This window comes from Ranitomeya imitator, chromosome 3 (assembly GCF_032444005.1).
Source record: "Ranitomeya imitator isolate aRanImi1 chromosome 3, aRanImi1.pri, whole genome shotgun sequence".
Taxonomy (NCBI): Eukaryota; Metazoa; Chordata; class Amphibia; order Anura; family Dendrobatidae; genus Ranitomeya; species Ranitomeya imitator.
Genome location: NC_091284.1, coordinates 696,904,296 through 697,192,653, shown reverse-complemented (window position 1 = coordinate 697,192,653; position 288,358 = coordinate 696,904,296). Strand labels below are relative to the sequence as shown.

The 288,358-nt window shown below is 42.9% G+C and overlaps 1 protein-coding gene across 1 annotated transcript; it reads right to left on the bottom strand.

Annotated features, from left to right (window-relative positions):
- Window positions 1-58,890: 58,890 nt before the first annotated feature.
- On the bottom strand, window positions 58,891-261,497 carry GLI1 (GLI family zinc finger 1). The gene is made up of 12 exons (XM_069758554.1): window positions 260,983-261,497; window positions 86,145-86,286; window positions 85,683-85,781; window positions 83,902-84,097; window positions 70,820-70,973; window positions 69,056-69,163; window positions 67,672-67,812; window positions 67,413-67,562; window positions 65,688-65,852; window positions 63,393-63,653; window positions 62,496-62,778; window positions 58,891-61,725 (listed from the first exon to the last, which is right to left on the bottom strand). The coding sequence occupies exons 2-12, from the start codon at window positions 86,248-86,250 to the stop codon at window positions 59,288-59,290; spliced, it is 4,101 nt and encodes a 1,366-aa protein (XP_069614655.1). The 5' UTR covers window positions 86,251-86,286; window positions 260,983-261,497; the 3' UTR covers window positions 58,891-59,287.
- Between the last annotated feature and the right edge of the window lie 26,861 nt (window positions 261,498-288,358).

Sequence of the window (288,358 nt, the reverse complement as noted above, 5' to 3'; positions counted from 1 at the left end):
GGCAGCTTTGGCCCTTGGCAACCTCACTCACATCCCATGTCTGGCACATGTGCTCAATTTGGTTGTGCAGAGTTTTCTGAGGGACTATCCGGATCTTGATGGCCTGCTGCACAAGGTCCGCCTAGAGTGTGCTCACTTGCGGCGTTCCAGCTTGGCCAGATCCCGCATTGCTGCTCTGCAGCGCCGATTCCGCCTTCCGGAACACCGCATCATATGTGACCTACCTACCCGGTGGAATTCCACGTTACATATGTTGGAGCGGTTGTGTGAGCAGCAGCAAGCAGTTATGGAGTACCAGCTGCATCAGGCGCAAAGAAGTCGCAGTCAGCGCCGATCAGACTTCACAACCACAGAGTGGGCCACTATGAAGGACGTCTGCCAGGTTTTGCATCCTTTTGATTATTCCACGCGGATGGCAAGTGCAGATGATGCACTAGTCAGCATGACTGTCCCCCTTATCTGCCTGCTTCAGCAAACTTTGCAAGGGTTAAGGGATGATGTGGTGGAAGAGGTGGAGGATGAGGAGTCACCTTTTCCATCAGCTTCTGGAGAGTCAGCGCCACGTGGTTCCTCACAAAGGGGTACGCAGGGGCCAATTTGTGAGGAGGATGAGGAGGAGTCAATGGAGGAGGAAGAGCTCCGTCCAGAGGAGGGAGCGACACAATTGTCCAGTGGTCAGTGTGTACAGCGAGGGTGGGGTGATGACGAGCGGGCAGAGATCATGTCTCAAGCAGGGGACAGCGTTTCTGGGCCAGTTGGCACTCTGCAGCACATGGTGGATTTCATGCTGCAGTGCCTGAGAAACGACCGCCGCATCGACCACATTCTCAACATGCCTGATTATTGGGTGTTCACCCTCCTCGATCCTCGCTACTGGGACAACGTCCAAAACCTCATCCCTGCGTTGACCCGGGAGCGTAAATTGCGGGAGTACCACGACACACTGGTGAATTCCATCATCTTCTCCTGTCCAACTGAGAGGAGTGCTGCTAGTGCTTTACAAAGCAGCTCAGTGCGTCGAGGCAGTGGGGGAGGCTCTGCCCAAAGAGGGAGCAGAAGCAGTGCCTCTGCCCAAGGCAAGCCCAGTATGGCACAACTCTGGCACACTTTTGTGTGCCCGCCCCAAATGTCTACACCATCACCGGCGGCTCCAGTCAGCAGGAGGCAACGGTTCCGTCAGATGGTGACAGACTACATGGCTTGCCCTCTTACTGTACTCCCAGACGGCTCTTCCCCGTTCAAGTTTTGGGTCTCTAAGCTGGATACATGGCCAGAGCTAAGCCAGTATGCATTGGAGGTGCTGGCTTGCCCTGCGGCTAGTGTCTTATCGGAACGTGTCTTTAGTGCCGCAGGTGGTGTACTAACAGACCGTCGCATGCGACTATCCTCCGATAACGTTGACCGGCTTACTTTCCTGAAAATGAACCAGGCCTGGATCTCGCAGGAATTTGCCACTCCTCTGCCTGATTAAGTAATTGGGTGTCATCCAGGTCTCCTGCTGTGTTCATCTTTCTACCACCTGAACTGCTATTCCTGGGCTCCAACACCGCCAGTTGCGGCTCAGAAGTGCAGGCTGCACAGTAAAAACATACGACCCAGTGTTATTGGGTTTCAGTAACGTCAGCTGATCCCCAGCTGTGTAGCCGGCAATGTGTCCTGCGACCGCCACGCTGGCACAACAACCTAAATGTAAGGGAACCTGTCCCCCCCCCCCCCCCCGTCGTTTGTTACTGAAAGAGCCATCTTGTGCAGCAGTAATGCTGCACAAGGAAAAGGTAGCTCTTTTTTTTTTAGCTCTTTGCACACGCAGAACTTAACACTTATAAAATGTGTTCACTGATACCGTTATACCGTCCCGGAGCTGGGACTTTCCTTCGTAATGTGACGCAGCACAGCCGTCATTCCTACCCCCTTGGTGCCATGCGCTGCCTCCTCAGCGTTGTTTTAAGCTGTCACGGAGCCTGCGCTGTTCTGTTATCCCTTGGGCATGCCCTATTTGCGCTGCCTGTCTTCTGACATAATTTGGTGTCAGGCTGGCTGCGCCTGTGTGGCCGCGCTGCCCGAGATCCCGCCTCGCAGTGTCTTCTGATTGAGTCACACTGCGGGCCTGGGATCCATGGGCATGCGCAGTGCATATCTTCCCCTCGGGCTCTCGCTCATTTCCCTCCGCCTTCTTTAGACTGTGCGCCGTCAGCTGATCCCTAGCATGCCACGGCCGTGACACCGCACAGTCTGAAGAAGAGGGAAGGAGGGGAGTGAGAGTCGAGGTTATGCACTGTGCATGCCCATGGTTCCAAGGCCCGCAGTGGGATTACGTTAGACGAGACTGCGAGGTGGGATCTGGAGCAGCGTGGACGCACAGGCACTGACAGCCTGACACCAAATTATGTCAGAAGACAGGCAGCGCTATTTGGGCATGGCCAAGGGCTAACAGAACAGCGCAGGCTCCGTGACAGCTTAAAACAACGCTGAGGAGGCAGCGCACGGCATCAAGGGGATAGGAATGACAGCTGTGCTGTGTCCCATTACGAAGGAAATTCGCACCTCCGGAACGGTTTAACGGTATAAAGGGACACATTTTTAGTGTTTACTTCGGTGTTTGCAAGGAGCATAATTAAAAGAGCAACCTTTTCCTTTTGCATCCTTAGTGCTGCACAAGATGGCTCTTTCAGCTACAAACGTCTTGGGGGGGGTTAAAGGTTTCCTTTCAACTTGCTCCAATCAGGCTTCGGCCTACACTCTGTTCCTCTGCTCCTCCTGCTGTCCCTGGGCTCTAACACCGCCAGTTGGTGCCTGGAAGTGCTGTGTGCACAGTCAACAGTCGCTCCTCTGTTATTGGGGTTCAGTAACGTCAGCTGATCCCCAGCTGTGTGTGCGGCAATACCTCCAATCTGCTCCTCCTGCTGTCCCTGGGCTCTAACACCGCCAGTTGGTGCCTGGAAGTGCTGTGTGCACAGTCAACAGTCGCTCCTCTGTTATTGGGGTTCAGTAACGTCAGCAGATCCCCAGCTGTGTGTGCGGCAATACCTCCAATCTGCTCCTCCTGCTGTCCCTGGGCTCTAACACCGCCAGTTGGTGCCTGGAAGTGCTGTGTGCACAGTCAACAGTCGCTCCTCTGTTATTGGGGTTCAGTAACGTCAGCTGATCCCCAGCTGTGTGTGCGGCAATACCTCCAATCTGCTCCTCCTGCTGTCCCTGGGCTCTAACACCGCCAGTTGGTGCCTGGAAGTGCTGTGTGCACAGTCAACAGTCGCTCCTCTGTTATTGGGGTTCAGTAACGCCAGCTGATCCCCAGCTGTGTATCCGGCAACGTGTCATGCGACCGCCACACTGGCACAACTAAAATGTAAGGGGACCTGTCCCCCCCCCCCCCAGGCGTTTGTTACTGAAAGAGCCACCATGTGCAGCACTAATACTGCACAAGGGAAAGGTCGCTCTTGAAATTATGCTCCTTGCAAACGCTGAACTACACACTCATGTAATGTGTCCCCTCACACCGTCCAACCGTCCCGGAGGTGGGACTTTCCTTTGTAATGTGACGCAGCACAGCCGTCATTGCTACCCCCTTGGCACCGTGCGCTGCCTCCTTAGCGTTGTTTGATTCCGTCATGGACCCTGCGCTGTTATGTTATCCCTTGGCCATGCACAGTTTGCGCTGCCCGTCCTCTGACATCATTTGTTGTCGTCCTGGCTGCGCCTGTGCGTCCACGCTGCCCTAAATCACACCTCGCAGTGTCGTCTAATGTGATCCCACAGTGGGCCTGGTATCCATGGCCATGCGCAGTGCATATACTAGCCTCTCACTCCCCTTCTTCACGCTTCTTCAGACTAGGCGGCGTCAGCTGATCCCTAATAGCATGCCACGGCCGTGACGCCGCACAGTCTGAAGAAGCAGGAAGGAGGTGAGTGAGAGGCGATGATATGCACTGCGCATGCCCATGGATCCCTGGCCCGCAGTGGGACTACATTAGATGACACTGCAAGGTTGGATCTAGGGCAGCTTGGACGCACAGGCACTGCCAGCCTGACACCTACATGATGTCAGAAGACGGGCACCGCTAACTGTGCATGGCCAAGGGATAACATTACAGCGCGGGCTCTGTGACAGAACCAAACAACGTTGAGGAGGTGGCGCCCGACACCAAGGGGGTTGGAATGACGGCTGTGCTGTGTCACATTACAAAGGAAAGTCCCACTTCCGGGATGGTTTGACGGTGTGAGGGGACACATTATATGAGTGTGTATTTCAGCGTTTGCAAGGAGCATAATTTTCGGAGCCACCATTTTCCATGTGCAGTATTACTGCTGTACAAGATGGCTCTTTCAGCAACAAATGCCTGGGGGGGGGGGGGTTAAAGGTTCCCTTTCAACTTGCTCCACTGCAGGCTTCGGCCTACACTCTGCTCCTCTTTGATTCCCTGGGTTTCAACACTGTCAGTTGCCACCTGGAAGTGTTGTCTACACAGAAAAAACACTAGGTGATGTGTCAGTGGGGTTCAGCACCGCCAGCTGTTCCCCTGCTGTGTAGTCGGCAACGTGTCCAGCACAAGCCACGCTGCCACAACAGAACAAAAGCTGCCACCAGTGCAGGCTTCGGCCTACACTCTGCTCCTCTCCTCCTCCTGCTGACCTTGGGCTCAAACACCGCTAGTTTTTGCCCGGAAGTGCTAGCTGCACAGAGAAAAACACCAGCCAATGTGTTAGTGGGGTTCAACAACGCCAGCTGTTCCCCTGCTGTGTAGCCGGCAACGTGACCTGCAAACGCCACGCAGGCACATGAACTGAAATTAAAGGGAACCTGGCCCCACCCCCCCAGGTGTTTCTATGTATAACAGCCACCTAGTACAGCAGTACTGCTGCATTTGTACAAGGTGGCTGACTTTTTCTCCTTGCCCACGTGGAACTCAACACGTACAAAATGTGTCTCATTGAGACCATTCCACTGTCCCTGAGGTGTGACTTTCCTTTCTAATGATACGCAGCACCCCCCTTGGTAGCGTTTCCCGTCTTTTGTCATCATGGTTAGCTGGCTGCGCCTGTGCATCCGCCCTCCTAGAAACAACGCCCCTCGTTGTCATATTTATTTTGTCAGCGAGGGTGTGGTTTATGGGCACGAGCAGTGCATATGTTCGCCTGTCTTAACTCATCTCCTTCCGCCTTCTTCAGACTGTGCGGCCTCCTGGCCGTGGTAGGCGATAAGGGATCAGCTGAGGCCGCCCAGTCTGGAGCAGGTGTAAGGACATGTGTAAGCGGCAAACCTATTTACTGCACAAGGCCACGAATCCCAGCCACGCAGTGTGATTTTTTGAAAACACACTGTGGGTCTGGGATTCATGTCCATCGCTAACCGCAACGGCCGAAATGAAATGAGGTCAGAAGACAGGAAGCGCTCACAGCGCATGGCCAAGGGATCACAATAGCGCAGACTCCTGTACAGCAAATAACAACGCTCAGGAATCTGCGCACAGTACCTAGGTGCAAATTTTGACACCTGTGCTGCATCTCCTTAAAAAGACAAGTCACGCCTCCACAACTGTTTGACAGTATAATGGGCTAAATAGTGTACGTGTTTTAGTCAGCGTGTGCAAGGAGCAAAACAAATAGAGCAACCTTTTACTTTTACAGGGTATTGCCAAGGGATAACACAAGAGCGCAGTTTCCTGTACTGCAAATAACAACGGTAAGGAATCTGCGCACAGCACCTAGGTGTAAATTTGTACACCTGTGCTGCGTCTCCTTAAAAAGACTAGTAGTCACGCCTCCACTACTGTTTGACAGTATAATGGGCTAAATAGTGTACGTGTTTAATTCAGCGTGTGCAAGGAGCAAAATTAAATAGAGCAACCTTTGACTTGTGCATCATTAATGCTGTTCAAGGTGTGGCTCTTGTACCTTGCAACACCTGAGGGGGGGGATAAAGGTAACCTTTGAAATTGGTTCAACTAGGCTTCGGCCTAGACTCTGCTCCTTTACTCCTCCTGCTGACCCTGGGCTCAAACACCGCTAGTTTTTGCCCGGAACTGCTAGCTGCACAGAGAAAAACACCAGTCAATGTGTTAGTGGGGTTCAGCAACGCCAGCTGTTCCCCTGCTGTGTAGTCGGCAACGTGTCCAGCACAAGCCACGCTGGCACAACTGACCAAAAGCTGCCACCAGTGCAGGCTTCGGCCTACACATTGCTCCTCTCCTCCTCCTGCTGACCCTGGGCTCTAACACCGCCAGTTTTTGCCCGGACATGCGAGCTGCACAGAGAAAAACACCAGTCAATGTGTCAGTGGGGTTCAGCACCGCCAGCTGTTCCCCTGCTGTGTAGCTTGCAACGTGACCTGCAAACGCCACGCAGGCACATGAACTGAAATTGAAGGGAGCCTGCCCCCCACCCCCAGGTGTTTCTATGTAAAATAGCCACCTTGTACAGCAGTACTGCTGCATTTGTACAAGGTGGCTGACTTTTTCTCCTTGCCCCCGTGGAACTCAACACGTACAAAATGTGTCTCATTGAGACCATTCCACTGTCCCTGAGGTGTGACTTTCCTTTCTAATGATACGCAGCACCACCCTTGTTAGCGCTGCCCGTCTTTTGACATCATTGGTTAGCTGGCTGCGCCTGTGCGTCTGCCCTGCTCGAAACAACGCCCCTCGGTGTCTTATTTTTTTGAACAGCGAGGGTGTGATTGATGGGCATGTGCAGTGCATATGATTGCCTGTGTTCACTCATCTCCTTCCGCCTTCTTCAGACTGGGTGTCCTCATGGCCGCGGCAGGCGATAAGGGATCAGATGAGGCCGCCCAGTCTGAAGCAGGTGTAAGGACATGTGTGAGCGTCAAACATATTTACTGAACAAGGCCACGAATCCCAGCCACGCAGTGTGATTTTTTGAAAACACACTGTGGGTCTGGGATTCATGTCCATCGCTAACCGTAACGGCCGACATTAAATGAGGTCAGAAGACAGGAAGCGCACACAGCGCATGGCCAAGGGATCCCAATAGCGCAGACTCCTGTACAGCAAATAACAACGCTCAGGAATCTGCGCACAGCAGCTAGGTGTAAATTTTGACACCTGTGCTGCATCTCCTTAAAAAGACTAGTAGTCACGCCTCCACTACTGTTTGACAGTATAATGGGCTAAATAGTGTACGTGTTTTATTCAGCGTGTGCAAGGAGCAAAATTAAATAGAGCAACCTTTGACTTGTGCATCATTAATGCTGTTCAAGGTGTGGCTCTTGTACCTTGCAACACCTGAGGGGGGGGTTAAAGGTAACCTTTGAAATTGGTTCAACTAGGCTTCGGCCTACACTCTGCTCCTCTACTCCTCCTGCTGACCCTGGGCTCAAACACCGCTAGTTTCTGCCCGGAACTGCTAGCTGCACAGAGAAAAACACCAGTCAATGTGTTCGTGGGGTTCAGCACCGCCAGCTGTTCCCCTGCTGTGTAGTTGGCATCGTGTCCAGCACAAGCCACGCTGGCACAACCGACCAAAAGCTGCCACCAGTGCAGGCTTCGGCCTACACTCTGCTCCTCTCCTCCTCCTGCTGACCCCGGGCTCAAACACCGCCAGTTTCTGCCCGGACATGCTAGCTGCACAGAGAGAAACACCAGCCAATGTGTTAGTGGGGTTCAGCACCGCCAGCTGTTCCCCTGCTGTGTAGTCGGCATCGTGTCCAGCACAAGCCACGCTGGCACAACTGACCAAAAGCTGCCACCAGTGCAGGCTTCGGCCTACACTTTGCTCCTCTCCTCCTCCTGCTGACCCTAGGCTCAAACAACGCCAGTTTCTGCCCGGACATGCTAGCTGCACAGAGAAAAACACCAGCCAATGTGTTAGTGGGGTTCAGCACCGCCAGCTGTTCCCCTGCTGTGTAGCTGGCAACGTGTCCTGCAAACGCCACGCAGGCACATGAACTGAAATTGAAGGGAGCCTGCCCCCCACCCCCCAGGTGTTTCTATGTATAACAGCCACCTTGTACAGCAGTACTGCTGCATTTGTACAAGGTGGCTGACTTTTTCTCCTTGCACACGTGGAACTCAACAAGTACAAAATGTGTCTCATTACAGACCATTACAATGTCCCTGAGGTGTGACTTTCCTTTTTAATGACACGCAGCACCCCCATTGTTAGCGCTGCCCGTCTCCTGACATCATTGGTTGGCTGGCTGTGCCTGTGCGTCCCCCCTGCCCGACACAACGCCCCCCGTTGTCTCATATATTTTGACTGCGAGGGTGTGATTGATGGGCACGAGCAGTGCATATGTTCCCCTGTCTTCACTCCCCTCCTTCCGCCTTCTTCTGACTGTGCGGCCTCATGGCCGCGGCATGCGATAAGGGATCAGCTGAGGCCGCCCAGTCTGAAGCAGGTGTAAGGACATGTGTGAGCGGCGAACATATTTACTGCACAAGGCCACGAATCCCAGCACCGCAGTGTGACTTTAGGAAAAGCCACTGTGGGTCTGGGATTTATGGCCATCGTTAACCGCACCGGCCAACATGAAATGAGGTCATGAGACGGCCTGCACTAACAGGGTATTGCCAAGGGATAACACAAGAGCGCAGTTTCCTGTACTGCAAATAACAACGGTAAGGAATCTGCGCACAGCACCTAGGTGTAAATTTGTACACCTGTGCTGCGTCTCCTTAAAAAGACTAGTAGTCACGCCTCCACTACTGTTTGACAGTATAATGGGCTAAATAGTGTACGTGTTTAATTCAGCGTGTGCAAGGAGCAAAATTAAATAGAGCAACCTTTGACTTGTGCATCATTAATGCTGTTCAAGGTGTGGCTCTTGTACCTTGCAACACCTGAGGGGGGGGATAAAGGTAACCTTTGAAATTGGTTCAACTAGGCTTCGGCCTAGACTCTGCTCCTTTACTCCTCCTGCTGACCCTGGGCTCAAACACCGCTAGTTTTTGCCCGGAACTGCTAGCTGCACAGAGAAAAACACCAGTCAATGTGTTAGTGGGGTTCAGCAACGCCAGCTGTTCCCCTGCTGTGTAGTCGGCAACGTGTCCAGCACAAGCCACGCTGGCACAACAGAACAAAAGCTGCCACCAGTGCAGGCTTCGGCCTACACTTTGCTCCTCTCCTCCTCCTGCTGACCCTGGGCTCAAACAACGCCAGTTTCAGCCCGGACATGCTAGCTGCACAGAGAAAAACACCAGCCAATGTGTTAGTGGGGTTCAGCACCGCCAGCTGTTCCCCTGCTGTGTAGTCGGCATCGTGTCCAGCACAAGCCACGCTGGCACAACTGACCAAAAGCTGCCACCAGTGCAGGCTTCGGCCTACACTTTGCTCCTCTCCTCCTCCTGCTGACCCTGGGCTCAAACAACGCCAGTTTCTGCCCGGACATGCTAGCTGCACAGAGAAAAACACCAGCCAATGTGTTAGTGGGGTTCAGCACCGCCAGCTGTTCCCCTGCTGTGTAGCTGGCAACGTGTCCTGCAAACGCCACGCAGGCACATGAACTGAAATTGAAGGGAGCCTGCCCCCCACCCCCAGGTGTTTCTATGTATAACAGCCACCTTGTACAGCAGTACTGCTGCATTTGTACAAGGTGGCTGACTTTTTGTCCTTGCCCACGTGGAACTCAAAACGTACAAAATGTGTCTCATTGAGACCATTCCACTGTCCCTGAGGTGTGACTTTCCTTTCTAATGATACGCAGCACCCCCCTTGGTAGCGCTTCCCGTCTTCTGACATCATTGGTTGGCTTGTTGCGCCTGTGCGTCCGCCCTGCCTGAAACAATGCTCCTCGTTGTCTTATTTTGACTGCGAGGGTGTGATTGATGGGCACGAGCAGTGCATATCTTCACCTGTCTTAACTCATCTCCTTCCGCCTTCTTCAGACTGTGCAGCCTCATGGCCGCGGCATGCGAGAAGGGATCAGCAGAGGCCGCCCAGTCTGAAGCAGGTGTAAGGACGTGTGTGAGCGGCCAAAATATTTACTGCTCAAGGCCACGAATCACAGCACCGCAGTGTGACTTTATGAAAAGGCACTGTGGGTCTGGGATTTATGGCCATCGTTAACCGCACCGGCCAACATGAAATGAGGTCATAAGACGGGCAGCTCTAACAGGGCATTGCCAAGGGATAACACAAGAGCGCAGACTCCTGTACAGCAAATAACAACGCTCAGGAAGCTGCGCCAAGCACCAAGGCGTTATTTGGGACACCTGTGCTGCGTCTCCTTAAAAAGCCAAGTCACGCATCCACTACAGTTTGACTGTAGAATGGGCTAAATTGTGTACATCTTTTATTCAGCGTGTGCAAGTAGACAAATTAATAGAGCAACCTTTCCCTTGTGCAGCATTAATACTGCACAAGGTGTGTCTCTTGTACTTTGTAACACCTGAGGAGGGGTTAAAGGTTTCCTTTGAAATTGGTTCAAATAGGCTTCGGCCTACACTCTGCTCCTCTCCTCCTCCTCCTGCTTCAACACGGGCTCTAACATCACTAGTTTTTGACCGCAAGTGCTAGCTGCACAGAGAAAAACACACGCCATTGTGTTAGTGGGGTTCAGCAACGCCAGCTGTTCCCCCACTGTGTAGCCGGCAAAGTGTCCTGCAAACGCAACGCAGACACAAAGCTGCCTCCAGTGCAGGCTTCGGCCTACACTCTGCTCCCCCTGCTTACCCTTAGCTCCAACACCGCTAGTTGGGGCTCTAGGAAGACAATCTTTAATAGGCAACGCATCTGGGTTCCAGCACCGCCAGCTGGTTCTCGGCAGTGTTCTTGTCACAGGTACTCCCTCGTGCCAAGCCTGGTTTCAGCACCGTCAGCTGTTTCCGGGTTGTGTCAAGCTCACTGAGACGCCTATGCTTGCCCCGTCGTGGTGCGGTCGGGTTAGCCAACTCCAGGGTGCCTCCAGTTTAGGAGCTTCCTATGTGGGCTGCGTGAACTGGTAGTCAAGGCTGGTTCTGTAGTACCAGTAGGCCCAGCTCCCCCTGTAGGACTGTTGGGGTTCGGTAACTGCGGCTGCCTCGCGGCCTAGCTGTTCTCTCCTCTCCTGTGGGCCTTGGGGTTCACCACCTGGTTCCAGCACCGTCAGCTGGTTCCAGGCCGAGCCTTTGGCTTAGGTGCCTCCTCCTGGGTATCCGAGTTCCGCCAACGTCAGGCGGTCCTTGGTAGTGCTTTTAAGCGCGGGCACCTACAGCTTAGTAACCGGGTTCCAGCACCGCCAGCTGGTCCTCGGTCGTGCCATTGGCTCTTGCACACTGGGGCAACGCATCTGGGTTCCAGCACCGCCAGCTGGTTCTCGGCAGTGTTCTTGTCACAGGTACTCCCTCGTGCCAAGCCTGGTTTCAGCACCATCAGCTGTTTCCGGGTTGTGTCAAGCTCACTGAGACGCCTATGCTTGCCCCGTCGTGGTGCGGTCGGGTTAGCCAACTCCAGGGTGCCTCCAGTTTAGGAGCTTCCTATGTGGGCTGCGTGAACTGGTAGTCAAGGCTGGTTCTGTAGTGCCAGTAGGCCCAGCTCCCCCTGTAGGACTGTTGGGGTTCGGTAACTGCGGCTGCCTCGCGGCCTAGCTGTTCTCTCCTCTCCTGTGGGCCTTGGGGTCCACCACCTGGTTCCAGCACCGTCAGCTGGTTCCAGGCCGAGCCTTTGGCTTAGGTGCCTCCTCCTGGGTATCCGAGTTCCGCCAACGTCAGGCGGTCCTTGGTAGTGCTTTTAAGCGCGGGCACCTACAGCTTAGTAACCGGGTTCCAGCACCGCCAGCTGGTCCTCGGTCGTGCCATTGGCTCTTGCACACTGGGGCAACGCATCTGGGTTCCAGCACCGCCAGCTGGTTCTCGGCAGTGTTTTTGTCACAGGTACTCCCTCGTGCCAAACCTGGTTTCAGCACCGTCAGCTGTTTCCGGGGTGTGTCAAACTCGCTGAGACGCCTATGTTTGCCCCGTCGTGTTGCAGTCGGGTTAGCCAACTCCAGGGTGCCTCCAGTTTAGGAGCTTCCTATGTGGGCTGCGTGAACTGGTAGTCAAGGCTGGTTCTGTAGTGCCAGTAGGCCCAGCTCCCCCTGTAGGACTGTTGGGGTTCGGTAACTGCGGCTGCCTCGCGGCCTAGCTGTTCTCTCCTCTCCTGTGGGCCTTGGGGTCCACCACCTGGTTCCAGCACCGTCAGCTGGTTACGGGCCGAGCCTTTGGCTTAGGTGCCTCCTCCTGGGTATCCGAGTTCCGCCAACGTCAGGCGGTCCTTGGTAGTGCTTTTAAGCGCGGGCACCTTCAGCTTAGTAACCGTGTTCCAGCACCGCCAGCTGGTCCTCGGTCGTGCCATTGGCTCTTGCACACTGGGGCAACGCATCTGGGTTCCAGCACCGCCAGCTGGTTCTCGGCAGTGTTTTTGTCACAGGTACTCCCTCGTGCCAAACCTGGTTTCAGCACCGTCAGCTGTTTCCGGGGTGTGTCAAACTCGCTGAGACGCTTATGTTTGCCCCGTCGTGTTGCAGTCGGGTTAGCCAACTCCAGGGTGCCTCCAGTTTAGGAGCTTCCTATGTGGGCTGCGTGAACTGGTAGTCAAGGCTGGTTCTGTAGTGCCAGTAGGCCCAGCTCCCCCTGTAGGACTGTTGGGGTTCGGTAACTGCGGCTGCCTCGCGGCCTAGCTGTTCTCTCCTCTCCTGTGGGCCTTCGGGTCCACCACCTGGTTCCAGCACCGTCAGCTGGTTCTCGGCAGTGTCTTTTGCTCTTGTACCTTCTGCTCCCCATCCTGGTTCCAGTACCGTCAGCTGGTTCCAGGCAGAGCCTTTGGCTTAGGTGCCTCCTTCTGGGTATCCAAGTTCCACCAACGTCAGGTGGTCCTTGGTAGTGCTTTCAGGCACGGGTACCTCCTGCTTAGTAACCGGGTTCCAGTAACGTCAGCTGGTCCTCGGTAGTTCCATTGGCTCTTGGACCTTCGGCTACCCATCCGGGTTCCAGTACCGTCAGCTGGTTCTCGGCAGTGTCTTTTGCTCTTGTACCTTCTGCTCCCCATCCTGGTTCCAGTAACGTCAGCTGGTTCCGGGCAGAGCCTTTGGCTTAGGTGCCTCCTTCTGGGTATCCGAGTTCCGCCAACGCCAGGCGGTCTGTGGTAGTGCTTTTTAGCACGGGTACCTCCTGCTTAGTAACCGGGTTCCAGTAACGTCAGCTGGTCCTCGGTAGTTCCATAGGCTCTTGAACCTTCGGGTAGCCATCCGAGTTCCAGTTCCATCAGCTGGTTCTTGGCATTTTCTCAGCCTTCTTGTACCTTCTGCTACATTTCCAAGTTTAAGACCCTAAAGTCGACGACCCGGAAGACCACCCCGATGACGACGACCCGGAAGACCACCCCGATGACGACGACGACGACCCGGAAGACCACCCCGATGACGACGGCGGAGACGACGACGGCGGAGACGACGACGGCTGAGACGACGACGGCGGAGATGACGACACTGGAGACGACGACCCTGGAGACGACAACATGGAAGACCGAGAAGCAGAAGAACAAGAGGCTGCAGAACAAAGAGCAGAAGAACATTAAGCATAAGACTTAATATCAGAGCAAAAGATATTATCTAAATTATATGCAGAAGAAGACTAAGCAGTGTATGGGGGTGAGTCCGTTCCTCCTCGTGGTGCCCCTGGATAAAGCCTGATGCTGCAGGCCAAACTGAACGCGGACAAATGTAACTTTTGTGACTGGCAGAACGGAAGGTGTAATCTTCCAACTTTTATAGATAACAACTACGGGAATGCCTGTCACAAATGAGAATATGATGAAGAAGTAGAATAGGAAGAATAATAACAGTGGAATAAAAAGAATATGTAGAATAGGAAGAATAATAATAGTTGAATAAAATGAATATGAAGAATGTAATAAAAAAAAAAAATAGGTAGAAGATGAAGAAGAAGATGAATAAGGTGAAGAAGAAGTTGATGTCAAAGATGCTGATGATGATGAAGATGAAAGTGTGGGAAAAGTAAAAAAAAAAAAGAAAAAAAAGAAGGGGAAGGGCGTGGAATAGTGAAACATCAATATCTGACAAAATTAAAAAAAATTTACATACTCAATATCTTTTTCACTCCGAACGTCTTTAAAAAAAAAAAAAACATGCTATTCTATTTGATTGGGCTAAACCTCATTGCCTTTAATGTCTCCGCCACCTCCCACAATACATCCTACATTATTCTTAGTTGTTTTCCTTGATGTAGAATGAACCTACAAGGAAAGAAAGGGTTTATTTTAATTCCGATATTTTGGTCCCATTGACTTGCATTGGGATCGGGTATCGGTATCGGCGATATCCGATATTTTTTGAATATCGGCCGATCCCAACCGATACCGATACTTTCCGATATCGGAAGGTATCGCTCAACACTAGTGCTGATGTGGTCAATTGGTCTTCTGCTGCTGTGGAAGCTTTTCAAGAGTTGAAGCGTCGTTTTTCTTCTGCCCCTGTGTTGTGCCAACCAGATGTTTCGCTCCTGTTCCAGGTCGAGGTTGATGCTTCTGAGATTGGAGCAGGGGCTGTTTTGTCGCAAAGAAGTTCTGATGGCTCGGTGATGAAACCATGCGCCTTCTTTTCCAGGAAGTTTTCGCCTGCTGAGCGTAATTATGATGTTGGCAATCGAGAGTTGCTGACCATGAAGTGGGCATTCGAGGAGTGGCATCATTGGCTTGAAGGAGCTAAGCATCGCGTGGTGGTCTTGACTGATCACAAGAACTTGACTTATCTCGAGTCTGCCAAACGGTTGAATCCTAGACAGGCTCGTTGGTCGCTGTTTTTCTCCCGTTTTGACTTTGTGGTTTCGTACTTTCCGGGTTCTAAAAATGTGAAGGCGGATGCCCTGTCTAGGAGTTTTGTGCCCGACTCTCCGGGTTTGTCTGAGCCGGCGGGTATTCTCAAAGAGGGGGTAATTTTGTCTGCCATCTCCCCTGATTTGCGGCGGGTGCTGCAAAAATTTCAGGCTAATAGACCTGACCGTTGCCCAGAGGAGAAACTGTTTGTCCCTGATAAATGGACGAGTAGAGTTATCTCTGAGGTTCATTGTTCGGTGTTGGCTGGTCATCCTGGAATCTTTGGTACCAGAGATTTGGTGGCTAGATCCTTTTGGTGGCCGTCTCTGTCGCGGGATGTGCGTTCGTTTGTGCAGTCCTGTGGGATTTGTGCTCGGGCTAAGCCCTGCTGTTCTCGTGCCAGTGGGTTGCTTTTGCCCTTGCCAGTCCCGAAGAGGCCCTGGACACATATCTCTATGGATTTTATTTCGGATCTCCCCGTCTCTCAGAAAATGTCGGTCATTTGGATTGTTTGTGATCGCTTCTCTAAGATGGTCCATTTGGTACCCTTGTCTAAATTGCCTTCCTCCTCTGATTTGGTGCCATTGTTCTTCCAGCATGTGGTTCGTTTACATGGCATTCCGGAGAACATCGTTTCTGACAGAGGTTCCCAGTTTGTTTCGAGGTTTTGGTGAGCCTTTTGTGCTAGGATGGGCATTGATTTGTCTTTTTCCTCGGCTTTCCATCCTCAGACAAATGGCCAGACTGAATGAACCAATCAGACCTTGGAAACATATCTGAGATGTTTTGTTTCTGCCGATCAGGATGATTGGGTGTCCTTTTTGCCTTTGGCTGAGTTCGCCCTTAATAATCGGGCCAGCTCGGCTACTTTGGTTTCGCCGTTTTTCTGCAATTCTGGTTTCCATCCTCGTTTCTCTTCAGGGCAGGTTGAGTCTTCTGACTGTCCTGGTGTGGATACTGTGGTGGATAGGTTGCAGCAGATTTGGACTCATGTGGTGGACAATTTGACATTGTCTCAGGAGAAGGCTCAACGTTTCGCTAACCGCAGGCGCTGTGTGGGTCCCCGACTTCGTGTTGGGGATTTGGTTTGGTTGTCATCTCGTTATATTCCTATGAAAGTTTCCTCTCCTAAGTTTAAGCCTCGTTTCATTGGTCCGTATAGGATTTCTGAGGTTCTTAATCCTGTGTCTTTTCGTTTGACCCTTCCAGCTTCTTTTTCCATCCATAACGTATTCCATAGGTCATTGTTGCGGAGATACGTGGCACCTGTGGTTCCATCCGTTGATCCTCCTGCCCCGGTTTTGGTTGAGGGGGAGTTGGAGTATATAGTGGAGAAGATTTTGGATTCTCGTATTTCGAGACGGAAACTCCAGTACCTGGTTAAGTGGAAGGGTTACGGTCAGGAAGATAATTCCTGGGTCTTTGCCTCTGATGTTCATGCTGCCGATCTGGTTCGTGCCTTTCATTTGGCTCATCCTGGTCGGCCTGGGGGCTCTGGTGAGGGTTCGGTGACCCCTCCTCAAGGGGGGGGGGGTACTGTTGTGAATTCTGTGGTCAAGCTCCCTCCTGTGGTCATGAGTGGTACTTCGGCTGGTTCTGTCTATGAGCTTCCTTTGGTGGATGTGAGTGGGGCTGCGGCTTCCGAGTTTCCTTCCTCAGGTGACGAGGTTAAGTCGTTAGGTGCTGCTCTATTTAACTCCACCTAGTTCTTTGTTCCTGGCCTCCAGTCAATGTTCCAGTATTGGTCTTGCTTTCTCCTGGATTGTTCTTGTGGCCTGTCTGCCCTGCATAAGCTAAGTTTTGCTTGTGTTACTTTTGTTTGCTATATTTTCTGTCCAGCTTGCTATATTGGTTTTTCTTGTTTGCTGGAAGCTCTGAGACGCAGAGGGAGCACCTCCGTACCGATAGTCGGTGTGGAGGGTCTTTTTGCCCCCTCTGCGTGGTTGTTTGTAGGTTTTTGTGCTGACCGCAAAGCTATCTTTCCTATCCTCGGTCTATTCAGTAAGTCGGGCCTCACTTTGCTAAAATCTATTTCATCTCTGTGTTTGTATTTTCATCTTAGCTCACAGTCATTATATGTGGGGGGCTGCCTTTTCCTTTGGGGAATTTCTCTGAGGCAAGGTAGGCTTATTTTTCTATCCTCAGGGCTAGCTAGTTTCTCAGGCTGTGCCCGAGGCGCCTAGGTCTGGTCAGGAGCGCTCCACGGCTACCTCTAGTGTTGTATGATAGGATTATGGATTGCGGTCAGCAGATTTCCCACGTCTCAGAGCTCGTCCTATGTTAGTAACTAATAGTTCACTTTGTGTGCTCTTAACCACTAGGTCCATTGTGGTTCTGAATCACCTGTTCATAACAGTGGACACCAGAAGAGGATTACTGTATTACCCTCCTTATATTTTTTCCTGCCTTTGCACTTTGTACAAAGTCATTATGAGTGCACGAGACTAGAGTGCAACAGCTACACTTTCAAGATATTAGAATGAGGCCTGCCATTTTTTTGCTTTTCAGGGGTCTATGAATGACTGGATAACCCTCCTTATAATTTTTTCCTGGCTTTTCACTTTGTGCAAAGCCTTTATGTTTATGAAGCACTCCAGTTGGTGCCTTGAAGGGTGTATGTATGACTCTATATGTAATTTGTGGCAGGCTTTGCACCGTGCGCAGGGCCTTGATGAGTGTAGAAGTACCACAAATAAACTTTGTTCAGAATATTTGAATGAGGTACTATAGTTGGTGCCTTCAAGGGTGTATAGATGACCCTGCTTGAAAATTTTGGCAAGCTTTTCACTTAGTGCATAGCCTTTAAAAGTCTAGGACTACATGACAATTCAAACAGAATGTGTATGAGGCTCTCCTTTATAATAATAATAATTATTTTATTTCTATAGCGCCAACATATTTTGCAGGACTTTACATTTTAGAGGGGATCTGTACAGACATTGAAAGACATTACAGAATAACAAATATAAATCAACAGGTACCAAGAGGAGTGAGGGCCCTGTTCGCAAGCTTACAATCTATAAGGAAATAGCGGAGGCAAGAAAGGTGGGTGGTAACAATTACTTGCATTGTACAGTCCAGCCATCAATATAATAAATAGGGTGTACATGTAATGCTGCATGAACTGGTCACCAGCCAGTATGAGGAAATGTACAGACACAGAGGGCTATTAAGCGCATGTAGGGTGTGGCAACAGATGACACGAGGTCCCTTGTTTTAAAGAAAATTTTGTATGGGCAAAACGGGGATAGTTAAGGTAATAGGCTAGTCTTTTTGTCTAATACAGGGTATATCTGAGTCCATCTGTGTCCTTCTGAGTCATTAATTTGTGGCACTTCTTGCTTCCTCCATAAATTACACTGAAATTTCCATTTTTTTAAATAAAAATTTTGGTTTACTTAAATTATTATTATTTTATCCTTTTTAAATTTTTACTTATATACAAGTTAGTAAACAGGAAAAAATGTTTCTTAACATTTTTTCCTGTAAACTCCAAGTCCTCGATTAATTTTCAATGTTTTACTGTCAACTCCTAAACACCCCCAAGGCTGTTTGCACCTTCATAACCAGGCCAAATTTTACAATTCTGACCAGTGCCACTTTATGAGGTAATAACTCTGGAATGCTTCATTGGATCCCATTGATTCCGAGATCCCATTGATTCCGAGACTGTCTTTTTGTGACATATTGTACTTCGTGATAGTGGAAAAATTTATTTGATATGACATATTTATTTGTGAAAAAAATGAAAATGTGGCCAAAATTTAGCAATTTTTAAACTTTTAATTTTTCTTCCCTTAAATCTATTTTTTTTTATTCTGACCATTGTCACTTTATGAGGTTATAATTCTGGAACACTTGAACATATCCTACTGATTCTGAGATTTTTTTTGTGACATATTATACTTCGTGAGAGTGGTAAAATGTCTTTGATATGACTTGCATTTATTTGTGAAAAAAAAAAATTTGGCGAAAAATTAGAATATTTCACAATTTTCCAAATTTTAATTCTTATGCCCTTAACTAAGAGAGATATGTAACATAAAATAGTTAATAAATAACATTTTCCACATGTCTACTTTACATCAGCACAATTTTTGAAAATAAGTTCATTTTTTATGAAGTTATAAGGGTTAAAAGTTGACCAGTGATTTCTCATTTTTCCAACAAAATTTACAAAACAATTTTTTTTAGTGACCACATCACGAAAGTGACTTTGAGGGGTCTATATGAAAGAAAATACCCAAAGGTGCTCAAAACAACATTGAAGTAATTATCCCTTTAGGTGCTTCACAGAAATCAATGGAATGTGGAAGGAAAAAATTAATATTTAACTGCAGCGCCCTAGAGACCTGGTTGTTGCAGTAATGTCGCTCTGCCGCTAAGGGGGGTGATGTTATGTCTGATTGCACTAAAGGAGTTCATCTGACCAGGTATAACAGCACACATTACACTTCACACTCCGGCCACTAGGGGGAGCAAAAGGCACTATTTATTAGGTCACTCCTCACATTGGTAAAACTAGGGGTTGGACAGGAAGTCAAAAAGAACGCAGCCTGGGAGAGCTCCAGGGAGGACCTGTCAGAACTGGGAATCTGGCAGGTACCTAGCCGAAAGGACAGATTGTTACGGAACTGCGCCTGCACTACCTTGCGGCGGTATCTAAAGAAAGGACACGAAGCGAAGGATATTGTGGACAGTGAGAAAAGAGATCAAGTACAAAGGAGAGCCAGTAGGCGTCGTGCCCCGAGAACGGCAACATCCTACTGAGGCGCGTAGCCGGTGGTCAGAGCACCGAGGAAGTAACAGTCTCCACGCATTACTTCAAACAGCGGCAGGACAGTTAATTATAGGTTGGCTGTCTACCATACATAACCTAAGAAGGACATAGGAGGCAATTGTGGGAAAGGGGCGTCTCTAGGGTCCCAGAATAACTCCAGGCCTACCTGTCATAAAGGTGCGTCCTAGCCATAACAAACCTGGGGGATGGAGAGAGAAAGATCTAGAAAGAACAAGAACAGAAGTTGTGAGGACTATCCCGAATGCCCAGCAGGGAAGAACTACAACACACAGGCGCTAGTTGGTAGGCACTGCTTTCCACCTGCAAAGGGAACTCTGGATGTGCCTTCGGACCGGCCGGTCTCAGACAGCCCTGTTGACAGTTCTCTGGATTGAGGATCCTGAAATCTTCAGTAAAAGGTAAAGAGACTGCAACCCTGTGTCCTCGTTATTCCTCGCACCTTGCACCACGCACCATCACCTTTCATTGGGCACCCCTTAGCAGGGTCACGGATCGGGTCCAGCCACCGTGATAACCCTGGATCGAGTACCCCATGGCCCTGTGTTTGGGGGCGCTCCATAACATTTTTCATAAAAATTTTACTTTATACTCCAATGTTCATATGGGTAACATGAAAAAATTGACTCCAAAATTTGTTGTACAATTTCTCCTGAGCATGCTGATTGATTTCCCACATGTGGGGGAAAACCACTGTTTGGGCGCATGGCAGTGCTCGGAAGGGAAGGAGCGCCATTTGACTTTTTTAATGCAAAATGTGCGGGAATAATTTGCAGATGCCCTGTTGCATTTGGAGAGCTTCTGATGTTCATAAACAGTGAAACTCCCACATGTGTTTTAGCCCCAAATTTGGCATTTTTACAAGGGTCACAGGAGAAATTGCACCATACAATTTGTTGCTCAATTTCTCCTGAGTACGTCGATACACAATATGTGAGGGAAAACCCCTGTTTGGGCACATGGAAGGGCTAGAAAGGGAAGGAGCGCCATTTGACTTTTTGAATGCAAAATTTCCAGGAATAATTAGCGGATACCATGTGCCTAAGAAGCAGAACCCCCAACAAGTGACACTATTTTGGAAACTAGACCCCTCAGGGAACATACTAAGATGTATGGTGACCATCTTTACCTCCAGGTGCTTCACAGAAGTTTATAACATTGAGCCGTTAAAATAAAAAAATAAAACATTTCCCACAAAAATGATTTTTAGCCCCAAGTTTTGAATTTTCACAAGAGTAAAAAGAGGAATTGCACAGTACAATTAGTGCAATTGTGCAATTTCTCCTGAGAACGCCGATATACAATATATGGAGGAAAACTAATGTTTGGGTGGAAAGCAGGGCTTGGAAGAGAAGAAGCACCATTTGACTTTTTGAATGCAAAATTAATTACATTAATAAGAGACACCATTTTACACCTCTCAATGAATTCTTCTAGGGGTACAGTGATCATATTGACGCCACAGATGGGTCACATAATTTTATACCATTGGGCAGTGAAGAAAAAATAATTACATTTTTAATACCAAAATTTTGTTTTAGCCCCAGATTTTACATTTTCACAATGGGAAATGGGTAAAAATATCACCAAAATTTGTCCAAAATTTCTGCTGAATGTGGAAATACCCCATATATGGCTGTATAGTACTGCTTAGCTACACAGCGAGATTCGGGAGGGACAGAGCGCTATTTGCCTCCTGGAGCGCAGATTTTCCTATAATTGTTTGCGGACTCCATATGCAGAGCCCCTAAGTGCTAGAAGAGCAGAATCCCTCCTCATGTGACCTCATTTTGAAAATTACACCCCTTTGGGAATTTATCTACAAGTGTAGTGACGATTTTGACTACATGGGTGCTTTCTAGAAACAAGTAGCAGTGGATGTTGCTGAGTGAAAATTGCAAACTACCGTTGTAGTAACCAGTACGTTGTAGTGACCAGTAGTGCCCAGCTCATGCTTTTGGAGACATGCACCTGTACATTAGGTGGGCTGCCATCGCTACAGAAATGCAAAATATGTAAAAATACAAAAATCTGAATACTCAGGAGAGAAACAGGAATAAAATAGGAACTAAATCTGGCCACTACTGGTGACTAGGGTTGAGCGACTTTTACTTTTTTAAGGTCGAGTCGGGTTTCGCGAAACCCGACTTTCTCAAAAGTCGAGTCAAGTGAAATCGGCCGATTATCGCGAAAAGTCGGGGTCGGGGATCGACCGAAACACGAAACCCAATGCAAGTCAATGGGAAATATGTAATCCGTATGGCATCCGTACTGCGAGATTTTCTCACAGGCTTGCAAAACCGACATACGGACATACAATGGATCCATGTGCTCAAAAAATCATAAAAACATATGTACTGTCTATATATATATATATATATATATCATTGAGACACATATAACTCACAAAAATTGCCCTCAATAGAATACCCCTAAACCAGGAAAACAAGTACCACTATATGCCAAATACATAAATCACATTTTTTTGGTGATTACACTATGCAGTAAATCCCAAAACAAGTGGTGCTTTCTAAATAAAATATCATTTATTAAGCATAAATAACACATAATTAAACATACAATAACAAAAATTAATAACAAAAAAGTGCAAAATCCAATAAAAAGAGGGACATAACAACCATAGGAAAACCACCTGATTTCTATAACACTACAGTGTGACTAAATATAAAGAGAGCTAGATACCACACAAAAAGACCTCTAACTGAGTCTAATAGGGAAAATACCATAGCCCATGCTGGCCATATAGTTTATTCATGTCTAGGACTTAGACTATCATGTGCTGTGGCAGTTACGGCATATGGTAAGATATACAAAAAGCCCTTATGACCAAAGTGGTAAATATGCAGGTAAAGCAATGGCACATTACCAGAAGTGTGTGATGTGGTTTTCCTCGGCGTTCCTCTGCCTCTTCCTCTGCCGCGTTTCACTGACCGCTGACCGCCTGAAGACACCCAGGAGCTCTGCTAATGCAGCTGTGCTCGTGGCTGTAAAACCCCAGCGAATGAATGGAAAGTAGGTCAATGACCTGTAGTTACCTTCAGTCGTGGTGATGCGCCCTCTGCTGGATGTCCTCATATGACCTCGAGGCTGGGAAAATATTCAGAAAAGTTCCCACGCTCGAGGTCATATGAGGACATCCAGCAGAGGGCGCATCACCGCGACTGAAGGTAACTACAGGTCATTGACCTACATTACCTTCATTCCCCGGGGTTTTACAGGCACGAGCATAGCTGCATTGTAGCAGAGCTCCTGCCTGTAAAATATTTTAACCCCTTCAGATGGATTTACATCGTGGGACAGATCGATGGAAAGTATGAGATATTGTTGGTTTATTATTTTTACTTTATTACAGGTCGAGGGTCTTCAGGTGGATTGAGAGTGGAATAAAATATTACAACAACCTGTGTGTTTATTTCATTAAAATACTTTGCAATATTGTGTGTGTTTTTTTAACCATTTCATATTATTGGATTAATAATGGATAGGTGTCATAATTGACGCCTCTCCATTATTAATCTGGCTTAATGTCACCTTACAAAAGCAAGGTGACATTAACCCTTCATTACCCCATATCCCACCACTACACGGGAGTGGGAAGAGAGTGGCTAAATGCCAGAATAGGCGCATCTTCCAGATGTGCCTTTTCTGGGGTGGCTGGGGGCAGATGTTTTTAGCCAGGGGGGGGCCAATAACCGTGGACCCTCTCTAGGCTATTAATATCTGCCCTCAGTCACTGGCTTTATCACTCTGGCAGAGAAAATTGCGCGGGAGTCCACGCCAATTTTTTCCACGATTTAACCCTAAAATTTAATAGCTACAGCGCCCAAATTTTGCACATACACACTACTAACATTAGTAGTGGTGGAATATGCAAAAAAATGGGAATATGACTTGGTTTACTGTATGTAAACCATGTCTCATATCATGTCGGGTTTAGGAAGGAGAAATGAAAAGCCGGCAATTGAATTACCAGCTTTTCTGCTATATCGCGCTGAAGTAAATATAAATATATATATATATATGTGTCTCAATGACATATATATATATATAAAAATGGCGCTGAACGCATCATACGAAAATCGACTTTGGTGCAAAGGTCGCCGACCGCATGGCCGATCCCACACTAGGATCGGAACAAAAAAAATGCCCCTAAAATATAACTTTTATTAATTAGCGGTAAAAATGACCTACTAGAGTCAGGAGACAGTATTACTTAACCATATAACTTAATACTAAAAAAGGATAGAGGTATCTGGGTGAGGGGGTGCTCTCTCTCCCTATCTCACCCTATTTTACCGCGGAGGTTGGCACCCTATAAAGTCGACATGGTGCCCCCACTCAACGACGGCTCTCCCTTAAAGACCCTAAGGGGGACTACTTAAAGAAAACACCACCACCAACACCAAAAAATATATAATAATGATTAAAGTGCAAATGTGCTAAAGTGCTTGGATGACACCTGCAGGGTATATTCAGTGTTTGTCATATACCCATTAATTATTCAGGATTCTCTTGATATGAATCCTAACATCTAATAACTGGAGTGCGAAGGTGAGCAGAGATACCGATATGTTTACTCTGTGTCAGACATATTTATGTATATCAAGACTGATATGTCTTATCATATGGAAACAAAAAAAAAAAAGTCATATACACTATGCAGAATGCTTAGTATTGTTGCCTTATGTATGGGATATGATATTCACGTGCACATTGATAGATGCCAATATATCACACCAAGATATAGGGGAACTATTCCATTCAAAAATATATTAATAGGATATATTCAAAAACTCCCCAACTCATCGGCAACAATAGTCACAATAGTGAAAAGACTGCTCACAACTGTTCAAATGAGAAAACTAATAGTACAAGCCCAGTTATATAGCACATTGCAGGATTTGAATAATCCATAGTTACAACATGGTCAGAGAAAAAATAATGATATTTTCTCTGACCATGTTGTTGGGGAGTTGGGGAGTTTTTGAATATATCCTATTAATATATTTTTGAATGGAATAGTTCCCCTATATCTTGGTGTGATATATTGGCATCTATCAATGTGCACGTGAATATCATATGCCATACATAAGGCAACAATACTAAGCATCCTGCATAGTGTATATGACTTTTTTTTGTTTGTTTTTTTGTTTTTGTTTCCATATGATAAGACATATCAGTCTTGATATACATAAATATGTCTGACACAGAGTAAACATATCGGTATCTCTGCTCACCTTCGCACTCCAGTTATTAGATGTTAGGATTCATATCAAGAGAATCCTGAATAATTAATGGGTATATGACAAACACTGAATATACCCTGCAGTTGTCATCCAAGCACTTTAGCACATTTGCACTTTAATCATTATTATATATTTTTTGGTGTTGGTGGTGGTGTTTTCTTTAAGTAGTCCCCCTTAGGGTCTGTAAGGGAGAGCCGTCGTTGAGTGGGGGCGCCATGTCGACTTTAGGGTGCCAACCTCCGCGGTAAGGTAGGGTAAGATAGGGAGAGAGAGCACCCCCTCACCCAGATACCTCTATCCTTTTTTAGTATTAAGTTATATGGTTAAGTAATACTGTCTCCTGACTCTAGTAGGTCATTTTTACCGCTAATTAATAAAAGTTATATTTTAGGGGCATTTTTTTGTTTCTTTCTTGGTTGTTATTAGTTATATGCTCCGATCTATTTTTTTGCTTGGTTTTCTCTTTCTCACACTAGGATCGGGTCGGGTTTCATGAAACCCGACTTTGCCAAAAGTCGGCGACTTTTGAAATTGTCCGATCTGTTTTGCTCAACCCTACTGGTGACTGGTCCTCTCTAAGCCCCATCCTCCTGGTAATGCCACTGGTCTACCACAGAATGCCCTCCTTTAGCCAAAAAGCTACAGAAAATCCAGGACAATGGCAACTATGTGAATAGGCTACGGGCCTTAGGCGCCTACCATGACTTTGTCGCTAAACGAGAGCTATTGTTTTACAGCCAGGATACTAATTTCCCACATTACATACATACATGAAGACAAGCACATCAGGTCCAAAGACTGAGAAAGTCAGTAATGTCACCAAAATGGATGGTCATACTACTGTACTTTGGATTCTTTACAAAATTAATACATTTTATATAGTTTTGATCATGTTTGTACCAGACATAGTAAATGAAATAGCCCAAAATATATAATGGGTCACTTGCAGAAAAATGTCGGAGTTGCCCATAGAAACCATATGACTTCCATTTTAGGTCACTTGAAGATCATGTTGTTGCACTGCAACCATCACATCTAATGATTGTCAACCTGCTGCGGCTATGATGCATCCACAACAAAAATAAAATCAACCCACTTCTGTCTGCGCTTTTGTGTTTAAACAGCTTAATTGTAGCACCAAAATTCGTAACAGTTGCACAAATGTTTTTTAAAAACCTACACAAGAAGATGTAATGGACTTTTAAAAAATCTTCCGTTTGTGCCTTTACTTTTGACCTGGCTTTTACCAATACCTGCATCTGTTTCTCCAGCTGTTTAGACAGTCTCTATTGTATGTAATTAGCCATGTCTGCCATCTGCTGGTAAAAAAAGAGCATTACAAAGCACTGTCCAGTCAGAGAGTTAAGTTTAAAAATGATGGTATTATGGTGTTTTTACTGCAGTATATCAGAGATCACTTCGTTCACAGTCACACTGACAATGCAGGTACAGAACCTCCCTGACACTTGAATCTTTGGATTATTATGCACAGATGGTAACTACCACTCCCATTTTCTCCAGTAGTACTCCACAATCAAATTTAGGCCTTATTTTATCCCAATGTTTAATGAGCTATGAACTCTGACCTCCTATCCCTAGGCTGTAAAATCCTAAAATGGCTTCTGCTTGCCTTGCCCTCATCTTTTATAGTCTCTATCATAGTCTCACAATTGGCTGCACTAGATCGCGTGATGTGCTAGCTGTGAGGCATTTTGGGGAAGTCTGCGCAGCCGTGTCTGAACTCATTATCCCATCTGGCTACAGCAAACTTCATCAGTGTGTGAAATAGTATCGGGCATTTTTTTAGTGGTCCTCAAAAATAAAATAGCAAAGTTTTGAAATTATCGGGACCTAAGAATTTTAGGAAATTCGACTCGAAGTCGATTTGCTCGGACTGACCTTCTTATCTCTAATTGTCTATATATATATATATATATATATATATATATATATATATATATATATATAGTAAGATTGTTCTTACCGTGCGTATTGGGGGACACTCGCTTGGCACGGGATTAACGTACACGGGCATGTTTTTTTCAAACAAAACAGTCCATTTGGTTTATTTGGTGTCATAAACCACATCATAAGCAGTCCATTTACACATTCCATCAGGATATCACATCAAGACTCAGATCCTTAGTCTGCGGTAACTAAACACGCTGGTCCACCTTTGACCAGTTGCTGTGGGTTACCACACAGTTCATATCACACCGATTGCAGCAACTAAACACGCTGGTCCTCCTCTGACCAGTTGCCGTGGGTTACCACACAGTTCATAGTAACAATTAGCACCAACAGACTATGGTACCTTCTGGGGGCTCCTGCTCCACCTGCTGACTCCTTGTCAGTCCTCACTCTTCCGGGAAAGCTGCCAAACGGGGACCACCAACTTGCCTGGTCGGCACACATAGTCAGTCCAGACCCACCGAAGGACTGTAGCTTCCCCACACAGTAGCTGACACTGGCTCTGCAGATCCCGGTCCTCACCTCGTGCTATTCAGGGATCCGGTCCTACTCCCAGGACCTCCCAACACCCAGGTTACACAGGATCACACAGGCGGCCAGTCAGGGTACTATTCAGGACGTCCATCCCCAGCCGGGACCGTCCAATACCCAGGCCACCAGGTCTGAAGCCCACCATGTGCTATTCAGGATGCCTCCTCCCAGGTCTTCCAACACAGGTCACTCACAGCGACCATACACAGGCACTCTCCATACAGGGACCATGTGACCCACACCCTGGTCACATTATATATACACTTAAACCACTCCCCTGGGTGGGAGTGTGGGTGTGTGTGGCTAGTTTTTCCCGCCCATCTCACATAACTAGCCCTGCCAAACCTCCCATGACTATTTTACAACACTATACTTGTAGGACTACAGGTCCCAGAACACCATATCGCTTCTGGCTGGCAGCGCAGAGTCCCCTCCTCTGCGACACATATATCGGCCATTCACCACAATGCCGGACTTTGTCACATCATCACATCCATGCCTGTGATTTCCATGCACTCTCACGGCCTCAATACACCTCTGTGTGCATACTGGGGAGACTATGCAGCGTCCCCTACCTGTTACAGGGGTCACTGCATCACAATATATATACTAGATGGTGGCCCAATTCTAGAATAAGTATGCATGTATATAGCAGCCACATAGAATATAGCACAGCCCACCTAACACAGACAGCCACATAGTATATAGCACAACCACGTAGTATATAGCACAGCCACATAGTATATAACACAGCCACGTAGTATACAGCACAGCCATGCAGTATATAGCACACCCACATAGTATATAGCAGCCACGTAATATATAGCAGCCACGTAGTATATAACACAGCCACGTAGTATATAACACAGCCACGTGGTATATAACACAGCCCACGTAATATATAGCAGCCACGTAGTATATAACACAGCCATGTAGTGTATAGGAGCCACGTAGTATATAGCACAGCCATGTAGTATATAACACAGCCCACGCAGTTTATAGCACAGCCCACGCAGTATATAACACAGCCCACGTAACACAGACAGCCACGTAGCATATGGCACAGCCACGTAGTATATAGCATAGCCACGAAGTAAATAGCAGCCACTTAATATATAACACTGCCCACATAGTATATAGCACAGGCGCATAGTATATAACACAGCCCACATAAAATATAGCACAGCCCACGGAAGGTGAGTATATCATGATGTTTTATTTTTTTTATTATTTTTAACATTAGATCTTTTTACTATTGATGCATAGGCAGCATCAAAAGTAAAAGTTCGTCACATAGGGTTAATAGCAGTGTTAACAGACTGCGTTACACCGCGTTATGACGCGGTGTAACGCAGTCCGTTTAACAGACTGCTACAACGCTATGTGGGTGGCGGGCGCTGACTGGGGGGGGGAGTATGGAGTGGGCACTGACGGCAGGGGAGTAAGGAGCCGCCATTTGGAGGCCGGACTGTGCCTGTCGCTGAATGGTCACGGCCGCTGGCCGCGACCAATCAGCGACTTGGGATTTCCGTGACAGACAGACAGAAAGACAGACAGAAAGACAGACAGAAAGGCGGAAGTGACCCTTAGACAATTATATATACACACCTTTTCATTTTCACCTCACACCTCTCATTTTCACCTCAGTATATACATGTTTGTCATCTCCCTTATATATAGTATACACCTGTATGTCATCTCCTGTATATATTATATACCTGTATGTCATCTCCCCTGTATATAGTATATACCTGCTGTGTGTCATCTCCCCTGTACATAGTAAATACCTGTATGTCATCTCTTCCTATATATAGTATATACCTGTATGTCATCTCCTCCTGTATATAGTATATACCTGTGTGTCATCTCCCCTGTATATAGTATATATCTGTGTGTCATCTCCTCCTGTATATAGTATATATCTGTATGTCATCTCCTCCTATATATAGCATATACCTATAGGTCATCTGCTCCTGTATATAGTATATACCTGTGTGTCATCTCCTCCTGTATATAGTATATACCTGTATGTGATCTCCTCCTGTATATAGTATGTACCTGTATGTCATCTCCTCCTCTATATAGTATATACCCGTGTGTCATCTCTCCTGTATATAGTATATACCTGTGTGTCATCTCCCCTGTACATAGTATATATCTGTATGTCATCTCCTCCTGTATTAGACCTCGTTCACACGTTATTTGGTCAGTATTTTTACCTCAGTATTTGTAAGCTAAATTGGCAGCCTGATAAATCCCCAGCCAACAGGAAGCCCCCCCCCCCCCCCCGGCAGTATATATTAGCTCACACATACACATAATAGACAGGTCATGAGACTGACAGCTGACATATTTCCTATATGGTACATTTGTTGCTCTTGTACTTTGCTTATAATCAGATTTTTATTTTTGAAGGATAATACCAGACTTGTGTGTGTTTTAGGGCGAGTTTCATGTGTCAAGTTGTGTGTGTTGAGTTGCGTGTGGCGACATGCATGTAGCGACTTTTGTGAGATGAGTTTTGTGTGGCGACATGCGTGTAGCAACTTTTTGTGTGTCGTGTTGCATGTGACAGGTTAGTGTAGCAAGTTGTGTGCAGCAAGTTTTGCGCATGGCAAGTTTTGCGCGTGGCGAGTTTAATGTGTGGTGCGTTTTGAGTATGTGCAAGTCTGGGCCAGAGAGGTAGATCTGAGTGTCATCAGCATAGAGGTGGTACTGGAATCCATGGGACTTTATGAGTTGTCCCAGGCCAAGTGTATAGATTGAGAAGAGTAGGGGTCCTAGAACAGAGCCTTGGGGGACTCCAACAGAGAGAGGGTGGGATGAGGAGGTAATGTGGGAGTGGGAGACGCTGAATATGCATTTGGAAAGGTACGAGGAGATCCAGGATAGCGCGAGGTCTTTGATGCCAAAGGAGGAGAGGATCTGTAGTAGGAGGCAGTGGTCAACTGTGTCGAAAGCAGAGGACAGGTCTAGAAGGAGGAGTACAGAGTATTGTCTGTTAGCTTTGGCGGTAAGTAGGTCGTTAGTGATTTTGGTCAGGGCTGTTTCAGTTGAGTGATGTGGGCTAAAACCAGATTGTAGATTGTCAAAGAGCAAGTTATATGAGAGGTGGGAGGAAAGTTCAGAGTGGACGTGCTGCTCCAAGAGTTTGGAAGCAAATGGGAGCAGCAATATTAGACGGTAGCTGGACATAGCAGTTGGATCGAGGGTTGGCTTTTTAAGGATAGGTGTGATTGTGGCATGTTTGAAAGCAGAAGGGAAGGTGCCAGAAGTTAGTGATAGGTTGAAGAGGTGCATTAGTGATGGGATAAGTGTGGTGGTGAGGTTGGGGAGGAGGTGGGATGGGATGGGGTCAAGCGCACAGGTGAGGTGCGATTTGGAGAGGAGACAATTAAGCCCTTCTTCAGTGATGTTGGATAGGAAGGTTATGGGGTGTTGGCATTGGTCTGGTATACAAAGGGGTTGTGGTGGTTGAACAATGAAGACTTGCCTTTTCTGGTCGATCTTATTTTTAAAGTATGTGGCAAAGTCCTCAGCAGAGATGAGTGAGGTTGGAGGGGGCAGTGGGGGGCGGAGGAGGGAGCTAAAGATATTTAACACAATGTGAATATTACTGAATTCTATCTGCTAGACTCAGAAACTGGACACATAGTGATCTCCGCTAAGCACTGAATCAAGGTTTCTGTTGTATTCCTCAAAACACCATATGTGTCGGAAGCCCAGACAGAGCCCCAACAGAGCCATTCACTTCAATGAACGTTGTCCGCTATGCATTTGTCCACGTCTGAAAATGGCAAATACTGCTAGGATGAAGGCCACGCAATAAAGCACTGTTTATTTGTTTTTTTTATAACACCCCTTTAAGGTATCCAATTCCTGAATGTAGCCTATTCAGGAATTCAGGAGATTTATATATTTTCTGAGCCAGTGAGATGGCTGCACACCATTATACTCTGATGCTACCTAGTGGTAGAAAGATATATCCATGCATACAAGGCACATGCACACACGCTGAGCCATGTTCCTTGTGTCTGTATGACTTCCTGGAAATGTACGATAAAGCTTCCATCTAAGGCTGTACAAGCTTTGCCAGGTGCTAAACCCATGGGGCTATACCTCTAGTGTTTCTTGGGGAGAATATCTCATACATGTGGCATACAATAAGGATTGTGCAGCATTTTTCTGCTGGTTTGTGCAGAATCTGACAGACAGAAAACTGTAAGCCTTTATATGAAATCAGAGGCATACAGAGGTGCACCAGAGGCCTCATGAGTTGGAGACCTAATAAGAAGTAAGATGCAAATGCGCTAACATTGAGACAAAACAGTTTGGGATCCAGACGTGTCTGATGAAACCCTCAGAATAACCAATAATTAATAAATGTCTGAAAACCAAAAGGGGCACTGTCACAACATACAAACAAAAAGGGGGCACTGCCTCCTAATGTAAACCAAAAGGTGGCACTGCCTCTACATGCAAACTAAAAGGGGGCACTGCCACTATATGCAAACTAAAAAGGGGCACTGCCACAACATGCAAACCAAAAGAGGGCACTGCCACTACATGCAAGCAAAAAAGGGCACTGTCTCTACATGTAAACCGAAAGGGGGCACTGCCTCTACATGCAAACTAAAACTCGGACCTTTCCTGGCGCCTGCGCACTGCAGTACTTTGCACTGCCCTCAACAGGGCAGATAAAGTACGCCTGCGCAGGAGCCGTGACAGAAAGCAAGGAAGAGGATGTCATCACATAAAGATGGGAGGCGCTGGACAGCGACGCCCATCGGATCGGACTGCCCCCAGGTGAGTATAATATAACTTGTTTTTCTTCTCTTTCAGGTTACATCGAGGGCTTATCTACAGCACTACAGAATGCTGTAGATAAGCCCCTAATGGTGGTGGCCGCACCTTATATACGAAAAAGCAGGTGACAGATTCCCTTTAAGAAAACCTGCTCTGGGCTTTTGTGTTTTGAAACGGACTACAGGTTGGTAATGGTGCAGTCTATTTAATTCCTGGCTGGGTTTTCCATGTGGCTGAAGGCCACAGATTTCATTTAAAAACCCTGCAATATAGAGTTTGGGTGTGTCAGGGTCAGTATCAGGGTCAGTCTGGTGTTGGCAGGAGTACAGAGCAGGAGGCTCTGCAGAGTTCCACCTGTGTGAGGTAACACAGGCAAGCAGAGACAAACAGCAAAGGCAGCTGGAAGGCCTGGCACCCACAGCGTACACAATGGTGCAGTCGCCCACGGAAACTGGTCTCGAAGGTGGACTGGCATGTTTATCGGCTGCAAACTAGAGGATATGGTTCCCGGCTGCGATCCGGAGGATATCGTGTACTGTGTAGTGCGGTGAGTTGCACATTAAAGAGACATTTTGCTTTGATCTTTGTTGGGTCACTGCCTCATCACTGCATAGGGTGCTACCGCTGCACTACATATGGTGGAGAGAATGCGAAGCAGAGTGAACTGAGGCATATCCCAAATCATGCTGCATGTCGGTGAGCAAACCTGCTGGGAAAATGGAGGAGCTTTTCAAGCAGTTGGTACTCATTCAGCAGCAGCAGGAGCTGCACTTGCAGCAGCGGCAGCAAGAGGTGCTGCAGTTCTAGTGGCAGCATCAGGAGCTACTCGGCGCATCAGCGGTGTAAAGAAGAGACCCCTAAGGTAAGGGGCGATCAGAGGGTGTACCAGTGGTTCTTTGCTGACACTTGTCCCGCTAAGTCTCAGGTGTATGACTTATTGCAGTTGGTGGAGGAATGGATCCAGCCTGAGACTTTGACCCCAGCCCAGATGGTAGAGAGGAAGGTGGTTGACCAGCTGGTGAGGGCTCTGCCAGCCGCCCTGCATCATTGGGTATGGCAAGGGGACCTGGGCACTCTGGACAAGCTGATAAGTTGGATTCAGCGGTATACAGCCACTCAGGACTTTGTACAGGAGCATGGGAAAAGTTCACAAACCACTGTTGGGGCTAATCAAGATCGAGCCTGTGATGAGGGGGTAACCTGAAGTGAGGGTGATAAAAGTGTTGGTGGTGTCGGGGGCCCCCACATGTGGCTGTCAACTGCCTCCTGATATCTGAACCCATGGACTGTGGTTATACTCATTGTGTGTTTTTGTATGCCCAGCCAGTCTGTTCCACTGACAGAGGGCCCCAGCTGTACCAGGTTCTCGTGAACGGGTACCAAACATGTGAGGGTCCCTGTGTGTTCCCCCCAGGATGCGGACAGAGGCGTATTGAGGCCATAGGAGTGCATTGCAGTCACCAGCATAGCTGTTATTGCAATGAGGAATAAAAGTAAGTGTTAGTCTTGTACTAGCTATACAGGATGGTAGTGGTGCAGTCCGTTTCATTCCTGGCCAGGTTTTCCATGTGGCTGAAGGCCACAGATTCCAGTTAAAAACCCTGCAGTATAGGGTTTGGGTGTGTCAGGGTCAGTGTCAGTCTGGTGTTGGCAGGAGTACAGAGCTCCACCTGTGTGATACAACACAGGCAAGCGGAGCCAAACAGACAAGGCAGCTGGAAGGCCTGGCACCCACAGCGTACCCAGTGGTGCAGTCGCCCACGGCAACAGTTTAGGAAGGTAGTCTGGCATGTTTATTGGCTACAATCCAGAGGATAAGGTTCCTGGCTGTGATCTGGAGGATATTGTAGGCTGTGTTTTTGTGAGTTGAATATTAAAAAGATGATTTGCTTTGAACTTTACTGCCTCATCACTGCATAGAGTGCTACTGCTGCACTACATAGGGCAGACACAGACAAATGAGGGCCCTTGTGGAAGAACAATATATGGGCCCTGCTTTGTATCTGTAACACCCCAGTCCCTGGTTGTTACAGTGGCATTGCTTTCCTCACGGGGAGAGTGATGTCACGCTTGGAAGCGAAGGAAGATCTCTTTCATCAGGTAAACACAAGCATACAACATGTTCACACTCCAGGCCAGAAAGGGGAGCTATGATCCAGCTCATGGGCGGCTTCTCTATATATATATTCTGGTCTGGAGGGAAAGTCAGTTAGTTGCTGTCAGGGAATGCCAGAGAGGAGCTTGTCAAGGAACATCAGCTGAGGCGGAGCTGGTAAGAAAGGAGTATTGCTGAGCAGACGTGGGAGTCTGCAGCTCCTGGTAGAAGGAGAGATAAAGGACTGAGGGGCCATGCAGCCACAAGAAAGAGCTGCAGCTCCTATACAGAGATAACACAGAAAGCCGAACAGATTGTAGTGAGCATGCAGGAGAGTGAAGCACAGGAGAGTGACACCTGGGGAGGACAGCTGCAATTGAGATACCTCCCTGTAGAGCGCAGATCCCGGTAGCCGGAAGACCGAGGTTGTGAGGGACTCCAAGACTTACAGTAGAAACCAGCAGGACAGCTGGACTTCATGTCACCTGTTCACCCTAATACCCAGGAGACACAGTGGCGCATAGAGCCCTGGTCATGATAGAGACCCTGTAAAAAGGCTCGAGCTACCTGTCATAAGGGTTAGTGTCCCACATTTATGAAGGACAGAGAGAATTGTGAGGACTTTGATAGAAGCCACAGGCAGCAAGGGACTACACCAAAGCGCTAGTAGGAAGGCTTTCAACTCCACCTGGTATAGGGGACTTTGAACTCGCTTCCAAGCTGGCCGGACCCTGCCTGTACCTGTGATTTGGTGCCCTGGACTGTGGTTGCCTGAAGCCTACAGTATAGCAGGTAAAGAGACTGCAAACCTGTGTCCTCTGTTTCTTTACTGCACCACTCCCCATCCTCATCTATACACCGGGAGCCCTGGGGACCTACTTCGCCTGTGGGAAGTTATACCATATTAGCTGCCATAACATCACCCCAGAGGACCCCTTTAAGCAGTGTCAGTCCCCACTGACCAAATACCACAGGTGGCATCACGAACACGAACTTTATTACAACCCCTTTAAGGACAATCCCTTTTACTTGGGCGCCCAGGGCCACGGATCGGGTCATCGCCACCATAACATCCCCTTTAAGTTCCAGACCCATTACCGAGTACCCCTGGTGGGCGACTCATATCTGTGACAAAAGCTGCTTGCTTTGGAGGCCCATGGTCTCTTGGGCCCCTGTGTGGCTGTACAAGTTGTACCAATGTTGTGTCTGTCTCTGCAATATACACTTAAACTGATCTTCAAGAGTAGTTTTCTGGTGACAAATGTGAGAGTGAGAGCACATGATACCATTTTATGCTATGAACAAAGACGTGAGCACTGCTATAGTGGTGCACAGATAGGTTCCCACACCATAATATCATGAATATAAAAGAACCTGGCACTCAACTTAAATGCGTGTGACTTGAAAAATTTATTGCGTAGTACCAAAAAACGTTTTGGTCTTATTCGACCTTCTTCAGTTACGTACTTAGAGTAAAATTGTGTGTCGCTTTGTGCATATGTCCAGTGGGTACGGTTAGAGTCACTGGGGTACCGGTGCCCTGCTCATGGGGTGGGCTGAGAGCTGTTGCCGTCCGGAGCTTGGAGTCACATGCACTGACAAGCGGTGGACACCGCGTTAAGCTCCGGACGGCAACAGCTCTCAGCCCACCCCATGAGCAGGGCACCGGTACCCCTGTGACTCTAACCATACCCACTGGACATATGCACAAAGCGACACGCAATTTTACTCTAAGTACATAACTGAAGAAGGTCGAATAAGACCGAAACGTATTTTGGTACTACGCAATTAATTTTTCAAGTCACACGCATTTAAGTTGAGTGCCAGGTTCTTTTATATTCACCATTTTATGCTATAGCATTATGGATTAATGTGCATATAACCCCAATGATCCCGCTCAACACGAGAATACAGGACAGAGGTACCCCTGAATTGTTCATTGTAGAGCAGGAGACTGCAACATAATCTTTCATGTAAATAGGGCAGTGCTGTAGTTCTCTGTATAGAAAGTGACATAGTATAGTGAACATTTGTGAGGTGAGAGGATTTACATTGGATGCTGCTCGTAACTTCAGAGTTTTGTAGCAAGCTTAATTTTTCGATTCCCTCCTCTCATTGACTAAAATGTAGTGCGGCCTCTCGTTCAAAAAAGGTTCTCCAGAATGGACTGTGTGTATGACTCTTTTTTCTATTTGAGGTCTTAGGAGTCGATGTGAATATTTTTCTGCCCAATGATGACAGAAGTATTCTAGGAGTGATACCTTTATTGGCTAACCAGAACCAGGTCTAAGGAGTAAAATTTCTCTTTGTGGAGAGCGCCAAGTAAGCCAAGTCGGTGTAAAGAGACTTACCGGCCACGCAATACTCCTCTGGGATTAAAAATGCAAAAAGCCCCTTCAGAGAGGAAGAGGATAAGAACTCTCTACCTCTCTGAATAGGCTAACTTGTATATTACAAGAGAAGCATTGCATGACGTAGTCTCTTTACTCCAAGTCTCCAACTTAGTGCTCTCCACAAGGAGAAATTTTTATCCCTTTTACCACTTGTCAGAGGCGTTAACCTCAGCCAACCAGTTATTCTGTTTTGCACTGATAAGAGGCAAAATACCCGGAAAAAAATGGGGTTTCCGGTTTGGCTTTTTATCCTAAGTCATGTGATAAAGCCCTTTAAAGAGAATCTGTCAGGTCATACAGTGGGGCAAAAAAGTATTTAGTCAGTCAGCAATAGTGCAAGTTCCACCACTTAAAAAGATGAGAGGCGTCTGTAATTTACATCATAGGTAGACCTCAACTATGGGAGACAAACTGAGAAAAAAAAATCCAGAAAATCACATTGTCTGTTTTTTTAACATTTTATTTGCATATTATGGTGGAAAATAAGTATTTGGTCAGAAACAAAATTGCATCTCAATACTTTGTAATATATCCTTTGTTGGCAATGACAGAGGTCAAACGTTTTCTGTAAGTCTTCACAAGGTTGCCACACACTGTTGTTGGTATGTTGGCCCATTCCTCCATGCAGATCTGCTCTAGAGCAGTGATGTTTTTGGCTTTTCGCTTGGCAACACGGACTTTCAACTCCCTCCAAAGGTTTTCTATAGGGTTGAGATCTGGAGACTGGCTAGGCCACTCCAGGACCTTGAAATGCTTCAAAATCAGGTTTGCACTCAAAATTTCACGATATATGGCCCCATTCATTCTTTCATGTACCCGGATCAGTCGTCCTGGCCCCTTTGCAGAGAAACAGCCCCAAAGCATGATGTTTCCACCACCATGCTTTACAGTAGGTATGGTGTTTGATGGATGCAACTCAGTATTCTTTTTCCTCCAAACACGACAAGTTGTGTTTCTACCAAACAGTTCCAGTTTGGTTTCATCAGACCATAGGACATTCTCCCAAAACTCCTCTGGATCATCCAAATGCTCTCTAGCAAACTTCAGACGGGCCCGGACATGTACTGGCTTAAGCAGTGGGACACGTCTGGCACTGCAGGATCTGAGTCCATGGTGGCGTAGTGTGTAACTTATGGTTGGCCTTGTTACATTGGTCCCAGCTCTCTGCAGTTCATTCACTAGGTCCCCCCGCGTGGTTCTGGGATTTTTGCTCACCGTTCTTGTGATCATTCTGACCCCACGGGGTGGGATTTTGCGTGGAGCCCCAGATCGAGGGAGATTATCAGTGGTCTTGTATGTCTTCCATTTTCTAATTATTGCTCCCACTGTTGATTTCTTCACTCCAAGCTGGTTGGCTATTGCAGATTCAGTCTTCCCAGCCTGGTGCAGGGCTACAATTTTGTTTCTGGTGTCCTTTGACAGCTCTTTGGTCTTCACCATAGTGGAGTTTGGAGTCAGACTGTTTGAGGGTGTGCACAGGTGTCTTTTTATACTGATAACAAGTTTAAACAGGTGCCATTACTACAGGTAATGAGTGGAGGAAAGAGGAGACTCTTAAAGAAGAAGTTACAGGTCTGTGAGAGACAGAAATCTTGATTGTTTGTTTTTGACCAAATACTTATTTTCCACCATAATATGCAAAAAAAATGTTAAAAAAACAGACAATGTGATTTTCTGGATTTTTTTTCTCAGTTTGTCTCCCATAGTTGAGGTCTACCTATGATGTAAATTACAGACGCCTCTCATCTTTTTAAGTGGTGGAACTTGCACTATTGCTGACTGACTTAATACTTTTTTGCCCCACTGTATATGTGTGCCAGACTCCCAATAGGCAAGACTTCCCTGTCCCCATCAGTAGGACGACTCTCCACCTCCTCCCTCTCCCCCTCCTCCTCCTCTTCAGCCCATTCATGCTGAGCAGATGGAATGAAGCAGGTGTTGGTAGTTTCCTCTGTAGCGCAGGCAACCATCCTCTGTTCCTCCTCTTCATTATCACCCAATCCATGCTGAGAAGATGAGATCAGGCTGGGCTGCTTAGTATCACCCTGTGTACTTTCTTTCTTCTTCTCTACCTGGTCCACATATTTCCTCTTTAAAGGGAACCTGTCACCTGAATTTGGCGGGACTGGTTTTGGGTCATATGGGCGGAGTTTTCGGGTGTTTGATGCACCCTTTCCTTACCCGCTGGCTGCATGCTGGCTGCAATATTGGATTGAAGTTCATTCTCTGTCCTCCATAGTACACACCTGCACAAGGCAATCTTGCCTTGTGCAGGCGTGTACTATGGAGGACAGAGAATGAACTTCAATCCAATATTGCAGCCAGCATGCAGCCAGCGGGTAAGGAAAGGGTGAATCAAACACCCGAAAACTCCGCCCATATGACCCAAAACCAGTCCCGCCAAATTCAGGTGACAGAGTCCCTTTAATTGTGAACAGCAAGAGTTGAGTAGACACAGAAGTGGGATGTTACGATGATAATGTTGTCATCACCACTCACCATCTTAGTTGATTCCTCAAAGTTTTGGAGAACCTCACAGATGTCAGACATCCATATCCACTTGTCTGTTGTTATGTGCAGAGGCTGACCCGAATACTGACAGGTATGTTGTAGCTGGTATTCAACAACTGCTCACCACTACTCACAAAACCTTGCCAAAATGTGTAATGTGGAGTTCCATAGCATGGTGACATCACACACCAGTCAAGGAGCTGGCACTGGCAAGCGCTGTTGCAGCACTGCCAGATCGGCGTCAGCTGTAGCTGATTTGCGGAAATGGGTGCACACGCAGCATACCTTCACAAATAGCTCAGGAAAACTTAGATTGGTTTTTAGAAACCTCTGAACCACTAAGTTGAGCACATAGGACAGGCATGGTATGTGTGCGAGTTTGCAAAGCTCCAGAGCCGTCACCAGCCATTATCACACAAGACCATGCCTGGTTGTGGCTTCAGCAAGGAGAGCCGCAGATCTGTCTGGTCTGTTATAGCTTTCAAGAACTCTGCAGCAGTGTTTATTACCTAAACAAATTAGTTTCAGCAGAGCCTGTTGCTGCTTCACAAAGGCGGTGTTGCAGTGTTTACAGCTTGCAACTGATATGGTCGACGTATTACGGGATAACAACTCGGGGTTACAGGATAAGGAGTAGGATGGGGTGCACGAACTGATGTAGGAGGTGGAGTTAACCCTGATGGTACTAGGGCACGCAATCCTCAGCGTTTGTAACATGTTTGCTGTCTCTGGGTGTGACTCAGTCCCGGCCTCCACAAGGTTCACCCAGTGTGTCATCAGGGAATTGTAGCATTCCTGGACGCAAGCACTTGTCCATGTGTCGGTTATTAAGTGGACCTTCCCAGCAACTGAGTTGGTCAGGGCATGGGTGATATTATGGGACATGTGTTGAGGAGAGCCATAAGATCAAATACTTAATTAACCCCAAGACATAAGAGGTTGAGGGAAGCGACCCATAACGTGTATTGTTTGATCTTACATAAGTTTTTTTAGATGAAAGTAAGACACTAAAGATGGCTGCCATTTCCTGTATCAGAGAGCCATGTGGCTGCCTGGCTGGTATCCAAGATGATGCCCACCCTGATGACCTCATGGATCCACCCACAGTGACGCCCACCTTGATGACCTCATGGACCAACCCACCCTGATGACCTCATGGATCCTCCCATGGACTTGCTCATTGCCCAACCCACTAACCAATGGAATGCATCCGATCACTCCCATTTTAGAGCTAACCGAGCCCCCTTACAGGGGATATATAAATCTGTGTCTTGCCTGAATAAAGTCTCTCTTTTTCCCTTGCAGCTGGGCCATAGATTGATCATGAAGAGTTTACATATGACTGTGTGTTGTTATATGCTTATTTCTTTGGTGCGCACCTGATCAATATCCATTAGGCCAGGAGTAGGCAACTTAAGTGAAGTGAAGTGAACATTTTATTATTAACCCCTCTGTGACCTTAGACGTACTATCCCGTCGAGGTGCCCTGGGCTTATCTGACCCTGGACGGGATAGTACGTCATAGCCGATCGGCCGCGCTCACGGGGGGAGCGCGGCCGATCGCGGCCGGGTGTCAGCTGCTTATCGCAGCTGACATCCGGCACTATGTGCCAGGAGCGGTCACGGACCGCCCCCGGCACATTAACCCCTGGCACACCGCGATCAAAGATGATCGCGATGTGCCGGCGGTGCAGGGAAGCACCGCGCAGGGAGGGGGCTCCCTGCGGGCTTCCCTGAGACCCCCGGAGCAACGCGATGTGATCGCGTTGCTACGAGGGTCTCACCTCCCTCCCTGCTCCCTCCAGCCCCGGATCCAAGATGGCCGCGGATCCGGGTCCTGCAGGGAGGGAGGTGGCTTCACAGAGCCTGCTCAGAGCAGGCACTGTGAAGGCTGCAGCGCTGCATGTCAGATCAGTGATCTGACAGAGTGCTGTGCACACTGTCAGATCACTGATCTGTGATGTCCCCCCCTGGGACAAAGTAAAAAAGTTTAAAAAAAAAATTCCAAATGTGTAAAAAAAATTAAAAAAAATATTCCAAAATAATGAAAAAAAAAAAAAAATATTATTCCCATAAATACATTTCTTCATCTAAATAAAAAAAAACCCAATAAAAGTACACATATTTAGTATCGCCGCGTCCGTAATTACCCGACCTATAAAACTGTCCCACTAGTTAACCCCTTCAGTAAACACCGTAAGAAAAAAAAAAAAAAACAAGGCAAAAAACAACGCTTTATTATCATACCGCCGAACAAAAAGTGGAATAACACGCGATCAAAAGGACAGATATAAATAACCATGGTACCGCTGAAAGCGTCATATTGTCCCGCAAAAAACGAGCCGCCACACAGCATCATCAGCAAAAAAATAAAAAAGTTATAGTCCTGAGAATAAAGCGATGCAAAAATAATTATTTTTTCTGTAAAATAGTTTTTATCGTATAAAAGCGCCAAACCATAAAAAAAGATATAAATGAGGTATCGCTGTAATCGTACTGACCCGAAGAATAAAACTGATTTATCAATTTTACCAAACGCGGAACGGTATAAACGCCTCCCCCAATAGAAATTCATGAATAGCTGGTTTTTGGTCATTCTTCCTCACAAAAATCGGAATAAAAAGCGATCAAAAAATGTCACGTGCCCGAAAATGTTTTCAATAAAAACGTAAACTCGTCCCGCAAAAAACAAGACCTCACATGACTCTGTGGACTAAAATATGGAAAAATTATAGCTCTCAAAATGTGGTATTGCAAAAAATATTTTTTGCAATAAAAAGGGTCTTTCAGTGTGTGACAGCTGCCAATCATAAAAATCCGCTAAAAAACTCGCTATAAAAGTAAATCGAACCCCCCTTCATCACCCCCTTAGTTAGGGAAAAATAAAAAAAAATGTATTTATTTCCATTTTCCCATTAGGGCTAGGGTTAGGGCTAGGGTTAGGGCTAGGGCTAGGGTTAGGGCTAGGGTTAGGGCTAGGGTTAGGGCTAGGGTTAGGGTTAGGGCTAGGGTTAGGGCTAGGGCTAGGGTTAGGGTTAGGGCTAGGGTTAGGGTTAGGGCTAGGGTTAGGGCTAGGGCTAGGGTTAGGGCTAGGGTTAGGGCTAGGGTTAGGGCTAGGGTTAGGGCTAGGGTTAGGGCTGGGGCTACAGTTAGGGTTGGGGCTAAAGTTAGGGTTAGGGTTTAGATTACATTTACAGTTGGGAATAGGGTTGGGATTAGGGTTAGGGGTGTGTCAGGGTTAGAGGTGTGGTTAGGGTTACCGTTGGAATTAGGGTTAGGGGTGTGTTTAGATTAGGGTTTCAGTTATAATTGGGGGGTTTCCACTGTTTCGGCACATCAGGGGCTCTCCAAACACGACATGGCGTCCGATCTCAATTCCAGCCAATTCTGCGTTGAAAAAGTAAAACAGTGCTCCTTCCCTTCCGAGCTCTCCTGTGTGCCCAAACAGGGGTTTACCCTCACATATGGGGTATCAGCGTACTCAGGACAAATTGGACAACAACTTTTGGGGACCAATTTCTCCTGTTACCCTTGGGAAAATACAAAACTGGGGGCTAAAAAATAATTTTTGTGGGAAAACAAAAAGATTTTTTATTTTCACGGCTCTGCGTTATAAACTGTAGTGAAACACTTAGGGGTTCAAAGTTCTCACAACACATCTAGATAAGTTCATTGAGGGGTCTAGTTTCCAATATGGGGTCACTTGTGGGGGGTTTCTACTGTTTAGGTACATTAGGGGCTCTGCAAACGCAATGTGACGCCTGCAGACCAATCCATCTAAGTCTGCATTCCAAATGATGCTCCTTCCCTTCCGAGCCCTCCCATGCGCCCAAACGGTGGTTCCCCCCCACATATCGGGTATCAGCGTACTCAGGACAAATTGGACAACAACATTTAGGGTCCAATTTCTCCTGCTAACCTTGGAAAAATACAAAACTGGGGGCTAAAATATAATTTTTGTGGAAAAAAAAATATTTTTTATTTGCACGGCTCTGCGTTATAAACTGTAGTGAAATACTTGGGGGTTCAAAGCTCTCACAACACATCAAGATGAGTTCCTTAGGGGGTCTACTTTTCAAAATGGTGTCACTTGTGGGGGGTTTCTACTGTTTAGGTACATTAGGGGCTCTGCAAACGCAATGTGATGCCTGCAGACCATTCCATCTAAGTCTGCATTCCAAATGGCGCTCCTTCCCTTCCGAGCCCTCCCATGCGCCCAAACGGTGGTTCCCCCCCACATATGGGGTATCAGCGTACTCAGGACAAATTGGACAACAACTTTTGGGGTCCAATTTCTCCTGTTACCCTAGGGAAAATACAAAACTGGGGGCTAAAAAATCATTTTTGTGGGAAAAAAATTTTGTTTTATTTTTATGGCTCTGCATTATAAACTTCTGTGAAGCCCTTGGTGGGTCAAAGTGCTCACCACACATCCAGATAAGTTCCTTAGGGGGTCTACTTTCCAAAATGGTGTCACTTGTGGGGGGTTTCAATGTTTAGGCACATCAGTGGCTCTCCAAACGCAACATGGCGTCCCATCTCAATTCCTGTCAATTTTGCATTGAAAAGTCAAACGGCGCTCCTTCCCTTCCGAGCTCTCCCATGCGCCCAAACAGTGGTTTACTGCCACATATGGGGTATTAGCGTACTCAGGACAAATTGGATAATAACTTTTGAGGTCCAATTTCTTCTCTTACCCTTGGAAAAATAAAAAATTGGGGGCAAAAATATAATTTTTGTGAAAAAATATGATTTTTTATTTTTACGGTTCTGCATTATAAACTTCTGTGAAGCACTTGGTGGGTCAAAGTGCTCACCACACCTCTAGATAAGTTCCTTAGGGGGTCTACTTTCCAAAATGGTGTCACTTGTGGGGGGTTTCAATGTTTAGGCACATCAGTGGCTCTCCAAAAGCAACATGGCGTCCCATCTCAATTTCTGTCAATTTTGCATTGAAAAGTCAAACGGCGCTCCTTCCCTTCCGAGCTCTCCCATGCGCCCAAACAGTGGTTTACTGCCACATATGGGGTATCAGCGTACTCAGGACAAATTGGACAACAACTTTTGAGGTCCAATTACTTCTCTTACCCTTGGAAAAATAAAAAATTGGGGGCAAAAATATAATTTTTGTGAAAAAATATGATTTTTTATTTTTACGGTTCTGCATTATAAACTTCTGTGAAGCACTTGGTGGGTCAAAGTGCTCACCACACATCCAGATAAGTTCCTTAGGGGGTCTACTTTCCAAAATGGTGTCACTTGTGGGGGGTTTCAATGTTTAGGCACATCAGTGGCTCTCCAAACGCAACATGGCGTCCCATCTCAATTCCTGTCAATTTTGCATTGAAAAGTCAAACGGCGCTCCTTCCCTTCAGAGCTCTCCCATGCGCCCAAACAGTGGTTTACTGCCACATATGGGGTATCAGCGTACTCAGGACAAATTGGACAACAACTTTTGGGGTCCATTTTCTCCTGTTACCCTTGGTAAAATAAAACAAATTGGAGCTGAAGTAAATTTTTTGTGTAAAAAAGTTAAATGTTCATTTTTATTTAAACATTCCAAAAATTCCTATTAAACACCTGAAGGGTTAATAAACTTCTTGAATGTGGTTTTGAGCACCTTGAGGGGTGCAGTTTTTAGAATGGTGTCACACTTGGGCATTTTCTATCATATTGACCCCTCAAAATGACTTCAAATGAGACGTGGTCCCTAAAAAAAAATGGTGTTGTAAAAATGAGAAATTGCTAGTCAACTTTTAACCCTTATAACTCCCTAACAAAAAAAAAAATTGGTTCCAAAATTATGCTGATGTAAAGGAGACATGTGGGAAATGTTACTTATTAAGTATTTTGTGTGACATATCTCTGTGATTTAATTGCATAAAAATTCAAAGTTTGAAAATTGCGAAATTTTCAAAATTTTCGCCAAATTTCCATTTTTTTCACAAATAAACGCAGGTACTATCAAAGAAATTTTACCACTATCATGAAGTACAATATGTCACGAGAAAACAATGTCAGAATCACCAGGATTCGTTGAAGCGTTTCAGAGTTATAACCTCATAAAGGGACAGTGGTCAGAATTGTAAAAATTGGCCTGGTCATTGACGTGCAAACCACCCTTGGGGTAAAGGGGTTAAATTTGTTCAACCTAACAATTTGGCGCCCAACGTGGGGCCAGCAGAGGAAGAGCCCTGAACCCTGAGGACCGGCGACTGGAACGGCAGAACGCGCTGAATACCCCGAAGCTGGAGACTGATCACCTCCTTATCAGAACACGGTAAGTCTGCTGATTTTTATAATCTGTAGTCTTTACCTGTGTCCTTCAGGGTATCCTGTGCAGATTGCCTGACCGTGTCCGGTCTTCGTGGTATCTGTAAGACGGCAGAAGGGTCTCTCCGCTGCTGGTCATTTAATTGCAAGAACCGTCACATGTTTTAGTTGCCTACTGCCTGTTATGTGTTGTGAGGAGGGGAGATGACTGGTAGTTAAAACAGGAAAAGCAAGTTTTTTTTTTAGAGAAGGAAAAGCAAGTGTTAGAACGGGAAAAGCAAGTTTTTTTTAGAGAAGGAAAAGCAAGTGTTAGAACAGGAAAAGCAAGTTTTTAGAAAAAAAAAAAGCAAGCGTAAGAAAAAAATAAATTTATTTTTGTCTGTGGTACAGTACATGGTTGTCGCCTGTGATAAGATTTTCAGTTCTGTATAACAGAGACTAGGACCTTGAGTGATTGACTCGGCCTAGGGGGGCCCGGTAAAACTTGGAGTGAGATGACTCAGTTCGGCGCCTAATAAATTGTGTAGCGGCTCATTAAAACTTGGAGTGAGATGACTCAGTTCGAGCCAAATAAATAAATTTATAGTTTTTTTGCCCCGTGGCATCGAGTGAGTTGACTCTGCACGGGGACTGGTAAGTTAGGGAGCAGTTTTTTTTTGCCCCGTGGCATCGAGTGAGTTGACTCTGCACGGGGACTGGTAAGTTAGGGAGCAATTTGACTAAGTAGGGAATAATTGGTTTGTAAAGTACGGAACACGGAAGTCAGACAGGGACCACGTGACAAGAAAGAATAGGAACTGAGTACTGCAGACTCAGTTCTCTTTAGAATCTCAGGGTTGAGTCATCTCCCCCGTCTTATTGTTTGTTTGGTGTTTGTTATCTTGATAGAGATATAGATATCTATAGAAAGATGGAGAAATTAATGCAGTTCTGCCGTATTGGCACTAAGCCAAATTCAGATGGCAAGATAGACTCGTGCACATTAGCAGCGACTCGTGAAGGGAAGAGTCATGTTAAACAATGAAAAAAGCTTATGAAGTTGTGTGGAATGCCAGAAGGGGAAGGTAACAGCCCCTGGAGTGGAAGATTGTCTTGAAAGAAAGAAAGGGTATCCTAGAAGATAATGGATTTTTGTCTACTGCTAGGGCATGGGAGAGAGTCTCTGAAAGTCTGTATAGAGAAAATTGGGTAGAAGAGGAAAGGAATAAAAAGGGCAGAGTTTTGAATTATGTGTATTACAAAAATATATCCTGTGAGCGGCCACCACCTTATAATGGTGGCCCAGAGCCATGTGCTAACCCTGGCAGCGGCCATTTTGTGAATGGTAAATTTGTTAATGCTGGTAGTAGCCATTTTGTGAATGGTAAATTTGTTAATGCTGGTAGTAGCCATTTTGTGAATGGTAAATTTGTTAATGCTGGTAGTAGCCATTTTGTGAATGGTAAATTTGTTAATGCTGGTAGTAGCCATTTTGTGAATGGTAAATTTGTTAATGCTGGTAGTAGCCATTTTGTGAATGGTAAATTTGTTAATGCTGGTAGTAGCCATTATGTGAATGGTAAATTTGTTAATGCTGGTAGTAGCCATTTTGTGAATGGTAAATTTGTTAATGCTGGTAGTAGCCATTTTGTGAATGGTAAATTTGTTAATGCTGGTAGTAGCCATTTTGTGAATGGTAAATTTGTTAATGCTGGTAGTAGCCATTTTGTGAATGGTAAATTTGTTAATGCTGGTAGTAGCCATTTTGTGAATGGTAAATTTGTTAATGCTTACCAGCATTTTGTGGATGGCAAAAAGTGTTAATTCTAATGGCGGCCATTTTGTGGATGGCAAAAAGTGTTAATTCTAACGGCGGCCATTTTGTGGATGGCAAATGTAATTCTGACGGCGGCCATTTTGTGGATGGCAAAAAGTGTTAATTCTAATGGCGGCCATTTTGTGGATGGCAAATGTAATTCTGACGGCGGCCATTTTGTGGATGGCAAAAGTGTTAATTCTAATGGTGGCCATTTTGTGGATAAGAAATGTAATTCTGACGGTAGCCATTTTCTGGATGGCAAATGTGCTGCTCCTGGTGGTGAACATCTTAGACTAAGGCTACACACCACATCACCAAATCCTTGTTACCCAGTAATGACCACTAACGGCCAATACTATTTTCCTTTGGGAAGTGAACAAGCTTTACCCATGTATCCTGTCTCAGTGGTTTCCAATGGGGCACCGAACCTTTCCCCTATCTAGCAATCCTCCCACCTGGATCGTCCTCGGCACCGACCCTTTCTACTGTCACTTCCACTGCCAATTTAGCAGCACACCCACACAAGATGCTCCAAGCAATGGCCTCTCCTCCCAACGCTTCCACTACAATAGCACTCTCACACAGTCTACCTAACCCTATACCCGGTACCTCACAGGCTCTCTTGCAGCCAAGTGAACACCTGTATGGGACGGTGGCAACTGTATCAAGGGGGGGCTCAATCTGGGAGGGGGATGTCAATAGCACAGGAAGCACAAAGGGGAGGGAATGTTGGCAACCTGTTTTCGAAAAAGAACTTCCTGAGGGACCCTTGTTAGTGGTGGGAAAGGGTGACATAACGACAATGGAAACAGACGCTATTGTTAAAGCTGCCAATTCTCGGTTAGAGCATAATGGAGGTGTAGCTAGAGCTATAGTGTAAGCAGGAGGGGCGACTATTCAAGCTGACAGTCAAATCATTGTTGAGTCACGTGGTCAGATAGCTGTTGGGGACATAGTGGTGACTAAAGCTGGCAATCTTCCATGTAAAATGATCATACATGATGTGACCCCTACTTTTGACCCTATTCATCCAGACGTTAGTGCTCAACAACTCCATGCAGCAATAACTCGCATTTTAGAGTATGCGAATATTAGTGAGCAAATTGATACCTTGACAATTCCGGTGCCATCTCTACTCCCGCCTCAGGTGTCACCACCAACAGTGCCAATGCTCATGTCTGAGGAGCCCACCCTCTATGTCAAGTTTACACCCCAGCAAGCTGCTACTCTGTTGTACCAAGCTCCAGATCCAGAAAAACAGCCGATGCCTTTCTACAGAAGCATGCTTCAAATCCAAAGTACTTACCCAGCTACGTGGCAAGATCTAATTTCCCTGGCAAATCTTAAAGCAGTCGATGCATATTGGCCTGTTATGGATATCGTGTTCAATGATGACTCACTTGCCAGTGACAAGACATGGGAATCTGGTGTTGAGTTCTGCCAAGAACCCAAGACATGGGCCTCGGATGAGCTGGCTGACCTATCACTTATTGTCGCCAAAGGATTCCAGATGCCTCAAAGCTGATGCAGCCATTGTACGAAGACCTCAAGACATCAGCGTTTCCACTATGTACCAAATCCGTGGAAGCTTTCTACGCTCTTAAACAAGCCATACAGTCTGCACCAGCTTTTGGAATCCCAAATTCTGATATCATCTGAAGACATCCAGTTCTCTTAATGGCTCCACACGACATAATTGCTATTCCTGCAACCCTAAACATCTGTTGGTGCAGCGTCATACGAGACTACAATATTCGCTGTTGGTTCCGGATAATGTCACTCTTGTCCGCTGCAGCATCTTCAAACTGTCCATGCTGCTTCCTCTTTCCAGGGGGGATGTGGATGATGATGCTGATGCTCTCGGAGAAGATGCCTCTACACTAGTGTTGAGCGATACCGTCCGATACTTGAAAGTATCGGTATCGGATAGTATCGGCCGATACCCGAAAAATATCGGATATCGCCGATACCGATATCCGATACCAATACAAGTCAATGGGACATCAAGTATCGGAAGGTATTCTCATGGTTCCCAGGGTCTGAAGGAGAGGAAACTCTCCTTCAGGCCCTGGGATCCATAGGGATGTGTAAAATAAAGAATTAAAATAAAAAATATTGATATATTTACCTCTCCGGCGGCCCCTGAACTCAGCGCGGGTAACCGGCAGGCTTCTTTGTTCAAAATCATCGCTTTTAGGACCTGAGAATCACGTCCCGGCTTCTGATTGGTCGCGGGCGGCCCATGTGACCGCCACGCGACCAATCACAAGCCGTGACGTCATTCGCAGGTCCTTAACGCGCTCATTTTTTAAAAATGAGCGCGTTAATGACTTTCAAAGACGTAGCGGCTTGTGATTGGTCGCGTGGCGGTCACATGGGCGGCCCGCGACCAATCAGAAGCCGGGACGTGATTCTCAGGTCCTAAAAGCGCTGATTTTGAACAACGAAGCCTGCCGGTTACCCGCGCTGAGTCCAGGGGCCGCCGGAGAGGTAAATATATCAATATTTTTTATTTTAATTCTTTATTTTACACATCTCTATGTATCCGATACCGATACCCGATACCACAAAAGTATCGGATCTCGGTATCGGAATTCCGATACCGCAAGTATCGGCCGATACCCGATACTTGCGGTATCGGAATGCTCAACACTACTCTACACACTCAAAGGAGGATCATGACTGTCTTGAACAAATGCAGGAAGAAGTAGCCTCCAAGAAAAACGTGTCTGAAGACCCATTCCCACATGCTGACCTGACGTTCCTCACTGATGGTTCCAGATTTGCAGATGAAACGGGAAGGTTCCATACGGGATATGCCGTGGTTACACATGACCAGGTCATCTCAGCTGGATCACTACCACCGCACATGTCTGCACAAGAAGCGGAACTTAAAGCTTTGACATTGGCTTGTCAGGAAGCAACGGAGAAGGTGGTCAACCTCTACACGGATTCAAGATATGCTTTCGGAGTGGCTCATGACTTCGGCAGTATCTGGGCAGCCAGAGGATACCTAACGTCCAGTGGAACTCCTGTAAAACATGCTGCTACCATACAAGAACTTGTGGCCACTCTTGATCTACGTTCGGAGGTTGCAGTGATCAAGATCAAAGCTCACGGAAGATTGGATTCTCCAGAAGCAAGGAGGAACTTCTTTGCTGACAAAACAGTAAAAACCTATGATGCTGATCCATTTGGGAAAGAGAAAGCAGCGGTGTACGTGTCACAAAACACTGAAGAAGGGACTAAAGGCTCTCTTATGAGGATTATCCATCTACATCAAGACATCGGATGATGAAAAGAAGCCATGGCAAGAAGGAGGAGCTAAAAAAGGATGAAGATGGAGTCTGGAGGGTGAACAAAAAGTTCTGTCTACCCCGTAATCTGTATTCCTCGGAGACAGAATGGGCACACGGTATCGCCCAGAGGCAGGAATCAGATGATTGACCTGATTTGGAAGACTTACATGGCACTTGGGATCTCTACTGTCACCCCAAAAATACTGCAATTCCTGCCTTGTGTGTTCAACATGCAATCCAGCACTGCCCCAGAAAGTTACTCAGAAACATTGGCTAAACCACTCTATCCCTTTCGGAGGATTCAGATTGATCACATTCAAATGCCAAAAGTAGGGAAGTACGAGTATGTACTGGTAGTGACTGACATGTTCTCAGGATGGCCCGAAGCCTATCCAGTAACCAACATGACTGCCAGAGTGACTGTTAAGAGACTGATGACTGAAGTAGTATGCAGATATGGGGTCCCAGAGGTAATTGAGAGTGACCAAGAACCCGCATTCATTGCAGCACTGACTAAGGAACTATAGACATTGGTGGGAGCTGATTTGGGTTTACATACTCCATATCACCCACAGAGCAGTGGGAAAGTAGAAACACTGAATGGCACCTTGAAAAATAAAATACTGAAAGCCAGTTAGGAGGTCAGACTAGGACAGACATTTTGCCCATTGCCTTATACTCAGTCAGAAACACTCCAAGGGGTCCCACCAAACACACCACACGAGATTCTTTTTGGGGGGAGCCTCCAAGGTTGAGCCAATATTTTCCACAACAACTAGCTTTAGGAAGTGATACTCTTGTAAATTATGTAATTGTCCTTACTAAAGAACTGTCATTAACACATGTACAAGTTTTATCATCCATTCCAGATCCAGATTCCAGTGAAGGTACCCATGATTTCCAACCTGGTGACTACATGCTGGTAAAGAAGTTCATCAGAAAGACATACCTGGAGTCGAGATTTGAGGGTTCCTACCAAGTGCTCCTGACTACTCCTACTTCAGTCAGGATTGCTGAGCATCTCCTGGATCCATATTATTATTATTTATTGTTATAGCGCCATTTAATCCATCTCTCACGTTATAAACTTGTTAGACAGTCAGGGACAGAGTAGGATCTGACCTGCTTGTCAAAGTCCAGCTACAAAGGGAGGTTTTCCACAAGGGAAAACTTGTCTCAAACTGGTGAAAACTCCAATTCCCCCCTCCCGGGCGAGACGGTCAGATCTAGGATGTGTTACATCAGGGTGAGTGACATATGTATTTTATGTAACCATGGAGATGGGAGATTGGAGTGTAATAGATCCAGCAGGTAGAAAAGTCCCGAGGACGCTGGTAGCGCGCTCAGAGATACCTCCTGATATATCCATGATTGGTCACACATTCTCTGGTGTCTATTGCATCTGTATTGTCATGAAGCCTCTGATGTCATAGTGACACTTAACACTGGTGGGTTAGGGAACCACGGTGGGATCAAGATAAAAAAAGGGTTAATAAAGTATTTAGGGGGGACTGTTGAGGAGAGCCATAAGATCAAATACTTAATTAAGCCCAAGACATAAGAGGTTGAGAGAAGCGACCCATAACGTGTATTGTTTGATCTTACATAAGTTTTTTTAGATGAAAGTAAGACACTAAAGATGGCTGCCATTTCCTGTATCAGAGAGCCATGTGGCTGGTATCCAAGATGACGCCCACCCTGATGACCTCATGGATCCACCCACAGTGATGCCCACCTTGATGACCTCATGGACCAACCCACCCTGATGACCTCATGGATCCTCCCATGGACTTGCTCATTGCCCAACCCACTAACCAATGGAATGCATCCGATCACTCCCATTTTAGAGCTAACCGAGCCCCCTTACAGGGGATATATAAATCTGTGTCTTGCCTGAATAAAGTCTCTCTTTTTCCCTTGCAGCTGGGCCATAGATTGATCATGAAGAGTTTACATATGACTGTGTGTTGTTATATGTTTATTTCTTTGGTGCGCACCTGATCAATATCCATTAGGCCAGGAGTAGGCAACTTAAGTGAAGTGAAGTGAACATTTTATTATTAAACTTGTTCAACCTAACACATGTGCTGGTGTAAGGCAGGGACGGCCGCTGCCATGAGGTTGTGGAGAGCCTCAGTGTCCACAAGCCTAATCGGCAACATTTCCAAGGCAAGCAGTCTGGAAATGTGACCATTTAATGTCTGAGCCTGTGGGTGGCTGGGTATTTTTACTTACGTTCCAAGGCCTGGGGTTGGGACAGCTGAACGCTGTGCTGGGACAAGGAGTTGGACGTGGATGTTTATGGTTCTTGTGGATTTGTAACAGGTACAGTGCAGGAGGTATTAGCACCTACGTCATGGACAGGGGATTGGCAAGCAAGTACCACAATAGAAGAGGCAGTGGTGTCACCCACAGACACTGATTGTAGACCCTGGCATTCAGCCCACCTAGCCTGGTGGTTTGATGACATATGTCTGAGCATGCTTATGGTGGTCAGGCTAGTATTGGCTAGACCTCTGCTAATCTCGGTACTGCATAGGTTCCAAATGAGCATCCTTTTATTGAGCGCACTTTCTTTGAAAAAGCATCAGACTGCGGAACACCTAAACCTTCCCCTGGGAACTGACATGCATGGCTGCTGTGGGGAAAAGTTGCCAGCCTTATCCCTCTGGCCACCCTACCACTTATCCTTGCCTGTTGCGGTGTTGTGGATCCTTCTCTCTCTGTACTGCTGGCCTCACTCTGCATAGCGCTGTGAAGAGGAAGACCGGGCTTCGGGTACCTGCGCTGAGCTGGGTCCGTAACTGTTGAGGCTGCGTCCCATGTTGCCAAGGGAAAGAATAGGCTAGAATCAAAAATTTGAAATGTAAAGTGCTCCTCTGAGTGTCTGAATGTGGCATCACTTGTCTCCTGGGACTCGCGATGGTGGGAGGAAGAAGGATCAGGGTGAGGATTATGTGGTCCAGACTCTTGGCTAGTGAGACTGGACTGTGACTGTGTGGAAGACAAGGAGGTGCTGGGAAACATACTGGAAGCATTATCTGCCATCGAGCCGACCAGCTGTTCACACCATTCTGGCTTCAAGAGTGGTGTTGCACATCCTCCTGCAAAGTAGGATAGGAAGCTTGGTCTTGTGGATGAGCCTGTTCATTGTGCCCCCGGGGCAGGCACAATTTCACCTGGCTAACAACCTTGGCATCTGCGTGCACTATCAGCATATCGCTTATCGCACGCCCTACACATTATAAATCAAGTATCTTTCTGGTATTAATAGGGGAAAGGACTTTTCTTTTAATGGTGGAGCGGCGGTGTAGAAGTACTGAACTAGCAATATTATACTCTGCTAAGATGCCTATAATCCAAATTTATCCCTCCACTGAATGACTTTTCTTTTAATGCTGCTGCAGCAGCAGAATACAATAGCAATATTAAACTCTGCTTATCATATATACCTGCTCTAAAATATGCTCTCCCTCCTATAACAACTCTCCCAATGCTGCCTCCTGAGGACAGTGTGTTCTGAGCATCGCGTCATCGGGTCTTTTATAAGACCCCATGAAGCGATGCGGCTGGCCAATCACAGTAATGCCAGTATCCAACATAGCTACGGCATTACCGTGTATGTCAGGCAAATGCTGCATGTTTATTGGCTGTCTAACAGGCGCCAAACATGTGGGGTGGGGACTCGAGCATGGCCATCGAGCATCTATGATACTTGATCGAGTAAGGAGAGTGCCCGAGCAACCAGAACACTATTCTCTTCTTCTCGTAAAGGGAACCTGTCAGCAGGATTATGATGAGTAACGTACAGACAGTGTCAGGTTGTACTGATTAAAATGATATCTTGTGGTTGTTGTTTAATCTTTATTTTCAGTTTTTAGTTCATGAGATTCTCATGCTTTGGGGCCGTCTGTGGGGATCTTCATGTGGTGCTTTGCTTATATATTCATCTGTATGGCTTATGACAGGTCACTGATACCTCAGTGATCTGCCCCCTATTTTATATTTTGAATGTAATATGTTTTGAAAAAATAAATTCACATTCAGCAGGCAAGCGCAAGCAGTGGCACCTGTGCTGTAGCATGATCGCATGTATAATGTCCATTTAATTGTTTTATTTGGGGATATAAATTTATTCAGAAAGGAAAAAAATTCTCAAAATGGCGCTGGCCGCACCTGCGCAGTAGCATCTATCGGTGATCTGATTCATTTTCATCTTTACGTTGTACATTGTACGTTGCTACTTTTCATTGTACGTTTTATGTAAATTTTATCTTGATATATCTGTTTTACTATTGTGTGCGGGCACCTCCGTAGTTGTGCCACCATGTCTCCTAATTAAGGTGTTTTATCTCTATTTTCTGTCTAATGTGTTATGATCTATATTTAGCCTTTCCTTCATTGATTCTTTTCCAATTTTCCAAATGGTCTGCCATTCTTCCATTGTTGCACATACACCTCACCAACACTTGTCTATTAGTGACTTGGGAAGTACCATTAGTGTGTGTATAAGTATTGCACATATTCAGTTTGCTTTGCTCTCTTAGATATTCATACTGATGACTTTTGAGAGGTCACTGATCCCTCACTGACATGCCCCCTATTTTACATACTGAAGATAAGATGTTTTGAAAAAAAAAGTCACATTCACCAGGCAGGCGGCGGCGCTTGCGCTGTTGTATGGTTGCATGTGTAATATCCATGTAATTATTTTATTTGGTGATATCCGTGTATTCAGAAAAAAATCTCTCTCAAAATGGCGCCAGCCACGTCTGCACAGTAGCATCTATCGGCAATCCGATAGATGCTACTGTGCAAGCGCCACCGGAGCCATCTTGCTGGAGGAAAAAAAATGTCTCCACCAAGATGGTGCTGGCGACACCTGCGCAGTAGCATCTATCGGATCACCAATAGATGCTACTGCGCAGGCACTGCCATCTTGGTGGGGACAATTTTTTTTATATGCAAAGAAGCTGCAAGCACAGGGAGCTTGATCTTGCTTTTACTGGTCTATGACCTCTCACCCTCTTTTCCCATGTGCTGTCTGTCTCCTCTCAGTGACTGACAGGTTGTCCTTCTCTGTGACCTGCTCCCCTGCCCGAGATCTTGTGCAAGTGCCATCACTCCCATGGTGGCGAATGTGCAGCTCCGTAGTCTGGCACTCGCAATGTCTTCAGGAACTTAATGCACATGCACTACCCCAGGAAAGACGCTACTTACGCTAGATCTCAGGTGGAGGAGCAGGGCAAAGAGAAGAGTGACCTGTCAGTCACTGACAGGAGGGTGACATAGGGAGATAGGCTGGAGAGATGTTGCACTTGCGCAGTATTTGCAGAAAAGTTTGCCCAAGAATGTCTCTAAGGCTGGGGTCACACTTGCGTGTGCATTGCGAGAAACTCACGGGAGTCTCTCCCATCTATACCTGGCACTGCCGCCGGCACTCGGGACCGGAGCGTGCGGCTGCATAGAAATAAATGCAGCTGAACACTCCGGTCCTGAGTGATGGCGGCAGTGCCGGGTAGTGATGCGCGAGTTTCTCCCATTGCACATGCAAGTGTGATCCCAGCCTAAAACAGAGACACAGTCTGATAAAACAGTGGTATGGATGTATAATCGACATTACAGGTACTTTCCATAGAGGGGATTAGTTTGGGGTCTAAAACCCTGCTGACATGTTTCCTATGATGCCATAAATGTATCCAATTCTTTGGGAAAAAAATACAGATACTTGTTTTTGCTATTGAGCTTCAAATCTAACACAATTTTTAAATAAAAGACAAATTGACAAAAAAGACATTTTATTGTCTTATGAAAAAGGCTAGTAGAATGAATTTACAAGTACAAAAATACACACTGTACAAAGCAGACAAGGGATTTACAGCCTCCCTGAACCTGTTAAAATATATTTTTGTTTTATTTTTTACATAAGACATTTAAAAAAAAAAAAAAAAAAACTTTGAATGTAAAATTAGAAAGTTCTAGTGTCCTCAAATGTCACTTCCTTTGTCTAAATTATATTTATAAAATTATTTTTTTTCCAAATACAGTACAAAAAATATACAGTAACAGAAAAGTTGTGATTTTTAAGAAATATGTTCTTTGGTTTTAAATTATTATATATTTTTTTATTTCAAATGCAAAAATGTATCTCAAATATAAAATATTTGGGCAGAAGAAAAAAAAAAGTTTTATTATTATTACCCTTTACTTCAATTTTTTCACTTCATTATTCAAGGACACTCACAAACCAAAATGGTATTGTACATCACAGTATACTATCCTTCAAAATCAGGAATAGCTGTATCATTTCGCAAGTTCATTTTCTAAATTAAAGAAAAAAAATATGTACGTTAAAGGAAATCCTTAATTTGACTTAAATATTGTTAATACATTTGGTGTAATTTTTATGAAAACCTAATTCCGTAGAATATCTGCTTTATCCTATGGAGTAGATGATGTACATTAAGAACTGTTCCCTAGACATTACTTTGCTTGTTGCCACTTTTACAAAGTTAAAATTGTAGGTTTACGCTATATTTCCCTTGAAAAAGAAACCAATATATATTTTGGTAGGCATGTATATAAAGGAGAAGAAACAATATAATTAAAAGCCAAGAAAGAGTGATTGGGTGATGGTGGTTTACATTGCTGTGAGCTCCATTTATTGTTAAAAGGACTGTCCACTACTCCTTATTGTGCCTGGTAAAATAAAAAGGATGCTTACCTCCCTGCCCAGTACTAGTAACTGATGGGTTACAGTCTTCACACTTTCATCAGATAGATATTAGGTTTGGAGAAGAGGAGCAGAACCAGTCAATAGGAAAGTTAATTTTCTTATTTTACAAGGCATGTTAGGGGCATTGAAAATAGGGGTTGTTCAGTAGAGGACAATCTGTTTAAGGGTGTGGTTCTTTGCCCCTTACCCATCCTTTTCTTTGAAGGAAGGATGAAAGATGACAGTGGCAGGATAGATTTGCTCTCCCATGTTGGCTAACACTGGGCTACTTAGAAGACCAGATATAGGTTTACAACATCTGAAGAACATGAGGTCAGTTGAGGGCTATTCTCCAGAGACTCCAGCTACCTGAGATGCCTCTACGGCATTCCTGCCATAGTAGATTAATGTTAACCTCACGATAGGAATCTATATCTTTTGTAAGAATTATTTTGTATCAGAAGGCACTTAGAATTTATATCAGTGGTGAATGGTGCTTAGTAAGAGATATGTTGGAACTGGCATGTCAAAAGAATATCTGTAACCCGCAGATGATAAATGGAGTCAACTTCTAGTTTTTGTAAACGCATAAAAAAATGGTACATGATTTTCTTCCAAATGTATCAGCCAGCTAAGGTCAAATATATAGTATAGTGGGAACCTGTTTGCCCTGATATACAAGCAATAATACTAGGAGCACATCAATATTTACAGGAAGCTCTCCTCCAATGTGGCAGTGGGGCATTTGTGCTACCTTAGGTACCAGGATCACATGTAAAACTGCAACTTTTATAACTTCAAATATTGTACCATTGGCTACCTTATCAATAATCATAATTCTGTGCCAAAATGTCTCTATTCTATGCTCTTTAGTCTGGTTACTTAGTAAGGCCACTAATATTCTGATCTCCCATTACATTTTCTCTACCAGAATGTAGAACTGGTAACATAACAACTAGAGAGCCACAGAGAATAATGTATTATTAAAACAGAGTTTTTTTCTGCTAGACTAATTATATATATCACCGTACAAGAGATTAACCAGTACCATCAAAAGCAATTCACCGAGAATGTACCAACTTTTTAAATAATATAGCCAACATTAAAATATAACTTTTAATATTATACCCGGGAAAGCAATCTTTCCATAAAAATTATTCCAAAAGAATTGGACCCAAAAAAACAACAAAAAAGAAAAAACAATATATTGTCTGTATTTTAATAAGCGGAGGGTAAGAATTTTCACCCTATTCTTATACTAATCACCCCCTTCCTACCAGCAGAGATTGGCACCCTAGACCTGCGCAGTGCCGCCCCCACTTATCGTCGGCTGTCCCTCCCTTTACCTTTTGAGGTACTGCCCTATCTGGTATAGTCCACGTACCATATAATATATCAGAAATTGGGCAAAATATAAATCAATTATCTGGTACCATACTTGTTCCCTTGTCACCCTACTGTATGATTAGGGTTTTCTAAGGAAAGGGAGGGGGGGTGGGCGCCACTGCGCAGGTCTAGGGTGCCAACCTCCGCTGGTAGGAAGGGGGTGATTAGTACAAGAATAGGGTGAAAATTCTTCCCCTCCCCTTATTAAAATAAAGACAATATATTGTTTTTTCTTTTTTGTTGTTTTTGTTGGTCGAATTCTTTTGGAATAATTTTTATGGAAAGATTGCTTTCCTGGGTATAATATTAAAAGTTATGTTTTAATGTTGGATATATTATTAAAAAAGTTGGTACATTCTCGGTGAATTTCTGCTAAACTAGTCAGCAGAGTTATGTTTTGTGTTTAGTATATAGGTAATTAAGGCTATCCTATATTATACAGTCATAATACAAAAACAGTTGAAGGATATGTGCAAATTTGTCACGTTAAAATGGCCGTGACAAAAAAATACTTCGAGAAAGTTTTACTGAAAATATGAACTTGGCTGTGTCAGAAAACAAAAGACTTGCATTTTTTAAGCACACAGTATAATAAATTCCCAGCATTTGACAGGATTATGAGCAAGCGCTGCCCCATATGTGATCAGCTTGATCAGGGCAGTTGTCATAAAGGTTCATTTACTAAAGCTTTAAAGGCACTCAGGAAATAGTGTTGAGGAACTTATTTTCTCCTGCTAAGGAGGACAGCATAGAGTTCAGGTCTGATACTGCCATATTTGGAACCATGGCTGCTGGATTACGAGGTGTGTTCAAATGGGAAGAAGATTGAGATGATCCCGGTAGACCAGTTTGAGTTAAATTATGTGAAATCAGAGGTGTGTGATCAGTGTCATCTATGATGGCTGCAAAATCAATCTGAGTGTTTTCCAAATCTAAACTGTCCAAGGAATTGGATGCTGGACATGAATTACTGTATGGGATAGTATCTGGCTTCACAAAACCCAGATTAGAACTGTACTGTCTATGTTGATGTCCATCACAGCTGTTTTGGATTTGATTTATTGCTGTGACAAGCTTTTGGTTCCCTGTTTTCCCTTGATGCATTTCAACTTGACCTGAGTAATACATCATACCTGTGGTGTCATTGGAGTCAGATTGACAGTGAATAGGTGGCAGGGTAGGCATTCTCCTAGGGCTGGATTCAGCTGAATGGTAAGATGGACTAAGTTGAGTAGGACTGCCCATGTAAGTTGACTGGCTAGTAATACTGTGCTGCCGACTTAAAGGTTTTGGGACACAAGGAGGATGTGGCAGCATGTCTACACTGTAACTCTGATTTCCTGGGCTCCTCATGGTTTTAGAGTGGTTTGGCTGGTTATCAAGTGGATTTGGACTCATTAAAATGTTTTGTTGTTCCTTATTTTGATAATTCATGAATTTGGGACTCATATAAGCTGGAGCATGAGGTGTATTCCTATGTTGGTTTTGTCCAACATCACCATTCTCCCCAGTGCTGTTTACAATGGCCATATTTTTTGGCTGCTGCTCCCACATTAATGCTTGCTGGGATTGAACATAATTTCGTACCATCATTTCCTTGACTTGCATCATCGGCGTCTGTGACCTTCGTCCTTGAGGGCTTAACATATTTGGGTTAAGACCAACATTATAGCACATATTTTGTTGATTTTCCTGTTGTCCTTGATATTCACAGTTGGAATTCCCTGGGGATAATGCTACTGTATTTGACTGGTTGAAAGCATGCTGATGCATCGTATGCTGCTTCATGTTCTGACAGGACATCATTGAGGGCATGGACTGATGAAATTGTTGTTCTGGTTTGATATGAACCTGACTCAAGTGGTTATACCTTTCACTGTTTACATACATACCCTGTTGTTGGCAAGAATTACTATTTGCAATGGAAACTTGTTTGGTTGCATCAGTAGCTGAATTTAAGTATTGGTTATGACACTGATTTCCTGGTGACATATTTGGTGGTACCACCGGATGGTTTGCGCTTTGGCCATCAGACATGTCCATGGTTGCTGAGCTTACTTCATGCCACTGCACAGGTAAACTAGAACTACTAGCTTGCCTTGTATTCTGGAAAGGCTGGTTGTGAGTTGTCATTTGACAGTGGTTGAAATCTGAGTGATTCAATACATTGTCCTGGCAGGAATGGTTATTTGTACTCATGTGCATACTGCCTAATGTTCTCTGAGAACTTGAGTATGCATTTTGATTTTGCATGTTTAACCCATGAAGTTGGTGGTTAAAATTAACGTGGTGATTGGCAGTCATTTGAGATCCTTGGCCTTGATAGTTCATAAAGTTCTGCATTTCATTACCAACCATCATACCATGTTCCTTATTTTGAGATGTTAGATCTGTGCTTGCAGTCTCCATGAACACATTCTCACTGATGCTGGGTGGACGGGGTGAAAAAATATGTCTTTGTAAATTCACTTCAGATCCTCCATATGGTTGTTGATGTCCAAGAGTCTGTCGTCCCATCATTGATGTGTTCATATTTGACATACTCTTAAAGCGTTGTACTTTGGGTATTACTTGAGGGTCTCCGCTAGGTCGTGCGGGATCACTAGCTCTTCTTATTCCTGCCCCTGGTGCTTGAGAAGGATGAATTATTCCTGTACCATAGCTGTGGTATTCATTATTGCTATGTCTTCTTTGGATATTACTAGATGACGCTGAAGACATAGATGAACTACGGTAGTCACCGACAGCGAATGCCATTCGACTATTTGCACTAATTCTCTCCATGTTAGGAAGAGGAGTAGGTGGAGGTCCACCAGTAGCTGCTGCATACTTTGCCTTAAGTCTATATTGCTGAGCTGGGGTAAGGCCAGGAAGACCATTGGTATTGGAATGTCTCGAAGTATCGACTGCAGTTTGGTCATATGTATCCACCATGTTCCCTACATCCCCTGGTCTCTGATTTGCAAGATATGGTGACACCACTGATGACCTACGGCTCACTGTATACGCCGAGCTTATTGTACTAGTTGTGCTGTTACGTCGGTCATTCATTTTGCTCAAATGTTCGCTTGATGTCAACTCCATGATGTTACCATTGTGGGCCAAACCACAAATTCCAGGCAATTCTCCCTGGGAAACTGAAAAATGAAAGCAAAAAAACAATGAATACATCTAAAAATGTATATAGACACAGATGTTGTCAAGGTGACTTTTTAAATTAAAATGTATTGCAATAAGTGATTTTCACTTGTCACATTTGTAGAGCAGAAGGAACAAACTAAGAACTTAAAAAGGGAAAATATCAAAGAAAACTGTGAATAATTCACCATAAAATGACTATTCAATTTCTTTTTTTTTAAAAAGATGCTCTAAAACACGAACTTCTTCCATTCTTTTTTTGTAAGATTTAACACCAGCTGTACATACATTAGAGAATATATTTCAAAACAGTTAAACTGGATAGCCTTACGAGACTGTAAGAATTGCATTCATCATTGGAGAAAAAAACATATCGGAGTAATAAGAGGAATTGAGATTTCCAAGAACTGCAACTCCCATTCACCGAAGAAAGATAATTGCATAGAGCTGAATCTAAAGACTTAGAGAAGGAGATGGCGTAGGATTGTTCCACAATATTAAAACCTATGGTCATATACTTTTGCTATCAAACCTTTGGCGAATTTAACAGTCTTTTGGGTAGGCAATTTATCAAAGCGTTAAGTTGCATGCACCTCCAGCGAGCACTTAATTAAGACTGATGTGAGCAACGCCAATCTTAATGAAACGGCCCAATAGTGTTTCCATGATATTCTTCCTCTTGTAATATCCAGATATGTATTGCGTTCATTTGAGTTGGAGATATAATCGCTACATACAAACATACAAAAACCATGTATTTGGAGTTTACCTGTACTGTGGATTGCAGGTAGTTTTAAAGACTTTCCAGCAGATGGTGCTTTTCGCATTTGATTCAGTTTGTCGATCCTGAGGTTCTCTAGTTTCCTTAAAGCTGAAGCTCCTGCAGTGCCAATAGATTCCACTGAAGGAATATCATCCAAGTTGGAAAGGTCCTCAAAACTACCTCCTGCATTGGCATTCATTTCCACGCCACTGTCATTGTTGTTGGTGCTACCCAACGGTGACCTCTCACTACTGCAAGATGACTGTCCACTGGGGCTAGCCTGAGATTTCTGCAGAAAATAAAACAAAAATAACTACAATAATAAAGAAATAGTTTCATCATTGTACATGTAGTAAAAGTCTTAAAGGGGTTGTCCAGGACTTTAAAACTGATGACTAGTGATGAGCGAATATACTCGGTACTCGAGATTTCCCGAGCACGCTCGGGTGTCCTCCGAGTATTTGTAAGTACTCAGAGATTTCGTTTTCAGCGACGCAGCTGAATGATTTACATCTGTTAGCCAGCATAAGTACATGTGGGGGTTGCCTGGTTGCTACGGAATCCCCACATGTACTTATGCTGGCTAACAGATGTAAATCATTCAGCTGCGTCGCTGAAAACTAAATCTCTGAGTACTTACAATTACAAATACTCAGAGGACACCCGAGCGTGCTCGGTAAATCTCGTGTACCGAGTATACTCGCTCTTCACTATTGATGACCTATCATTAGCAAATGCATTTGAAAAAGTGGAGGGCTAAACGATAGCACCACCAATCAGCTTACTGGAGGGCCTTCGGCCACACACTCTGGTATTGTTTGCTAGACACAGCTCCACAAATTTTGTACAATCTGTGCCTTGTACTACAACACTGGGTATAGCATTATGTGAAAGTGTTCTTACCAAGGACATCTCTGGCACGGTCAGTCTTCCCTCCTCTTTTCTGGCCTGAGATGAGCTTGATTCCAGGTCTTGGAGGATATCACTCTTAATCCCTTGGGTCATGCCACCTTCATGGAGGGCATGACACCGAGGTTGACCATCTCCTCTGTGTTTCTTTGTGATGTGTGCCTCAGGTCCATGAACTGTCTTCACATGCTTTCTGAGAGAACTGGGATCTGTGTATCTTTTTGTACATCCCGGGATCTTGCATACATAAGGTTTCTAAATATAAAGTAAAGGTTATTAAAGGGGTTGTCCTATTAACAAATGTGCTGTCTAATCAACAGGTAATGGACAATTAAGCATTTTCACATCTGGATGTTGTTGAAAATATTGCTGCTGTGAAGAGATAAACTTATAATAGTAGGGAGGATAAGTGAATTTCCACTACTAATGCCGCAGTCAGGGGCTATCGTTTGCCTATAACTTTCCTCCTCCCTGCTTGTTCCTTTCACCCAAGGAGCCATGATATGTGCTATAGCAGAGGTCCTTTGAACTAACCTCAATAAATCACATCAGTGAAGTACAAGGAGCTCAGTCTCCAAATATTTAAACGGAAAAAATATAAACTGAAAAACAGTGTATATGTCTGTCTACAGAGCTCATAGTAACATAGTAACATAGTAACATAGTTAGTAAGGCCGAAAAAAGACATTTGTCCATCCAGTTCAGCCTATATTCCATCATAATAAATACCCAGATCTACGTCCTTCTACAGAACCTAATAATTGTATGATACAATATTGTTCTGCTCCAGGAAGACATCCAGGCCTCTCTTGAACCCCTCGACTGAGTTCGCCATCACCACCTCCTCAGGCAAGCAATTCCAGATTCTCACTGCCCTAACAGTAAAGAATCCTCTTCTATGTTGGTGGAAAAACCTTCTCTCCTCCAGACGCAAAGAATGCCCCCTTGTGCCAGTCACCTTCCTTGGTATAAACAGATCCTCAGCGAGATATTTGTATTGTCCCCTTATATACTTATACATGGTTATTAGATCGCCCCTCAGTCGTCTTTTTTCTAGACTAAATAATCCTAATTTCGTACAGTACCTAGCTCGTGGTACTGTACTGCTGTGATTTCTTGTGGTGAGCTCAAAGGTCCTCTACTATAGCACATACCATTGCTACTTAGATAAAAAGAACATGCAAGGAGGAGTAACGTCATAAGCATGGCATACACCTGCCAACACAATCAGTAGAGAATATTCACTTATTCTCCCTTCCTCCTTCCGCACCACTGCATCGTTGGACATAGGCTGTTATACAGGCTCCATTAAGGCTACGTTCACACTAGCGTTGCGCCGCCCTGCGTCGGCGACGCAACGCGCGACGCACGGAAAAACGCGCGCAAACGCGCGCAAAAACGCGCGCGTTTTGCGACACGTGCGTCGTTTTTTGACGAAATCGGACGCAAGAAAAATGCAACTTGTAGCGTTTTCTTGCGTCCGACGCTAGCGTCTAAAACGACGCACGTGTCGGAAAACGCGTGCAAAAAGACGCACGCGTCCCCTATGTTAAACATAGGGGCGCGTCGCCGCTGCGTCGCCGCTGCGTCGCCGACGCAACAGCGACGCGACGCTAATGTGAACGTAGACTAACATATTATCTTTCCACAGCAACATTTTTTAAATTGTGTAAATTTCAAAGGGGTTTTCCGGGAATTTTGTATTATTTCTTATGTGACGAAGAGCTTACAGGCAGGTAATTGCTAGCCACCTTCCTGTTCTGACCTTCGTTAATCTCTGCCTTCTCAGAGTGGTCATGGATCACTCCTGTTGGCAATTCTGCAGTTTCCAGTGATGTCACATGGAAAGAGCAATGCTGTTTCTTCTACTCTGTCGACACAGCACTTCTGCCGATGTCATGCTGATTGAAAGCCCCTCTGCCTAACTGAAAGGAGCTGGCTGTTAATCAGCATGATGTCGGCAGTGACGCCCCTTTGGCAGAGCAGGTAGCAAGATGAAAAGCTGTTCTGCTAATGTAGGGTCAAATGGAGCAGCAGAATCAGTGGCAGGATCAGGCAGAGATCTGCGCCCAGCAGAATAGACAGATAATTGCCTTTAAGTTTTTAGTCCAATAAGAAAAAAGACAACAGTCCAGGATAACCCTTTTAATTTTCCATTGTCTATCAATTAAATAGCCCTTTTGTTCATAGCACAACCTTTACGTTATTATTAAAACATTATTAATAGCAAGCTTAGTGTTCTCATAAAATTGCCTATCTTCTGTGTAAAAATTACATCATCCATCATACCTCATTAGAATGAGTGCGATTCTGGTGCTTGGCCCGGTCAGATGCATTAGAAAAGGCCTTGTTACAGCCTTCATGTTCACATACATATGGTTTCTCCCCTGTGTGGGACCTCAGGTGAGTTTTCAGGTTCTCAAGGCGTGAGTAAGCTTTGTTGCAACCTTCAAACTTTAAAAAAAAAAAGAAAACAAGCTTTCATATACCGTATATAGCGCTAATATATTACCTTTATTATTACAGACATTGACATAACTTCTATTATTCCCAGGCCCAGTGGGGTTCACAACTATTCACAGAATTATAAACATACCCCCCCCAGAAAAGCAATCCTTTATAGCATGAAGGGCCAATAAAAGAGGGTTTAAACAATACCAACAATAGACTTAAATAAAGAAAAGTGTCAACACACAAAGATTAATAAATAACACATAGCCCAAAGGAGTAACCCTAGGACCATAGAGAAATGTTTAATGGCCTCAGTATTCATAATGGAGAGAACATTAAACAAATGTATGAAAAGACAAACTATATAGGCAAGTTTAATCAATATACTATAAATGTTCAAATTGCCATTGGTGACACAGCAAAAGTCTAGGTGCTCGCCAAGTTCTGTCCAGATACTTGCCAGCATATCCATAGATAAGGACTACATTGTTTCAGTGATGTGTTGTCTCAGGACAATTTACCAACGCTGTGCTGGCCTCCATGATCACCAAATCTAAGACCGTGTGACTTCTTCCTGTGGGGCTACATCAAGGACTCATTGTATCTGCACTTGAGCGACAGGATCTGAGTGACTTGAGACAAACCATCATTGAAACAGTGGAGTCCATATCCGAGGATATGTTGGTACACGTCTGGACACAACAGGACTACCAACTAGACATCTGTGCTGTCATCAATGGAAATCACTTTGAACATTTGTTGTGTATAGATAAAACTTGGATAGAAAGTGTGTCTTTTCATGTTAGTAGAATAGACATTAATAATATATTGTGGACCTCAGACTAAGTTTATCTCTCCCTGTCCCCGATTCATCATGATATTTACGTTAGAATTCTGGTCTAAAATAGTGATGAGCGAATATACTCGTTACTCGAGATTTCCCGAGCATGCTCGGGTGACCTCTGAGTATTTCTAAGTGCTCGGAAATTTAGTTTTCTTCGCCGCAGCTGATTGATTTACATCTGGTAGCCAGCATAAGTACATGTGGGGGTTGCCTGGTTGCTAGGGAATCCACACATGTAATTAAGCTGGCTAACAGATGTAAATCATTCAGCTGCGGCGATGAAAACTAAATCTCCGAGCGTGCTCGGGAAATCTAGATTAACGAGTATATTCACTCATCACTAGTCTTAAACACTTTCAAATGTGGCAGAACTTTTGTGCAACAAGAAGTTGCATAAAAATGTTGTGATTTTTGGTGTTTTTTCATGACCATTTTGGCAGCTTTGCCAAAATGGACGAAGGTGATGAAGGTCTGGATGGGATGTGGCAAGTTCAACGTCCTCCTGACATATTCATTAAAAGTGTCATAATCTCTTACATCAGAAATGTTACTCCAGTCTCTTAGTGAAGTAAGAGGTGCCCACCACTGAAAATAGTCACCCAATTCATTAAGTGGCATGCACCACTTAATAAATTAGGCACACAAAACGCCAGTATTAACAAACCAAGGCCTATATGTTTAATAGCAATCTGAAAATCTATGTTGCAACGATGACTTACTGTGCACTTGTGAGGTTTTTCTCCAGTGTGTCTTCTCATGTGGACCACAAGCATGTACTGGGCTTTGAATGGTCTGAGCTCTCGAGAACATTCTTGCCAATGACATACAAACTCTTTCTTCTCCCCATGGATATGTTCATTGTTGATGTGCTGTTATAAAACATGTGAATTGTGTTATTTTATTGATGCAAATTTATTTTTAAAGTAGTGAAAATGCAATGTGAAGATTCTACAAGACATGTATCTGTAGATGTCTTACATGTACAAGATGTTCCTGTGTATCAAACTCCTTAGTACAACTCTCCCAATGACAGTTGGTCTCATAGACAGTTTCAGGCTCATGTTTCCCATCTTCTTTTTCCAGGTCATCCCGTCCATCCAACAAACCAAGTAATGGATCCTATTTATATAAAAAAAAATATGTAAAAATCTAACAGGATAACTGGTTTCATCTTTAAATACAAAAAATGTGGGAACTGTAGACCCTCATTGTTCCATCTTTTTATCAGAGTAAAGAGTAACTATACAGAGTTCTTCTTAGTCTGGAAGTCCAAGCAAGTCCACATAATGTACAGACAGGTTATTGGGAACTGTGTAATGCTTCATTACACCCTCTAATAGCACTGCAGGGTAACTGAATGTTTGCCACTCTGTTTCTCCATTGATTACAACTTGGGGTTACCTTTTACCAAGTTTCTAGAACTTCATTATTAGACACATTTCTTGTTACCTTCTATGTAGGGGTGGTAAAGGGTATCTTTTAGAAGGATTAACTCTCCTAGGCAATCTATGCGGGGATGTAGGTCATAGAAGGATGAATAAAATGTTATCTTGATATCTACTGTATGATCCAATTTCTTATTCCTGTGAGATCCACATGTTTCTTATATCTAAATGAGTTATTAAACTCTATGGTCCTAACACCAATCTGAATGAGAATCTGCTTCCAGAGTTTATTTTACATGAAGGGGTAGTTACCATCTCGATGTGTCATGGCCGCTCTCGGCTCTCCTGACCTCACTGCAGAGTTGTGTGTGATTATACCTGACACATCTGCAGGTCCTCTCAGCTTCCATCTCACAGGCAGCCAATGTTGCAATAGAGCAGAGCTGTGAGACCTGCAGTAAATGTGTTTGTAAGGAGACAAAATTCAGTTCTACTGTTCTGTGTTAGTTAAATGTCTCACACTGGTAATGCCTCCTTTTATTAAAAATAGGCTAAGAATGCAGGGAGATTTGTGTCCAGCCCATAGCTCTGAATAGCTCATTTACATATAAATAAAAGGTGGATTTCTCTGGAGTAAAACATTGGATTTACATATGTCAAGTTTTCATTTTATTCAGCCTCATATGACCTGCATGCCCATATAGATGGCTTAGGAGGGTTGATCATACTGAATTATTCCATTAAGGAAGTGTATACAATACTAACATGACCTTAGTATAGGTGTCATGTGCATCAGGTAGAGTCAAGATATTGTTGAACAAGTTGAGGTCCACCCTGATCAAGATATGCAAGATAGATTCTAACTAATATAATGCTTATAATTTCATATTCTGTTTGCTGCGTATTGGTATTACTTTGTCTTTGAATGTGGATAAAATGCAGATTACTGAAAAGAATATAATAAGATATCAAACTACCTGTGTCCCAACAGAAGCTGGACTTGAGATGTCACCCTCTGATCCATCTTCCAGGCGTTTACTATTCATAGCTTCTAATCCTGTACTTGATAGTGGCTCTGACTTCATCTACAACAGAGAAGAAAGGGTTAATTTATATAGCTTGTATACACAGTATTGTTTGATGTAAACAGCCATTTTATTATATTTGAACAGGGTTGTCCATTATTGGGACAACCCCTTATATTTCTCTCATGTCAAACAATAACAGCTACATTCACCTCCAGTGCCGGTGACAATCCAGCAATGTTGGTGCCTCGTTTGTAGGGGTTCCATAATTATGTCATGTGAGCCCTGCAGCCAATCAACGGCCACTTCTCACTCTCTCCCTTCAAACGAAACTGTTTTGTCTGAAAGAGATGAGAGTGAAGTGGCTGCTGACTAGCTGCAGGTCTCACATGACATAATTATGTCACCCAAGTCTTGAAAGACCAGGCGCTGACATCGTTGTAACAACGCCTTCACGGAGATGAGTATAACTGTTATCATTTTACATGGGAGAAATATAGTGATTGAGAAAGGGTTGAACAAGTAGTAGACGACCCCTTTAAACGGGGTTTTTCCTTTTCTTAAAAGGGTAAAATTGCAAAGTTCTTATAAAATCAAGAAGAGACAATTTGTATATAAAATCTAGCAACTTTGCAATTTACTTCTTACTAAAAATCATCTCAAAATCCTCTCAATTTTCAAAAATATGGGGATTTTTAATCTTATTGTGTCCTGCTGATGCCTGTTACCAGCCACCTCTGCAATCAGTGCTTAAAGGGAACCTGTCACCTGAATTTGGCGGGACTGGTTTTGGGTCATATGGGCGGAGTTTTCGGGTGTTTGATTCACCCTTTCCTTACCCGCTGGCTGCATGCTGGCTGCAATATTGGATTGAAGTTCATTCTCTGTCCTCCATAGTACACGCCTGCGTAAAGCAATCTTGCCTTGTGCAGGCGTGTACTATGGAGGACAGAGAATGAACTTCAATCCAATATTGCAGCCAGCATGCAGCCAGCGGGTAAGGAAAAGGTGAATCAAACACCCGAAAACTCCGCCCATATGACCCAAAACCAGTCCTGCCAAATTCAGGTGACAGAGTCCCTTTAAAAGGTTTTTCTATAGAGCTTGTAAGTGCTGCTCTGACATTGGCTGGATCACTAAATGTGGCCAGGTGCAGTGCCTGTGTGCTTCTCCAATGCTGCATGGGCAAAGATGCCTCTGCCTGCAGCATCAGAGAGCGCTTACGGTTCAGGCAAGCAGCATAGCCATGGCTCTATACATTTCTATTAAACTATAAATTATCAACAATGTACTGCCCCCTGGTAATCAGAAAGCTGAGAGCAGGGTAGCAGTTCTCTCCTAAATAACGGAGATTTGACAACCCCTTTAAAGCAATGCAAATAATTTATCTGTACTGCTCATTTGCTTACTTGTGTTCCCCATGGTTACAGACTGTTCCATTTACTTTCTTTTTTACTGTTTATAAATGTAGAAAATGAGGTGCAATGAGTGTAGTGTTACATCCCTGTTGGATCAGACTACACAGGGTTTGTTTGTAGTCTGTAACCATGGAAACACAAAAGGTCTGCATAGAAGCTATCGATACACAATGGTTGGTTATATTTAATAAATACAATTTGCAAAAATGCATGATGTATATTACATGCACAAGAGAAATATAAAGTGATGGCAAAGGTGAACATACGCTTTAAACAGGTAGACAAAGTAGATACCCACCTGGCAGTGCTTGATAGAAGAGCGTGCCTGCAGAACACCCATGCCTCTGCTCGACGAGTGCTCATGTGAATTGTAAGACAATAAAGGGTTTGTACCGTAAGATGCCCCTTGTGGTCTCTGGTGATTAAGGCAATTTGGATACCCAAGTGAAGGACTGCAAAGCAAGACAATGTAATATAAGAAACAGAGTAGTAACCAGTAGTAGGTAAAATATGGATATGCTAAATTTGCTTTATTCAGGAATAATCTATTACTATCTACATATCCATAACAATGTCAATGATAACACAGATAATGCAAACTAACTGCAATGATGTTTTCCTTCTAAATGTAACGTTGTCAAAACATTCATTGTAGTTCTAATATGGAAAACCCCGAAATATGTCTGTCCCATATAGTGTTACAGTATTACTTGAGAATAGGGATAGGTGGACCTGTGGATGCTTGGGTCCGTCGGTTGTGGCTGAACTTTATAAAAAAGTTCAGTTCGGGCACCCGTACTTGATCCTGGACCTCTTTCAAGTGAATGGGGTGTCCCGAACATCAGGTGGTTCCCACGCTGTCATCTGTGTGACAGGGAAGAAATCACCGACCCTGACCAGCAGTAATCTTAATGAAATCACCGCCGGTCACAGCCAATGGGTATTGCGGATCACACGCTGTTACACAGAGGACAGTGTGTGAGCCAGCTGCTGTGACCAGCAGTCAAAAGGTTACCGCTGGTGACTCTCATCATTGTACGTCTGGTCTCGCTGTTAGCGCCGAGAGCAGGCAATGCTAATGAAGAGTATTCACCAGCCGGCACCTGTGCATAGTAAGAAAGATGTCAGTGAGATGTATAATTAGTGCAGTGCATGCGTAGCTTGGTGTACATGTATTTAACTAATATTTAAAGAAATAAAAGAAAAAAATGGTGTGGGGTCTCCCATATTTTTATAACCAGCTGAGGGAAAGCAGACAGCAGGGGGCTTGTGTTATTATTCTGGGAATGGGGAATACACATGGAGCTCCCCAGGCTATTAATATCACAGCTGTCTAGGTAGCCTTTACTATTTAAAAGAGGGGATCCCCCAAAACTGATGTGGGTGTTTCACCTATTTTTAATAACCAGCAAAGGCTAAGCAGACAGCTGCGGAGTAATATTAATAGGCTGTAAAGGGGCCATGGATATTGGTCCCTTTCAGACTAATTACACCAGCCCTCAGCCGCCACAGAAATGGCACATCCATTAGATGGTGGATTAGAAAGCAGGGTAAAGGTTTGGGGGTTGATGTCAGCTGTGTAATGTCCATTGACACCAAGCCCAGAGGTTAGTAATGGAGAGGCGTTTATTAGATACCCCCATTACTAACCCCGTAGTCAAAGGTAACAAACACATACACAGAGAAAAGTCCTTTAATTGTGCAAAACACTCCCTGACCCTCTTTTACCCACTTATCACCTTTAAAAAAAATCAAATAATCTAAAGGGGTCTGCTGTAAATCCATCCCACTTCACACGATGATGTCCAACTCTACTACATCTGGATGGTGTGTTGAGCGGTGACATGAGTAATGTGACCACTCAGCATGCCAGCTGGAACACAGTGACAATAGCATGTGAATTCGGCTGCTGCAAAGAGTGCTGACACCAGTAAGGTTATCACGGTTCATAGCCGATGACCTAAGGTAATCTTACTGACGTCACTGCTCGCAACATGAGAAATTTCTCACATTCTATGTATAGCACAGCTTCAAGTCTCCTAAGGGGACTATTGAAGTCAGTAAAACTTGAAGAAAAAAAAGTTCTTAACACTATGAAAAAAAAACAAACACAAAAGTTCAAATCATTCCCCTTTTGCCCCATTGAAAATAAATCAATAACAAAAAATACACATATTTGGTACTGCTGAGCTCAGATTTTTTTGGTAGCTGCAACATTTCAATAAAATTCAATTAGTGGCGATCAAGACATTATAACTACCTGCAGCACCCCAGGGCCCTGGTCGTTGCAGTAATATCATTCTCCTCTAGGGGGGAGTGATGTTACGTTTGAAGGCAATAAAGGAGATCTCTATACCAGGTAACACCAACATACAACACATTTCATACTCCAGTCCACCAGGGGGAGCTATGCTCCTATTTATTAGGGCACTCTGAGTCTTCACAATTAGGTTAAATTGGTGGTCTGGGTAGAAAGTTAGGCAGAAGCGATCTGAGCTTTGCTCAGGCAGCTGCTATCTGAGCTCCACTCAGGTAGTTGGTCCCTGACAGGGGTGGGATCCTGTCAGAGGCCTAGACAGAAGGCCACGGAGCTGCGCCTGCCCCACGTGCCGCAGCCTCCAGAAAGAGACACTGAAGGAGAACTGTATTGTAGAGAGTGAGAAGAAGTCATAGCAAAAGGAGAGGAAACCAGAAGGAGTTCTGCCCTGCACAGGCTGCCTCCTTCTGAGGCCGGAACGCCGAGGGAGCAACAGTCCTGTATGCCTTGCTCCAGAGACCGGCAGGACAGCTAATTGCACGTTACTGATCCGACCCATACCCAGGAGGCACGGTGGCAACCCTCAGAGGCCGGGGCATGCAGAGTCCCTGTAAAAAGCCTCAAGCCATCAGTCATACGGGTTTGTCCTATCCTATCCGGGGGACAGAGAGAGAGAGACATACCATCTAGAACATCTACAACAGTTGTGAGGACCTTATGAGATGCTCAGTAGGGTTGAGCAAAACGGGTCGAAAATTTTCAAAAGTCGCCGACTTTTGGCAAGGTCGGGTTTCATGAAACCCGACCCGACCCCTGTGTGGGGTCGGCCATGAAGTCGGCGATCTTTTGAATCTGGAATCGGAATTCCGATACCGATTCCCGATATGTTTAAGATATCGGGAATTGGTATCGGAATTCAGATTTAAATGTAAAATAAAGAATTAAAATAAAAAACCGGGAACCTTCCTCCTTCGAATCAGCGCTTCCAGGACCTTGCGGTGACGTCGCGGTGACGTCGCGGCTTGTGATTGGTCGCGCGGCCGCCCATATGACCGCTCGCGTGACCAATCAGAAGCCGTGACGTCACCGAAGGTCCTGCAAGCGCTGATTCTTAGGAAGGAAGGCTGTAGGAAAGAAGCAGGGCGCGTCCGAGGGTGAGTATATACCTAATAGGAATATACTCACCCTCGGACACGCCCTGCTTCTTTCCGGCAGCCTTCCTTCCTAAGAATCAGCGCTTGAAGGACCTTCGGTGACGTCGCGGTGACGTCACGGCTTCTGATTGGTCGCGCGAGCGGTCACATGGGCGGCCGCGCGACCAATCACAAGCCGCGACGTCACCGCGACGTCATCGCAAGGTCCTGGAAGCGCTGATTCGAAGGAGGAAGGTTCCCGGTTAGTACCAGGGCGCATCAGAGGGTAAGTATTGCGATATTTTTTATTTTAATTCTTTATTTTACACTAAAATATGGATCGCAGGGCCTGAAGGAGAGTTTCCGCTCCTTCAGACCCTGGGAACCATGGAAACCCAATGCACTGCATTGGGTTTCGGGTTTCGGCCGACCCCGACTTTTTTATAGGATCGGCCGATTTCACTCGACCCGACTTTTGAAAAAGTCGGGTTTCGTGAAACCCGACCCGATCCTATAAAAGTAAAGGTCGCTCAACCCTAATGCTCAGTAGTAAGGTACTACAACACCCAAGCGCTAGAGGAAGGCTTCTGATTTCCACCTGGATAAGGGGACTCTGGATTTGCCTCCAAACCAGCCGGACTCTGCCTGCCCTGTGATCCGGTGCTTTGGACTGTGGATGCTGAAGTCTACAATAAAAAGGTAAAGAAACTGCAACCTTGTGTCCTTGTTCTTCACTGCGCCTCACACCATCCACCATCTACACACTGAGAAGGACACTGGGGGACATATTTCACCTGTGGGAAGGTATACCATCTAGCTGCCATAACATCACCCCAGCGGACCCCTTAGCAGCGTCGGTCACCCTGACCGAATACCACAGGTGGTGTCACGAACATATCCCTTTAAAGAACCTTTCCCTTTTACATGGACATCCAAAGGGCCACGGACTAGGTCAGCCACCGTGACATTCCCCTGAGAACCGAAGGACCCGGTACCGAGTACCCCACGGCCCCACGGGGGTGATCCATACCCAAAATGGTATCAATAAAAATGTCAGCTCAAGAAACAAGAAAAAGCCCTCACTCAGCCCCAGATTCCAAAAAATGAAAATGGTAAGGGTTTCTGAAAATGATGATGAACTAAAAAAAATGTTCTTACACATTTGGGAATGTAAATAAAAAACCTATACATTTTTGCTATCTGCGAACTCGTACTGACCTGGTGAATAATATTGCTAGTTCAGTTTTCCCATATAGTGAACATGGTAAATAAAAAAAACAAAAAAAAAACAATTGTGGAATTGCAATTTGCATCCGGAATAACCCGACCTATAAAAGTGTTTCACTATTTAACCCCTTAATGAACACCGTAAAACAAAAAAAAAAAAGAGGTAAAAAATGATGCTTTATCATCATACTGCTGAACAAAAGGTGGACTAAAACGCGATCAAAAAGACGAATGTAAATAAAAATGGGATCGCTGAAACCATCATCTTGTGCTGCAAAATCATGCTGCCACACAGCTCCATCAGCAGAAAAATAAAATTTATAGCTCTCAGAATAAAGCTGTGCAAAAATAAATATTTTTTCTATAACATAGTGAATGGGGCATACAGTATAAATGGGGTATCATATTGACCCGAAGAATAAAGCTTCCTTATCAATTTTAACAGGCGGAACAGCATTTCCAAAAAGCCCAAAAACTATTCTTGCATTGTTGGTTTTTGTTTATTCTCCCTCCCAAAAATCGGAATAGTGTGCCTAATCCACATATAGCGTCCACATGTTTGGCAATTCTGTAGCGATGAGAGCCCGCCTAATTTACAGGTGCATGAGCTGGGCACAATGTACTAGTCACTACATCGGCAGTTTGCAATTTTCACTCAGTAAGGCTGGTTTCACATTTGCGTTTCTTGCCGCTGCGTTTGTAACGCATAAAAACGCATGCGTCTTGTTTTCCTATATTTAACATTAAAAACGCATGCGTTTTTTTTTGTACGCGTTTGGCCGCGTTTGATGACACATGCGTCTTTTTGTCGCGTCCGGCTTGGCGCAGAAATGCAACATGTAGTAATTTCTAGAGGCCTTTTTTTGCCGCAAAAAAACACATGCGTTCGATTGCATCAAAAAAACCTATTGCTGTCTATGTAAACGCATGCGTTTTTAACACATGCGTTTGGTTGCGTTTTTGAACGCATGCGTTTTCATAGAGAAAAACAAGTCTAGACACTGATAAGCCACCCCCACTATCAAGGTGATATATGTATCCAAACCCTAACCCTAATCCTAGCCCTAACCCTAAGCCAAAAGGGATCCAAACCCTAACCCTAACCCCAAAGGGATCCAAACCCTAACCCTAACCCCAAAGGGATCCAAACCCTAACCCTAACCCTAGCCCTAACCCTAACCCAAAAGGGATCCAAACCCTAACCCTAACCCCAAAGGGATCCAAACCCTAACCCTAACCCTAGCCCTAACCCTAACCCTAACCCCAAAGGGATCCAAACCCTAACCCCAAAGGGATCCAAACCCTAACCCTAACCCTAGCCCTAACCCTAATAGGAAAATGGAAATAAATACATTTTTTTAATTTTTTAATTTTTCCCTAACTAAGGAGTTGATGAAGGGGGTTTGATTTCTATTTATAAGGGGTTTTCTAGTGGATTTTTATGATTGCCAGCTGTCACACACTGAAAGACGCTTTTTATTCCAAAAAATATTTTTGGCGTTACCACATTTTGAGAGCTACAATTTTTCCATATTTTGGTCAACAGAGTCATGTGAGGTCTTGTTTTTTGCGGGACATTTTTATTGGTAACATTTTCGGGCACGTGACATTTTTGATTGCTTTTTATTCCGATTTTTGTGAAGCAGAATGAACAAAAACCAGCTTGTGAAATTTCTCATCATGGGTACCAAAAGCGCAAACGCAGGAAAAAACGCATGTAAACGCATACAAACGCGGCGTTTTTTTAACCGCATGCGAAAACGCATGCGTCTAAAAAACGCAGCGTTTGTACGCGTTTACATGCGTTTTTTCCACCACTTGCGGATGCGTTTAAAACGCTGAAGATTTAATTTCAATGAGTTTTATTTTCATCAACATATTAATTTTTACAACAAGTTCCCACACATGGGAGTTCAATGAACTTCTATACAAACATAGAAAACGGAGTATACATATACAAATATTACTTCAGCAGTCTGAGTATGACGAGACAAGTACAGGGGGAGACATACAAGAGGAAAATTGGGGTGGGAAATAAGATTTTGTGGTACTCTTAATAACAGATTACAGTATAGTCACAAGGCGAGGTAAGATTTTGCTCTAATATATAGGCCCCCCTCCCACTCCCCCTCCCCGTACCCCAACAAACACCCTCAAACCCTCGAACCCCAGACCTTTAGTTATCAAGGCTTTTCTCGAGCTATTGATTTGGTGGAGTCTCAAATAGATAGTGAGAGGGTCTGATCACGGTTCAAATTCGTGTTGAGATCCATCCACGGCTTCCAGACTAGGTAAAAGGTGTCCCACAGGTCATCTCTTGTTGCATGAATGTGCTCGTATAGTAGAATTGTGTTCATCTTGTCTCTAACCGATTGCATAGAGACAAAAGGCGACCTCCAGTTGGTAGCTATATGAGGCTTAGTGGCCATACACAGCTGGTTTATCAACCTGTGGAACCTACTAGAGAAACCTGGGTATTTGGCTCCCAAGAGAAAGGTAGCCGGGTCAAGCTGCACTGATCCCCCAAACATTTGTTCAGTTATCAACCCAACCTCCCGCCACAGAGCTGAGGCAACCGGACATTCCCACCAAATATGCTTCATGTTGCCCACTATGTTACATCCCCTGAAGCATTTATCCGTTACATTTGGGTATATGGCATGGAGTCTACTTGGGACCTGGTATGCTCTATGCAGGAGTTTAATGGATGTCTCTGTCAGGGAGGCTTGATGGCTGTCCCTGGAAATTGTGTCACAACATCGCCTCCAACTCTCTAAAGTTAGTCAAATACCCAGGTCCTCCTCCCATTGTTTCATGTATTTTAATTTGTCGACTCCGTGTGCAATGTTCAAAGACGAATATAGTAGAGAGATAGTTCCCCTGCCCAACAATGTTCTCCTGCTTTCCTTGTGAAAAAAGAAATTGGGACTAAAATGACATTTTTGTGGGAAAAATTGTATTTTTTTTTTATATCCACTGCTCTATGCTATAAACTTCTGTGAAGCAGCTGGGGGTTCAAGGTGCTCACAACACATTTAGATTCATTCCTAGCTTCCAAAATGGTGTCACTTGTGGGGGTTTTCCACTGATTAGGCACATCAGGGGCTCTCAAATGACAGACCATTCTATCAAAGTATGCTTTCCAAAATGTCACTCCTTCCTTTTTGAGCCCTGCCGTGAGCCAAACAGTATGTTACCCCCACATATGGGGTATCTACATACTCAGGAGAAATTGCACAACAAATTGTATGATGTAATTTCTCCTTTTACCCAAAATTCAGGGCAAATTTTTTTTTTGTCTGGACTCAATGTTATAAACTTTTGTGAAGCACCTGGGGGTTCAAGGTGCTCACCACACATCAAGATAAGTTCCCTCAGGGGTCTCATTTCCAAAATGGTGTCAATTGTAGGGGATTTAGACTGTTTAGGCACATCAGAGGCTCTCCAAATGCGACCTGGCCTCCGCTAATTATTCCAGCATATTTTGCATTCAAAACGTCAATTGGCGCTCCTTCCCTTCCAAGCCCTGCTGTGTGCCCAAACAGTAGTTTTCCCCCACATATTGTTTATCAGTGTACTCAGGAGAAATTGCACCACAAAATGTGTGGTGCAATTTCTTCTGTCACCCTTGTGACAATGCAAAATTTGGGGCTAAAAATATTTTTGTAGGGAAAATGTGATTTTTTTGTTTTCACGGCTCAGTGCTATAAACTTCTGTGAAGCACCTGGGGGTTCCAGGTGCTCACCACACATCAAGATAAGTTTCCTGAAGGGTCTAGTTTCAAAACTGGTGTCACTTGTGGGGGCCTGCCACTGTTTAGGTACACCAGAGGCTCTCCAAATGCAGCATGGTGTCCGCTAATTAATCCAGGAAATTTTACATTCAAAAAGTCAAATAGCACTCCTCCCCTTTTGAGCCCTGCTATGTGCCAAAACAATGGTTTTCCCCACATATCGGGTATAGGCATGCTCAGGAGATATTGCACAAAAAATTTTGGGGTTCATTTTTTCCTGATATCTTTGCAAAAATAAAAAATGGGGTCTAAAATAACATTTTGTGACTAAAAGTTAAATTTTCATTTTTTTCCTTCCACATTCCAGAAATTCCTGTGAAGCACCTGAAAGGTTAATAAAATTCTTGAATTTGGTTTTGAGTACCTTGAGGGGTGCAGTTTTTAGAATGGTTTCACTTTTAAGTATTTTCTGTCATATAGGTCCTTCAAAGTCACTTCAAATTTGATGTGGTCCCTAAAAGAATGGTTTTGTAAATTTTGTTGGAAAAATGAGAAATCACTGGTCAACTTTTAAACCTTCGAATTTCCTAACAAAAAAAGGTATGTTTCAAAAATTGTGCCTCATCTTTAAGTTTGGTTCGGGTACCAGAACAGTATCTGAACCCTATTGAGATGAATGGGGGCACGAACATTGGTAGTTTGCCAAGCTGTCATCTGCATGACAGCACGGCAGACACTACTTTCTGCTCGCAGTAAGATCATTACTGCTGGTCAGAGAGCTGTTGTCAGATGACAGTGTGAGGCAACACCTGTGACCAGCGGTAAAATGTTTACTGATGGTCACTTAGTAATCTCATGGTGCTCGCACTAATCTCATTGAGGTCATAGAAGTTCATCTTCCCAGCTCACAGTGAAGTGTGGGAAGGCATCCTCAGTGACCTGCGGTAACCTCAATGATGTCACCACCAGTCACTGAGGTGCTCTCGCAGCACCTCATTCTCTGTGGTTTTCAGCCTAGACTCATTATGGCATCGTCCAGGTTGCAAACCAATATCGCAGACATGGATTGCGGCATGGGACATCTTCACTTCGGACAGGTGAGGGATATGGCTGTTTATTATTTTCTGTTTTTTTTTAATTATTTTCTGTTTTTTACAGGGGACGAGGGCTTCAATGGGTGGGCATAAGACGCTTGTCCATTATTAACGTATGGGCTTGATGTCATCTGACAATATACAAAGGTGACATCAACATCAACACCACAAATATTAACCCCACTTGCCGCAGGGCAAGTGGGAAGAGCCAGCCAAGCGCCAGAATTGGCGCATGTAATAGATGTGCCTTTCTGAGGAAGCTGCTGGCTGCAATTTTTAGGCTGGGGGACTCAATATCCATGGCCCCTCACCAGCCCAAGAATACCAGCTCCCGGCTTTCTGCTTTAGTTTGGCTGGTTGTCAATAATCAGTGGGACCCCTCTATTATTGATAACCATCCATGATAAAGCTGACAGCTGAGAGTTGCAGTTCGAAGCTGTCAGTTTTGCCATGCTGGTTATCAAAAATAGGATAGACCCCACGTCTTTTTTTTTCTTTTATTTACAGCACTTTACAGCACTCTTTATTTAAAAGAGAATAACTCTGTAGAAGGGCCAGATGAGCAATTGCAAGTACACAGTGCCATATGATATGTTGACTGTAATTATTATTATTATTTATTTATATAGCACCATTGATTCCATGGTGCTGTACATGAGAAGGGGTTACATACAAGTTACAGATATAACTTACAGTAAACAAACTAACAATGACGGGCTTACATTCTACAGGATTATGGGGGAGGAGACAGTAGGTTGAGGGTTGCAGGAGCTCCAGTGTTGGTGAGGAGGTAGCTTCGATAGTGATGAGGCGGCAGCGGGGTCAGTGCAGGCTGTAGGCTTTCCTGAAGAGATGAGTTTTCAAGTTCCGTCTGAAGGATCCGACTGTGGTTGATAGTCGGACGTGTTGGGGCAGAGAGTTCCAGAGGATGGGGGATATTCGGGATAAGTCTTGGAGGCGATTGGATGAGGAGCGAATAAGTGTGGAGGAGAGAAGGAGGTAGTAATATACACTAACGAGCAAAAGGCTAACAATGTTTTGAACTTTTGATTTCAGGCTCCATATCTCACCATCCACTACTGCTTTGAATGTAAGACTGCCATCATTTTATAGACAATCATCTTGGCTATCTCATACATAAATTTGACTTGCAACTATTTTGTATAAGATTAGTTACCCAGACTTTTGTCATGTCAGTGCATTGTTACTGTTTTGCTCATAAAAATCTCAATTTTGAATTTGTATGTATTTTGTAAATCCACCTTTGGCTTTCAATACTGCCTGAATCTTTCTGGGTATGGTCTCAATCAGATTCAATCATGTCTAAACCAAAATCTAATCCCAGGTCTCTTCTACATGTCCCCAAAGTTAGTATATACTGATCAACTCATTTGGGTGTGTATATAGGTTTTTCTTCAACTCTACCCACAAGTTATTGAGTGGGTTGTGGTCTGGGGACTGTGGGGGCCAATCCAGCACCTCTCCTCCATTGTCATTGAACCATTGTTTGGCCAATCTCAACCTATGCTTTGGGTCGTTGTCCTGCTGGAAGACTATGGTACACTGTGTCGTCCTTTTCATAACCATAGTACTCGAATATACAAAGTAACTTGTCTTGTAGGATACTCTTATATAGCTCTACATTGAGACCACCATCGATCCTGGTCAAATATCCAACACCTTTGGCTGTGAAACAACTCCATATCATCAGGTTTCCTCCACCAAACTTGTCTGTTCCTTCAATTTCTCAATCCATTAGACCCTTTTTCCCTTGTTTCTTCCAGACCCATTTGCACTCATCAAAGCCTAGTCTATTGACTTTCATCTCATCGCTTCAAATCAGCTGTTTCCAATCTTCTACTGTCCACTTTTCGTACATTTTTTGCAAACTCGAACTGACACTTCTTATGACAATATTGAAGTCGAGGCTTCTTCACTTGAGTAGTGTGCTTTACACAGTGCTTGCATGGATGACCGTGATCTCACTATTACGAACCATACAAGCCACCTTCAGTGCCGTGTTTGTCACGCCAGAACTGACAGACCTTGTGATGAGATGACTTGTTGACTCCTATATTTTGCCTGGACGTTCACCTCTCGGCTTTTTAATGGATGGTCGGACTTCTTTTCATATTCTTGCAACTGTCATGGCACTCACATGATGCAGTTTGGCAATTTTGGTGGTTGAGAGACCTCTATAGATGAGCAGGATGATGCGGTTTCTCTTTTCATGGAAAATCTACTTCATGGCTGCTCCTTGATTCGAACCTGTGAAGGATTACCTCTTCCTACCACGTCACCAATCCGTGACGTCACTACCCAGGCCCAGCTCTCCGGCGCCCCCTTTGTCTCTCAGGTCAGTAAAGGAACTGCACCTAGAGACAAATGGCCGCCGGGGAGACTGCCCTGTTACCCACACTGGGTATTCTAGGATTCGCATTTCCAAGCCCCCTGGTGGTGTGGTTTCCTCATGGAGCTTTGAAATACCGTCTACAGTTTACACTGAGCTCAGCCCATTAGCATACTAATAGGAACTTTATTCATTAGAAAAGGTTGGGGCCAAAAGCACTCGCTGCGGACCTGTGACCAGGAGACAAAATGGAGTCACGCCAATCTGGTAGTAATCCTGTTCCAAGATGGCGGCTGTTCCCTCATCACAGAACCAGTGACCTTTTGCTTGAGAATCAACCTAATAACACACCTAATAACACACTGAGCTATTAGAGCATATGAGAACAGGTTGTGATTTGTAGCATACAGGTAGAAAAGATTTTTCCACCACCGGTAACAAAACAGTAACAATGCAGTGACATAATACAAATCTGTGTAAGGGGTGTACTAGGACTGACTTGTACCCCACCCCTCTTTCTAAGTTAATGATTGATGTGCAATGTATACTATGTTCTGGTGTAGTAATGTGATTATTCAACTAGAGGGGGCATCATGGGACTTTAGCATAGGATAAGCAATAGTTAACATAGGCGGGGTCTACTGTGGGTAAGACAGGAGTATTTGCTGATTGGAGTTCAGTGGGGCCAGGGAGCCCAGACAGTTCAGTAGGGCCTGAGAGCTCAGGCAATACAGTGGTACCCGTAATGTTGCAGCACCAAGATGTGGCAGCTTACTACATGGGCAGAAGCCCTTATGTCTGTTGCGAAGCGGACGGAGGAACTCCTAAAGGTAGTGAAGCAGGACAGAAGGAGCTCTGCGGTACCGGACGAAGCGGTATGACCCGGGAGCATTCCAGACTAAGTAGGGAAAACCACAGGAATAGACAGGATGTATACTGTGATGTTCCCTGTGAAATTGCTGCAACTGAACTGGACGTACTGAGAAAGAATTCAAGTAAAGTTGTCTGTTACAAGTTGAAACTGGACTCTGTCTCTCTTTGCGTGGAACCAGCAGGAGTGAACCCACAGCAGACCAGAGGGGACCCTGATGGTGCAGGAGAAGTTACAGACGTTACGCCGCAAATGGGACAGTGTATGCCTGTGTCGGGTGGCCAGGGAACGCTCCAGCAGCTATCATTGCGGGCCACGACTACGGCCCTGGCCTCCCTCACATCTGCATTACTAATCATATTCTAAATAGTTGCAAGTAAATTTATTCATTAGATAACCAAGATGATTCTCTATAAAATGGTGGTAGTCTCACTTTCCAAGCAGTAGTGGATGGTGAGATGCAGAGCCTGAAATAACATTGTTACCCTTTAGCTCGTCAGTGTATTAAAATGATAAAAATTTTGATGGGAGTGTTTCTTTAAGAACTCAAGCAACTACCCAACTAAGGCTGTGAAACCCATGCCTGTCTCATGCATTATATGACTTACTCATGATATAAGTCATGAACTATGCACAATGCTAACTAGGTTCATTGTAATGTACATATGCTGCTTAAAAAATTGGATTTTATACAATAGGTTTGTATTCATATACCTCATCGTTCCTATTGACAAGTGACCATAGGAGCCATTGGCGGAGGGACATCTGGAGTTTATGAATGCCACCAAGGAGTTAGGGGATGTGCGAATCATGGTCTGCAGGTCAATACTAGCATCTGATAGTGGAGATATAGACATTGCTCTCTTCTTGCTAAGCTTCACTGAGCTTCTAGGGGTGGAGAAACGAGATCCTAAATGGAGAAAAAGGTAAATTACTGATGAGAAATAAAAACATATATAGCTACATTGCTATATAGCAACTGTGACTGTGACACATCTTATGCGACCAAAATGTGCTAAGTGTCGCTGCTACATCGCAGTAAAATACAAGTGAATGGGGTCTCATTGCCACCCAAAGGGTACAGTGAAAAGTTGAAAAAAGTGTGACATGATTGGACTTTTTGAGATTTGCTTCTTGTGGTTGTAATTCTCTCCCAGTAGCAATGCAACTCCATTGAATTGTATTGCACTTTGATGTATCAGCGACACCTAGTGAACTTTGGCCATGTGACATGTACAGTGTAGCCCTAGCCTTTAAAGGAAAAGGATTTTCAAGAAAAAAATTACTAAACTACAACAGTGTACAATTTTCTTACATTTAAGGGCTGCGTAAAGAAACATTAATAAACTTTCCAAATATACGTTGGACCCAATTCATAAAGGCTGGCGTTTTGTATGCCAGTTGTAATAAAGGCACAACTTGAGTAAGTTGTGCCTAATTCATTATGACGTGCGTGACTCTTCATGAACTGGGTGCATCTTACAACTGCTGTACGCCTCTGCCAGAAATATTACTCCAGTCAGGGAGTACATGGCTAATCCAATTTATGCCACCAAAGTTGTCTACATTTTTATGAATTTGTCAAGCAGACTATGGCAAGCCCTGTCCCTCTCAAGCTCCACTCATTTTATGGGAGCTGGCCGGAACTGGCATAAAGATGTCAAACATTGCTAAATTTTACAAAACTTCGAGTTGTCTAGAAAGTTTGTGATATGTCGAGGTGTTTTACACCGGAAAACTTGTGAAAACCCTTGATGAATTGGACCCATTGTGTTCTAATTTCTGTTTCATGATCTGTTTGCTGTCTGTGAATAGTTATGAAGTTAATTTTAAACCAGAACAAACCTAATATTTATCACAACTGAATGTTCATTAGTCACATTGAGCCCAACGACTCATTGCGGCATCAGTTTTTTCGACTTACCAGACCAAACGGACTGAGTTTCATCAGTGATTTTTATCAGCATTTGGTCATATTTTCATTAGTTTTTTCCACTGATGTAGCATTTCTCCGGCTTCCATCTATCAGTCAGTGAAAAACGGACAGCACACAGATGGCATTCAAATTCTGTCCGATTTTTCACTGACCCATAGACTTCCATTGCCGACTTCAATATCGGACATGACTCCGAGAAAAAAACCTGACGTGTGAACAAACCCTATAGACTGTCATCGATACGAATGCTATTTGTGAAAAAAAAACAGATAATGCGCTTACGTGAAAAACTGACGTGTGAATGAGGCCTACAATTGAGACGGTAAACTATCAATACAAGAGAAAGATTTTTCTCTACTGATTACTATTTAGCTCAAAATGGATTTCCTAGCCCGAGTACAACTCTATTCTGAAAAGTACCTGGTATTTATGGGTTTTTAAGTCAAATTGACCCAGCAGACTCGGCTTCAAGTTATTGCTTCAATCACCTTCAATAAAATTGTAAGTATAACAATTGTCAAAGTAGGTTTTATTCTCATTTTATCCATTATATACTCACCATCTGCAGAAGCCATCGGCTCATTGGCTTGGGCAAGACTGAAGCCATGTTGGCTAGTCATAAGGTTGTTTTGGTGGCAATAGGGCATCTCATTCATGCCTGCAAGTCAAATTGCACAAAGATGAGACAAAAAAGGCAACAATCAGTATAATGCATTCTGCAAATAATAATAATAATCTAATTACAATAATAATAGCTATTTAACAATAAATATAATTAATTTTTGATAATTTATACCTAGACAGTATAAGAACAGCATAAGAATATAGATGCGTTCTTTGATGCTAATCTAGATGAACGGTATTAATTATCAGACAATGGAAAGCTCTCATCACCATGTCTATAAACTGAGTCATCTCATGGCTGCCTGCCGTCAGACATGTGTGAAGAAGTGGGAAAACTATGCCCTTAGTATGACCTCTATGCCATAATCTGCCCGTCTCATCATTGCCAGATACTGACCTTCCGCCATGACATTGGGTGACCTCAGGTAGCAATGTTCAACATAACTGTTCATAGGCGGGTTCATGGAATTGAACATCGCAGGTGGGCACTGGCGGGATGCCATTGTGTGAGCAACCAGTTGTCAGCGGCACATTTAGCTCTGCAAGACATAGACAAAAGGTAAAACATGTCATACATAGTTCCAGCTATTTCTATAATATAATGCTTTGCTATGCGCCTATGTAGCACGTACAGGGCTGCGTAGAGGTAGGAGGGAGAACAACATTCTATTCTATTCTATTCAAATACGAACAAATATTAAGTGAAGATGGTTTGGTGATTTTCCTAAGAGCAAAACTAGAAGTCATAAATATTAGAAGTATTAGCTCAATCAACTAGACAGATTGTTAAGGGAATTGTTGCAAAGGCAGAGAACGTCGACACTGGCTCTGTCTGCGCTCACGTGACATTATGTCACGTGATCACTGCGGCCAATCAGTGCTGGCTTCATTCTCCTCTCTTTTGTCAATCATGTCCATAGGAGATGAGAGTGAAGCCAGGGCTGATTGACCCCGGGAGAGGGAACAGCGCCGGCACTGGAGCTGAGTATAAGTACAACTAATAACAACAAATGGAACTAGATTATTTATTATTATTTTACTGGGGGGAAATGTAGGGATTGTCCGAGTAGTGGACAACTTCTTTTCTATCCCTATACCCCCCAGTACAATAATAACGCTAAGGGCTCCTTCTCACTTGCAAGAAATACGTCCGAGTCTCGCAGGTTAAAACCCTGCTATGGCGCCAGCACTCCAGAGCGGAGCATGCAGCTCCATGTATTGCTGTACGGCCACACACTCCGCTCTGGAGTGCTGGCGCCAGAGCAGGGTTTTAACCTGTGAGACTCGGACGTATTTTTCGCAAGCACAACCGTCCACTTAGGTCGCTAATTAGCTGTATTGGTCAGGTGAAAAGAACGAAACATTATCTAACTTCTGTGATTTGCTGCAGTGATTAGGTGGCTAGAACGAGACATCATCTGAGGTCTGTGATTGGCTGCAGTGGTCAGGTGGCTAGAACCAGAAATCATCTGAGGTCTGTGATTGGCTGCAGTGGTCAGGAGGTCAGAACTAGACAAAATCTGAGGTCTGTGATTGGCTGCAGTGGTCAGGTGGCTAGAACTAGACATAATCTGAAGTCTGTGATTGGCTGCAGTGATCAGGTGGCTAGAACTAGACATAATCTGAGGTCTGTGATTGGCTGGAGTGGTCAGATGACTAGACTGATACATAATCTGACATCTGTTATTGGCTGCAGTGGTCAGGTGAATTGAATGAGTCATCCTCTAAGGTCATGATTGGCTGCAGTGGTCAGGAGACTAGAATTGGACTCCTGATTTAGCTGGAGGACCTGACATGTCAATGTATTAGGCTGCCGTCACACTCCCAGTATTTGGTCAGTATTTTACCTCAGTATTTGTAAGCCAAAACCAGGAGCGGAACAATTAGAGGAAAAGTAAAATAAAAACATCTGCACCACTTCTGCAATTATCACCCACTCCTGGTTTTGGCTTGTAAATACTGATGTAAAATACTGACCAAATACTGCTAGTGTGACGGCAGCCTTAATCATCGCATTACTCTGACAGTCCATTAATTTCAATAGATTCTATAAAATGCTTCATTTTCCGTCCAGTAACACTACAGATAAAATTAAATACTTGCTTCATTTGTACCTTACAGGTTGTGACTAAATTCTGGAGGACCCAACAGGTGGATATCCTGATATTTCCTGAGTCCTAATTCATAGAAAACATTTTCTCAATTATTTGTATTTTGTTTTGCCCATGTAAGAACGAAATAAAGTTTCATTTCAATCTTGTTTCACTGATGGCTACAGATTAGTTCTTGAAGTTAATGAGTTGTAAAAAGAACAAAATTGGTAAATGTAGGGAGTGGGACCTGGTGACTTTAACAAGAGCCAAATTGTAGGAAGCATTTCCAAAAAGGCCCATTTTGCGGAGCATTCCTATTCAAACCAGTAGAGGATTGGATGTGTAGTACCTGGCCGAGGCCACTATTCTGTTGACGGCGCTGTTCAGCTAACCAACTGACCAATTCTGGCTGCTTCTGACACCAGAAACAGATGATGGACGAGGGTGCACTGCTGGGTGTCGCATACCCAACAATTAGACATTGATGACCTCTCCTAAGGAAAAGCCATCAATGTTGAAGTCCTGGATACCCCTTTAATGTACAAGGCTAAAAGAAGCAGAGGAAGAAGGAGCCCTGGTCTAATGAATAATGTGTTATTTTACATCATACGGACAGCTGCTTCCTGCTGGGAAACCATTCATGTGATGTTATCTTGACACGCACTACCTACCTGAACATTGTTGTAGGTGTACACCCCTTCATGGGATCAATGCTCACTAATCACAATGGCTACTCTCAGTAGGAAACTATGCCCTGTCTGAGAACCATAACAAGGTCCTGACTGGGCCTCCAAATGTCCTAGATCAAAAAAATGTTCTCGAACAAGAAGTCTGCTCCACGAAGGCTGCATTTTGCAACTTACAGGAATTAAAGAGACTCTATCTCAAAGTTTTTGATATGTACCGTAGTCTGAGAACAGCATGATGTAAAGACAGGAATCCTTATTCCAGTGATGTGTCACATGCTGCAGTTTTGATAAAATCACTTTTTATCAGCAGAACATCATCACTAGAACACCAGTAAACCTGCTGCCATGTAGTCCTCCATATCCACTGATTTACAACTTTCTGCCTATGCACAGTGTACACAGAAAGCTGCCAATCAGTGGTGGGGGCGGGGTTAAACAGAACTCAGCATTCAGAGAACTGCTAGATCTACAGGTGATAAAACAGGAATTTTATAAAACCTGCATCAAGCAGCCTAGTATGTGGTACATCACTGGAATCAGCCCCTACATCATGCTGCTCTGAGATGAGGAAGAAAAAGCTCATGAAAGATAACTTTTTAAAGAATCTGCTGCCACAACTTGATGCCAGATACCACTGGATTGTGGATTCCATACTTTATTGGGTCAGAGCTGTCCCGTGGCATGGGGGGACTTATAGAATATTACGCAGTGATTTGTGAGAATTGTTCGGACTAAACCCAAAAGGAATTTTTCTCAATATTACTAATCCAAGAAACCTCCACCCCTAAAGGATATCAAATCCCCCCAATATCATGAACATACACTGTATTGCCTGCTAAAAGCACAGCAGCCCCTAAAGAGAAGGAATGTACCCTTTGGAATACTTGTACCGCATGTTGAAAAATTAGGCTCTTTAGTCACTGACTAATCAGTGCACTGCACAAATGTACCAGTAGGTGGTGCTACAATAGTGCACATACGTACTTGGCAAAGGGAGCGCATATAAAGTAGCAGAAAATGTACTTAACTGATCTAACATCTGTAACATGATGGAATTATTGAACCCGTCCCGATGATGCTTGAATATTCAGTCTATGAGACGTTGGTGGTCCGTGTAAACTAGACAGTAGCAAGCGATGTTAATGGAAATTGAATCTTTTCTTTATGAGTCATTCTAATATTCTATACAACTTAGAAGTAAGTGAAAGTGATGGAAGTAACAGCACAAGAACAGAAGACGCCCGGACCGTTATTACCCAGATCACACTCTAATACCCGGTCTACCTGACATTAGGAGGGTGGATGAGTTATTGTTGCTTCTCTTCAGTAGGAGAGACCCCCCAGGACTTTTGTAGTGACCCTCACATATTGGCTTCTTACAAACACGTGCACAAAATTCTTGCAGCGTACAGTCATTATTAGATGTATTAACCCTTTTTCCATCATTAGTCGCCATTTACCACCATGGTGGCACTGAACAACAGTTGGTTGATTTTCTTTTTCCTAAGCTAAAGCAATTTTCTATGGCGAAATCGTTAGGATTAATAGCGAAGTATCACTCCATGCTTCTTGCACATTGATAAATTCTTCAGTAATGAGAAAATAAGGGAATGCTCGTCTAATCGGAGAACTTTGTACCTTTGGCCAGCAGAAAACATGGCTAACAGTTGTTCTTCAGACTTATTGGAAGAAGCCCGTATACACATGGCAAACACCAGTGTCAGATAGTAACATGAGATTACCACGGCTGGCTTCATGTACGTCAGCCAAATAATACCCTGAAATTAAACAGGCTGCCTGAAAACTGTGGAATGTACTTTCCCTGCATTTTTATAGGGTGCGGAAAGTCCTTGAAAGCAATTTGGGCTTGTTAGTGCATCTTCTGCGCGCACTGGATGATTAGGCGTTGGTGAGATGCTCCAAATCTCATTTATTGCACTTTGGGCAGCAGACCTCCGCGTGGGGCACTCATATCGTTCTGGGGGCAATTACTGTATTTACAGGAACCATCTGGCTAGGTCAAAGGAGGTCATAGAGACAGTTATGTCGCAGGCTTGAGCTATTCAACAGCTGAGATGCTTCATAATGAGGAACAGGTCAGCTGACGCTGCTACTACACTCCTCCTTCTACTTGGGTGGTATAAGGGAAGACTGAGAGAAGCCAGGCATCCAGTCAGCCAGCAGAACAATGGACAAGCTGCATTCAGCGGCTCCCTGAAGGGATCTCTCACTTCCTGACAAGCTGGAATTGGAGAGTCCTAGATGACGTGATTCCTTTTCCACCAGTCCTCCCAGCTGGACTGTCCCTACATATTCCAACTTGTCTGCCCACCTGACATACCCATACCTTCCAGAATAACCCGTGACCTTACACACACTCCTGTCGCGCCTCACTGTCTGTAGACTCTACATGAACACGACCAGGGCAGATATTCTATACTGTTTCTAAAGCCACGTTCACACGTCCAGTATTTGGTCAGTATTTTACCTCAGCATATGTAAGCCAAAACCAGGAGTGGAACAATCAGAGGAAAAATATAATAGAAACACGTCGCCACTTCTGAATTTATCACCCACTCCTTGTTTTGGCTTACCAATACTGAGGTAAAATACTGACCAAATACTGATAGTGTGACCGTAGCCTTAGGGTATGTTTCCACGTTCAGGAAACGCTGCGTTTTTGACGCTGCGTTGAGCCGCAGCGGCGTCCAGATGTTACAGCATAGTGGAGGGGATTTCATGAAATCCCGTCTCCACTATGCATTAAAAGACGCATGCGGCAGACCCGCGAAAACGCACATGCGGCGCGTCTTTTAAGAATGCAGCATGTCCTTACATTGCAGAAACAACGCAAGGACAGCGCAGGTGACCTGCCAGTGACCTCAGGTGCAGATTTGGTCAGGATTTTACCTGCATAAAATCCTGACCAAATCCTGATGCAATCCTGAACGTGGACATATACCCTAAGACTACATTCATACCTTGGTTAGGGTCGCACCAGCGTTTCTCTCATCTGAGAGAATCAGGTCAATTATGCTAATCAAACTCTAATCAGAGTGTGATCTGATTTTCTCAGATGAGAAGATAGGCAAAAAAATGACTCGATCTTCTCCAATCTCTCAGGGCTCATACTCATTTGTGAGAAATACGGACAAGTGCAATCCGATAAAAAATCGGATTGCACTCTGACCAATGTTATTCAATGGGTTAGGCTACGTTCACATTAGCGTTGCGCGCCGCTGCGTCGGCGACGCAATGCACGACGCACGCAAAAACGCGTGCAAACGCACGCAAAAACGCTGCGTTTTGCGACGCGTGCGTCGTTTTTTGACGAAAATCGGACGCAAGAAAAATGCAACTTGTTGCATTTTCTTGCGTCCGACGCTAGCGTCAAAAACGACGCACATGTCGGAAAACGCAACGCGAAAAACGCATGCGTCCCCCATGTTAAACATAGGGGCGCATGACGCGTGCGTCGCCGCTGCGTTTCCCGACGCTGCGTCGGGAAACGCTAATGTGAACGTAGCCTTACATCTCATCTGCGATTTTTTTCTCAGCTGAAATCGGACTGAGAAAAAAATCGCAGCATGCTGCGCTTTGCTGCGTATCTCGGATAAGACTCGCCAATGCAAGTCAATGGGTGTGAGAAAAAAACGCATGGCAATACAAACCATCCATATGCCATCCGTTTTTTTACAGATACCTTACCATTCTGTGGCATAGAACACTGTAAATGGTCCTGTAAATGATTGTAGAAAAATAGTAGCAGAGAAAAAAAAAACGCATGGCATACGCATGTCATACGGATGTCATACAGATGCTATGTGAGAAAAATAGCATTGTACTCGCATGACACTCGCATGGCACTCGTCCATTTTTTTCGGTCCAGATTACGGACCGTTTTTTTTTCTCGCAAATGGGTATGAGCCCATAGTCTGTGAAAATTGGACTGCACTAAGATGTAATCCGAGTGCAGTCTGATGTTTTCTGCGGACTCATTGACTTGCATGGCCCAGTGTGATCTGATAATCAGATCCAACTCATGCACGCTGTGGTTTTTTTTCTTGGACAAGCTCAGGCCCAGGAAAATATCGGACATAGGTACGGCCGCATAGTAATAATTTTGCTCCTGGGGCAAAATGATGTTTTGTTACATCATAAATACGCTCATGTGCATGACCCCTTTCTGTGTCCATTTTTACATCCGTTTATAACAGACGCTTTTCTCTCGTGTATGATCCTTGTTCCCTCTGTGTTATATCAATTTTTTCCATCTGTTTTTGAAAACTGAAGGAGGCAAACAGAACTTTTTTTAATTAATTGACTTTTAACACTTTCTTTCATTTTTCATTCATGTTTACCCCTTTAGGGACAATTTTGACCTTCCTGGCCAAGCCAAATTTTAGAAATCTGACCAGTGTCACTTAACTCTGAAACTCTTCAACGGATCCCACTGATTCTGAGTCAGTTTTTTCGTGACATATTGTACTTCATGTTAGTGCTAAATTTTTGTCGATATGATTTGTGTTTATTTATAAAAATATTGAATATTTGACAAAAAAATTGAACATTTCGCAATTTTCAAAATTTATTTTTTATGCCCTTAAATCAGATAGTTATACTACATAAAATAATTAATGAATAACATTTCCCATAAGCTAACTTTACATTTATTCCGCAGCATTTTTGATTTTTTTTGTTAGTATTTTAGAAGGGTTAAAAGTTTAGCAGGAATTTCTCAATTTTTCCGGAAATTTACAGAAAATGTTTCTTTAGGGACCTATTCAGATTTAAATGGACTTTATATGTCGGCACCTTATAAAGTGTCAGTTAGAACTGTGAACCCCCTAGGCACATACTGTAAATGACATGAATATAGAATGACATTAGTACTTAACAGGCTAACAATTATGGGCGAAGCTCCACTCAATAAATGGCTGTTATAGGCTTAATAGCACAACCATCACCTGCTGGCAAAGATGCTGACTCATTTCCTGAGCCAACATCAAAGAAGTGGATTTTACATATGATGCACAATTACGTTATACTGTATGTTGGTAAGGGGTAAAAGGGAATCTGGTGCAAGGTTCTTGCTACATCAACTGAAAGATGAAATACACACTACCACTACAATGGAGGGTAGAAAAAAACGAAAAAAAGCCAAAATAAAATGTAATGAATTTTATTAGATATATTATTAAAAAAGAATGATAAAATACCAAAGCAAGCTACATTTTTTCTGGTTGCAAGGAAAGGTACCTGCAGCTGTTGGAGAGGACAGGGAGCTCTTGACAATGATGCTTCTTAGACAAGGAAAAGTACCTGCAGCTGTTGGAGAGGACAGGCAGCTCTTGAACCAGAAAAAATGTAAAACCTGTTCATTTATAATGACCACGGACAAGATAAAGATCCCCAATTCACATCAGGACTACAAGATACCAGGTACTTTCAGCTTCGTCACTTCTAATGTGGTGTACCTAATTATTTGTACTAAATGTCCAACTGGGGGTCTGTATGTGGGGGAAACAGGGCAGAAACTGAGAACAAGGATGAACTCTCATCGCCATACAATAAGAGAAAAAAAGAATGGATCTACCTGTGGCAATACATTTTTGTTTCCCAAATCATAACATTATGGACATGAAATTCCTTGTGTTAAAAGGTAGCTTCAAATCTCAGAGAGACAGAAGAGTCTGGGAATATAAACTGATGACGACCTTTGACAGCCTTAGTGGAGGAATGAATTTGTCGCAGGGATTTATGTCTTTTTCCATCAACTAAGGAACTTGCCCCTCAGACTATAAGGGGTCATCACAACAGAGACCCTAATCAGAGGACAATAAAACATTCCTTATCTGAGAGCTGGCCCAATATTTATGGACATAACTGTTTATTAGGGTTGAGCGACTTTTCTTTTCATAGGATCGGGTCGGGTTTCACGAAACCCGACTTTTTCAAAAGTCGGGTCGAGTGAAATCGGCCGATCCTATAGAAAAGTCGGTGTCGGGGTCGGCTGAAACACGAAACCCAATGCAGTGCATTGGGTTTTTAATGGTTCCCAGGGTCTGAAGGAGACGAAACTCTCCTTCAGGCCCTGGGATCCATATTTAAGTGTAAAATAAAGAATCAAAATAAAAAATATTGATATACTTACCCTCGGACGCGCCCTGGTTTCTCACCGGCAGCCTTCCTTCCTAAGAATGAGCGCCTGAAGGACCTTCGATGACGTCGCGGCTTGTGATTGGTCGCGTGAGCGGTCACATGGGCGTCATGCGACCAATCACAAGCCACAACGTCATCTAAGGTCCTTCAGGCACTGATTCTTAGGAAGGAAGGCTGCGGGTTAGAACCAGGGCGCGTCCGAGGGTGAGTATATACCTATTAGGAATATACTCACCCTCGGACGCGCCCTCGGACGCTTCCTTCCTAAGAATTAGCGCCTGAAGGACCTTAGATGACGTCGCGGCTTGTGATTGGTCGCGTGACCACCCATGTGACCGCTCATGCGACCAATCACAAGCCGCGACGTCATCGAAGGCCCTTCAGGCGCTCATTCTTAGGAAGGAAGGCTGCCGGTGAGAACCAGGGCGCGTCCGAGGGTGAGTATATCAATATTTTTTTTATATTCTTTATTTTACACTTAAATATGAATTCCGATACCGATACCGATTCCCGATATCGGAACTCGGTATCGGAATTCCGATTCCAGATCAGAAGATCGCCGACCTCATGGCCGACCCCACACAGGGGTCGGGTCGACTTTGCCAAAAGTCGGCGACTTCTGAATCTGGCCGACCCGTTTCGCTCAACCCTACTGTTTATCACTCATGGTAATTCTGCTTTATGTCACCTGTCTTATCCATGGTTTTCCCCCCTTTTTTTTCTTTCACTGTGCTATGTTGTGCATAGATTTGTGATTCTTCAGAATTTGTTTTAGTTTTTGCCTGATGAAGAGACCTGAGTAGTCTCGAAAGCTTGCAATTTGTTACCATCTTTTCAGTTAGCCATTAAAAGGTATCAACCACTGAGGACTCTCAATTCTAAATATTTTTCTATCTACTGGCTAACACGGTACCAAGATATTTATCTTTCCTGTATCTAAATGTAAAGCGGGCACTTATTGTTATAGGGGAACTCAGGTTACTGTGACTGTCAAAAGGGCACACAGGAAAATATAACTTTCTATGGGGCAAAAGTGTTTTCTAGGGCACTTGCGCCCGGCATTACTATATTATAGAGGGTTGCTTTAGAATTTAGAGGGCACAGAGAACCACACAGCAGGTGCAGTAATAGGGCAGCAGCGGCTCAGCATTGGGATATCAGAAGGATGAGGAGTTTGTGCAGGTTGGGAATAGATGGTGATGGAGCTGGAATGTGAGAAGTGAAACATGTCTTTGTTGTAATCTCTGCAGCCGAGTCCTGGCTGGAAGAAGTTGTCATGTCGGTCTGGGCCAGATGGAAAAGAAGGGAAAAGTGAATGATTCCATGAGAAAGAACGTCAGCGGTAAGTCATTATCTGTAACTGTGCTGTGATCTCTTATATGTTCTGTAGGACTGGTATATACCACTGACCATATGGCGGTAATATCCATGTTGGTCGTTATATAGAGATTATCTTCAGTAACAGCGCAGTCATTTGCTGAGGTTCTCCTCCACTATTAGGGGGTGTCACCGAGTTGTAATCAAGGTTACCTGGTTAGGGGCCCACTCAGAAGCTTTGCCCACCCTGAACCAAAACCCTAGCTACTCCTCTCAGTCAAATGATGGGCACCTACAGTATGTGCGCGATTACCACAGCAGTCTTCGCCATTTTGTTTCAAGATAAGGCAAATTTAAAAAATTTCTGACTCTTGTTTGGTTTTTTCTTGCCTATACATACAGATCTGCCCGATACTGCAATTTAGCATTAATGTGGGCTCTGTTCTGGTAATTTGTGGGGTTCTTTAGTGTCGGACATTGACAAGTCCAACATTGATGACCTATTCTTGATAGACCGTTAGTGTTTTAGTCCTGGAAAACCCCTGTAATCTCGTAATTTGAACTGCCGCACAACTAGCTCTACCCTCTCCTAGTGTATCCTCTTCACCCATCCCCTGTAGTCTGTGAGCCCTCACGGGCAGGGTCCTCTCTCCTCCTGTACTTGTGTGTGCCTTGTTTTTGCACATGTTTATTGTACTTGTCTATATTTGCCCCTTTTTGACATGTAAAGCGCCTTGGAAAATGGCGCTAAAAAAATGTATAATAATAATAATAATAATAAATTAGAGATGAGTAAATTTGCTCGGGTTCCCTCTTATTCGGCAAGCTGCAGAGGGAACCCTGCTTCCCGGATCGCGCCGGACGATCAGCTGATCGGCGCTGCATGTGTCGCGGCTGTGTCAGTCATAGCATATGCATGGAGAGCCCAAGAAACATCCTATCATTTGCATATGTACACTGTGAATTTGCCACTGGGGTTCTCCAGGGTCAGTGCAGGAATAGTGATTTGTGTTTAGGGAGTGCATGCTGCGAGAAAGTGGATACTGTCAATCAATCTCAAGATATGCGAATGTAAGGGCATCAGAATGCACCAAGACATTGGCCACCCAGGGGTGCACCAAAGTGACCTAATTTGTATATGGATTAAAAATGAATTTTTGTGGAACTATATTCCAAAAATGTATGCTATTGTAATGATTTTTATAGTGGCTATGTCCCCTATATATTGTAGATGTTTGAGTAGCTGAATTTATAGTGTGGGGGTGACATTCCCTTTAAGATAACCTTTATCTCAATACTCCACTTTGATGGACTACATTAACCTTCCCGTTTTCGATGCTGCCCTTCTTTTGTCATAAAAAATTGTCCTGTTTTAGTTTTTTGGATTTTGGATGCCAATCCAGCTAGAATTAAAGAATAGTTATAAATTGTGACAGACACTGATAAGAGCTTCAAGGTTGTAACCACAAGAACATTTTTGAGACTGAAATGCAGTTTTCATTCATCTAAATAGGGTTGTGCTGGCAATTACATGAATTTCTGCAAGCTCTATTCAGATTCATGAGACAGTGACCAAATTTCTGCAATATAACTTCATATGTGAATTTACCATTAAAGGGGTTGTCCTGGACTTTACCATTGAGGGACTATCCTTAGAATAGGTCATCAATGTCTGATTGGTGCACAGCATGGCTCTATTTACTGAATAGTAGCCCCTGCCGAGTACTGCACATCTGCCCCTATTTAAATGAATAGGGGGTGGAGGTGCAGTACCCAGCCGCGGCCACTATTCTATCGATGGAGCTGTGTTGTTCAGTTCTGGCCACCGCCGACACCGTGAGCAGTGTCACACCCCCACCGATCAGACACTGGTGACCTATCCTAAGGATAGGCCAGCAATGTTAAAATCCCAGACAACCTATTTAAATGCACAACATATGATTCAAGAATCGTATTCAGCTTATGATTAAATCCTATTTGTATGTTAAAATCTACAAGGTGTCTCTTGTATTTTATCTTACGTTCGGAAAGGTAACCCATCATCATACTGCTGTAATTGAGGCCATCATGTTTTACTCTGAAATTCTGTGGCGTTTCAGAGAAAAGATACTCCGAAAATCTGTCCGATGACTATGTGTCTCAGATGACTAGTCTGAGATGTCCCCATCTGGCCATTCCAGTTGATTGATAGGTCTCGCCCTATGAGTTGGCGTTTATCGAGAGAGACCTGTCGGTTAAGTTGTTTGGGACAGGGAAAAGTTGACTCAGTAAAGTAGGTTTTCTCTGAAAAGCCTTAGGATTTCAGAGTAAAACTTACCTGGCTGCATCAATCGATGATAGGTTCCTTTTAAGCTCTAGCACTGAGTAGTTTATATGAATGAAGAATAAGATCTTGTACAAGGCCAAGTTTTAGAAAGGGGCAAAATCGACTCGAGGCTCGCAGAGGACATGGACTCCTTCATCAAACAGAGAATTGAGGCCTTTTTTTTTTAAGGCTATACCGTTTATTACTATCTGTTTAGTAGTATACTGTATATTTTTGAGGCATTAGTGCCGCCGTAGTATTAGTACAGAACAACTCAACATCTACTGGAGAAGGCTTCAGTTTCATAAAAAGCTTGTTCCCTATTTAAGATCTAGATCAAATTTAGCCATGTGTATGGGTTATAACAGACAGTGTGGTGCCATTTGCCCATTAGATAAACTTTATAAATCTGTATACGTGACAGAAGCCAGCAGCAACCAGGACTCTTACAAGACTGGAACAAAGCGATTTACAAGTCCAGGATCCTGAAGATGTAAACAAATGAGCAAAATCTTTGGAAGCGGCGCTTCAGCATTAGAGATTGTGCTCTGTAGATCTACTGTTCTGATACACGGTGGTATTCCAATATCAGGGATTACTCCCAGTTATTTCAGGAAATGAACTCTCATTAAATTATATGAATAATGCTCAGTTCCAAGAGTTCCTAACCTGCTCCTGGTGTGAAATATCTGCAGCTAGTTTGCAAGATTTTGAAAAGAAGTAGTCACATTATTAATTTAGTAAACTATTAAATCAGGGAATAAGTTGGGTACATTAGTGTATTTTATACCTAGGTGCGCGAGGTGTCACACTTAACGGTTGTTCTAAAGTGAAGTCCGATCATCTAAAATTGCATTAAAAAATGGCGCTAAAGAAGAATGGTCCTCTCAAATGATAGGCCAATATACGTATGAAATAAGGGAAATTAAATCAAGTCGCGCAAAAAAAATTATGTAGAAAGGTTTTGTATTCTTAAAATTGTTCTTAATTTTAGACAACACATACCCATTTGTGGGCAAAGCCGTATACCCTCTTATATCCTGGTCTGGGAGACTTGGAGTGACCATGAAGTCGATGAGCACTGCTTAATTTGACATTTCCATGCAAAATAGTTGATCATTGGTTGAGATGTATCATTATTGATATTGAAACAAGCAAACTGATTATTTTGTATAGATGCGGCATTTCGATGCTATTGCATTTTTGTAACGCATCAATGCTATTCGTAAAGGTGGCCGACCATTTGTTTTACTTGAGGAGCGGTTGCACTATCAAGGCTCATATAGTGTGCTGTGCCATCTATACTTTGCTACATCTGTATATGGGACCAATATTGTTTTAAAATGTCAAAAGTCTGTAATGACAGAACATCAGAGTAAGCAGACATTGCTGCCTGCCAACAGGGAATTCTATAGCTGTATACTGCTCAGTGAGACATGGTCTGGGCCCTGGGGCTGTCAGTAGCATTAGTTAGTTCTCCCCTATCTACTATAAGTAGATTTCACTCCAGATCTTTACAAGATGTATTAACTTTGTTGTAACATAGTAACATAGTTAGTAAGGCCGAAAAAAGACATTTGTCCATCCAGTTCAGCCTATATTCCATCATAATAAATCCCCAGATCTACGTCCTTCTACAGAACCTAATTGTATGATACGATATTGTTCTGCTCCAGGAAGACATCCAGGCCTCTCTTGAACCCCTCGACTGAGTTCGCCATCACCACCTCCTCAGGCAAGCAATTCCAGATTCTCACTGCCCTAACAGTAAAGAATCCTCTTCTATGTTGGTGGAAAAACCTTCTCTCCTCCAGACGCAAAGAATGCCCCTTGTGCCCGTCACCTTCCTTGGTATAAACAGATCCTCAGCGAGATATTTGTATTGTCCCCTTATATACTTATACATGGTTATTAGATCGCCCCTCAGTCGTATTTTTTCTAGACTAAATAATCCTAATTTCGCTAATCTATCTGGGTATTGTAGTTCTCCCATCCCCTTTATTAATTTTGTTGCCCTCCTTTGTACTCTCTCTAGTTCCATTATATCCTTCCTGAGCACCGGTGCCCAAAACTGGACACAGTACTCCATGTGCGGTCTAACTAGGGATTTGTACAGAGGCAGTATAATGCTCTCATCATGTGTATCCAGACCTCTTTTAATGCACCCCATGATCCTGTTTGCCTTGGCAGCTGCTGCCTGGCACTGGCTGCTCCAGGTAAGTTTATCATTAACTAGGATCCCCAAGTCCTTCTCCCTGTCAGATTTACCCAGTGGTTTCCCATTCAGTGTGTAATGGTGACATTGATTCCTTCTTCCCATGTGTATAACCTTACATTTATCATTGTTAAACCTCATCTGCCACCTTTCAGCCCAAGTTTCCAACTTATCCAGATCCATCTGTAGCAGAATACTATCTTCTCTTGTATTAACTGCTTTACATAGTTTTGTATCATCTGCAAATATCGATATTTTACTGTGTAAACCTTCTACCAGATCATTAATGAATATGTTGAAGAGAACAGGTCCCAATACTGACCCCTGCGGTACCCCACTGGTCACAGCGACCCAGTTAGAGACTATACCATTTATAACCACCCTCTGCTTTCTATCACTAAGCCAGTTACTAACCCATTTACACACATTTTCCCCCAGACCAAGCATTCTCATTTTGTGTACCAACCTCTTGTGCGGCACGGTATCAAACGCTTTGGAAAAATCGAGATATACCACGTCCAAATGACTCACCGTGGTCCAGCCTATAGCTTACCTCTTCATAAAAACTGATTAGATTGGTTTGACAGGAGCGATTTCTCATAAACCCATGCTGATATGGAGTTAAACAGTTATTCTCATTGAGATAATCCAGAATAACATCCCTCAGAAACCCTTCAAATATTTTACCAACAATAGAGGTTAGACTTACTGGCCTATAATTTCCAGGTTCACTTTTAGAGCCCTTTTTGAATATTGGCACCACATTTGCTATGCGCCAATCCTGCGGAACAGACCCTGTCGCTATAGAGTCCCTAAAAATAAGAAATAATGGTTTATCTATTACATTACGTAGTTCTCTTAGTACTCGTGGGTGTATGCCATCCGGACCCGGAGATTTATCTATTTTAATCTTATTTAGCCGGTTTCGCACCTCTTCTTGGGTTAGATTGGTGACCCTTAATATAGGGTTTTCATTGTTTCTTGGGATTTCACCTAGCATTTCATTTTCCACCTTGAATACCGTGGAGAAGAAGGTGTTTAATATGTTAGCTTTTTCCTCGTCATCTACAACCATTCTTTCCTCACTATTTTTTAAGGGGCCTACATTTTCAGTTTTTATTCTTTTACTATTGATATAGTTGAAGAACAGTTTGGGATTAGTTTTTCTCTCCTTAGCAATGTGCTTCTCTGTTTCCTTTTTGGCAGCTTTAATTAGTTTTTTAGATAAAGTATTTTTCTCCCTATAGTTTATTAGAGCTTCAATGGTGCCATCCTGCTTTAGTAGTGCAAATGCTTTCTTTTTACTGTTAATTGCCTGTCTTACTTCTTTGTTTAGCCACATTGGGTTTTTCCTATTTCTAGTCCTTTTATTCCCACAAGGTATAAACCGCTTACACTGCCTATTTAGGATGTTCTTAAACATTTCCCATTTATTATCTGTATTCTTATTTCTGAGGATATTGTCCCAGTCTACCAGATTAAGGGCATCTCTAAGCTGGTCAAACTTTGCCTTCCTAAAGTTCAGTGTTTTTGTGACTCCCTGACAAGTCCCCCTAGTGAAAGACAGGTGAAACTGTACAATATTGTGGTCGCTATTTCCTAGATGCCCGACCACCTGCAGATTTGTTATTCTGTCAGGTCTATTAGATAGTATTAGGTCTAAAAGTGCTGCTCCTCTGGTTGGATTCTGCACCAATTGTGAAAGATAATTTTTCTTGGTTATTAGCAGAAACCTGTTGCCTTTATGGGTTTCACAGGTTTCTGTTTCCCAGTTAATATCCGGGTAGTTAAAGTCCCCCATAACCAGGACCTCATTATGGGTTGCAGCTTCATCTATCTGCTTTAGAAGTAGACTTTCCATGGTTTCTGTTATATTTGGGGTTTTGTAACAGACCCCAATGAGAATTTTGTTACCATTTTTCCCTCCATGAATTTCGACCCATATGGACTCGACATCCTCATTTCCTTCGCTAATATCCTCCCTTAAAGTGGACTTTAGACAAGACTTTACATAGAGACAAACCCCTCCTCCTCTCCGATTTTTACGATCCTTTCTAAACAGACTGTAACCCTGTAAGTTAACTGCCCAGTCATAGCTTTCATCTAACCATGTCTCGGTTATTCCCACTATGTCAAAGTTACCTGTAGATATTTCTGCTTCTAGTTCTTCCATCTTGTTTGTCAGGCTTCTGGCGTTTGCGAGCATGCAGTTTAGAGGATTTTGTTTTGTTCCAATCTCCTCGCTGTGGATTGTTTTAGAAATGTTCTTACCTCCCTTCTGAGTATGTTTTCCTGGATCTTCTTTGTTCAAGTCTAATGTTTTTCTTGTCTTGTGTAAGAAAAACCCCAACGAAACAAGCAAACCCATAGTCACTTACCGATCCCCCAGAACTCCTCCGCATCACTACTTGAGTTTACAACTGGCCTCCTTCCTTCCTCTTCCAGCTAGGAAGGTGCAGGACTGCTTCAGTCAATCAGTGGCTGCAGCGTTGATGCTTTGGCCACCTTTGTAGCCACCGATTGACTGCAGCAGTCACATATCATCTCCTCTAAAAGAGGAAACAAGGAGACCGATGGGGACCTAGCAAAGCTGTGAAGAAGTGACAAGAAAATGGTAGGTGAATACAGGCTTTATTTGTAAACTACTTTAAGCACCGAACCTGCAGGTTTCAATGGGAGCAGGCAATCATCAATTGTGTATATGGGTCTCCTTGAAATATCCCCAACAGATGATTTAAAGGAAAAGAAAGGTCAGTGGCTGGAAGATTCATCAGCCTACTCTTCCTCTCCCAACTGTTAACACACGAACTTACCCTGCATATGAATGGGGGAGTTGGGAAAGATAGATTTCAGTCATGTATTGGGTCCTTTACCGATATGTATAGTTGTTAGAAGTATTACGGAGCACTATTTCATGTACCATCTGTCCACAAATAGTGTGAGGTAAGGTCATAAATGATAATGCAACAAATTCATCACTGTACCAATTCCATGATGTCACATGAAACCTTTACAAAATAACAGATTTTTTGAGGAGCCGAAATGCTGAATTCAGCATCTTTCCAAACTATAGTTCCATATTTTCACATATTAGGCACAAAGAGAGCTTCATCAAGTGGCAATAAGGTTCTGAAGTCAGATTGTCCTCTCAATGTATGGTTATGTATACAAAAAATGTACCTTCGGAAGAAGCGAGCAGCGAAATGGCGCCCGTTGGGCGGGAGGGAAGGACACCAGACGCATTGCACTTTTTGTGGTAAGCTCTCCTATACATTTGGTCTACCTATTGTCACTAATTGTTGTCACCTATCAACCCATGGCAAGTTTGCTCGTCACAGGAGACTGTCATTTTCGGCACATTATGTTGCAGTATTTGCACACTGATTCCTATTGTATAATGATGGTCTGATAGTGTTATACCGCACATTGGCACCTTTATATATATGGAGACAAGATTCTGGTCCCCAATACAGTTAGGTTGGGGAGACTGAGCTTCCATGCACTTGTATATATATGTGTATATATTGATTAATAGATTTACCTGTTCTCCTCATAGCCTGGTTACTAGTTTTTTGCTATACGCCAACTTTGGTATATATGGTAGGAGTGATTATTGGTTGTTGATTGTACACATATATATATACGCTCGTTGTGTCTGTATTGTTGGTCCTTCCCTATGGAGGTTTTTAAGCCCTGTCACTGATTAGGTTTTTTTATCAATTTTTGTAATAAAAGATATAACTTTTAAAAAAAAACTTTCCTGCCTTCATCACTTATTATCCATAGGCAATTGCACCAAAATGGATACTGTTGTTTGACTTTATGAGAGTGTTTATTGGGCAAAACAATCCCTCTATGGACATTTAGTATTAACAAAAAAACAGAGACAAAATGTTGGCACCCTCAATATAATTTGATTGCGCACCCTTTGAAATAAATAACTGTAAGCAATCTTTCTATAAGCATACTCAAACTTCTTACACCTCTCAGCTGGAATTTTTGACCACTATTCTCTTGCACACTGCTTCAGATCTCTCATTTTTTAAGGTTGCCTTCTCTCAACAGCAATTTTACGATTTCTCCACAGGTGTTCATTGAGATTTAGATCCGGACACATTGCTGGCCACTTCAGAAGTCTCCAGCACTTTGTTTCCATCAATTTCTCGGTGTTTCTTGAAGTATAGGGGTCATTGTCCTGCTGGAAGACCCATGAACTAAAATGCAAACCCAGCTTTCTGACACAGTGCGACCCAAAAACCTTTTGTATTCTTCAGATTTTATGATGACATGCACACAGCCAAGGCACTCAGTGCCAGAGGCAGCAAAACAACCTGAAAACATCTTTGATCCTCCATAATATTTGACTTTAGGTACTATGTTCTTTTCTTTGTAGGCCTCATTCCACTTTCGGTAAACAGTAGAATAATGCACTTTATCAAAAAGTTCTATCTTGGTCTCATCTGACCACAAGATGCTTCCTAGAAGGATTTTGGCTTACTCAAGTACATTTTGGCATAATGCAATCTTGCTTTTTATGTGTAAACGTTTTTTGATATTTTACACGGGTTGATGTGCCGGATCATTTTCTCTTGTTTTTTGCTCCATGAAACAAAGTTGTTTACCTACAATTTTGGAAAGGTGCAAACAATTTTGGCCTGCCCATTTTTTAGTTTTTGTGTGAAATTATGTCCAATTTGCCCTTTTTTCTCTATTCTTTTTGTGTTTTTCCAGTACACACAAAGGAAATGTATAACAAAAACACGTGCAACTGCAATAATTTTCTGGGAGAAATACTTCATTTTCTGGAACAAGAAAATGTTCCATACAGTTTATGATCTACTGCGGGGGCCGTCATACAATCAGGGGGTCATCAGACAGTCTGGAGGTTACAGTAGGGGCATCGTACAGAGTGGGAGACATCAGACAGTGTGGGGGCTATTATGGGGCCATTATACAGTGTGGGTGCAACTGTGAAGGCATCATATAGTCTTCAGTGCATTATACTGTCTATAGTGGAACTATAAGGGCATCAAACTGTATAAAGGGGAGCTGTGGGGCCATCATACTGTGTATAAGGCAGCTGTGGTGACAAATTGTGTAGAGGGACGCTATACAGGAGGAGTTCCAGAACATTATAAATGTTAAGTGGACAGTTATTGTTATAGGATCACTTAGGGTATTGTAACTGACAAAGTAGCACACAGCAGACATTACGTTCTAGGGGGCAGAATGTCGGCACTGATTTCTAGGGCGCTTGCACAGGTTATTCATATATTCTAAAGGTCTGTTTTATCATCAAGAGGGCACAAAGAAGGCATTTTACTTTGTGGCACAGTTATGCCATTACTATGTGATGCACCAAGCGGAGTATTGTTTTTGTACCACACAGAAGGGGCAGTAATAGGGACACATACGACAGCAGCAGCTAAGCATTGGGGTATCAGCAGGATGAGGAGTTTGTGCAGGTCGGGATTAAAAGGAAACGGCGCTGGAAATGTAAGAAGTCAAATGTGTCTTTGTTGTAATCTCTGCAGATGAATCGTGGCTGGGAGAGTCGTCATGGGCCAGATGGAAAAGACGTGAAAAGTGAACAATTCCATCCGTAAGAACGTCATCTGTAAGTCACCATTTACAACTGTACTGTAATCTCTTATGTGTTCTGCAGGACTGGTATCTATCACTATATGGTCACCATATGGTGGTAATTTCGGTGTTGGTCTTTGTATAATGATTTACTTTCAGTGGCAGCCAAGTTATCGGCTGAGGTTCCTTTATACCTAATATTAGAGGGCACCACTGTTGTTGTAAAGGGGTTACCTGGTTAGGGGCCCACTCAGATGATTTGCCACCCCCCTGAGTTGAATCCCTAGCTATGCCTCTGCCTCTTTGAAATAAACTAGAGGTAAATAGGTTCCTCTTGTTGGAAAGAATGCTCTGAGATGCACTGCAATTCACTGTATTATACTTAGCATACAGAACTTTAGTGTCATGTTCCAATCTTATTTTAGTCTGCATATCTTTTCAGAATATAAGCACAGATACAGTACAAATTCTTTAAGATAAAAATGAAATGATCAGCAAGAAGATCTTACCTATATCTGTGGATTCACAACATACTGTAGTTTTTTTTAAAGAGGTTACTCTATGTGAAGAACTGCTTGTATAAATAAGAACTAGCTGGCTATCATCGTGGAAACTGTGGGTGGCTGTATATTTCTGTGTTGGCCAGTACCGGAGAGATGTAGTATAGCATTAGCATAGCATTAGTTGGAACACTCTTCCCAGTTTAACTTATACTCAGTGCTCCCTACTTTGACTTTCCACTATGATATCCATCCTAATAGAGCAAAAAAGGGTTCAGCTAGTAAAACATCCCTTCCCCAGGTGCAGGTCATGTAAAGCGAAGAAATCTGTATTCACGGTACGCACTCCTTAAAATGTCTTTTGTATTTCTGTAATAAGATGGACATACTGCCCACATTCCCCCTTGATGATACATGTATTTTTGTAGTGTATTCTAATGTGTAATGTGTATTGTGATGTGCATTATTGGTGATGGTGTTGTGTTCTGCTTGACAGAAATGAGAGTTAGTGGTGATGTTTGGGACTAGCCCAGAGTGAAGGGAGAGAGACAGTTTCCAGTCAGGACGTTAGATAGGGTTCAGTGTGTGCAAACCTAAGGTCTGACTATTCAGCAGAGCTGCATGACGTGGGTGTCCCTGACATGAGTGGAGACTGAGACTGTGTATAGTGAGATCCAGAGTAAAGAAAAGAGAAGTGTCAGTGATGAACCGGAGATGGGTCCTGCGACAGGATGCCTAGCAGTACGACCCCAAGTTTATAACTCAGAGAAGTAACCGGCCAGGATGGAACAGAGAACATGACACGAAAAAAGTGTCCCTGGTAGGAGTTCCAAGGCCTCAGCACGTTGAGAAGCTAAGTGAATAATCTAGTTCCCTTAAGATGGAAGAGAACTCGGCACCATGGGTTGAGAATATGACTCTCACTAACTGGACTGTAGTAGTGTGCTGGGTGATTGTGAAGACAGACAAACTTGAGGCAGGAGCAAATAAATTTGAAGAGGTAGAGCAACTTTGTGAGAAGATGCTGCATATTGTGAAAGAAATGTTCCTGAAGTTATGCACCCACTATCTATTGTACATAGTTCCCATCAAGTTAATGTGCAGTAAATGACCATTTATTTTTGAGTGGTGGTCTCCCTCATTGAACTTCCCAACATCTGGTCCTGGCCAACCAAAGTCATCGGTATCATACAGCTTGCAAGGGTGTAGCGCCCCCATAGACAAAGCCCACACACCCAGCCAGGGCCCCATATTCATGTAAAATGTTGAGGCGTAAGAGACAAGTACCTCTTCCACGGCTATCGCTCCATGCCATGTTACATTTCCATCATTGTGACAGATGTTGTACTCCTGCTTTCTCAAGTGCTGGTCAAGTAAAGCTAAAAAATCTGTATTCACTTTACGGATCCCTTAAAGGGACACTGTCACCTGAATTTGGAGGGAACAATCTTCAGCCATGGAGGCGGGGTTTTTGGGTGTTTGATTCACCCTTTCCTTACCCGCTGGCTGCATGCTGGCTGCAATATTGGATTGAAGTTCATTCTCTGTCCTCCATAGTACACGCCTGCGCAATGCAAGTTTGCCTTGCGCAGGCGTGTACTACGGAGGACAGAGAAGGAACTTCAATCCAATATTGCAGCCAGCATGCAGCCAGCGGGTAAGGAAAGGGTGAATCAAAAACCCCAAAACCCCGCCTCCATGGCTGAAGATTGTTCCCTCCAAACTCAGGTGACAGTGTCCCTTTAAAATGTCTTGTATTTTTTATTTCCATAATTTTTTAATTGTGCAAGCTTTATATTTATTTGCATTTGACTCTGAACTAGTGGGAGGAAACTATCTGCTATGTAGTCTCCTATACATGTCACAGAACATAGACAGAAAGACACATACACAGAAAGACAAAGGGATTTCTGCTCTTCATTCCTTAGTTAAGGCACATACAGAAGCATCAGAGGTATAGAAGACATTACGTCAGTACTGATCAGTGTAGATGTAAATCCAGCTCAGGGATAATGTTATAGACTTGTTATAAAGCTCAGCACAATCTTTCTGCGTCTCCCTCTGTCTGTTTTTTCAACTTGATCCTCACATATCTACCCTCTTCTCTCCATAGTCATGTAATAGGCTCTGCAACCTGATACTATATTAAGCTGGCAGTCCATCTTGTCTGGAGCAAGATGGGGTTGATCTTTTTTTCAGAGCAGATGGTGAGTTTAGAAGGCACTGGGAAAGGAGGATGTAGCTGATAAGTGGAGAAAGAAACAAATTTCTCTAATACAATACATTACAAAGTTTTTTTATATTCGCCTGTACTATTTATTTTTGCAACATTAGTTGAAAGAACTATTCCTTCATAAGGTAAGCTTTCAAGCAAATAGATTGTCAGGACTCGCTCACATGAGCAAATTGAGCAAATAAATCAGAAGAGTGCAATCCGATAAAAAATCAGATTGCATTCTGACCAATGTTACTCAATGGTTCTGTGCATGCTGCGAATGGATGCGAATTTCGGATTACAAATGCCAATGCAAATCAATGGATGCAAGAAAAAAATTGCACTGCACGGATCATGTATGTGCCGTAAAGTGTTGATGCACCCATCTCATAGGTAACCCAACATTTCATCACCCGAGTACAGTAAATTCACAGCATTAACCATCAGAATAGATTATAGAGAAACAATTAGAAAAAATGGCGTGGGGTCTCCCTTAATTTTCCTCAGCTGAGGGAAAGCCAACAGCTAGGGGCTGATGTTTTAAAGTCTGGGAAGGGGATAATAAATGTGGATCTTCCCAGGATATTAATATCAGCTCATAGCTATCTGCATAGCCTTTACTGGCTATTAACAAGGTGTGACCTCCTCCAAAGATGATGTGGGATCCACCCTATTATTAATAGCCAGCAAAGGCTAGGCAGAGAGCTGTGGGCTGATATTAACCCCTTCAAGACCCAGCCTATTTTGACCTTAAAGACCTTGCCGTTTTTTGCAATTCTGACCAGTGTCCCTTTATGAGGTAATAACTCAGGAACGCTTCAACGGATCCTAGCGGTTCTGAGATTGTTTTTTCGTGACATATTGGGCTTCATGTTAGTGGTAAATTTAGGTCAATAAATTCTGCATTTATTTGTGATAAACACGGAAATTTGGCGAAAATTTTGAAAATTTCGCAATTTTCACATTTTGAATTTTTATTCTGTTAAACCAGAGAGATATGTGACACAAAATAGTTAATAAATAACATTTCCCACATGTTTACTTTACATCAGCACAATTTTGGAAACAAAATTTTTTTTTGTTAGGAAGTTATAAGGGTTAAAATTTGACCAGCGATTTGTCATTTTTACAACGAAATTTACAAAACCATTTTTTTTAGGGACCACCTCACATTTGAAGTCAGTTTGAGGGGTCTATATGGCTGAAAATACCCAAAAGTGACACCATTCTAAAAACTGCACCCCTCAAGGTACTCAAAACCACATTCAAGAAGTTTATTAACCCTTCAGGTGCTTCACAGCAGCAGAAGCAACATGGAAGGAAAAAATGAACATTTAACTTTTTAGTCACAAAAATTATCTTTTAGCAACAATTTTTTTATTTTCCCAATGGTAAAAGGAGAAACTGAACCACGAAAGTTGTTGTCCAATTTGTCCTGAGTACGCTGATACCTCATATGTGGGGGTAAACCACTGTTTGGGCACACGGCAGGGCTTGGAAGGGAAGGAGCGCCATTTGACTTTTTGAATCAAAAATTGGCTCCACTCTTTAGCGGACACCATGTCACGTTTGGAGAGCCCCCGTGTGCCTAAAAATTGGAGCTCCCCCACAAGTGACCCCATTTTGGAAACTAGACGCCCCAAGGAACTTATCTAGATGCATAGTGAGCACTTTGAACCCCCAGGTGCTTCACAAATTGATCTGTAAAAATGAAAAAGTACTTTTTTTTCACAAAAAAATTCTTTTAGCCTCAATTTTTTCATTTTCACATGGGCAACAGGATAAAATGGATCCTAAAATGTGTTGGGCAATTTCTCCTGAGTACACCAATACCTCACATGTGGGGGTAAACCACTGTTTGGGCACATGGTAAGGCTCGGAAGGGAAGGAGCGCCATTTGACTTTTTGAATGAAAAATTATTTCCATCGTTAGCGGACACCATGTCGCGTTTGGATAGCTCCTGTGTGCCTAAACATTGGCGCTCCCCCACAAGTGACCCCATTTTGGAAACTAGACCCCCCAAGGAACTTATTTAGATGCCTAGTGAGCACTTTAAACCCTCAGGTGCTTCACAAATTGATCTGTAAAAATGAAAAAGTACTTTTTTTTCACAAAAAAATTATTTTCGCCTCAATTTTTTCATTTTCACATGGGCAGTAGGATAAAATGGATCATAAAATTTGTTGGGCAATTTCTCCCGAGTACGCCGATACCTCATATGTGGGGGTAAACCACTGTTTGGGCACACGGCAGGGCTCGGAAGGGAAGGCGCGCCATTTGACTTTTTGAATGGAAAATTAGCTCCAATTGTTAGCGGACACCATGTCGCGTTTGGAGAGCCCCCTGTGTGCCTAAACATTGGAGCTCCCCCACAAGTGACCCCATTTTGGAAACTAGACCCCCCAAGGAACTTATCTAGATGCATATTGAGCACTTTAAACCCCCAGGTGCTTCACAGAAGTTTATAACGCAGAGCCATGAAAATAAAAAATAATTTTTCTTTCCTCAAAAATGATTTTTTAGCCTGGAATTTCCTATTTTGCCAAGGATAATGGGAGAAATTGGACCCCAAATATTGTTGTCCAGTTTGTCCTGAGTACGCTGATACCCCATATGTGGGGGTAAACCACTGTTTGGGCGCACGGCAGGGCTCGGAAGGGATGGCACGCCATTTGGCTTTTTAAATGGAAAATTAGCTCCAATCATTAGCGGACACCATGTCACGTTTGGAGAGCCCCTGTGTGCTTAAACATTGGAGATCCACCAGAAATGACACCATTTTGGAAACTAGACCCCCAAAGGAACTAATCTAGATGTGTGGTGAGGACTTTGAACCCCCAAGTGCTTCACAGAAGTTTATAACGCAGAGCCATGAAAATAAAAAAAAAAATTATTTTCTCAAAAATGATCTTTTAGCCTGCAATTTTTTATTTTCCCAAGGGTAACAGGAGAAATTTGACCCCAAAAGTTGTTGTCCAGTTTCTCCTGAGTACGCTGATACCCCATATGTGGGGGTAAATCACTGTTTGGGCACATGCCGGGGCTCGGAAGTGAAGTAGTGACGTTTTGAAATGCAGACTTTGATGGAATGCTCTGTGGGCGTCACGTTGCGTTTGCAGAGCCCCTGATGTGGCTTAACAGTAGAAACCCCCCACAAGTGACCCCATTTTGGAAACTAGACCCCCAAAGGAACTTATCTAGATGTGTGGTGAGCACTTTGAACCCCCAAGTGCTTCATAGAAGTTTATAATGCAGAGCCGTGAAAATAATAAATACGTTTTCTTTCCTCAAAAATAATTATTTAGCCCAGAATTTTTTAATTTTCCCAAGGGTAACAGGAGAAATTTGACCCCAAAAGTTGTTGTCCAGTTTCTCCTGAGTACGGTGATACCCCATATGTGGGGGTAAACTACTGTTTGGGCACATGCCGGGGCTTGGAATTGAAGTAGTGACGTTTTGAAATGCAGACTTTGATGGAATGCTCTGCGGGCGTCACGTTGCGTTTGCAGAGCCCCTGATGTGCCTAAACAGTAGAAACCCCCCACAAGTGACCCCATTTTGGAAACTAGACCCTGAAAGGAACTTATCTAGATGTGTGGTGAGCACTTTGAACCCCCAAGTGCTTCATAGAAGTTTATAATGCAGAGCCGTGAAAATAATAAATACGTTTTCTTTCCTCAAAAATAATTATTTAGCCCAGAATTTTTTATTTTCCCAAGGGTTACAGGAGAAATTGGACCCCAAAAGTTGTTGTCCAGTTTCTCCTGAGTACGCTGATACCCCATATGTGGGGGTAAACCACTGTTTGGGCACACGTCGGGGCTCAGAAGGGAAGTAGTGACTTTTGTAATGCAGACTTTGATGGAATGGTCTGCGGGTGTCACGTTGCGTTTGCAGAGCCCCTGGTGTGCCTAAACAGTAGAGACCCCCCACAAGTGACCCCATTTTAGAAACTAGACCCCCCAAGGAACTTATCTAGATATGTGGTGAGCACTTTGAACCCCCAAGTGCTTCACAGACGTTTACAACGCAGAGCCGTGAAAATAAAAAATAATTTTTCTTTCCTCAAAAATTATGTTTTAGCAAGCATTTTTTTAGATTCACAAGGGTAACAGGAGAAATTGGACCCCAGTAATTGTTGCGCAGTTTGTCCTGAGTATGCTGGTACCCCATATGTGGGGGTAAACCACTGTTTGGGCACACGTCAGGGCTCGGAAGTGAGGGAGCACCATTTGACTTTTTGAATACGAGATTGGCTGGAATCAATGGTGGCGCCATGTTGCGTTTGGAGACCCCTGATGTGCCTAAACAGTGGTAACCCCTCAATTCTAACTCCAACACTAACCCCAACACACCCCTAACACTAATCCCAACTGTAGCCATAATCCTAATCACAACCCTAACCCCAACACACCCCTAACCACAACACTAACCCCAACACACCCCTAACCCTAACCACAACCCTAATTCCAACCCTAACCCTAAGGCTATGTGCCCACGTTGCGGATTCGTGTGAGATATTTCCGCACCATTTTTGAAAAATCTGCGGGTAAAAGGCACTGTGTTTTACCTGCGGATTTTCCGCGGATTTCCAGTGTTTTTTGTGCAGATTTCACCTGCGGATTCCTATTGAGGAACAGGTGTAAAACGCTGCGGAATCCGCACAAAGAATTGACATGCTGCGGAAAATACAACGCAGCGTTCCCGCGCGGTATTTTCCGCACCATGGGCACAGCGGATTTGGTTTTTCATATGTTTACATGGTACTGTAAACCTGATGGAACACTGCTGCGAATCCGCAGCCAAATCCGCACCGTGTGCACATAGCCTAATTCTAAAGGTATGTGCACACGCTGCGGATCCGCAGCAGTTTCCCATGAGTGTACAGTTCAATGTAAACCTATGGGAAACAAAAATCGTTGTACACATGCTGCGGAAAAACTGCACGGAAACGCAGCGGTTTACATTCCGCAGCATGTCACTTCTTTGTGCGGATTCCGCAGCGGTTTTACAACTGCTCCAATAGAAAATCGCAATTGTAAAACCGCAGTGAAATGCGCAGAAAAAAACGCGGTAAATCCGCCATAAATCCGCAGCGGTTTAGCACTGCGGATTTATCAAATCCGCAGCGGAAAAATCCGCAGAGGACCAGAATACGTGTGCACATTCCTAACCCTAACCCTAGCCCTACCCCTACCCCTAACCCTAACCCTACCCCTAACCCTACCCCTAACCCTACCCCTAACCCTAACCCTACCCCTACCCCTAGCCCTAACCCTAACCCTAGCCCTAACCCTAACCCTACCCCTAACCCTAACCCTACCCCTAACCCTAACCCTATTCTAACATTAGTGGAAAAAAAAAAATTTATTTATTTTTTTATTGTCCCTACCTATGGGGGTGACAAAGGGGGGGGGGGGGGTCATTTATTATTTTTTTTATTTTGATCACTGAGATAGATTATATCTCAGTGATCAAAATGCACTTTGGAACGAATCTGCCGGCCGGCAGATTCGGCGGGCGCACTGCGCATGCGCCCGCCATTTTGGAAGATGGCGGCGCCCGGGAGAAGACGGACGGGACCACGGCTGGATCGGTAAGTATGATAGGGTGGGGGGGGACCACGGGGGGGGATCGGAGCACGGGGGGGGGAATCGGAGCGCGGGAGGGGTGGAACGGAGCGCGGGGGGCGTGGAACGGAGCACGGGGGGGCTGGAATGGAGCACGGGGGGGGTGGAACGGAGCACCGGGGGGGGTGGATCGGAGTGCAGGGGGGGTGATTGGAGCACGGGGGGGTGATTGGAGCACGGGGGGAGCGGACACGAGCACGGGGGGGAGCGGAGCACTGGACGGAGGGGAGCCGGAGCAGTGTACCGGCCAGATCGGGGGGGTGGGGGGGGGCGATCGGAGGGGTGGGGGCACACTAGTATTTCCAGCCATGGCCGATGATATTTCAGCATCGGCCATGGCTGGATTGTAATATTTCACCCGTTATAATGGGTGAAATATTACAAATCGCTCTGATTGGCAGTTTCACTTTCAACAGCCAATCAGAGCGATCGTAGCCACGAGGGGGTGAAGCCACCCCCCCTGGGCTAAACTACCACTCCCCCTGTCCCTGCAGATCGGGTGAAATGGGAGTTAACCCTTTCACCCGATCTGCAGGGACGCGATCTTTCCATGACGCCGCATAGGCGTCATGGGTCGGAATGGCACCGACTTTCATGACGCCTACGTGGCGTCAAAGGTCGGGAAGGGGTTAATAGCCTAGAAAGGGGCATTGGATATTGGTCCATCGCAGATTCATGGATGTGCCATTTCTGGGGCGACTGAGAGCAGATGTTCTTAGTCTGGGAGTGGGACAATATCCATGGCCCGTTCCTAGACTATTAATATCAGCCCGCAGGTTTCTGTCTAGCCTTTGCTGGTTATTAATAATATGGGGAACATGTTATTTTTTTTGTATATAAGATTGTTTTATTAATCAGTAAACTAGCTTGAAATGACAGAGAATTACTGTATGTAAAAACTGAAGTTAAAAACACATTGCATATCAATATCAGGCAGACGTCAAATGGATGCTACTTGCTAAAAATCGTATTGTACTCGCATGACACTCATCCTACTTTTCTGGATCAACATTGGACTGAATTTTTAAACGCTAGTGTGACTCCGGGCTAGAAGTTACTGCATATTTAAATAGTAGCATCAGATTATTATTATTATTATTATTATTATTATTATTATTTATTTATATAGCACCATTAATTCCATGGTGCTTTACATGAGAAGGGGTTACATACAAGTTACAAATATCACATACAGTAAACAAACTAACAATGACGGACTGATACAGAGGGGTGAAGACCCTGCCCTTGCGGGCTTACATTCTACAGGGTAAAATGATAAAAATTAATAAAGATTAAAAATTAATCAATAAATTATTAACAAGATAAAAATTAATTCAGTCAACAACAATTTCTCCTTATATCCTAAGGGAACAAAAGATTGTGCATGTTGAAATTAAACAATTTTGTTCTGATGCCTCCATAAACATTTGTTTGTTGGTCCCACTGGAATCTGCGGTTCAGCCAATTTTCAAGTAATCTACAATGTAAGTACACCTTTAGTCAGGGAGAGCTCTCAAGACAATACAGAAATTAGGGAGTCAGAGGTTTTTGAAGCTCTGCTGTCACAATGCTGAAGCAAAGAAGAGGAATGTATATATTGCAGAAGTAGACCTTGCAAATGCTATACAGCTCCTAGAAAGAGAGAATCCAGCACTTATCCTCTTTGATATTCGGTACACAGAACTTAGGTACAGTGGGGACGGAGAGTATTCAGACCCCTTTCAACCTTTCTATTTTTCACTCTTTGATTGCAACCATTTGGTAAATTCAAAAACAGTTCATTTTTTTTCTTATTAATGTACACTCTGCTCCCCATCTTGACTGAAAACAAAACAGAAATGTAGAATTTTGTGCAAATGTATTAAAAAAAGAAAAACTGAAATATCACATGGTTGTAAGTATTCAGATCCAATGAGCTCAGAGACAGAATTGTGGCAAGGCACAGATCTAGCCAAGGTTACAAAATAATTTCTGCAGTACTTAAGGTTCCTAAGAGCACAGTGGCTTACATAATCCTTAAATGGAAGAAGATTGGGACGACCAGAAGTCTTTCTAGACCTAGCCATCCAGCCAAACTGAACAATCGTGGGAGAAGAGCCTTGGTGAGAGGTAAAGAATAACCCCAAGATCATTGTGGCTGAGCTCCAGGGATGCAGTAGGGAGATGGGAGAAAGTTCCACAAAGTCAACTATCACTTTATGGCAGAGTGACCCGACGGAAGCCTCTCCTCAGTGCAAGACATATGAAAGCTCGCATAGAGTTTGCTAAAAATACACATGAATCACTCCCTGACTATGAGAAATAAGATTCTCTGGTCTGATGAGGCGAAGACAGACCTTTTTGATGATAATTCTAAGCAGTATGTGTGGAGAAAACCAGGCTCTGCTCATCACCTGCCCAATGCAATCCCAACAGTGAAACATGGTGGTGGCAGCATCATGCTATGGGGTGTTTTTCAGCTGCAGGGACATGACCGCATATGGCCAATGTGGCTTCTTCTTACCTGCCACCACCATTACGCACTACTACTACGTGTAGGGAAAAAACGCCACCCCCTTTAAAATAAAAACACTACTCATTAAATTCTTTGGATAATTTTGACCACAGTGGCCAGTTTATTAACAAGCAATAACATAAACATTTATTTAAACATTAAATATTAATATAAAAATTCTTATGCAAAAAATGAGGGGAGGGTTCTGGCTTAAAATATTTTGGCAAAACCAAAAAAAACTTCAACCATCACTTTACCCTCAGCCGTGCACCACCAGCTCGAGGGCACCATAAATCCCGTTACGGGAAAACTAACCACCAACCAGCTCCCAGGGTAAAAACCCTGTCCAGAGCCCGTAACCAAAATGCCAGATTAACAGACACAATTTTAACTCTCCAGAATTTTACTTACAATTCCTTCCCCACAATGGGCATGCACTAGGGATGTGCCGTCAATGAGTGACGGACCCGGAGACGCGGGCTGCAGTGTTTCCGGATCCGTCACTACTGGCGCAGATAGAGCTAGCAGATGCTCTATCTGCGCTAGCGCAATGTAAACACCGGCACTTGCGCTAACAGCAGCCCGTTAGCGTATGTGCTGAATGGGCTGCTGCTAATGCAATGTGAACCTGGCCTAACCCGTGTTCACAACAAAATTACCAATGCTAACAAAAAAATTGAGGGAGGGTAGGTGGGTCTCCTTGCTCTAGCTTCCTGCCTCAGACTGGCGTTTTTTTTGCACTTTTCTTGATCCCAAAGCCCACCCCCCAATGTTCCTTCCCCAACCACCTACCCTAACCATGTCCAAGCGCCGTCATGGGGGGCTTGCATTGAGCTGTGCTTATTCCTGCCCCCATCTGGATGACTGGTTGCCACTGAAGAAAGCATGAATGTGGCCAAGTACAGAGATATCCTGAATGAAAACCTCTTCGAGAGTGCTCTGGACCTCAGCCTGTTTAGATAGGCCATCCATGCTTATGATTCACACAGAATATCAATAGATTATTCTGAGACCATAGGCAGTCATTGTACTAGGCAGCACAAATCCTGTTTACACAATGCTAAACCAGTACATGTACACAGTAGCCAATCTGAGGAAGCAGAACTGCAGACAACCAATGATGAGACAAGAGGCGTGTCTCAGACCGCCCTCAGACTCCCTGTAGGCACTGTAACTAACCTGTAGTCACAGACCACAGATTTCAGGCTTTCAGTAAGAACAACTCCCCAGTACTAAACTTGTAAATTGAGTGTTTTGCCTTTACTCTCTTTTAGTACTTACTAGCTGAAGAGCCCGGCGTTGCCTGGGCATAGTAAATATCTGTGGTTAGTTATAGCACCTCACTTCTCTTATTTTCCCATCACACCTCTCATTTTCCCAATCACATCTTTCATTTTCCCCCTCACATCTCTCATTTTCTCCCTCACACCTCTCATTTTCTCCATTAATCCTCTCATTCCCCCCTAACACTTGTCATTTCGACCTCACATCTGTCATTTTCCGATCACTCCACTATTTTCCCTCGCTCCTCTCATTTTGCACTCACACCTTTTCATTTTCACCTCACACCCCTCATTTTCACCTCAGTATATACATGTTTGCATCTCCCTTATATATAGTATACACCTGTATGTCATCTCCTGTATATAGTATATACCTGTATGTCATCTCCCCTGTATATAGTATATACCTGCTGTGTGTCATCTCCCCTGTATATAGTATATACCTGTATGTCATCTTCTATATATAGTATATACCTGTATGTCATCTCCTTCTATATATAGTATATACCTGTATGTCATCTCCTCCTGTATATAGTATATATCTGTGTCATCTCCTCCTGTATATAGTATATACCTGTATGTCATCTTCTATATATAGAATATACCTGTATGTCATCTCCTCCTGTATATAGTACATACTTGTAGGTCATCTGCTCCTGTATATAGTATATACCTGTGTGTCATCTCCTCCTGTATATAGTTTATACCTGTATGTCATCTCCTCCTGTATATAGTATGTACCTGTATGTCATCTTCTCCTCTATATAGTATATACCTGTGTCATCTCTCCTGTATATAGTATATATCTGTGTGTCATCTCCTCCTGTATATAGTATATACCTGTGTGTCATCTCCTCCTGTATTAGACCTCGTTCACACGTTATTTGCTCAGTATTTTTACCTCAGTATTTGTAAGCTAAATTGGCAGCCTGATAAATCCCCAGCCAACAGGACGCCCTCCCCCTGGCAGTATATATTAGCTTACACATACTCATAATAGACAGGTCATGTGACTGACAGCTGCCATATTTCCTATATGGTACATTTGTTGCTCTTGTAGTTTGTCTGCTTATTAATCAGATTTTTATTTTTGAAGGATAATACCAGACTTTTGTGTGTTTTAGGGTGAGTTTCGTTTGTCAAGTTGTGTGTGTTGAGTTGCGTGTGGCGACTTGCATGTAGCGACTTTTGTGAGATGAGTTTTGTGTGGCAACATGCGTGTAGCAACTGTTTGTGTGTCGAGTTGCATGTGACAGGTTAGTGTAGCAAGTTGTGTACAGCAAGTTTTGCACATGGCGAGTTTTATGTGTGGTGCCTTTTGAGTATGTGCAAGTTTTGTGTGAGGCAACTTTTGCATGTGTTGCAACTTTTGTGCATGTGGCAATTTTTCCGCGTGTGCAAGTTTTGCGTGTGGCGAGTTTTCCATGAGGTGAGTTTTGCACTTGTGGCGAGTTTTGCATGAGCCTAGTTTTTGCATGTGGCGAGTTTTGCACGTGGCGAGTTTTGAGTGGTGACGTTTGTGTTTCGACTTTTATGTGGCGAGGTTGGTGTATGTGTGGTGAAATGTGTGCTGAGGGTGGTATATGTGTTCAAGCACGTGGTAGTGTGTGGCCCATTTTGTGTGTGTGTTCATATCCCCGTGTGTGGTGAGTATCCCATGTCGGGGCCCCACCTTAGCAACTGTACGGTATATACTCTTTGGCGCCATCACTCTTGTTCACATGTGGCAGCTGTCAATTTGCCTCCAACACTTTTCCTTTCACTTTTCCCCATTATGTAGATAGGGGCAAAATTGTTTGGTGAATTGGAAAGCGCGGGGTTAAAATCTCACCTCACAACATAGCCTATGACGCTCTCGGGGTCCAGACGTGTGACTGTGCAAAATTTTGTGGCTGTAGCTGCGACGCCTCCAACACTTTTCCTTTCACTTTTTCCCCATTATGTAGATAGGGGCAAAATTGTTTGGTGAATTGGAAAGCGCGGGGTTAAAATTTTGCCTCACAACATAGCCTATGACGCTCTCGGGGTCCAGACGTGTGACTGTGCAAAATTTTGTGGCTGTAGCTGCGACGGTGCAGATGCCAATCCCGGACATACATACACACATACACACACACATTCAGCATTATATATTAGATAGTGTGTTTCCTGAAGTTAATCTCTAATTTACAGGTAGCTGTAAAAATAAACAGTGGTGTTAGCCATAGTAAAAAATTAAATCCTCCTATTATGATATAATGTTGGCCTCTGGAAAGATTTGGCCCTCGCATAAGACGGACAGCCACAGGTTATCATTTGAACAAGTAAAACTAAAGAAATATAATTTTTTTATTTGTACAGAATGCTCTTTGTTTAATGTGGACTAAATGGACATGGACGTACAGGGAATATGTTTAGACTAGCTACTGCCTGGCCCACGACAATTCCAAAAAATATATTTGTTTTACCAAAATACACTCTTAAGTAACATTAAAAAATAAAAAGGTAGGAGCATGAAACGTTGCTAGGGTAACAAATGTGCTGAGATGACATTCCTAAAAAACCACTTAATGGACTGAGGCAGGAAAGGAAGAGGCCTCAGAGCTGCGAGAGAGGACGCTGACACCCTACATCTGCATTCCTGCTCAGCCACCCAGCACGAAAAAGAGACATATACACAGTATGGGACCGAATGCTGCAAATACATTATTGAAAAGAGGAGGCTGGAGATGCTAATTCTGTAACATAAGAAAAAAAATAAGTAACATTATGTAAGACATTCGGGTTAGAGACAAGGAAAGGAAAAGAGCTGAAAGAGACAAATAAATGGACTGCGATGCATGAAGACATAAGCAGTGCGGCGCAATAGAGACATAAACACGTTGATAACACATTGTACAAATGGATTTCTATTTCAGAGTAAGCTGTAGAAGTTGAAGCAAAGTTCTGTTATTTCACTAATTCTGTTACATGCGAGGTGGGTGTTCGCGGCTAGTTCTGGTTTGGAATCAGATATTATAAAGACAGCTATGGGTAGACTTGCTGCTGCATTTCTGTTATGACATAGCGCAAGCTGGGTTTGTTTTGGGAAGAAGCCAAACCAGTAACTGATGGCTAGTAATTATTTCAGAAGTACTTAACCAAAACAGCCCAAAGAGATTTTGTGCAACAGAGAATGGTTGTTTCATAGTGAAAAAAAAATGGGAGCAATATTTACATTTAATTAATTTCTAATGTATTTAGATAACATTTCCCTTGTGGTTCCCAATTTGCTTTTTCTATCTATTGCACATCTGATGGGTTTCCCTGGTGGAAAGTGGGAAGGTAAAGGACCAGAGGCACTCATTACAAACAACGTATTTGGTCTGTGGTCAGCTGTTAGTAGTAAATTCTCCTGTGTGGCCAGGGTTAGTATTTGAGGTGGTCAAAAGAGTTTTTACCCATGGCCCATGGCTATTTGTGATGAGACGCAAACGTATCACAAAATGTAGAATAAATTAACGATCACAACAAAGTCGACAAATCCTGACATCCAGTACTCTGTATTGTGTCTCGGAGAATGGTTGACTAACATGTATTTTTTTAGAGTTTGTACGTAGCGTAAAAAAATAACCTATTCGTACAGGTAATCTTTATCCTGTCCTAAACTGTATTTTAAGAATTTTGGAGCTATTTCATCCAGGTTGAAACAGAATTAGAGGATTGTTCTGATGCAGTGGACACTCTATTAATGGGAGTCCATCACCCCTAGAATGCATTTTACATGGATTATAGAGTGTTGTGGTGAACTCAACCCCTATAACAACCATACTAGCACTATACCTACTGGCACACTGGGAAAATAGCTTTTACTTCATATGCAAATAAGGAGGCTTTAGTGTACCCTTGGTGTAACCTGGAGTTTGGTGCACTTTTATGCCTCCTCATTTGCATATTGGAACCCTTTCCCCCGCTATTGATTGTCATTGCTCGCTTTCCAGTGAGCACTGCGAATGCTTCCGGCTTGTGTCTGGTGAACATTCTCCTCCCTGTCTCCTTTATTTACGCCGCTCTCTGCACTTCCAAGTGTATAGTGCAGTGAGTAGCGTCAGTAGAGAGGAAACAGGAAGGGGAATGCGCTAGATCCAGATCTTAGATTCCAAAGACATACTGATAGGGAATCTAGATTGTGAGCCCCATCGGGGACAGCGTTGATAATGTGTGCAACCTGTAAAGCACTGCAGAATATGTTAGCGCTATATAAAAAAAATAAAGATTATTATTATTATTATTACTAGATCCTGGAAGCGAGCACTGACATTCGGAGACATAATAGTGCACCAAACTATTGGCCACGCCAAAGGTGCATAGAAGCCTCTTTATTTGGATATGAATTAAAAGTTATATTCTTAAGCACTGGACCAGTAACAGGTACAGTACTAGTATGGTTGTTATAGGGGCTACGTCCTCTATAAGGCTGGGGTCACACTTGCGAGTGCAATGCGAGAAACTGGCACGAGTCTTTCGCCTCAATACTCGGCACTGCTGCTGCCACGCAGGACAGGAATGTATTTCTATGCTGCTGACTGCTCCGGTCCCGAGTGCCGGCGGCAGTGCCAGGTATTGAGGTGAAGACTCGTGCGAGTATCTCGCATTGTACTCACAAGTGTGACCCCGGCCTAACACTCTAAAACCCATATAAAATGCATTTTGTGGTTGACAGACTTCCTTTAATGTCACTGTCTAGTGTTTTTGTCCGGTTCAATTTCTGTGTAAATCTTCCATTACCACACTTACTTCATTCGTAATGGACAGGGTTCACATAATTTACTCTCAAACTTTTATGCAAATTCAATTATTCATATTTTATTTATTTCAATCAATTAGATCCATATTAATACTAATATCCACAAATAACAATGACAATCTAATTTATTGTGTTAGTTAGTTGTATTTTTCTGCTTTTCGACAGAACCCGTGCATTCATGCATATGCAGTGAGATTCCTTTAAAAATGCAGCCAATAATCCAAAATTTCTGAAAATCTGGGATTTGTCTTTGATACAAAACTACATGTACACTACAGAAGTATTGGGAAAAAACACTATTGTCGGCTAAATAACATAATTGATCATTTTTCTTCTCGGCTAACCCTTTTTTATTAAAGTGATATTTTTTTTTGCTTTTGTTTACAGATAGGCTGTGTTAACCCTTTAGTGGCCTGAATGGGCCTTACGCCCGTTTTCGTCTCTCCTGTTTTCTGCAGCAATATTCTTTTGATTTTTGGCAGACATGACTGTATTAGTCTTTGTATTATGCAGAACAGATTGTATTATTATTTAGAGCTGCTTTGGGGTACAATTAAATTTCTATCTATTTTACAATTTCTGCAATGCAAATATGGAAAACATTTTTTTGCATTTTTTAGCTTAGTTTTCATTTGTTTACATTTTTTACTATTTACATTTTCACACCAAATAAGACAATGAATGAGATTGTCAGGTTATTATAGTCATGTGCATACCAAATGTGTGTAGCTGTTTTATATGGGTAACGTTTCTCCTTGTGCAGAGTGTGACCTACCAGTCCTGTCATGCCAATGTAAGTAGGCTTATGCTTCTCTTGGAAATGAAATATGCAAATTGCTCCTTAAGAGAGGAAGAGGATTAGAACTCTATAGCACCACTTGTTGGAAGCAGCAATCCTGTACGTTACAATTGACCCTTTAACGAGCCTTGCAATATGACTTAGGATAAAAGCCAAATCAGAATCTCAATTTGTAGACACAGTGTTTCGGTGTATTGACTCTCATCAGCGTAAAGTATGAAATTGCTTCTAATCCTCTTCCTCTCTTAAGAGGCAATTTGCATATTTCATTTCCCAGAGGAGCATTGCATGGCACATAAGCCTTCTTACATTGACATGCCAGAGATGGTATGTGTTGTGAATTCCGCTCTTGGGCTCCCTCCGGTGGTTGTAAGTGGCACTTTTGTGAGTTCTGCTCTTGGGCTCCCTCTTGTGGTTTCAAGTGGTATGGCTGCTCCTTGGAGTTAGCTGTCTTCAGCTGCTTCCACTGATCGTCTTTTCTGCTTGACTATTTATGCCTGGTTCTGTCCTTCAGCCAGTGCCACTTGTAAATGTTCCTGGTTGGATTCACATCTCTTTGGAGTTCCCTGTTTTCCTGACCAGTTCTGCTAAGCTAAGTTTTTGCTTGCTTTTTCTGTTCACAGTTTGTGGACTTATCCGTTCTGTACTTCTATGTTTGTCCAGCGTTATCAGTATGAATTAATTCTGTCTTGCTGGAAGCTCTGGGAAGCAGATTTACCCTCCACACCTTTAGTCAGGTGTGGAGATTTTTAGTAAACTCTGCGTGGATTTTTGTGGTGTTTTATACTGACCGCACAGTATTCCATCCTGTCCTATCTATCAAGCTAGACTGGCCTCCTGTGCTCATCCTGGTTTCATTCTGTGTATGTCTTTTCCCTCTCCACTCACAGTCATTATTTGTGGGGGGCTAATCTATCCTTTGGGGATTTTCTCTGAGGCAAGATAGCTTTCCTGCTTCTTTCTTTAGGGGTAGTTAGCTCTTAGGCTGTGATGAGATGCCTAGGGAGAGTTAGGAGCATTCCACGGCTACTTCTAGTGTTGTGTTGAGCTTAGGGACTGCGGTCAGTACAGTTACCACTTCCTTCAGAGCTTGTTCCATGTTGCTCCTAAACCACCGTATCATAACAGGTATGTCACTCTCCATAAGGAGAAACGTTACCCTTTAGACCTCAGTCCAGAGCCTCTCACCTAGCCAAATCAGATCTCATAGTTTATACTGACGAGGGGCAACACTCTGAAACACCGTGTCTGCAAATTGAGTTTCTGTTATGGCTTTTATCCTAAGTCATATTGCAAGGCTCGTTAAATGGTTGATAGTGACTTATAGGATCTCTACTTCCGATAGGTGGCACTATAGAGTTTTAGTCCTTGTCCTCTCTAATTGTAATTTATATATAAAAAACTGATTTTTCATACTTTTGTAGTGAGGACTTTTTATTTTTTGCAAATGTTTAATACATATTTTTTACTATTCGAATTTGTCCCCCAAGAGATCATAAAAGATCTTGAGGGAACAGCTTTGTTTTTCTTTATTACTCAAATATTTCAGAACACTGACAGAAATTGTTGGCAGAGCTAATCGGGGTCTCCTATGACCACGCAGCTCTGCTATGCCGGGTAGCAACTAAGCGATCATGTGATCATAAGGTCCTACAGATAAATGCATCTGCCCTGAGCACAGTAGAGCTTGCGAAATAGTAGACAGGAGTGGTAATAAACTGCTTCTATCTTCTTCCCAGGGTCCACGGCTGTGTCTGTCTTGATGTATTAAATTTCAGGTGCAGGAACTTTAACCCCGAGCCATGAAATTATAAAAATAACAAAATCAACCTTACTTACCACTTGTTGTGACACTGCTGCCCACAGTTTTTGTTCAGATGGCTACACCTGTGATGTAAAAACTACACCACACCATGTAGGGATTGGCTGCAGTAGTCACATGCTATAATCGTGACATTACTGCTCCAGTCATGTCAGCAAAGACTGAGGTTGCCGTGTTGGAGAGGTAGCGCTTGAGTAATAAGGGGTAAGTAAGGTTACTTTTGTTTTGTTTTAAGGTGGACTTAAAAAAATAAACAAAAGTGGGCAACCCCTTTAAGAAAGTCATTCTATATTTGCACATCTGAAGGCCGACGTTGGCATTCTTTTCATAGAACTTGTTCTGAAAGGTTTTGTGTGATAAAAAGCATTCATGCAAAACATCTCTCGTTTTCACAGGAACATATTTAACGCGCAGGTTTTTCTTTCACAATAGCTATTGACTTCCAGCTCTACATACTAATTAGTAATCATTAGGTGTCATTGTGAGACACACAAATGGCTATTGCACGCGACATGCAATTCATGGAACCAGAAAAGGCCCATGAATCCAGACTTCACAAGTAGCTGGAAATGATACATGTATCCATCAAAAGCAGGACCAACATAACTGTTCATAGAAGTGCCGCTAAGTTATCTGGTCTCCAAAGGATTATCCAGGCAGGTGTTATAACAAGGAGTGGTCTTACAAAGGGAAAAAGTAGATACTAAACTCAGATTAATGACTTAGCACAAGGGCTCATGGCAGTACGTCAGTACACACAATCACTTCTGCTCAGTGCTACAGACTTACATGCACTCTGCATGTTATTCTCCGTTACCGTTAAATGACATTTTGTTATAATTCCATTACTCCTCGAAAACTCCTGAAATACATAATCTCGTCACCTGAATGGGAAAAAGCTGTATTACTAAAGATGAGTATTCACAAGTTTAGAAGCTAGGCCCAATCCACCTGGAAAGGGAATAATTTCTTGATTGCTGGGGGTCTGACCGTATTCCACTAACTGATGCCGAGCACCGAGGCGCCGAGGTCGATCATGTGCACTATTGCTTTACTCATTCTTAATGGGACCGCTGAAAACAGCCAAACAGCCAAGGGTTGCGCTCAGCTGGTGTTCGGTACTACCATAAGAATAAATGATTTGGCAGTGTGCATAATTGACCTCCACTACTTTCTCATGGGCATGGCTCTCAGGATCCATAGGGATCTCAGAGGTCAGACCACCACAGTGTTTGGGAAGTTATCGCCTAACCAATGGATAGGTGGTAACTTGTATAGTGGAGAATACCCGTTTGTACCAATGTCCTATACTGATGGTGGGCCATCAATTTCTAAATGAGTTAAATCAGGTTGCTGGCCTTAGGCTCTATGTGACTGCAGACTTGTAAATCCTCACAATGCGTGCCCTGCGAGCTGTAAGGATTCATCAGTGTTGGGAGAGACAGATAAGTCACTGCAGTGCAAATTTCTGTAAAAGGTAATGCTAGATATCTTCAGAGGTCTTGTGTAGAGCATTCCTCAAAGAGTCAGACCTTTTTTCATCAAGGGGGCTCACATAAAATTAATTAATTACATCTTGTAGATTGTGAGCCTTCGCGGGCAGGGTCCTCTCTCCTCCTGTGCCAGATATGACTTGTATTGTTTAAGATTATTGTACTTGTTTTTTATTATTGATCCAATAAGTCCAACTCTATATTTAATAATGGTACTTCCCGAATAACTGAAAACAACCACAAGATGGCGGTAAATAAACCGTCACCCCAAAGAAGCCGACCATAAATAAAAATTTAAATAAATTTTATTAAACACACAAAAATGAAAAACAATACATATACATATGTTAAAAAAGCTACATACTGTCTTCCGGGTAATACCCCATGGGAACACCAGAAGCAGACACACTATGTAATCCTTAGACCAATAAAGTACATATCCAAAGATCCAAAACAAGCACCCTCATGGAACACATGAAGCTGTATATACGGTGCTATCTGCATCCACTTAATGTTAAATGTGTCCACGGGAATACGGCCCTCTAGTACACCACTCCATAATTAACATACTCCCACCTCCTAAAGATCCCACCACATAGATAGCGACAAACTAATGAAAACAATAGGGGAAAGGTGGATAGCATGAATATCGGTATTACCTCCAGCAGGTCCAGGATACAGTGTGTCCACCCAGGCTTATTCCCAGCGCCCCAACGCGCGTTTCGCCCTTGCTTCTTCCGGGGGAGAAACGCGGAAGAAGCAAGGGCGAAACGCGCGTTGGGGCGCTGGGAATAAGCCTGGGTGGACACACTGTATCCTGGACCTGCTGGAGGTAATACCAATATTCATGCTATCCACCTTTCCCCTATTGTTTTCATTAGCTTGTCGCTATCTATGTGGTGGGATCTTTAGGAGGTGGGAGTATGTTAATTATGGAGTGGTGTACTAGAGGGCCGTATTCCCGTGGACACATTTAACATTAAGTGGATGCAGATAGCACCGTATATACAGCTTCATGTGTTCCATGAGGGGGCTTGTTTTGGATCTTTGGATATGTACTTTATTGGTCTAAGGATTACATAGTGTGTCTGCTTCTGGCGTTCCCATGGGGTATTACCCGGAAGAAAGTATGTAGCTTTTTTAACATATGTATATGTATTGTTTTTCATTTTTGTGTGTTTAATAAAATTTATTTAAATTTTTATTTATGGTCGGCTTCTTTGGGGTGACGGTTTATTTACCGCCATCTTGTGGTTGTTTTTTTTTTTTTTTTATTATGAATACCCCTCCTAGCATGTAAAGCGCCATGGAATAAATGGCGCTATAACAATAAATAATAATAATAATTAACATTATGACTAATTGCTATACATAAGCTATAGTATACTTGCCCAAATTGTGTTTCTAAGGATTGTAAGTGCTCATGTTACTGGTTAAGAATCAAACTTGGTGAGTTGGGGTGATCATCATACTTCTTAAAATAATCAAGTTGTTGAAGGCTCCCATCCACCAATCTTCTGTTATCAGGATACAACCCAATGAAGGCTTTTAAGGCCTAGGCCCTGGTTCATCATAGCTTTTACACCAGAAAACTGTCATAACAAGCTATGAAAATTCGCAATATTTTTGGCCAATTCGGAGTTGCACAAACATTTTTAAAGCTTGAGGCATCTGCACGCCCGTTTTGCCCAGCTTGCCAAAAAGAGCGGAACAAGGGCACTTTGAGGGCATAATGGAGGCATGACGCCACAACTCATCTAGTGCATGACGTCACTGCCTTGAGTATGATTTATGGCAAAGGACGCACCACTTGTCAAACGCTCCTTATTTGTTAAGAGGCATGTGTCTCTTAATGAATCACTCCACCATGCGACCTATGCATTTTGAGCACTAAGGCTCTTAGTTGAAATGCGTAGGCAAAGTGTTTCCTCCTTTTTATCCAACCTTTTTTTCACTGCGGTTGCTGGATACCTGCCTATCTACTCAGCTATTCCTACCTGGGAGCATAATAGATTAATACAGTTCCGGATTTGGTGAGCTGATGTGATTCTTCCTTGTTGTTCTTGTTTATATTGTGGTAGCATGCTACATAGATAATATTATCAATACTATCAAATCTCATTGACTTTTACTCTTGATATCGAAAAAGCTGTATTACCAATATCGTTCGGTCTGGCCATTTGTCTGAGGATGAAAAGCCGAAGAAAAAGACAAATCAATGCCCATCTTAGCACAAAAGGACCGCCAAAACCTCGAAACAAACTGTGAACCTCTGTCCGAGACGATGTTCTCCGGAATGCCATGCAAACGAACCACATGCTGGAAAAACAATGGCACCAAATCAGAGGAGGAAGGCAATTTAGACAAGGGTACCAAATGGACCATCTTATAGAAGCGATCACAAACGACCCAAATGACAGACATCCTTTGAGAGACAGGGAGATCTGAAATAAAATCCATGGAAATATGCGTCCAGGGCCTCTTCGGGACCGGCAAGGGCAAAAGCAACCCACTGGCACGAGAACAGCAGGGCTTAGCCAGAGCACAAGTCCCACAGGACTGCACAAAAGAACGCACATCACGTGACAAAGAAGGCCACCAAAAGGATCTAGCCACCAAATCTCTGGTACCAAAGATTCCAGGATGACCCGCCAACACCGAACAATGAACCTCAGAGATAACTCTACTAGTCCATCTATCAGGGACAAACAGTTTCTCCGCTGGACAACGGTCAGGTCTATCAGCCTGAAACTTCTGCAGCACGCACCGCAAATCAGGGGAGATGGCAGACAAAATTACCCCCTCTTTGAGAATACCCGCCGGCTCAGGAACACCCGGAGAGTCAGGCACAAAACTCCTTGACAGGGCATCAGCCTTCACATTCTTAGAGCCCGGAAGGTACGAAACCACAAAATCAAAACGGGAGAAAAAGAGCGACCATCGAGCCTGTCTAGGATTCAACCGTTTGGCAGACTCGAGATAAGTCAAATTCTTGTGATCCGTCAAGACCACCACGCGATGCTTGGCTCCTTCAAGCCAATGACGCCACTCCTCGAATGCCCACTTCATGGCCAACAACTCTCGATTGCCAACATCATAATTGCGCTCAGCAGGCGAGAATTTTCTAGAAAAGAAGGCACATGGTTTCATCACCGAGCCATCAGAACTTCTTTGCGACAAAACAGCCCCTGCTCCAATCTCAGAAGCATCAACCTCGACCTGAAACGGGAGCGAAACATCTGGCTGGCACAACACAGGGGCAGAAGAAAAACGACGCTTCAACTCCTGAAAAGCCTCTACAGACGCAGAGGACCAATTGACCACATCAGCACCTTTCTTGGTCAAATCAGTCAACGGTTTAGCAACACTAGAAAAATTAGCGATGAAGCGACGGTAAAAATTAGCAAAGCCCAGGAACTTCTGCAGGCTCTTCACAGATGTCGGCTGAGTCCAATCATAAATGGCCTGAACTTTAACAGGGTCCATCTCGATAGTAGAAGGGGAAAAAATGAAACCCAAAAATGAAACCTTCTGAACCCCAAAGAGACATTTCGACCCCTTCACAAACAAGGAATTCGCACGAAGGACCTGGAACACCATTCTGACCTGCTTCACATGAGACTCCCAATCATCCGAAAAGACCAAAATATCATCCAAATATACAATCATGAATCTATCCAGGTACTCTCGGAAGATGTCATGCATACAGGACTGAAACACAGAAGGAGCATTAGAAAGCCCGAATGGCATAACCAGGTACTCAAAATGGTCCTCGGGCGTATTAAATGCTGTTTTCCATTCATCGCCCTGTTTAATTCGCACAAGATTATACGCCCCTCGAAGATCTATCTTGGTGAACCAACTAGCCTGCTTAATCCGAGCAAACAAATCAGACAGCAGCGGCAAAGGGTACTGAAATTTGACTGTGATCTTATTAAGAAGGCGGTAATCAATACAAGGTCTCAAAGAGCCATCCTTCTTGGCCACAAAAAAGAACCCTGCCCCCAACGGTGATGACGACGGTCAAATATGACCTTTCTCCAAGGATTCCTTTATATAACTCCGCATAGCGGCGTGCTCTGGCACAGATAAATTAAACAGTCGGCCCTTAGGAAACTTACTACCAGGAATCAAATTAATAGCACAATCACAATCCCTATTAGGAGGTAAGGCACCGGATTTGGGCTCTTCAAATACATCCCGATAATCTGACAAAAACTCAGGGACTTCAGAAGGAGTGGAAGGGGAAATTGACAGCAATGGAACATCACCGTGTACCCCCTGACAACCCCAGCCGGACACAGACATAGATTTCCAATCCAATACTGGATTATGGACCTGTATCCATGGCAACCCCAAAACGACCACATCATGCAGATTATGCAACACCAAAAAGCGAATATCCTCCTGATGTGCAGGAGCAATGCACATGGTCAATTGAGTCCAGTACTGAGGCTTATTCTTGGCCAAAGGCGTAGCATCAATTCCTCTCAATGGAATAGGATACTGCAAGGGCTCCAAGAAAATAACACAGCGCCTGGCAAACTCCAAGTCCATCAAATTCAGGGCAGCGCCTGAATCCACAAATGCCATAACAGAATAGGATGACAGAGAGCAAATCAGAGTAACGGACAAAAGAAATTTAGACTGTACCGTACCAATGGTGGCAGACCTAGCGAACCGCTTAGTGCGCTTAGGACAATCGGAGATAGCATGAGTGGATTCACCACAGTAAAAACACAGCCCATTCCGACGTCTGTGTTCTTGCCGTTCGGCTCTGGTCAAAGTCCTAAAACATTGCATAGGCTCAGGCCTATGCTCAGAGAATACCGCCAAATGGTGCACAGCTTTGCGCTCACGCAAGCGTCGATCGATCTGAATGGCCAAGGACATAGACTCATTCAGACCAGCAGGCGTGGGAAATCCCACCATGACATCCTTAAGGGCTTCAGAAAGACCCTTTCTGAAAATTGCCGCCAGGGCACACTCATTCCACTGAGTAAGCACAGACCACTTTCTAAACTTCTGACAGTACACCTCCGCTTCATCCTGACCCTGACACAAAGCCAGCAAGATTTTCTCTGCCTGATCCACTGAATTTAGTTCATCATAAAGCAATCCAAGCGCCAGAAAAAAACGCATCTACATTCCGCAATGCAGGATCTCCTGGCGCAAGGGAAAATGTCCAGTCTTGAGGGTCACCACGCAACCAAGAAATAATGATTTTTACTTGTTGAACGGGGTCACCAGAGGAGCGGGGTTTCAAAGCTAGAAACAGTTTACAATTATTTTTGAAATTCAGGAACTTAGATCTATCTCCAGAAAACAAATCAGGAATTGGAATTCTAGGCTCTAACATTGGACTCTGAACCACAAAATCTTGAATGTTTTGAGATGATCCACACAAGAGGACAGACCTTGTATGTCCATATCTACAGCTGTGTCCTGAACCACCCAAAGGTTAAGGGGAAAATAAAGACAAAAAACACTGCAGAGAAAAAAAAATGGTCTCAGAACTTCTCTTATCCCTCTATTGAGATGCATTAATACTTTGGGCCAGCTGTACTGTTATGGACCTGGTGGTTAGGAGCACCTCTATTGTTGGTAAAATATTTGAAGGGTTTCTGAGGGATGTTATTCTGGATTATCTCAATGAGAATAACTGTTTAACTCCATATCAGCATGGGTTTATGAGAAATCGCTCCTGTCAAACCAATCTAATCAGTTTTTATGAAGAGGTAAGCTATAGACTGGACCACGGTGAGTCATTGGACGTGGTATATCTCGATTTTTCCAAAGCGTTTGATACCGTGCCGCACAAGAGGTTGGTACACAAAATGAGAATGCTTGGTCTGGGGGAAAATGTGTGTAAATGGGTTAGTAACTGGCTTAGTGATAGAAAGCAGAGGGTGGTTATAAATGGTATAGTCTCTAACTGGGTCGCTGTGACCAGTGGGGTACCGCAGGGGTCAGTATTGGGACCTGTTCTCTTCAACATATTCATTAATGATCTGGTAGAAGGTTTACACAGTAAAATATCGATATTTGCAGATGATACAAAACTATGTAAAGCAGTTAATACAAGAGAAGATAGTATTCTGCTACAGATGGATCTGGATAAGTTGGAAACTTGGGCTGAAAGGTGGCAGATGAGGTTTAACAATGATAAATGTAAGGTTATACACATGGGAAGAGGGAATCAATATCACCATTACACACTGAACGGGAAACCACTGGGTAAATCTGACAGGGAGAAGGACTTGGGGATCCTAGTTAATGATAAACTTACCTGGAGCAGCCAGTGCCAGGCAGCAGCTGCCAAGGCAAACAGGATCATGGGGTGCATTAAAAGAGGTCTGGATACACATGATGAGAGCATTATACTGCCTCTGTACAAATCCCTAGTTAGACCGCACATGGAGTACTGTGTCCAGTTTTGGGCACCGGTGCTCAGGAAGGATATAATGGAACTAGAGAGAGTACAAAGGAGGGCAACAAAATTAATAAAGGGGATGGGAGAACTACAATACCCAGATAGATTAGCGAAATTAGGATTATTTAGTCTAGAAAAAAGACGACTGAGGGGCGATCTAATAACCATGTATAAGTATATAAGGGGACAATACAAATATCTCGCTGAGGATCTGTTTATACCAAGGAAGGTGACGGGCACAAGGGGGCATTCTTTGCGTCTGGAGGAGAGAAGGTTTTTCCACCAACATAGAAGAGGATTCTTTACTGTTAGGGCAGTGAGAATCTGGAATTGCTTGCCTGAGGAGGTGGTGATGGCGAACTCAGTCGAGGGGTTCAAGAGAGGCCTGGATGTCTTCCTGGAGCAGAACAATATTGTATCATACAATTATTAGGTTCTGTAGAAGGACGTAGATCTGGGTACTTATTATGATGGAATATAGGCTGAACTGGATGGACAAATGTCTTTTTTCGGCCTTACTAACTATGTTACTATGTTACTATGTTACCTGATGGTTAAACTCACACAGGACAAGCTCTGGGAAGTGGAAGCTCTGCTGACCGCAACCCCTAATCCTATCACACAACTAGAAATAGCCGTGGAGCGTACCTAACACGACCTAGACGCCTCTTCACAGCCTAAGAGCTAACTAGCCCTAAAGATAGAAAATAAAGCCTACCTTGCCTCAGAGAAATTCCCCAAAGGAAAAGGCAGCCCCCCACATATATTGACTGTGAGTTAAGATGAAAGTCACAAACACAGAAATGAAACAGGTTTCAGCAAAGGGAGGCCAGACTTACTAAACAGACTGAGGATAGGAAAGGTATCTTTGCGGTCAGCACAAAAAACTACAAAAAGACCACGCAGAGTGTGCAAAAAGACCTCCGCACCGACTCACGGTGCGGAGGTGCCACTCTGCATCCCAGAGCTTCCAACTAGCAAGGAAAAATCATGATAGCCAGCTGGACAAGGAAACAATGAACAAATAAATGACTAGCAGGGACTTAGCTTCTGCTGGAGTAGACAGGTCACCAGAAAGATCCAAGAGCGAACTGAACCAGTACAAGAACATTGACAGCTGGCATGGAGTAACGATCTGAGTGGAGTTAAATAGAGCAGCCAGCCAAAGAATAACCTACGTCACCTGTGGAAGGAACCTCAGAAGCAGCAGCTCCACTCACAGCCACCAGAGGGAGCCCATGGACAGAACTTGCCGCAGTACCATTCATGACCACAGGAGGGAGTTCGATAACAGAATTCACAACAGTCCTGGGTTCAAGTCCCACCAAGAACAACATCCGCAAGGAGTTTGTATGGTCTCTCCGTGTGGGTTTCCTCTGGGTACTCTTGTTTCCTCCCACACTCCAAAGACATACTGATAGGGAATTTAGATTGTGAGATAATGTGTGCAAAACTGTAAAGCGCCGTGGAATATGTCAGCACTATATAAATAAAGATTATTATTTCATACTGGAGAAGTTTGAGAAACCACCATCATGATTTTTTTGTAGACGAGAAAAACGGATGAAACTAAAGGTAAAAACTGACACACTGAGAAAAGACTAATGATAATGGAGTCAGAAACAACAATGAAAATAGGATAGTTTTTTTCGTACAATAATAATTTTGTGGTAATAGTGCTGTAATCAATGCGATTCTTGCTGTCAGAAGTAGAGGAACCGTGACATAACACAGAGTAACCTGATTGTAAGCTTGATGAGATTGACATCACGCCATCATATAAGCAAAAGCAAAAATATATATTTAAACTCTATTACTATACTTTATTTGATGAATATAGGGTGGACGATAGGCTCTTAGAGATGACCATGAGGCTCTTGACCACTGTGAAAAGCCAAGCTCTATGAAAGAGCTGTGGACCAGGCTATATATTGCTCAATCTCCCTCCCCCATGAATACATTTTTGAAGAAGCGCGACGGGAGAAAAGTACTTTTATTCTGTGATATCATTTGAGACTAATCCTCACCTTCCCTTACTGAAGGACCCTGTATGACTAATTTAGGAGCATCCTCAAACATGCATGACATTGTTCCTATTTTTACTTAATAGTGAATCTTTTTTCTAAAGGGCATCTTGTTGTTTCTGGACCCCACCCTTTCACACAGAGTTGTATTTATACACACTTATTGTTGTACGACTCTATTTCATAAAAATTGAGTTACCTGCACATATTGTGCATTGGTTGTGTTGTTTCTGGCAGTGTCAGACTGGATTGGCAAAGGCCCACCAGGGACATTTATTCTTTGGGGCCCACTGTTTAGCTACATGCAAAAATAATCTGAAACTAGTATACAAATTCACTTTTTCTAGCTTGTTTAATGAATGATTAGATGAAACCTTTTTCTGAAAATTGTGAATCAAGTGTAACAGCACTACTCATTAGCACTCCATCACAGGGGTGGCCTATCGGAGGATTCTCCTGTTCTCCTATGGGCCAGTCCGATCCTTTTGTAGGTGTATATTATTTGTGCCTACCAAGGGTATTTTAATTAAGTATTAACAAAGTGTTAATCCGCACAGTGGGGAATACCACTCAGTGCACAGGTAATTGCATGAACTGATGCTGCAAGAGTATATACAGCAGTAAGTGCCCCGTGAGCCGGGGTGCCACTCCAAAGAATATAGCCACAAAGGATACAAAAGTTGAAAGGAACGGATGGCGCTCACCAGTTAAAAAAACTTCTTTATTCCAATACTTTAAAACATCACCAGTAGAAGCGCCACTGCAGCGCGAAACGGCTGTCGTCCATTCCACTCCTGCTCCCATCCTCCCGACGCAATGTTTTAAAGTATTGGACTAAAGAAGTTTTTTAACCGGTGAGTGCCATCCGTTCCTTTCAATTTTTGTATTTCAATTAAGTATATAAAGGTTATTATTATTATTTATTGTTATAGCGCCATTTATTCCATGGCGCTTTACATGTGAGGACTCAGGAGGGGTATACATAATAAAAACAAGCACAGTAATCTTGAACAATACAAGTCACAACTGGTACAGGAGGAGAGAGGACCCTGCCCGCGAGGGCTCACAATCTCCAAGGGATGGGTGAGAATACAGTAGGTGAGGGTACAGCTGGTTATTCAGCGGTTTGGTCGATCGGTGGTTACTGCAGGTTATAGGCTTGTCGGAAGAGGTGGGTCTTCAGGCTCTTTTTGAAGGTTTCGATGGTAGGCGAGAGTCTGATATGTTGTGGTAGAGGGTTCCAGAGTAGGGGTGAGGCGCGAGAGAAATCTTGTATGCGATTGTGGGAAGAGGAGATAAGAGGGGAGTAGAGAAGGTTACATTTTATTCCTAGTTATTGCCACTAGCACGCGCTTAGAGATGACTGCGCTGTACACTCCCTCTTCACCTTAGTGGAGATATCACAGTACCTGGGCTGCGATTGCGCAAATAAAAAAGCATTGATGGTATAACATTAAGGTTTTATGCACACCAACGGCAGACTGCCCCCTTTTCAAGGTAAAAAAAAATGTTTACTTAATTTGGTGAATTATTGATGAATTATTTGCATAGTCATACATTTTGAGTACCATGTGAGCGGCCTGGTCAAAAAAAAGTTATAGTGCCAAATTGATGTCTGCTGCATCGCACTGTCTACCTGACATATATAGAAACATATGGCGATGGGTATCTCTGCACTGTCCATGTGAGAGTCCTTGTAGATTTTTAGGACCGGTCTGGCAACGTATAAATAGAGTAGCCGAAGTTGTCAAAACTGTTGCATTGTTTTTGAAAACACGCGCAGTCATTTTTGGAAAAGCGACTTCCATCTGATTACATTTGTCTCCAATTAATCTCCAAGCACACAGCGAGCTGCAGCTGCATGTAAAGGCAAATTGGAAAAATCTGTGAAGTGGGGGAAGGGAGAAAGTCTGTGTGTGGCATTGCAAGACCTCAATGATTCACTGGCTGCCCTCCCTCCCTCCCCCACCCCACCCCTGCCGCAAGCCTGGAAAAAGAAAGCGTAAAAGAAATATAAAACGTAGTGGGAGAGTGAAAGGGGGAGAGGAAAAAGGCCCAAACTGCAGAAAGGAGAGAGAGAGAAAAGGATGAAAAGAAAAGCGTTTTCAGGGCATTTTAATGCGTGATATCTCCTTTTCAGAGCTGGTCTGGTACCATTGTGATCCTGCTCTGTGAATAAGGGATAAAACTAGAGGGGAAGGGGCAGCTCCAGGCAGGGGGAAAGGTTACGGCAAGAAAAGAAAAGTTGAATACTATAAGAACAGTTAGCATTAAAAGCGACACTTAACACATTAACGCCTGGAAGACACATTAAAGGCCTCCAAATTTTCTGCCACTTGAAAAAAAAGCATTTTAAAATGTATGTGTTGTTTTTTATTTGTCATTTTTTAATTTCTGAGTCTATGGGAAAAAAATGCCATATGCAGCGCATGCTGTACTTAAAAAAGAAGCCAGAAAATCAAACATCATGAGGAAGATTTCTAAAAAGTGACTAAAATGCCTTTGGTGCCCACAGCAACCAATCATAGTGTAGCTTTCTTTTCATATTCAGCTTTTAAAAAATGAAAGCTGTGCTGTGATTGGTTGCTATGGGCAACAAAAACAGTTTTACTTTTAGTTTCATAAATCTGCCTAATTGTTTGAAGTGAATTTTATATTTCAACCTAATTTAAAAAAAAAAAACAATGTAGGTAAAAAGTGTTGCAGAGACATGGATACGTTGGAAAATGATAACATAAACCAAAAAAGAAAAAAAGAGTGTAAAGGAAGCCTAAATCTTAGACCGTGAGTTAAAGGGTCTTTCTGGTAATAGGGATTCGCACCCTATCGGCTGCAGACAATCACTGAGCTCAGAGGCCCATGCTGTCTAGATCAGCAGAGCTGCCAAGCCAAGTGATTGGCTATAACAGCACCCTGTAGTCATGACTTCACCAATGCAGCCTGTATGCAGAGACCAGGGCAGCGGCAGAGAGGCAGCCCTGATCCTGATAGAGGGGTTAACACACTTTTTTAACCTAGCACTAGCGATAAGCTGAAGAACTCTATTCCAGGAAAACCCCCTTTAATAATAACTGGATAAAAGAAATCTTTAGAAATACCCTGGTTTAGGGAAAGAGGGGAAAAAAAGAAACAAGTGCGGCGCTTCCTCTGAGCGTAATACGTTTTTACCAACAAGTTAAAAACATTTCTTTTATTTGTAGTTATGCTCACCTTCTATCGGTAAGAAATGCACGTTGAGATTCTCAAGGAATCAATTCTTTAGGCAACTCTTCTTCGTATGCTGTATAATCCAATAAGGTGTGCAGCTCACTTTGGAGAACTATGTGTTGATCCTGCTTCAGATCCACATAGGTGGCGATTTCAAAGGGAAAAAAAACTCCAAGTAAATGTTGCGCTAAGCACCTACGGATTTTATGAATGCATCCACTTCAAGTGAAAAATGTTAAAAAATTCATTTATTTTCTCAAAATAAAAAAAAAATATATATTTGTAAAAAATTTTTAAAAAACAGTACAACGCGTTTCGGCTGCTATTTTTACACTGCAGCTTTCATCAGGTAGCAAAAAAACAAAAAGAACAAACAATACAATAAGCACTATAAAATGATCAACCCTGATGAAGAAGGCCGAGTACCTTCGAAACGCGTTGGTTAGTCATTCCCTTTTTGGCCCCGTACCTCTTGTGACGTCACAGCTTAGGCACGCGTGAGCCGGCACTAGCAGCCATCTTTTTTCCTTGCGGTTGCCAGGGACGCCTTCGGCTGGGGCTCCTAGGTATCGCGGCAGCTGCTGCACACTCTCCTGCTCCCTTATTCCCTACATACGCCGCACCAGCTAATAGCGGTTTCTGGATTGGATAGCTTTTCGGCCGGACACAGTGGGATTACAGGCGCATTCTTATGTCGGGTAAGCACCTTCCCGCAACACAGTGTTTATATGTGTATATATGTGCACGCATGTTTTAAACATCCCACAAAGTATTTATCCACTCCAGGAAAAGGGTATATATTCATATCTTCATTCTGGGCACTAGTTAGGACCTGGATACCGGCCACGCCGTCCAGCATCACATAGCATCCTACCCCCTGAGCGCGGCATCACCCCGTTTTTTGTGGTAAATCTTTACCCCTTTAATAATAACAATGGAATAGCCAGCGTAATTACTCTTTGTGATCATCAACCGATCAGAGTGAATTTACACTGGATAATTATCCAGAAATGAGAGTTTTTGAAGTATCGTGTCTCTGGCATGTAAAAATAACATTACTTTCCTGAGGTTTCTTTTTTAATATAGAGAAACAAATAGGAAAACACATGTAAAAACCCACTAGCACATGGTGCATGTTCAAAATAAATGCCCGCGTCCAGATAAATGCAATAAAAGTGTGAAAAAAAGCCATAAAGAAAAAAAATCACTGTTTCTAATTAGAAATGAGTGAACCCGAACTTAAAAGTTGGGGGTTCGTACAGGAGAACTAGAGATAGAGAGGGAGAACGAGAACCATAACAGTTCTGGAACTTTGGGTTACAATTCGGGTCGGGTAAGTGTCCGCTCATCCCTATTTGTAATATTCTACATATTATACTGCTGACTCACAGATAAAATCTGGCTACAGTGGTTACTGCTGTTAAAAAACAAACAAAAAAAAGCCTCAAAAATGCAGTTGTGAAAACACGCTAACATGCTTTCCAGATAGATGGCGAAATTCTGTACATTCAGACAAATATCATTCTAAATTGGGTACGGCCAACTGATCTGAAATTTGTCTAATTTGCCAGAAAACTAATCTGAGGTGTGTAAAATTTTGTCTGAGAGCATCAGTAATTGTTGAGTGCAAAAAGCATCTTAGGGATATCTGAAAGATGACTTATTATCAGAAAGGTTTCGTTCTACGCTGATACTAAAGGCCCCCATCCACATAAGGCTAACGTGGGCCGAACTCGCCGCTACCAGCAGGTACGGCCAACAGTGCAATGCGTATGGGGCTGCGGCCAACTGATGGTTGGGAGAGATGTTGATTGCCCATGTCCGATTTTAGACTGTCCATAGCATTGTTCTCCTGGAGATAAACCACTGGTTGACATGTCGTCCGGCTGCTTTCTCATAGAGAAACACAGGAGCGATCAGCCGCACAAGCTCTCCTGTGTATGAGAGTCGGCTAAGATGAATGTTGAACAAGTGGCCGAAGCATCGATCAACTGATAGCCATTAAAGGTGTTTGGTTAGATTAATAGATGAAGAAGATGAGAATTGTCTGTATCCTAACCAGGGCTGTGAAGTTAGTAAGCCAAACTTACGACTCCGACTCTTCAATTTCCATGACACTGACTCCGACTCCACGACTCCGACTCCACAGCCCTGATTCTAACAGGGTATGTATGAGTCTATGGATCTAAACAGCCAGCTTAGAAAAAGTCCTTCTGGAAGATCAGGAATCTGTGTGTTTAAGCCCAGCCAAATGCCGGGACCTCATGGTGACACATGTCGCATGACATTCAAATTGTATATCTGATTGTAATCTAGATCAAAATGTATATATATTATATCTCATATCTAATGATTGCCAATAGTGTACAACTGCGACCTCAATTGTGTTGGGTTTTCTGTTGCTGGTCACAAGTCATACACAACTCACTTGTTATAGGGTTCACATCAGACTGCAACGAGCTTGTGACTTACTTGCCACTTGGACAATTTTTAAGGCAAAATTATAGCTTCAAAAGTGACATGTTACCATGCAGGCCTAGTGTAAAGGAAATGCTTCACACACATTTTTATATTGCTCTTTGCATTTTTCGGTAAATGTGAATCTTTCACTAGGTTTTTCCTACCTCATCTGAGAGCAGTATGATATAGGGGCAGAGACCCTGATTACAGTGATGTGTCACTCACTCTGCTGCTTGCTTCAGCTTTGATACGATCACTGTTTATTTGCTGTAGATCTACACGTTCTCTGAATGCTGAGCTTTTATAACCCCACCCACACCACTGATTGGCAGCTTTCTGTGGACACTGTGCATAGACAGAAAGCTGCCAATCCAATCTGTGGCGGGGGGATGTTATACAAAGCTCAGTAATATGGAGGACTACATGGCACCCAATTTACTAATCTACTAGTAGTAATCTCCTACATACAAAATAGCAATTTTATAAAAACTACAGCAGGCAGCCAGTAACTGACACATTGCTGGAATCAGGGTCTATGTCTCTACATTATGTCACTTTCAGATTAGGTGACAGTAGAAGGGAATGAATTGCAGCTACCACTTTCTTATAATTGCAGATGCGCTTTGTACCTCATGTTACATTTTCCTACTAGAAGGACAGGTTGTTGGTACCAATAAATCCACTTCCTTGCCCCCAGGTAGACAGTTACCAGTGCTGTGACACATCATCATCATCCTTCACTCGGTGTCAATATATGAGACTGACAGTTGAATTCTGCAACTCACCGTTTGAGCCTCTCCAGAGCTTGGGAACCAGTTACAGTTATCAGTGGGGGGCTAAGAGGTGAGGCCCCCAATAATCATCTATTTATTCTGTAGATGCTTCTTTTTAGAGAATTAGATGAAAATTCTACCTTACAATGTTCATTTCTTTTGTGTATCCAAATATGGATTGTGCACATGGAGGTGCACTTATATTGCCCTTCAGGACCCATTTCTAGGTGTTTTTAATAATGTTCCACACACATACATAAATCAGTATAAATCTGTCCCCACTGTGAGCCTAGTCAATGCCTCATACTTACAGTCAGGCCGACGGCATCACATCTTGGCCAAATAAGGGGGTGATACTAGGACACGAAGAGGTCATATGCAGACAGGTGCTATGGACTGTGATCTGTGTGTGATGAATGATGTGACTTTGCAGGATGTGTTGTACCTACTACCGTCCATGTATCACCTGAACGAGCCATATATCCACATGTGCTCCGACTACATTGTTCTTTTTTGCTCCTTACATCACATTCTAAACAGTTGGAAAGTGCTAAAGTGGATGAACACTGGATGATCCTGATGAGAGTGAAAGTGGGAGATTATCCCCAGCATAGAGCATTGGTTAGGTATGGGCTTTGTCTTGCTAAGTGTGTACTTGGTTCTTGTAGTTTGAATTACAAATGGACATTAATTAGAAGTGAATGTAGAATTAGAGTTTTATTTATACTTCATTAATTAGGAAGTATCACTTCCCACACATAGGAAAGCAGCCGTCCCTTGGAGTTCCTCTTTCCTATTAAATAGTATACTTGAATCCCTAGAAAGAAAATCCTTACAAAGTCCATAGTTGAATCCTTATGCAAAACATAGCCATGCAAAATAATGATATTCCCAACCGATGCCTCATACCATGAATAGTTATCATTATATTGTGGACTTTTATTAGTTTTGCTTATATAGCACTGACTTATTCTAAAGGGCTTTACAGACATTGTCATCACTCACTGTCCCCTTTGGGCTCACAGTCTAAATTCCCTATAAATTATGTCTTTGGAGTGTGGGAGGCAACCCACACAAACACGGGGAGAACATACAAACTCCTTGCAGATGTTGTCCCTGGTGGGATTTGAACACAGAAGCCTCACACTGCAAAACAACAGTGCTAACCACTCAGCCACAATGCTGATTTTTCCATTTGTTATTACTGCTAATTAACTAGTGTAAGATCAAAAAAAGATCAACGATGAACAATAAAAATATTGATTTTTGTGACTAAGATTGCTAATTCTGACACTCTTGTTTTCCCCCCATTGCTTATATGATAGTAACATATTCCACAGTGCTGCTCATAATTTGTCACTATTCATATTAGTCCTTCTCCCAGAGGGATTTACAACATAGTTTCCCTGTCAAACACACAACAAGCTCATTTTAATCTTCACACCTAGAAACCGAGAATGTAAAGCTACAATTAGAGATTAGTGAACCTGATCTGTAAGTAAACTGTAGTGTTCGGTGCTGAACTCCAAACACGGACTTTTCTCAAAAGATTGTTTTAGTGTTCGGAGGAGAGAGAGATTGATTTTCCAGCTCCAAAGTTTGGGTCCCCGTTGATTTCTATGGGGTTTGAGGTTCTGGTTCAAGTTCAGGTACAGTTCTGGTACCCAAACTAAACTTTGGCCTAAAGTTCGGTCAAACCTGAATTTCCACATGTCCTCACATCCCTATCTACAATGCTAACCACTGAGCCACCATGAAACATGGAAAAGGATGAGTGGGCCCATGGAAGTTTGGGTTCTCTTACCCGACCTGAACTTTATTCCAAAATTCGGTTTGGGTACCAGAACTGTAGCTGAACTTCAACGAGAACCAGAACCCCATTAAAACAAATTCTCTTTCACTCTCCCCTCTCTCTCCTCCCGGACGTTTCCCATAACTCCGAACGTGGCAACAGACTTCAGGGAGACATCCATGTTCACTATTTAACGCCAAACACTAACTGTCCGGTACAAGCCCTGAAGTTTTAAGTTCGGATTCGCTCATCTCTAGAGGTCACTCAATTATTACCAATATGCTGATTTACCTCTTATGATTGCGGGTTTGAAAATGTATTATTATTTATTTGTCTTTAAAAATTAAGGGTAAGTTATGTACAACAATCCATTAGTCTGAATGCTAATTATAAAGATACATATTATATCTTAGGTTTTCTAATATACTTAAATGTATCCCGGTGCTTTTTGTATGATAGTCATCATAGTAAGTGCAATATCATACTAACATACATAAAACATTATAACAAGGAATAGATTGCTACACTCCAATTGGTGATAGATAATGTCATCAATGTAATGTCCATATTAGCCCCTTGTGACTCGCCATCATCTGACAGGTCTGGTTGTCACTTATGAAATTGGTATCTTATAATTAGTAGTAGTACAAGACTGGTAAGTCATTCTTACCCCCATGTGTTACAGATTTCCCTGTTCACACTTTCCCTTATTCTACAGTATATGTGATACAACAATCTTACAAATACAACTACAGGTCAGAAAATACAACACTACTCCCTGGATCATACACTGTGGGTGAGGACCCAAGTTGAACCCTTGACAATACCCATAGAGCGGGTACTGTGGAGTGTTATACCATCTACTCATAGTTCTCCATTTACACCGGTGTGAGCCCAGGCAAAGGTCCGACATAGTGGAGAAAATGCCATGCAGTGGACAAGAACATGGGGTGAGGCACAGAAGAAAAGACATCGGTGCATGTTCTTCTACTAGACCATAAAAATAGCATGGCCTGTTGCTATCGATGGTATCATACGTCTACGCACCTGATATTCTACTAATTCACAAATATGGACAAAGTCTATCTGTGCCTGCATTTTAGTGAACTTATTACTTCCCCAGTTGCAGGATAAAATATTTCAGCTTAAATGGCTAATCCGGGACTTACATATTGATGGCTTTCAGATTGGGGACCTGACACCTGGCACCCCCACCGATTAGTTATTTTCTGCACCTTATCTCTTATTCACTGGTAATGTGGTGCAGTGGTCAGCAGCGGCCACTAAACTGTGTATGGGCTGCCCAGTTCCATCCTGTACATCGCTTACATGCGTTTATCATTGGAGCACACAACAGCTGATCAGTGGGGGTGCAGGATATCGGACCCCCATTGATTTGATAGGTCATCAAAATGTAAGCCCCAAACATTTCCTTTAATATAAAGGAACCTTGTTTATTCCAAACTTTGCACATCCCTTGATATCTCACACTAAATCATCCAATGCCCTAATTCTGTGACATCAGTTACTCATTGAGTTGTGCATATTTATATTTCATGAGCTGTGTTGTACTTTATCTTTTTTTTTTTGGTATCCATCATAACTAAGGTTTCTTTTATATGTATATAATTAACGAATTAATTTATAATTTGCCATTTTTGATGTTTAGTAAATTAGACCCTATAATTAGGGTGGATTCCCATAGTATCAAAGGGTTAAGTTGCCCTGTTGACTTTTTTAGAGCAAATCTCTTCAACAGCAAAGTGTGTGCCAGTGAATTGCCGCTTTAGAAGTCAGGAGGACAGAGCCAAAGCCTTAAAATCATACAGTTAAACCCAAGGCACTCCAAGATCCTCCAAGCAGTTTGCAGGGCCACTTAGAAAGTTTGTCTTGTAATTGAGTAAATTGTTTACTCTTTTCTTCCGACTTTCTCCTCCCCATCTTTGCTGGCATTTTCCTGAATGCCCCCCTTTTTGTCCCACTGGTCAGCATTCTGCACAGACATATAACCATGCCAAACAGCCCTCTGCATGACAATGGTCGGGCTCTTCTGTGGCTTGTAATTGGACGGGGCTAAGGGTCGGTTTTATTAGCTGTGTGATTTAAAGCTAAACCGTTGTGACTGTCTTTTTAACACAAGCCTGTGCAAGCAGCGGGCGTGGGCTGAATTATAATGACAGGGAAAATATGCCAAGAAAGGAGGAGTGATGCCTTGTATTACTATTCCCTCCATATAGAGCGTCAGCTTTGTAGGGGAGAATAGTTCTCCCCTTAGATCTAGTTCCACTCTTTACCGAATTAAATAAAGATATCTGTACGTTTAATAAAGACATCATTGATTAGTTGGAGACAGTTTATATAGTTCACAACTACACATGGTTCTTGTATGCACATGAACCCAATGACTCTTTCTGCTGCTGAGTATGGACATGCCCTTTGGAAAGCGTTCTGCTGACTTTCTGGGCCATTTTCTCTTTCTTTCAGGTCAACTAGGTGACAAATATCCTTTGTAGAAACAAGTTTCGTTGCAATATATAAGTAAATTGAGCTGCTTGCTTACTACACATAGTATAAGCATTAGTGATGAGCGAATATGCTCGTTACCCGAGATTTCTCGAGCACGCTCGGGGGTCCTCCGAGTATTTTTTAGTGCTCAGAGTTTTAGTTTTTCTTGCCGCAGCTGAATGATTTACATCTGTTAACCAGCATAAGTGCATGTGGGGGTTGTCTGGTTGCTAGGGAATCCCCACATGTACTTAAGCTGGCTAACAGATGTAAATCATTCAGATGGGGAGATGAAAACTAAATCTCCGAGCACTAAAAAAATACTGGGAGGACCCCCGAGCGTGCTCGGGAAATCTCGAGTAACGAGTATATTTTGCTCATCACTAATAAGCATCCATTTTGCACTGCTTTGTCGCAAAGGGGTGTAACGGGATTTTTGCAGTCAATGTGACCATAACTTACCCTTCAAAACCTCCTTATTCTATTGTCACCACTTTGATGGTGTCCGCTAGCCCCGCAACTGGTCACATGACTGCTAAAGCCAATCACTCCATCTCGTATGTATGTATGACCCGAGACCAATGTAGCCGGTGATTTGCTGCAGTGGTCACGTAACCAATTGCAGGACTTGCATGGACCATAAAAGTGTTGGCACTTTTCTAAAGTTAGATATTATTTTTTTTATGTTATCACATTACCTACAGTTAGACAAATATAATAAAATATCCTAAAACCCCGCTTAAGAATAAGACGCCATTCAAAGATTTAGAACCAAACATGGTATTTTTAAAATGCCTAAGGGGAAACGAAAAGGTAATATTCTGTCTAGCCTAGAATATCCAACAAGGCATCACATTTTTGTCTGTTGTTGGTTGTGGAGAATGAATACAGTGTCAATCAGGAAGAAAAAGAGCATAAGGCAAGTGATGATACAGCCTGATCCACATAACTGCTATCCGAAAAGCTTCATGTACAGAACCGTGCAAAAGATTTAGGCAGGTGCGGAAAAAATGCTGTAAAGTAAGAATGTTTTTATATAGTGCGACTTTTAGAGATAGTTGCTAAAAGTATTTGTAGGTCTGAATATAAACACACTGGTCCAGTCCCAGTGGCTATTCTTGGACATTTGGTTACCAAAATGTTTACTAGAAGTCAATAGGAGAATATGTTGTTCTCCACACAAACGGAACATTTATAATTGTGTTTGAGGCGAAAATTCTGCTCAATTTGCAAAATGTACTTATTGTAAATACCTATAGCAAATGTATCAGTGCATTACACTATTTAGTTCACCGTTTTTTGTAACCTATGTCAAAGTTTATACATTAGGAAAAAAATGGCTATAGTTAATCTCTTAGGGTGAAGTATGACATAGTGATAAATGGATTTCTATATAAAAGTCACAAAAAGAAAGGTCATGGAAAGAACAATATGATCCAAGGTAGTAAAATACAGCACATTTTTTTACAGGTGTACAGCAGCCTATTTATTTTTTCCACCATAGCCACAGGTAGTCAATAGAAATTTGAATATATCACTACTTTTTACTTATGTGGTCATAGGGTGGTGCCATACCCATTTACATTTCCATGAGAATATCTAGCTGTATATTTTAGGCACATAATATATATTTGTTTACATACTAATGTATGGTTTGATATTCTAGATATGGATGGCCATAATATTATTATACTATAACTTTGCACTTTGGGTCATATATTTACCTAGCCTCCACTATATATTGCATATTTTTTAACATATGTAGTTATTGCAGGTATTTCTTTCTTTCATTCTTTCTTTCTTTCTTTTCTTTCTTTCTTTCTTTCTTTCTTTCTTTCTTTCTTTCTTTCTTTCTTTCTTTCTTTCTTTCTTTCTTTCTTTCTTTCTTTCTTTCTTTCTTTCTTTCTTTCTTTCTTTCTTTCTTTCCTCTATCATGTATTTATTTTATTGTATCAGTAGGTTTCCTATTGTGTTTTAATTATTATGTATCCTTATATTTATTAGTAAAATTTGCTACATTTTGATATTGGATCATATTGTTCCTTCTTGTTTAATGTTAATTTGTGCAAAATTAACATTAAAATGCAACATTTGACACATTGATCTAAGGGTGCATTTTGCTTTTGGAACACATCTGTTACTCCCATTGGGGCTTATGTCTGAACCCCTCAGCCAAGCGGGATTTGGGTGTGTATGCCGACTTGGGGGCCATAGACTATAATGGTGCCTTTGTAGACTGCATCTGGGTTTCATCTCCAGTAGGCATACAGGGCCGAAAATTATGCACGACAGAGCACACGTTCACTCTGTCGGCAGCACTTTAGTCTATGGCCCCGTCGGTTCTTACCCCCAAATATAGAGTGGCAGAGTTGAAGTTGCTACTTCTTTTTTGATAAATGTGGACCATTCTGATTTTGCTTATCGCTTTTTCTATTGCCCTGATGGGGTTTCTTCTACAATGCAGAATAGTTTATGTGTGGTGTTTTTCAGAGTAGAGTATGGTGAAAAGATACTCATTTCATTGGCTTTGGTTAGATGATGTTTATGAGAACTTGTACACGGTACTCAATTTCGACCTGGTCAAAAGACTATCTCTCCATGATTATGTCCTTTGCACTCTGTGTATTATGTCCTAAAAAGACTTCCCACTTTCCTAAATCACAATTACACATATTATATATATATATTTGGTTTGTAAGTTTCATGATGTTCACCATGATGTCAAATGTAGAAACACATGGAAAACTCAGATTGGCGCTTGGAAATTTACTTCTCGGCTTCATCGCTATTTCCGGAGCCACCCATTGTTATACTAGAACTGGATATTGGAAAGCATTTTTAACTTTACATATCACTCTGACTTGGAGTTTATTTTAAGTTTTAACTTTTTGTTAAAATAATACATCTAACCTTAACCTTTAACCCTTTCATTGCTGAGACATACTAGCTCTTAGTTGCCAATCAAGAATTATGGCTTCCACCAGTGACAAAACATTGACGAGTCCTGTGCTATATTAAGTCTGGCTTTCAATAGTCTTGTTGCAGTTGTCAATGTGCTAATTTATATCTTTCATCCATGTGACCTTTGGCAGGAAAACTACTACTGTGGTCCACCAATTCAATTTATTTGTATTTTTTCTTGAGATTCAGGAAATTATCTAATCATATATTTTTTCCCCGTAAAATATAAAGTATTCACCACTTGTTTTCCACTGCAATGCATTGTTGATGGTTTGGCAATCCTCTTGGTCTTTGATATTAAGTGACAAAGATGTTACCGCTGCAGCCAATCAGCAGTGTCTACGGTCGCAAGGAAATGGCTCCCATTGCTGAGCAGTGATGCCAATAGTATGTGATCTCAACAGTAGATATATGCAGTATTGTCTACATGGCAACAAATAATGAGAGGACTGCTGATGCATTAGCGCTGGATCCCTGGGGGCATAAAGAAGTGAGAGGTGTTTATTTCTTAATTTTATAACTTTGGCAGCACTTTTTTTTAACGTAAAATTTGGGTAACCAATAACCATCTAATGGACCACAATTAACGAGAACCTTGACAGACCAATTGCTACTATAACATTAAGGATGCAATTCCTTTCAATTCTGTGTTTGTTATGCCTTACCAACACTGCAAATTTTTGAAGAATGTACTTTTAGCCTGCAACATCGCATATGCTAATGAGGCAGGACTAGTCCGGTAGGGCATCTCTTTTACAGTACTAGTCCTGCCTCAGATTATTATTTGTTCGCCAACATATTCCACATCACTTTACAGATATTCTCATAAGGTCACTATTGGGGCTCACAATCAGTATGTCTTTGGAGCATGGGAGGAAACCAGAGTACCCCATGCAAACACAAGGAGAACATACAATCTACTTCCAGTAGTTGTCCTTCTAATCATTCCTTTCTCTGTGCAGTTGACATGGTAGAACTTTTATTCCGGCTGTCAATGATGCCCAAGAAGGCACAATAAAATGATTAGAGGCTGGACTTGTCCAGGGGAATACATGCATCGCCGGACTAGCTCTGCCTCATTAGCATATGCAACACTTTAAAATAAATCCACATGCATACTGCCATAGTAGCCATTAGGGACAGTCATGGGTTCTGACAAGTTCCCTTTAATAATAAGCAGATTTGTCAAAAGTTTATCTTCGTTCTATGGAATAAGGAGGCAAGGGCAAAAAAAGCCAATACATTATTTTATATGGGGAATGCAGAATTAAAATGTGTTTGCACAAGTATATACCAAGAATGGGAATTGTAGAACATGGGTCCTTTGTGCTGGAGGTGAGGTGGGAATGTGCATCAACAAGCTACAGGAAATATATATTATTATTTATTTATATAGCACCATTAATTCCATGGTGCTGTACATGAGAAAAGGGGTTACGTACAGATTTATAGATATTGTTTACAGTAATTAAATTTACAATGACAGACTGTTACAGAGGGGAGAGGACCCTGTCCTTGCGGACTTACATTCTACAGGATAATGTGGAAGAGACAGAAGGTCAGGGGTGCGGCAGCTCTGGTGGTGGTGAGGCAGCAGCTCTGGTGGTGGTGAAGCGGCAGCTTTGTTGGTGGTGAGGCGGCAGCTTTGGTGGTGAGGCGGCAGCTCTGGTGGTGAGGCGGCAGCTCTGATGGTGGTGAGGCGGCATCTCTGGTGGTGGTGACGCAGCAGCTCGGATGATTGGTGAGGCGGCAGCTCGGGTGGTTGGTGAGGTGGCAGCTCGGGTGGTGGTGAGGTGGCAGAATGATTATTGCAGGCTGTAGGCTTTCCTGAAGAGATGGGTTTTCAGGTTCCATCTGAAGGATAAGAGGGTGGTGGATAATCGGACGTGTTGAGGCGTGGAATTCCAGAGGATGGGGGACATTCGGGAAAAATCTTGGAGGCAGTTGTGTGAGGAATGAATAAGTGTGGAGGAGAGTAGGAGGTCTTGGGCGGATTGAAGATTACGTGAGGGAAGATAGTGGGAGATTAGTTCAGAGATAAAAGGAGGGGACAGGTTGTGGATGGCTTTGTAGATCAGGGTTAGTAGTTTGAACTGGATTCGTTGGGGAATTGGGAGCCAGTGGAATGATTTGCAGAGGGGAGAAACAGGGGAGTAGCGAGGACAGAGGTGGATTAGCCAGGCAACAGAGTTGAGGACAGACTGGAGTGGTGCAAGAGAGTTAGCGGGGAGGCCACAGAGGAGGGTGTTGCAGTAATAGAGGCGGGAGATGATGAGGGCATGCATAAGAGTTTAAGTAGATTGTGGGCTGAGGAAGAGACGGATTCTGCCAATATTTCTGAGATGGAGGCGACAGGAGGTGGCAAGAGTTTGGACGTGCGGTTTGAAGGACAGGGCAAAGTCGAGAGTTACCCCGAGGCAGCGGACTTAAGGTGTGGGACAGAGCGTGATGCCGTTTACCATAATAGAAACGAGAGTTGAAGAAGGAGGATATGGCTGATAGACTCTCCAGGATTCTGGACAGCAAAGAGGTGACATCTGGGCCAGAGAGGTAGATCTGAGTATCGTCCCCATACAGGTGGTACTGGAAGCCATGGTACTTTATGAGTTGTTCTAGGCTGAGGGTATAGATGGAAAAAGTAGGGGCCTTAGGACAGAGCCTTGAGGGACTCCAACAGAGAGAAGGCGGGATGAGGAGGTAGTGTGGGAGTGAGAAACGCTAAATGTGCGGTCGGAAAGGTATGAAGCAATCCAGGACATGGCAAGGCCTTTGATGTCAAGGGAACACAAAATCTGTGGCAGTAGGCAGTGGTCGACTGTGTCAAAAGCAGAAGACAGGTTGAGAAGGAGGAGGATGGAGAACTGTCTATTAACTTTGGCTGTGAGTAAGTCATTAGTAATTTTGGTCAGAGCAGTTTCGGTGGAGTGGTGGGGGCGGAAGCCAGATTGGAGGTTGTCAAGGAGAGGGTTAGATGAGAGGTGGGATGAAAGTTGAGCATGGACGTACTGCTCAAGGAGTTTGGAAGGAAACGGGAGCAGTGATATGGGGAGATAGCTGGGCATAGCAGTTGGGTCAAGGTTAGTTTTTTGAGGATGGGTGTGATGGTGGCATGTTTGAAGGCAGAGGGGAAGGTCCCAGAAGATAGTGATAGATTGAGAGATGGGTTAGGGCTGGAATGAGCATGTTAGTGAGGTTGGGGAGCAGGTGGGAAGGGATTGGGTCAAATGAACAGGTGAGGTGTGATTTGGAAAAGAGATGAGTAAGTTCTCCTTCAGTGATGTTGGAGGGCAAGGTTATAAGGGAAGGGCAGAGGTCTGGTATATGGAGTGGTTTGGGTGGTGGAACAGTAGAAGTTTGCCTTGTTTGGTCAATCTTGTTTTTGAAGTAGGTGGCAAAGTCCTCAGAAGAGATGAGGGGAGTTGGAGGTAGCAGTGGTGGGTGGAGGAGAGAGTTAAATGTGCTGAACAGTTGTTTTGGATTGTAGGATAATGAAGATACAGGGTTTGTGAAATAGGTCTGTTTAGCAGAAGTGAGGGCTAGTTTTAAGGCAAGTGTAGTTGTTTGAAAGCAGTGAAGTCATCTGGCAGGCATGTTTTTTTCCAACACCTCTCTGTGACCCTGGATGAGTTTTTTGGTGAGATTGGTATGCCAGGGTTGCCTATTGATTTGTCACACTTTGCCATGCATGAGAGTGGCGACTGAGTCCATGCTGATGTGAGGGTAGATGTTATGACCTGGTGGTCAGGACAATAATGGACCTGGTGGTTAAGAGCACACGGAATGACCTGATAGTTACTGATAATAAAGGACGAGCTCTGGGACGTGGGAACTCTGCTGACCGCAATCCCTAATCCTATCACACCCACTAGAAATAGCCGTGGATTGCTCCTAACGCTCCCTATGCAACTCGGCACAGCCTAAGGAACTAGCTAGCCCTGAAGATAGAAAAATAAAGCCTACCTTGCCTCAGAGAAATTCCGCAAAGGAAAAGGCAGCCCCCCACATATAATGACTGTGAGTAAAGATGAAAATACAAACACAGAGATGAAATAGATTTAGCAAAGTGAGGCCCGACTTACTGAACAGACTGAGGATAGGAAAGGTTGCTTTGCGGTCAGCACAAAAACCTACAAAAAGACCACGCAGAGGGCGCAAAAAGACCCTCCGCACCGACTCACGGTGCAGAGGCGCTCCCTCTGCGTCCCAGAGCTTCCAGCAAGCAAGACAACAATCAAAATAGCAAGCTGGACAGAAAAATAGCAAACCAAAGAAAAACAAGCAGGAACTTAGCTTCTGCTGGGAAGACAGGTCACAAGAACGATCCAGGAGAGAACTAGACCAATACTGGAACATTGACAGGTGGCATGGAGCAAAGATCTAAGTGGAGTTAAATATAGCAGCCAGCTAACGAATTAACCTCGTCACCTGTGGAAGGAAACTCAGAAACACCCACAGCCACCAGAGGAATTCCATGGATAGAACCAGCCGAAGTACCATTCATGACCACAGGAGGGAGCCCGACAACAGAATTCACAACAGTACCCCCCCCTTGAGGAGGGGTCACCGAACCCTCACCAGAGCCCCCAGGCCAACCAGGATGAGCTAAATGAAAGGCACGAACCAGATCGGCAGCATGAACATCAGAGGCAAAAACCCAGGAATTATCTTCCTGACCATAACCCTTCCACTTGACCAGGTACTGGAGTTTCCGTCTCGAAATACGAGAATCCAAAATCTTCTCCACCACATACTCCAACTCCCCCTCAACCAACACCGGGGCAGGAGGATCAATGGATGGAACCACAGGCGCCACGTATCTCCGCAATAACGACCTATGGAACACATTATGGATGGCAAAAGAAGCAGGAAGGGCCAAACAAAACAACACAGGATTGATAACCTCCGAAATCTTATACGGACCAATGAAACGAGGCTTAAACTTAGGAGAGGAAACCTTCATAGGAACATAACGAGATGACAACCAAACCAAATCCCCAACACGAAGTCGGGGACCCACACAGCGCCGGCGGTTAGCGAAACGTTGAGCCTTCTCCTGGGACAATGTCAAATTGTCCACCACATGAGTCCAAATCTGCTGCAACCTATCCACCACAGTATCTACACCAGGACAGTCCGAAGACTCAACCTGCCCTGAAGAGAAACGAGGATGGAAACCAGAATTGCAGAAAAACGGCGAAACTAAAGTAGCCGAGCTGGCCCGATTATTAAGGGCGAACTCAGCCAACGGCAAAAAGGACACCCAATCATCCTGATCAGCAGAAACAAAGCATCTCAGATATGTTTCCAAAGTCTGATTAGTTCGTTCGGTTTGGCCATTTGTCTGAGGATGGAAAGCCGAGGAAAAAGACAAATCAATGCCCATCCTAGCACAAAAGGATCGCCAAAACCTCGAAACAAACTGGGAACCTCTGTCAGAAACGATGTTCTCCGAGATACCATGTAAACGAACCACATGCTGGAAAAATAAAGGCACCCAATCAGAGGAGGAAGGCAATTTAGACAAAGGTACCAAATGGACCATCTTAGAAAAGCGATCACAAACCACCCAAATGACCGACATCTTTTGAGAGACGGGGAGATCCGAAATAAAATCCATAGAAATATGCGTCCAGGGCCTCTTCGGAACTGGCAAGGGCAAAAGCAACCCACTGGCACGAGAACAGCAGGGCTTAGCCCGAGCACAAGTCCCACAGAACTGCACAAAAGAACGCACATCCCGTGACAAAGACGGCCACCAAAAGGATCTAGCCACCAAATATCTGGTACCAAAGATTCCAGGATGCCCAGCCAACACTGAACAATGAATCTCAGAGATAACTCTACTAGTCCATCTATCAGGGACAAACAGTTTCTCCGCTGGGCAACGGTCAGGTCTATCAGCCTGAAATTTTTGCAGCACCCGCCGCAAATCAGGGGAGATGGCAGACAAAATTACCCCCTCTTTGAGAATACCCGCCGGCTCAGGAACACCCAGAGAGTCAGGCACAAAACTCCTTGACAGGGCATCAGCCTTCACATTCTTAGAGCCCGGAAGGTACGAAACCACAAAATCAAAACAGGAGAAAAATAACGACCATCGAGCCTGTCTCGGATTCAACCGTTTGGCAGACTCAAGATAAGTCAAATTCTTGTGATCTGTCAAGACCACCACGCGATGCTTGGCTCCTTCAAGCCAATGACGCCACTCCTCGAATGCCCACTTCATGGCCAACAACTCATGATTACCAACATCATAATTACGCTCAGCAGGCGAAAACTTTCTAGAAAAGAAAGCACATGGCTTCATCACTGAGCCATCAGAACTTCTTTGCCACAAAACAGCCCCTGCTCCAATCTCAGAAGCATCAACCTCAACCTGAAATGGGAGCGAAACATCTGGCTGGCACAACACAGGGGCAGAAGAAAAACGACGCTTCAACTCCTGAAAAGCCTCTACAGCTGCAGAAGACCAATTGACCACATCAGCACCCTTCTTGGTCAAATCAGTCAACGGTTTAGCAACACTAGAAAAATTAGCGATGAAGCGCCGATAAAAATTAGCAAAGCCCAGGAACTTTTGCAGGCTCTTCACAGATGTCGGCTGAGTCCAATCGTAAATGGCCTGGACTTTAACAGGGTCCATCTCGATAGTAGAAGGGGAAAAAATGAACCCCAAAAATGAAACCTTCTGAACTCCAAAGAGACACTTTGACCCCTTCACAAACAAGGAATTCGCACGAAGGACCTGGAACACCATTCTGATCTGCTTCACGTGAGACTCCCAATCATCCGAAAAGACCAAAATATCATCTAAATATACAATCAGGAATTTATCCAGGTACTCTCAGAAGATGTCATGCATAAAGGACTGAAATACTGATGGAGCATTGGAAAGCCCGAATGGAATAACCAGGTACTCAAAATGGCCCTCGGGCGTATTAAATGCTGTTTTCCATTCATCGCCTTGTTTAATACGCACAAGATTATACGCCCCTCGAAGATCTATCTTGGTGAACCAACTAGCCCCTTTAATACGAGCAAACAAATCAGACAGCAACGGCAAAGGATACTGAAATTTGACTGTAATTTTATTAAGAAGGCGGTAATCAATACAAGGTCTCAAAGAACCATCCTTCTTGGCCACAAAAAAGAACCCTGCTCCTAACGATGATGACGACGGGCGAATATGGCCTTTCTCCAAAGATTGCTTTATATAACTCCGCATAGCGGCGTGTTCTGGCACAGATAAATTGAACAATCGGCCTTTATGAAACTTACTACCAGGAATCAAATTCATTGCACAATCGCAATCCCTATGAGGAGGTAGGGCACTGGCTTTGGGCTCATCAAATACATCCCGATAATCCGACAAAAACTCTGGAACTTCAGAAGGAGTGGAAGACGAAATAGACAAAAATGGAACATCACCATGTACCCCCTGGCAACCCCAGCTGGACACAGACATAGATTTCCAGTCCAATACTGGATTATGGACCTGTAGCCATGGCAACCCCAAAACGACCACATCATGCAGATTATGCAACACCAGAAAGCGGATATCCTCCTGATGTGCAGGAGCCATGCACATGGTCAATTGGGTCCAGTACTGAGGCTTATTCTTGGCCAAAGGTGTAGCATCAATTCCTCTCAATGGAATAGGATACTGCAAGGGCTCCAAGAAAAAACCACAGCGCCTAGCATACTCCAAGTCCATCAAATTCAGGGCAGCGCCTGAATCCGCAAATGCCATAACAGAATAGGATGACAAAGAGCAAATCAGAGTAACGGACAATAGAAATTTAGACTGTACCGTACCAATGGTGGCGGACCTAGCGAACCGCTTAGTGCGCTTAGGACAATCGGAGATAGCATGAGTGGAATCACCACAGTAAAAACATAGCCCATTCCGACGTCTGTGTTCTTGCCGTTCAGCTCTGGTCAAAGTCCTATCACATTGCATAGGCTCAGGCCTCTGCTCAGATAGTACCGCCAAATGGTGCACAGCTTTACGCTCACGCAAGCGTCGATCGATCTGAATGGCCAAAGACATAGACTCATTCAGACCAGCAGGCATGGGAAATCCCACCATGACATCCTTAAGGGCTTCAGAGAGACCCTTTCTGAAGATTGCTGCCAGGGCACATTCATTCCACTGAGTGAGCACAGACCACTTTCTAAACTTCTGACAATATATCTCCGCTTCATCCTGACCCTGACACAGAGCCAGCAAGATTTTCTCTGCCTGATCCACTGAATTAGGTTCGTCATAAAGCAATCCAAGCGCCAGGAAAAACGCATCAACATCACGCAATGCCGGATCTCCTGGCGCAAGGGAAAATGCCCAGTCTTGAGTGTCTCCACGTAACAAAGAAATAATGATGTTTACTTGTTGAACAGGGTCACCTGAGGAGCGAGGTTTCAAGGCAAGAAACAATTTACAATTATTTTTGAAATTCAAGAACTTAGATCTATCACCAAAAAACAAATCAGGAATTGGAATCCTAGGCTCTGACATCGGATTCTGAACCACAAAATCTTGAATGTTTTGTACCCTTGTAGTGAGATTATCCATCCAAGAGGACAGACCTTGAATGTCCATGTTTACACCTGTGTCCTGAACCACCCAGAGGTAAAGGGGAAAAGAGAGACAAAACACACTGCAAAGAAAAAAAAATGGTCTCAGAACTTCTCTTATCCCTCTATTGAGATGCATTAGTACTTTGGGCCACCTGTATTGTTATGACCTGGTGGTCAGGACAATAATGGACCTGGTGGTTAAGAGCACACAGAATGACCTGATAGTTACTGATAATAAAGGACGAGCTCTGGGACGTGGGAACTCTGCTGACCGCAATCCCTAATCCTATCACACACACTAGAAATAGCCGTGGATTGCTCCTAACGCTCCCTATGCAACTCGGCACAGCCTAAGGAACTAGCTAGCCCTGAAGATAGAAAAATAAAGCCTACCTTGCCTCAGAGAAATTCCCCAAAGGAAAAGGCAGCCCCCCACACATAATGACTGTGAGTAAAGATGAAAATACAAACACAGAGATGAAATAGATTTAGCAAAGTGAGGCCCGACTTACTGAACAGACTGAGGATAGGAAAGGTTGCTTTGCGGTCAGCACAAAAACCTACAAAAAGACCACGCAGAGGGCGCAAAAAGACCCTCCGCACCGACTCACGGTGCGGAGGCGCTCCCTCTGCGTCCCAGAGCTTCCAGCAAGCAAGACAACAATAAAAATAGCAAGCTGGACAGAAAAATAGCAAACCAAAGAAAAACAAGCAGGAACTTAGCTTCTGCTGGGAAGACAGGTCACAAGAACGATCCAGGAGTGAACTAGACCAATACTGGAACATTGACAGGTGGCATGGAGCAAAGATCTAAGTGGAGTTAAATAGAGCAGCCAGCTAACGAATTAACCTCGTCACCTGTGGAAGGAAACTCAGAAACACCCACCAGAGGAAGTCCATGGACAGAACCAGCCGAAGTACCATTCATGACCACAGGAGGGAGCCCGACAACAGAATTCACAACAGGTAGAGTTATGGAAAGCGGTGGTGCTGTCCGTGTCTGGGAGTGAAGATATGGAGGACAGGGCTAGAAGAGAGTCTGTGAATGTCTAGGTGTGCAAGGTTTCTGCGAGGATGTGGTAGTGGCTGGACATAGGGGGTGGGTGAGGAGGACAAGGATGAGAAGGTGAGTATATGGTGGTCAGATAGGGGGAAGGGAGAGGTTGTGAGATTAGATAAGGAACAGAGGCGGGTGAAGATGAGGTCTAGTGTATGTCCGGCTGCCTGCGTGTTTATCACTCGCATAATGGTAATTCTGCTTAACGTCACCTCTCTTATCTATGGCATTTTTCTGTGCTGTATTGTGCATAAATATGTGATTCTTCAGAATTTCTATTAGTCTATGCCTGATGAAGAGACCTGAGTAGTCTCGAAAGCTTGCAATTTGTTACCATCTTTTCAGTTAGCCATTAAAAGGTATCAACCACTGAGGACTCTCAATTCTAAATATTTTTCCATCAACAAGCTAGGATTTTGGGGCCAAAATGTTAGGATAAATAATAAATCTTTATTTTATATAGAGCTAACATATTCCGCAGTGCTTTACAGTTTGCACACATTATCATCGCTGTCCTTGATCGGGCTCACAATCTAAATTCCCTATCAGTATGTCTTTGGAATGTGGGAGGAAACCGGAGTATCCGGGGGAAACCCACGCAAACATGAGAATGTACAAACTCCTTGCAGATGTTGTCCTTGGTGGAATTTGAACTCAGGACTCCAGCGCTGCAAGGCTGCAGTACTAACCACAGAGCAAACGTGCTGCAGGATAAGGATTGATCATCAAACTGAATCTTTTGAAGAGAAACCTAACTTTGAGCCTGAACTTTTTGTGAGTCTTATATTTTAATTGTTTTTTAATTAATATTAGGATAAATGTTTTTTATTAGGAAGGACCAGCGCGATTTGATAATTTAGAAGCATGTATGCATCTTGCTATAAGACCACACAAATTCATTAGTACTTCCTACTGACACTTTGGTAAAGATTTCACGCCTAGCACCTGGTGACAAAGCTGTATCCTCTTGTCTAGAAGCCCAAAGCAGAAGACCATTAACTGAATCATATGTCCTGTGGGAAACACTTACATCCATATAGCCTATGCTCCTGACAGGTTACAACTCACGTGACATGTCAGGTTTTATGCATAAACAGCATAATAGGATGAAAGGGGGTTCCTGTCACTGTGTGAGTCAGGGTCTTTTCACTAACTGGTTGGCAATGTTATTTCCTACACATACTCTTGATTTGATTTACTATTTTAAAGAAACTATCAAAACTGTTTGTTATACTGAAGCTTCTGGTGAGTCAATTTATTATACCGGTATTTACTTACGTAGCACCATCATATTCCATGTTGGTTAACAGACGTCATCTTCATCAGTATACACATAGGGGCTCACAATCTAAATTGCCTATCAATATGTGTTAGGAGTGTAGTGGTAGGAGACCAGATAACCTGGAGGAAAGCCACACAACATGGAGAGAACTTATAAACTCATTGCAGATATTTTCCTTTAGTCAAATTTCCTGAAATTTGCAGGTCACAAAAAATTTGAGCATTCAACGATTCAATTCGAGAAGTCAGAGGCACTTAGCGCAAAACACATAGGGATAGGATAAAGGTCTAATCTGACTGTGGTATGCTACTGCAGTACTGAGTCACATTGGAAATAGAAGTGATATGAGTCTGTGATTAATAATCCTAATATTCAAGTGACATAGGGAAATTCTGTACCTGCATAGTCAGTCATTGTCACTGTGAATTGATTGATCTGTAATATACTGCAGTGACAGCACCGCAATAACAGCCTTTTTTATTCTTCCCACACTACAAACCAGGCATGCTGTATTAAACTCCTCAGTGTTAATCATGTTACTTAACCAAAATACAGAAACCAAGGCTTGCATGTTACAGAAAATAAGCCATTTTTTTAAAAGCCAAAATAAAAAAAATCATAATCCAGCAAAGTAAACACAACTGAATACCTCACAAAGTGTACATGTTGTAAATTTTTTTGCTCACCTCTTGGTTGTAATAGTGTAATATAAGGCCCTTACATGTCACGCAAATATCACTGTGGATTAAGACTGGTCACCATTAGTTTTACCCTAGCCAGATAGGTTGCTATCACTTGAACATTCTGTAATGCTGTAGATAAGCCCCCGATGTATCCTGAAAGATAAGAAAAAGAGGTTAGATTATACTCACCCAGGGGCGTTACCGCTGCGGTCCGGCCCGGGGCCTCGCATCTTCTTACGATGATGTCCTCTTCTTGACTTCATGCTGTGGCTCTGGCGCAGGCGTACTTTGTCTGCCCTGTTGAGGACAGAGCAAAGTACTGCAGTGCGCAGGTGCCGGGAAAGGTCAGAGAGGCCCGGCGCCTGCGCACTGCAGTACTTTGCTCTGCTCTCAACAGGGCAGACAAAGTATGCCTGCGCCAGAGCCACAGCATGAAGACAAGAAGAGGACATCATCGTAAGAAGATGGGAATCCCCGGACTGGACCGCGACGTCCAGGTGAGTATAATCTAACCTCTTTTTCTCATCTTTCAGGATAAATCGGAGGCTTATCTAGAGCATTACAGAATGCTGTAGATAAGCCCCTGATGCCGGTGGGCCTAGCTCACCTTCAATTTTGGGGGTGACAGGTTCCCTTTAATGAAGCGAGTTTTCAGTAAAGAGGCCCTATCTTCAGAATATTACAACCCTAACTAATGTTAGTAGATAGCATTTAATCCTCATTTAATCTATTTCTTGTCTAATTTTATTTCAGCATCTTAGAGAAATTCGGCATTGATAAGTCATAAACGCAAGGGAAGGGCACTGCACGTTCAGCTCTCTGACCTCTCTTTCTTTTCCCTGCTCCCCCACCAACCTCCAATTCCTAATGGACAGCTCATTCTTCTCTCAGTGACTTGCTTCCACTGCCTGAGATTTTTCACTGTACTGTCATTGCCTTGGCGATGTTTCCTCACAGGGGATGGCACATTTGCAGTAGGCTCCTGATGACAACGCAAAAGCCAGAATTTTTATCTGCCCCTGTGCTGACAAATATTCAAATCAAATTTTGGGGGAAAACTTGGTCATACGAATTTCAAATGATCAGCCCAACTCTAGTTATCAATGACTGGCAGGTCCATTGCCTGAAATGACTATGCTTCTAGTGCACTATATTTTCACTTTTCAGTACTGAAACATACTAACTGATAAGATATAACACCCATAATTAGCCAAAATTGTCAGCATTGCAATGATTATGTAATATGGTACAGTCTTTGTTATCACTGTTCGCTCCAAGCTTAATGCATTACAATAATCAAATGAAAAAAAAATCTGTACGCAAAAGAAAAAGGTTTAAAATTGTATGTATGCATGTATGTTGTTTGAAATTATATAAATGGAAGAAATGTGGGTGCTATGCTGAGGGAAGCAAGTGTTTTCTTTTTGCTAAAACCAGTACACCAAAAGGCAAGTTGTTTGAAAATTAAAATAGACTACACAAATATCTTTTGTACCTTCAAGTACAGGACTGAGATCACAGACCACACACAGTAATCTACTGGAAAGATACCTATACTGATCCATTGGTCAAAACATATGAAAAGCGAGTACAAATATGAGTTGTCCATCATCAAGAGGAAAGTGGAGAACTTGAAAGACCTGCAATATGTTCATGAAAGTTTGAATCCTTCATATGTCCATAAGCACGAGATTCCTTACATTTGATTGAATTTGTCTTCAGTAGTTAGAGATTTTGCAGCCTCCAGGATGATATAAGTTTTTGTTTAACCATTGAGGAAGAGTCATTACAGGTTCATCCAATTTGTTTTATTTTTACATTTTATGGTAGTTTCTATTTTTCTGAAACATGAGAATTATTTAAAAAAAATAGTGGATAAAAAGTGGAGGAAAGGGGTACGTATGAATGCTAAATACTCAATGTACATTCGTTTAGGTGAAATCACGAATAGGGCTCACTTACATGAGCATATAACACAACCAAGTGTTGTCCGATGTTTTATCTGATAGCACTCTGCCCAATATTATTCTATGGGGCACTGCAGATCTCCGCTTTTTTTCTCATTCCAGAGAAAATCATAACATGCTGCAAGTGGATCCACAAATCAGATGACATGCACCCATCCAAGACTCAAGCACTGGAGAAGACGTAGAAATGAAGATCTCCATCTTCTCTGCACTTCTGCAGAGAGAAACGGATCACACTAAGTGAGTTTGAGGAGAGTGTCATTGACATGATGGATCCGATTCTCTCGCAAAGAGAATATACGATCATGTGACCCCGGCCTTAAAATGAAGTATTTAAAGAAGTTAAATACTTAAAGACCTAAGGAGGATAAGCCATCAATGTTAAAGTAGTGAACAACCTCTTTAAAATTGTAAGGTTATAATGGAGAAGAATGTTGAGTTGCATGGTTTTCTACTTGTTCTCCTGCAATGTACACCTATATGCTCCACTTCACCAGTATTGTCTTCATGGAAGTAAATTCATTATGTTGTGCAGTAAAAACATAGTTATGGAGGACCAATCAATATTTTTTTTATTTGTACATGCTCCCACTTAATTGTAAAGTGCTGTGGAATATGTTGGCATCATATAAATGTAATATTTATTTATTAAACTTAGTGGCCCCTCCAATCAATTGGTGCCAATTCACTGATTCGTTTTCTTCTGTGCCCTTCCATTAACACTGATGGCACAAATTTTCCCTTCAACCAATTGGTCAAGTACCGAAGGGTTTCACTGGGGGTGCAGCCATGTTTTCATTGGCCAGAACCAGCGGAGAAAAAGCAAATGTCCACAGAGGAGTTCTGTGGCATATGCCCAGTTGGTTGAAGGAAAAATTTGCACTTTTATTACTGAGGGAACAACTTTAGAATGGTGGGACACAGAAGAAAAAGAAAAACTGTTCCAAAACAGATGGAGCAGCATCAGTTGGCAAGCTACTCAATTTAAGTTACAAAATTCCAGTGAAAGATGCTCTTCAAGGATTATGTGTCTTATTCAGGACCATTCTTGGTGTGTATTCATGGCCTACTTCATACTTAGTAGTTTTGAGGACTAATGAATGTCTATGATAGTTCTCAATAAGCTGGAATCTTTGTGAAAAACAATGCATGGATGCAAAGCCTGATCAAAATGCTAAAATGTGTGTGTGAATCTTATTACCTTAATTCACTCTCCTACTTTCGGCCTCTTCTCATTGTTATCTCAACCTTACCGAACATTTGATCTAATTATCTTGTTTAGATCCTTGTTAAGCAAGTCAGTAACAACCGGGAACCCAATGGCATTGAATAACTGGTGAAGAGTGATTAGATATAAGAAGAAAATCTGGACTTGAATGTCAACTTGAGCTCCGCAGCCACTTTAGCTTTCTCGATAGCTTTTCAAATACTAATTATTTCAGTTTGTTTGTCTCTTAAGAGCATCTCAAGGAGCTGTTCCCTCTGGCATCCGACCTTAAGTGCCGAATTTTGTGTGTGTGAGAGACTGAAAGGTTGAGATTGTATTTTTTCAGAGACTTTTTTATTGTTAATTTCCCTTTTGTTCTCTTTACCCTGTTGAAGATGCAGAGCCTCTTTATAAAGCTTTTATTCATATTGTGCTTCATACTAACTGCTCCATAAGATCGCAGTGATAATAATTAAACTTCTGATGGGCTGTGAAATAAATCACTTAGCACAAGGCATTTAGTAACATAGTAACATAGTAACATAGTTAGTAAGGCCGAAAAAAGACATTTGTCCATCCAGTTCAGCCTATTTTCCATCATAATAAATCCCCAGATCTACGTCCTTCTACAGAACCTAATTGTATGATATAATATTGTGTATAACATAGTGAACATATTCTTATTCAGGCTGCAAGTACGTAGTGTAAAAATGAATCTCAATTTATTTTTTTTTCGTGGGTTGCAACACTATAATGCATGTGTTCAATCTAAGGAGGATTGGGATTGAGTCCCACTCAAATTTCCTAAAATTCACAATTTCACGTGAATTTGGACATTTGAGATTCGACTCATGGTTCACAAAAAAGAGAAAAACTTGTCAAGCACCATTTCCAATGCTGCTGAAGCATCAGAGAGAGGGTTAATGTCATTATGTGTTGCTCCTCCTCATAATGTCTTGCAGGTATGACATCTTAAAGATTATCATATTTTGTACAGTGGTGGACAGTATCTGGGCCATCAAAGATCAGCGGTTCCCAGCAGAGCACAGTTTGTATGGAAGATTTTACATCTCCAGAGTCAATGAGTCAGTCGCTCGCTCCTGTAGAAAGTAAGGCTGGGTTCAGAATGCGTTTTAGCAGTCCGTTAAACGGACTGCACTACACCGTGGCATAACGCGGTGTAATGCAGTCCGTTAATGCTGCCATTGAGCTCTATTTCGGGCGCATCGCTAGCGCACGCCTATAATGGGCGTGCGCTAGTGATGTGCCATCATTAAGTGACGGACCTTGGGATGCGGGCTGCAGCATTTCCGGGTCCATCACCGCTAGCGCAGATAGAGCATCTGCTAGCTCTATCTGCGCTAGCGCGATGGCAAGTCGGCACTTGCGTTAACGCAGCCCGTTTAACGCATGTGTTGAACGGGCTGCATTAACGCAATGTGAACCTAGCCTAAGCTCTTTTGGTCAGTGGAATCCTGTCTCTCTCTCCTGCCTACAGACTGTAAGGCAGCAAAGTCCTCTCGTTCTCTCTCGCTCTCTCTTGTAAAGTGTAAACTCTTACAGTATGATCAGTGGCATCTGGTCTCTCTTTCTATGGAAAGGTAAAGTGTACACTCTTATGGTCAGCATGGTCCTCTCTTTCCTGTAGAGCGTAAGTTCTTATGGTCAGCATTGTCCACTCTCTCCTGTAGAGTATAAGCTCTTATAGTAAGTAGAGTCCTCTCGGTCTCCTGTAAAGTGTAGCTCTTATGGTCAGCATGGTCCTTTCTGTCCTGTAAAGTGTAAGCTTTTATAGTAAGTAGAGTCCTCTCTCTCTTTCCTGTAGAGTGTAAGCTCTTATGGTCAGCATGGTCCTCTCTGTCCTGTAGAGTGTAAACTCTTATAATAAGTAGAGTCCTCTCTCTCTCCTGTAAAGTGTAAGCTCTTATAGTAAGTAGAGTCCTCTCGCTCTCCTGTAGAGTGGAAGCTCTTATGGTCCACATGGTCCTCTCTGTCCTGTAAAGTGTAAGCTCTTATAGTAAGTAGAGTCCTCTCGCTCTCCTGTAGAGTGGAAGCTCTTATGGTCAGCATGGTCCTCTCTGTCCTGTAAAGTGTAAGCTCTTATAGTAAGTAGAGTCCTCTCGCTCTCCTGTAGAGTGGAAGCTCTTATGGTCAGCATGGTCCTCTCTGTCCTGTAAAGTGTAAGCTCTTATAGTAAGTAGAGTCCTCTCGCTCTCCTGTAGAATGGAAGCTCTTATGGTCAGCATGGTCCTCTCTGTCCTGTAAAGTGTAAGCTCTTATAGTAAGTAGAGTCCTCTCTCTCTCCTGTATAGTGGAAGCTCTTATAGTAAGTAGAGTCCTCTCACTCTCCTGTATAGTGGAAGCTCTTATGGTCAGCATGGTCCTCTCTGTCCTGTAAAGTGTAAGCTCTTATAGTAAGTAGAGTCCTCTCTCTCTCCTGTATAGTGGAAGCTCTTATAGTAAGTAGAGTCCTCTCGCTCTCCTGTATAGTGGAAGCTCTTATGGTCAGCATGGTCCTCTCTGTCCTGTAAAGTGGAAGCTCTTATAGTAAGTAGAGTCCTCTCACTCTCCTGTAGAATGGAAGCTCTTATGGTCAGCATGGTCCTCTCTGTCCTGTAAAGTGTAAGCTCTTATAGTAAGTAGAGTCCTCTCGCTGTCCTGTAGAGTGGAAGCTCTTATGGTCAGCATGGTCCTCTCTGTCCTGTAAAGTATAAGCTCTTATAGTAAGTAGAGTCCTCTCGCTCTCCTGTATAGTGGAAGCTCTTATGGTCAGCATGGTCCTCTCTGTCCTGTAAAGTGGAAGCTCTTATAGTAAGTAGAGTCCTCTCACTCTCCTGTAGAATGGAAGCTCTTATGGTCAGCATGGTCCTCTCTGTCCTGTAAAGTGTAAGCTCTTATAGTAAGTAGAGTCCTCTCGCTGTCCTGTAGAGTGGAAGCTTTTATGGTCAGCATGGTCCTCTCTGTCCTGTAAAGTATAAGCTCTTATAGTAAGTAGAGTCCTCTCTCTCTCTCCTGTAGAGTGTAGCTCTAATAGTAAGTAGATTCCTATCGCTCTCCTGTAGAGTGTAAGCTCTTATGGTCAGCGATGTTCTCATTCTGTTTCTTCTCCCCACATGTATTTTAAAAGCAATTACAAGCTTTCCAGTATTGAGATCCATAAATTTATACACCGCAAATCTAATTTTTGTCGAAAATTTGGCAAATTCAGCAAATTTAAGTTTCAAAAGATCTCCTTATCTTTTATATGTGCTTTTTCAACATATATGGTGAGAAAAATACCAAGAGCAAATGAGGAATTTATGTGTAAGTAACATGTAGTTTGTTATGGGCAACTTCAATAATTGTCAAGGTTCTGTTAATATACAGTACCTGTACCTCTGTGATCCACTCTAAGAACCTATTCACTAAAGGGCTTACAAATGTGTAATCAGCATATAACATTGTTAACCTTTTGAAGTGCATATCATTGGGTTATTTACTTAGTAATTGTCACAGAGTTTTATCCCTTTGTGTATTTTAGCCACGTTGTAAAGAATTCTATCCCTGTCTTTCAACAAGATGTAGATGAAACCTTGAATGACATCAACTGTTTCAGACATATGCTTCCCATCCCATAATTGCCATTCCCCTCCAATGAGTAAAGGAAGAAAGACCTTCAAGAGATTGAAGAAAACTAAGGCCATGTTCCCAAGTGTGAAAACTCTGATTTTTTTTTCTTTTAGGTATCTGCACCAAAATGTGTTTTATTGAAATAGTGTTTTTAATGTATTTTTAGAGCAGAAATGCTGGCATTCTGCATCTCTCCCTATCCCCTGCCTGCCTCCTGTCTCTGACTGACAGGTCACTCATATGTCAATGACCTGTCAGTCAGAGACAGGAGGCAAGCAGTGGGCAGACATTAGGGAAGAGAGTGCCCACCCAACTGCACTTGCAACTCATTATCACACAATTTCAACAATAGATTTCTTTAAAACAGTAAAACAGATTTCTACAAACAAGGTAAGGATTTAATCAGCATTAAAGCACCTTTATATATAGATGACCCCCTTGGGGTATAAAATCCTGATAACAGGTTCTCTTTAAAAATGCAATTGAATCTGTTTAAGGCTGACTCAGCCGAAACGCGTTGCGTTTTATCATTGTATTTTAATAAACAGTATTGAAGAATCCTGGAAGCATAGAATGGAAGCACCTAACTCCTCTATTTCTTCTACAAATATATATGTAACATGAGAACCTCTTGAAGGACTCGCCGTGGTATATCAAGGTGACAGCAGACTGCTAATACTGTATATGTTATCCTAGAATTGTGCCTATACACACAACTGCACAAGGTGAGCAACATTTATCATTTGCTAACAATCATGATATAATTTAATACTATGCTTAGATAGCGCTCCTTTGTCTCCCTTGTAATCTAGGTTACACCCTGCGGTCTTAAAGATATTTGAAGAACCCAATAAAGTCAATTAAGTAAAAAGTGCTTGTATTTTCATTAAAAAATGCTAGTGTAATTGCTTACATTTATTAGATATTAATATTTTTTTTTGAATAGCATATGTATGGATTTATCATTTAGTACTTTAACCAATTTCCCACTCATATGTAGGCTGTTATATCTATACTTGGGGAATGATAATGGAATAATACATAATACAATAGAGTTTTACATTATTGTAAATATTTTCCATTGATCGACCATGGCAGCCTAGCTGACTAAGCATTTTTGAAATCCCATTAGAAACTGGATGTATAAAGGTACACAACCTCTCAAAGAGGTTCCCACTACTTTATCCTTAGGATAGGTCATCAATGTCTGAATGGTTGGGATCTGACACTCGGAACCCACGGCGAGCAGCTGTCATCGGTGATGGCGGTCATCAGCCGGAGGTAATCACTTATGGAGCTGCTCTGTCTTCTGAAAGTGGCTGCAGCTGTGTACTGCACATCCACCTCCTATTCAAATCAACAGGAGGCGGATGTGTAGTTCCCTGTGGCAGCCACTATCAGAAGATGGAGCAGCTCCTCAGCTAAGTATTTCCAGCCGGCGGCTGATCGGTGGGAGTGCCAGGTGTCGGATCCAGACCGACCAACTATTGATGACCGATCCTAAGGATAGGTCATCAATGCTAAAGTAGTGGACAGCCTGTTAACTATGTACTTGGTATGGGTGTTAGTCAGATCAAATATTGATGACCCATCCTAAGGATAGGTCATCAATGCTAAAGTAGTGGACAACCTGTTTAACTATGTACTTGGTATGGGTGTTATGCCAAGCACATCAAAATGCTATGAACACTTAAGAAAAAAAATTAACTACAGTCTCTTCAGGTTAAAATTCAAATTTCATAAGAAGGTGATTTTTAATTAGATTGGATAGCTTGAGGTAAAACAAATAAATCTGAATAGCAGCATAGGAATGTTAAATGTTGCATTGAAATGAATACAGAAGTCCAGTTAACAGGATACCACACAAATTCATATCAAAGTCGTTATTTACTCTCTGTATCATCAGAAAATGACCTATTTACGTTTTTGACTCATACTTACTGTTCCGTACAGAAGACTTTTCAGCAGCCTCATTATCATCACAGACATAATTACAATGACAGTTAATAACTTCTATTTCACAGTTGATAACACAGAATCCACCATTCATAATAAGTGATGTCACAGCTGACCCTGCTCTGCTTCCCCTCTCACCGCAATGAACTTTCCACATGGTCATTAGATGCTTCAATACAAAAGATAATGACTGAGTCAGTCAATTGCTACTAATATCCATTTGGATTTCCTGAATAAAAAGAACCATATGCCTATAATAGCCAATGACCAGTCTGACAATTGCAAAATTTGTACTTTTTATTACAAATACAGATATGAAGAAAAAAGCATTCCAAAAATTCTTGAAAATCACAGTTGACCTGATTTAGATAGCAGATAATTATCACACTCCCTTTAAGAATATCTGACAGAGGTTCAGGGATGCACTAAGTGAACCTGGCTTCTGCCAACATTTACATGTTACTTACAGGCTGTGGCATGTCATATAATTAGGTTAGTAATTCTTTCGTGACATTGTGGTCCTTGAGATGGGGTCAGTTCCAAGAGAAATGACCATAACTCCATGACACACACCAACCTTTATGGGTAGATTGAGTGGAAATCCTGAGCTCTGGGAACTCAAGTAGCTAACTACTGTACTTGCAGGCGGTCACATCTGATATGCGTCTGAAATACGTTAGACGGGAACCAGATGAAGGGTGGTTTAATTTGTTTGCAGAGGTGGACTAGCCAGTCTGCCTGTTCCTGTGCCATACATTCAGGGTGGTTTGCTATGTTATTCCAGGTGGTGACATTTTCTCTCCTAGACGGTTGGAAGCTTTTTTTCTTGGCCTCTTTTACGATGTCCTAGCAATCCTTAACTCATTTGTTGCTGAACAGTTATGGTGGTGTTCCTTATCATTACTTTTTTTTAGCGCCTTCTTTAGACATATATCATAGTTGTTACAAATAGCTTTCTAGATAGCATGTCATGATGTCAACTTGATTGGTTTCTTTTAGTTTATTATGCATTCCTTCGATGCGACTGAATATTTGTAGAACGTGAACAATAACTTTTTCTGAATAGTCCATAAGGATTGCTGACAAAAGTCTCTGTTGTTTGGCCTAACCATAGAAGATAATGAACCATCATCACTACTCCTATAATCTGTGCAGTTTAACGTGGTGTTTCACCACTACCCAGATGTGTATAGACGAAGGTAAATATAACTCAGGCTATAGTCACATATGGTTATTTTGAAGTGTTCAAAAAAATGAGTTTTTCAAGTAGAAACTGTTTCAGGCAACGCTTCTTTTTGTTTTGAATCGTCGTAATTAATTTTGGGGAGAGGAAAAGGAATTGTGACTTTGTGGGGTGAGGTTGGAGAGACAACATGGAATTAATATGATTTAGAGATGACATGGCAATGTAATGAAGTGGGGGAGTGTGAACACAGGACAAGGACTTGCAATGGATTGGGAAGGAGAGCATATAGGAGCGGGATTTGTAATGAATAAGTAGATGAGAAGCACAATGGAGGCAGAATGGAGACAAGGCAAGGATTTGTAATGAATTAGGGGTAGAGGAGCAAAAAAAAGGGCTTGGTACATATACTGGTAATGAGTACTGTGGGAGAGGCATAATGGCTAATTAATAATTAATTTACATTTTTATTGCATGAGAGTGGAGGAAGAACCCATGGTTGGAACAATCGCTGCCGAATGAAGCAGGATTCCACTATCAATGGTGTGTGCTAAAAAAACCTTTTAATAAAGCTACACGTTTCGGGGCTCAACTGGTCCCTTCATCGAGCAAAGTGGAATCCTTCTTCACTTGGCAGCGCTCATTCCATCCACGGGTTCCTCCTCCACTCTCGTGTGATTTCTTCTGGACCTCTGGATAGATCCAGCATGGGGAGCAGCAGCCGGTAGGAGACTCCAACTCACTTCCCTCCAGAGTTGTGCGTGCCTCGCACAACTAACATTGCCTGCATAGGCCTGGTTGAACTTCTTTTCCTTTCTTTCTACTTATATTTTTATTGAGAAGGGGAAAGTCGCTAATTATAGTTAATTAGAGGGAGGGGCACAGCACTTAGCTATCAATTTATATTTTGAATGATAGGTTTAGATCTTGATATTTTCAGGGGTATGGTTATCAGGACAAGTTGTAGCTGAAAAATGTCGACATGAAGGTCTGACCAATTGGAGGAGAAACAAAAGAAAATGACTAATCAGAGATGTCATCTCAAAGTTACTGGATGTAAATACTGCATTTATTCTGTATCTACATTGAATGAATAGTAGAGAGATGATAATTATTCTTTACTACATAGCAACCTCCCTAATTGTGTAGCCTTGTCTCTTCCTGTATAGCGCCATCCCTTATTTCATAGTGTCCTCTCTTAATAAGCATAGTACCGTCTCTTAGTATTACTAAATGCTCTCTCTTGCTTTGCTTTGTATAGCTTCATACATAGTGTCCTCTCTTTTTATTTACAGCACTATCCGTTAACAGTGGCCAATTACTGTTTTATTTTTTCCTCCCATTCTTCCCAGGGCCATAACTTTTTTTTATTCTTCTGTCCACAATGACACGTGAGGACAAGATGTGCTTTTGAATGACACCATTCATTTTTCCACATAGTGCACTGGAAAACAGGATCAAAATTCCAAGTGGGAAGACATTGTGAAAAAAAAGCAATTCTGAAATTGTTTTTTAGGAACTGTTTTTCCGATGTACATTTTGTGGCAAAAATTACTCTACAATATGATTCTGCTCACAGCGATTTCAAATATGTACAGTTTTTTTTTATTATTTTAGTCATGAAAAAAATCAGAAGTTTGCAAAAAAAATGTGGGGGTTGTGTCTCCATTTTCCGATACTGTGTGATGCCTTCTTTTTACGGACTACACCAAGTTTTTATTGATATAATTGTGGGATAGATATGACATTTTCATCACTTGTTACAGCATTTTTTGAGGAATTATATCAACTAAATAAACCTGATTTTGACATTCTTGATTTTTTTTCATTTACGGTGTTTCCCGATCAGGTTAATCTTTTTATATTTTGATAGATTGGACTTTTCTAAACATGGCAATAGCCCATATTTGTATTTGTTTTACTTTTTTTTAATAAATATATTTGTAATGTTTTTTTTTCTTTTTTCAAAAATTTTTTTCTTTTACTTTTTTTTTCTTTTCACTGTAAAAATCTCCTTTAAAGCTCTACCACAGGCAGGGTTTCAAAGGAGTTCTCTAATGACAAGCACAGGGTTCTTCAGCCAACCTCCGGCTGTCATAACAACCCTTCGATGACCTGTGATCACGTCACCCCGGTGCTCTGACGGGAGCATGGAATGTCGCACCCTCATGCCAGCGAGTGTTAAATGCCACTGTCAAGAATTTGACAATGGATTTTAACAGGTTAGCAATCACTGGCTCAGTTCTGCTCCACACACGATTGTTAGAGGCATATCATGGTTGAAACAAACAGCCATGACCTACTGGGTATGGGACGGTCTCACCCCGTGAGCCCACTCCATACACTCACTTCCGACTTATGCCGTACATGTACGGCGCATGTCGTGAAAAGGTTAATACATAGCATAGTCTCTTATTAAGTATAGCACATGTCCTTTTAAATAGCATCTTTATTGTATGTATAGACCTGTCCATATTATATAGTGCTCTTTCTTGTTATGTATAGTCCCATCCCTTACTACATAGCATCCTCTCTTATGTATATGTACTGTATGTGCCTTACCTTATTATATACCGTCATGTCTTGTTATGTATATTGCCATTACATATTACATAGCAACTTGTGATGAACGAGTGTGCTCGTTACTCGAGTTTTCTGAGCATACTTGGGTGTTCCCCGAGTATTTTGGGCGTGCTCGTAGATTATGTTTTTGTCTCCGCAGCTGCATGATTTGCGGCTGTTATACAACCGCAAGTGGTCACTAGCTCTGAGACAAGCGTCCTCAAATCTGAAGGCACTTACAGCAGTCAGGTTGGCTCTGGTCAAAGCCCTACATGGAGTAAAGGGTGAAATGTAGAAATTCTTTCAGACAAGACAGCAGTGTTCTATATAAACAACAGGGGGGCACAACATCGTCGTCGATGGCAGAGGAAAATCTGTCTCTATCAGCAGATTTTCCAAAGGGACAAGACAATATCAAATCAGAACTGCCACCAGTTAAGTTAGGGAATATGGTGCCTGAACTCTGCAGTATTTCAGAAAACAGTCAATAGAAGGTGTCAATGTTTTTTTTCCCTAAATTCCAGTTAAGCTCCCTGTGAGGTAAATGCATTTCTCCACAAATGGCCTCAGGAGTTAGCTTAGGCCTTCCTGACAATCTCCCTCATCCCATCCCTCATAAGTTTTAAGGAAGAATCGGTCGGACCAAGCAGAAGTAATCTTGATAGCACTCTTTTGGCCCATGGTTCATTTGGTTAAGGCTAATGGCAATAGGGAATCCATGGGTTCTCCCGGAAATCCTATACCTTCTTTCCCAGGGTCCAGTCTTATGCCTGGGGTTTAGAATTTCCATCTGAACGTGTGGTGTTTGATCAGCAGCTCCTTGAATCAAAAGGATTTGCCAAAAATGTAGTTCCTACCCTGATACTGTGTAGGAAGAAAGTAACAACAACAAATTAAGTAATTGTCTGGAAGATTTTCTTAAATTTCTCCAATATAAATCCCTTTGTGAATAACCCAGTGCCATGGACTAGGATTTTGGAATTCCTGCAGAAAGGTCTGGACTTAGGACTGTCCACTAACACCCTTGAGGTATAGATATCAGGCTTGGGCATTCTTTTTGACCAGAAAATTGTCGACTACCCATGGTTAGTGAGGTACATACGGTCAATGAGCAGGTCTATACCTGTGGTTCCGCCTCAGGTTCTGCCATGAGACCTTAATTTATTCTTAGATGCTCTAAATAGATCCGCATTTCAGCTGTTAGCTGAAATACTGCTTAAAGTTCTAACCGTTAAAACTATCCTACTGGTGGCCTTTACATCTAAAGCAACCACTTCCAAATATTCCCTTGACAGAATAATCATTAGACAGGACCCAGCTTTTCTCCCTAAGGTGTCCTCAACCTTTCATAGGTCCAAACAAATCATATTACAGATTTTTGTAATGATCCCCAGGATGATCTTTAGATCTCAGGTGTTTTATTCATTACTTAGAAAACACATCTGGGTGATGGAAAACTACTTCTCTTTTTGTTCTTTTTTAGGATCAGTAAAGGCCAAGTGGCATCTAAAAGGACCCTGGCTAGATAGGTTAGATCTGAAATTTAATTAGCCTATTCTTGAGGCATACACCCCACTCTTGAAAATGTAAAAGCTCACTCTACAAGAGCGGTATCTGCCTTGTGGGCAGAAAGAGTCAATGCCTCTTCTGGAGAATCAAATTATTGGTAAGTAACTATAATTTTTGGAACTAATATGGAGGGGTTTAAATTGCTTCTGTGCTGTGGTGACAGTGGTTTATGTTTATCTTCTTAGCCCTGACAACCCTTCCCCTGTTTTCATTTCTCTTTACTATACTTCTACATTTGTTATACCAGTAAGTATGAGTTACATAGCAGGAAAATGATAGGGGTAGATCCAATTTTTTGACAGGCAGATACATTCGATTCAACATACGAGAATGTTTCTCATATATTTCTCATGGTGTATATCTTTTGACTTCATCTACTCTAAGGTTAGTAAACTTTTTATTGTAATATTACATAAAGGTTATGTTTAATAGCATATTGTCTTTGGATACTTATTGCACACAGGGTTTTTATTATAGCATGTACAGTAGCATTCCTTATTACACAGCAACTTCTCCTATTATATAGTGCCGTCTTCATTTCCATAGCACCATTCTTTATTACATAGGGTCTTCTGTTATCATGTATAGTTCCATACCTTATTACATAGTGTATTTTTTGTTATGTATAGTGCCATCCTATATAACATAGTGTCCTCTTATATTTAATATGGCATATGACATAACATCTTCTCTTGTTGTGTATAGTGTCATTCCTTAGTATATAGTGTCTCTTCTTAGATATAGCACCGTCCCTTATAACATAGAGTACCCTCTTTTTATGTATAATGCCATCCCTTGTTACATATTGCTTTCTCTTGTTATGCATGAAGTCGTTCCTTAGTATATAGTGTCTCTCTTGATAGGTAGAGAAGTCCCAATATTACATATATTTCTGTCTTGTCATATATGGCACCAGCAGTTAATGCAAAATGTCCTCCTTTGTTACATATAGTGTCCTCTTTTATTGCATAATATTATTTTTTATGTGTAGTGCCATGTCTTAGTATATAGTGTCCTCTCTTGTTATCTATAGTGCTGTCCCATTATTACATTATGTCCTCTCTTGTTATGTATAATTCCATCCCTTGCTACTTAGTGTCCTCTCATTATGTATAAGACTTTATATATAGTGTCCTCACTTGTAATGTATAGCGCCATCTCATTATTACATATCATCCTCTCTTATTATGTTCAGTGCAATCACTTATTACATAGTGTCCTATCTTATTAATTATAGTGCTGTCCCTTATTACATAAAATGCTTGCATAGAGCTGTTCCTTAGTATACAGTGCCCTGAATTGTGATGTACAGTGCCATCCTTTTATTACTTACCATCCTCTCTTTTCTGTACAGCGTTATCCCATTATATATTCTCCTCTCTTGGTATTTATAATGCTGTCCAAAAAATGGCATGGAGCTCCTTTCACCCCATCTTCTGTCAGCTGCAAAATATGCAATACAGCACCGGTGTGTTCATCACATGACCTAAAGCATGATACCCGCCCATTGTTATGTTACTAGCGGGTCCACATAATGTAAACTGTCAGGGGCCCTGCAACTCTTAATCTAACCCTGCCCCCACAGTGAGGTAACAGCTGCTGTCTCATCATAGCATCAGAGAATCACAGCTTCCAGTCCCCTAAGAAAACTATTAAAAACTAGATGGTGGCCCGATTCTAACGCATCACGTACTCTAGAATATGTATGTAGTTTATTTATGAAGTTTTCAGAATAATGCAATTTATACAAAGGATTCGGCCGGCCGCGACCAATTAGTGAAGCGTGATTGAAATTCCACGTCAATTCGCGGGCAGACTGCGATTGTCGCTGATTGTTCGCTGCTGGGCGTGATCAATCAGTGAAGCCAGGGCCGGCTCAAGATTTTTGAGGGCCCTGGGCGAAAGAGTCTCAGTAGGCCCCCCTCTTTAACACATACCACAATTCATGATGCACAGATACAGCAGAGAAATATAGCACAGCCAAGTAGCATATAACACAGCCCACGTAGTATATAACACAGCCCACGTAGTATATAACACAGCCCACGTAGTATATAGCACAGCCACGTAGTATATAACACAGCCCACGTAGTATATAACACAGCCACGTAGTATATAGCACAGACACGTAGTATATTGCCCAGCCACGTAGTATATAGCACAGACACGTAATATATACTACAGCCACATAGTATATAGCACAGCCCACATAGTATATAGCACAGAGATGTAGTATATAACACAGCCCATGCAGTATCTAACACAGCCCACCTAGTATATAGCAATGTGGGCACCATATCCCTGTTAAAAAAAGAATTAAAATAAAAAATAGTTATATACTCACCTTCCGTCGGCCCCCGGATCCAGCCCAGGCATTTACCGATGCTCCTCGAGACGCTTTGGTCCCAAGAGTGCAATGCGGTCTCGTGAGAGCGCTACGTCATCATCTCGCGAGACCGCAATGCAGGGACCGGACCGTTGCGAGGAGCGGGAAAGGCCTGGGCTGGATCCGGGGGCCGACAGAAGGTGAGTATATAATGATTTTTTATTTTTTTTATTATTTTTAACATTAGATCTTTTTACTATCGATGCTGCATAGGCAGGGGTTCAGGAGTTTAAAATAAGACAGTTCTGAAAAGTCTGATCTATCAAAATATAAAGTAAATTAATCCGATTGGTAAATGGGTAACGAGAAAAAAATCAAAACTCCAGAATTACGTTCATTGCCACCGCAGCATTGCAACAAAATGCAATAAGTGGTGATTAAAACATCAAATTTTACCTAAAATGATATCAGTAAAAATGTCAGCTCATGGCACAGAAAATAAGCCCTCACACAGCTCCATTTACCAAAAGTTTAAAGCCTTACAGATTTCGGAAAATGGTGACACAAACAAGATTTTTTGCTTTGTTTTTTTTTTCTTTTACAAATTTCAGATTTTTTTTCACCACTTAAATAAAAAAAAACGAAAACTATACATGTTTGGTTTTGGCATAATCATACTTACCTGGAGAATCATATTGCCAGGTCAGTTTTACCTTTTAGTGTACATGGTAAACAAACCCACCCCCCCCCCCAAAAAAAATAAATAAATTGTGGAATTGCACTTTTTTGCAATTTCAATGCACTTGGAATTTTTGCCCAGCTTTCCAGTGCATCACATGATAAAATGAATGGTGTCATTCAAAAGTCCAACTCGACAAGATAAGCCCTCTTATTGCTATGCGGACAGAAAAATAAAAAAGTTATATATAGTTTTCTCAAAGTCTCACCTCATAGTAACATAGTAACATAGTTATTAAGGTTGAAGGAAGACTTTAAGTCCATCTAGTTCAACCCATAGCCTAACCTAACATGCCCTAACATGTTGATCCAGAGGAAGGCAAAAAAAACCCATGTGGCAAAGAGTAAGCTCCACACTGGGGAAAAAAATTCCTTACTGACTCCACATACGGCAATCAGACTAGTTCCCTGGATCAACACCCTAACAAGTAATCTAGTACATATACCCCGCAACATTATACTTTTCAAGAAAGCCATCCAGTCCCCTCTTAAATTTAAGTAACGAATCACTCATTACAACATCACACGGCAGAGAGTTCCATAGTCTCACTGCTCTTACAGTAAAGAACCCGCGTCTGTTATTATGCCTAAACCTTCTTTCCTCCAGACGTAGAGGATGCCCCCTTGTCTCTGTCTCAGGTCTATGATTAAAAAGATCATCAGAAAGGTCTTTGTACTGTCCCCTCATATATTTATACATTAACATAAGATCACCCCTTAGCCTTCGTTTTTCCACACTAAATAGCCCCAAGTGTAATAACCTATCTTGGTATTGCAGACCCCCCAATCCTCTAATAACTTTGGTCGCTCTTCTCTGCACCCGCTCCAGTTCAGCTATGTCTTTCTTATACACCGGAGACCAGAACTGTACACAGTATTCTAAGTGTGGTTGAACTAGTGACTTGTATAGAGGTAAAATTATGTTCTCCTCATGAGCATCTATGCCTCTTTTAATGCATCCCATTATTTTATTTGCCTTTGTAGCAGCTGCCTGACACTGGCCACTAAATGTGAGTTTGTCATCCACCCATACTCCCAGGTCTTTTTCATTGACGGTTTTGCCCAGAGTTATAGAATTAAGCACATAGTTATACGTCTTATTACTTCTACCCAAGTGCATGACCTTACATTTATCCCCATTAAAGCTCATTTGCCATTTACAGTATCAGCCCAAGCTTCTAGTTTACATAAATCATCCTGTAATATAAAATTGTCCTCCTCTGTATTGATTACCCTGCAGAGTTTAGTGTCATCTGCAAATATTGAAATTCCACTCTGTATGCCCCCTACAAGATCATTAATAAATATGTTAAAAAGAAGAGGGCCCAATACTGACCCCTGTGGTACCCCACTGCTAACCTCGACCCAGTCCGAGTGTGCTCCATTAATAACCACCCTTTGTTTCCTATCCCTGAGCCAGCTCTTAACCCACTTAAACATATTTTCCCCTATCCCCATTATTCTCATTTTATGTATCAACCTTTTGTGTGGCACCGTATCAAAAGCTTTTGAAAAGTCCATGTACACTCGACAAGACAAGCCCTTATATGGCTATGTGGACAGAAAAATAAAAAAGCTATATATAGTTTTTCATTGTCTCACCTCTTATAATTGTTGCACATAATGATCTGAAATATCCTTCAAAAAATGTATTCTTTTGGTTGTGTTTAAAAGTGGCTCAATGACGGCCCTTGAACATTTAGTAGCCATTAAAATAGAATTTGAGTAGTTTTAATGTAGAACAGCAATAAGGGCCCCATCGCTCCTTGTCTCTCTCCAATTTACTTGTAATTTGTAAAATTACACATGATAGAAGATGCACGGTCACATACATAGGGATTCACTCATCCCTAGCAGCAAAGTATCAAACTTTACATAAATGTGGTTTTATGTTTGCTATTTACGCCACCAACAGGTTTAGTTACTTTTGTCTGAAAAAATGGCGTCTTCAAATTGCAGGGAAAGGGGAATGTGGTTAATTGGAGGGACAACATGCAGTATTACCGTTTCTAAGCTGCTGTTGAATCCGCAGGTGTTGACCAGGTTTTATTTTCTGCACTGTACAGAATTGCAACCAACATGTACCAGTGCTACCGTCACAGTCAACAAAGTACTTCTGGGAGACAGCGATAATCCTGCAAGGCAACAATCTCACATGATGAGTAAGGTTAAGAGTCTGTTTGCTCAATGGAAGAGTATCAAGAAGAATACTAAACGGCAAACCAAAAAATACAAGAATCCAAGGAGAGAGGATTCCTTAATAAACTTGATGATTTGTTTGATGTCGCTCATGCTGATGCCATGAAAGTTATAAAACTTCAGGAAGACCATGATTTCTTGCTTGCTCAAGGAGAAAAAGGTCATTGGAAATATGGGACCATTAGACAGAAAACTGGCCAAGGTCAAGGAAAGAAGATTTCTGAAAGAATTACAGGCAGGTAAAAAAGGAAACTAAGCGAGTTCAGCAGTCCACAGCATGGGCTGAACTTTGCAGTAGTAGTAGCAGTTGCAGCGACACTTCCGACAATGATAGTGATGAGGGTGAAGGGCATTTTAGTTCCAAGAAATGTAAGTCAATAAGATCTGTCAACATTGTGACTCCATAAGATGCTGCAGCTCCAGACATAACTATTTCCAGCTTGCTGCTGCTTCTCACTCTTAAGGCCATGATCTAGACAGTCTCAAGTTGAATAGGGAATCTATTAGACAGGCTCGTCGCATTGAGAGATTACAGCAAATATTATCAAAGCTTCCACTGACTGTACTGTGGGACAGGAAAAGGTTTGCAAGCCAGATCCGCAATGAAACTGCTCAGAGATACCTAACAGCACAGGAGCAGCACAAGCTATGGCTGTATTCGAAGGACTGTGAAGGAGCGGCAGCTCTTGGATAAAGTGAAGTCTATGTCATTTGTCACTGGCACAAAGGCTGGTGCGCGAGTCCTCTTGCAAATGAAACTGCAGAAAGAACTACTGAGTTTTCCATGTAGGCACCACATTCACAAGCTAATTATTGCAAGTGTGTTTGATAAATTGTAACTGGCATCAACATGTCCAAATACAAAGTTGTTTGACAAATGTTAAGTTGCCTGCAACCAACTGGATAAAATCAAGTTTTTGACTGGAATGGAAGTTGACATAGTTTCAACTGAGCTAGGTCCATTTAAGGAGTGTCTAGTTGAATTGTGCACCAACCAGCTTGCACAATGCCATTGATAAGATGATTACAAGGAATTGCTAACACTGGTGTAATGGTAGTGGTGGAACCAATGTGTCATGGTCCATGAAGAATGTGAAGGGGCATGATTAGTTGAACACCTGACTCTTCACTAGAGCCCCTGATGGTGGGTTTTGGCTTGGTTCCCAATGGACACCAGGTGCTACTCCAGGACATACTTCGGGCTCATGGCAGCTGACCCCCAAGGGACAGGTAGTTGGAACGGTCCAGTAGGAGAGTACAAGTGATATAGGCAGGCACAGCTGGAACACAGGAAGCACAGATGCTAGCGGGTATGGCTGGTGTACAGATAAGCACTGGCAGGTGCGGACTGGTACAGCTGGTAAACAGGCTGGTATACAAATAAGAACTATAGGTGTGGCCTAGTATACGGATGGACACACCAGGTACAGGCTGGTATACAGATGTACACTGGCAGGTGCAGGCTGGTATACAGATGGGCATGGCAGGTGCAGGCTGGTATACAGATTATATGCAGACAGGCAGACACGGACGATATACAGACAGGAGAGCACTGCTGAAATACAGGGACACAAGGCAAGTACGGGTAGACAGGTACAGGACTGGTAGACTTACAAGCGGGTACTGGGGACCTGACAAATAGCATGATTGCAGGGTACTAACTATACGTGTTTCTCAGGCACCTCCATTCAGGTAGGGGTGCCTTAAATAATAAGTGTCTCCCAGTCAGTGGCTGAAGACACTTTAGGACAGCGCGTGCGACCCCTTTAAGAAGGAGGGAGTGTGCTTGCACCGTAAGCACAGTACCTGGGGATCTATGCATCATGCCCAGACTCCAAACAGCAGCCGGAGAAGCAGGAGGAGGAAGTGTGGGATGAGGGCCGTGGCAGTGAGTCATCATCCCTGCTGGGGGAGGAGAGAGGCATGCAGGGATGCAGGCGCTAGAACTGGAACTCCTATTCCCTTGTTCGCCAGCAAACCTAGATGTACAGATCAATACTCCCGAAGCCTACCATTGGGCCTGATGGATGGTTGAAGTGATATATGCTCTGAAGATCTTCATGTTTCATCACCAATTTTGTTTAACAGAGTTAAAAAATCTCTGTCAACTTTGCACTACCTCTGTCAGATCCCAGCCATATTGCCGCAAAATGACTTGACATTACTGCAAGAACTCAGAGCATACAAAGGAATCAACGCACCTGTTGCTGAGGCAGCAATAAAAACTTTCAACACAAACCTGTAGTACCTCAGGTTATGGTAGGTCTGGCTTTTTTTTGACAGTGAGGTTACAACTGCAGAAAAGTTTGACATGGTACTGGCTCTGCGGAAGGCCTTGTGTCCCACATGAAGCTTCATCACTTCATGTCGTCCAACACAAAAAAGACTGTCTGTTGCACTGGAAATAAACCAAGATTTTCTTCATCAAAATCCTTGTCTGTGGCACAATTTACATTGATGCATCCTCAAAAGTCGCCTGATAGAAAATCGTGAAAGATGCTGCTGAACGCTCCATTGCACTCATGAGCACATTCAATTGTTCACTGAGCACTTAAGAAGAACAGAACCAGTTTATTCTCCAGTGTGTGCAGAAGCATCGCCATGAATATCCTGAACCAAATAAGGTGCATTTCATTAAAATAAGGGAAATCGTTAAACCGTAAAATTGTACATTTACTTTGCTGCAAGACATTTATTACAAACTAGATTGTGGCCCGATTCTAACGCATCGGGTATTCTAGAATATGCATGTCCCCGTAGTATATGGACAATGATGATTCCAGAATTCGCGGCAGACTGTGCCTGTCGCTGATTGGTCGAGGCAACCTTTATGACATCATCGTTGCCATGGCAACCATTATGACATCTACGTCGATACTGTGCCCGTCGCTGAATCAGAAACGTGAGATGTCTACGTCCTTTATGACATCATCGTCGCTGTGCCCGTTGCTGATTGGTCTACGTCGATGCTGTGCCGGTCTCTGATTGGTCGAGGCCTGGTGGCCTCGACCAATCAGAGAGCCGGGATTTCCAGGACAGACAGACAGACAGACGGAAAAACCCTTAGACAATTATATATATAGATAATTGTTAGTTTTGTGATGTTTAAACAACCAGTAAACAATGTTGCAACTTTATGAAATTTTGTGTTTGTTACAATCACACTAAAGGGAATTATTACCAAAGGTGAGACCTAAAAATTAGCAATATTTTTTGACTGTCACCCTATTATATATACGTTGTAATTTTGGTGTAGACCACAGGTCTAGGCAGGTAAACATTAAGTTGGCCTGTGTGCAGAAAACTTCAGTCGTTCTCATGGACTTACAGGCAACAACAGAACTCTGTGCACGATCACAAAAGACTAAGAGGGATAATTTTTGGGCAGTTTTATGAATTTTGAAAAGCATGACATCAAAAGTCTGTAGTATGTTACTGATTATGTATACACTATTTATGTACTCTGCAAGTTGGCCTTATGCATCATTAACCCAGGTAACAGACAGACTCTCAAAATGAGTCAGGAAAATAATTCATCATTAAAAACTTACATTTACTGCCCAAAACTTTACAGACAAGAGCAGGAAACTTTTAAGAGCGATCGTAATGGGTACTGAATAATTGTTATCATATTTATCACTTAAACAGATATTGGTGTGGTAGGTAAGTATATTTAACAGGGTAATAATATTCTGATTTAACTTGCAACTATGCCTACTTCCTATTGTTGTAAATGTTTGCTAACAATAAATATCCATTCAGGGGCAGGAAACTATGTTGACCATATCAATCAAATAATCAATCACAGTGCAACTTTATTTTTCATCTTTGGGCCACAATGACAGATTTTTTAAAAATTAGTTTTGATAAATCCATCCAAAATATTAAAATTGAATACAATTTTAACAGTATAAGCATGGGGAAAATGATTACCCCTTAAAGATACAGACAATTTCCTGTTTTCTCCTCTTTTTTTTTTATTTTTCATACCCATAACCTTATAATGGCTTTATTTTTGCTGGATGTGTTGTAGTTTTGAATGAAACCAACTTTACTTTAACATAAAATTTACTAAAACCTAAAAAAGAATCAAAGTGTAACAAATTGGTGAAAAAACTATTTCACTGTTGTTTTTAGGATATTTTACAATGTTCATTTTATTGTAAAAATCACAAGAAGAAAAATAGCCTATGCATAAACAAGCGCACACCTAAATATATCAGAAACACAATCTTTATTATAACAATAAACAAGGACAAAGACACATCAATCCATTAAAATCAATTAAAACCATGTGGAAAAACCACCCTTCCCCCTGAAAGAATGATATGACCAAAATAAGGTCTGATCCCGCATACAAAGGTATAAACAAGAATCACAAATTATGGCATATAGAGGTAGACAGGTGCAATATAATAACATACAACTTATACCTATAAGGCAATATAGCAAAAATTGGGCGTCCCCAATATAATAATCATAATCAATCATAACCCAAAGGGAATAAGTAGTATCAATTGATAAAGAGGTTGTAAGCCTGAAGGACCCTAAATACATGGATATTTGTTGCTCAAAGTAGCAGCAGCAAAAAATGATGGCTGAACATGAGAGTACATCCACAAGGAGAGGAAATATGGGGTCACAAAGTGTAGTGAATAAATAGTGCTGCCCAGAAGGGCGCTATAAGATCCCCAAATCCGTCTGAGAGATAGCCCGGCCGCACACCGCGCCTGCGCTTTCTCCACTTACCATCTTGCCTGCTCTGTTAGCGCATGCGCCTGACAGGATATTGAGTTGGTTGTATTCAGGTCCGGGGTTGGCCATTATGGGTGCGCACTTCCTCTCTCCCGCATTTCCGGTCTTCGGACAGGGCCTCCCAGCGTGGTAATTAACAGGATACATTATTATTTGTATATAAGGCTGACACCTTTCGTTGCTGCTTATTCCCTGACGAAGCTGCACATAGGCAGCGATACGCGTGGGATTTCTTCCCACTCCTTCCCCCTGATGCTTTTTGCTTCCTGACTTTTTGGAGGCTTCCCGCACTCTTTATGGCTTCTAGGGTATGTCTTTGAGCTTCATTTATTCCCGGGTTTGGCATATTTACCGGCCTATCTCTCAGACGGATTTGGGGATCTTATAGCGCCCTTCTGGGCAGCACTATTTATTCACTACACTTTGTGACCCCATATTTCCTCTCCTTGTGGATGTACTCTCATGTTCAGCCATCATTTTTTGCTGCTGCTACTTTGAGCAACAAATATCCCTGTATTTAGGGTCCTTCAGGCTTATAACCTCTTTATCAATTGATACTACTTATTCCCTTATGGGTTATGATTGATTATGATTATTATATTGGGGACGCCCAATTTTTGCTATATTGCCTGATAGGTATAAGTTGTATGTTATTATATTGCACCTGTCTACCTCTATATGCCATAATTTGTGATTCTTGTTTATACCTTTGTATGCGGGATCAGACCTTATTTTGGTCATATCATTCTTTCAGGGGGAAGGGTGGTTTTTCCACATGGTTTTAATTGATTTTAATGGATTGATGTGTCTTTGTCCTTGTTTATTGTTATAATTAAGATTGTGTTTCTGATATATTTAGGTGTGCGCTTGTTTATGCATAGGCTATTTTTCTTCTTGTGGCTATGCTATTTCTATGCGTTTTTGGCAGCACCCTATATGATTTGTTTAAGGTACCGCTAGCGATCCGTGACGTTGCAGCCTCCTCGCTAGCGATATCGTCCAGTGTGACAGGCAGCAACGATCAGGCCCCTGCTGTGCTGTCGCTGGTCGGGGAAGAAAGTCCAGAACTTTATTTGGTCGCTGGACTCCCCGCAGACATCGCTGGATCGGCGTGTGTGACACCGATTCAGCGATGTCTTCAGTGGTAACCAGGGTAAACATCGGGTAACTAAGCGCAGGGCCGCGCTTAGTAACCCAATGTTTACCCTGGTTACCATCCTAAAAGTAAAAAAAACAAACACTACATACTTACCTACCGCTGTCTGTCCCCGGCGCTGTGCTCTGCACTCCTCCTGTACTGGCTGTGAGCGTCGGTCAGCCGGAAAGCAGAGCGGTGACGTCACCGCTCTGCTTTCCGGCCGCTGTGCTCACACAGACAGTACAGGAGGAGTGCAGAGCACAGCGCTGGAGGACAGACGGCTGTAGGTAAGTATGTAGTGTTTGTTTTTTTTACTTTTAGGATGGTAACCAGGGTAAACATCGGGTTACTAAGCGCGGCCCTGCGCTTAGTTACCCGATGTTTACCCTGGTTACCGGCATCGTTGGTCGCTGGAGAGCGGTCTGTGTGACAGCTCTCCAGCGACCAAACAGCGACGCTGCAGCGATCCGGATCGTTGTCGGTATCGCTGCAGCGTCGCTAAGTGTGACGGTACCTTTAGTCATGTATATACAGGTCCTTCTCAAAAAATTAGCATATAGTGTTAAATTTCATTATTTACCATAATGTAATGATTACAATTAAACTTTCATATATTATAGATTCATTATCCACCAACTGAAATTTGTCAGGTCTTTTATTGTTTTAATACTGATGATTTTGGCATACAACTCCTGATAACCCAAAAAACCTGTCTCAATAAATTAGCATATCAAGAAAAGGTTCTCTAAACGACCTATTACCCTAATCTTCTGAATCAACTAATTAACTCTAAACACATGCAAAAGATACCTGAGGCTTATATAAACTCCCTGCCGGGTTCATTACTCAAAACCCCCATCATGGGTAAGACTAGCGACCTGACAGATGTCAAGAAGGCCATCATTGACACCCTCAAGCAAGAGGGTAAGACCCAGAAAGAAATTTCTCAACAAATAGGCTGTTCCCAGAGTGCTGTATCAAGGTGCCTCAATGGTAAGTCTGTTGGAAGGAAACAATGTGGCAGAAAACGCTGTACAACGAGAAGAGGAGACCGGACCCTGAGGAAGATTGTGGAGAAGGACCGATTCCAGACCTTGGGGAACCTGAGGAAGCAGTGGACTGAGTCTGGTGTGGAAACATCCAGAGCCACCGTGCACAGGCGTGTGCAGGAAATGGGCTACAGGTGCCGCATTCCCCAGGTAAAGCCACTTTTGAACCATAAACAGCGGCAGAAGCGCCTGACCTGGGCTACAGAGAAGCAGCACTGGACTGTTGCTAAGTGGTCCCAAGTACTTTTTTCTGATGAAAGCAAATTTTGCATGTCATTCGGAAATCAAGGTGCCAGAGTCTGGAGGAAGACTGGGGAGAAGGAAATGCCAAAATGCCTGAAGTCCAGTGTCAAGTACCCACAGTCAGTGATGGTGTGGGGTGCCATGTCAGCTGCTGGTGTTGGTCCACTGTGTTTCATCAAGGGCAGGGTCAATGCTTTATGGTGATGAAGATTTCATTTTTTCAGCACGACCTGGCACCTGCTCACAGTGCCAAAACCACTGGTAAATGGTTTACTGACCATGGTATTACTGTGCTCAATTGGCCTGCCAACTCTCCTGACCTGAACCCCATAGAGAATCTGTGGGATATTGTGAAGAGAAAGTTGAGAGACGCAAGACCCAACACTCTGGTTGAGCTTAAGGCCGCTATTGAAGCATCCTGGGCCTCCATAACATCTCAGCAGTGTCACAGGCTGATTGCCTCCATGCCACGCCGCATTGAAGCAGTCATTTCTGCCAAAGGATTCCCGACCAAGTATTGAGTGCATAACTGAACATTATTATTTGATGGTTTTTTTGTTTGTTATTAAAAAACACTTTTATTTGATTGGATGGGTGAAATATGCTAATTTATTGAGACAGGTTTTTTGGGTTATCAGGAGTTATATGCCAAAATCATCAGTATTAAAACAATAAAAGACCTGACAAATTTCAGTTGGTGGATAATGAATCTATAATATATGAAAGTTTAATTGTAATCATTACATTATGGTAAATAATGAAATTTAACACTATATGCTAATTTTTTGAGAAGGACCTGTATATATATATATATATATATATATATATATATATATATATATATGTTTTTCTTTGGATATATGATTTATATATAGGCAGTGCACCTGTGATCTTATGGTCCGTTTATTGTAAAAATGACATGACAACATGATTCTACAGGTCTGTATGATAATGACAACATCACATGCATAGTTTTTTTTACTATTATAGTGGCTGGAAAAAATTCTGAACTTTCCACTGATGAACCTGTATAAGTGTTTACTTTTTGTTTGGCGAGCTGTAGTAAATTGCACCATTTTGAGTTACGTTTCATGTTTTGATAGCTTTTTATAGCTTTTTTGTGACAGGTGATTAGACAAAAAACAACAGTTTTTGTGTTTTTTTTTTCTGTATGATTTTTGGGTTAACCCCTTAGTGACAGAGCCAATTTGGTACTTAATGACCAGGCCAATTTTTGCAATTCTGACCACTGTCACTTTATGAGGTTATAACTCTGGAACGCTTCAACGGATCCCGCTGATTCTGAGATTGTTTTTTCGTGAAATATTGTACTTCATGTTAGTGGTAACATTTCTTCGATATTACTTGCGATTATTTATGAAAAAAACGGAAATATGGCGAAAATTTTTAAAATTTTGCAATTTTCAAACTTTGTATTTTTATGCCCTTAAATCAGAGAGATATGTCATAAAAAATAGTTAATAAATAACATTTCCCACATGTCTACTTTACATCAGCACAATTTTGGAAACAAATTTTTTTTTTGTTAGGGAGTTATAAAGGGTTAAAAGTTGACCAGCAATTTCTCATTTTTACAACACCATTTTTTTTTAGGGACCACATCACATTTGAAGTCATTTTGAGGGGTCTATATGATAGAAAATAATGAAGTGTGACACCATTCTAAAAACTACACCCCTCAAGGTTCTCAAAACCACATTCAAGAAGTTTATTAACCCTTTACGTGCTTCACAGGAACTGAAACAATGTGGAAGGAAAAAATGAACATTTAACTTTTTTTTGCAAACATCTTAATTCAGAACCATTTTTTTTATTTTCACAAGTGTAAAAACAGAAATGTAACCATAAATTTTGTTATGCAATTTCTCCTGAATACGCCAATACCCCATATGTGGGGGTAAACCACTGTTAGGGCGCACCGCAGAACTTAGAAGTGAAGGAGCGCCGTTTGACTTTTTCAATGCAGAATTGGCTGGAATTGAGATCGGACACCATGTCACATTTAGAGAGCCCCTGATGTACCTAAACAGTGGAAACTCCCCACAAGTGACACCATTTTGGAAACTAGACCCCTTAAGGAACTTATCTAGATGTGTGGTGAGCACTTTGAACCCCCAAGTGCTTCACAGAAGTTTATAACGTAGAGCTGTGAAAATAAAAAATCGCTTTTGTTTACACAAAAATGATCTTTTCGCCCACAAATTCTTATTTTCACAAGGGTAACAGGAGAAATTAGACCACAAAAGTTGTTGTGCAATTTCTCCTGAGTACGCTGATACCCAATATGTGGGGGTAAACAACTGTTAGGGCGCACCGCAGAGCTTGGAAGAGAAGGAGTGCCGTTTTACTTTTTCAATGTAGAATTGGCTGGAATTGAGATTGGACGCCATGTCGCGTTTGGAGAGCCCCTGATGTGCCTAAACAGTGGAAACCCCCCACAAGTGACACCATTTTGGAAACTAGACCCCTTAAGGAACTTATCTAGATGTGTGGCGAGCACTTTGAACCCCCATGTGCTTCACAGAAGTTTATAACGTAGAGCCGTGAAAAAAAAAATTGCATTTTTTCTACAAAAATGATCTTTTTGCCCACAAATTTTTATTTTCACAAGGGTAACAGGAGAAATTAGACCACAAAAGTTGTTGTGCAATTTCTCCTGAGTACGTCGATACCCAATATGTGGGGGTAAACCACTGTTTGGGCGCACCGCAGAGCTTGGAAGAGAAAGAGTGCCGTTTTACTTTTTCAATGTAGAATTGGCTGGAATTGAGATCGGACGCCATGTCGGGTTTGGAGAGCCCCTGATGTGCCTAAACAGTAGAAATCCCCCACAAGTGACCCCATTTTGGAAACTAGACCCCCCATGGAACTTATCTAGATGTGTGGTGAGAACCTTGAATGCCCAAGTGCTTCACAGAAGTTTATAATGCAGAGCCGTGAAAATAAAAAATATTTTTTTTTCCACAATAAAGATATTGTAGCCCCCAAGTTTTTATTTTCACAAGGGTAACAGGAGAAATTGGACCGCAATAGTTGTTGTCCAATTTATCCCGAGTACGCTGATGTGCCATATGTGGCGGTAAACCACTGTTTGGGCGCACGGCAGAGCTCGGAAGGGAAGGAGCGCCTTTTTGGAATGCAGACTTTGATAGAATGGTCTGTGGGCATTATGTTGCGATTGCAGAGCCCCTGATGTACCTAAACTGTAGTAACCCCCCACAAGTGACCCCATTTTGGAAACTAGACCCCCCAAGGAACTTATCTAGATGTGTGGTGAGAACTTTGAATGCCCAAGTGCTTCACAGAAGTTTAGAATGCAGAGTCGTGAAAATAAAAAATATTTTTTTTTTCACAAAAAAGATTTTGTAGCCCCCAAGTTTTTATTTTCACAAGGGTAACAAGAGAAATTGGACCCCAGAAGTTGTTGTCCAATTTATCCCGAGTACGCTGATGCCCCATATGTGGGGGTAACCCACTGTTTGGGCACACGGCAGAGCTCAGAAGGGAGGGAGCACCATTTGACTTTTTGAGCGCAAAATTGGCTGTCGTGTTTGGAGACCCCCTGATGTACCTAAACAGTGGAAACCCCCCAATTCTAGCTCCAACCCTAACCCCAACACACCCCTAACCCTAATCCCAACCTCATCCATAATCCTAATCACTAACCCTAACCATAATCACAACCCTTACCCCAAAACAACCCTAATGTCAACCCTAACCATAACCCTAATCAAAACCCTAAATCCAACACACCCCTAATCCTAATCTCAACCCTAACCTCAAACCTAACCCTAATCCCAATACACCCCTAATCACAACCCTAACCTTAACCCTAATCCCAAACCTAACCCTAATCCCAAGCGTAACCCTAATGCCAACCCTAACCCTAATACGAACCCTAATCCAAACCCTAACCCTAATCCCAGCTCTAACCCTAACTTTAGCCCCAACCCTAGCCCTAACTTTAGCCCCAACCCTAACCCTAGCCCTAGGGCTACTTTCACACTTGCGTCGTTTGGCATTCTGTCGCAATCCGTCGTTTTGGACAAGAAACGGATCCTGCAAATGTGCCCGCAGGATGCGTTTTTTGCCCATAGACTTGTATTGCCGACGGATCGTGACGGATGGCCACACGTCGCGTCCGTTGTGCACTGGATCAGTTGTGTTTTGGCGGAGCGTCGGCACAAAAAAAGTTCAATGAAACTTTTTTTGTACGTCGCATCCGCCATTTCTGACCGCGCATGCGTGGCCGTAACTCCGCCCCCTCCTCCCCAGGACATAGATTGGGCAGCGGATGTGTTGAAAAACTACAGCTGCTGCCCACGTTGTGCACAATTTTCACAACGTGCGTCGGTATGTCGGGCCGACGCATTGCGACGGCCCCGTACCGACGTAAGTGTGAAAGAAGCCTAACCCTAAGTTTAGCCCCAACCCTAACCCTAAATTTAGCCCCAACCCTAACCCTAAATTTAACCCCAACCCTAGCCCTACCCCTAACCTAACCCTACCCCTACCCCTAACCCTAACCTAACCCTACCCCCAACCCTACCCCTAACCTAACCCTAACCCTAACCCTAACCCTACCCCTAACCCTACCCCTAACCCTAACCCTAACCCTAACCTAACCCTACCCCTAACCCTACCCCTAACCCTAACCTAACCCTACCCCTAACCCTACCCCTAACCCTACCCCTAACCTAACCCTAACCTAACCCTAACCCTACCCCTAACCCTAACCCTACCCCTAACCCTAACCCTAACCCTACCCCTACTTTTAGCCCCAACTGCTGTTCTCCTGCCGGCCGGCAGATGGAGACAGATGGCGGGCGCACTGGGCATGCGTCCGCCATGTTCTGCTGCCGGCGGCCAGGAGGAGCAGCAAGAGGATCCAGGGACCTAGGTGAGTATGCTAGGGTCCCCGAATCCCCCTATTTCTCTGTCCTCTGATGTGCGATCACATCAGAGGACAGAGAATTACACTTTACTTTTTTTTTTTTTTTTTTGCGGTCGCCGGTAAACAGTTAATTACCGGCGATCACAAAACAGGGGTCGGTAATACCGACCCCGATCGTGCTCTTTGGGGTCTCGGCTACCCCCGGCAGCCGAGACCCCAAAGATTCTCCCGGTGCCGGCCGGCGGGCGCACTGCGCATGCGCCCGCCATTTTGAAGATGGCGGCGCCCACCGGGAGACACGAGGAGCATCGGGGGAGCTAGGTGAGTATTGGGGGGCCACCTGGGACCCCTTTTCTCTGTCCTCCGATGTGCGATCACATCGGAGGACAGAGAAATTAAAAAGAGATAGTTTTTTTTTTTTTTTTTTTTTTTGCGATCGCCGGTAAACGGTTAATTACCGGCGATCGCAAATGCGGGGTGGGTTAAAACCCCCCCGAATCATGTTCTCTGGGGTCTCGGCTACCCTCGGCAGCCGAGACCCCGGAGAAAATCGGCCTCTGGGGGGCGCTATGGACTTTTTCCACAGCGCCGTTAATTAACGGCGCTGTGGTTTAAGTACCCTTAGCGGCCGCCGTTAAAAGGCGTATCGGCGGTCGCTAAGGGGTTAAACAGTTTTAGGGTATGTTCACACAATGTCTTCTTTAGGCGGGTGTGCTCTGAAACCCATCCAAAAAACAGCTTCAGAATGCTGAAAAGAATGCACATATGCACTGAAATGTCCAAACGATTTGCCGTTCATATGTTCAGTCTTTGTTAGCTTTTTTTAAACCTCCAGACCTCCAGAGCCACAAAGAGGGTAAACAAAGTGACCATTCTTCAGGTGGATTCCGCTTGTAAGCCACTCACTATTGTATACATAATGTAAAACAGATACCAGCAGAAAGGGCGCTGCAAAAAATTACACAAATTATGCCAAAAAGGACAATTTCGGAAAAACACCTCCAGCGTTTTTCTGAAGAATCTTCCTTCTGTAAAACCAGGCGGGTACACCGGCATCTAAACAACGTCATGTGCACATACCCTTATGTTTTCATTGTCTGGACTTTATAAGGACCCAGCAATACCGAAATGCCTATTTTTTTTAAAAGTATTCATTTATATTTAACTAGGTATATCAGCGTGCTTTTAATCTTTACATCTTCTTAATTGTTTTAAATATATTTTTGTTAAATTACTTTTTTTTTAAATAATTTTTACTTCACACTTTACTTTTTAGTCCTCATAGGGGACTTCAACCTGCGATTATTTGATTGATTTTTCTAAATAGAGCAATACTACAGTATTGCAGTATATAGACAAATCACATTCTCCAATGAAGCCAATGTTATGGCTGGACTTCACAGGAATAACAACAACAAAAACTCCCATATATGTAATACATGTGGGAATATGAAGAGATCCAAAACAGATTGAGATTAAAGTTCAACTTTATTAAATATAAATTAAAAAATACAAATATAAAAAACAAATGCCATCAAGGGACTCCAAGCAGAAAAAGAGGGGAATATATTGCACCAAAATTAGTATTAGTAACCAAGGGCATGAAATGCACTTGTAAGAGCCTACCCTATAAAGTAACCAAAAATGTGCAAAACTATTGGACTACATGTAAACAATATCAAAACGTTGTTACCCCTCATAAGTAGTACAATCAAAAACCGGTATTGGACTACATGTAAACAATATCGTAATATAGATACCCCTTGTAAGTAGGTACAATCAAAAACCAGTAAATAATGAGACATAAAACAATATCAATCACAATTTCATGACACCCAATGAACACATGCAATAGTAACCCTATAATAACTGTAATAAGTCTATATATTGTGCCCTAGATTGTTATACCCATATTATATTAATAAAGGCTACATTACCAGTAACAAGAGGCCAAAGTGCACAGCTCGGTGTCCCCTCACCCCGACGTGCGTTTTGCCACCAGCTTCTTTTTTTTAATCTATATGTTGACTTTTGAATTTATGTATTTCTGGTTGATCAAAGACACCCAGACTTTTGTTCGTATAAGCCTGTAATATTGACTTCTAAGTTGACATTAGGTGTAACATATTGTGCTATTATCCTGGATGACTAGCCCCTTCAAGACGCAGCCCTTTTTCGCTTTTGCGTTTTCGTTTTTCACTCCCCTCCTTCCCAGAGCCATAACTTTTTTATTTTTCTGTCAATATGGCCCTGTGAGGGCTTATTTTGTGCGGGACGAGTTGTACTTTTGAACGACACCATTGGTTTTACCATGTCTTGTACTAGAAAACGGAAAAAAAATTCCAAGTGTGGTGAAATTGCAAAAAAAGTGCAATCCCACACTTGTTTTTTGCATGGCTTTTTTGTTAAGTTCACTGAATGCTAAAACTGACCTGCCATTGTGATTCTCCAGGTCATTACGAGTTCATAGACACCAGTGGTGAAAAAAAAATCCAAACTTTGCTAAAAAAAAAAAAAAAATTGCACCATTTTCCGATACCCTTAGCGTTTCTATTTTTCGGGATCTCGGGTCAGGTGAGGGCTTATTTTTTGCGTGCCAAGCTGACGTTTTTAATGATACCACTTTTGTGCAGATACGTTCTTTTGACCGCCCGGACAGTTGTTAACTATAAAAACATATATATCCAGATATCCAAGAGATCCAGAAACTCTTTACAAGACAGCAGCCAAGACATCATGGCTCCATCATGAGGGACACAGATTTGACATTCTACAGGATGCCAGTTTAGGTAGACCACAACCCTGGCTGAAAGAATACAGATTTGTTCCATTGACCATCACTGAACAATGGATACATTTGGGGTAGTCAGGATTTGGACCCATCTGTCACCTGAAATCCATGGATACGTTTGTGAAAGCCAGGAATGGGACCCATGGAGATTTTCGGAGAAGACAGGTTGTGACCCTCCGGTCAACTAGTGTTGAACCTCAATGGACTTTCAGCTTCCTAAGCTTGTGGCTACCTCCTTCCTGTTACACTACAGCGAGATACGGCCGAGTCTCGCAGGTGAAATCCCTCCTCTGGCGCCGGTACTCCAGAGCGGAGCGTGCAGCCGCACAGCAATACATGGAGCTGCACGCTCCGCTCTCAAGTGCCGGCGCCAGAGGAGAGATTTCACCTGCGAGACTCGGCCGTATCTCGCGTATGTGTGATCCCGGCCTTATATGCAGTTTACGACTAGTTTTTACAGCCAACACCTGCCTTGTATGGAGCACGCACAGCTCTTGAGCTCGCTACCTACAAGCACACTTTGACATTCATACATACACGCATGCAGTGTGCGCAAAGGAGCTTAGAGTCTGATTACTAATAGTATTTACCATAATTTTTTAAAAAATTCTCCCATAATTTCAATTGAAATGTGAATTGTTTGTGAAGCCAAGCTAAAGTATATTATATTTGGAACATCAACCTTGATAAATATTGTATATAACATCTGATATATTGTATCTCACTTTGTGCTGTGTTGTTTACCTGGATGGGTAGACGTAAATCCATAATGCTATAAAGTTTTCATGTCTTGGGCAGATTTTGAAATATAACTTATTAAAACAGAAGGTGAATAGTATTTAAAAAAATAAAAAGTTTTATGTTCAACTGGATTTTTCATTAGCGCGCCGGAATTATAATCCTCCTTTTTTTGATTAAATCCCTAAGAAAAGATTTAGCATTTGGAAGAATAGGCTAACCATGGTGAGAAGCAGGTTGCTGTAATGTATGATGGAAGAGAATATAATACAGCTAAGCCTGGACCGGCTACTGAATAGAAGGGGCCACTAGGGAATTGTTAGCTACAAGGAAGGGTCTCAGTATTATCAGCTTTGATCTCCGACTTAGAGGGTTTTGAATGGCTGGGAGAAATGTTAATCTTCCAGACCACACCTTCAATCCATTTTTCCTCACTATTATACATAAGAAGACGACAGAAGGTAGTCTTTTAGCAATGAGGAAAATCAATGATAAAGTGTTGTGCTTTATGGCTATTACAATACAGTAATCAGGGATTAGATTACTTGAAAGCCTTTATTGCTACACACGTAGCCCACCTTATGTGAATATGGTATTTTATATATTAGATTCCATGTTGTAATCTAGGAGACCAATTTACCTGCAATATCAAAATTATCTTAATCAGGGTGACATTTATCATTAGACCCAGTAGACCTATGCTGGCAGTTTATGTGATAGCTCTTTCTCTGCACCACAATCATGTCAAACTTTTAAGACTTTATTTGCAACTTAAAGGGAATCTGTCACTCTGTTATTGCTACCTCATCTGAGAGCAGCATAATGTAGGCAAACAGACCCTGATTCCTACAATGTATCACTTAGTTTACTGGGTGCAGCAGTTGTGACACAATCAAAGTTCTTAGATGTAGCATGAAGCAGAGCTGAGAAAGCTAACCCCACCCACACCAATCAGAGAAAGGGGCAGAGTCGGTCTAACATGAGTGTGAGATCTAGTCTGGCAGTGATTATTTTCTGGTAATAAAATCTTCATTTTAACTAAACAGCACACACAGCCTGATAAGTAACACATCCATGTATTCAGTGTTTTATCCCCTACATCATGCTGTCATCAGATTACATAGTAAAAATCTGCTGACAGATTCCCTTTAAAAACTCTTGTTTTCTTAAGCCAGCATTTATACAGTTTTGTGAAAAGTTTTAAGTCGACACAGAAAATATACAGCAAAGTAAGAATTTGTTTATACAGTGGGGCAAAAAAGTATTTAGTCAGTCAGCAACAGTGCAAGTTCCACCACTTAAAAAGATGAGAGGCGTCTGTAATTTACATCATAGGTAGACCTCAACTATGGGAGACAAACTGAGAAAAAAAAATCCAGAAAATCACATTGTCTGTTTTTTTAACAATTTATTTGCATATTATGGTGGAAAATAAGTATTTGGTCAGAAACAAACAATCAAGATTTCTGGCTCTCACAGACCTGTACCTTCTTCTTTAAGAGTCTCCTCTTTCCTCCACTCATTACCTGTAGTAATGGCACCTGTTTAAACTTGTTATCAGTATAAAAAGACACCTGTGCACACCCTCAAACAGTCTGACTCCAAACTCCACTATGGTGAAGACCAAAGAGCTGTCAAAGGACACCAGAAACAAAATTGTAGCCCTGCACCAGGCTGGGAAGACTGAATCTGCAATAGCCAACCAGCTTGGAGTGAAGAAATCAACAGTGGGAGCAATAATTAGAAAATGGAAGACATACAAGACCACTGATAATCTCCCTCGATCTGGGGCTCCACGCAAAATCCCACCCCGTGGGGTCAGAATGATCACAAGAACGGTGAGCAAAAATCCCAGAACCACGCGGGGGGACCTAGTGAATGAACTGCAGAGAGCTGGGACCAATGTTACAAGGCCTACCATAAGTAACACACTACGCCACCATGGACTCAGATCCTGCAGTGCCAGACGTGTCCCACTGCTTAAGCCAGTACATGTCCGTGCCCGTCTGAAGTTTGCTAGAGAGCATTTGGATGATCCAGAGGAGTTTTGGGAGAATGTCCTATGGTCTGATGAAACCAAACTGGAACTGTTTGGTAGAAACACAACTTGTCGTGTTTGGAGGAAAACGAATACTGAGTTGCATCCATCAAACACCATACCTACTGTAAAGCATGGTGGTGGAAACATCATGCTTTGGGGCTGTTTCTCTGCAAAGGAGCCAGGACGACTGATCCAGGTACATGAAAGAATGAATGGGGCCATGTATCGTGAGATTTTGAGTACAAACCTCCTTCCATCAGCAAGGGCATTGAAGATGAAACGTGGCTGGGTCTTTCAACATGACAATGATCCAAAGCACACCGCCAGGGCAACGAAGGAGTGGCTTCGTAAGAAGCATTTCAAGGTCCTGGAGTGGCCTAGCCAGTCTCCAGATCTCAACCCTATAGAAAACCTTTGGAGGGAGTTGAAAGTCCGTGTTGCCAAGCGAAAAGCCAAAAACATCACTGCTCTAGAGGAGATCTGCATGGAGGAATGGGCCAACATACCAACAACAGTGTGTGGCAACCTTGTGAAGACTTACAGAAACCGTTTGACCTCTGTCATTGCCAACAAAGGATATATTACAAAGTATTGAGATGAAATTTTGTTTCTGACCAAATACTTATTTTCCACCATAATATGCAAATAAATTGTTGAAAAAACAGACAATGTGATTTTCTGGATTTTTTTTTCTCAGTTTGTCTCCCATAGTTGAGGTCTACCTATGATGTAAATTACAGACGCCTCTCATCTTTTTAAGTGGTGGAACTTGCACTATTGCTGACTGACTAAATACTTTTTTGCCCCACTGTATATTCAAGCAACAGTTAATTTTATCAATCAATAAAATCCACAGTGAATGAAGAGAGAGAAATCTAAATCAATATTTGGTGCGGCTGTCCTTTCAAAGCAGCATCAATTTTTCTAGGTACAGTTGTGCTCAATTTTTGAAGGATTTCGGCAAACAACATGGAGAACTAACAACAGATATTCTGTAGATGTAGTCTTGCGCAAATCACTCTGTCTCTTCAAGAGATCCCAGACAGACTCGATGATCATCAAATATTTATTTGATATAGACTTTTATTTTTATTGCTCACTTTGCATTTTAATTGCTAAAAAAACTATTACACTTCTATTTTTTTATTTTTAAATCTTACTTTTGTATAATTTTTCCACACCTGCCTAAAACTTTTGCACAGAAGTATATAAAGATAAAAATAAAATGATACCTATTGCTATCTTAACTTCTTAATCAATCATTTATTGCTTGATCATGGATGACACGTTATTATTTTTCTTGCCTAGAAGCACTGCAATGGCTTTGAACATCACCAACAGAGTTCAGCACTTTCAACAATTTATTGGTATGGTTATCTCTGAAAGTAACCATATATACAGTGATTCTTCACCCAGAGAAAAAGACCATCTCTTCGTGAAAATTACCTTTCCATTGTCTTTATGGAAGACCATGTCTTTTCCGTAAAAACCATATTTTTCTGTGGCCAATTTCTGATGCAGAGAAGCAATTGGCCACATACTGAAAGAGAGGCGGCGCAGAAGACTATGTCAGAGGGCGAACTGAAGGAGGGGACTATGTCAGAGGACATACTGAAGGAGAGGACTATGTCAGAGGACATACTGAAGGAGAGGACTATGTCAGAGGATATACTGAAGGAGAGGACTATTTCAGAGGACATACTGGAGAGGACTATGTCAGATGACATACTGAATGAGAGGACTATGTCAAAGGACATACTGAAGGAGAGGACTATGTCAGAGGACATACTGAAGAAGAGGACTATGTCAGAGGACATAATGAAGGAGAGGACTATGTCAGAGGACTACTGAAGGAGAGGACTATGTCAAAGGACATATTGAACGAGAGGAGTATGTCAGAGGACGAACTGAAGGAGGGGACTATGTCAGAGGACATACTGAAGGTGAGGACTATGTCAGAGGACATACTGAAGAAGAGGACTATGTCAGAAGATGAACTGAAGGAGGGGACTATGTCAGAGGACATACTGAAGGAGAGGACTATATCAGAGGACATACTGAAGGAGAGGACTATGTCAGAGGACATACTGAAGGAGAAATGGATCGCCACCAAGGGCTGTGGGGTACTCGGTACTGGGCCCTTCGGTTCACAGGGGGACATCACGGTGGCTGACCCAGTCCATGGCCCTTGGACGTCCGTGTAAAGGGGAAAGGTCTTTAAGGGGAATGTTTGTGATGCCACCTGTGGTATTCAGTCAGGGTGACCGATGCTGCTTTAAGGGGTCCGCTGGGGTGATGTTATGGCAGCTACGTGGTATACCTTCCTACAGGTGAAGTGTATCCTCAGGGCTTCCTGGTGTGCAGATGGTGAATAATGAATGGCACAGTGAAGAACGAGGACTCAGGGTTGCAGTCTCTTTACCTTTACTAAAGACTTCAGCATTCACAGTCCAGGGCACCAGATCACAGGGCAGGCAGAGTCTGGTCGGTTTGGAGGCAAGTCCAGAGTTCCCTTTTCCAGGTGGAAATAAGTAGCCCTCCTTTGCACTGCAGTGGTGTAGTCCCTTACTGCCTATGGTTTCACATAAGGGTCTCACAGATGCGATGTTTCACTCTCTCTGTCCTCAATATAGGATAGGACAAAACCCGTATGACTGGTGACTTGAGCCTGTTTATAGGGTCTCTTAGATAACCCGGCTCTGTAGGTGTCACCATGCCTCCTGGATGTAAGTGCAGACAGGTAACCTGCAATTAGCTGTCCTGCCAGTCTCTGGAATAAAGCGTAGAGGTCCTTACTCCCTCAGTGTTCCGGCTACCGGGATGTTGCGCCTCAGAGGGAGATAGCTTGAGTAGTGCTGGTCCCCTTCTGGTATCCTCTCCTTTGCTTCGACTTCCTTCACGCTCACTGCAATACAGTTCTGCCTTTCAATGTCTCTTTCTGGGAGCTGCAGCTCTGAGGGCATGCACAGCTCCTTTTACCTTCCATCCTCCTCAGACTCTGGTCTGGAACTGACTAACAGAACTGTCTGGAGCTCTGCCAGGAACTGACTAACTTTCCCTACAGACTACCAGTTCTAAATATATATGGGGAGTGACCTAATAAATAGGGTCAGGAGCTCCACCTGGTGGCCTGGAGTGTGAAATGTGTTGCATGTTTGTAATACCTGGATGCAGTTATCCTTCTTTGCCTCCAAACATAGCATCACTCTCCCCGAGAGGAAATCAATACCACTGCGACGACCAGGACCCTGGGGCGCCGCAGAAGACTATGTCAGAGGGCGAACTGAAGGAGGGGACTATGTCAGAGACATACTGAAGGAGAGGACTATGTCAGAGGATATACTGAAGGAGAGGACTATTTCAGAGGACATACTGGAGAGGACTTTGACAGAGGACATACTGGAGAGGACTATGTCAGAGGACATACTGAAGGAGAGGACTATGTCAGAGGATATACTGAAGGAGAGGACTATTTCAGAGGACATACTGGAGAGGACTATGTCAGAGGACATACTGAAGGAGGAGACTATGTCAGAGGACATACTGAAGGAGAGGACTATGTGAGAAGACATACTGAAGGAGAGGACTGTGTCAGAGGACGAACTGAAGGAGAGGACTATGTCAGAAGACATACTGAAGGAGAGGACTATGTGAGAGGACATACTGAAGGAGAGAACTATGTCAGAGGACAAACTGAAGGAGAGAACTATGTCAGAGGACATACTGAAGGAGAGGATTATATCGGTAGACATACTGGAGAGGACTATGTCGGAAGACATACTGAAGGAAAGGACTATATCAGAGGATGAACTGAAGGAGGGGACTATGTCAGAGGACATACTGAAGGAGAGGACTATGTCAGAGGACATACTGAAGGAGGGGACTATGTCAGATGACATACTGAAGGAGAGGACTATGTCAGAGGACGAATTGAAGGAGGGGACTATGTCAGCGGACATACCAAAGGAGAGAAATTTGTCAGAGGACAGAAACTGATGAGCTCCGTCTTATCTATGCTGTCCTGTTTTTACCGTTTAATGGTTAGGGAAAATTTGGAATGTTTCTGTTTTTTTTTCCATGTAAGAATAATGGATGGAGAAAATTGGCACATGGACCAATAATTGATGAGAACCTGATCCACAAAACTGATAAAAAGCCATTCTATTTTTTCTTGTATAGAAATAAAGGAAAACAGATGTCTTAATGAGGTCTTATAAAAGTGAAAAATATAATACATTTTCTTTGAGAGGTCCACCCTATAATAGACCATTTTTTTGTGCAGTTTTGGTGGTCAACCAACTGTACTTGATATAAGGGAAACCTCGAGTCCTTACCTGTGATATGTTTCTTGTCCACATAAAGAGACAACCATTTGCCAGAAAATACCAGAAATAATTTTTTAGGAGATAATTGTAATTATTTAAAGTTTCCTATGTCCAGTAACTGCCACAATCTCGAAGCAAACATCTATATAATAAAATCTGGTATTTACTATGAAGCCCCAGTATTACAAATGACGTAGCATACCTATCGCCTCTACTTTTAGTAGCTGTTCTAGGTGTTGCAAACTATAGTGTAAGCAGTAGTAACGTAGAAAAATCAAAGCGTCTAGAAGACTGAGGAATTATTCAATGTACGCAGCATGTTCCTTACTATAATTTGACAAAAGGCGACTCCACCTGTTCACGCATGTGTGGATCACTTCAGTGACAGCTATCAGGACAGGTGGCGGCTGGGTTTCTGTGTGTTTTCTCACCATAGTAAATATCTCCCAGGTGGAAAATCTACTTCTTAGCCTCTCCAAGACAATATGAAGGGAAGGGACAAGTGTAAGCTTCCTCTGAAGGACAGCATATGTTACCTTTCTGCTATAACATTGGTTTATATTAGGACTAGTCACAAAATGTGGATACATTCTGTATATGTAACTGCATAAATGACGCATTAATTACAACTAATCTTTGATATCTCCTACTCAATTAAAATCTCATTATAGTAACTATAATCCCTGACTCAGCACTTAAAATTTAAGGAAACACTTCCATATACATCTCTCATTACGGTTTGTCAACATAAAACCTCAAATGTTTGATTTTTTAAATAACTGTTTATATTGTTTACATATGATATACACAGTATAAAAAATATATTTATTTTAAACAGTATGTTCTTTAGTAATGCAACTAAATTCCTTTTTTGGGTTACATATTAAAGGGTATTTGTCACCTGGTTTTTGCCACCCCATCTGAGAGCAGCATAGTATAGGGGCAGAGACCCTGATTCCAGCAATGTATCATTTACTGGGCTGCTCAGCTGTCATGTTGATAAATTAATTGTTTTACTGCATATCTGGCAGTTTTCTGAATGCTGAGTGCTGTATAAACCCCCTCCCCACCACTGATTGGCAGCTTTACGCCCATGTACAGTGTACACAGAAAGCTGCCAATCGGTGGTGAGGGCGGGGTTATGCACAGCTCATGAATATGGAGGACTACGTGGCAACAGGTCCACTAGTCCTTTAAAGATCTCCTGCTTATAAAACAGTGATTTTATTAAAACCAGGCTCAGCAACCCAGTAAGTGACATATTGCTGGTATTAGGGTCACTGTCTCTACTTTATGTTGCTTTCAGAATGGGTGGGAAAAACCTAGTAACAGATTCAATTAGTGGACAGGAATTCTTGTAGTTCAATTATGGGTCCAAAAATTTTCAAATTAAGCAAAGGTGTCCAATACTGTCTTTAAGAAAAGCGGGTACATTGGATTTAACCTGGATATAAAAAGAAAAGGAAAGCCCAGGTGCATAACTGTATAAAAGAATAAGTACTTCAAAGTCTACTGCTTGAGAAACAGATGCCACGTGGGACCTTAGTTGGAGGTTTCCTTAAATAGTATGTACCAAATACCAGTGTCATCTGGGACAGTAAAAGCACAACGCTGGTATGCTGACCACACTGGTAGAGTGGTGAAGAAAGCCATAATTAAAATTAGAAACGAGAAACAAGAGGTTTGGTGAGAAAAAGATCACTGGCTTTTGGTGGATGATTGCAAAAGAATATTATGGACAAATGAGCCTAAATCTGGCGATGTACGATAGCTGGAATTTGACGGACCTGTATATTGGTGTATTGACTTTCCCCTATGGAATATGTTGGTAGGTTCCTCTACACGTTGGATGGTTATCCAGCTCTGCCGAAATTATTGTCATTAAACAAGTGCGAATGGGGTCCTTTATGCCCCCCCAAAAACATCAGATTCTCGGCTATTTTCAAAACTTGAGGCCAGCCATTGCTTTTACAAGGAATGTCTGGCTGACAGCAATTCCTCCCAATTCAAGTTTGCAATATCTGCAGGTAGAGAAAGGTTGATATTTCTGATCAATTATTGTCATTAAAATACAATTAAATTTTCAATTAGGTGCAAAATGTAGGCTAGTGTATATGCGAGTCTGTCTGTACCTGGGTGTATTTGTGCTAAGTCAATATGTACTCCTCAATGTCCCTCACCTACAAATAGTCATAAAAAAACTAACACCAAAAATACGGCCAGAAACGTTAAATTTGAAATACTTCAAAGTATGAATGAAGAAACCTAAAATACAAAACTTAGTTCATGCTGGATATTTGTATGCGGGGGGAAAAGGTAAACACATCACAGATCTTGTTTTGTGCCTTAAGGTTCATTTATTCGCATTTACTGGCTGCAAACCAGGGCAAACAGTAGTGCAAATAAAATGCTTTGAATACATTACTTTATCAAACAATCATTCTGTGTCTTCTTCCTAGGTAAATCAAGTATTACATTCCTCTGCTCTGTAGCCAAGTGTCTGTTATGACTCTTTCCTAGTAAAAAATATTATTTGCTTATTTACAGTACATTGTATATCAATATCTAATAAACGGGTGTAGAATTATATCTTAAATAATTTCTAGAGAAATGCCTTTAAAGATTGTAAGAGGTGTAGATTATTGAATTAAAGTGTTTGTATCAATAATATAGGTCAAGGATACAAAAAAAACAATACATTCCTAACAGTCAGAGGCATAGCTAGAGGTTTATGATACGGTAGGGTTAGTTACAGAGCTTCTAATGAAGAACATTATGGAGAGTACCAAGACAGTGTACAGAGACTTAAAGGCCATGCATTGCTCCTTTGTGAATTTACATGCAAATATCCTCTTAAGGGAGGACTTGAACTCCAGAAATCCCATTTGCAGGCACATGTTTCGGGTTGTTTGCCGCTGCAAAGACGGACATCTAATTTTGCTAAGTGAGAGGCCACTGACTGGGGGTCTAAGAAGCAACATTTTTCATTGTGGACAGTGCCAGGCTGGCTTAAGGAGACTTATAGGCCATGCAATGCTCCTATGGGAATTTAAAGGGGTTGAAACACATTTGAGTTAACCCCCAATCCACTTTGTTCTCATATAAATTGTCCCCTTTGACGTCACTACTACGAACAGAAACCTACTTGGTGTTCCCTTGCTCCTGTGCAAAAAAAACGTAAGAGGGTTTCTATCTACCATGCGCCATCTACAATATTGGTGGTCTCCAATGTGGCATAGGGGTCTATGTGCTCTTTCATAGAACAGGGCAGTGCCTATCTCCTACCTCTCCTAGGCCTACAGCTATGTACCTGCCAAATATTATAGATGTGTTTCATAAGTAAAAAAATGTATAGAACTCATTGAAATTTTTTGTTGCAAAGCACTTATATCATGAACTTGTAGCACGTGAAAAATAATGGCGCAAATAATTTCCAAAAATATTTCAACAAATTTTTTTTTTAGGAATAAAACATCTTGATGACTACAGTCAGCTAAAGACATCGTGTCATCTGGATCTATCACAATGCTCTTCCTTTTCCAAGTACGGTACGTTGGAATTAGCTATAAACTTTAAAATGGTAAGAAAAGCAGTGGCACTGAAAGGGTGAAGCCATGCTGTTAGCACAAGGACCCCAGAGGAAATCTGTGGACAGCAGTGTTTAGACTGCATGCAGTCTGTAGTAAATATGAACTATTCATGTCCTTCACGGGCCTGTGATGTCAATCTCCCCCACATCCAATGCTCACTACCCCAGCCTCCTAGCCACGACAGCCCTCTATGTCAGAAAATAAAATAAACCCATTTTGTTGGTATAACCTTCTAACAATGATGTTTATGTTTTTACAGTCATTCTCATTTTCATTGGTTAGTAACATCCGTGTCCTCTATGCATCTCAGCTAGGTGTCTACAGAATAAAGCTAGTGTTGGATTGTCTTCACACAATGATCGACGTAAGAAGACTGATATATGTCCCTGAAACTGGAGGCTATGCTGCGTCATAGAATAGAGAAAAAAAAACATGGAATGAAATAAAAGAGAACAGATGTCTTTTTGGTGACGCCCAATACCAATCTATGTCCACTGTGGATGCTAGTTAGACTGAATAATGGGCTAGTTGAGTTATTTTAATCCAGGCAGAATTGGGCAAGTTTATCAAAACTGTCTACTACGAAGACAAAGAACGACTATACAGTCTTAAAATGCAACAAATTGATAAAGTCGTTCACTCTGTTGGATAAATCTGTCTAATTTTAAGACGATCTATTTTAAGCTTCTACCACCTATTACTTGGCTTACTTTGTTCCAGAAATGGGTTCCACAATTTTGCCCATTTTTTCCGTATTGTGTCACACGTGAAGTCATTTCACTTTAAGTGACGTCAAGTCTAAAGCATCATAGATATGGTGCAAGTCATGGAATGGAGTGTTTGGACAAAAATTCGGCCAGAATTCTGGCACTTTTAGCTTGGTAAATATGCACCAATATGGACAATGATTTAAAGGGATGAACCATAAACATTTATCACTTTTCTACAGATAAAGTAAATCTTGTATTATTACATTGATCCCCGCCACGAAAATGGAGGATCAAGCCCTCAGTTGGACTAGATCAGTGATCATACATGCGTACAAGCACTCTTTTCAATGTATTTGGGATTGACATACAGTAGATAGCCAAGCTATGTTCAGCAGCGGTGACCCCAACATCTATCTATCCTGTGATAAATGTTATTTATAGTCCAGCCCCTTTAATTCTACCAATTACATCCACAATTAACCATTCAGTCTTTAATTGTGTCAAAGTGATAACTAAATATGATTGAAATTTTAGGATTTGTTTAGGTACAATCCTTTGCTAGAAATCAACACATCGATGGTTCTCCATATTACATTCATACACAAGACTATTTGTGAGTTTAAGCTCCAATGATGGGTGATAAGCGGCGTTGGACTCCCCCACCGGAGAATCAGAGAATCCTCCATTTTGCCCTGGACTCTTTTTTAGGGGCATCCAAAGCAGTAGACCTCTGGTCCACTATGAAGCACTCTCAGCGCTGCAGACGTCATTTGTTCTATTATAGTGCTTGATCACAACTTGATCCATGTCTCTGCAAAAACCATCTGTGTACGTGATGAAAGTCAGAGTGATTGACCGAAATGTTGTACACTCATTTTTGGATTGCAAATAAATTTGCTACTACCGTACTTCATATCTATATGAGTGCTCAGTTCTTTTGATTTACAGTGCAGTATACAAGGTCTGGACCTCTACTAGCACACCATCCAGTCTGGAGTGCTCTGCTTTAAAGATAAATACAATGGGAGCCCTGAGTTTTGGGACCCAGTGCCCAATGGCAACCCCCTCCTGATCGGTGTCTGAATTTCAATGGTATCTACATCCAATCTGTGTATAGGGGAGCTATGGGAGCCATCATGATATACAGGTGAGCTGTGGGGGAAATCATACTGCATAGAGGGCATCTGTGAGGTCCATCATGCTGTCAATAGGGAGATGTGAGGACCATCATACTGTACATAGATAGCAGACTTGTGGTGACATCATATTGCATATAGAAAGCCATGATACCGTATATAAAGGAGCAGTGGGGGCATCATACTGTGTATATGGACCTTTGAGGGCCATCATACTGCATATAGAGGCACTGTGAAGACATCATACTACAAATAGTGGGACTGTGGAATATTATACATAGTGTGCAGGGTGCTGTGATGGCACCATGCTTATAGGGAGCTATGAGGACCATGTTACTGCATGTAGAGGGGCTGTGGGGACATCATACTGCATATAGGGGCTGTAAGTGGGATCATACTATGTATAGGGCAGCTATGTTGTTGAGATATCAAACTTTGCTGGGGTTACTCTGGGGTCATCATACATTGCATGTGTGGGGAAATTCAAAGTGGAGGTAGCATACAGTATGTGGGACATCATACTTAAAGGGAGTCATGAAAGACATATCATAATAAGTGAAAACATTAAGGGGCTTCTCCGGGCATTGATGACCTAATTCTCGGATAGGTCGTTGAGATCGGATCTGTGGGGGTCCAACACCTAGCACCCCTGCTGTAATAGCCTCTTTCTGTGGCCAGATGGAAACATTTATGGAGTTTCACTATACAACTCTCTCCTGTGTGTTATTTCGCATTATCATTAATTGGGTTTTCCTGACCTGGGCTAAAATTCTTTAAGCGCTGTATTATGCTGAATCCTTACAATGTTTGTCATTATGTGATTACTCATATACGATTTGCATAATTGTGGTCATATAACTTATCTTCAATGTTTTAGCAATAACATTCAGAGAAGCAAAAACATTAGCTAGCCGGCAAGTGATCACACAAGTATGCAACTGAGCAATCACGTGACGACCGATCAAAGCAGCAAGTAGAGCCGAATCCTAACATTGTTTATCTTATGGTAATAACGTAAACCACAGTGCTTGACAAAAGTTAGACCTGGTCCAAAAACCGCAGAGGTGGTGATAACATGCAATCTCCTTGTAGATGTTGTTCTTGGTGGGATTTGAACCCAGGACCACAATTCTGCAAAGCTACTAACCAATGAGCCATTGAGGGCATTTTCAAGTATTTAATTAAAGCTCTAATAGAGCAAAAATCTGACACAGTGACTTTTGGAAAGTTTGCACCTCAAACTTTTATAACTGCTCATGCTTGTCTATAGAGCATGCGTGCTTGACTTTATATATCTCTTAGTGTCAGGTGTTGCTGTACAAGCTAAAGAAACTAACTAGAATTTAGCCATGTAGTGTATACTCTAGAAATTCACACAGTAATAATATAAAGCCTATTTTTAGAAAAATTAAATAGCTAGGACTTCCAAGTTAACAGTCTTTAAACATTATTAAAGGTAGAAGTGCTCTTATTTCAAATATGTACTACAGACCGCACACCATACAACAAACCTCAACCAAACACTTAGCTCACGGCTGGTAGAAAATACATGAGTGGATTTGCTTTTATCCATGAATGTGCTCTACCCTCCTATCTTCCTTAGATACTTCTAGCCTGGCATTCCTGGAGGTGGAGGTACATCCCATTTCTTGGCAATGGAGTTCAGTGCAGAGGGTGTCTCATTTTGGATTTTTGGCTGGGGAACAAGCAGGGGAAGAGCTTGCTTGCGTCTAAAGACCTCAGCACTGCTCTTAGATTTATGCCCATAGGCTTTCAACTTGTGTGGGCTATTCTGAAGTCTGAGCGAGAAATCTGGGAATGTACAAGCTTTAGCTCTGTGCTCCACTGCTTACGAGCAGAAAGTGTGTGTGGTGTACAAGCTTATAGGAACCGAAAAGGTATTTTGGGGCCTTAGGCAGATGAAGCCCCATGGTCTCCTACCCAACTGAACCTTCAGCCCACAAGTAAAGGAATGGGTCAGAGACTAAGATAACAGGACCCCTAACACCACCCTCCGATTGGGTCAGATAACAAGCTCTGACGACCACTTCCACTAGAATTGTTACCTGTTTCGCAAAAAAATACCAGTGAAAGTTAAAAAAACGTGGTGTACTTTAGAGGGAAGCTCAACAGGGGGTGGGTTTTCATATTTAGATATGGAATAATTCATTGCTTGCAGACCTTTTACACAATACCAGGGAAAAATAGAGATATTTGTCAAAGACATTCTATATTGGAAATATCAAACTCAAGGACAGCCATGCAAACTAATATTACTTACCGTAACTATAATAGGGACCATTTGGTTTTCAATAAGTCTGTAGTCACTCGCACAAAGTGACTACAGACATATCAATTTAAACTAGACAACCTCTTTAAGGTGTGCAGCATTTGGCGCATACCTTAATGGAAGCTAAACAGACCCCATTATTAAAGGATACGTATGATGGTTTTTATATCTGTCATGAAACAAATACAGTTTGCAACAAAACTGATGGTGGTTCTTGTGCCATGTTCCTGTCTGGATAGTGGCTCTGTTGATGGTGTTTGTGGTGACATCTTCATGTCATGTAGTGATGATTGTTCAGGTGATGTATTCATGTACTATTGATGGCTTTAGTAATGATCTTTTGGTGCTGTATTCATCACCAGAACCATCATCAGTACATGAATATGAAACCAAAATAATAATCCATAAATGAATACATCACCAGAGACATCAACAGTACATAAAAACAGCACCAGAACCATTAGCAGTAAATTAATAGCTTCACACTGTCCCCCCGCCATGTTAACCTGTCTCCATACTGTGCCCCAATTTCACGCTGCCCCCTCTCCATATTCATATTCTGCACCTCTTTCACACTATGTCCTCATCCTGCCCACCACGTTGTTATCTCCAAACTGAGCCCCTTCCTCACACTGTTCTACTACACAGTATGGTGGTCACCACAGCAGCCAATATACACTATGATGTCCACCATTATATAGTATGATGTTCCCCACAGCAAACAGTATTATGGCCCCTAGTCACCGATACAGTATAATCGCCCACTGGCCCAATATACAGTATATACAGTATAATGTATCCCACAGCCTCCTATACAATATGATCTCCACAGAGCCCAATATAAGGTCCCCAATAGCATCCATTACTATATGGTCACCCTCTTGTAATATCCCCATAACCAGCCCATCTTATAATGTCTCCATAGCCAGTCCCCTCTTGTAATGTCCCCACAGCCAGCCCCTTTTGTAATGTCTCCATAGACTGCCCCTCTTGTAACGTCCCCATAGCCAACTCCTAATGTCCCCATAGCCAGCATTTCTTGTAATGTCCCCGTAGCCAGCCCCTTATGTCTCCATAGCCAGCCTCTCTTGCAATGTCCCCATAGCCAGCCCCTTATGTCCCCACTGTGTTGCAATGCGATGTCAGACGTCCTTTGTGAAAGCTGTAGTTCCCGGCAGATGAGGGAGCTGATTACAGCTCCTCTGCTCTTGTGTCAGGAGGCGCCAACATCAACTGTATTCACATCTTACGGTTGCAAATATAATTGATTGCGGGGAAGGCGTGATGGCCGGGGTGCTGTCAGAAAGAGGGGTGCATGGTGCCAGTTACTGACACTGTTCTCTTGTGTGCCCGCACCCTGGCCATCACTGTGCTGATTGACTGCGGCCGGAGAAAAGAACCCAGGGTTTTTTTTTTCTCCGAAATACGCCACCTTCGCGTAGGCAAACGTAGTATAGTATACACACACAAACCTGACTATAGTGTATTAATGTGCTAAGTAATGCTGTTTTTTGTACCTTACTTATTCTTTATGGATATTTCAACAAACCATAACAGCAAACTTTTATTGCATCACAAAATTGTGCTGCTTCAATCCAATCTTTCTTTATAAGCATATGAAAAAAGTTTACAAACAACTTTTCATTTTATAAATACAGTATATTGCTGGATTGCTGTCGGTCTTTATGTGTAATCTATGCATTCCGTATATTTATTATTTATGTGATATATTACTTATAGGCATATGTCTGTTAATGTATCATGGGTAAATTATATGCATGTTTGACATTTATTTAGATTTAGGAAAATTCTGTTATGAGTATGGATACATGCACCATTGACTTTTTAGGGTGGTCCTTTATATTATAGATGTGTCATTCAATGATGAGTCGATGTATGTGACGTTATTACACTTGGCATAGATGCGATTTATACAACAAAATCTCATGTAGTGTTGATTCTGCACACGAAGTCTTTACTGACATCATATGCTGAGGTTTTTAAGCTTGTATGGTTGAGGTAATTATATATATATCAGTCATAAGGTCATGCAATTATGGAAATAACAGGATAGATATACATGTTAATGATATGCCATATGCCAATAGTAGAAACAACAGAAGCAAAATTTTCAAAATATCTAAATTTACTCATTATCAAGTATAAGCATCACACACAGAAATACTCGCACTAACAAGCCGTGGCCACTATCAGTGAGGTTATTAATGGTTGTCTGAAGGTTGTTCTGCCACACTGAATGCACATGAAAATCATCAAGATCCGCTGCTAGCAGTTGCCTTCACAATTCCCCACCAATGACTTCCCAGATGTGCCCAGGGATGCTGCAGGCCAGCATGGCATGTATAGATGATGCAGGAGCTCACAGTAACGCTAGAAACATGTGACCTAGCATTTCAGTGTTGAAAAACAAGTTCACCTCGTGAAGACTTTTCCATGGTGTTGCCCACATGGACTTCAAACCAATCTCCAGTTATCATTGCATCAAAAAACAGGACTCATCATTGAAAAAGGTAGTACTCCATAACACAAATCAAATACTAAGATAGACTGACCAAATCACAATTTACCTTATGCCGGAATGCAGTCGTTCCTCCACACTGCTTAAAGTCCAAATTGTATAGCTGAACAGTATAAAAAAACAACCAGTCTACTACAACAATTTCCTTTATAATTATATTTCAATCTTTACATTCACGTTAGAATCGGTTCATAGAATCAATAATCATCATAATCACCACAGTGAATAAAGGACACAGACTTCGGTGCAAACAGTCCATATGCTCTAAACAGAGGCAGCCATGAAGAGGCAGAAAGGTATAGCTACTGTCTGACGATCAGTAGTCTGCACCTGTGGCCCCCTTTTGGGGGTACACCGCTTCCTCAAGCATCTGCTGCGTGCTCAGGATCAGTGTATGCTTATGTATATCTCATGTATACAATAATAACCTTTAACCACATGGTGCAGAGGAACTCAGCTACTTGATGTGGCCAATGGCCACAAGATTATGGAACAGAATTCTGAGGCCGTCAGTTGTAGTGGGTGATTGAAGCTACGGATGATTGGCCATGCAGTCTCAACCTAACCCCCTACTGCCATTTGAAACACATGTATGTCACATGTTGGGTGTAGGTGTATAGAGCGGGCACACGAGGCAGGTACTTTGTTACAAGTCTACCTATAGCATATCTGAAAAAAAAAACCCTTCAAATGAACCTGTCAGCAAGATTTTTCTAAGTAAACTACAGGCATTGTCATGTTGGCAGTGTTACACAAATTAAAATGATACCTGGGGTGAAGAAATCCATCTTGTGGTTCTTGTGTAATCAGTGTTAAACGTTTTCAGTTAATGAGATGCTCGTACTGTAGGCAGTGTCTTAGGCTAGGTTCATACTGCGTTATGGCAGTCCGTTAGACGGACTGTGCTACACCGCGGCATAACGCGGTGTAACACAGTCCGTTAATGCCACCATTAGCCCCTATTTCAGGCGCATCGCCAGCGCATGTCATAATGGGCATGAGCTAGCGATGTGTGGTCATTCTGTGACGGACCCTCGGACGCGGGCTGCACCATTTCCGGGTCTGTCACTGGTAGTGCAAATAGAGCATCTGCTAGCTATATCTGCGCTAGCGTGATCGCATTTCTGCACTTGCGTTAACGCAGTCCGTTTAACGCATGCGTTGAATGGGCTGCTTTAACGCAGTATGAACCCAGCCTTATCATGGTGCTCTAGGCCAGAGAAATAAAAAAAAGACCTGCCCACAGGCCTCTTCGAAACACATACATGTTCCTCATCATAGACGCAGACTATCTCTCTCTGTCTCCATGATGAGGAACATCAAACAACAGTACAGATTTCTACTGATCTAGTGTCCAGTCCTTGTGTTGCTTGGCCCCAAAACATCCCTTCTTCTTGCTTGCGGTCCTCAGTAGTGGCTTCTTTGCAGCAATTCCACCATAAAAGTCTGTTTTTCGGAGTTTCATCTGGACAGTTGAGATGTGTCTGCTATTTGTATGTGCATCATTTATGATGCCTGTTATATGATGGCTGTAAACACTTTCAGAAGGCTAGTGATTCAACAACTGAATTCCTGAGTAGGCAACCTGTTCAATGGAATCCATTCGAGGTGACTACCTAATAAGCTTCATGATAGAATGCCGATGTGAAGCAAAGCTGCCATAAGAGTGAAAGGGGGGAACTTTGAAGAATGTAAAGCTTTAGGCTTTATTCACACATCAGTATTTTTGAACAGTATTTCATCAGTATTTGTATGCCAAAACCTGGAGTGTCTCCAAAACACAGAATATTATTATTATTATTATTTATTTTTATAGCGCCATTTATTCCATGGCACTTTACATGTGAGGAGGGGTATACATAATAAAACCAAGTACAATAATCTTAAACAATACAAGTCATAACTGGTACAGGAGGAATGAGGACCCTGCCCGCGAAGGCTCACAATCTACAAAGGATGGGTGAGAATACAGTAGGTGAGGATAGAGCTGGTCATGCAGCGGTTTGGTCGATCAGTGGTTACTGCAGGTTGTAGGCTTGTCTGAAGAGGTGGGTCTTTAGGTTCTTTTTGAAGGTTTCGATTGTAGGCGAGAGACTGATGTGTTGTGGTAGAGGGTTCCAGAGTAGGGATGATACGCAAGAGAAATCTTGTATACGATTGTGGGAAGAGGAGATAAGAGGGGAGTAGAGAAGGAGATCTTGTGAGGATCAGAGGTTGCGTGTAGGTAAGTACCGGGAGAAGAGGTCACAGATGTATGGAGGAGACAGGTTGTGGATGGCTTTCTACGTCATGGTTAGGGTTTTGTCCTGGAGTCTCTGGGCAATGGGGAGCCAGTGAAGGGATTGACAGAGGGGAGAAGCCGGGAAATAGCGGGGGGACAGGTGGATTAGTCGGGCAGCAGAGTTTAGAATAGATTGGAGGGGTGCGAGAGTGTTAGAGGGGAGGCCACAGAGCAGGAGGTTGCAGTAGTCATGGCGAGAGATGATGAGGGCATGGACTAGGGTTTTTGCAGAATAGGTGTCAATCTTTCAATTATAGTTTTTCTCAGTAAGTTTCACTTCTTGTTTTGGCATGCAAAATAATGATGAAAAATACTGACCAAATACTAATGTGTGAATAAGCTGTTACACATATTTTGATTTGTTTCACATGTGTTTTTTACTTCTTGCTATCCAATTGTGGTGCAGCGGGGTCGGTGCATTGTGACAGACAAGCAGTCACCACAGAAAAGTTCAAAACAAATGTCTTTTAATGTCCAAAGAAACTTACACCTGGAACACAAAAGTTATCCTCCGGATCGCAGTCGGGAAACAAGACTGAGACCAGTTGCCGTGGGCGACTGAACCCTGTGTCACGCTGAGGGGTGCCAGGCCTTTTGGCTCCGCTTGGCTCCATGTTCCTTCACACAGGCTGAAGTTTTGCAAAGTCTCCTGCTCTGCAAGTTTTCAAACCAAGACTGATACAGCCAACCTTTTGCTGCAGGGTTTTTACAAGGAATCTGTGGCATAGACCACTTGTAAGAACTGGCTGGATGGAAGCGGACCGCTCCACTACCATCCTGTAGTCCGCTCCAAAAATAGAAGCCCATGGCGGGTTTTCTTAAATCTGCCTTGGCGAAATAGCTTGCCCAAGACCAAAACTTACTTTTATTTTGCACTTCAATCACAGCTATACCTGTGACTGCAATGCACTCCCGCAGCCTCAACATGTTTCTATGCGCATCCTGGGAGACAAATAGCGACCCTCGCATATAACACCTTTCAATGCCTCACATAATGTATTCCTTCATGATTTTGCTTGCTTCAGTCTGAACCTACAATGTGCACATTGCAATAAGAACAATGAATTGCATGAAACCATTGCGTAGACATAATGTGTCCTCAATCATTTTAATTTGCTAATGACCGTTCACAGTGGTAGAATGTTTTAGGTTGTCAGACAGGGGTGTTACCATCTCATTTGTTCTTGGAGCATGGTAACATTGGGACATTTGTTGGGGGGTATTTAATTTGAACACAGTTCTACAGTATATATATCTATATATCTATATATATCTTTATATATATAGATATATATCTTACGTGCAGTCATAATTCTGCTGGTTGTATCTGAACACCGGTAATCAGATTACTGACAAGGCACACTCCTAACAGCAATGGCTCTATTCACATCAGATTTTCAGCCCATTTTGGAAGTATATATTAGGAGCATTTTCCCACGTATATCTATGACAGACAGCTTTCGTGCATCCCACTGCATAGGAATAAAGTGGACTACATTGCTGATAGAATCATTGTAATAAGCTTTACTTCACCACAACATATTAATTTTCATTAGATTCACTATTTTATACTACTAAAAATTTACACTGACTCGGTCTGTTCCAGTTGTACAGACATTCAAATGCTGGTGCCAATTACTGGCATTGGTGCATTTGGTCACCACGGCAGTCAGTGATTGGTTGTAGCAGTCATATGCAAATCTTGCCGGAGAAGGAATGATACCAACAAAGACTCTTGGCAGCAATAGAAGAGGTATGGTGTGGATAAGTAGGGTGGGTATGGTTTATTTTATTATTTTTTGCTCTTATTAGAGCCTGCAGAAAAGCTTCTTTAGCCCCTTGGTCCCTGAGCCTGTTTTCACTTTACGAAGTTATAACTCGGGAACGCTTCAACGGATCCCACTGACTCTAAGAATGTTTTTTTCATGATACATTGTATTTCATGATAGTGGTAAAAGTTGTTTGATATAACTTACGTTTATTTGTGAAAAAGCGTAAATTTGGCAAAAATGTTGCACTTTTCAAACATTTTATTTTTATGCCCTTAAATCAGAGAGTTATGTCACCCAACATAGTTAATAAATAACACTTCTCAGATGTCTACTTTACATCAGCACAATTTTTTAAACATAATTTTTTGGGTTAAATTATAAGGCTTAAAAGTTGACCAGCGATATCACTTTTTTCCAACAGAATTTCTAAAACCATTTTTTTAGGGACCATATCACATTTGAAGTGACTTTCAGGGGCCTATACGACAGAAAATACCCAAAAGTTATTCTATTCTAAGAACTGCACCCCTCAAGGTGTTTAAAACCATATTCAATAAGTTTATTAACCCTTCAGATGCTTCACAGGAATTAATGGAATGTGGAAGAAAAAAATGAGTATTTCACTTTTTATCACAAAAATGTTAATTTAGACCCATTTTTTTAATTTTTACAAGGGTACCAGGAGATAATGAACCATAAACTTTGTTGCGCAATTTCTCCTGAGCAAAAGCCAGCGTTTGGGTACATGGTAGGACGCGGAAGGGAAGGAGTGCCATTTGACTTTTTGAATGTAAAATTTGCTGGAATAATTAGCAGACACCGTGTCATAATTGGAGAGACCCTGATGTGCCTAAACAATGGAAATCCCCTACAAGTAACTCTATTTTGGAAACTAAACTCCTCAGAGAATTTATCTAGATGTGTGGTGAACCCGCACGTGCTTCACAAACGTTCATCAAGTTGAGCCGTGAAAATAAAGAAATCACATTTTTCCACAAATATGTTTTTAGCTCCAAATTTTGCATTTTCATAAGGGTAAGAGGAGAAATTGTACACCTAAATTGTTGTGCAATTTCTCCTAAGTAAGCCATTACCCCATTTGTGAAGTAAAACCACTGTTTGGGTGCACAACAGGGCTTGGAAAGGAAGGAACATCATTTGACTTTTTGAATAATAAAATTGCTGGAATAAATAGCGGACACCATGTCTTGTTTGGAGAGCCCCTGATGAGTCTAAACAGTGGATACTCCCCTCAAGTGACACCATTTTGGAAACTAGACTCATCAGGGAATGCACGTAGATGTGTGGTGAACACCTAGATCCCCCAGATGCCTCACAGAAGTTTATAACATAGAGCCATGAAAATAAAAAGAATCACATTTTTGGAACGCAGACTTTGATGGTATGATCTGTGGGTGTCATGTCGCATTTGGAGAGCCCCTGATGTGCCTTAACAGTGGAATCCCCCCATAAGTGACCCCATTTTGAAAACTAGACCAGTAAAGGAATTTATCGAGACATGTGGTGAGCACCTTGAACCCACAGGTGCTTCACAGAATTTTACAACGTTGAGCTGTGAAAATGAAAAAATATATATTTTTCCTACAAAAATGTTGTTTTTGCCCCAATTTTTTTTCATTTTCGCAAGGATAGAAGTAAATGGACCCCAAAATTTGTTGTACAATTTCTCCTGAGTACGCCGAAACTCCATATGTGGTAAAAAAAATACTTTTGAGGCTCAGTGCAAAGCTCAGAAAGGAAGAAGCGCCACATTGGAGATCAGATTTTGTTGGACTGGTTGGAGGGTGCCATGTCACATTCGTAGAGCCCCTGAGGTGCCAGAATAGCAGAACCCCCAACAGATGATGGACCTGATGATGGACCTGAGTGCAGGTGCTTTTTTGTGGATTAAGTTGAAGCTTTTATTGGGAACAGTTTATATAACATTTTGGATCACATTTACACAGCGCTCTATGGTGAGCAAAAACATCTGCGGCGATCGCCTCCTGTACATGGGAGATCGTCATGACACATATATGCTGCATCGGTTGGGAAGTACTTCCCAACCATGACATGTACAGCTCTGGCAAAAATGAAGAGACCACCACATCAAAACCCTGTCATGGGCAGCCCAATCTCCAGGCCTGAAGCCAATTGAAAACCTCTGGAATGTAATCAGGAGGATGATGGATAGTCACAAGTCATCAAACAAAGAAGAACTGCTTACATTTTTGCACCAGGAGCAGTGTGGAAGACTGGAGGAAAGCATGCCAAGACGCATGAAAGCTGTGATTAAAAATCATGGTTATTCCACAAAATATTGATTTCTGAACTCTTCCTGAGTTAAAACATTAGTATTGTTGTTTCTAAATGATTATGAACTTGTTTTCTTTGCATTATTTGAGGTCTGAAAGCACTGGCTTTTTTTATTTTGACCATTTCTCCTTTTCAGAAAAAAATACAAAATTTATTGCTTGGAAAGTCGGAGACATGTCAGAAGTTTATAGAATAAAAGAACAATTTACATTTTACCCAAAAATATACCTTTAAGGAGAAAACTCAGACAAACTGAACAATTTGCAGTGGTCTCTTAATTTTTGCCAGAGCTGTATATACTGAAAATGTCAAGGAAGGGTTAAAATAAAAGTTATGAGGGCAAAAACCCCTTTACATGCATTACTCAGTCTGACAATGACGCCTATATGATTGCTACAATCTAAGTTTCATACATTATTTCTACAATATTTTTGGCTTACAATCAGAGCCTTTTTGTACTGGGCATGGATCTTTGGTGATACAGTCTCTAAAGGTACCGTCACATTTAGCGACGCTGCAGCGATCTAGACAACGATCCCGATCGCTGCAGCGTCGCTGTGTGGTCGCTGGAGAGCTGTCACACAGACAGTTCTCCAGCGACCAACTATGCGAAGTCCTCTGGTAACCAGGGTAAACATCGGGTTACTAAGCGCAGGGCCGCGCTTAGTAACCCGATGTTTGCCCTGGTTACCAGTGTAAACATAAAAAAAAACAAACACTACATACTTTCATTCCAGTGTCTGTCCCCCGGCGCTGTGCTTCTCTGCACTGACTGTGAGTGCCAGCCGGAAAGCACAGCGGTGACGTCACCGCTGTGCTCTGCTTTCCGGCCGGCGCTTACACAGTGCAGAGAAGCACAGCGCCGGGGGACAGACACCGGAATGTAAGTATGTAGTGTTTGGGTTTTTTTACGTTTACGCTGGTAACCAGGGTAAACATCGGGTTACTAAACGCGGCCCTGCGCTTAGTAACCCGATGTTTACCCTGGTTACCAGTGAAGACATCGCTGAATCGGCGTCACACACGCCGATTCAGCGATGTCTGCGGGAGTCCAGCGACAAAATAAAGTTCTGGCCTTTCTGCTCTGACCAACGATGGCACAGCAGGATCCAGATCGCTGCTGCCTGTCAAACTCAACGATATCGCTAGCCAGGACACTGCAACGTCACAGATCGCTAGCGATATCGTTCAGTGTGAAGGTACCTTTAATCTTACATGATATCCAAGATCTAGAAAGTGGACAAACACTGACAAATGTTTGTGTTTAAAGTAACTACATAAAATCAATTAGTCCTTGAATCAATGTTCTAATCTATGGACATCCAGATATGACTTCATTGTCATTTCATTGTGCGTGATCTCTTGAGCAGCCCTTATACACATCTGTGAGTAACATGGACAATAGATTCAGTTAATTCCTCCTTCTTCTGTCTCTATGCACAAATTCTAGTCGTGACCTCTGCTTTTTTCCTGTTTTCAAACAACCCCCTAGGGTCAGACTGATTGGTTTAACCCTAGGTGTCCGGAAAATAACATTTCCCTATTTCCATGTTCTTAATCCAGCCCAATTCAATCAGGTATAGAAGTCAAATTATATTGTTTTGATTAAATATTAATATATTCGATTAATATATCAATTATATTGTCTAGCTCTTGTGATATGAAAATAATGATAACATGTTACAATCAAACATTCAAAAGGGGAAATGCCAAATCCTGGAACTTTAAGTACGTCATGGTAACTGGGGATTCCGAACATAAATGGGGCATGTTTAATACTACTAGAGTCCTGCAGAAAACTTACCCTCCGGTAATAAAATTACAAGGAATAAAAAGAAACCATTATTGGCAAATAAGACAGTACACAGTTTAATAAGACAAAAACAAAGGGCATTCAAATCTTGAAAGCCGAGAATAAAGATCTAAATAGGAAATGTAAAAAAGAAATCAAGCTAGCAAAGTTATCTACCGAGAAACAAATAGTCAACGACATTAAAATAAATACCAATCTGTTACAGGGATCATTCAACAAGGCAAAAATCACAATTCACAACCTCATATAACTAGTTTAACGCAAACAGAAGTACAACTATGTCTGAGCAATTTAAACATTGACAAATCCCCCGACCCAGATGGCATTCATCCACAGATAATGAGGGAATTGAGTTCAATAATTGACAGACCACTGTATCTCATATTCTTTGACTCTCTTGTAACAGGGGTGGTGCCACAGTATTGGAGGATGGCTCACGTGGTACCAATATTTAAGAAATGTAAGAAGGTGGATCCGGGCAACTACCGTCTGGTAAGCCTGACATCAGTAGTGTGCAAAATTTTTGAGGGCATTATAAGAGATGACCTGAATTCATGACGAGTAAGTTGTGTCTAACTAACATGTTGGGTTTCTATGAGGAGGTAAGTGCAAATCTGGATGTAGGTAATGCGGTTGATGTGATTTATCTTGACTTTGCAAATGCATTTAATAATGTTTCACATAATAGCCTTAGGCTACTTTCACACTTGCGTAGTTTGACCTCCGTCGCAATGCATCGTTTTGGGAAAAAAACGCATCCTGCAAGAGTGCCCGCAGGATGCGTTTTTTCCCATAGACTTGTATTGCCGACGGATCGCGACGTATGGCCACAAGTAAAGTACTGCACCCAGGCTGGAGTAATCCTATTGCTGCATTTACATTACATGGGAGTATACTCAGGACTACAGAACAGAAGAAGGACTTGGGCATTCTGGTTACAAGTAGTTGAGCAGCAGTACTCAATGTCAAGCAGCAGCCGCAAAAGCAAACAAGATTTTAGGATGTATAAAAAGAGAGATAAAATCCTGCGATCCCAACGTATTATTACCCCTTTATAAATCACTGGTGAGGCCACATCTAGAATATGGGATCCAGTTTTGGGCTCCACATTTTAAAAATGATATTCAGAAGTTAGAATCAGTTCAAAGAAGGGAAACTAGATTGTTATAATGGATGGAAGGCCTCTCATGATGAAAGGTTGGAAAAGTTGGGCTTGTATAGCTTAGAAAAAAGACGCCTCAGAGGAGATCTCAGAGATCTCATGTATAAATGTGTGCTCAGTACAGAGGATGGCACATGACTTATTCCCTCTAAAAACCATACTGAGAACTAGTGGCACTCATTGCGGGTGGGAGAAAGGCGATTCCAGCAGCTAAACAGGAAAGCGTTCTTTACAGATAGAGCAGTCAGACTGTGGAATGCCCGACCACAAGAGGTAGTAATGGCAGACACTAGAACAGCTTTTAAAAAAAGCTGGACGATTTCCTTGATACATGCATCATTGCGGGTTATAGTTAAGTTAGTGACAAAATGTACAATTGAACTTGATGGACCACGTGAAGAGGATATACACTATATACATAAAATAAAATACAAATCCATTGCAACATCTGTAAAAACCTCCCATCTATTATGTTTCATGTTTCATAAAGGTGTCCTCTTATGAGCTTCTTGGCCCCTTTGGCCCCAGGGCCTGGATGCAACTATGAATTCTGCCAAAAAAAGAAAAAGTGTCAATTCAGTTCACCAATCCAGTGTTAGTGATAATTATGCCAGTCAATTTCCAGGGTAGACAGTCTATAGTCTGGGTGTCTGATGAAGGGTTTTACTACCCGAAGTGCGTAAGCATTATTTTTTTTATATAACATGTGTAGAGATGAGTGAACCTTTGAAGGTTCGGTTCGGATTAACGAACATCACAATGTTTGCCCAACAATTCGCCGAACGTAACTAAACCCCATTGAATTCAACGGGAGGCAAAATCAAACGCATAGACAACACCATCAGAGGAGACAAAAAGCTGTCAAAACAGCTGAAATTTTGGGTAGACACCAAGAAAAGTGGCATCAATTAACCCACAGTACAGATACTATAATTGTGCAGCATGGATGCATGGGACAGGACTTGGACCAGCATTTCTAGATTAAACATTCATCAGTAACAGGTGGATGAGTGACAGGTGTCCTTGGTTTGGTGCCTCGAGAGCCCTGCCAAATGTTAGAAACATTTAAGGATTGTAACACAGGTAGTTGACTGAAAGTAAGTACAGGCCTACCAGTCTGGAAGCCCTACTGCTACAGACAACAGACATGAAGGAGATTCAACATGGAGTCAACACATTTCCAAATATTATTGCCACACACCACCAAAGTGCCATGAATTTTCCCAGAGTAGAATTAGTATAATGGGGCTCTGACACCCCTTCCATTATAGGCAACCCACCAGATGGAGACCTAAGTTGGTGTCTTCACATTTCAAAAAATTGTTTGTAACATCAGCAGCAGTAGCAACAGCAGGCAGAGAAGCCACAACAAAAGGTGTCACAGACTGCAATAACGCAAGATCAATGCAGCACACTAAAAATTACACCATCGCCTAATGTGCCCAGTCTGCGACTGGAGTGCACAAGTCATTGGAGATCCATGTCTTGTTCATCTCGATGAAAGTTAGGCAGTCTACACTTTCAGGGGACAGCTGTTTGAACTCAGGACACCACCAATATAGCTGTAGACACATTCTGAGAGAATGCTGTCTGTCGGGCATGACCAAACCTCCAAGTCATGACAGGCGAGCTCACGCCACTCTTCCATTTTTGAATACTAAAATGCAAAAGGATTCAAATTCCCCCCGATGCCATTGATATTGAACATGAGGTACTCCTGCACCATCCTCTCCACTCATTTACAACGTGTCAAACTGCTGGTGCACGGGCTAGTCTAAAAAATGTGTGAAATCACTCACAGAAATTGTATGCCAAGCTCATGTGTTGGGTGCTTTCATAAGGTCCAAGTCCATGGTGTGTTGCTGGCAAGGTAACACTTAAGCTTGCACCCTTCTCCTTTCTGTTCCTTGGCTTCTGCACCTTCACTATCAGTTTGTCTGGTACCATGAACCCACCTCATTTGCTGTAATCCACCCTCCCATAGCACGTGCTTGTGCAACAATAGTCCTCCTCTGCTTCCACCTCTTCCTCTGGGACCACCACCTCCCCCCGTATACTATTAAAAGTGTGCTCCAGCATGTAGATGAGCAGAATAGTGATGCTGATGATAGCATCGTCAGCACTAACCATCTTAGAAGCCGTTTTGAAACTGTGCAGAAGGGTGCAGATATTCTTCATGTGTGCCCACTCAGCAAGTGTGTTTTGCACCATGTCCTTACTACGTTGGCCCAGGCTATGGAAAAGGACATACTGCATCAAGGTCCATCACTACTGCCACAGTCACTATAACATGTGAAGAGTGGAATTCCACTGTGTCGCCCCTGTCACCGTGCAAACACTGCTGGAAAAAGCCGGAGACTGCTGAGTGCAGTGAATAGGTAATGAGCGGCCCCGGAAGCTGGACAGGTAAGTATAATATTTATAATGTTTATTATTAATTTTATGCTTTCTTTTCCAGCCGCCCTGGACCCGAACTGGACCTGAACTGTAACACGGGTTTCCAATGGAAACCCGTGTTCGGGACCTTGTGACCGAACACTATGTGTTCAGTACGGTCCCGAACTTTACAGTTCAGGTTCGCCCATCCCTACTTACAATCTTGCAATACAATGTGACCGATAACGGACAAAATTCCTTACATCTGAGATTACACTGTTGTCCAGTAAGGTAAGTGCTTTTACCTTAGGGTACCGTCTCACAGTGGCACTTTGGTCGCTACAACACCATGATCCGTGACGTTCCAGCGATATACTTACAATCTCGCTGTGTCTGACACGCTACTGCGATCTGGGACCCCGCTGAGAATCGTACGTCGTAGCAGATCGTTTGAAACTTTCTTTCGTCATCAAGTGTCCCGCTGTGGCGGCATGATCGCATCGTGTAACAAAGGTGCACGATTTTGTATACGATGTAATGGGTCCCATATGACTTCAACATCGCAAATACGTCATGAAATTGTAAGCTCCAGCGCCGTGCATTGCGAAGTGTGACCGCAGTCTACGACGCTGGAGCGATAATAGAGCGACGCTGGAGCGTCACAGATCGTGCCGTCGTTGCGACCAAAGTGCCACTGTGAGACGGTACCCTTAGAATTAAATTTTAACTTGCTCTTATCACTTCACTGGTTTCCTCACCCTGTCTCTAATTGGTTGAAAAGTGTGCAGATCTATTTCTATCATCCTCAGACACACAGCTGCTTGTAATGTGTAACTACTGAGAAGTGCGTTAGGATGCTTTACCTCATTATATCTTTGTGGAAGTCTAATATTTTTACTTATTGAAGTTTTTCTGGTTAATAAGATGTTGAAAAATTAAGTAATTGTTGTGTATATCACTAAACAATTCTAATATCAAGGGGGGCATAATCTGGCATAACGGGGTATGAAATGGCCTAGGCTAATTAATACCAGGAGTATAAATTGGCCTGCCCCGGGTATTGGCCAACCTTGGCTATAGCCTGGACTCGGAGTATAATATGACCTGTTCCACTGGCTCCCCCACCACTCACAATGACATTTACACAGAATCATTAGAATTAGATACTTCAATATAAAAGATAGGGCCCAAGCCTATTCAATTTGCCTAATATGATTTCTCAAAACAACATGAAATTAGACTCTAAAAAATCCCCAGTGGTCAATGTGAAAAAGACAAGATTTAAAACCTGTTTTTTAATTTCTTCAAACATATGACGTGTATAAATGTTGTGTCTTTCTCTTTGATGTGGGCTCCTATGCTGAGCCCGCATCTTTTCCTGCATATGACAGCTGTTTTCATCAGCTGACATGTGCCCCTAACGGCCGTGGGAGTAATGGCGATCCACCCGTGACTGTTAACATGTTTAATGCCGCTGTCAATCTCTGATTGTATCATTTAACATGATCGCACCGATAGTGCGTCACTAACTCCTCCCATCGGCGCCCCTGTCACATGATCACAGGGTGCTGATGGGAAGGCATGACAACACGGGGTCTGCACAAGACCCCTTGTGATAGTCATTGTCGATCTGCTCTGAGTGCCGCCAAATGGCCGGCGTTCATAGCAGATGATAAATTCTTCTACATATAGCAGGGCTGAATGCCTGCTGTGTGTAGCACAAGCAATCAGAAGTTTCAAGAAGAGAAGAGGACAAAATATGCGGCACTCACACAGCTTGCATGAAGTAGATGTCTTTAATGTACCATCAATCCGGTTACAGACACAAGGACCCGTAGAAGCGCAGATCGCGCAAAACGGCCGTCGTCCCCTCCACACTCCCCGCACCCTCACCGTTACCTGCCGTTGTTCTATGTAATGTCTGTAACCGGATTGATGGTACATTAAAGACATCTACTTCATGCAAGCTGGGTGAGTGCCACATATTTTTTCGTCTTCTCCTCTTGAAATGAAGATTATATGTTTTATATATGCAGAGCACCAATCCCCAGAGGCTTAAATAACCGCATGTTAATAGGAATAAGAAAGGGTGTGATTCAAGAAAGTATCCCCTACCAGTGATTGTATTCCTAGTGCCATTCAGCTTCACGTTTTTCAAGCAATCAGAAGATCGCAGCTTCAAGTCTCCTAAGGAGACTATGAAAGAAAGTAAAAAGTGTCAAAAAAAGTTTTTCAAAAATATAAAAAAAAAATAAAAGTTCAAATCACCCCCTTTTGCTTCATTCAAAATAAAGCAATAAAAAAACTTCATATTGTTGCATTCAGAAATATCCTATCAAAATATAAAAGGAATTAATCCGATCGGTAAGCGGCGTAACAAGAAAAAAAATCAAAATGCCGAAATTACGATTTTTTTGGTGGCTGCAACATTGCAATAAAATGTAGTAGTAAGTGATCAAAAGATTGTTCCTACCTCAAAATAGTATAGATAAAAATGTCAGCTTGGTGTGCCAGAAATAAGCCCTCACCCATATTTTGAAAAATGGAGGCGTTACGGGTCTCGGAAAATGGCTTTTTTTAAAACAAACCTAAACATGTTTGGTATCTGCAAACTCGTAATTACTTGGAGAATCATAATGACAGCTCAGTTTTAACATATAGTGAAGATGGTAAAAAAAAAACATTTATTATTATTATTTATTATTATTAGGGTATGTGTCCACGGTCCTGAATCCCAGCGTTTTGGATGAAGCAGATACCTCGCTCCTCCCAAATCGCTGCCCCCTTTTGTACGCATGGTGATTCCGTCTGTGTTCATTGAACACAGGCGGAATCACTGCATCCTATGCATAGACTGTGCTATTTATCTTGCGGAGGCTGAGCGTCTCCACAAGATAAAAAGACATGCTGCGGTCTAGAAAGACGCGCCGCATGTCCGGTTACACAGGTCTGCCACCTATGTGTTTTTACACATAGCGGAGATGGGATTTCATAAAATCCCCTCCACTATGCTGTAACATCTGGATGCTGCGGATTGGATGCTGCGTACAGCCGAGGCATCCAATCCGCAGCAAATACTAAAGGAATACGCCCTGTGGAAACATACCCCAATAATGCCATTTATTAATTTGTGGAATTGCACTTTTTTTGCAATTTCACTGCACTTGGAATTTTTTTTTATATTTTCCAGTACATTATATGATGAAAGAAAACAAGTTTTGGCCCTGGGAAGAAGGAGAGCAAAAAATGAAAATGAAAAAAAAGAAGAAGGAAAAATGACCTGTGGGGGTGTTGTGAAGGGGTTAATAAAGAGTGCAATATGGAAAAAAATACATGTAACACAAAAACCTGATTTACACAATGTGTTATTATTTGATGAGAACCTGTTAAGGTGGATTTACTTCTGATGAGGTCGTAGTACAACCAGAAAAATAATCCTGTTTTGTAGTAATTCAATGCACTAGTCCTGAAAAATAAAGCTTAAAATTACATGCAAATTAGCCCGGTAGTGCAGTGGGGGGTGTCGAGTGAGTTGGACAATACTGAAACACCCACTAAGCACTTTGAACAATAAAGCTTGACTTCTCAGCACTGGCACATTGGATTACTAGAAAACAGGTATCATTTTGATACAGCTATACTACCGGCTTCAGTAGTAAAATGATCCTGACATGTTCTCTTTAAAGCATTTTCGAGACTTGCTAAGCAAACCATTATGTTCTTGTAGACTAAACTGTCCTACTCGAGATAGTATTTTCAGAGCATACTTATTGTATTTATTAGCGGCACTTAATTGGTACCTCCTGAGCACCCATCAGTATTAATGACAATGCATACTTTTCTGATGGTTCTAATTTACTATCCCTTTCCCTGTCAAAACACAGACTTCCTTGTGAACTTTCCTAGAAGTGTGGAAGGTAGCCCCCTCCCTCTCTTTTTTTTCTGTGGGCCCCTCCTCAGAGCTCTCCTGAGCTACTAATCTCTGCAGGATAGACATCTGCCTGAAAGCAGATTGTGTATGGTTCAGGGAGTCTGTAAGGAATTTGATCCTGTAGAGTAAAGGGGCACAGAGCCAGTGAGTATTCAGGGTGGTCCAAGAAGGCAAAAGAAAGGCAGACGAAAACAGGGCAGGTTATGTATTTGCCTATATGTACCTTTTTGTGAGTATGCTCTACCATAAGGGAACATGTTCCTATGTGAACATTTTTGGGAGATTAAATGTATTAGTATAGATTTCGATATGTTATTCCCAAAGCGGACAGACTCCGATAGCCGTAGAAGTTCAGCCAAGTGACAGCTTTTACCATTACTCACACTCCTGTGAACCCCCAAAAGTTGAAATCAACCCATATTGAAATGAACTAAAAGCATTGTAGTATCGGTGGTTATAGGTGACGAGCAAATGCGCAATAGTAAATTGAGCCAAGCCTTAATCTCAAGGAGATTTAATAAACGATCTTTGGAAGAGACCACAAACTCCCAGTTGCTTCCTAGCTACAGACTACGACTCCGCTAACCGGACATACTGACTTTATATAATATAAAATCTGAGCAATACTACCTACATTACAACATCGATTACACTCGAGCTCCACCTCAAAATAATCTCTTCTTATACCATTCAAGTTCTTTTTCTGTTTGTAAGAATCCTCCGCCTATCGGCTTACACTAGCAAAAAATAATAAAATCCTAATTTTATTATATTTTTCTAGTGCAAGCCTATGGGCTGTAAAAAAAATGGAAAACAGAAAAACGATTTCACCTTTACATTGGAAATATAAATAAATGGGGCTAAATGGGGCTATATCATACTGTTTCTAAAGGTACCGTCACACTGAATGATATTGCTAGCGATCCGTGACGTTGCAGCGTCCTGGCTAGCGATATCGTTGAGTTTGACAGGCAGCAGCGATCAGGATCCTGCTGTGCCATCGTTGGTCGGAGCAGAAAGTCCAGAACTTTATTTAGTCGCTGGACTCCCTGCAGACATCGCTGAATCGGCGTGTGTGACGCCGATTCAGCGATGTCTTCACTGGTAACCAGGGTAAACATCGGTTACTAAGCGCAGGGCTGCGCTTAGTAACCCGATGTTTACCCTGGTTACCAGTGTAAAAGTAAAAAAAAACCAAAACACTACATACTTACCTTCCGCTGTCTGTCCTCCGGCGCTGTGCTTCTCTGCACTGTGAGCGCCGGCCGGAAAGCAGAGCACAGCGGTGACGTCACCGCTATGCTTTCCGGCTGGCGCTCACAGTCAGTGCAGGAAAGCACTTTTTACTTTTACGCTGGTAACCAGGGTAAACAACGGGTTGCTAAGCGCGGCCCTGCGCTTAGTAACCCGATGCTTACCCTGGTTACCAGGGGACCGGCATCGTTGGTCGCTGGAGAGCTGTCTGTGTGACAGCTCTCCAGCGACCAAACAGCGTCGCTGCAGCGATCGGGATCGTTGTCTGGATCGCTGCAGCGTCGCTAAATGTGACGGTACCTTAAGGCCAGCTTTATGATGATCACATATTAACCCTTAACGAGCCTATTTTGATGTTAAATGACCACTCCGGTGACATTTTTTACTTTTCCCTTTGGTGGCAATCAGGTGTGTATGAATAATTAGTGCAGTAACATACTCACTGGTTATCATTTTTTTTTCCATGTTCAGTGGTGTTCTGGTCCACTCCAGAGTCACAAGACCACATTTGTGACTTGCCGAAGCACCCAGTGTCTTCTGTGTGAAGTGGTGGTCACTTTTTACATTTTCTCAATGCAAGTCTGTGAGATGCTGAACGAGGCTACAGAACCTCATTCTGAGTCACAGCAGAGATGATATCATACGGCCGGTTAAATATTGGTCATGTGATACCAAAACGAGGTGTAGTGTACAAGCTAGAGGCTGGTGTGGATAGTACTGCACTCATTACACATGCTCACATCATTACTGCCAAAGGAATAAATAAAAATTGTCACTGCAGTGGTCCTTTGAAGCCCTCAGGAATTTCACACTATTAATAGAACCATTTTGAGACCCATATCATTTATTAATTAGTTTTAATTATTTTTTTTTTTGAGGTGGAAAAGAAACCATTTCATTGCTGTTTTTGGCAAAGCAAACAGCCTAACAGTGCCTATGAAAGCCAAACTATAAGACCACGGTGTCTAAATGATGCAGCAATAAAGAACACAAATAATATAACAAATCCCCAAAACATGACCAAATAATAAATTATACTGTACCAAACAAATATGCCTTCCAGTATACAAACTGTATACAAGCACTGCACCTCGCAATGACATGCATGCATTCTCCGCACACCTAGGAGAGGAAAAGGGCAGAGGAGGTTCTCTGACATATTTTACAAGGGGAATTTCTTGCTCATTTGTATTGTTCCTGGGACAAAGCTTTGACAAAGAACGTTGGAGTACGTTCGAAACACATTGCTTTTTCACATGTCTGCCTTAGATGTAATTTTTTAAATTTTCGCATGGAATAAAGAAAATATTTTTTTACAAGGAGCTGGAATTTATCCCGTATGTTTTTCCATTGTTCATTACTGCCACCAGCAGAAATAAAATAGACAAAAGTACTGCAAATGTGTGCCACTCCAAAGTGTGAAGTATCTTACAGAACACAGACCTTTTTTATCTTTGCCTTTCTGGCAGTCGGAATCACAGCTTCGCTTTTGACATTTGTATGATTTAGCCTGTACTTCATTAGAAGACAATTTAAATATCAGCTCAATGGTCTTCTAGTAATTACATTGATTTCTATTGCAGTACAACGAAAGAAAAATGTGCAAAATTCCAAATGCACCAAACTTCTATTTCCAGTCATGGGTGAGCTAGACCTTGCGCAAAGCTCATATAGTATTTAGTCCTATATCTGGAGAGGATTACAATATAAAATCATTACATTCTGAACTGTTCATAAGCCGATAAGAAGTGGATGTAGGACTTATGTTAAACCATTATTATCTGTCTGAGATCAGTTACCGTCAAATTACCATTCCGTTATGAAACAGATGCTTCCTGCACAACATCTTCGGAGAAAGGCAGAATCACACCAGTTGTTCACACCTTCCTAATAAGTTGACACAAGGATTTAAGAGTTTATAATAGAAGGTTTCCTCCTAGAATTGGGGCGTGCCATACAATTACTTATCTAGGTGTTTACAACACATTGATGAGGGATTTTTAGTCTTTTCTGAGGGATTCTTTCCTAAGCCCTTTCTAAGGGACACCAAACTTAATAAAGCCATCTACCACCAGATGGTTGGTAAATCTTAACACATGAATTAGGTGATGTCAGCGCTCAGTAGGGTTTTACTTTCTTTCTAAGTTAAGTTTGATATTGTTCTAGTTAGTGGTCAAATTATAGATAAAATAAATAATGCAACATTTATAACTTCTGAATTTGATAGCATAAAACCATTATATCTGTCCGTAGTAATAGAAGAACTTAAGCTATTTGATTTTACGTATTCTCCTTAAAACTGGAAAATAAATTGAGATGATGAAAATATCAATCACTGTCTTTGGTGTGTGGTTTACAAGGCCTATTTACCATCTGTTGTACGCTTCTTTCCTGGTCTCAGTGGTGGACATGAACTTCATGTTTGATACATAATTGTAAAAAAAAGAACATGTTGCTTCCTGCTTGTTCAAAGGCTGAATGTTGAGAGCGACGTTTTCTCAATGAGCTGTGGAAACTCACATGTCATAACCTCCAAGCCTGATGAATGAGCTCCATTCCAGGTTGTTTACAGACAATCTACAGACCCCAAAAATATACAAATAAAAAACAAGAAGAAAGGCGAATGAACGTACAGGAAAATGGCTAGCTGACCAAATGCTGACTTGTGGATATTGAGAAGCAATGGACCTTACTCTTTCACATGCTATCAGTAAATTAAAGTCAGTATAAATACCTTGAGTTAAAGATGTTACATAAAACTAAAATTTTGAAAATAAATGACCCATCAGATGACTTCTGCATTTATTTGTGAACTTCCTTCAATAAAGGGAACCTGTCAGCAAGATTGAGCACAGTAACCTACAAACAGTGTCAGGTCGGCGTCGTTATACTGATTACAATGATACGTTGGTTGATAAAATCTGTCTTGTGGTTGTTGTTTAATCTTTATTTTCAGTTTTGAGTTGATGATATGCTTGAGCTCCGGGGCGGCCTGTGGGGGGTCTTCATGTGGTGCTCTGATTAGGTATTCATAATGCACACTGCATCAGTGACCTGCCCCTTAGTTTACACAATGAATATATGTACATACTACAAAAAAAAACCTTCTCCAGGCAGGCACCAGCCATAATCGCATTCTTAATGTGCTGTTAATAAATGTGCTTGAGGTTATCTTGAGGAGGATTTCCCTTGTATTGCCCAGGTGATGGAATTATTGCCTCTGCAAGTGATGCAATTATCACCTGTGCAATACTATGGAAATACTGAAAACATGACCTGTTGGTGGCTCTTGAGGACCGGACTTGGGGAAAACTGCCTTATAGGATGAATCTGCCACTGCAGCAATATGTCAGGCACTATGTCCCTCCACCCTGACGCGCATTTCATCTGGCTTCATCCAGGGGCGTGATTAATGTGATATGAAGATATTAAAAATAGACCACCCAAGGCAGATCAGGAGCTTGTGGGAGAAAATGCCATAGAATTATAAAAAAGTAACAGCTGAGATCAGTGACTGGCTGCAGCGCTGATGTTGCAGCATCAGTCAAACAATAGGTATCAGGGAAGTTGTTAAGACTCAGCACTGTACTGGGGAAGGAAAGTAAAATTGTTTTTTAGACCTAACTGAGTCTGTGGACTGGAGACTGGTGAAATTGGACCACCCTTTTAAATGCAAAATGTGTCACCTAAGGCTATTGTACACTGTGACTTGTGATGTGTGACCCAGTGAAAGTGATCACTTTTTCCCCCACAAGATACCATGATGTGACACCAGCTGGATTTTTATGAATTCCCATTCACTATTATTATTTGTAATTTGAGCAGCATAAAAATGCGGCCTAATGTCACACTGCCACAAGCCATTGTGTAGATGTGGCCTAAGAATGGGAAATCGATATATAAATCAAACAAAATCCAATGAAAACCACAAGGTAAAAGTAAAGGTACCGTTACACTAAACGACTTACCAACGATCACGACCAGCGATGCGACCTGGCCGTGATCGTTGGTAAGTCGTTGTGTGGTCGCTGGGGAGCTGTCACACAGACAGCTCTCTCCAGCGACCAACGATCAGGGGAAAGACTTCGGCATCGTTGAAACTGTCTTCAACGATGCTGAAGTCCCCGGGTAACCAGGGTAAACATCGGGTTACTAAGTGCAGGGCCGCGCTTAGTAACCCGATATTTACCCTGGTTACCATTGTAAAAGTAAAAAAAAAAAACACTACATACTCACATTCCGATGTCTGTCACGTCCCCCGCCGTCAGCTTCCCGCACTGACTGTGTCAGCGCCGGACGTAAAGCAGAGCCAGCGACCAAAGAAAGTGCTGGCCCTCTAGCCCCGACCAACGACATCACAGCAGGATTCTGATCGCTGCTGCGTGTCAAACTAAACGATATCACTAGCGAGGACGCTGCACCGTCACGGATCGCTAGCGATATCGTTTAGTGTGAAGGTACCTTTAAGGTACCGTCACACTTAGCGACGCTGCAGCGATACCGACAACGATCCGGATCGCTGCAGCGTCGCTGTTTGGTCGCTGGAGAGCTGTCACACAGACAGCTCTCCAGCGACCAACGATCCCGAGGTCCCCGGTAACCAGGGTAAACATCGGGTAACTAAGCGCAGGGCCGCGCTTAGTAACCCGATGTTTACCCTGGTTACCAGCGTAAAAAAACAAACACTACATACTTACATTCAGCTGTCTGTCCCTTGCCGTCTGGTTCCTGCACTGACTGCTGGCCGTAAAGTGAAAGTGAAAGCACAGCACAGCGGTGAGTCACACAGCGGTGACTCACCGCTGTGGCTGTGCTCTGCTTTCACTTTACGGCCAGCAGTCAGTGCAGGAACCAGACGGCAAGGGACAGACAGCTGAATGTAAGTATGTAGTGTTTGTTTTTTTACGCTGGTAACCAGGGTAAACATCGGGTTACTAAGCGCGGCCCTGCGCTTAGTAACCCGATGTTTACACTGGTTACCAGTGAAGACATCGCTGAATCGGTGTCACACACGCCAATTCAGCGATGTCTACGGGGAGTCCAGCGACGAAATAAAGTTCTGGACTTTCTTCCCCGACCAGCGATCTCCCAGCAGGGGCCTGATCGCTGCTGCCTGTCACACTGGACGATATCGCTAGCGAGGACGCTGCAACGTCACGGATCGCTAGCGATATCGTCTAGTGTGACAGTACCTTTACTGTGTGAATTCTGCTCCCTCCACTGTTCTATTCCCAGCAGGCTGCAGCATCACAGAAAAGAAGTCGGGGAAGGAGGCTCACTGCACCAGACAGCAGGACAGCAGTAGGGGGCTGATATCAGTCCTCTCTGCTGTGTCTCCATCCCCCACAGTAGGGTCTGCAGCCATCTCCGGCTGATCTCTGAACTATGAGGCCAACATCCTCCATGGCTTATCTGAACACCTGAGGTCATAAATTAATATGTGTGTGTTTGTATATGTACACATGTGGGGGTATGTATGGTATATGTGTGTGCATCTGTATATGTGTATCTATGTGTGTGTATGTATGTATGGTATATGTATGTGTGTATATATGTGTGTGTGCATCTGTGTATGTATGTGTGTATCTTTGTGTATGTATGTACAGTAAATGTATATGTGTGTTTCTGTGAGTCTATGTATATGTGTGTATCTATGTATGTGTGTATCTATGTGTGTTTATATGTATCAATGTGTGTGTGTGTGTGTATCTATGTACAGTATATGTATATGTGTGTATGTATGTGTGTGTATATACAGTGTATGTGTACGTATATGTGTGTACAGTATGTGTACCATATTTTTCGGACTATAAGACGCACCCCAAATATTGAGGTGGGAAATAGTAGAAAAAAGGTTTTATAAGATGGGGTCCACCTTATTGTCCAAATTTAAGGTATCTTATCTCACAGGAGGAATGGTTCCTTCCTCAGGCAGCCGGCGGCAGCAGAAGTGAGGCAATGCTGCAGTCCCGGGTTATCCCAGCAGCGCGATGCTGCAGGCTCAGTGTCGGCGGTGAGGCAGAGTCCTTTCCTCAGGATGCCGGTGGCAGAAATATGGCGATGCCACGGCTGGGTGTCTGAGGCAAGCAGAGCCGAGTGCATCACCGGTTTCTTGGCGGCCATCTTCCTGAGGCCGCACGTGCACAGATTGAGATCTCGGCAGCCCTCTGCTTCAGGAAAATTGCGGCCGAGATCTTAATCTGCGCCTATGCAGCCCGCTGCAGCCATTTTCCTGAAGCCAAGGGCAGCTGAGATCTCAAGCCCCTTGCTCAGGAAAATGGAGCGAGAGAGGTCAGCCGAGATCTCAACCCGTACATGCGCCGCCTCCAGCGGCCCACGGCTTCAGGAAGATGGCCACAGGGAAACCAACAATGCACTCCACACCCCCCCACCACTGACACCGAGCCTCAGCATCGCCACACCTCTGCCGCCACTGGTTCACTGAGGAAGGGATGCTGCTACACCACTGTCGCAACCACCCCAGGAAGCCTACATTTGGACTATAAGACACACCCCCATTTTCCTCCCAAATATTTTTGGGAAAAAGTGAGTCTTATAGTACGAAAAATATGGTATATTAGTGTGTGTATGTATGTTATATGTGTGTGTATGTACGAACGGTATATGTGTGTATATACAGTTAGGGCCAGAAATATTTGGACAGTGACACAATTTTTGCGAGTTGGGCTCTGCATGCCACCACATTGGATTTGAAATGAAACCTCTACAACAGAATTCAAGTGCAGATTGTAACGTTTAATTTGAAGGGTTGAACAAAAATATCTGATAGAAAATGTAGGAATTGTACACATTTCTTTACAAACACTCCACATTTTAGGAGGTCAAAAGTAATTGGACAAATAAACATAACCCAAACAAAATATTTTTATTTTCAATATTTTGTTGCAAATCCTTTGGAGGCAATCACTGCCTTAAGTCTGGAACCCATGGACATCACCAAACGCTGGGTTTCCTCCTTCTTAATGCTTTGCCAGGCCTTTACAGCCGCAGCCTTCAGGTCTTGCTTGTTTGTGGGTCTTTCCGTCTTAAGTCTGGATTTGAGCAAGTGAAATGCATGCTCAATTGGGTTTAGATCTGGAGATTGACTTGGCCATTGCAGAATGTTCCACTTTTTGGCACTCATGAACTCCTGGGTAGCTTTGGATGTATGCTTGGGGTCATTGTCCATCTGTACTATGAAGCGCCGTCCATTCAACTTTGCAGCATTTGGCTGAATCTGGGCTGAAAATATATCCCGGTACACTTCAGAATTCATCCGGCTACTCTTGTCTGCTCTTATGTCATCAATAAACACAAGTGACCCAGTGCCATTGAAAGCCATGCATGCCCATGCCATCACGTTGCCTCCACCATGTTTTACAGAGGATGTGGTGTGCCTTGGATCATGTGCCGTTCCTTTCTTCTCCAAACTTTTTTCTTCCCATCATTCTGGTACAGGTTGATCTTTATCTCATCTGTCCATAGAATACTTTTCCAGAACTGAGCTGGCTTCTTGAGGTGTTTTTCTGCAAATTTAACTCTGGCCTGTCTATTTTTGGTATTGATGAATGGTTTGCATCTAGATGTGAACCCTTTGTATTTACTGTCATGGAGTCTTCTCTTTACTGTTGACTTAGAGACATATACACCTACTTCACTGAGAGTGTTCTGGACTTCAGTTGATGTTGTGAACGGGTTCTTCTTCACCAAATTAAGTATGCGGCGATCATCCACCACTGTTGTCATCCGTGGACGCCCAGGTCTTTTTGAGTTCCCAAGCTCACCAGTCAATTCCTTTTTTCTCAGAATGTACCCAACTGTTGATTTTGCTACTCCAAGCATGTCTGCTATCTCTCTGATGGATTTTTTCTTTTTTTTCAGCCTCAGGATGTTCTGCTTCACCTCAATTGAGAGTTCCTTTGACCGCATGTTGTCTGCTCACAGCAACAGTTTCCAAATGCAAAACCACACACCTGGAATCCACCCCTGACCTTTTAACTACTTCATTGATTACAGGTTAACGAGGGAGACGCCTTCAGAGTTAATTGCAGCCCTTAGAGTCCGTTCTCCAATTACTTTTGGTCCCTTGAAAAAGAGGACGCTATGCATTACAGAGCTATGATTCCTAAACCCTTTCTCCGATTTGGATGTGGAAACTATCATATTGCAGCTGGCAGTGTGCACTTTCAGCCCATATTATATATATAATTGTATTTCTGAACATGTTTTTGTAAACAGCTAAAATAACAAAACTTGTGTCACTGTCCAAATATTTCTGGCCCTAACTGTATGTATGTATGGTATATGCATGTTCGGTATATGTATGTATGGTATGTGAATGTGTATGTGTGTATATGTTCAGTACTGTATATGTGTGTGTATCTGTGTGTATTTATGGTACATGTATGTATGTATGGTATATGTGTGTGTATATGTGTGTAGGTATGTACGGTATATGTATGTACAGTGTATATGTGATCCATCGGATCGTGGATAACTTGCTGATCACTGGGTATTCGACCACTGGGCCTACTAGAGATTCTGAGAACAGGGGTCTGCAGTCTCTTCCTAGATGGAGTAGATGCTTGGCCTCTGCTCTATTCATTATCTATAGAGCTGCTGAGCGCTGCACTTGGCTATTTCCCCCAGTTCCATGGACAATGAATAGAGCAGATACCAAATGATACAGATAATACCAGACATATAATGTAATTTATTATATACATGGTTGGGCTCTGTCGGTTCCAGAAGTTATCACATAAGCACGAGGATGCGCTTTGCACACTTGCTGTCATGTGCCAACTAGAGCACACTAGCGGACACTAGTTATCACCTGACTGGAACCAGCAGGACCAAATGCTAACGAATATATATATACATATATATATATATATATGTATATACAGTGGGGCAAAAAAGTATTTAGTCAGTCAGCAATAGTGCAAGTTCCACCACTTAAAAAGATGAGAGGCGTCTGTAATTTACATCATAGGTAGACCTCAACTATGGGAGACAAACTGAGAAAAATCCAGAAAATCACATTGTCTGTTTTTTTAACATTTTATTTGCATATTATGGTGGAAAATAAGTATTTGGTCAGAAACAAACAATCAAGATTTCAGGCTCTCACAGACCTGTAACTTCTTCTTTAAGAGTCTCCTCTTTCCTCCACTCATTACCTGTAGTAATGGCTCCTGTTTAAACTTGTTATCAGTATAAAAAGACACCTGTGCACACCCTCAAACAGTCTGACTCCAAACTCCACTATGGTGAAGACCAAAGAGCTGTCAAAGGACACCAGAAACAAAATTGTAGCCCTGCACCAGGCTGGGAAGACTGAATCTGCAATAGCCAACCAGCTTGGAGTGAAGAAATCAACAGTGGGAGCAATAATTAGAAAATGGAAGACATACAAGACCACTGATAATCTCCCTCGATCTGGGGCTCCACGCAAAATCCCACCCAGTGGGGTCAGAATGATCACAAGAACGGTGAGCAAAAATCCCAGAACCACGCGGGGGGACCTAGTGAATGAACTGCAGAGACCTGGGACCAATGTAACAAGGCCTACCATAAGTAACACACTACGCCACCATGGACTCAGATCCTGCAGTGCCAGACGTGTCCCACTGCTTAAGCCAGTACATGTCTGGGCCCGTCTAAAGTTTGCTAGAGAGCATTTGGATGATCCAGAGGAGTTTTGGGAGAATGTCCTATGGTCTGATGAAACCAAACTGGAACTGTTTGGTAGAAACACAACTTGTCGTGTTTGGAGGAAAAAGAATACTGAGTTGCATCCATCAAACACCATACCTGCTGTAAATCATGGTGGTGGAAACATCATGCTTTGGGGCTGTTTCTCTGCAAAGGGGCCAGGACGACTGATCCGGGTACATGAAAGAATGAATGGGGCCATGTATCGTGAGATTTTGAGTGCAAACCTCCTTCCATCAGCAAGGGCATTGAAGATGAAACGTGGCTGGGTCTTTCAACATGACAATGATCCAAAGCACACCGCCAGGGCAACGAAGGAGTGGCTTCGTAAGATGCATTTCAAGGTCCTGGAGTGGCCTAGCCAGTCTCCAGATCTCAACCCTATAGAAAACCTTTGGAGGGAGTTGAAAGTCCGTGTTGCTAAGCGAAAAGCCAAAAACATCACTGCTCTAGAGGAGATCTGCATGGAGGAATGGGCCAACATACCAACAACAGTGTGTGGCAACCTTGTGAAGACTTACAGAAAACGTTTGACCTCTGTCATTGCCAACAAAGGATATATTACAAAGTATTGAGATGAAATTTTGTTTCTGACCAAATACTTATTTTCCACCATAATATGCAAATAAAATGTTAAAAAAACAGACAATGTGATTTTCTGGATTTTTTTTTCTCAGTTTGTCTACCATAGTTGAGGTCTACCTATGATGTAAATTACAGACGCCTCTCATCTTTTTCAGTGGTGGAACTTGCACTATTGCTGACTGACTAAATACTTTTTTTCCCCACTGTATATATATATATTTATTACACAATTACACACACACATACAGTGTATATATAGCTCCATCTCTGTGAAAAAATATACATTTATAGATTTTCCAGATGTGTGGAGGCCCAAATGGAACTTTTGCTATGGGGCCCTGTGATTGCTATGTACGCGCTGTGAGATAGCGCTCCCTGAGTACGTTAGGGAACACTCACTTGGCAATGGGATTAAAGCACTCAGGCATGGTTTCTCACAAAAACAGTCTATTCTAGTTTATTTAGACTCATAAACCGTGTCACAAACAGTTCATTATATATATTCACAGAACACAATAACCACCGACAGTCTGTTCCAATGGCAGATACTTCTCTGACCGTAACCCCCGTTATCTGGAGTTACCTTACAGGAGCTCCTTCTCCACACACTGACTCCTGTCAGTCCTGGTTCCCAGGGAAGCTGCATAACTGGGATCACCATCCTTGTGAACAGGGCACTTCAGATAGTCCAGACCCGCACAAGGAATGGTAGCTTCCCCAACGCAGTGCCGTCACAGACTCTGCACATACGGCCTCTCCGTGCGTTTTTCAGGAAAACTAGTCCCAGGAACTTCCAACACACATGCCTTCAGTCCATGGCCTCACCATGTGCTTCCAGGAATCCAGTCCACTCTAGGACATTCCAACACACAGGCCATCCAGGACCTCACACTCTGACCATTCAGGTCCATACACTTTGAACATGTGACCCAAACCCTGGTCACATTATGTACCTGTAACCCCCATAGGTGGGAGGTGTGTGGTTAGTCAGTCCCACCCAGCTCTCCAACTAACCCTGTAAGCCCCTCTTATAACAAAACAAACACTTCTGGAACTACAAGTCCCAGAGCAACAACATTTTGGGCTTACAGCGCAGAGGACAACCTCTGTCTCTGTGACACATACCAGCCATTCACAATGATGCCAGTCAGTGTATCACAGCGCCTACTTACAAGGCAGTAATAATGAGGGCTATCTGGCATGTTTCTCGGAGCCCGAGGGTCCAGGGATCCCATTGCCAGATCCCCCTCATCATAAGAAGCGTATGGGCAGGGAGGGGGCCCAAACACATCACTTGCACAGGGGCCTCAAGCTCCCAGTGTCCGCCCCTGTGCATACCGTATACCTGTCAGCCATTTATTTTAGACCAAACAACCCCTTTAAATGTAAAAAAGTATCGATTTGTGTTATTAATCAATTCTATAGACATCACTATATTGGTTTGTCCATATCAGCCAAGTGGTTTGATCATTAAATAGATTATTGTGGTTGGAAAAGAACATCATGCTGTTGAGTTAAGAATTTATAGGATCTCCGAGCGCTTTCCTTGTAAAAACAAGACAATTCGTATAAAAAAAACCCCGTGGGCAAAGTCATGACAGGCGTTTACTGTATATATGAAAAGGATCAGCTCTTCAACACATGGGTCAGCGGAGAGGAGCCACGGCAAAGAGCCACTTAATCACTTGCCTTTAAAAAGCGATAACTTTACTGCAAAAGTATATAAGAAAGCAAGTCAACAAAGAGCATAAGAGAAAGCTGCTTCCCTTGTTGGTACTGAGTGTTTGTTGAAGGACTTAGCTCTTAGTGCCTGCAATACAAACACAAACACAGCACTCACAGGGCGAAGTGAAAGTTTCCTCTAAAATAACCTCTCGCAGGACTGTTCTGCTATGACACAGCTAAGGATGCAAGTAGCCGATGTCTCCTCTTCAATGGTTTCAAAAAGATAAAAAGGTGACCAGTGTTTGAATATCAGTTTTCCAAACCCAAGAAGAATTACTTCAATAAAATGGCAAAACTATTTATAACGATGTCACAGCAGATGCTTTACTAACTGGAGAACCCTATTTGGTTGTCATGTAGTGAATATATGAACAAATTTTATTTGGACCCAATTATGGCATAAAATGCCATATAAAATGTTGAGCATCCATGGCCCTAGATCACATGGTATTGCGGATTGGTACATTTTTAAGGCTATATAATATGTTGTCTTTCCCAAGAAAGGGTTAGAGACACCTGACCTCTCCTCACTTGTGATGGGAACTTGCAAGAAGGAAAGAGAAAAGAGTTGAAGAACAATGCATTATTTTACTAGGGGGAGAAAGAACTGCTAAAGAACAATACAACCAATTAACATAACAGGTCAATGGAGGGATCTTAGACACTGTATGGGGAAATTCTTCTTTCAGTGCCATATACATGGTGACAATTGGAACAGCTGAGTACACAAAGTATATACAACGCGTCCCTATTTCTAACAAGCTGATAATCTATAGGGAAGTGTCGCTTGTAGTAACATTAAAAAGATTATACAAATTATTACATGACTATGCAAACAGTTTTTTTCTATTACTACTAAGTAGCCTGAGGGTCATTTTGCTCTTCTTTTCCTATAGGATATAGGGACAAATGAGAACCAGCATTTCTTTTGTAGGTTTACTAGGTCACAAAACAGTTTTGAGGTGTCCTACAGAGGTTGTCTCATTAAGGTTATAGTTCAGCTGAATTCTCAGGAGCCCAGATTGGGCAAATACCATATATACTAGAGTATAAACCGACCCGAGTGTAAGCCGAGACCCCTAATTTTGCCACAAAAAACTGGGAAAACTTAATGACTCGAGTATAAGGATAAGGGGGGGGGGGGGGGGGGGAATGCAGCAGCTACTGGTAAATTTCAAAAATAAAAATAGAGTCCAATAAACGTAAAATTGATTGAGACATCAGTAGGTTAAGAGTTTTTGAATATCTATATTGATTCAAGAGCCACATATAGTACTCCATAAAGTTCATGATGGGCCCCAGAAGATGCTCCATACAAAATATGCCCCATATAATGCTTCATACAGTTTATGATGGACCCCATAAAAGGCTCCATATTAAAATATGCCCCTTACAATGCTGCATAAAGGTTAATAATGGCCCCATAAGATGTTCCATAGAAACATTTGCTCCATACAATGCTGCATAAAAGTTAATAATGGCCCCATAAGATGCTCCATAGAAACATGTGCCCCATTCAATTGTGCACAAAGATTAATAATGGCCCCATAAGATGCTCCACAGAAACATGTGCCCCATATAAGGCTGCACAAAGGTTGATAGCCCCATAAAATGCTCCATAGATTATTCCCCATAAGATGCTCCATAGATTATGCCCCATAAAATGCTCCATAGATTATGCCCCATAAAATGCTCCATAGATTATGCCCCATAAGATGCTCCATAGATTATGCCCCATAAGATGCTCCATAGATTATGCTCCATAAGATGCTCCATAGATTATGCCCCATAAGATGCTCCATAGATTATGCTCCATAAGATGCTCCATAGATTATGCTCCATAAAATGCTCCATAGATTATGCCCCATAAGATGCTCCATAGATTATGCCCCATAAGATGCTCCATAGATTATGCCCCATAAGATGCTCCATAGATTATGCCCCATAAGATGCTCCATAGATTATGCCCCATAAGATGCTCCATAGATTATGCCCCATACAATGCAGCATAAAGGTTGATGGCCCCATAAGATGCTCCATAGATTATGCCCCATACAATGCTGCATAAAGGTTGATGGCCCCATAAAATTCTCCATACATTATGCCCCATATGCTGTTGCTGCGATTAAAAAAAAAAGAATCACATACTCACCTCTCGTCGCTCAGGCCCCCGGCACTTGTGATATGCACCTCTCCCCGTTCCACTGCCGGGCGCATCTCCATCTTCCGCGTCCTCCGCGGTGACTGTTCAGGCAGAGGGCGGCGTACACGTTAACTATGTCATCACGCCCTCTGACCTGAACAGTCACAGCCAGAGGACGCGGAAGACAGAGCGGCGCCCAGCGGTGGAATGGGGAGAGGTGAATATCGTGCAATGCTCACCCTCCCACGTTATACTCACCCTCTTCCGGCATAGTCCCTGCTTCTCAGTGACAGATGGTTTCCGGCAGCTTGTTCCAGTGCTCAGCTGTCACATCGTACCGCTCATTAAAGTAATGAATATGCATCCATATTCAATACTTTAATGAGTTGTACCATGTGACCGCTGAACACAGGAAGAGCTGCCCGGAGATCATCAGAGATGCAGAGACACGCTGGGAGCAGGTAAGTATGATTTGACAGCTGCCGCTCCCCCTCCCCTGCTGACCCCCTGGGACAACGACTCGAGTATAAACCGAGAGGGTTGAAAATCTCAGCTTATACTCGAGTATATACGGTACTTTAATGACCTTGAAGCATTTGTAGCATCTGTAAAAGTATTAAATTGTACCTGAATATTTCCTGGTTTTGCAATTTAGATTATTGCTTTCATGCAGTCTGCTAAGCTTCTTCTAAACTATTATATTCCACCAGACTATCGGTTACCATCATATCAAGTTTAGTCAAGCACAACATTACTGCACATAGTGACAGACCATAGACTGGCATTTAACAGGTCTATTACTAGCTGTTTTGGCCATCTCTTAATTTGCCTCCAGAGGTTGTTTTCTGAAACTTTAAAGTGACCTTGTCCCAACCTTTCTCAGCTTAGTCTAGTCATCCCAGGAATGCCTTGTGCTCCCCTGGGCAGAGTCCATCCTGTCTAAAAGTATCCATGATGGCAATCGGTATTCCAGAACCTCCCATCAGTTAATACAATGATTTCTAATCACAATTAACTACTTGACACCTTTCCTTAAGGCATAACATGAAGTCACACTGAAATTGGGTTAATGCTGGAATGTCATGGGTGGGATACTCACTAATTGGCAGGAGCAAGCTTCCTAATGTAACCTTTTCTTATGTGTCTGATGAATGTAGAGAAACAATAGCCCCCCAGGGTAGGACTTTCCATGCATGTGAATAGGTGTACAAATGGTCTCAGGTGTAGAGCAACAAGTGCCTAGATAGTTCCGATTATTTTTTTTTAAGATTTCCTTTTTAAGTGGGCTTCCTAAATGTGTGACATGAGAATCAGGTAACATGGAAATACACCATGGATTTGTAAACTAAACCTATATCCTCTCTACATATGCCCAATAGTCATTACCAACATTCCGACTAAATATAGTAGGTCTTCAGGTTTACAGCACCTTGGTTGTCGACTTTAATATTAGTGATGTTTAGTAATATAATAAATATATAGGGGTAAAACTGGTTAAACTGCTTATGGAGCTGATGTCTGACATTTATCTCTACCTGGCTTGGATGAGTGCCGATTTATTACAAATTTACTGTTTTGACAACAGAAGCATCAGGCAGGTTGAAATTCAACAGCCCGGTCTTTCTTATGGGTAAAGACAGGTCACCCCTATACAAATTAGGCTACTTTCACACTAGCGTTGTTTGGCGTACGTCGCAATGCTTCGTTTTGGAGAAAAAACGCATCCTGCAAATGTGCCCGCAGGATGCGTTTTTTCTCCATAGACTTGCATTAGCGACGCATTGCGACATATGGCCACACGTCGCATCCATTGTGCAACTGATGCGTCGTGTTTTGGCGGACCCTCGGCACAAAAAAGTTACATGTAACGTTTTTTGTGCATCGAGTCCGCCATTTTTGACCGCGCATGCGCAGCCGAAACTCCGGCCCCTCCTCCCCGAACATTACAATGGGGCAGCGGATGCATTGAAAAACTGCATCCGCTGCCCCCCGTTGTTCATTTCTTTCACAACGTGCGTCGGTACGTCGGGCCGACGCATGGCGACGGCCCCGTATCGACGCTAGTGTGAAAGTAGCCTTAGGCTACTTTCACACTTCCGTTTTTTTAAATCCGTCACAATGCGTTGGCTCGACGTATCGACGGATGTGTCAAAAATAGTGAAAAACAGATGCAACGCATCCAGTATTTCGACAGATCCGCTAGAAGGTTCCGTAGAAAAACTGGATCCGTTGCATCCGTTTTGTCCGTTTTTACCATCCGTTTCATCTGTTTTTTTCACGGATCCGTTTTCCATGCCTAAAAATGGGAGTCTCCTAAATGTGATTGGCTACTGGATAATAGGGAAACCAATATATTGACTGGCTGGCTGTCTTCAGGCTGGCAGGAGTCTTGCTGGCACATTTGGGGGTGATGCCCCAGGCCAGGTTTATCCTCCACTCCCCTCCCTGCTAAGTTTGTCCATGCTTGAATAAAGAATTGGATCTTACCTGATCGGTGAGTGCGTTCCTCTCTCTTCTCCTGCATTTGGATATTTATCATCTTGCTTTCTTGGATACTGCACCACCGAGGTTGTCGAAAGGAACCCCTAGCATTACCTGGCTATCTGACATGGCGGTATAAGTTGTTGCAGCTGTGCGGAGGTGTTCTTTTTCTTTTTCTTGGCTAGATTTGGGGCCATGTTTCTGAGCATGCTCAGTGTAAAAAAACGGATTCCAGCGCTGGATTCCATCATACGACGTGTCACGACGGATCCTGCATCCATAAGCTTCAATTCTAGTAAACGACGTATGCCGCAGGATCCGTCGTGACACGTTTTCCCGACGCAGACAAACAACGTCACATTGAACGTTTTTTCCAGATGACAGTCTGCCAAAACACGACGGATCCGTCGCACGACGGATGCAATGTGTGGCCATCCATCGTGATCTGTCGCTAATACAAGTCTATGGGAAAAACGGATCCTGTGGGCACATTTGCAGGATCCGTTTTTCCCAAAACAACGCATTGCAATGGATCTGAAAAGACGGAAATGTGAAAGAGGCCTTAGACAGTCCGCCAGTCCCTTTAAATTGGCTGGTTTGGCTGACCTTAAAGGCCCCGTCACACATAGCGACGCTTAAGCGATCCCGACAACGATACGACCTGTCAGGGATCGTTGCTGCGTCGCTATGTGGTCGCTGGTGAGATGTCAAACAGTGAGATCTCCCCAACGACGCAGCAGCGATGCGGCGACCTGTAGCGACCTGTACAACGATGCTATTTCATGACGATTCAATGGGACGTCCTGTCAACGAGGTCGTTGGTAAGGTGTCAAACACAGCGATGTGTGCTACCCAGCGGGACCTCAACGATCAAAAAACGGTCCAGGCCATTCCGACACGACCAGCGATCTCACAGCAGGGGCCTGGTCGCTGCTACGTGTCACACATAGCGAGATCGCTACTGAGGTCGCTGTTGCGTCACAAAACTTGTGATTCAGCAGCGATCTCGCTAGCGATCTCGCTATGTGTGACGGGGGCTTAAAGTGATGCCCCATAAATAACATTCATAACAAATCCACAAGTTAAGTGATAAATGTATCACCTATTAGGACCCCCACCAATCATGGGAACAGAGGTCCCTTGTACTCCATTTGAATGAAGCTGTAGTGATTAGCACACTAAAGGCCCCTTCACATTAAGCGACGCTGCAGCGATACCGACAACGATCCGGATCGCTGCAGCGTCGCTGTTTGGTCGCTGGAGAGCTGTCACACAGACAGCTCTCCAGCGACCAACGATCCCGAAGTCCCCGGGTAACCAGGGTAAACATCGGGTTACTAAGCGCAGGGCCGCGCTTAGTAACCCGATGTTTACCCTGGTTACCAGCGTAAAAGTAAAAAAAAAAAACACTACATACTTACCTACCGCTGTCTGTCCCCGGCGCTGTGCTTCTCTGGTCTGGCTGTGAGCACAGCTGACCGACGCTCACAGCCAGTACAGGAGTAGTGCAGAGCACAGCGCCGGGGACAGACAGCGGTAGGTAAGTATGTAGTGTTTTTTTTTTTTTTTACTTTTACGCTGGTAACCAGGGTAAACATCGGGTTACTAAGCACGGCCCTGCGCTTAGTTGCCCGATGTTTACCCTGGTTACCAGTGAAGACATCGCTGGATCGGTGTCACACACGCCGATCCAGCGATGTCCACGGGAGATCCAGCGACGAAATAAAGTTCTGGACTTTGTTCAGCGACCAACGATCTCCCAGCAGGGGCCTGATCGTTGGTCGCTGTCACACAGAACGATTTCCTTAACGATATCGTTGCTACGTCACAAAAAGCAACGATATCGTTAACGATATCGTTATGTGTGAAGGTACCTTAACACTCCATTCAGTGTCTGTACTAATGATGGAGAAAGACAAGTGTTGTTCTGTTTCTTAGATAGGTTAGGGTCCTAGAGGTGTGCCCATCAAAGACTACATATATCACCTATCCTGTGGATTGGTGATGGTGAGAAATGTCTTTTGTTGACCAACCCCTTAAATCTAATGTACATGGTTGTTTTGACAGATCAGTACATTTATGCACTAATTAGTTCACACATCTTCCTATCTAAAAACATATTAGTCAATTATAAAAACATATTTAACATTACTTATACTACATTTTATCTATAAGATAAAATGGATGATTGTTGAACAGAATTCTCATAGACAAGTTGTCTCCTCTTTAGGGAAACGGTTCCATGTTTGGGAAACATTATACCTGTACCATTTGTAGGGAGGCATAATTGTCAATAAATGGACTCCTCCTGCCAGAAATAAAGTGACAGGATAACAAAAACCAAGACAACTTGTCCAAACGTCTCCTGTCAGAACAAAAGCCTTACAAGTTAAAGTACATTGGTGTTATAGTCTTGTGGTCACACAATAAAGACCAAGCCGGGATCTCACTTATATTTGGATAATTTGGATAATTATTTCTGATCACTTCAAATATTAGAATTGTCCCAATGCATGTAAAATAAAAAATGTGTATATTTGCAGATAGTCCTAACTACAACATTTCCTACCATATTTGGTCTATAATGCTTATTCAGACCTAAGGTCACAGACCATAAAATAACCTGTTTAGTCTCCACCTTAGGCTACTTTCACACATCAGGTTTTTTGTTTCAGGCTAAATCTGGCTCTTTGGAGAAAAACCAGAACTGGAAAAAATAAAAACCGGAACCGTTTTTTCCCCCATTGACTTGTATTAGCGCTGGAATGCGCCGGATGGCCCAGCGTTTCTTCCATTTTTTTTCCGAATCCGGCAAACATTTGATTCTGGCATCTGGAAAAAACGTCTACTGTAACGTTTTTTGTCTCCGGCGAAAAAGCCTGAAGCGCTTCCGGCTGTTTCCTAGAATGGAAGCCTATGGGAGCCGGAAGGTGCTGGATGCGGAAAAAGGCGGATCCGGCGGCCTGATCCGGTTTTTTAAACTGAGCATGCTCCAAATTTTTTTTTTATCCAATAATCTAGATATGCTAGCCGGATCCGTCAAAAAAACGGATCCGACGCATCAGTTTTTAACAATCTGCGCCGGATCCAGTTTTTCCAACATTCGCCGGATTTAGCCTGACACTGAAAACCTGATGTGTGAAAGTAGCCTTAAGGTACCTTCACAGATAACGATTTCGTTAACGATATCGTTGCTTTTTGTGACGTAGCAACGATATCGTTAACGAAATCGTTATGCGTGACAGCGACCAACGATCAGGCCCCTGCTGGGAGATCGTTGGTCGCTGGGAATGATCGGGACCTTTTTTTTGGTCGCTGATCACCCGCTGACATCGCTGAATCGGCGTGTGTGACACCAATCCAGCGATGTCTTCACTGGTAACCAGGGTAAACATCGGGTTACTAAGCGCTGTGCTCTGCTTTATGGCCGGCCGGCACTGACACAGTGCTGGGAAGCTGACCCCGGGGGACAGACACCGGAATGTAAGTATGTACTGTTTGTTTTTTTTTAACTTTTACAATGGTAACCAGGGTAAACATCGGGTTACTTAGTAACCTGATGTTTACCCTGGTTACCCGGGGACTTTGGCATCGTTGGTCGCTGGAGAGCTGTCTGTGTGACAGCTCTCCAGCGACCACACAACGACCTAAACAGCGACATTTAGCGTCGCTAAATGTGATGGTACCTTAAGTTGCATTGTCTATTAGTCAAATTTAGTTGTTTTTTTTTTACACCTGAAATTGGAACTTCACTCCATGTAATAGTATACTCGGAAGGAGTTTATGAATAAATAAAATTAAAAACTTCAGCTCCTAATTAGAAAATGTATCATACCTAATTGATGTTCTACAAGAGAGAAAGTAGAGTTGATCCATTCTGCAAGTGACTCCTCAAAACTGTTCTTTTTATAACCTGTGGCTCTTCTAAATTGCTGTATTACATAATAATTATTCATATTTGAAATATGACACGTTGACCATGATATTTCATAGAAAACTTCAGCAAGCTGGCTAGAGAGGAAACCACTGGACTGAACATTGTAATTGACATATTACTATCAAAGCGATGATTACAATAAATGTGAGAATGTCATACTTTTTGCCTTTACCCTAAAACGTTAATCATCACAACACACAAATATAGATTTTTTTTTTACCAGAAGAGGGAAGGAGTAATCCAACAAATACTTTGAGAATGTTTGTAAGACCAGACAGGGTTCAAAAATCTGAAACAACTTTGTCTGCGGTGTAACGCAACTCAGAATCTCCCACTTCATAGGCAACTGGTCTAACCACAAGGCCACCAGACCTTCTACTTTAATGCTGCTGCCATTTTACTTCTAAACGTGGTTCGGAGACTGCCGCCTATGTTTGTTTATGTTTGGAATTTGGGTATATTTCCTGCAAATGCGAAAAAAATAAGATTCTGGGTTAACTCTATGTAGATCACCTGATGCAGCTACTGTAACATTCCGAGGATTGGACGAATAGTCAGCTCTCTGGTTGAGATCAATGCCTTCAGCCACTACTTCCTCTCATGGTGTTTGCATACAGCACTCCGTAAGTGTCTTACAAACATGTGCCGCACAACTGTTGACAGAACAAACAGTATTGTCTAAGGACCTGTCAATATTAGCTCTTTTTATTAACTATTTTTGTATTCTGGACGCTACTAGATTTTTTTAGCCTAAATTAACCAAAATCTGATGAAAGGGCTTCCACTTGTAACAGTTTTACCCATATCAGACACCGCGAGGCCTTTTTATTGTGCCTACATAATAATCTAATGATAATAATCTTTATTTTTATATAGCGCTAACATATTCCTAACAGTTTGCACACATTATACTCACTGTCCCCGATGGGGCTCACAATCTAAAATCCCTATCATGTCTTTTTGGAATGTGGGAGGAAACCAGAGTACCTGGAGGAAACCCACACGGGAAGAACATACAAACTCCTTGCAGATGTTGTCCAAGCTGGGATTGGAACCATGGACTCCAGCGCTGCAAGGCCGCAGTGCTAACCACTGAGCCGTGATCACTGCCATCTATATAATTGGATATTCATCCAGGAATTGTATATATGCCAGTTCCCAATTTGCAGAACTCTTTTGAGTATTTTGTTGCGTGCCTTCACATTCTAGCTCTTGAATATTAATACTTAAGTACTAATAATATAGAACATCAACAAATTGCTTGGCACAATTAACAGAATTGTCCCCATTTTGAAATATGGATAGTGGGGTTGCCCTAGTTGGGCTAGCTTGTGCTACAAACATTTTCCCATACAAGGCCAGCCATATGATACGAGTGCATATAGAGCGCTACAATCAGCTATTATCTTTGTTTTTCATTCTAGTTATCTATATGGAACATATTGTCATTAACTACGGAGCACATGTGGTTTAATCAATATAGTAAAGGGTTCTTTACTGTTACTGTAGACATGTTAGCCATGTCCAGTCCGACATCATATAAAGGACTAACTGTTATGTTATGATTAATGGTACTGAGAATTATACTGAATTTCGAGCGGACGTGTTGGCTCTCCTGATATGCCTCTTTTAGTAACTACTTGTATTCTGCATTGCGATTCTGAAGCTTCTTTTCTCGGAGCGCTGCACTGTTCTGTTCCCGTGTTTTTCCTCTTAGAAATGTATTAATAAACTGACCACTGGGAGTTACCATTCCCCTTGTGAAAGGGACATACTCACATACAGTGTGTCTCTATAAGCTTTGATTGGATAGTAGTTAGACTCTGTAGGGACACACCCCCAATTGGTAACACCCACTTGACAATTTATTCATACTTTTCTAACACAGAGGAAAGGCACCAAGAAACTATTCTCCAGAATGATGATATTATGTTATACACAAATATTTAATAAAATACACATCATGAAAGCTTAGCTAACAGATTTTTTTCATGGTAGGATAATAATGTTTAACCCCTTAGCGACCGCCGATACGCCTTTTAACGGCGGCCGCTAAGGGTACTTAAACCACAGCGCCGTTAATTAACGGCGCTGTGGAAAAAGTAAATAGCGCCCCCCATAGGCCGATTTTCTCCGGGGTCTCGGCTGCCGGGGGTAGCCGAGACCCCAGAGAACATGATTCGGGGGGGTTTTAACCCACCCCGCATTTGCGATCGCCGGTAATTAACCGTTTACCGGCGATCGCAAAAAAAAACAAAACAAAAAAAAACGCGATCTCTTTTTAATTTCTCTGTCCTCCGATGTGATCGCACATCGGAGGACAGAGAAAAGGGGTCCCAGGTGGCCCCCCAATACTCACCTATCTCCCCCGATGCTCCTCATGTCTCCCGGTGGGCGCCGCCATCTTCAAAATGGCGGGCGCATGCGCAGTGTGCCCGCCGGCCGGCACCGGGAGAATGTTTGGGGTCTCGGCTGCCGGGGGTAGCCGAGACCCCAAAGAGCATGATCGGGGTCGGTTTTACCGACCCCTGTTTTGCGATCGCCGGTAATTAACTGTTTACCGGCGACCGCAAAAAAAAAAAAAAAAAAAAAAAGGAAAGTGTAATTCTCTGTCCTCTGATGTGATCGCACATCAGAGGACAGAGAAATAGAGGGATTCGGGGACCCTACAATACTCACCTGTGTCCCTGGATCCTCTTGCTGCTCCTCCTGGCCGCCTGCAGAAGAAAATGGTGGGCGCATGCCCAGTGCGCCCGCCATCTGTCTCCATCTGCCGGCCGGCAGGAGAACAGCAGTTGGGGCTAAAATTTGGGTTAGGGGTAGGGTTAGGGTTAGGGGTAGGGTTAGGGGTAGGGTTAGGGGTAGGGGTAGGGGTAGGGTTAGGGGTAGGGTTAGGTTAGGGGTAGGGGTAGGGTTAGGGTTAGGAGTAGGGCTAGGGTTGGGGCTAAATTTAGGGTTAGGGTTGGGGCTAAATTTAGGGTTAGGGTTGGGGCTAAATTTAGGGTTAGGCTTCTTTCACACTTACGTCGGTACAGGGCCGTCGCAATGCGTCGGCCCGACATACCGACGCACGTTGTGAAAATTGTGCACAACATGGGCAGCAGCTGTAGTTTTTCAACGCATCCGCTGCCCAATCTATGTCCTGGGGAGGAGGGGGCGGAGTTACGGCCACGCATGTGCGGTCAGAAATGGCGGATGCGACGTACAAAAAAAGTTTAATTGAACGTTTTTTTGTGCCGACGCTCCGCCAAAACACAACTGATCCAGTGCACGACGGACGCGACGTGTGGCCATCCGTCACGATCCGTCGGCAATACAAGTCTATGGGCAAAAAACGCATCCTGCGGGCACATTTGCAGGATCCGTTTCTTGTCCAAAACGATGGATTGCGACGGAATGCCAAACGACGCAAGTGTGAAAGTAGCCTTAGGGCTAGGGTTAGGGTTGGGGCTAAAGTTAGGGCTAGGGTTGGGGCTAAAGTTAGGGTTAGAGCTGGGATTAGGGTTAGGGTTTGGATTAGGGTTGGTATTAGGGTTAGGGTTGGCATTAGGGTTACGCTTGGGATTAGGGTTAGGTTTGGGATTAGGGTTAAGGTTAGGGTTGTGATTAGGGGTGTATTGGGATAAGGGTTAGGTTTGAGGTTAGGGTTGAGATTAGGATTAGGGGTGTGTTGGATTTAGGGTTTTGATTAGGGTTATGGTTAGGGTTGACATTAGGGTTGTTTTGGGGTAAGGGTTGTGATTATGGTTAGGGTTAGTGATTAGGATTATGGATCAGGTTGGGATTAGGGTTAGGGGTGTGTTGGGGTTAGGGTTGGAGCTAGAATTGGGGGGTTTCCACTGTTTAGGTACATCAGGGGGTCTCCAAACACGACAGCCAATTTTGCGCTCAAAAAGTCAAATGGTGCTCCCTCCCTTCTGAGCTCTGGCGTGCGCCCAAACAGTGGGTTACCCCCACATATGGGGCATCAGCGTACTCGGGATAAATTGGACAACCACTTCTTGGGTCCAAGTTTTCTTGTTACCCTTATGAAAATAAAAACTTGGGGGCTACAATATCTTTTTTGTGAAAAAAAAAAATATTTTTTATTTTCACGACTCTGCATTCTAAACTTCTGTGAAGCACTTGGGCATTCAAAGTTCTCACCACACATCTAGATAAGTTCCTTGGGGGGTCTAGTTTCCAAAATGGGGTCACTTGTGGGGGGTTACTACAGTTTAGGTATATCAGGGGCTCTGCAATCGCAACATAATGCCCACAGACCATTCTATCAAAGTCTGCATTCCAAAAAGGCGCTCCTTCCCTTCCAAGCTTTGCCGTGCGCCCAAACAGTGGTTTACCCCCACATATGGCGCATCAGCGTACTCGGGATAAATTGGACAACAACTATTGCAGTCCAATTTCTCCTGTTACCCTTGTGAAAATAAAAACTTGGGGGCTACAATATCTTTTTTGTGGAAAAAAAAAATATTTTTTATTTTCACGACTCTGCATTCTAAACTTCTGTGAAGCACTTGGGCATTCAAAGTTCTCACCACACATCTAGATAAGTTCATTGGGGGGTCTAGTTTCCAAAATGGGGTCACTTGTGGGGGGTTACTACAGTTTAGGTACATCAGGGGCTCTGCAATCGCAACATAATGCCCACAGACCATTCTATCAAAGTCTGCATTCCAAAAAGGCGCTCCTTCCCTTCCGAGCTCTGCCGTGCGCCCAAACAGTGGTTTACCCCCACATATGGCGCATCAGCGTACTCGGGATAAATTGGACAACAACTATTGCAGTCCAATTTCTCCTGTTACCCTTGTGAAAATAAAAACTTGGGGGCTACAATATCTTTTTTGTGGAAAAAAAAATATTTTTTATTTTCACGACTCTGCATTCTAAACTTCTGTGAAGCACTTGGGCATTCAAGGTTCTCACCACACATCTAGATAAGTTCCATGGGGGGTCTAGTTTCCAAAATGGGGTCAGTTGTGGGGGATTTCTACTGTTTAGGCACATCAGGGGCTCTCCAAACGCGACATGGCGTCCAATCTCAATTCCAGCCAATTCTACATTGAAAAAGTAAAACGGCACTCCTTCTCTTCCATGCTCTGCGGTGCGCCCTAACAGTGGTTTACCCCCACATATTGGGTATCAGCGTACTCAGGAGAAATTGCACAACAACTTTTATGGTCTAATTTCTCCTGTTACCCTTGTGAAAATAAAAATTTGTGGGCAAAAAGATCATTTTTGTAGAAAAAATGCGATTTTTTTTTTCACGGCTCTACATTATAAACTTCTGTGAAGCACATGGGGGTTCAAAGTGCTCACCACACATCTAGATAAGTTCCTTAAGGGGTCTAGTTTCCAAAATGGGGTCACTTGTGGGGGGTTTCCACTGTTTAGGCACATCAGGGGCTCTCTAAACGTGACATGGCGTCCGATCTCAATTCCAGCCAATTCTGCATTGAAAAAGTCAAGCGACGCTCCTTCACTTCTAAGTTCTGTGGTGCACCCAAAAAGTGGTTTTCCCCCACATATGGGGTATTGGCGTATTCAGGAGAAATTGCATAACAAAATTTATGGTTACATTTCTGTTTTTACACTTGTGAAAATAAAAAAAATGGTTCTGAATTAAGATGTTTGCAAAAAAAGTTAAATGTTCATTTTTTCCTTCCACATTGTTTCAGTTCCTGTGAAGCACGTAAAGGGTTAATAAACTTCTTGAATGTGGTTTTGAGAACCTTGAGGGGTGTAGTTTTTAGAATGGTGTCACACTTCATTATTTTCTATCATATAGACCCCTCAAAATGACTTCAAATGTGATGTGGTCACTAAAAAAAAATGGTGTTGTAAAAATGAGAAATTGCTGGTCAACTTTTAACCCTTATAACTCCCTAACAAAAAAAAATTTTGTTTCCAAAATTGTGCTGATGTAAAGTAGACATGTGGGAAATGTTATTTATTAACTATTTTTCGTGACATATCTCTCTGATTTAAGGGCATAAAAATACAAATTTTGAAAATTGCAAAATTTTAAAAATTTTCGCCATATTTCCGTTTTTTTCATAAATAATCGCAAGTAATATTGAAGAAATGTTACCACTAACATGAAGTACAATATGTCACGAAAAAACAGTCTCAGAATCAGCGGGATCCGTTGAAGCGTTTCAGAGTTATAACCTCATAAAGTGACAGTGGTCAGAATTGCAAAAATTGGCATGGTCATTAAGTACCAAATTGGCTCTGTCACTAAGGGGTTAATTAAGCTAAGGAAAGTAATATATGGGTTCAGGTCTATCTATCTATCTATCTATCTATCTATCTATCTATCTATCCCTCCATCTATTTATCCATCCAGCCATCCATTATCTATCTATTCAATCTTTGCACTTTTTCTATGTTAGGAATTAAATTACTGGATATTTTGTATGGAAACTGTAGCCCAGATTCATCAATGTTTGTGCTCTTTTTTGTACAACATGTTGTATTTTAGCCAATCGTTATGGCTTTTGCACCATTTTTATGCTATTTATTTCAATCCTTGTCATTTTGGGGGGTTTACTTAACAATGTAATACTCAAAAAAGGCAAAAACAAACCAAATTTAAATTTGTTCTGAATTCATTAAACATCTTGCGTCATTTAGATTAATTTGGTGCAAACTCCAACAGGGAAGACAGAAAGACAAGATAGAAAAATAACTTCCTAAAATCTGGGTCCTATTTGCACACATGGAAAACTCAACTGTTGTGCATTGGGCCTTGTGCAAGAAGTGAAAACTGACTGCTGGAACCTTGGACTTCATGATCATATTTGAAGCTCCTCGAATAGTGATCCTGATCTGCCCAATTAGATTCATCGGTGGCTGCAAAGACAAATACTGCAAAATGGTGCATGATTATTGTAAGCCATGTAAGGCCTCGTTCACACATCCATGAGAAAAATGGTGCCGGTGTCATCCGTGTTATGGGTCAAGTGTTTGGGCCGCGTGTTTGGTTTTATCATCAATGTGTCTTTAGCATTTTTCACAAATGGATAAATAAATTACAAAGCTTGTCGTATACTGTGCAATGTTAGTTAAGGACATCACACGGACGCCATCAGTGTGCTGTATGTGTTTTTCATAAACACCTAGACTTGTATTGACCCTTGTAATCCGTGATACCGGAAAAAAGGGACATGTCTCCATGAATTGTACATGGACATGGAAAAAATACGGACATGTGACTGGCACCATAAATTATAATGGGTACGTGTGGTATGAGTAAAAAAATGGGATACAACATGCATGTGCAACACAGACGTCAACCAGTTTTTTACTTTACTCTGACACTCGTAGAAGATGTCATAATGTCCAACAAGTCCATGTGTTCATATCTCCAAAAATGCCTATGTAAAAACTCACATTACATACATGAATGCGATAAAGAAGATGCTGCCAGCTTATAAGGCGGACTCAGGTTCTCTTAAACTTCATAAAAACCTTAATTATTCTGGACGCATAACAGCCAACGAACACAATTAGCCCATTGCAAGAGCCGCTTTTAATTTCTGCATATGTTTAATATAAAAATAGTTTTGAGTTGGAATTTGATTTTGCAACCAAGCCTTCTCATCCCATGTGTATTAGAAAAAAAAAATCTGCAGTTAGTTTTAATACTCAGATACAATCCATGCACTGTGTAGGGTTTGGCTTGGATTTTAATAGGGCTTCAATACATTAAGAACACCCCATTATTCAGGCGATGCATTATATTATATATTCTTGTAAATGGCTTTTGTTTCAATGTATTTTTAAAATACCTAATCTTACCAAGACCTCGTAGAAGGGAACACTTTATCATCACATAAGAGTGTGGTTTCAGGGGGTTAACAGGGCCTCCCACTGTGATACAAGGGGACATTTTGGCCCCTTTAAGGCTCCAAAGCCCAAGAGCGACTGATTGCTTTGTGCACCATACAGTTATGCTACATATAATTTGACCAATGTTATGGTATTGTAAAAACCTGAAACGTGAAGGTGCCATGGGTTACATGCCGTGTCCCCAGCCATATAGACAAAATTGGATTATTACGTAACGGTTGCTATAACTCATCTGGCAGGAACATGTACAGTTCTGACAAATCCGCCTCATATGTGAAGCGTAGAACGTCTACACACAACGGTTAATAAACAAGCCCGTCCTAATGGATCCGGCGTGTGTATCTGATGCACGCTCTGTTTATGCCTATTGCTGAACTGTAAACATAGGGAAACAGTAGAGCAGCAGGCGCAAAACGGGAATCAAAGCAAATAATCCTAAAAAAGGCAATCACAGCGATGAGTGCACGGAAAAAAAAGCTTCCACTGAAGTCGGGGTCAAATTATGCTGTTGTGTTTAGAAACTACCGTCATTTTATTGCTGTATGAACTCTGGTTAGTCAGCGACAGGACTATATACAGTATTATACATCTTTATGTTTTAGTGGATCAGCTAAGAAATCAGGGTATACAGCAGAAAAGACTTAGGGCATGTGCACACTTAGGGCAAAATTCTGCTGCAAATCCTGACGTGTTGTCAGGAAAAACGCAGCATAAAATGTGTACTATTTTGTTGCATTTTATGCGTTTCATGCGTTTTTGGTGCAGATGTTTCCCCACTCGTTAGTACTGCTGAAAGATTTCATATGTTTCAGGTCTAAATCTGCAATGATAAAAAGCTCAGTACTTTTTGTGAATATTTGAAAACTGCTATTTTGCTCTTTCTTTAGTAAAATGAAGTGTACTTTAGCTGTGATCTTCCAATTTCATTAGATTATCATAGGTTGGGCTTGAGGAGCTTTTGACCAACACTGGTCTTCTGATTGCTATAAGGGTCTCCATATGAACAGAACAACCTATCTACAAAATATGGGCCCTCTTTAATCTTTCTACAATTGTTCGAACAGTCATTGTAAGTCAGAAAGGCTGAAAAACAGAACACCGGACATCCAAAAAGGCATTAGTATCCCAAAACCTGAACAGTGGAAGTAATGAAGAGGTTGTGGTCCTTCTCTGCCTCCGCCATCTATCATAATAGTGACGCACTTTGGAGGGAAAGCATGCTAATCATTGTTTACCCCTCAAGAACCCTCTTAATGCCGGCCTTTCAACTTCAGATAAGTTAAGGATTATGACAACACGGTGACGAGAAACTTTGCTTAGTCAAATACTCAAAAGTAAAAGTACATAAAAAAAAACAGGACTAGTGACCAAAAAATGAAGTAGATTGATGACTGACGGCAGGGTAATAGACACAGATGAATTTATCATTTAACTCTTTTATGTTACTTAGTTGGATAACTTTTCTGTATTGAAATAACTTCATGGGTTTACCTGCATCCCTGCGTAATGTCACAAACAAGAAAACCTGAAATCTTTTTAGCCTTTGTCCAAAGACTGATTCAAACGGTATTTATGCAACGCTACGACAACAGTCTGTGCCGCACTCTTTGCATCATATATCGCGGTTTAGAAGTAGAAAGATGGCTTCCTGCAATATTGATTTGTAAAGAGCGTAAAGTGAGGGTCCCAAAGCGTGAAAGTGAAAGAATCCTAAAGGGAAGCATTGTACATTTTATTGGATACTGCTTGCTATTTATTCTGACAGCCCTGCTAAGGAGGCTGCAGAATTATATCATTAGGCCTGTAATTGCACATAGCAGACCCCCTGTAAGACAACAGGTGACATTTTACTAGCCAACACCGCAACTGGCAATTCCAAATTTACAGCGTTCTCGCCAGCCCTCAAAAGAAAACCAGCCATCAGTGTGCATCAAGGAAGTGGAGGCTAATTGTATAATGAAGTGCAGGCAACCTACAGTATACAGTCATTGATGTGCAGATTATAGACAGACATATATTGAAAAAATAAACCTAAGAAATTAGGGTGCAAAGCCTCCCTGGCAAATACCAAACCATCCAGATGAAAAAAAACTGGAGGCAGGATAGATAGATAGATAGATAGATAGATAGATAGATAGATAGATAGATAGATAGATAGATAGATAGATAGATAGATATAGATAGATAATAGATAGATAGATAGATAGATAGATAGATAGATAGATAGATAGATAGATAGATAGATAGATAGATATAGATAGATAATAGATAGATAGATAGATAGATAGATAGATAGATAGATATAGATAGATAGATAATAGATAGATAGATAGATAGATAGATAGATAGATAGATAGATAGATATAGATAGATAATAGATAGATAGATAGATAGATAGATAGATAGATAGATAGATAGATAGATAATAGAAAGATAATAGATAGATAGATAGATAGATAGATAGATAGATAGATAGATAGAAAGATAATAGATCGATAGATAATAGATAGATAGATAGATAGATAGATAGATAATAGAGAGATAGCTACAATAGATATAGATAGATAGGTATCGTAGATAGATAGATAAATAGATAGGAGATAGATGAACTAGATAGAGGATAGATAGATGATAAGACAGCTAGATAGATAGATAGATAGATAGATAGATAGATAGATAGATAGATAAAAATGAAAAGCAGGCATCACTCCCAAATTATACAAAGTGGGAAGATAGTTATTGCATGAAACCATTAAACCGGTAACATTCTTTTACTGATTTTCCATTTCACTATGTATTATATTAGTATCGAAAAGATAGATGTGACGGAACTGATTTTGTCATTTGATAGCCCATAATGTAACAATGATCGATGACTGTACGACAACATGTAAATACGTTGCATTACTGTAACCCTTATCTCTAAGTTCTGACGTCACACAGAAGAAGCCGTTTTGAGATATCTTCAGCTCTGCTACATCTGCACACAAGGACTTTGGGTCTCACTACACGCCAGTCCCCACAGTGTCCGCCATGTGCCTGGTGCGCTGGCTGCCTCACCGCTCTATAACTGTGTAATGATGACATTTTGGGGCAGCTAGTATACTGCACTGAGTGTTGCTTTACCCCATAACTCTCATTATATTTGGAACTCTATAGTCAGTAAATACCCCCCCCTCCCCCAAGTTCTTTCCATACCTGACAATATTAGCCCACCGTAATAAGCTCCAAAACAATCCAGCTGGCGCTTTATTACTTGCTGCCCAATTCTTCTTTACATGGAGATAAATGTCCCATAAAAATCCACGCTTTCCAAGAGTTGAGAAAAGTGTCAAATCCTGGGGATAAGTAAAAAAAAAAAAAAAAGTACCAAAAAAGGATGTAATAATCTTCTAATTCATTATTGCAATTGTTCGAAACATCCCTTTCTTTCGGGGATTTTAACCCTTTAAGACGGAGCGAGATTTCATCAAAGTTTCTGCTTGTTTTGTCCTCTGGCTGTAATTATAAATATTTCATTCTCACAGGAGGACCACCCTGAAGCAAGGAAGGAGTGATCTGATTTCCATGAAATCTGCCTCCTCCATAAGTCTGGAAGTGAAGCAGTAACTTTTCCTGCAGTTTAAGGGTCCTGTTGTTATTTAGCTGGAAAAGGTGTCTGCATTTCTCTTCTTTTTTTGCCTCTTTTGCTCAGTTTTTAAGGCTATGTTGAAGGCTGAGGAGTCAGACTAGGCACTGTGTGTGGTTGGGATGGGGAGACCCAGAGGATTCTCAGCTCTCAGCATGCTGTCTGTGGTTACTTGGGCTGGAAGGAAGATGTGGCCTGGATAACATGTGGGATGCGGACTGGAATGCTCTAAAGTGAGGGGGAGGAGGAAGGCCCATTCAATCAGCCGCATTCCAGTGGGAGAAGCACAGACAAAAACAAGGCACTGCAAACTATACATGATAACCTTTCTCAAAACCCCGCCTGACATTTCAGAATCATCCAGACTCATTAGAGTTGGGATTATTACTATCATTAATGCAACGTTCATATTAAATACACATAATATTTCTAATGCAAATATATACATTCTAAATACATAATATATAATGCTACGCTGTACATTATCTACATATAGATACATGGTCTCATGAGCAGTATATATTTATACACACCTTGCTATGCTGTACATTATGTACAATATATATATATATATATATTTAGATAAAGCAAAATATATAGTGCAATTCTGTATATTAGATAAAAATAAAGTTTTGCTGTGCATTTTATATTAATATTTGTCTATCTATACAAGTACAGATCAGATGGTATACACATTATTTCCTGATTTACTATACACATATTTAATACATATACAACAGGTAATATTATACGCAACCCCCGACCTACTGTCTCCTTCCCCGTAATCCTATAGAATGTAAACCCGCAAGGGCAGGGTCCTCGCCCCTCTGTACCAGTCCGTCATTGTTAGTTTGTTTACTGTAAGTGATATCTGTAACTTGCATGTAACCCCTTCTCATGTACAGCACCATGGAATTAATGGTGCTATTATTATTATTATTTATTATTATAACGTCATTTATTCCATGGCGCTTTACATGTGAGGAGGGGTATACATAATAAAAACAAGTACAATAATCTTAAACAATACAAGTCATAACTGGTACAGGAGGAGTGAGGACCCTGCCCGCGAAGGCTCACAATCTCAAAGGGATGGGTGAGATTACAGTAGGTGAGGGTAGAGCTGGTCGTGCAGTGGTTTGGTCGATCGGTGGTTACGGCAGGTTGTAGGCTTGTCGGAAGAGGTGAGTCTTCAGGTTCTTTTTGAAGGTTTCAATGGTAGGTGAGAGTCTGATATGTTGTGGTAGAGAGTTCCAGAGTAGGGGTGATACGCGAGAGAAATCTTGTATGCGATTGTGTGAAGAGGAGATAAGAGGGGAGTAGAGAAGGAGATCTTGTGAGGATCGGAGGTTGCTATATAACTAATAATAATAATAATACACAAATAAAATATAGCTCAACTGCATATTTTTTAAAAAAATATTATAAATGGGAGCAATGTTCATCATGTAATACGTGGTACAATTCTGTACATTGTACACGAAATAGGAGGAAGTCACCTCTTGTGGCGATATGCATGTGGTCCCGCTTCCTATATGATGATTTTCCTACCAGCTAATTCACCTGGGTGAATAAATGATTTCTATAGCACCAACATATTCTGCAGCAATTTACAAATCAGAGGTGACATTTACAGACAATCATTTAAAGATATTAGTGTGACATCTCCACCAGGACCTGCTTCTGAGATTTCTACTACTGTAGTTAGTCTAAAGCTGGAGTCACACATAACGATATCGTTAACGATATTGTTGCAGCGTCACGCTTTTGGTGACGTAGCAACGATCCCGCTAACGATCTCGTTATGTGTGACAGCGACCAACAATCAGGCCCCTGCTGGGAGATCGTTGGTCGTTGGGAAATGATCAGGACCATTTTTTGGTCGCTGATCACCCGCTGTCATCGCTGGATCGGCGTGTGTGACGCCGATCCAGCGATGTGTTCACTTGTAACCAGGGTAAATATCGGGTTACTAAGCACAGGGCCGTGCTTAGTAACCCGATATTTACCCTGGTTACCATTGTAAAAGTTAAAAAAAAAACAGTACATACTCACATTCTGATGTCTGTCACGTCCCCCGGCGTCCACAGGGTTAAAACTGCTTTCGGCAGGAGCGCTGCTAATGTGTCAGCGCCTGCCATAAAGCAGAGCACAGCGGTGACGTCACCCCTGTTACTGCCGGCGCTGACACAGTCAGTGCAGGGAAGCTCTCGGCAGCAGTGCGTGCATTAGCAGCGCTCTTGCCGAAAGCAGTTTTAACCCTGTGGACGCCGGCGGGGGACGTGACAGACATCAGAATGTGAGTATGTAGTGTTTTTGTTTTTTTTTTACTTTTACAATGGTAACCAGGGTAAATATTGGGTTACTAAGCGCGGCCCTGCACTTAGTAACCCGATGTTTACCCTGGTTACCCGGGTGCTGCAGGGGGAATTTGGCATTGTTGAAGACAGTTTCAATGATGCCGAAGTCTTTCCCCGGATCGTTGGTCGCTGGAGAGAGCTGTCTGTGTGACAGCTCCCCAGCGACCACACAACGACTTACCAACGATCACGGCCAGGTCGTATCGCTGGTCGTGATTGTTGGTAAGTCGTTTAGTGTGACTAAAGCTTAAGCCATTTTCATTTTGTGGACGGCACTGGTGGTAGAAGAGATGTCAGAATCAGAAGTGCAGGCTCTGTCCCGCCAATAAGATTAGGACTGCTGGGTCCTGCAGTGCCATTTAGTCTGGCAGTATGGGTGTATGTGCTGTCCAGCTGGAGTTATCAGCTTTCTGCTCCAGCCAATTGGAGAGCACCACACTTTACTTAAGCTTCCAGCTTACTGCTGGAAGCTGCCAAATATAGCCTTTTGCTCCTCTGGTTTAGTATTGGCAGTTCAGTTGCAGTATAGTGTGTTTGTTTCTGTTTTTGACCTCTGATTGTTTTATTGACTATTCTGTTGCATCTCTTTATGTTGTACTTTTCCTGCCTTCCTGGTTATGACCTAGCAACCTGGCCACTTTTGCCAGCCTGCACCATCATACAGGAGCTTATTCCATGGCTCCAGTCCAGGGGCCCCTGTTTAAGTCCAGAACCCTGTACAGATGTTAAAGGGTGAAGGCCAGGGCAACACATGGAATATGGTAAGTGAAGTGGGTTACGCTAACCTGTCCATGGTAGCCATTTTAGAGCTGCCAGTTGACCACTGACAGAGCCACATTATGGTTAGTTTGAGATCATTAGCAGAATGGAGAGCACTGTTAGAGTGGTAGACAGAAATGTGAGTTATAGGTTGGTGCAGAACTGAGGAGAACTTTGTGGTTGAAATTGATAAGTTTAGAATGTAGTCTGAAGCCCATGCGTATCAAGTGCAATGACTGGCACAGGGTGGAGGCATCAGTGTAGTGGTTGGAAATAAATATGACCATGTCTGCTGCATTCAGGGTAGATTAGAGTGGAGAGGGTTTAGTAAGACGGATACTGATTAGTAGAGAGTTACGTAGTCCAGAAGAAAATGAATCAGAGCAATAGTAAAAGATTTTTCAGTTTCAAAGGTAAGAAACAATCTGATTTTGGAGATGTTTTTGAGGTCACAGTGACATAAGGGAGTTAAAGAGATATCTCCGTCAAATATAACCCCAAAACAGCAAGCATGCGGCTTGGGAGCTATGGTTTCCCACCCATGGAAATAACCCACCCATGGAAATGATAATAATGAGCTTAGTTAGGTTAGTTGAGGGAGGAAACAAAAGGACTTTAACATTAACCCCTTTACCTCCGAGGGTGGTTTGCACATTAATGACCAGGCCAAGTTTTACAATTATAACCACTGTCCCTTTATGAGGTAATAACTCTGGAATGCTTCAATGGATCCTGGTGATTCGGAGATTGTTTTATCATGACATATTGTACTTTAATAGTAACATAGTAACATAGTTAGCAAGGCCGAAAAAAGACATTTGTCCATCCAGTTCAGCCTATATTCCGTCAGAATAAATCTCGAGATCTACGTTCTTCTAAAGAACCTAATCACTGTAAGATACAATATTGTTACACTCCAGGAAAACATCCAGGCCTCTCTTGAACCCTTCGACTGAGTTCAACATCACCACCTCCTCAGACAAGTAATTCCAATTTCTCACTGCCTTAACAGTAAAGAATCCTCTTCTATGTTGGTGGAAAAACCTTCTCTCCTCCAGACGCAGAGAATGCCCCCTTGTGACATCACCTTCCTTGGTATAAACAGATCCTCGGAGAGATATTTGTATTGTCCCCTTATATACTTATACATGGTAATTAGATCGCCCCTCAGTCGTCTTTTTTTTAGACTAAATAAGCCTAGTTTTCATAATCTCTCTGGGTATTGTAGTTTCCCCCAATCCCTTTATTAATTTTGTTGCCCTCCTTGGTACTCGCTCTAGTTCCATTATATCCTTCTTGAGCACTGGTGCCCAAAACTGTACAAAGTACTCCATGTGCGGTCTAACCAGGAATTTGTACAGAGGCAGTATAATGCTCTCATCATGTGTATCAAGACCTCTTTTAATGCACCCCATGATCCTGTTTGCCTTGGCAGCCGCTGCCTGGCACTGGCTGCTCCAGGTAAGCTTATCATTAACTAGGATCCCCAAGTCCTTCAACATGTCAGATTTACCCAGTGGTTTCCCGTTCAGTGTGTAATGGTGATATTGATTCCTTCTTCCCGTGTGTATAACCTTACATTTATCATTGTTAAACCGCATCTACCACCTTTCGACCCAAGTTTCCAACTTATCCAGATCCATCTGTAGCAGAATATTTTCTTCTCTTGTATTGACTGCTTTACATAGTTTTGTATCATCTGCAAATATTGATATTTTACTATGTAAACCTTCTACCATATTGTTAGTCAATATGTTGAAGAGAATAGGTGCCAACACCGACCCCTGCGGTACCCCACTGGTCACAGCGACCCAGAATATGCCATTTATAACTACCCTCTGCTTTCTATCACTAAGCCAATTACTTACCCATTTACACACATTTTCCCCCAGACCCAGCATTCTCATTTTGTGTACCAACCTCTTGTGTGGCACAGTATCAAATGCTTTGGAAAAATGAAGATATACCACGTCCAATCAATCACATTGGTCCAGTCTATAGCTTGGAACAGACCCCGTCACTATAGAGTCCCTAAATATAAGAAATAATGGCTTGTCTATTACATTACTTAGTTCTCTTAGTACTCGTGGGTGTATGCCATCTGGACCCGGAGATTTATTTACTTTAATCTTATTTAGCCAGTTTTGCACCTCTTCTTTGGTTAGATTAGTGACCCTTAATATAGGGTTTTCTTTGTCTCTTGGCATTTCAACTAGCATTTCATTTTCCACCGTGAACACCGTGGAGAAGAAAGTGCTTAATATATTAGCTTTTTCCTCGTCATCTACAATCATTCTTTCCTCACATGATACATCATGATAATGGTAAAATTTCTTTGATATGACTTGTGTTTATCTGTGAAAAAAATGAAAATTTGGCAAAAATTTTGAAAATTTTGCAATTTTCCAACTTTGAATTTTCATGCCCTTAAATCACAGAGATATGTCATCAAAATACTTAATAAGTAACATTTCCCAAATGTTTACTTTACATTAGCATAATTTTGGAAACCCAATTTTTTTTTTAGGAAGATATAAGGGTTAAAAGTTAACCAGCGATTTCTAATTTTACACCATTTTTTTAGGGACCACATCACATTTGAAGTCACTTTGAGGGGTCTATATGATAGAAGATACCCATAAGTGACACCATTCTAAAAACTACACCCCTCAAGGTGCTCAAAACCACATTCAAGAAGTTTATTAATTCTTCACGTGCTTCACAGAAATTTTGGGAATGCGAAAAAAATGAACATTTAATTTTTTCTCTTACTTCAGATCCAATTTTTTTTATTTTGACAAGGGTAACAGGAAAAATTGGACCCCAAAATTTGTTGTGCAATTCCTCCTGATTACGCTGATACCCCATATGGGGAGAAAAACACTTTTTGGGCACATGGCAGAGGTCGGAAGGCAAGGAGTGCCATTTGACTTTTTGAATGCAAAATTTGCTGCAACAATTGGCAGATGCCATGTCACGTTTGGAGAGCCCCTGATGTGCCTAAACAGTGAAAATCTCCCACAAGTGACACCATTTTGGAAACTAGATCCCTCAGGAAACTGATCTACATAAGTGGTGAGCACATTGAACCCTCAGGTGCTTCACAGAAGTTTATAATGTTGAGCTGTAAAAATACAAAAAAAATCTAATTTTCCCCACAAATAAGTTTTTAGCACAAAATATTACATTTTCACAAGGGTAACAGAAGAAAATTCACCATACAATCTGTTGTGCAATTTCTCCTGAACATGCAGATACCTGATATGTGGAGGAATACTACTTTTGAGGCACAGGGCAAAGCTCAGACAGGAAAAGGCGCCATATTGGAGTTCAGATTTTGCTGGAATGGTTTGACGGTTTCATGTCACATTAGCAGAGCCCCTGAGGTGCCAGAGCAACATAAACCCCCTATACGTGAACACATTTTACAAAGGACACTCCCCAATAAATTCATCTAGGGGTGCAGTAATAATATTGACACCACATGTGCCTCACAGAGTTTTATGCCACAGAGCAGTGAAGAAAGAATAAATTAGATTTTTACCACTAAAATGTTCTTTAGCCCCAAGTTTTTAATTTTTCTAAGGGCTAATAGGAAATTTTTGTTACAACAAACTGAGGTCCATTTTTTCCTGAGTCCGCCAATACCCTACATGTAATCGGGAAATATTTTTCAGGCACAGTGCAAAGCTCAGAAGGGTAGGAGCGCCATATTTTACTGTTATGGTTTGCAGGTGCCATGACCCAGTAGGAGAGCCCATGAGGTGCCAGAACAGTAGAACCCCCATAAGTGACCCCATTTTGCAAACTACACTTCTCTATGAATTCATTTAGGGGTGCAGTGATCATATTGACACCATGCATGTGTCACAGAATTTTATACCATTGGGCAGTGAAGACAAAATATCTCCATTTTTACCACCAAAATTTTGTTTTAGCTCCAGATTTTACATTTTCACACAAGAAGTGGGTAAAAATGACATCAAAATTTGTCCCACAATTTCTACTGCACATTGCAATACCCCATATGTGACTGTACAGTACGGAGAGACTCGGGGGGGGGGGGGGAGGGGAATGGAGCGCTACTTGCCTCCTGGAGCACAGATTTTCCTAGAGCAGTTTGCTGACTCCATATAGAGAGCTCCTAATTACTAGAAGAGCAGAATACCCCCTCAAGTGACCCCATTTGGGAAACTATACCCCTTGGGGAATTTATCTACAGGTGTAGTGATGATTTTGTCTCCATGTGTACTTTCCGGAAACAAACAGCAGTAAATGTTGCCGAGTGAAAATTGCAAACTGCTGTTGCAGAGACCAGTAAGTTGCAGTCACCAGTATGTTATACCCAGCCCGTGCTTCTGGAGGCATGCATCCATAAGTTAGGCGGGCTCTCATTGCTTCAGAAATGCCAAACGTGGATGCAATATGTGGTTTAGATGCACTGTGGGGCTCAAAAGGGAGGGAGGCATTTGGATTTGGAAGTGGAGAATTTGCTGAATTTCTTTAGGAGGGTGAGGAGCCATTTCGCTTTTCCAGAGCCTGTGTGCTGACAGTAGTGTGGAAGCCCCCTATATTTCTGTTAAGAGATGTCGTACCTGAGTCAGGGCTTGATTTTTTTGTGGATTGAGTTGAAACTTTTATTGGGGACACTTTAAATAATGTTTGGGATCACAGCGCTCTACTCTGACCACTTACTTTGGGGTTTCCATCTAAATCTCTGAGTGACATGATTCAGATGAAACCCTCGATGGATCCATTCAATATAATGAGGCAGCAGAGTTACTCTGGACTGCGTCTCTGTTCAGCGGTGTCCTTCCTTTCAGAAGAGCACAAAACTGTGGCCGACAGCACTTTAACCCCTTTACCCCAAGGGTGGTTTGCACGTTAATGACCAGGCCAATTTTTACAATTCTGACCACTGTCCCTTTATGAGGTTATAACTCTGGAACACTTCAACGGATCCTAATGATTCTGACAATGTTTTCTCATGACATATTGCACTTCATGATACTGGTAAAACTTCTTTGATATTACCTTCGTTTATTTGTGAAAAAAATGGAAATTTGGCGAAAATGTTGAAAATTTTGCAATTTTTCAACTTTGAATTTTTATGCCCTTAAATCACAGAGATATGTCGCACAAAATACTTAATAAGTAACATTTCCCACATGTCTACTTTACATCAGCACAATTTTAGAACCCAAATTTTTTTGTTAGGGAGTTATAAGGGTTAAAAGTTGACCAGCAATTTCTCATTTTTACAGCACCATTTTTTTAGGGACCACATCACATTTGAAGTCACTTTGAGGGGTCTATATGATAGAAAATACCCAAGTGTGACACCAGTCTTAAAACTGCACATCTCAAGGTGCTTAAAACCACATTTAAGAAGTTTATTAACCCTTCAGGAGTTTCTCAGCAATTTTTGGAATGTTTAAAAAAAATGAATATTTAACTTTTTTTCACAAAAAAGTTATTCAGCTCCAATTTGTTTTATTTTACCAAGGGTAACAGGAGAAATTGGACGGCAAAAGTTGTTGTAAAATTTGTTCTGAGTATGCAGATACCCCAAACCACTGTTTGGGCGCATGGCAAAGCTCGGAAGGGAAGGAGCGCCGTTTGACTTTTCAATGCAAAATTTACTGGAATTGAGATAGGATGCCATGTCGCGTTTAGAGAGTCCCTGATGTGCCTAAACATTGAAACCCCCCACAAGTGAAACCATTTTGGAAAGTAGACCCCGTAAGGAACTTATTTAGATGTGTGGTGAACACTTTGACCCACCAAGTGCTTCACAGAAGTTTTTTAATGTAGAGCTGTAAAAGTAAAAAAATCATATTTTTTCACAAAAATGATTTTTTTGCCCCCAATTTTTTATTTTCCCAAGGGTAACAGAATAAATTGGACACCAAAAGTCGTTGTGCAATTTGTCCTGAGTATGCTGATACCCCAAATGTGGGGGTAAACCACTGTTTGGGTGCATGGCAGAGTTCGGAAGGGAAGGGGCGCCATTTGACTTTTCAATACAAAATTGACTGGAATTGAGATGGGATGCCATGTCACGTTCGGAGAGCCCCTGATGTGCCTAACTATTGAAACCCCCACAATTGACACCATTTTGGAAAGTAGACCCCCTAAGGAACTTATCTCGATGTGTGGTGAGCACTTTGACCCACCAAGTCCTTCACAGAAGTTTATAATGTAGAGCTCTAAAAATAAAAAAAATCATATTTTTTCACAAAAATGATTTTTCTCCCCCAATTTTTTATTTTCCCAAGGGTAACAGAAGACATTGGACCCCAAAAGTTGTTGTGCAATTTGTCCTGAGTACTCTAATACCCCATATATGGGGTTAAACCACTGGCAGAGCTCGGAGGGAAAGGAGCGCCATTTGACTTTTCAATGCAAAATTGACTGGAATTGAGATGGGACACCATGTGGGAATTGGATAGCCCCTGATGTGCCTAAACATTGAAACCCCCCACAAGTGACACCATTTTGGAAAGTAGACCCCCTAAGGAACTTATCTAGATGTTTTGTGAGAACTTTGACCCACCAAGTATTTCACTACAGTTTATAATGCAGAGCCGTGAAAATAAAAATTATTTTTTTTCCACAAAAATTGTTTTTGAGCCCCAAGTTTTGTATTTTCCCAAGGGTAACAGGAGAAATTAGACCCCAAAAGTTGTTGTCCAATTTGTCCAGAGTACGCTGATACCCCATATGTGAGGGGGAACCATGGGCGCATGGCAGAGCTCGGAATGGACGTAGTGCTGTTTGGAATGCAGACTTAGATGGAATGGTCTGCAGGCGTCACATTGCAGAGCCCCTGATGTACCTAAACAGTAGAAACTCCCAACAAGTGACCCCATATTGAAAAATAGACCCCCCAAGGAACTTACCTAGGTGTGTTGTGAGAACTTTGAACCCCCAAGTGTTTCACTACAATTTATAGCTCAGAGTCGTGAAAATAAAAAAAAAAAAATTTCCACACAAATTATTTTTTAGCCCCCAGTTTTGTATTTTCACAAGGGTAACAGGAGAAATTAGACCCCAAAAGTTGTTTTCCAATTTGTCCCGAGTATGCTGGTACCCCACATGTGGGGGGAACCACCGTTTGGGCGCATGGCAGAGCTCGGAAGGGAAGGAGCGCCATTTGGAATGTAGACTTCAATGTATTGGTCTGCAGGCATCACGTTGCATTTGCAGAGCCCCTGATGTACCTAAACAGTAGAAACGCTCCACAAGTGACCTCATATTGAAAATTAGCCCCCCCAAGGAACTTATCTAGATTAGGGTTGAGCGACCTTCACTTTTATAGGATCGGGTCGGGTTTCACGAAACCCGACTTTTGGAAAAGTCGGGTCGAGTGAAATCGGCCGATCCTATAAAAAAGTCGGGGTCGGGGTCGGCCGAAACTCGAAACCCAATGCAGTGCATTGGGTTTCCATGGTTCCCAGGGTCTGAAGGAGCGGAAACTCTCCTTCAGGCCCTGGGATCCATATTTAAGTGTAAAATATAGAATTAAAATAAAAAATATTCTTATACTTACCCTCTGACGCGCCCTGGTACTAACCGGGAACCTTCCTTCCTTAGAATCAGCCTTCCAGGACCTTCGGTGACGTCGCGGGTGACGTCGCGGCTTGTGATTGGCCGCGCGGCCGCCCATGTGACCGCTCGCGCGGCCAATCACAAGCCGCGACGTCACCCGCGACGTCACCGAAGGTCCTGGAAGGGCTGATTCTTAGGAAGGAAGGCTGTCGGAAGGAAGCAGGGCGTATTCCTATTAGGTATATACTCACCCTCGGAAGCGCCCTGCTTCCTTCCGACAGCCTTCCTTCCTAAGAATCAGCCCTTCCAGGACCTTCGGTGACGTCGCGGGTGACGTCGCGGCTTGTGATTGGCCGCGCGAGCGGTCACATGGGCGGCCGCGCGGCCAATCACAAGCCGCGACGTCACCGCGACGTCACGGCAAGGTCCTAGAAGCGCGGATTCGAAGGAGGAAGGCTGCCGGTTAGTACCAGGGCGCGTCAGAGGGTAAGTATTGCAATATTTTTTATTTTAATTCTATATTTTACACTTTAATCTGAATTCCGATACCAATTCCCGATATCTTAAACATATTGGGAATCGGGATCGGAATTCCGATTCCAGATTCAAAAGATCGCCGACTTCATGGCCGACCCCCCACTGGGGTCGGGTCGGGTTTCATGAAACCCGACCTTGCCAAAAGTCGGCGACTTTTGAACAATTTCGACCCGTTTCGCTCAACCCTAATCTAGATGTGTTGTGAAAAACTTTGAACCCCCAAGTGCTTCACTACAGTTTATAACACAGAGCCGTGAAAACAAAAAATATTTTTCCCGTTTTTGTATTTTTCCAAGGGTAACAGGAGAAATTGGACCCCAAAAGTTGTTGTCCAATTTGTCCTGAGTACGCTGACACCCCATATGTTGGGGTAAACCCCTGTTTGGGCGCACGGAAGAGCTTGGAAGGGAAGGAGCACTGTTTTACTTTTTCAATGCACAATTGGCTGGAATTGAGATCGGATGCCATGTCGTGTTTGGAGAGCCCCTGATGTGCCCAAACACACCCCTAATCCTAATCCCAATCATAACCCTAACAACACCCCTAACACTAATCCCAACCCTAATCCCAAACGTAAATGTAATCCAAACCCTAACTTTATCCCGAACCCTAACCCTAACTTTAGCCCCAACCCTAACCCTAACTGTAGCCCTAACCCTAACTTTAGCCCCAACCCTAACCCTAACCCTAATAGGAAAATGGAAATAAATAATGTTTTTAAAATTTTATTATTTTTACCTAACTAAGCAGGTGATGAAGGGGGGTTTGATTTACTTTTATAGTGTTTTTTTTTATTGACAGCTGTCACGCACTAAAAGACGCTTTTTATGGCAAAAAATAGTTTTTGCGTCTACACATTTTGAGAGCTATAACTTTTCCATATATTGGTCCACAGAGTCATGTGAGGTCTTGTTTTTTTGTGGGACGAGTTGTCGTTTTTATTGCTACCATTGTTAGGGGTCGAGTTCCCACCTCTGCACAGGGGGAATCTCGGGCCATCTCTGCTGTGGTCTCCTATTCTTCTCCTGCCGCAGTGGAGCCTGCTCAGCGGAGACGTCGGTCCCAGTGTCTCGCTCAGTCTGACTCTGTACAAAGAGTTATTGCTGCTTTTCCTGCTTCTGCCATTGGAGTCAGTGCTGGGCAGCGGCGAGCAGACGCTTCTGGGACTAAGTCCTGCTTTTCTCGTTCTGAGCATGCCCAGAGTAAGATCTCTCAGTGGAGATCGAGGGTCACATGATCAGTTTCTGCACCTAAGGCCATTGGCCCTTTCAGGAAGGTCCTGTAGGTGCTCACGCTCTGTGGCAGCCTCTCATTGGTCCTTCTAGGAAGGTCCTGTACGTGCTGCAACTATTTAAGGCTCGCATAGCCGCATGCCATGCGCTAGTATTGTTCTATGTTATGTGCTTTGCGCCAGTGTGGTCACGTAAGAGTGTGTTCAGGGACCCGGCTGAAATAAGCCCCTAGAATGCTGGCACCTCCGGCGAGGAGATTGTGTTTGTATGTATTCAGGGACCTGGCTGAAATAAGCCCCTAGAATGCTGGCACCTCCGGCGAGTTTTGTGTGCATGCGTGACCACTGACTGCTCTCTGTTTGGGTAGTTAGCCTGTGCCTCTGTGAAGTCTAACAGGGCACAGTGCTTTGCTTTCACAGCTACTCGGAGAATTAACTGAGTTAGTCCATACCGCCATATAGTGCCGCCGTTTGCTAGCAGCAGGTTCTCCTGCATGGTGGACCCCGGGCTGCGAATGCACCAATAACAATAAAACATCTATATTTACTCGGTGCATTCCGCTAGCCCTAACAACCATTTTCAGGCACGTGACAGTTTTTGATCGCTTTTTATTCCGATTTTTGTGAGGCAGAATGACCAAAAAACAGCTATTCATGAATTTATTTTGGGGGGACACTTATACCGTTCCACATCTGGTAAAATTGCTAAAGGATTTTTATTCTTCGGTTCAGTACAATTACAGCGATGCCTCATTTATATCATTCTTTATGTTTTCGCGCTTTTATACGATAAAAACTGTTTTATATAAAAAATAATTATTTTTGCATCACTTTATTCTGAGGATTATAACTTTTTAATTTTTTTGCTGGTGACGCTGTATGGCAGCTCATTTTTTGCGGGACAAGAGGACGTTTTCAGCGGTACCATGGTTATTTATATCTGTCTTTTTGATCGCGTGTTATTCCACTTTTTGTTTGGCGGTATCATAATAAAGCGTCTTTTTTGCCTCGTTTTTTTTTTCGGTGTTCACTGAAGGAGTTATCTAGTGGGACAGCTTTATAGGTCAGGTCATTACGGACGCAGTGATACTAAATATGTGTACTTTTATTTTTTTTTTTATTATTATTTAGATAAAGAAATGTATTTATTGGAACAATATTTTTTTTTCTTTATTTAGGAATATTTTTTTTTTACACATGTAAATATTATTTTTTTTACTTTGTTACATTGCCCCAGGGGGGACATCACGGGTATAGTGGCAAATCGCTGATCTGACACTTTGCAATGCACTGTGTCAGATCAACGATCTGACAGGCACTGCAGGGAGGCTTCCCGGCGCCTGCTCTGAGCAGGCGCTTGAAAGCCACGTTCCTGCAGGACCTGGAAGGAGCCCTGTGGCCATTTTGGATCCTGGGCCTGCAGGGAGGAGGAGGTAGGAGACCCTCGGAGCAACGCAATCACATTGTGTTGCTCCAAGGGTCTCAGGGAAGCACGCAAGAGTCCCCTCCCTGCGCGATGTATCCCTATGCCGTCGGAACGCTGCGATCATGTTCGATCACAGTGTTCCGGGGGTTAATGTGCCAGGAGTGGTCAGGAGTGGTCAGGAGTGTCAGCTGCGATAGTCAGCTGACACCCGGCCGCAATCGGCCGCTCTCCCCCCGTGAGCGCGGCTGATCGCGTTAGACGTACTATCCCGTCGGTCGTCATACGGGTCCATACCACCTCGACGGGATAGTACATCTAATGTCAGAAAGGGTCTTGACGCATCCACAGTGCCTCCATCTTCCTCATTATAGAGAATCTTTCGCCAGAGGTTCCATCTGAATCACGTATTTCAGAGATTTACTCAGAACCCCTGATGCAAGCGCTCAGCGAAGAGCACAGGATAAATGTGCGTCAAGCCTTACTGTGATCTTTGCGAGGCAGAATAAAAAAATCAACAGCAGATGAAGAATTGGTTTTATTTATTTTTTACGCCATTGCCCATGCGGTATAAGTGATAAGGAGACATTATTGTTCAGGTTGGTGCGATTACAGCGATATCAGATTTATATCTGGCTTTTATGTTTGGCTGCTGTCACATACTAAAAGACTCTTTTTATTGCAAAAAATAGTGTTTGCATCACCACATTTTGAGAGCTATAATTTTTCCATATTTTGTCTGACAAAGTCATGTGAAGTCTTGTTTTTTGCAGGGCGATTTGATGTTTTCATTGGTACCGTTTTCAGGAACATGACTATTGTTGATCGCCATAATCTAAGAAAGCGGGTGTTCATTTAATGCTGCATGAATCAGTTATCAGCCATAATATGTAAAAGTACAGACACAAAGGGCTATTAAATGCATAAAGCGTGTGTGAAATGCCAACCAGGGCTTAGGGGTACTCGTTGTTCATTAAAGGGGAGGTCACAGTGGCAGCGACCCGGTCGGTGGCCCTGTGCGTCCAAATAAAAGGGACGGCCTTTAAAGTGGTTTTAGAATAAGAAATGTTTGTGACGTCACCTGTGATATTCAGTCAGGGATGACCGCCGCTGCTTAAAGGGGTCCTCTGTGGGTGATGGCATTGCAGAAAGGATGGTATGGCTTCACACTGCTATCAGACAAAAGGATGGTGTAGGGGTTGGGTCAGTTGATGTGGTGCTCAGAGATCAGCTGGTGACAGGACTGCATGATGCAATGATGAAACAAGCACTGCGAGAGCGCATGCGAGTAAAGCCAGACATGACTTTCTCTGAGGTTGGCAGTGAGGCGCGTGTGCGAGAACAAGAACAGGGAGTGACGGGGCTGGTGGGAAGGGTGCGGAGCGGGGAGGTAACCACCACCGCAGACAATATCCCCCAGTGGGTGGAGGACCTGAGAATGGAGATTAGACAGGTTCGTGAAGAAATGGCGGCCTCTAGAAGAACTCTGGCAGAAGGGCCCAGCCCTCTGGTGTGACACAAAGTAGCTGCCCCCCAAAGGGAGGGTGAAACTACCAGAAGGAGAAGCCCTCTTACATACTACCCTTCTGGAAAATCTGGCCACATTGCTCGATGGTGTCCCCGGTGGAGCCGACCATCCCCGCGCCCTCCTTTAAACTAGGTGGCTCTGAACTCGAGGGGCACCGCTCAGAGCGTGAAGAACAGAGGAGTAGTAAAAGTCCCCACAGCCTTGTTTCCACGTGCCCTCTAGTCTGAGCAGAAATCAATGGAAGAGCAGTGCGGTGCTTGATAGACACCGGCTCACAAGTGACCACCATGCCTGAGACATATTTCCACCGTCACTTCACAGAGGTGCTACGGCCTGAATGGGGCCCTGTGATCAAACTTATAGCGGCCAATCACTTGCCCATCCCGGTCGCAGGGGTGGTATGGATGAACATAGAGGTCTGCGGAAAATACCTCAGGAGAAGAGGAGTGGTACTGGTGGATGGAGAGATAGCTAAAGACCATACCCTGACCCTGGGCATGAATGTATTAAAAGATCTCGGAAGCCTGGTTTTCAACGAGTCCCCGGAACAGTTCCTGCAACAATGGAGCAACCAAACCCCCCAGAGTAGGGTCTTTCAACAACTGATATAGACTGCCCAGCTCCGGGAAGCATACAGCGAAGGAAAGGAACTCGGCAAAGTCATCGCCCCCGCCTCAGTCAATTGAGTGTTGCCCTCTGGGCAGACGGTGCTTTCCCTGCCTATACGAGCCGGCATCCCGCTGGAAGGGGTCGAAGTCCAAATTGAGCCCAGCAGAGCCGACCAGCTGCCATATGGAATATTGGTTGCACGGTCCCTGGCTACCGTGCAGGATGGAACTGTCCTTGTGCGCTGCATAAATTTGGGGGAGACAAATACAACTTTGGCCCCTAGAAGTGAAGTCGCCCAAGTCCTAGGCCTCCCAGATGAGTTGGTTCCAACTGAGGCGGTACAGCTGACCGCAAGGCCAGAAGATCCGTGGCTGGTGACCGTCAAAGCGGAGGCAGCTCCGGACCCCAGATTACGGCAAGAAGGGCGCCAGATACTGGAACGCATGAGGGAGGAGCTCTCAGAACTTACTCCGCAGCAGGTACCTCAGGTGGAAGCCATTTTGGGGAAATTTCAGGAGGCGTTCGCCAAAGATGAAGATGACTTTGGACGTACCACGGCCATCACCCACGAGATACCCACCGGGGATGCGGCACCAATCTGGGAATGGTACTGCCAAATACCCCCACAGATGTACCACGAGGTGAAGGGAATGCTGTAATACATGCTGAAGAAGGAAGTTATACGCGAGAGTCAGAGTCCGTGGGCTGCTCCTAAAGTCTTGGTGAGAAAGAAACATGGGTCCTTGCGGTTCTGTGTGGACTATTGCCGGCTCAACGCTTGCACAGTGTGGGACTCGTACCCACTGCCCAGGATAGAGGAGTCCCTGGGAATGCCAGATATTTCTCCACATTAGGCTTGGCCAGCGGCTACTGGCAGGTGCCCATGTCTGAGCAAGACCAAGCCAAGATGGCTTTCATCCTTCCGATGGGACTGTATGAGTTTGACGGGATGCCCTTCAGCCTAGCCAACACCCCAGGAACATTTCAGCGACTCATGGAGAGATGTCTGGGAGACCGGAACTTTGAAGCCACTTTGATTTACTTGGATGATATCATCGTCTTTGCCCCCACCTTTGAGGAGCATCTGCATAGACTAGAGCAAGTTCTGAGTCGGCTACCGAAGTATGGCTTGAAAGTGAAATCCCAGAAATGTCACCTCTTCTGTACTGAGATTGAATACTTGGGACACGTTTTCTCCGCTGAGGGTGTGAGGCCTTCCCAGGAGAAGATCGCTGCGGTACAAGAGTGGTCGACTCCAAAAACTGTGAAAGATGTGCGTGCGTTCCTGGGACACACAGGATATTTCAGATGCTTTGTAAAGGACTTTTCCTGCCTTCCTAATCCACTCCAGGAGTTGTTGAGAGGAGTGCCCTCTTGTGCCAAAAACAGGAACATCGGTGGGGGAATCGTCAGGAGGAGGCATTCTTGGCTTTGAAGAAGGCTATGACGAAGGCCCCCATGCAGGCCTTCGCTGACTTCACTGTTATGACCTGGTGGTTAAGAGGCCACACTGAAATGACCTGGTGGCTAAAACGCAACATGGAACGAGCTCTGAGAAGGTGGTATCTCTACTGACCGCAGTCCCTAATCCTAACAACACAACTAGAAATAGCCGTGGGATGTTCCTGACACTCCCTAGACACCTCGTCACAGCCTAAGATATAACTACCCCTAAAGAAGGAAATAGAAAGCTATCTTGCCTCAGAGAAACCCCCAAAAGGAAAGATAGCCCCCCACAAATAATGACTGTGAAAGGAGAGGGAAATGACGAACACAGAAATGAAATTAGAATTCAGCAAAGGGGAGGCCAATACTAAACTAGATAGACAGAGAGCAAAGGATACTGTGCAGTCAGTATAAAAAACTACAAAATCCATGCAGAGTTTACAAAAATGAACTCCACGCCGACTCACGGTGTGGAGGGGCAAATCTGCTTTCCCAGAGCTTCCAGCTAGCCTAAATAAGACATAGTGACAAGCTGGACAAAAGAGACAAAATGCAAAGCAATAGAGTCCAAACAAATGGACAAACAAACTAGCAAAACTTATCTTTTGCAGACAAGGACTGGCCATATGAGAAATCCAAGGGAAGAATCAAATCCAACCAAGAACATTGACAGCAGGCATGGACTAAAGCCCAGAGCAGGTTTAAATAACAAACCCAGGCAAGGCGATTAGTGAAGGCAGCTGCTACAGCTACCTAACGGAGCAGCAGTTCCACTCAAAACCACCAGAGGGAGCCCAAGGGCAGAACTCGCAAACATACCATTAGCAACCACAGGAGGGAGCTCCAGAACGGAACTCACAACACTTCACACAACCATTCACCTTGCACACTGATGGGAGCCTGCAGGGCCTTGGGGCCGTATTATCGCAGATGCAGGACGGGAAAGAACGCGTCATCGCATACGCCAGTCGGTCTTTGAATGACTCGGAAAAGAATCCAGAAAACTACAGTTCGTTTAAGCTCGAGTTGCTGGCGCTGGTGTGGGCAATGACTGAGAAGTTCGCGGAATATCTGGCTGGCTCAGAAGTTTATGTATGCACCAATAACAATCCGTTGGCCCATCTCGAGAATGCCAAGTTAGGGGCCCTAGAACAACATTGGGTTGCCCGAATTGCCACGTTCCGATACAAAATTTCGTATAAAAGAGGAGCTGAGAATGTTCATGCGGATGCTCTCTCCAGAGTAAACTATCGCAAACCAGCACCCAGCCAGTATGAGGAACTGGAAGATGTGGAGGTTCCAGGTTTTGGAGAGACTGCCAGGACGGTGGCAGCGACCCGGGAAATTGAACAGGAAGAGGCCTGTGTGAATTTGCTGGAGCAGCCCCGCGATGAGTGGGTCTGAGTGCAGCAGTAGGATCCGGAGCTAGCTCAGTTGAGAAGGTGGGTTGTGTCTGAATAAATGCCCAATCGGCACGAGAGGAGGTCCATGTCACCTGAAGTACTGAAGATGCTACGCCAGTGGGAGAGGCTCCAGTTGCGGGATGGTATCCTGTGCCGGAAGGTATTCCAGCAAACAGAACTCAGTCTTGTATGGCAGACGGTGATTTCCTCATCTTTGATATATCAGGTGGCTATGGATGCACATGAGAAAGGAGCACACTTTGGGCCAGAAAAAACTTTCCAGTGGTTACTGCGCCTATTTTATCATCCCAACTTAAGGAACATTGTGGAGAAAGTATGTCAGCAATGCAGAAGTTGTGAGCTGGTCAAACCACCAGAATGAGCCCCCACAGAGACGGTGAGGTCTTCTGGCCCCATGGACCTACTGGCAATAGATTATCTGACAATTGTACCAGCACACCAAGGCTATGAGCATTGTTTAGTGATGACAGACCACTTTACTAAATTTGCCGTAGTGATGCCCATGCGGGACCAGATTGTCAAGTCTGCTGCTCACGCAATTTGCAAACACTTCATACATGTGTACGGGTGTCCCAAGCGCATCCATTCTTATCAAGGGGCCTGCTTTCTCGAAAGAGTGATGGAGGAGCTGCACCAGCTGTACAAAATCGATAAGTCCCGGACCATCCCTTATCATCCACAGGGGAATGGGGATTGTGAAAGATTCAACCTCACTCTGATTCAAATGCTGAGGACCCTGGAAGAGGACCAGAAGGCGAAGTGGACTGAGTCCATCCCTGAATTGGTGTGGGCGTATAACAATCGGAAACACGGCACCACCGGATTCACCCTCTACTCTTTGTTCTTTGGCCGACCCGGGAAGGGGCTGGCAGAGCTGGAGCTGGAACCCGAGGAGGACTACCCACAGACGGGGGTGTACTCCTGGGTTCAAGAACATCGTCGTCGGCTGCGGACAATTCAACGTCTAGTGCAAGAATTGGAGCTGTTGTGAGTTCCGTTCTGGAGCTCCCTTCTGTGGTTGCTAATGGTGTGTTTGCGAGTTCTGCCCTTGGGCTCCCTCTGGTGGTTTCGAGTGGAACTGCTGCTCCGTTAGGTAGCTGTAGCAGCTGCCTTCACTAATCGCCTTGCCTGGGTTTGTTATTTAAACCTGCTCTGGGCTTTAGTCCATGCCTGCTGTCAATGTTCTTGGTTGGATTTGATTCTTCCCTTGGATTTCTCATATGGCCAGTCCTTGTCTGCAAAAGATAAGTTTTGCTAGTTTGTTTGTCCATTTGTTTGGACTCTATTGCTTTGCATTTTGTCTCTTTTGTCCAGCTTGTCACTATGTCTTATTTAGGCTAGCTGGAAGCTCTGGGAAAGCAGATTTGCCCCTCCACACCGTGAGTCGGTGTGGAGTTCATTTTTGTAAACTCTGCGTGGATTTTGTAGTTTTTAATACTGAGCGCACAGTATCCTTTGCTCTCTATCTATCTAGTTTAGTATTGGCCTCCCCTTTGCTGAATTCTAATATCATTTCTGTGCTCGTCATCTCCCTCTCCTTTCATAGTCAATATTTGTGGGGGGCTATCTTTCCTTTTGGGGGTTTCTCTGAGGCAAGATAGCTTCCTATTTCCTTCTTTAGGGGTAGTTATATCTTAGGCTGTGACGAGGTGTCTAGGGAGTATCAGGAACATCCCACGGCTATTTCTAGTTGTGTTGTAAGGATTAGGGACTGCGGTCAGTAGAGATACCACCTTCTCAGAGCTCGTTCCATGTTGCGTTTTAGCCACCAGGTCATTTCAGTGTGGCCTCTTAACCACCAGGTCATAACATGGAGCATCCCCAGGTAGCTCTTCAAAAGGGGACAGCCATGCGGCCTGGAGACCGAGTCTTAGTGAGGGAAAAGCGCCCACACAGCAAACTAGAGTACCGGTGGGAGAAAAGGCTGTACCGAGTGAAGCGGCGGCTCTGCAATGGGTGTCCCGTTCATGAGGTCCAGCCTGAAACGGAAGAGGGGACTCCCACCCGCACACTGCACAGGAATATGTTGCATCCCTGTTTGTCTCGAGATCCTGAATCAGTCCAATTGGCTCCAGCGCCCCCACCAGCTGCACCAGTGATCAATGTAGATGTGGAAGACGAGGAAGACTCCCAATCTCTCCCAGGGAACCCGGAAACACGGCTGGTGCCTGAAACTACCAACGTATCGGAGGAAACCTTGACTCCTCCCACAGCAGTTGAGACCACCGCCCCTGCTGATTTGAGACGCTCTGAATGTTCAATGGCTGGTGTACCCCCTGCTTGCTACAATCAGGACGAGTTCATCTGGCAGCAGATTGTGCAAGGACTGGAAGATTGTCAGCAGGAACTCCTGAAAATCTTGCCTGTGGAATGGCGAGCAGAAAGAGGGGGGAATGTAAGGAGGTGAAGCACAAGAAGAGTCTGGGGGCGGTTACCTTCTCAGCTCTATGCCTGGAACCATTGAGCTGTGCTACAGATTCCCCAGGGGGCAGATTTAGAGACTGGGACAGGAAGGAAGCGTGAGCAGTGGTCATTGCAGGGTGCAGCTGTGCTCCGGGAGAGAGAGCTCCCAGTCAGAGAACAAATACAGGGAGATTGCCCAGAAAAACTGCATTTTGTGAGTACATGAAATCGGACTATGCTGTGACTGGAGAGTGGTGCTTTGAGACCCGTGTAAAGACATTGGCCGTGTAGAGACCATGACCCCCTGGTACCCGCGGTATCAGTACAGAGACTGTGACCCCTGGTAGCCACGGTATTAGTGCAGAGCCCTTGATTCCTGGTGAGAGACTTAACAGTGCAGAGCCCCTGATTCCTGGTGAGAGACTTAATAATAGACTGACAATCGTTTTCCCAGGATAGGCTGTGCTGTAAAAGCTAAAGACTCAGAGCCTGTGCATATCACATTAACTCCCGAAACCCCAGGCAGCGGGCTCCTAGAGACTACTCAGCCCACAGACAACAGAGGGACGACAAGTGCCGCTGTTTCTCGGCGCCTACGTTGGAGAAGACGACCCTTCAAGCAAGTCCTCATCAGACTGATAAGTGTTCTTTTCTCAAGAAATCCTGATTACTTCTGTTACACTGTTTGACTCCCATATTTTTGCACTGTTTTATTGCTAGTTATATTCCATTGCTTCCTCCTTGCGAGGAGAACCTGATTCCTGTTATTAAACCCTTCAACTGTTGGTCTGTCTGTTCTGTGGTGACATACTCAGTACCTGCATACTATTACAACTATGCACATGGCAATTTATTGCTCACCTCTTTTTTACTCTTTTGATACTACAACCAGACTCCCCCATTTACGGTACATGAGGGCGAACATGAAGAGATCCAACTCAGATGCCATTTAAATAGACTTTATTGAATATATACTATTAAAAACAAGGTATAAAAAAAGCAAAATGCCGAAAAAAGGGCTACCAAACAAAAAAATTACATGGAATAATGCACAAAGGTATTACTAGTAATGATAACAAAGGGAATGAAAGCACAACTAATGTCTCCCCTTATAAAGTGACCAACTGTACTTAAAGATATCAGGCTTAGTATAAACCACACCTCACACCTGTAAACATTACCTTACTCACGGGTACAACCAACGACCCAGTTAGTAAAACAACCTTAAAACAGTATAAATCACAATCATGTGTAGCCTGGTAACAGAATATAAAAATAACATTATAATAGCTATAGTGAAACTGTGTATAATGCGCCCAGATAGATCAATCTGTCGAAATAAGGTATACATTACCAGTAACTGGTGGCCAGAAAGGTCTGCTCGGTGTCCCCTTACCCCTCTTTTTATACTGCATTATTTATGACCTCAACATTTGACCTCACTTTAGTTGCAGGGGTACCCTCCATACGGGGAAAGTGGAGAGCCGATTGGAGCAGAGTTAAAGTGTGTCCTCACGGGCCACATAGAATGACATTGTGGGCCAAATATGGCCTGCAGGCCTTGAGTTTGATGCCTATTCTTTAGGAGAAATGTCTATTTATACCAAATTCAGATATTCATTATATTTTCATGGCTCTATTAGCTATTACGGCTGTCATATGAGATGTATTCCTGTGCCAGTTTTTGGCCTAGTAAACAGGTGCCGCTGCAGTGCGCACATTTTTAAATGCTTTTTTTTGTTACATAGTAAAGATTAATATTGTATATTGTTAAAATTTAAGAAGTGCAACAGTTTTTCATCTTTTTAAACTATTTATGTTTTACATATTTTGGTTGGCACTCCATCAATATGCAGGTAGTACCTGATCCATTGGGATTTTCCCAATACAAAATTTCTTATGCCATACTGTACAATGTAGATAACGCAATATATTAGTATATATATATAGAAATAATAATAAATTATAAGACTATTAACCCCTTCATGACCCAGCCTATTTAGACCTTAATGATCTGGCCATTTTTTGCAATTCTGACCAGGGTCCTTTATGAGGTAATAACTCAAGAACGCTTCAACGGATCCTAGTGATTCTGAGATTGTTTTTTCCTGACGTATTGAGCTTCATGGTAGTGGTAAATGTAGGTCGATAATTTTTGCATTTATTTGTGAAATAAATGGAAATTTGGCGAAAATTTAGAAAATTTTTCAATTTTCAAATTTTGAATTTTTATTCTGTTAAACCCTGAGAGTTATGTGACACAAAATAGTTGATAAATAACATTTTCCACATGTTTACTTTACATCAGCATAATTTTGGAAACAAAGTTTTTTTTGCTAGGAAGTTATAAGGGTTAAAATTTGACCAGCGATTTCTCATTTTTTACAACAAAATTTACAAAACCATTTTTTTAGTTACCACCTCACATTTGAAGTCACTTTGAGGGGTCTATATGGCTGAAAATACCCAAAAGTGACACCATTCTAAAAACTGCACCCCTCAAGGTGCTCAAAACCACATTCAAGAAGTTTATTAACCCTTCAGGTGCTTCACAGCAGCAGAAGCAACATGGAAGGAAAAAATGAACATTTAAATTTTTAGTCACAAAAATGAACTTTTAGCAACAATTTTTTAATTGGATAATTTTTTAATAAAAGGATAAACTGGACCCCAAAAGATGTTGTACAATTTGTCCTGAGTACGCCGATACCCCATATGTTGGGGGGAATCACTGTTTGGGCGCACGACAGGGCTCGGAAGGGAAGGAGCGCCATTTGACTTTTTGAATGAAAAATTGGCTCCAATCTTTAGCGGACACCATGTCGCCTTTGGAGAGCCCCTGTGTGCCTAAAGATTGGAGCTCCCCACAAGTGACCCCATTTTGGAAACTAGACCTCCCAAGGAACTTATCTAGATGCATAGTGAGCACTTTAAACCCCTAGGTGCTTCACAAATTGATCCGTAAAAATGAAAAAGTACTTTTTTCACAAAAAAAATTTGTTAGCCTCATTTTTTTCGTTTTCACATGGGTAACAGGATAAAATGGATCCTAAAATTTGTTGGGCAATTTCTCCTGAGTACATCGATACCTCATATGTGGGGGTAAACCACTGTTTGGGCACACGGCAAGGCTCGGAAGGGAAGGAGCGCCATTTGACTTTTTGAATGAAAAATTAGCTCCAATCGCTAGCGGACACCATGTTGTGTTTGGAGAGCCCCTGTGTGCCTAAACATTGGAGCTCCCCCACAATTGACCCCATTTTGGAAACTAGACCCCCCAAGGAACTTATTTAGATGCATAGTGAGCACTTTAAACCCCCAGGTACTTCACAAATTGATCCGTAAAATTAAAAAGTCCTTTTTTCACAAAAAATTCCTTTAGCCTCAATGTTTTCATTTTCTCATGGGCTACAGGATAAAATGGATATTAAAATGTGTTGGGCAATTTCTTCTGAGTACACTCATACCTCACATGTGGGGGTAAACCACTATTTGGGCACACGGCAAGGCTCGGAAGGGAAGGAGCGTCATTTGACTTTTTCAATGAAAAATTAGCTCCAATCGTTAGCGGTCACCATGTCGCGTTTGGAGAGCCCCTGTGTGACTAAACATTTGAACTCCCCCACAAGTGACACCATTTTGGAAACTAGACCCCCAAGGAACTCATCTAGATGTGTGATGATAACTTTGAACCGCCAAGTGCTTCACAGAAGTTTATAACGCAGAGCCATGAAAATAAAAAAACATTTTTCCTTCCTCAAAAATTATTTTTTAACCTACAATTTTTTATTTTCACAAGGGTAACAGGAAAAATTGGACCCCAAAAGTTGTTGTCCAGTTTGTCCTGAGTACGCTCATACCCCATATGTGGGGGGAAAACACTATTTGGGTGCATGGCAAAGCTCGGAAGGGAAGTAGTTATGTTTTGGAATTCAGACTTTGATGGAACCCTGTTGTGAATTCTGCTCTTGGGTTCCCTCCAGTGGTTGTAGGTGGGAATGCAGTTGTCTCTGACTCGCAGTCCTGGCCAGGTGTATCGGATGATTACAATTCTGACTGGGATATTTAGGTGTGCAGGATCCTTTAGCCTTTTCCAGTTGTCAATGTTCCTTGTGAAGTGTTGGATCACTTTCTGGCTTCTCCTGCTTGCTGCCAAATTCAGCAAAGATAAGTGTTTGGTTTTTGTATCTGTGGCACACTGCTGTGTGCTTGTTTCAGTTTTATTCCTGCTCTGATTGTAGGATTCACTGGAGTTGCAGATTTACGCTCCTACATCTTTTAGTTAGATGTAGGACGTTTTTTGTATATTCTGCTGTGGATGTTTTGAAGGGTTTTAATACTGACCGCATAGAACTCTGTCCTATCCTGTCCTATCTAGCTAGAGTGGCCTCCTGTGCTAAATCCTGTTTTTCTGCCTGTGTATGTTTTTACCTCTCTGACTCACCGCCAATATTTGTGGGGGGCTGTCTATCCTTTGGGGATTTTCTCTGAGGCAAAATAGTATTCCAATTTCCATCTTTAGGGGTATTTAGTCCTCCGGCTATGACGAGGTGTCTAGGTGTGTTAGGTACACTCCACGGCTACTTCTAGTTGCGGTGTTAAGTTCAGGATTGCAGTCAGTATAGTGGCCATCTTCTCCAGTGAAAGTTCTCATGCAGCTCCAAGGTCACCAGATCATAACAGTACAACTGGCCTTCCACGAGTCAAATGCATCTCAGAAGAAGGGAAGGAAGCTCTTGAGCCTTTTTTTTTTCTCCAGTCTGTTTTGTGTTCTCTTCCCTCTTGATATCTGGGTGGCTGAGGAGCCTGGTGCAAGCATGAATGTTCAGGAATTGGCTTCTCATGTAGATCAGCTTGCTGCTAGGGTGCAAGGTATTTCTGATTATATTGTTCAGACTCATGCTTTAGAACTGAAGATTCCTACTCCTGATTTGTTTTCTGGTGACAGGTCTAAATTTTTGAGTTTTAAAAACAACTGTAAACTGTTTTTTGACCTGAGACCTCGATCCTCTGGTGATTCCATTCAGCAGGTAAAAATTGTAATCTCCCTGTTGCGTGGCGACCCGCAGGATTGGGCGTTTTCCCTGGAATCTGGGAATCCGGCTTTGTTTAATATTGACTCCCTTTTTCAGGCTTTAGGACTATTATATGATTAACCTAATTCTGTGGATTAAGCTGAGAAGACCTTGTTGGCCCTGTCTCAGGGTCAAGAGGCGGCAGAATTGTATTGTCAGAAATTAAAAAAATGGTCTGTGTTGACTAAATGGAATAATGATACTTTGGGGGCAATTTTCAGAAGGGGGCTTTCTGAATCTGTTAAAGATGTTATGGTGGGGTTTCCCACGCCTTCCTGTCTGAGTGATTCTATTTCTCTGGCCATTCAGATTGACCGACGCCTGCGGGAGCGCAGAACTGTGCGCGCTGTGGCATTATCCTCAGAGCAAATTTCTGAACCTATGCGATGTGATAGAATTCTGTCTATAACAGAACGACAAGGTTTCAGACGTCAAAATAGGTTGTGTTATTATTGTGGTGACGCTTCTCATGTCATTTCTGTCTGCCCTAAGCGGACAAAGAGGATCGCCAGTTCAATTACCATCAGTACTGTACAACCTAAATTTTTGTTATCTGTGTCCTTGATCTGCTCATTGTCATCATTTTCTGTCATGGCGTTT

Coding starts and splice junctions, on each gene's coding strand:
- GLI1 (XM_069758554.1), bottom strand. CDS start 86,250: ATGGCATCCCGCCAGTGCCCACCTGCGATGTTCAATTCCATGAACCCG. Junction 67,563..67,671: donor CACAGGAACATCTTGTACAT/GTAAGACATCTA, acceptor GTTTTATAACAG/CACATCAACAATGAACATAT. Junction 61,726..62,495: donor ACCTGCAATCCACAGTACAG/GTAAACTCCAAA, acceptor TTCATTTTTCAG/TTTCCCAGGGAGAATTGCCT.